General features: G+C 39.1%; 1 long non-coding RNA gene across 1 annotated transcript; it reads left to right on the top strand.

The window, feature by feature from the left end:
• The first annotated feature begins 101,528 nt into the window (after window positions 1-101,528).
• LOC134807828 (uncharacterized) lies at window positions 101,529-277,284 on the top strand. The gene is made up of 7 exons (XR_010149181.1): window positions 101,529-101,950; window positions 235,525-235,566; window positions 237,236-237,266; window positions 267,847-267,919; window positions 269,268-269,388; window positions 272,742-273,032; window positions 277,015-277,284. It is a non-coding gene; the product is annotated as an uncharacterized LOC134807828 (long non-coding RNA).
• Window positions 277,285-288,358: the final 11,074 nt, after the last annotated feature.

Below are 288,358 nucleotides of genomic sequence, written 5' to 3'. Positions count from 1 at the left end.
GGGCTGCCCTGCTCAGGGCATTGCCATACTTAGGTGTAGTCAGTGCTGCTGGATGCAGCTCTGCCAAAGTTCATTAAATGGGAGTGAGAACAGCACTTCAGTATGCTGTGTTCCCTGGCTTCCATTCTCAGAGCAGCTGGCTTCCTTGGTGGCTGCCAATCAGCCTCTTGATGATGGCTTCCATCTACTGTGCTGGAGTGGTTTTGGCCTTCTGCAAATGCTGGGAACTCTGGAGAACAAGGTAGCTTCTAAAATCTCAAACGAGTCTTTCTCCTAAAAGGACATATTTCTAATAGCCCCCAAGTTGGGACATGGACTCTGAGAGGACCTGACACTTAAGTGGTTTAGATTATGGTTATATGATTGGTAAGAGTTAAACATAGAGGGCCTATGGTGTGCCCGATGCATAAGAAGCACTTAATATTGTCAATGCCCTTTTCCTACTATTCTTTCACCCTGCCTCTGGATCCATCACACTTTGCCCCTTGGTGAAGCTACGGGGCTTTTGTGGGAGGAGAAAGAGTATGAAAACCAAGAGTATGAGCTTACTCTTGAACAGTAATTATAAATTATTAATATAAACAAGCTTAGAAAGATGTTTTGGGTAGAAGCAACAACTCAAACTAAGATACAGAGATGAGAAACAACAAGGAGTGCATGGGTGTATTGGGATTTCCATGGAAACTCAATGTGAGGCAAGAAGGGTCGGAATTGAGGGTGGAGAGTTAGCGCTAAATCATTGAGGAACTTCTAGATGGTGCTAACTATCAAAGACTTTGATCTGAAGTCAATGAGGGGAGCATTGGAGGGTTTTAAGTGGTGCTGGGAAATCTAGTCAGGTCTGCATTTTTGAAATATTGCTCACCGTGGCTGCAATTTGGAGGAGGAAATGCTGAGGAATTAGTTAGGCGGCTGACGCAGAATTTTACTAAGATACACTGAGGCCTGAGCTAAATCAGTGGTGTGGAGAAGAAGAAATGCTATTCCTACCCTGCCAAGCTCTTCTGCTCTATAATTCTTCAACTAAGGTGTTTATGATTCCATTTCAGGATCTCTTGCTCTATCTCTTTGTTTGACTCTCAATGGTGTTCAAAGCCTTGTGAAGGCTCTATGCTAGAACTTCAGGCATCGATAATGAGTAGAACAGCAGTTTCAGGAGAGGAATTTCTTTTCTTTTTTTTTTTTTTAGGTTACCTAACATCATACCATTGCCCTGGTTATTTATTCATGGGTCTGAGCCAAGGTGGCTTTTAGGGACTGACCTAGTGGTGTTCTGTCTCTACTGCACTTTGAGCTACTTGCCCCTAAGCATGCTCAGCCCAACATGTTCAGCATCTCCAGCTAGACTTCCTTCCTGCACACAGATAGGCACCAGGGAGCCTCAAGAATCTAGAGTCTAAGCAGCCTCCTTATAAGGAATGGGTGCCCATTGTTGCTCTCTGCTTTCACTAGGATGGGTAGGGGTGTTTATAAAATGTGTCATGTAGCTTCATACCACTCTTTGAGCCATTGCTTTGATTCTTCCTAGAATTTTAGAATCCATTGCTGGTGATTTATTCTTACACCCCGTTGTGTAAATTTCTTAAGAAATATCCTTGCTTAGAAGTTGAATACTTCTGTCAACAGGGGTCTCATCCTTCATGGGAGAACTTTCTAATTTAGGATTATCAGACTCCTAAAAATTTCCATGTATATTGTTAAAAAGTCTGTATTTTTGTACTTTCCATACATTGGTCTCTTCTATTTTCTGAACCTAGTAGAACATGATGGAGCTGAAGAGATTCCCAGTTACCTTTCCCGTCTTGCAGAGTCTTCCGCTCTTGAAGATGAGCATCCACTGTATACTTGGGATTAGCTCTTTAATTACTTGTTTTCTAATCACTCTACCATTTCACCCTCTTTGGATATATGTACTTCTTCTTGGTGTGGGCCTGTAGCTGACTGTAGCTAGGGCAACTAACATTTACAAATAATTAGGTAAACCTGGTGGGGATTAGCTGACAGTGATTTGAGAGGAAAGCTCTGAAGGAAAGAAGTACCAGATAGGAACAGGGCAAGAGGAGACAGAAAAGGAGTTACCAGTCAGGACTCTTTTCAACTGTAGACAGGCTTCTACCCTGTGACCATAGGGGCAGGAGACAGGACTAGAGTCAGCTTCAGGCTTCTATCGTCCAAGCTCTTAACTCATTTAATAAGAGACACTCAAATATAAAACGTGAAGGAAAGCTCCTGACTGGGGTGGCTTGGGTTATAACATCATCCCGGAGCCTCTCACTGTGGCTCAAGGGATGGGGTTACCACTTTGGGTGATGCCTGTGTTGTGAGACTCTCCTGTGGCTGGCATATGGAGAGTGGGAAAACGTTGTGGTTGACAGCCCCCTCAGAGCAGCCTGGAGTCGGGAAGAAACAATTCTAAAGAAGGGAGGCATTGTTTCCAGAAAAAGAGAAAGGATGTCAGATGGTCAAAATAAACTTATGTCCCTTATAGAGACTGAGGAAGCAAAGGAGGCAGAAAGAATGATTGAAGGAAGCCCAGGATAAGCTTATCCTAAACTTCACAATTAAGCCAAAGCCACTGGAAGGGCTTAATTTCTCAAGGCCAGAGGTCTGCCTCTTTGGAGCTTTCACTCTTCTGTTTGAAGAATGACATTCATACAGCACTGGGGTGTGTTTCCTGAACAACTTGTGTAAAACAAAAGGCCCCTGGGAGGCTGAGGTTCTGTCCAGGATAGATAATGAGACATGCTGACTCTGCCCATCATTCCCCAAATGATGTCTCCTCACCTTCCTGGGTTATGGAATTGTAGAGCAGGGACTGTGACAACATGCTTCTGAGATGATGCCCTACCCTGTCTTCTAGACAGGAACTGTGGGAAGAGGTCAAAGATCTGGCCCTGAGCCCCTGGATTTTCATGCACCCCGAAAAATCCTCCTTGATTTCAATTCACCTTAAGATATCTAGAGTTTGATCTTTTAATCGAATGGCCATTTAAATAAAATTTTAAAAAGCAATTGCAGCCCAAATATCTCCTTAATGTGATGTTTTGAAAAGTTGTTTCAGAATTTTTAAGCAAAACGCCCGCCTGTACTTATTGTAATGATTTTCTCAATACCTCATCTCCCCAGAGCATTGGTGCATTGTAACTACCTTCTGTTTGCTGCTTAAGCTATTTATTAATCACATTCTTTCCTATTCAGCCCTAACCAGGAGAAATGACAATTTTAGGCTTTTCTCAGTTACCTACTATAAATTGGCCCAATTACTATGTGATCTTATAAACTATTCCTTGGGGTATTTCACCCACTCCAGCACTGTAATTGGTTTGCTAAAAGGGAAAAAGAAAAAAATACAAAACTGGGTCTTAATGCTGTGCTATGGGGTTTTGTTGAAGTTTAAGTTTTCTCTTAAATGGTTAAAGGAGTTTAAGGTGTATATCATTATGGCAGCAATCACATTTAATGAACACATAAATGCTTACCACAATTTTAGTGAGAATATCCCATCTTTGACATTTGTAAACCTGGAAATTGAGGCTCTTTGTCTTCCCACGCAGGGTAGGCTGTGGGATTGAAAATCTAAATTGGGTGCAGTAACCATTCACTAAAGATTGGAAGATATACCCTTCACAATCAGGGCATATGAGCATCATTTACTTCGTCTTTCTAGAACTTCTCTTCTCAGGCATTGAGATGTTTGTCCCATATCCCTGCCTCCCCCACAAAAGAAGAAGCCATTTTTAAGCTTCATTACTTGCAGCAATGAGGAAACACAACGCCCTTGTGAGATGCTGCAGACTGAGATGATGCCCCATGGATGGAGAGCAGGAGTGTGTGTGTGTGTGTGTGTGTGTGTGTGTGTGTGTGTGTGTGTGTGTGTTAGTCTCATCAAACAGGTGATTCCCCGGATGGTATCCTGTGGGGGTCTTGACCACTGAGGACTCCAGGAACTAGGACATGTTGCCCTGTGGCTTTGGGACCTGGGTTTTATATAATTGGGCTATTTTTGGAAAAGCAAATTAGAAGTCGGAGATGGTACAGTATGAGAGGGTTAAGGAAGCCTTTTACTTTTATCATTCATATTCCCAACTTCCTTCAGACTCAGTTTAGGTTTTGTCTCCAGAAAGCCCTTCCTGAACTCCAGGCCTGAGTTAGTGACTCTGTTCTAAGCTTCAGCACCATATGCCTCCGAGCCCCCATGACCTTTCATTGAAATGGGCCATTTATGTCTGATTTCCTTTCCAAGTCAGGGACTCTGTCTTATTGCCCTGTGCATCACTGGCACCCAGCATAGGGTCTGATGACATGATTGTAGAATCTGACCTGGCTTAAGGCTTGATATCCAGGGGTGCCTTCTTGGCAAAATCACAGTGACATATTCATAGTCACAGTCTATGTGGGTCAGAGTGGGAGGGAATTCCCTCCGGGTCTTTGGTACAGAATGCAAAAGAGAAGAGGGAGCCGCTATTGTGGGACATGCAGTAGGCTTGTGGGAGGGGGCAGCTATAGTACTAGTAAAGTTGTGCAAAGGTCATATGGCAACAGAAAGGTCTGGATGGGGTGAGGGAAAGGCAGATTGGTGAAGGGGAGCTCAGACAAAGTCCTTCTCAGCAATCAGAGAACTGTTGCCCATAGGATATGTTTGGAGACATTGGTGGCCCCTTTCTAATCTATGGGAACTTTGCTGCCCCCTGCCCCAAGTACTTTGGGGACATTAGTTTATTCTTAATATTGGAGACATTGCCCTCTAGTCATTGCTTCCTTTATTAGATCATGTGGTTGCCTGGGCATTGCTATAAGTTTGGGGAGATGGGTAATTAGCTGACCTTCTAAGGTTCAAACTCTAGGGTTAGAATTCTAACTTTTTTCCTTAAAGCTGCTACTGTAATTGGCCTCATCTATTAAATGTACGGTATCATCCTTCTCTGCCATGTATTTAATTATGCATTGTGGAAGGGTTTAAATAACAACTTTTACTCTAAAAGCCTGCTCCAAGTCTTCCAGCATTACTAATAGAAATCCCAGGGAACAGAGTCTATATTAAAATAGAAAATAAAAAATGCATAAACTGCACCAAGCCAATGTAATGGAAATCTTGCCAAAACATAAAAAAAATATGCATAATATTTTATTAAACTTAAGAAACACACATAAATTCCTCTGTGGGATCCAAGTATATTAGTAATAGATATACCATAAAATTCAGTTACTCAACAGTCATAAAAGATAGCACAGATCAAGTAAATGCTTCCATTTTAAAGGAAACATTTCAAAATGAGAGAAAAATACATTTACTATATAATTGCAACTGAGACAATGACAGTGATGTAGTCAGTGGCCGCAAGTCATCTCTGAGTAGCTCCAGATCTAGTGGAGAGAGTGGGAGTGGGGTGCTATATTAGTCAATGTTCTTCAGAAAAAGAGAGCTAATGACATATGTATGTATACACACAAAGTCATCCCTTGATATACATGGAGGATTGATTGCACGACCCCCTGCGTGTGCCAAAATCTGTGCATACTCAAGTCTGGCAGTCAGCCCATGGAACCCACTTATAAGAAAAGTTGGCCTTTCATAGAGAAGGGTTTTGCCTCCCTTGAGTACTGCATTTTTAATCTGCATCTTGTTGAAAACAATCCACATGTAAGTGGACCCATACAGTTCAAACCTGTGTTGTTTAAGGGTTAAATGTGTACATATATTTATTATAAGAGACTTATTGTAAACAATTGGCTCCTTCAATTATGGAGGCTGAGAAGTCCTAGCATCTGCAGTTGACAAAGTGGAGACCTAGAGTCAATGGTATAGATCCTGTCTGAGTCCAAAGGCCTAAGGACCATGAGAACTGATGGTGTAAGATCTAGTATGAGTCTGAGTCCAAAGGCAGGAAAAAATGGATGTCCCCACTCAAAGACAGGCAGAAAGAGAGAGAGAGAGAGAGAGCGCCTTCTTACTGCACCTTTTGAAAAATATTTAGACCTTCAATTAACTGGATGAAGCCTACTCACATTAGAGAAGGCAATCTGCTTTACTCAGCCTACTGATTCAAATGCTAATCTCATCCAGAAACACCCTCATACACATACCCAGAATAATGTTTGACCAAATATCTGGGGACCTCATGGCCCAGTCAAATTGACACTTAAAATTAGCCATCAAATGTGCTGTCTCCTAGAATACTCCAACAGAGGAAGGACCACCACCTGACTTTACAGTGGTAGGTGTGTGATATCTGTACAATGCCACAATATTAAAAATTCGAGTAGCCAGTCTTGGACTGAACATAAGGTATGCAACATGGCATCAGTGGCTTAACTTATTAGTGTACATTTCTTTCTGTCTAATATTTTGCATCTAAAGTACTTACATCTAAAGTAACTTTGGCAATGATTATAACAAAAATACAGTAGAAAAGACAATAAGTTGATATTGAAAGAAGGAATTTGACTCCTACTATAGAATATTGCCTTTCCCAAGAGAAGAGGCTCAAGTTAGCAAATGGAACAAGGATCCTTAGAACCTTCTGATTCTGTATTCCCGACCAACTCATAGTTATTAATACTGTGAACTTTCCGTGTTGTTGCACTTATGTACAAATTTGGAAGGTGAGGAGCCAATTTATTTAGATAGTTTCTTCCGGGATTCATGACTTTCTTTCTTCACCCTCATCTACCAATCCAGTGGTGTTATGACATAGGGTTGGGGAAAATCTTTCAAGGCTGGAGGGTTGAGTTTAAAAAGCAAGAACTGCATGATGACAGTGGTTCTTTCCTTGTCTTGTTCCACCATGACTACATCTCAGGAGGTAAGTCTAGGCAGCAAAATGCCATTTGTATGATAAGACTGTTTTAGGATGGAGTGAGTGAAGAATGCCAGAGAAACAGTGGTTACATTCTCATGCAGTAGGCATGTTGCTTGAACTTGGGTGCCCTTATCCCTGAGAATATACAAAGATGTAGAACAAACATGGCATCTTCTTGAAGCACCAATTTTGTCTAGTAATTTTGAGGAAAAATGATTTTCTATTAAACCAAACAGATGCTTCACTGAGTAGAATACAAAATTTGCAAAAATTTTAAAAATTGCAACATGTGATTTCAGAGAAATTTTATGCTTATGGCCAGCTGCTATGAGTTCCTATTTCCTTCCCTTGGGGTTGAGTGCATACCCTCTTCTGTAATTAAAGATATTTAGGTGGAAAAGTTTGAGAGCTCTAGTGAAGATTATTTTCAGGTAAGAGGTTTGGTTTCTATACTCAAATATTTTGTTGATTTGCTGTCTGTCTCTGGGCAACACACCTGTTCTCTCTTTATGTGCGCCTTCTCATCTATAAAGCTGAAATAAAGTTGTATTTGTTTAAAATCTCCAGACTAAAACAAAATGATCTCTTGAACACTTCTGAGCTGCTGGCTCTTTAATTTTCACTGGGATTGAGAAAAGTAGGTAGCTCTTATGACATCTGTGTTGTGTCCATCTTCTATCCTATTCCATTGGGTATTCTAATTGCCCTGTATCTCTAGGTCGTAGCCTCTGAGAACCATCTCTGGAATGCCCTAAAAGAACGCAGGGTTTCATTGTTAATGCAGAATGCTCCTCTATCTCCTTATCATTGGGAAGAGTGATTGCAGCCATCTAGCAGGTGACAAGCTCCTATCAGCCTAGTGGGGGTAGCTGTGGAAGCACATGCCTTATTAAACACAACCCATGACAGATTGAAGTGATGGGAACACTTGCTAAGTGGTTTGGCAAAGACAGAGATCTTTTTGCCAAGTAAAGTCTGGAAATTACACATCTCAAATCCATTATAGAACAGCTTTATACTGAGGTCATAGCTGATTTGGATATTCTAAAAAGTATCATGCCACTGACAGATTCTTCCAACATTTGTACAGCAAATGGGTCCTTTTTAGAATCCCAAGGCACTTTTGTTTTGAGAAAATCAAATTTGAGTGAAAATTTAGTAAAATGTAATGAAGACACATTTGCATTGTTTGGGATAATCTAGTTGTAAATGCAGCTGGTAGTTTCTCCCTGAATGGTAGAAATGCAGGAGAACCAAAGGGATCAAGTTTATAGGCTCTTGTCTTCAGGGACAAATAAAGGTGGGATACTGACTTTCCATCTGTAGCTGTTCTATTGGAGTATTTTACTCTAAGGTGGTGACTTTAAGGTCCCAGCCTTCCTGAAAAACTCAGCATTCACTGCTTTTCTGTATTCTGGGACAAATCATTATATAGTACTGGGTCCAATAACAAGCATTGTCATCAGTGACATAAAGAGACTGCTTTTGCCTTTGGAAAGCCTGTAAAGTTATTCACTTACTTACCCAATAAATATTTTTGAATACTTACTGTATGTTAGACACAATAGGGTTTGATAACTTAATTATTTCCATTTATTTCTAAAAGAAAATTTAACCAAACCTATTGGCATCTATTGGTTTGAGTGCCAGGGAATGTTCACTTCTTGTTTCTGTTTTCCCACCCAACAGTCTTGAACAGTGAATCTCCCTATAGTCTAACAACTGGGCCAGACCAGCTATCTCAGTGTTCCGGTTATTTATGGCAACACAAAATGGCAGCCTGAGACTGGACCCTTTTGCTTCTCCTGACTGTAGTCTACTATATCCCAAGTTTGGTTGCACCAGAATCCTTAAGTAAACTCTGGAATTTTGTACAGCCACAAGACTAGTAAGTGTTTCCCAGTAGACTATAAGCTTCAGGAGGGCAATTATGATACTCTCTCCTTCATGTGCAATAACACTTATCATACATTACTGTAGCTTCTTATTTAGCTGCCTCTTACCCGTTTTTGACTGGAAACTCTCAGAGGACAGTGGTGGTGTTTCCCTTCATTGCTGCTGTATTGCCAAAGTTTACAGACATATCAAGGTACCTAGAAATTACCCAACAAATGTTTGTTGGTTGAAAAATAAATACTTTATTGCCTTTGACCTTCTGCTAAATTCTAGCAAAGGGCAAGCGGAATTCTCCCACAACACTCATCCCATCTTCCTTGATTTCCCAATATTTTATGGACTCATTGTAAAAGTCAGAGGGCAAGGTATCAAGTTAGATCCATTGACAATGTATATTTGGCTACTACGCAGTATGAGATGTAATTTCAGTGAACTAATTTTCCTTCAAATGACAGTGAGTCATAAAACAAATACAATTTAGAAATGTGTTGTTTATAGGCTCAGTAAACAACAATCCAAAGGCTTTAATATTTTAGTGAAATAACACCATTTCCAAGAAAGTTAGAATCATTAATCAAATTCTAGAGTAAAGGTCAAATTTCTTTTGCTGTTTCTTTTTCATTTTCACACCTTTCATTCAGATGATAGTAGATTTGGTAGGCTGAGAAGAAATAACAAACATACAAAACAACAATTTTGTTCTAATAAATTCTTATTTAGGCTTGTGGTTTGTTCTAGAATAAAATTGTATCATCATCTTCCTGTGAAAAAATGGAAATGTCTGGTCAAAACAACCAACTTTGCCTTTAGCAAATTCTTGTGGTCTCACGAAAACATAAACAATGCAGTTTAGACAGTTTTGTGTATAAATACTGACTAGTTAGAAGCAAAATAAATGGCACATACATTTTAAGGGGTGATTCTCTGACAATTGTGATTGTTTGAAAAGCATAGCTGAATTTGGGGAAATCATGAAAATTGTGGAACTTGAGGAGAGGTTTGTGAACCATTCCACACTTGTCTAATGATTATTGAAACCCTTCCTCCCTTCCCTACACACAAGGCCTCATGGATGTAACATTGAATAGATAGCCATGCCTTTCAGGACATTGTCTCAGTGGGACATGCACATTTATGTCTGGAATTACAGTGTTCTGTGCTCTGGGAGTTCTGAGCAGAGCACTGAGAAAGCACAGAGAAGAGAACTGGACTTATATAATAGTTGACATCTGAGCTCAATCTTTAAGCTGATTCGGAAGTCTCCTGCTAGAGAGGACAGGCTTTTTTAAGCAGGAAGAAAAATCATGCAGATATGAAGTCATCAAAGAGCTTGGTGTATGGAGAAATGTTCAGGAGAGTATTGTGGTTGGAGAGGACGGGTGAGCTCAGGAAAATATGAACAATGCAGTTTACACGAGAGATGGTGGATGAGGAGAGAAAGGTGGCTTGCTCTGCTGTGGGAAGAGCCTGAGTGGCAAGGTGGGAAGTGTGATGGCGAACAGAGTGATGGAGGTGATCATGTGTGTAAGGCTAAGGAACTATAGCAATTCCAATTCAGATAATAATACTTTTATAATGTCGAGATAGTTTATGCTAAGGGCAGGGGAAAGCTATACCAACTTAGAGGTCAGGAAATGCTTTCTGGAGAGATTGATATCTGAAGGATAAATAGGAGAAATCAGGGAAAGTAGAGAGGGAAAAAATCATTCTGGGGATAAGGACCATCCTGTAGAAAGAGATGAGTGAGAGAGGGGAGTGGATGGAAAGGAAAGAAGGAGAAGGGAAGTGGGGAAGGGAAAGGAGGGGAGGCAAATGGCAGAGAAGACACATTCTAAGAACTGAAAGTATTTGAGTATGACAGGAGGATGGGAACAGAAGTTAATAAACGAGTGTTGAAGAGATGAGGCTTGAGATTAAAGCAATGGTAGATCAGGCAGGTCCTTGTAAGCAATCAGGATGGGGGAACCTCTGAAGTGTTTAAAGTGGGGAGGTGATGTGATCAGCTTTGCAGTTAAAAAAGATCATCCTAGTGACTTGAGTGGAGAATCCATGGGAAGCCAGGAAATCAATTGATAAGCTGCTTCATTCGTCTGGAAAAGAGGTGATGGTAGCCCAAATTTGCCAATATATATTGGCAAGACAGTTGAGGACATTAGTAAGAAAGGGACTGAGTGAGGACCACAGAGTTTAAACTCATTGGAGAAGAAAGTGAAGGCAGGAGTGCACTTGCAGAGACCAAGAGGTGGTTCCATGGAAGGTTCTGTGTGCAGAAGGTTGACTGTGGGAGGTGTGAGAGGGATCATGCTAAGAGAGTGTTGTGCTCAGAAGGCAACATCTGAATTTGTTGTGGTTGTTGTTTCAGAAATAGAGTGGTTGTTGGTAAAAATAAATTCTCCGTGATGTAGACAGAGGAAAGAGAAACAGAAAAGAAGTTGCCTAGGTGAGGAGGACTGGGCCAAGTGAGTGCAATTGTGGAAGCCTGGGCCCCAGGGCTCTGGGTTGAGATGAGAGCCCTGGGGGCCAGCTGCCGCAGGCTTTTTTTGATGGAGACATGATACAGGACTGGAAATATGATGATGATGAGTGGCGGGAAAATGGCCCATAAGCAGAATGACACAAGCTTGGAAGAAGCAGGGGACCTTCTACAGGAAAACAGTGGGAAATTGTCTAGAAATAGCATTGAGCAGCTATCAGAGAATGTGCAAGAATGATCTGTCTCAAGATGTGAGGGAAGCAGAGGGGATACCCCAGGAGAAAGCCACATTTGATGTAAGGCAAGAAGGTGAGAGAAACTTTTGTTGAAAAGACCTAGACCATGTGGGACCTGGTTTGGGGTTTTGGAGGACAGATTTAGGAAGAAAAGAGAGAGATGCAGGCTGGATAATAAAGTGAACCTGGGTGTGAGGCATGTGGGTTTTGATGGCTGTACGTTTCCAAAATGCTGGAGGGAGATGGCTGCTCAAGCTTTTAGAGAGGATTAGCGATGCACACTTTTATTAAACGTGAAAATAATAAGCTACCATTTCCCCTAAGTGGACTTTGTGTATTTACAACTGGAGCCATAGCTTTGCAGTGCTGCCAGTTGGCCTATTTCTGATCACAGCAGAAGGATGCAAACCCATAGGGCATCTCTGGAGGTCTCTGTCCTGGACACAAGCCATTGGCTGCATTACTGACCCCTCAAATTGGTAATGATGAGATATCTAGATATGCCGTTGCAGTAGCCAGGAAAAGATAATTCACTAAAATATTTTTATCTCCAGCTCATTTTCAGAGACTTCCTCAGGAAAGACATGCTTTCTCTTTTTGTGTATTTAAAGAAATAAACTCTAACCTTGAGGGAAGGCAGAATCAAAGATCTGGCAACCACATTTGTCATAAATAATGAATGAGAAAACATTAAAAAATTAATTGAGAAAAATTAAGTATCAGTGTAGTACTTGTGCAAATTGGCTCGTGGGAGTTGTGGTAGGTTCGCCTCACTGATGAGCTGCCTATATAAAATTCTTCTTCTGTGGCATTCTTAAGGCATTGACTAGATTCTTCTCCCTACTCACCATTAGCTCCTTCCATTTTTCTCCTGTGGTTCATAAGTAGGTGTTCCTCAAACCTCAACTCTCAAGCTGCTGTTCTCCAATTGTCTATTCTTTGGATTCCACTGATATGTGATCAGTCCCTAATTCCATTTTCTTTCTCCCCACATCTATCCTGTTCACAGAATACATCTTCTCAAAGCACTGATTTATTATTTACTCTGTTTAAGAAATATCTATAGATCATTCTCTCCGTGCCTCTCTGTTATCTCAATCCTACATTCCAAGACCCAGCCCCAGTGCACCTTCTCCAAGGAACAATGTTTTTCATCAAAACCTTCATCTCTCCTTGTTGACATCTGCTTCCAAAGAGCTCAACCTGTGAAAATTGGTACTGGACATGGTCTAAGAAAAGCAGGTGATTAAATGGGGTTTTAGATCTCTAGATATCAGATTGACAATAAGTGATTAGCCTGTGTACCAATCACTGGTATGCACACAGCGCTTGGCCAAAGATAACATTCCTCTTGTCAAAATTTTAACTAGTGATGAAATGAGATGGTGAACTGGGGGAAGGAAATGTACTAGCAATCAGGATGTATCAGGTTTTTGAGATAAATGTATGAAATGAGTAAATAGTATCTATAAGCGTGGTAGGATTGGAAGGCTATTGCTAAATTCCACTGATCCTTTACAGTGAGATAATGAAGAGTTGAAGGTGAGTAAATGCAATAGAAAGCCAGAGGGCATCTTGGTTTCATACAAAGAAGCTCTCATCTCGAAATCAAGAACCAAGCTAAGACTTAATAGTGATAGTGTCTGACGTTTAAAGTGATAGTGGTTAAATGCTCAACCACAGTAGGTTTGTTTTGTTAGAGTTCAACCAGAACTAAGAATATTGCCCAGAGGGGCGGTTAAGTCCCTAGAAAGAAGGACCACGGCAACATCATGGCATAGACTTGCAGTAACGTTTCCCAAGCCCTTCTACAAAGACACCTAAGGTCATTTACATAAGTAACTGCACTAAGGAAAGGGGATCACCAAGGCATTCCAAGGACTATTGAGCATGGATTTGAGTTGATATTGATACCCGAAAACCTAAATTATATGATGCTCCTGTTGGAGGGCAGGCATATGAAGTCCTGTATGAGGTCAGGTGGTTATTTTCCCCTTCTTTAATATACATTTGTGCTTGACATACTTCGCAATTGGTGCAAGAACCGTATTGGGGCATTAGTCTGTGTGGTCAGACCTACTACAGAGGAAAGAAGGAAGACTAGGATCTTCCCCTTACCCTATCATATCCCTGTAGTCAAGATAGTGAATCAAAACTAATATCACATCATAGAGGGGATGATTGAGATTAGTGTCATACTTAAAGGATCTAAAGGATGCAGAAGTAGTGGTCTCCATCATAACTCCATTTATTTCATAAATCTGGTCCTTTCAAAAACTGGACGGAACTTGGAGGACGATGGTAGATTCCCATCATATTTCCATTTATTTCATAAATCTGCTCATGACAAAGCTGGATGGAACTTGGAGAATGATGGTAGATTACTGCAAGCTCAACACGTAGTAGTCCCAATAATAGCTGCCTTGCCAAACGTGTTATGTTTTCTAGAGCAGATTAATACAGCTTATGGTAAGGTATATGGTAAGCAGTCATTGATTTGGCGATTGGATCTTTTGTATTGCAATCACAAAAATGGTTTGGAAACAGTTCACATTCATATCATATGGAATGGATAAATTCATGCATTTACATTTTTGTTCCAGGTCTATGCTAACTCTCTTGCCTTGTATCAAAATATAGTCTGGGGAGTTCTAGATCAGTGCTGTCCAATATAAATAAAATATGAGCCACATGTATAATTTAAATTTTCTAGTAATCAAATTGAAAAAGAAAGGGAATAGAAAATATTAATTTTAATAATATACTTTATTTAACCCAATGTTTCCAAAATAACATTATTTCAACATGAAACCAACATAAAAATGTGAGTGAGTTTTTTTTTTTGGTACAATGTCTTCCATATTTCTGATGTGTTTTAGACTTACAGCATATCTCAGTTCTGATGCTAAATGTTCATGGACTATATGTGAGCTCATAATATTTATCTTTGAAAAAGTAGATTCACATGCCCAATTGTTTCCAATGCACTTTAAAAATACCTGATAACTGAATCAATTACCAAAAGAATATTTTTTTCTTTAATACTTGCATCCACATTGACACAACGAATGTATCTTTTTTAAAGAGTTGATTTGACTTTGAAGCAAATGTGTATCAGTTTCAAAATTAAGACTGCTAAAATTAGTGAAATTCATTAGCTCTTTTGTCAACTCAGTATTATTGAAATGGAATGCAAAGGGTTAGTGCACAAATTGAAAAGCAGCCCTACATTTATCAATATCAAAAAGTGTTCACCAAGTTCTTCTCATAGTTTTTGTAATCAATTTATTTAATACTATTGATTACAATTAAAATCTTCTCCATATTGGTTCATGTTGGAAAAATACATAAAAATTCTTATTGATTTGTATTATGAAAACTTTTAATTTTAGCATAAATTTGCATATATGTGTACCTAAGTCACAAATACACTTTTGCTTTCCATAGAGCTTCAAAGTCAGTTTATTCAGATGCAGTGTAACATCAGTGAGAAAATGTACATTGCATTGCCATTTGTTGCCTTTAATTACTGGATATTTGGCAAGCATTCTTTTTGTTTTGAGAAGTTTACAGTTTATTGGATTTGGAGATTATAGTTCAGGAAATTTCTGTACAACTCTTCCATTACTCATCCGATATAAGATTATTAATTTTATTGTTTTTTAGTTCTTTCAAATATTCTATAACCTGGTAACAATTCGTAGCTTTTGCACGTATACACTGCATAGTTTTAACAACTATATCAATGATGATTTTCCTAGAGTTTGCTTCAGAAAACTGAACACGAATATTTCAAGTATGTATCAGATAGTGGGACAAATCAATAAGGGAAACATCAGTGTCTTGTTTTAAAATTCCAGTAACTTAACAGTAGTGTAAAGTCAAACTTGGATTAGTGATGGAAACGAATTTTTCATATTTAGGTGAAAATGTTTTTTGAGAGTTACAAAACATTTTAAAAGTCTATGTGATGAGTCTGATTTTTTAGGTTGCAAATTGACATTTGTTTATACATTTGGAAGTCAAAATGAGACAAAATATACCAACGTATTAATTGGGCTGTGTCTCTTAATATTGTGTGATTCATATAAAGCTAAATAAAAGTACTCGCAATTTTTCAAATTTGAATCAATTTATTTTTGATAGTGTTAGAAAGGTCTAGTATTCTATTGATACTTGTTTTATTGCTTAATTGATGATCTTTTACTATTTCTAAAACATGTTTTTTATATTTTTCTCATTTTAAAATTCTTTATTTAATTAAAAATTTTTATTTTAGAGATGGAGTCTTACTCTGTTCCCATGCTGGTCTCAAACTCCTGGGCTCAAGTGATTTTCCAGCATCAGCCTCCAGAGTAGCTGGGACTGCAGGTGAGCACCACCATGCCTGGCTTCTCATAATTTTTAAATAAACTTTTTATAACTGGAATAGTAATTTTTTTACCATCTCTAAATTCAGAAATCATTTTCTATTTTGTGTAGGAATCTAAGATATTTTATAGCTGACCAAAGTTATACTCAGATCCCATTAAGACTCTTACAAAATTATTGTTGGATATTTAATTCTAATTCAGGTAACTAAATCTATTGATTGCCTTTTTTTGCTCTTCGGAGAAACCTTATCAAATTCATTATATATTGGCTGAAAATGTCTCAGCATTTTTTACTTTGTTATCTCGAAAAACTTGTTACACAACAAACCACATTTTTTTTTTTTTTTTTTTGGTTTGCTTGGCTGCAACAAATTGCAGTCACCATGCATCATAAAACATGTGACATACTGTCTTCCAGGCTCTTTTTTTTCTTTACCTTTCCAATTGTAGTAGCAGCTTTTGCATTTTCTTTCAAACCTGCATCAATAATATGCCTTCATTTTCATGTTAAAAAATTACCCATATTCATTTCTTTAAACTAGAAAAATGGTTTAGTTACATTATAATCAAAACAATAATAAACATTTTAATTTAATTATCAATTAACATTTTATATTGGTATTATTGGGATATTTACTGATTACAAAAAATATTTTTAAAAACACAATATTACACTTATACCTGGAAAAAAATTGTAGTGAATTTGTTGACATCTGCTCAATTGGTGATGTGTTTATGTATAATACTAGAAATAATGCATGCCCCTCATAAGTGCTTTATATATAGTAATATTATTCCATGAAATGGTTAACATACCATGTAATCTTACACAAAAGGTGAAGTTATGTGTAACAAAAAAAATTTTACACTGTTTCAGTCTTTTTTTTTTTTTTTTTGAGACGGAGTCTTGTTCTGTCACCCAGGCTAGAGTGCAGTGGTGTGATCTCTGCTCACTGCAAGCTCCGCCTCCCAGGTTCATGCCATTCTCCTGCCTCAGCCTCCCTAGCAGCTGGGTCTACAGGCTCAGGCTGCCAAGCCAGGCTAATTTTTTTGTATTTTTAGTAGAGATGGGGTTTCACCATGTTAGCCAGGATGGTCTTGATCTCTGACCTTGTGATCCGCCCCCTCGGCCTCCCAAACTGCTGGGGTTACAGGCGTGAGCCACTGCACCCAGCCGGTTTCAGTCTTTAAATTTAACTTCACTAAAATTAGTTCAAATTAAATATTCCATTTCTCAGTTGCACTAGTCATATTTTATATGCTCAACAGCCACTTGAGGTTAGGGGCTACCATAATGGATGACACAGATCTAAGACTTCTGGACATCTTGCAGAACATCACATTTATCCATTACATTAATGACATCATGTTGACTGGGCTGGAAGAAGAAGAGGTAGGTGGCATACTTAAAGCTATGGTAAGACTCATGGGGAGCAGAAGAGGAATTCTGCAAATATTCAGGAACCTATTATATTCATAAAATTTTTAGGAACCCAGTGGTCAGAAGCATGATACAACATCCCTCTGAAAGGAAAAGAGAAACTGTTGCATCCTGCACCTTCTGTCTTGAAGAAGGGAGCACAACAGTGCTGGTAGGACTTTTCAGTTCCATTGGTATTGTATTCTACACATAGAGATATTGCTTTGGCCCATACATAAGTAACACAAAAGCCTGCCAGCTTTAAGAAGGCCCAGAACAGGCAAAGTTTCTGCAGTCCTACCACTTCAGCCATATGATCCAGTAGACTCTGGTGTTGGAGGCATCGGTGGTGGCAAGAGATGCCACCTAGGGGTTGTGACAAGCTCTAGTGATGGAATCCCAAAGCAGGCCCATGAGGTTCTAGAGTAAAGGCATGCTACCTGCAATGGAGAATCATGGTTTTTTGTTTGTGTGTTTTTTGGTTTTGGTTTAAAAAAGAACAAAAATCAGCTCCTAGTATACTACTGAGCCCTGATAGTGACAGAATGCCTGACAATGGGGCAACAGGTGACCATGTGGCTGAAACTCTCCATCATCAGTTGAGTCCTGTCAGACTTTCCAAGTCGTAGGTTGGGTAGACCCACAACAATCCATTGCAAGATGGAAGTGGTGCATCCCGGGTTGGGCATGAACAGGACCAGAGGACACAAGCAAGTACCTGAGCAGGTAGCCCAGATCCCTGTGGCATCCACTACTATTGCATTAGTGATTATCCCTTGGCTCATGCCTAGGACTGTGTGTAGGATCTCATGCAAGCAGTTGAGGAAAGAGGAAAAAGGCTGATCTTGCTTACCAATGGGTCAACTTGTTACATGGGTAAAAACCAAAAATGGACAGCCACCTCATTACAGCCTGGAGGTATCCTTGAAAAACAGCAGTGGGAGAAAATTCTCTTAATTGTAAGAGCTTTGGATAATGCACTTGGCCATCTATTTTGTATGAAAAAAGAAAAGGTTTAATGCATATGGCCTCACAGGCAGTAGCAAATAGAAACAGATTGGAAGATCAATAACGAAGTCTGGGTTGATAACATGTGCATGGACAAATGCGAATTGTCATGAAGTGTGAAGATTTTTATAGCACATGTTGTACCCACCAGAGATCACCAAAAGAAGAGGCACTAAACAACCAAATAGGCAAAATGACTCAGCTGGATGATGGCAGCCAGCCTCTGTCATCAGTTACTTCAGTGCTGGCTTGAGGGATACATGAACAGAGTGGCCATTATGGCAGAGGTGAATGCTATACCTGGGTTCAGCAACACGGATTCTGAGTTACCAAGGCTAATCTATTTACTCCCACCACCAATGTCCAGCCTGCCAGCAACAGAGGCCAGTGCTGAACACCCAAATTGCACCATTCCTTGAAAATATAAAGTGGCCACTGGTGGCAAGATAATAACATTGGACCCCTCTCATCCTGGGAGGTGAGCAGTTTCCTTTCACAGGAATAAACACATAGAACTTGTGTGGGTATAAGATTTTCCCACCTACAGGGCCCAGCCGCTGGGCCACCACTAGCAAAAAGTTTATGTAGTGTTGCGTTCAACAACATTGGATCCAACTGGAAAGGGAAAGAGGGAGGGTGGGATGGGGTTGGGGGTAGGGGAGAGAGAGAGCAAGAGAGCTGCATTCCCAGAATGAAAGGAGTTCAGATGCCTAGAGAGGTATCGGTAAAGGGGAGTGGGAGACAGAAAGTTGGAAGGTTTTTCAAGGGGTGGATCATGGAAAGGCCTTGTAGGCCATGCTAACAAGTTCGAGCCATATGGATATAGGTAACCAATGAAGGACTTTTTTTTTTTTCTTTTTGAGACAGAGTGTCACTCTGTGGCCCAGGCTGGAGTGCAGTGGTGCAATCTTGGCTCACTGAAACCCCTGCCACCTGGATTCAAGAGATTCTCATGCCTTAGCCACTCACGTAGCTGGGATTGCCAGCATGCCCCACCATGCCTGGCTAATTTTTGTATTTTTAGTAGAGATGGGTTTCGCCATGTTGGCCTAGCTGGTCCTTGAACTTCTGGCCTCCAGAGATCCTCCTACTTTGGCCTCCCAAAGTGCTGGGATTACAGGCGTGAGCCACCGTCCCAGATCCCACTGAAGGATTTTAGAAAGGTGGGTGGCATGATTGGATTCGCCATGAACTCCTTATTATCTCGGACTTTATTTCTTACCTTATTTGTTGAGAAGAAGAGGGATGTGAAATTTGGAACTAAATTAAAATCCATGTGAGCCAGACCTCTGTCCTATTTATCTCAGAAGAATGCCCTCTCATTTTTATAATGAGACAATCGCCAAGATTATACTTTTTTTAAAGTAGCGAAAACATACAAAAGGAGTAAAGGGGATCTTTGCCTGCTCATATTTGTGAAAACCAAGAACAGAATATAGAAATGCCCAAAGAGCATGTTTGAATACATCTCTTTGTAAAACACGACAGAAAGGAGTGATTATTTAAATTGGACAGGACTTTGCATTCCTGGCTCCTTGGTGGCAGTGCCTTTTGTCTGAACTCTTTTACTAGAAAAATGTCACAAAGGATAAAAAATGAGCCCAATAAGTTTTATTCAATTTCAGAGTCTATTATATATTCTGTTTTACACAAAGCATATAATTTTAAATTTCATAGATAGGCACACTGAACATACACTTGGTAGATATACAGCTATTTGTACGAGTGAAATTGAAACCCTCCAGGGAGGGTACATTAATAATTCCTTACTTGTAAGACAGAACAGCCATCTCATATTCCAAACAAAGCCCGGCCAGCACAGAAGTGATTCATGGTCATTTATGAAAACTGATTACCAATCACCAGATCGTAAAGCCATGGCAACATTTATTTTTCAATCTCATAAACAATAAAGCTCCTTTTTGTTAAACACATGAGGGACCTCTTTCCCACGGAGAAGTTAGTAAACGCAAAAGCTAATTTTCCACATCTGACAGCATTCATGAAAGCTGATGAATACATGTATGATAAACACATATTTCAGTAGAAAGAAAAATTAAGGTGTATATACCTGCATAGCGTTTTCTTTCACTGGGGTGTTGATCTGAGAGTAGCGGTCGGGGGAACCTGAATCTTTTATTTTAGTGCCTCAAAGGCAAACATTTTCCTAATTGGACAGTTTAAAATATTCAGTTCATTAATCCTAGATAAAAGCCATATTCATATTTAGCTTAAATGGTTCTTTTCAACAAGATATATTAAAATTGTAGTTTCTGTATTTAATAATGAGAAACGAGATCACAATCATGTCTGATTTGTAGCTTATTCTCGATACTTGGTAAAGACATTAGACAAACCATTTATGAATTTTCTGTCAATGAAGTGTCCTAAGGTACCACCAGGAAGAACCAGCATGGTTTTGTGACCCACAGGTCCTGCTGGGGCTGCTTTTTCCTATTCCAGTGGTTGAAAGCCAGGCCAAGTGGACACAAAAAGTAGCAAGGTCATTCTCTGCTTGGCCTTCACTTGTTTTGTCAATGTCTGTTATGTGTCCCAGGGAGACAGTAACTTCTCCAAGGTCAGCCTGAAAGCCTGGAAGTCTTCTCCCCCATCCTGTAGCCAAAAGTGGTGGTGAAGGGATATGAAATCCAACACTGAGTGAAGGGGTAGGCAGAGGGGTGGGGGGGTGGAAGAACACAGGCAAATCAGTTTCCCATGATGTGCATAATTGGTCTTACATTTGGAAGTGCTTCTTAAAACATTTTCATTCAGAGTGAGCTGAAGAAGTTTAAGAGATAAGCAGTCCTAAATCAGATGATAGGTTGGGCCATTTTCAAGGGTCATGTGGCCAGAGCTGAGCAAGTTGAAATTTTGCTGGCAGAAGTCCATTGGTATTTTTGGACCCCTGTATGAAGAATAGGTAAATGTAGATTTTAGGCAATGTGGCTTCTCCTGATGTAACTCTTGAGTTTGACTTTGAAGCACTGGGCCCGGACTTAGTCTTTCCAGAGCCTTAGGACCCCCATGTCTAGGTATTCATTAGAAGAGGCGAATGCATGTCCAGTCTTTGGCTCCTGCCTTGTTACATCTCTTCCTTGTCCTTTGGCCAAGCTCTGCTCCAGGCTTGAGCCTTTTTTATTTCTATAACACAGTTTGATTCACTCTTGTTGGAAATCTTGACTGGTGGCATCATTAATAATACATTCATTACCTCAGTCAAAAATGGCCAGCGTCCTGCCTTCTTATCTGCTTCCTTGAGCATTTTATTGCCAAACCATGAAAAGAAGTGGAGTTGTGGGGGCAAAAGTAGTTCAAAACTTCCAGTCCAGTTCTGGCTGCAAGAACAATCTTTAATTCTTGTTTTGCACCAAATATACTATCCCTTCTGGGTCTGTTCTAAGCTGTGTAAGCAGATAATTTCCAGTTTTTCAATGGCATTTTTAATAGTTACCTTCTGGAATTCAGCTTTCAAGGGATTTCCTGATAAGAGCTATGTAATCAGGATGGAATCTCTTATTAAAAGGATTTTCCTTTTCCAAATCTTGAAAAAAGTCTGTTTCTCTCTTCTCAAATTATCAGGCAATCTATCAATAATTGAAGGTGAGATTGAAACTATGACCTTGGCAGGTAGTGCAGAAGATTTGCTGAAGTTGTTTAATAGTGTGCGCTATTTTTTAGATTACAGAGTGTTTTTAAACTATATTAAAAGTAAACTTCTTTTCACACTCTTCAGGGGCCTGGGAACAGGTTCATTTGTTCAACAAACATTTCACTTATTCAACAATCAGTACTATGAAAGTAGAGGAAAAGAGTGAATTGAGGAAGTTTCCAGTTGCCCTTCACACTGACTCTCCTTGGCACGTTGCTGCTGATGGGTCCATCCTTGGCCTACTTACCATGGTGTCGCACAGTTATGAGGACAGTTCTAAGTCTGTCTCTGGATAAATGATGTACTGGGCCCTAGTGCATACAGACCTTCACCTGAATCACAGGGGGTATGTTAAAATGGCTGCAAGCCAGATACACAGTCAGTATCTAAATGGAAGGACTGGAAATCTGTGTTTCCACAAGCTCCCCAGGTGATTCTCAGGCTAACTAGAGTCTGAGAATTAAAGCATCAGAAATTGTGCCTAGAAGCCTGCCTTCGTAAGTTAATAGAATGATCTTGGACGATCTATTTAACCCCTCAGTACCTCAGTTTCCTCATCTGTAAAATGGCAGATAATAACAGTGTCTACCTCATGGGAATAGTTTTAAGGATTATGTAGTTATTAATTAAAAGATGTTAAATGCTTAGACCAGTGCTTAGAGGTGCTATGTAACTGTTTTCAATTATTATCACCATTAGTTCTAGGATTGCTTGTAGCTGGAGACTCAGCCTGTACGGTTTTCCCTATGAACCTTCAGCTGTGCCCAGTTTCAGGGCTCAGCAGGGTGTCTGAAGGCAAGGTCTCTTGTCTTGTGCTTAATTGGGAGAGGATGAGCAGGGGGCATATTGTGAAGCAAGGGGGCTCAGAGAGCTCTGGGCAGTAGACGTGGTGATTGAGGCCAACTTTCGTTTAGGTCTCAATACTGCCCCCTCGTGGCAGTATAAACTAAGGCCGGAGCCTATTTCCGTTACCTGTTGACGGAAGTGAAAAAATTAATGGCTACTCCCTTTCATCTCTTAAATTTTGCCTTTTGAAACGAATCGTTAAAATAGGGACATTTCCTGTTAACTTGACTTTGGTATTGTGTTCTCTGACCCAAAATTGGGAAACCACGCTAAAGGGTGGTGATTCCACAATGAGCTGGTCAATCTTGGCTATCACCTTCCTCCAAGTTATATTGTGGGAGGCTAAGTAAAGAATTAGGAGAGAATAGAGAGGCGGAGAGTTCTTTGGAGATAGAGTGTTAGTGTGCAGAACGTTCCCTCCTGTCCTGTCTTCTGCCCCTTCCTCCTCTCAAAGCTGAGTGGGAAGGGGCTTCACACAAAGATCAGGAAAGCTTGACGTATGGCTAGTGAACTTTAGGAGGGAGAGGTACTGGGATGTGGCTCAACTAGAGAAAATCCCAGGTGAGCAGCTGGCTGGAGTTCCTTATGGTGGCAGAGCAGAGACAGGGCTACCATAGAGTGAGCTGCCCTCCCACCACAGTGGGGCAAAGGTGCTTGTTTTCTGTCGGCCAGATGTAGAGTCTGATGGACAGAGGAGGCCGTGTGCCATCTTGCAAAAGAACCTTGGCCATGAGGCGTCCTGCTTGGGGGTGAGGTGGGCTCTGCAGAAGGACTGCACTATTAGCTGTAGAAGCCATGGAGCATCCTGCGGGGTTAGCTAGAGATTGTACCAGGGAACTGCAGTCAGAGAATGGGGGATGGAGGAGAATTTCTAAATACCCACAAAAGCAACCTGGGAGAGAAAGGATCAAGTCCATCATATGGACAATTACTACACTCAAGGTACCAACACTGGATTACAACTCTGCCTGACAAGAGAGACCTCTTCTTTCCTTCCTTATCTCTTTTCCTTTCCCTTCACCTGACTATGGAGAAGCCAGAAATGGTCAGTGAGGGAGGAGGTGAAGCAAACCAAATCTGAAATTGTCCACACCCCTCCAACTCTGCTGATATAGGATGTAGATTTCTGAGCCTGGGACAAACCAAAGCTTGGCAACAGGAGAGACTTTATATTGAATGAGGGTTTGAAAGTTTAATATTAAACTTGACTGGGGCTTTCCAAATCATGAAGTAACTGAAAATGCTGTAGGAACTGTCCAGGATTTTATCTGACAGGGAAGACTGATTCTACGGAGTAGGTGTAAAGGGTCAGCAGTGAGATAGAAGAAAGTTACCTTTGGCTTGCACACTGCCAAGTCCAGCTGGTTCACTAAACTAGGTAGCCTTGTAATGTAAGATTCAAAGGCGCTAATGTATGGGAAAGTACTTTGAATATTATAAGGTGATGTACATACTTTGAAATTAAAAATATTTTTATATATAGGTGTAGCTAAAAAAATAAGACAGAAGAGACCTATTAAGCACCTACTCAGTGCAAAGTTGACCTTGCTTTCAGTGTTTAGAGGATGCAGGAAAAAAATACGACATTGTTCCTGCCTGTGGGGAGCTTATTGTCTCTAAAGAGCGACAGTTGCAAGCCCCACCATTTCCTTATCCTCTTTTCTGCCAGGTCAAATGAAGTCAGACAGCAAAGGTGATTGAATTTTCAATCTTGAAAATACATCATGGAACCTGATTTTCCAAAGAAGTGATTCAAACTGAACACCAAGGAAGCTTACCTTATTGCTGCCTGTCTCAGAACTCAAGCTCACACTTCTCTTTTCTTCAAATACTCGCCTGTTTCTAAGAATCTGCCCACTGCTCTGGGTCCCGATGCCTCGATGCTGCATCTTGCTGCCCCGGTACTCTCTTTAACCTCAGGAGAAGAATCCCCACCTCGTGTCACTAGAATGTGGGACAGAGAAGAAGGAAGAGCTGACATAGTACAGACCAAGAAGATTTTAAAAACAAACAAAACCACATCCAGTTCCATCAGCCACACCTGGCAGTAAAGCCCTCAGTGGCCAACTCAGCAGTTCCACTTTGGTTCTTCTTAGACGGCAGCATCTTCTTAGATAATGTTGTGCCTGATGCACAGTAGAAGCTTAATAAATACTATGACAAACTAATGTCTTTACTGATTATATATAGTTTTCTGGGTGAGAGCAATGAAGATAATCCTATGTCTTCCTTAATCCAGGCAACAGACAGCTTTCTGTTTAAAATTTGTGTTCTGGATAATCAGGGTATACAGAATGCTGATGTATTACCATATTATCAAACTACAATAAGGCAATGTTAATCTAGCAATATATATAATGAGAATATTGGCTACAACAGAAAAACAGGGGCTTGTCTGGTCTGTATCTCTCAAGTGTGAGGAAACAGTTTAGTCAAACAAGTTGAAAAATAAAACAAAATTTAAAAAGGATAAAAAAAAAAACGCTGGTTCTTTGTTTTCCAGGGGAGACCATCTCTATACTGAACTAAATTTAACTTCCCTATTGTGTATGATCGCCCTCCAGTATGGGGCTACTCTGCCCAGAGGGACGACTTTGCCTGTGATGAGGATTAATCCCACTCTTGACCCACACAGATGGTTTTAGTGACTATATCTTTTGTGCAGCTCCATTTCTTCTCAAAATATGCAGATGAGATGTTTCTTCCAGCCTCCGGATATTGAGGTGCCTGGGATACCTGAGTGAGGGAAGAAAGGAGCACCAAGAAGTGGCAGCTGAAGCCAGATTGCACAAGAGAGACAGGAAGACCATCCAAGGCAGACAGAAAAACTCAAAAGAGAGCAGGTGTCTGGGGCTATTTATCACATGAACAAAGTCAGAAGCCTGTCAATCTTCCTCCTGTATTACATCTGGGTTCATTTTAAAAAGATACGCAACTTAGTGATCACAAGTTATTAAAAAAAAGTAGAAGAGATGGAAGTGTGGGTGTCATGCATTGTGAAAAATTGTCCATTTAAAATGGATACAAAATGGATGAACAATTTTATTTTATGACAGTAAACTTATCTAGAATGCTGCATTCCCATAGCCTATCAGCTGAGAATTAGTTGATTGAACACCTTCCGCTTGTCTTTGTCAGGCCCATAGCTACATGAAGACTGGTCTCTGTCCTCAAGTTGCTTACAGTTTGCAGGTGCTACACCAATGGGAATCATTTGTATCTCACATAGGGCGAGTATTGATGGTTGCTCTGCCAAGCCTTTTAGTGACTCTTACCTTGCTCTTCACGCAAAGACTATATCATATACTGCTGTGCCACCCAGGGCCATTCTCTCACAAATTAGAGCTCCGTGATCCTGATCCTCAGAGTTGTAGAATGAATTCCACCCTAGGATCCAGAAAGGAGTTTTGGGGAGGGTTTTGGAAAGGGTGCGAGAATAACCCGCAACCTAGGGAAGCAGGCTGCATCACAAAGCATGAGTAACCAGGCCCCACAGTGGTTCCTGGAGCTCCAAGCAGAATCTATCTGCCCAGAGGCAGCATGTGGTTGGAGGGGAAAGATCCTACCTGGTAGGAGATGACCTAGCTGTCCGTCATCCTTTTAAAGCTACAGGCCTTGGAGGAAATATTTTTCTTTTGGAACCTCAGTTTTATCATCTGAAAACCAAGCGGTCTGACCTCACACCCTCTGTAAAATTCTTCCTGAGTTGACTTTCTGATTAAGCCATTTCCTCTTGCTATGTGCTATTGTCGTTCACAGCTGGATCTGTTTCACTGACATTTGGATTAAGCCCAGTGAGGCAGTAAATACACAGCACAAAGTTCTTTATATGATAATAGGGTGGACCCTGGCTGGCTGAAGGCCCTGTGCACCCAGGCACAATGGCCTCAGAATTCTGCATCTGACTCAGTGCTCCCCACATTAAGTGCAATAGACTTTGGTAAGGATCAAAGAGAGGCATTGAGGAACTATGTCCACCCTCACATATCCTTGATCTTGAATGTAACCTTCACACTGTTGGTTTGTTGATTGGCCTATTTTGGAAGACTTCTTAGCCAAGGTCCAGTTGCCAGAATGGCCAAGTCTTCATATCTGAATTAACATTTGTATTCTCCCATAGGTCACATGCTACCTGATTTGAGAAATTAGGACACATTAAAGATTGTATTAATTCCCACTCATTCCTTCAAAACAAAAAAAAAAATGACTGAACAAATAGTCATAAGTTTATTTAATTTCTATTTGCTCAGGCTAGACATCCTAGGACACCCTTAAGCCTCTTCTTACCTTGGGACTAATATGTAATCAGTAATGAAGCCTTTTGACGCTTCTCCATGCTGCTGTTCCTCTCTGGGTCTATCTCTACAACCCTAATTTAGGACCATCTCACAGTCTATCTTGACTACTACAATATTTTCCAGAATGGCCACCATGCCTCATCTTTCAACATTTCCAAATCCCATTTGTCATATGTGTGTATCTACATTAGCTTGATACATCTTAAACCTTGGCCGTGGTTTTCTCTTAGACAGAAACATCAGTGTTTTCTATTGATCCAGAAAGAAGTCCAAATTTCTCAGGTTCATATTTAGCGCCCTCCACCCTGCCTCTCCATCCTCTGTTTATCCTCACCCTGACATAGTCCAACACAAAACCTAGGTCCTGTCATCACTAAATTTTTAGCGAGTCTGCGAATAACTTCCATTTCCTTCCATTACATATCATGTAAATTCCTTAAACCCTCCACCATGCTGTAAGCATTTTAGGGGTAATATTCAAGCTGACTTCCTCTATCTCCTGTACTAGCTAGCCAGGAGTGTGACACAGACTTCATCTTAGTTCTTATAGAACAAATCAGTGATTGTCCCCCACAAAGCCAAAGCCATTTCTACCTTCAGGTCTTTCTCGGACAATGCCCTCTTGGAATGCTCCCTTCTGCTCACCTTACGGTTTTTGATATTTTGGTGAGTTAAAGTTAATTTTCATCTAAAGTTTCCCTTTTCTTGGCATAAAGCTCCTGATAATCTGTTCTTATCATATTAGTTTTGGTGGCATTGGTAATTAAATTCCCCTTTTTATTCCTAATATTGTTTATTCATGTGTTCTGTACCTTTTATCTTGATCAATCTTGCTAGACGTTTGTTAATTTTATTACTTTTCACAAGGAGCCAGCTTCTAGCTTTTGTTTTACCCTCTCTTTTGTATATTGCTTTTCTATTTTATTAATCTGCTTTTATCTTTATTGTATGTTTCTACTTGCTTTGGGTTTAATTTGCTGTTCTTTTTTTAACTTTCTAAGACAGCTGCTTAGTTCAATACTTCTCAACTTTTTTTCTTTTTCCAACATAAGCATTTGAGATTCTGGTCTTGCTATCACGATCGTTTTAATTGCATTTCATAATGCAGGAAATTGCTACATAGCATTACCATTTTGTTTTAGATATTCTTGAATTCGTAATATGATTTTGTCTTTGATGTGTGAATGATTTAGGAGGGGGTGCTTGTATTTCCAAACGTGAAGTTTTCCTAGTTATCTTTTAGCTACTATTTCTTACCTAATTGCTTTGTGAATTTAGCATGAAACCAAATCCTTTGAAATGTGTTGAGATTTTCTTTATGGTCCAATATATTGTTGATTTTGGTTGAAAAGATTTCATTGTCTTAATTGTTGGGTGGAATGTTCTAGAAATGTCCATTGTGTGAGGTAGCTAATAGTATCATTTCAGTTGATATTCTTAATGGTTTTATCCTCTGCCTAGGCTAATAGCTACCAAGATAGTTGTTAAACAAATTCTTTAACGTGGTAGTTTGTGTATTTTTCCGTATAGGTATAGAAATATTTGCTTTAAATATTTTCAGGATATATATTAGGTACATATGTATTAAGAGTGATTATGACTTTCTGATAAACTGAAACTGTTAACATTATATAGTGACCTTTTTTCTCTCTCTAGTTATATTTTTCCCTGAGTCAATTTTGTCTGATATTGATACAGTATTCTTTATTTAATATTTATCTGGTATATATATCTTTTCATTATTTTACTTTCAATCTTGTGGTATCCTATGTCTTAGATATGTAGGACATATCTAACACAAAACTGAATTTAAATAAATAACACAAAACAATTTATTTTTATCGTCTTCGATCTTTATCTTTTAACTGTAATATTTTATGTGTCAATGTTTTTCATAATTACTGATATTCCTACACAATATATTGATTTCTATGTATATATTCATACTCAACATATTTATTTGTGTTTTTTATTTATAGCACCTTTTTTTTTGAGACAGGGTCTTGCTGCCAAGATAAGCTGTGACACAGTCCTAAATTAGGGTGGTAGACATAGGCACAGAGAAGAATGGTAACATGGAGAAGCATCAGAAGGCGTCATTACTGATTACATATTAGACCCAAGGTAAGGGGAGGCTTAAGGGTGTCCTAAGCAAATATTCACCTCGGCTGGAGTGCAGTGGTGTGATCACAGCTCACTGCAGCCTCGAACTCCCAGGCTCAAGCAATCCTCTCCCTTCAGCCTCCTAGGTAGCTGAGGCTACAGGTGCATGTCATCACACCTGGCTAATTTTTTTAAAATATATTTTTGTAGAGAAGAGGTGTCACTATATTGCCCAGGCTGGTCTGGAACCCCTGGGCTCAAGGGATCCTCCTGCCTTGGCCGCCCAGAATGCTGGGATTACAGACATGAGCCACTGCACTTGGCCGTATAGCATCTAATTTTTCTATTTATTTTGTCTGTTCTATATTTTCCTCTTTCTTGCCTTACTCTTGAGTTATTTTATGTTTTGTTATTATGTTTCTCATCTTAGAAGCTATACACTCTATTTTTCTTCTTTTAGTGAGTGCCCTAGAAATTTTAACAAGCATATGTAACTTGAATTCAAGAGTTAATCAACATTTTGACCTTTAGCCTCAACAATGACTCTATAAGCCACTCTCTTTATCCCTCTTATCCCTCTCCTATTTTTTCACAGCTTTGAGATATAATTTGCATGCAATTTGCTCATGTAGAATGAACAATTCAATGATTTGTAGTATATTCAGAGCTGTGCAACCATTGACACTATCTAATTTTATAATATTTTCTTGTTTTAAATTATACTTTAAGTTCTAGGGTACGTGTGCACAACGTGCAGGTTTGTTACATATGTATACATGTCCCATGTTGGTGTGCTGCACCCATTAACTCGTCATTTACATTAGGTATATCTCCTAATGCTATCCCTCCCCACTACTCCCCACCCCACGACAGGCCCCGGTGTGTGATGTTCCTCTTCCTGTGACCAAGTGTTCTCATTGTTCAGTTCCCACCTATGAGTGAGAACATGTGGTGTTTGGTTTTTTGTCCTTGCAATAGTTTGCCGAGCATGATGGTTTCCAGCTTCATCCATGTCCCTACAAAGGACATGAACTCATCCTTTTTTATGGCTGCGTAGTATTCCATGGTATATATGTGCCACATTTTCGTAATCCAGTCTATCATTGATGGACATTTGGGTTGGTTCCAAGTCTTTGCTATTGTGAATAGTGCTGTAATAAACATACCTGTGCACATTTTCATTACCCGCAAAAGACACCCATACCCAGTTGCAGTTACTCCCCATTTTCCCCCACCTCTAGCTCCTGTCAACCACTAATTTAGTTCCTGTGACTATGGATTTCCCTATTCTGGAAAATTCATGTAAATTGATTATACAATATGTGGTCTTTTATGACTTTTTTTTCACTTATCATAATGTTTTCAAGATTCATCTATGTTGTGACATATATCATTACTCCATTTTTTGTGGTCAAATAATATTCCATTGTATTGATAGGTGTTCTAAATATTTTTAAAACTAAAGTTGGCTTCAGTGATTATGTTAAACCTGAAGGCCCCTTCTTTATTTATTCCCTGATTTGAAATTATTTACTTTGTTGACTCTTCCTGCTAAGTCAAGACATTAAATTTAGCTTTTTTAGTTCTTTGTAGCAGGCAGTTGAGTCAGGGAGCTACACTGGGGGACAAAGTAACCATCCAAAGGTCTTCTTTTCTGTCATTTGACTCTCCTGCCCATCCTTCTCCACAGATCAAACCGTCTTCACTAGGGAGCCAGCATATTGAGGCCTCCCTCTCCTCATATTCCTTTGGCACTATTTTTAAGCCCTAAGTATGTCCATCTTGACAGAGATGGCCTTGTATTCAGTTACTGCTGACCGTGGTGAGAAGCCCTGGGTAGACATGGATGAACCCTACTGTTTTTCTCCATTTTTAGAAAGGCAGTCGACTTAGGTATCTTTTGAAAGGCACTCGAACATATGGTAGGGAGAGGGTAGGTACTCAAGAAAGAACTATTGAACAAATAAATGATCAGAGTCTTTGACTCCTATTTTCTTCCATGATGATTGAATTCTCTGAGCTAAATTTCATGTATCTGATTCCTGATGCCTGGATAAAGTGAGCTGAGATAAGGAGCTAATAATGCACCACTCTGGGCACCTTCTCTGGGCCTGGCTTTTTGATCTCAGTGGCGTGGAAGGGGGTCAAAGAGCAAGCTCTTATTATTTACAGCATCTACAGGGGTTGCAGGTGGATACAGAACAAATCATCTTCCCCAGCCTGTCTCCATTGATGCCTCAGACTTCTGAGGACTGGGAGGAATTTGTTGCAATTTTGATTTCTCTAGTTCAGAGGGGGCTTAGATATATGTCTGTCTTAAGCTCCTTATTGTCTTTCTGCATATCGTGTGGCAAAAGCAAGGTCTGAATGGAGCATATTCAAAAGGGAGATCCAGAGAGGCATTTGGATCAGATCTGATTAAACCATAATCCCCTTATTATTACCACCTTGGAAAGAAAGCACTGCCTAGCACCAGTGGTGGGGCATATTTTAGAGTTGCTTATATGGCTTGTTCTGGTAGGCAGGACACAGTGACCCAGGAGGCCTTATCCTGACCTCATAGGTGGGGAAGTCGTCTTTGAATTTGCATTTTTAAGCCAAGCTGGGAATGGAGAGCACTGAGGTTGAACAGATGGGGCTGTGGTGTCTTCACTTCGGGGTAATGAGAAATCAGCATTCCCAGACAGCAGAGGGCTCAGGAGAGACACGATCCAGCAGCTTAGGACAGTTTAGAGAGGGATTAGAGAGGCAGTGAAGAATCATCACTGCAGAGCTTTCTGCTGCTTCATGAAACCAACACCCTGCCCTTATTCTTTCTTTCTGAAATAGAAGTTGGTTCATCAGGGATGTCTGATCTTAACACAGTTGAGAGAATGTATATCTCTTTTTTAAAAGAGCGAATAAGTGGAACAGAAATGAAAATATGGTATTTCAGCCTAGCAATAACGGGGGAAGATTTCACGTAAACCAAATCTAATTTATAGTTGGTGCTTGCGAAGGGTTGTGGAGCCTTACACATAATAGAGGCTTAATGGGTATTTGTTGAATTTAATGATTTGAATCATTTGCAGCAAAACAAATTCCACTCTGTCTGAATCGCTCAGATCAGTTTCCTCCTCGCTCCATTTGGTGCAGCAGGCAGGTGAGAGTTTCCCTGTGCAGTAGAACCACAGGATGATGGAACCGTTGCCCATGTACACACCATCCCCTCAGCCACAGAAGCATGTGACAGTTGTACTGAAACAGAAAGACCTTGGCCTGAGTCCTGGCCTGAGTCCTGGCTTTCTAATTTACCCATTAGAAGAAATACAGGACTCGTTGATGAGAAATAACATTTATAGGAAACAACACAATGTCTGGCACAGGCTGGCCCTCATTAAACTTTTGTTACAAAAATAAATTGTGATTTCCCCACAAGGTAGTGTTTTATAAAACTTGGTGACTCCAGCCTGTAATCCCAGCACTTTGGGAGGCCGAGGCGGGTAGATCACCTGAGGTCAGGAGTTCAAGACCAGCCTGGCCAACATGGAGAAATCCCGTCTCTACTAAAAATACAAAAATTAGCTGGGCATGGTGGTGCGTGCCTGTAATCCCAGCTACTCGGGAGGCTGAGGCAGGAGAATCGCTTGAACCCAGGAGGCGGAGAGTGCAATGAGCCGAGATCAAGCCACTGTACTCCAGCCTGGGCAACAGCAAGTCTCTGTCTCAAAAAAAAAAAAAAAAAAAAAAAAAAGGGGTGACTCAGTCTCAGTACTTCCCACTAAAATATCCATGCATTCTGAGAAAAACATGGAAAAGCCTAATAGCCTAAAAGTGTGAATTAACCTGTGACTTGTGATGATGTCTGAGATGCCTTTGGATTAATTATGATAAGATCTGTAGGTGATTGGAAATCCTGAGCATGAACTGGGGCTGATACCTTTATTTTTGGAAGGACAAGCGGCACACTCATAGCCCTGAAGCAAAGTTAGGAGAAGGCTACACTAAATGGAGAACTCACAGAAAAATCTGCTTTCAAAAGAAATCGAGAATGTTTTAGTCCACCCAATTACTACTTATTTTTCTTTATCTGCTCAGAGAATATAAACCCCAATTTAAATATGTGGGTTCCGGGCAGAAGCAGATCAAGTGAGGTGCTTTTTTCAGTAGTGCAAGTAGAGGAAGGGGTTGTGACGAAAAGAAAGCACTCCAGGAACTGGAGTTTTCATCTGCAGTTAAATGAAGATGCCTGAAGTGGGCACTCAAGGATCCAGAGTCAGTCAACGCTCTCCAGATGATTCTCATATGTAGCTAGGGTTGCAGTCCTCTAGAGAGATAATAATCAAAAGAGGTGTTTCTCAAAATATATGTTAAAATACAGATAAAAGACCCTCCCTAAGACACACTAAATCAGAATTTGGGAAGGAAGGGCTGGGTCTTGGGGTTCTGCCTTTTTTAACAAGCTCTTCAGCTGAGTTTTATGCTTACTTAAGTCTGAAAACTGATGACAGTGGATCGCAAACTTAGCTACATATTCGAATTGTTTGGGGAGCTTTTAAAAAAAAAACCCTGATGCAGAGGCCCCAGGGATCAACCAGTTTAAAAGCTCCCCAGTGAGTTCAGTGTACTGCAAGGATTAAGAACCACTGAACTAGAGGCTGTGTATGTTAATAAACCAGTAAGCTTAAAATGTGGGAGAAAAATTCCTATGGCAACAATACAGACAGAGAATCCATTCCTTTTGCTTATTGGTTACACATATTTCCAATTCCGAGATTATTAAGCTAATGAGGGAGCAATGGGAAGTGCTGCAATGTGTGGCCAACCAGGCTTTACTAGCAGAGTCAAGGATTAAACACTAGATGCACTCCTTTTAAAACAGGAACGTGATAAGCATGTTCACAATCATTAAAATTTGTTCTGGAAGTTTTCACTAATGAAATAAGACAGAACAGAAAAATGCAAGAGGAACTTGCATTTTTATCCCTCTCATCCCTCTCCTGTTTTTCATAGCTTTGAGATATAATTTGCATGCAATTTGCTCATGTAAAGTGAATAATTCAATTATTTGTAGTATATGCAGAATACTGAATATGTGTTAAACAGGTTAGCAAAATTATATTTATTGTTGATGTTAGGGTCTCTTGCCTAGGACACCTGACGTATAACTAATAAGGATGCTTAGCAAGTTGATAAGACAGAAAGCAAACATTTAAAAAGCACTCTCTTTCCCATAATTTAACATTAACCAATTAGAAAAATAATAGATGATGATGTTATTCACATGAGCAAGGAAAATAAATCTAATGTCTTTTTTTTTCTTTTTTTTTTTTTTTGTTTTTTTGAGACAGGGTTTCACTCTGTCACCCACACTGGAGTGCAGTGGTGAGATCATGGCTCACAGCAGCCTCCACCTACCTGGGCTCAGGTGATCCTCTCACCCCAGCCTCCCAAGTACTTGGGACTACAGGCGTGTGCCACCACACCCGGCTAATTTTTGTATTTTTTAAAGTAGAGATGGGGTTTTGCCATGTTGTCCAGGCTGGTCTTGAACTCCTGGGCTCAAGCTATCCACCAGCCTCAGTCTCCCAAAGTGCTGGGAATAGAGGCATGAGCACCATGCCAAGCCCAAAAAGAAATCTTAATTAAAAAGGATAAGATGTATAAGGAAACCACTTAGCATTAATGAGCAATATAAAAGATGTCTTATATAAATGGAGAGATTCACCTTACGCATAGATAGGAAAGACTGATCTGTAACCATGTCAACTTTCTGCAAATTAATTTATAGTTTTAACACAATTTCAAATAAAGTCACAGTGTTTGCTTATTTAAAAATTGATATGATTATTCTAAAGTTCACCTAGGAGAATGAGTGAAGATTATTTAAGAAAATTGTGTAAAAGACATACATGTTACCTGCCCTACTGTTTATGACAATGTACAAAACTGAAAAATCCAGTGATATCTTTCAAGAGGAAAAAGTATTGTAAAAGACAGAATAGAAAAATGAATGAAATAAACAAAAAGTGTTAAAACATCCCTAAAATACATATACATTCATGTGATCTGATAGTATTTCAGATCCTTGGAAAAATTAATTATTCAGTAATTAGAACCAGAACAGTTGATTTACCTTTGAAAAGAATACTCAGGTTAGATTTCTACCTCATGTAACAAAATTAATTCCAATTCAGTTAAATGCCCTTTTATAAATCAACATAAAAATGAGTACCTTAGTAGAAAATATATAACGTTTATAAACCATTTTTAAACGAAGAAATGTAAGTGACCAACAAGAATGTGAATTTAAAATAATATATTTTTCATTTGTTTACTTTGCAAAGAGAAAAGCTGTGAAGAGGTTGTGGTAAATTGGCCTCTCTTCTACTCTACTGTTGAGGGTGTAATTTCGCATAATCATTTTTGCAGGGTAATTTGGAAGCATGTATTAAGTCTTAAGAATATGTATTCTTAAAATGTCCAGAACTTTCAGTAAGTAATTCCACTTCCAGGAATTTTTCTTTAGGATATAATCAGAGATTTGTGTAATGACTATTGCATAAGGATTCCTAGTACTACATTATTTTTATAGTGAAAATTAGGAAAAAAACCATAAATGTTCATAGTAGGGAATTGCTTAAATTTTGGTTTAGTTCTGTAATGTAGTTCTGTAAAACCTTAACAAACTATCTTTTCAGAGAAAAAATGACAAGGGAAAAGTGTGTGCTGTTAGTAAAAAAAAAAAAAAAAAAAAAAAAAAAAAAAAAAAAAAAAAACAGAAAAACCACAAAAATTAATTTATATATTAGCTTTTGTGAAGAGGGAGTTTAAACCACCCCAGACTCTCTGGTGGAATCAAATCTGGGCATATTTTATTGAGTAATATATTAGGAAGTAAAATAACTTTGTGTAATTATAAGGTTTTGCTCAGATAGGGGTGACTCTTCTCTTCTTTTGTCTTGCCATGATTAAAATGACACTTTGTATCTTTGACTAATTCTTCTTCTTCTCCTCCTAGAAGTGGGTATATGAGAAAGCAGGCATGGACAAGAGGGCAGAAGCTGTTGCCATTGGGGAAGTATTCTCTCCTGCGATCTTTTTCTCTTTGTCCTTCTCTCTGGTGCCAGGAGCCTGTCATGGACTCTCCTTCCTTATATTAAAGTAGTAGGAGGCAAGATCCCAATCCAGGCTTAAGAGAAGCAGAGAAGGTAGGGCCTTGCTTTCCCCAGCACAAGGAAAAACAGTCCTTCCTCTTGCTCATTAGAGCCATATGTTAGGGCTTGGGACCAAACATCAGGTATCAGTATGATCTAGCTGCACCTTACCCTCTGGATGTATTTATTTCACTCAGAGACCTTTCACATTGTAGTGTTCTAGGACAGGATTGGGTGGTTTAAGCCTTGATCTAATACTATCTTAATCTCATCAGAATTTCTCTCTGCCTCGTCTCTCTCTTGAGAAACTGATTTTACAAATAGAGAATGGCCAGACCGTATATAAAAATAGAACTCTGACTAGCAATCTGTAGCAATCAGTCCAGAAGGACAAACCACAACCTCTGTAGCAATCAGCCCCAAACAGTCAGGAGTTGAATCAATAACTGCCAGCTGCACTATCTTTTGCCCTGTTTCCAGTTTAGAACTAACCAGGGGAAGCTAAATACGCTCTCCTTTCCAATTACACAGGATGCCCTGATTCTAGTGAGCCTACCTCCAGCTTCCCTTATGCCAAAAACCTCCAATAGTGGCATATCTGAATCTTCCCTTTTTGTTCATTATAAAGCTTTTATACTCCACTGCCTACCTTTAGTGTCTCTGAACTGGAAGTAATGTCCTTGCTCTAGCAAGCTCTGCATGATCTTTGCTTGTTCTCATTTGAGTGGTCTTTGTTTCCAGACTTTTTCTGTGTATTTTCCTATAGGTATATGACTATATATACAGAGAAATATATACCATAAAGGGAGAAATATCTAGTATCTGTAGAAATATACACAATAATCACAATAAATATATATTGCTATATTAGTTTCATATTGGAAAACTAAATGCACAGGGTGGTCACATTGGAACTCAAGGAAGGCCTGGCTTCCAGCACACTTTCAAGATGTTCTAAAACTCCAGAAAAGAAGAAAAACTATAGGCTGGAATCAAGGAGGTCTCTGGGAGTGAGAAACTGGAGCAGAAGCCAGGTGGAGACAGGAAGTCAGAGGTCAGTGTGATTTATCTGTAGTGCAATACAATTACGTCAAAGACTAGTCTGGAAGTACTCTTGTGAGCAGAGAGGGAGAGAGACTGAAGGCAGGGATGCTAGCCAAGTCTCTTCAACAGTGTAGAAGAAATTCTGAGATCACCCAAGAAGAAGGGATAAAATACTACTTCTTCGAGCCATATTGTGATGGCTAATTTTATGGGTCAATGTGACTGGGCCACTGGATGTCCAGATGTTTGGTCAAACATTCTGAGTTTCTGTGAGGGTGTTAATGGATTAGATTAAGGTTAAAATCAATACTCTGAGTAAAGCAGATTTTCCTCCACAATATGGTGGGCCTCATCCAATCAGTTGAAGGCTTGAATAGAGCAAAAGGCTGACCCTTTCTCAAATATGAAAGGATTAGCCTGTTTGAATGCCTTTTGAGTGAAACATCAGCTCTTCATCAGCTCTATCACAGCTACTGGCTGTTGGACTTAAACTATGACATTGGCCCTGTAGATTTTAGACTTGGCCTTCCTAATGACATGAACGAATTCCTTATAATAAATTTCTTTATATATAGGATATACATATAAAATATAGAAAAATTATATACAGGATATAAATATATATATGCGTGCAGGCGTGTGTGTTTATAGAAGATATATATACATAGGCTACAGATAGAATATATATAGATTGTGTTTCTCTGGAGAACCCTATAGTATACTATAGCATAGGAAATGTTTCCTGTTCTATAGGAACCATTTTTCAAGTTTGATTAGACTTAAAAGGCTAAGCTGGTATTTTGAATGAAGGAAATTGAAGCTTTTAAGCTACAGAATGAAATCATTAGTAGAAATGGAAAAACAAAGAAGGCCAGAAATGATATGGGGCAGGGGAAGGAGGGGATTGGCTAGTTCTCTTTGGAATATATTGAGTTTTAAATGACAGTAGGATATCCAAGAACAGCCGAGGAGCTGTATATGTTTTATAAAACATCCTCTGTAATGTTATTTGAAAGGAAAAAAAAGCAGTGAGATATAAAAGTCTATTGAATTATAGAGAGACTGATTTCTTGAAACAATTATCCCCAGCTCTGACACCACAGGTTATCACCAGTTTTCTTAAGGAATGTCACCAAATTTTAATCAAAATTAATTTTAGTTTATTTTGCTCACTAATCATGATCTGAAACAGCCCACATCAGTGGGGATGAAGTGGAATGAAGTAGTCTCTCATATACCACTAATATTTTGCAACAACAGGCAAGTTGTAATTGTTATGCAAAACTGTCTAGATTGCCAGTTTACACTGAACTCAGCAGGTGACCCCTTCACTCTCCAATTCTCTTTGTGTGTGCATAACCAGACTCAATGGTGTACAGAGGGACTGCTCAAAAATGTTGACTGTCAAATGCGTAAACATGAACCAGGGTTAGAAAAACAGGATTAATGCAGCCTGCTTAATGAGTGTTCTCTGCAGAATGACTCTTCAGCAAGGAGGCAAATGTCCAATAGATTCAAGAATGTAACTGGAGCAGCAAGAACAGGTCCACCGGTGGCGTCACTCTCCGAGCTGTCTGATGCCCTGCTTTGCGCTTCAGTCCCTGCACACTGAATCGTTAACCTTTGGCACTGCGTAGGGTTCAGCATTTCAGAAGTGTCTTGATTATGAAAAATCTGCCAGCACTAATGGGGAACCTCTGACCCAGGTGCCAGCCCAGCCTTACAGCTCCACAGCTGCTGCAATTTTGATTGAAAAACAGGTCTCTGGTGTCAGGAACAAAGTAACTGGGAATTGGGCCACCTGTAATAGTTATACTTTTATGCAAACCATGAAGATTCGTCTTCTTTTATTTTTTTTCTTCTTTTGCTGTCAAAGGACTGATTTCCTACATTGTCCGAACACAACACATACAAATCACCATCTTCAATTGCCTTCTACTCATACATTTCAGTTAGGGACCTACTGCATGCCGGCTCACTGCTAGTTGCTGGTTTTTTTTTTTTTTTTTTTTTTTTTTTTTAATGAGAGAGTGTCATGGTTACACACACCCACGCCCACATACACATGGATGCACATTGGTGCCAGGTGCTGTAAGTCACATTAATCCTGCCTGGTAGTCAGATAAGAGGGAAATCATTGTAGACTTGAGCAGCTGGGAAGGCTTCTTGGAAGAGGAGTAAGGGGCCTGGGCATGGAAGGATAAGTGGGATAGGCAGAGAAGAAGTGGAAAGGGCCTTTAAAGCTGAGAAAACAGTCTGGATTGGGGCTTTAAACCACTGGAGTTCTGCTTGGAGGTCATGTTTACATCACTAGTAATTAACGTATGACAGACCATAATGCTGATTAAATATTAGCTTACCTATTTGTTGAGCCTTGTATATTCAGGGGATAGTAGACAGCATGCTCTGGATTTTTCAGAAATCCTCCAAAATAAAATGAGCCCCCAAACCCCCAAACAACCTCTGTAAGAGCCCCACCAACGTGTTTCTGTAGCTGTGTTTTTCCCAGTTTCCTTTCGTGAAAGGATGTGATCATTGTGTGGTAGAACCCCAAAAGGTAGGCTCGAGTACCTAATGTGCAGTATGCCAAATGCTGACACATCAGGGCTTAGGAGTAGAGAAAGGTTTATTTGATTTGGCCAAAGTGTGAGGGCAGGAGAGAGAGGCAAACTCTCAAATCTAACCTGCCTTTGAATATAACTGGGGGCTTTTATGAGTAAGGAAGGTATGCAGGAGGTGAGATCCCCCAATGATGAAAGCTGCTTGTGTCCTTCTGTGATCAAACTTCTGGATGCCACCACGGAGGTCTGCATGACCTAAGGATCATTGTTCTTTAAAAGAAAAACAAGTTCATTCATCTTGCAGGCAGCCCCCATGGGTAAGGATATGAAGTTAATCAATTATGAGTGACTGCCCTCTACCAAAATGACTATGTGCAAGCAGTCATGCTTGGAGGAAGAAAAGGACAGAGAAAGGAAAATAAGTAAATCAAACACCTGATGATTTTTACCATATAGGCTTAGTTGCAATTATACTTCTGTTCTGAGTGAACATGGGATTGTTCTAAAGACATTAACAAAGGTCTTTCATCCTGCTCACTCAGTCAACACAATTTCTGAGAGCCTCTTCTATGCCAAGCACCATTCTAGGAAATGAGTATACCAGTGAAAGAAACAAAAATCCCTGTCCTTATATAGTTTATTTTGTAGTGTCTGTAGTGGGGAGAGATGGTCTTTTAATAAAATTAATAAGTAATTTATGTAATAGTTTAGGAGGTGATTAAGTGATACAGAAAAGTAAACCATACATGGGTTAAGGAAACAGGTGCACTAAGGTGTAGAAATGCAACTGTTTTTCCTGATGCATTTCATGTTTTCATCATATGGTTTTTATTGAGATATTCATGTGCCATAAAATTCGTTCTTTAAAGTATATAATTCATCACTTTTTTTTTTTTTGAGATGGAGCCTCGTTCTGTCACCCAGGCTAGAGCGCAGTGGCGCAGTCTCGGCTCACTGCAACCTCTGCCTCCCAGGTTCACGCCATTCTCCTGCCTCAGTCTCCCGAGTAGCTGGGACTACAGGCACCCACCACCATGCCCAGCTAATTTTTTATATTTTTAGTAGAGACGGGGTTTCACCATGTTAGCCAGGATGATCTCGATCTCCTGACCTTGTGATCTGCCCACCTCGGCCTCCCAAAGTGCTGGGATTACGGGCGTGAGCCACTGCACCCAGCTAATTCATCACTATTATCTAGAACATTTCATCATCTGCCAAAGAAACCCTGTACCTGTGAGCAGTCACTATTCATTTCCTGCTTCCCTCAGTTCTTGGAAACCAACAGTACACATTCTGTGTTTCTATGGATTTGCCTGTTTTGGGCATTTCAAAATAATTGAATCATATAATATGTAGCCTATTGTATCTGGCTTCTTTCACGTATCTCAGGGGTGTCTAATCTTTTGTCTTTCCCGAGCAACATTGGAAGAAGAATTGTCTTGGGCTACACACAAAATACACTGACACTAATGATAGCTGATGAGCTAAAAAAATTGCAAATAATCTTATAATGTTACGAATGTGTGTCGGGCAGTGCTCAAAGCTGTCCTGGGGGGTGGAGCCAAGATGGCCAAATAGGAACAGCTCCAGTCTACAGCTCCCAGCGTGAGCAACGCAGAAGACAGGTGATTTCTGCATTTCCAACTGAGGTACCGGGTTCATCTCACTGGAGAGTGCCGGACAGTGGGTAAGGACAGTGGGTGCAGAGCACCGTGCACGACCCGAAGCAGGGTGAGGCATTGCCTCACCCAGGAAGTGCAAGGGGTCAGGGAATTCCCTTTCCTAGTCAAAGAAAGGGGTGACAGACAGCACCTGGAAAATCGGATCACTCCCACCCTAGTACTGTGCTTTTCCAATGGGCTTAACAAACGGCACATCAGGAGATTATATGCCGCACCTGGCTCAGAGGGTCTTACGCCCACGGAGCCTCGCTCATTGCTAGCACAGCAGTCTGAGATCAAACTGCAAGGCGGCAGCCAGGCTGGGGGAGGGGCGCCTGCCATTGCTGAGGCTTGAGTAGGTAAACAAAGCAGCCTGGAAGCTCGAACTGGGTGGAGCCCACCACAGCTCAAGGAGGCCTGCCTGCCTCTGTGGGCTTCACCTCTGGGAGCAGGGTACAGACAAACAAAAGGCAGCAGTAACCTCTGCAGACTTAAATGTCCCTGTCTGACAGCTTTGAAGAGAGTAGTGGTTCTCCCAGCATGGAGTTTGAGATCTGAGAATGGGCAGACTGCCTCCTCAAGTGGGTCCCTGACCCCCGAGTAGCCTAACTGGGAGGCACCCCCCAGTAGGGGCGGACTGACACCTCACATGGCTGGGTACTCCTCTGAGACAAAACTTCCAGAGGAACGACCAGGCAGCAGCATTTGCAGTTCACCAATATCTGCTGTTCAGCAGCCACCACTGCTGATACCCAGGCAAACAGAGTCTGGAGTGGACCTCCAGTAAACTCCAACACACCTGCAGCTGAGGGTCCTAACTGTTAGAAGAAAAACTAACAAAAAGGACATCCACACCAAAAACCCATCTGTATGTCACCATCATCAAAGACCAAAGGTAGATAAAACCACAGAGATGGGGAAAAAACAGAGCAGAAAAACAGGAAACTTTAAAAATCAGAGCGCCTCTCCTCCTCCAAAGGAACGCAGCTCCTCACCAGCAGCGGAACAAAGCTGGATGGAGAATGACTTTGACGAGTTGAGAGAAGAAGGCTTCAGGAGATCAAACTACTCCGAGCTAAAGGAGGAAGTTTGAACCAATGGCAAAGAAGTTAAAAACCATGAAAAAAATTAGACAAGTGGCTAACTAGAATAACCAATGCAGAGAAGTCCTTAAAGGACCTAATGGAGCTGAAAACCATGGCATGAGAACTACGTGACGAATGCACAAGCCTCAGTAGCTGATGCAATCAACTAGAAGAAAGGGTATCAGCGAAGGAAGATGAAATAAATGAAATGAAGTTAGAAGAGAAGTTTAGAGAAAAAAGAATAAAAAGAAACGAACAAAGCCTCCAACAAATATGGGACTATGTGAAAAGACCAAATCTACGTCTGATTGGTGGACCTGAAAGTGATGGGGACAATGGAACCAAGTTGGAAAACACTCTTCAGGATATTATCCAGGAGAACTTCCCCAATCTAGCAAGGCAGGCCAACATTCAAATTCAAGAAATACAGAGAATGCCACAAAGATACTCCTCGAGAAGAGCAACTCCAAGACACATAATTGTCAGATTCACCAAAGTTGAACTGAAGGAACAAATGTTAAGGGCAGCCAGAGAGAAAGGTCAGGTTACCCACAAAGGGAAGCCCATCAGACTAACAGCTGATCTCTTGGCAGAAACTCTACGAGCCAGAAGACAGTGGGGGCCAATATTCAACATTCTTAAAGAAAATAATTTTCAACCCAGAATTTCATATCCAGCCAAACTAAGCTTCATAAGTGAAGGAGAAATAAAATACTTTACAGACAAGCAAATGCTGAGAGATTTTGTCACCTCCAAGCCTGCCCTAAAAGAGCTCCTGAAGGAAGCACTAAACATGGAAAGGAACAATTGGTACCAGCCACTGCAAAAACATGCCAAATTGTAAAACCATCAAGGCTAGGAAGAAACTGCATCAACTAACAAGCAAAATAACCAGCTAACATCATAATGACAGGATCAAATTCACACATAACAATATTAACCTTAAATGTAAATGGACTAAATGCTCCAATTAAAAGACACAGACTGGCAAGTTGGATAAGAGTCAAGACCCATCTGTGTGCTGTATTCAGGAAACCCATCTCACATGCAGAGACACACATAGGCTCAAAATAAAGGGATGGAGGAAGATCTACCAAGCAAATGGAAAACAAAAAAAGGCAGGGGTTGCAATCCTAGTCTCTGATAAAACAGACTTTAAACCAACAAGGATCAAAAGAGACAAAGAAAGCCATTACATAATGGTAAAGGGATCAATTCAACAAGAAGAGCTAACTATCCTAAATATATATACATCCAATACAGGAGCACCCAGATTCATAAAGCAAGTCCTTAGTGACTTACAAAGAGACTTAGATGACCACACAATAATAATGGGAGACTTTAACACCCCACTGTCAACATTAGACAGATCAACGAGACAGAAAGTTAACAAGGATATCAAGAAATTGAACTCAGCTCTGCACCAAGCGGACCTAATAGACATCTACAGAACTCTCCACCCCAAATCAATAGAATATACATTCTTTTCAGCACCACACCACACCTATTCCAAAACTGACCACATAGTTGGAAGTAAAGCACTCCTCAACCAATGTAAAAGAACAGAAATTATAACAAACTGTCTCTCAGACCACAGTGCAATCAAACTAGAACTCAAGATTAAGAAACTCACTCAAAACCACTCAACTACATGGAAACTGAACAACCTGCTCCTGAATGACTACTGGGTACATAACGAAATGAAGGCAGAAATAAAGATTTCTTTGAAACCAACGAGAACAAAGACACAACGTACCAGAATCTCTGGGACACATTCAAAGCAGTGTGTAGAGGGAAATTTATAGCACTAAATGCCCACAAGAGAAAGCAGGAAAGATCTAAAATTGACACCCTAACATCACAATTAAAAGAACTAGAGAAGCAAGAGCAAACACATTCAAAAGCTCTCAGAAGGCAAGAAATAACTAAGATCTGAGCAGAACTGAAGGAAATAGAAACACAAAAAACCCTTCAAAAAATCAATGAATCCAGGAGCTGGTTTTTTGAAAAGATAACAAAATTGATAGACCGCTAGCAAGATTAATAAAGAAGAAAAGAGAGAAGAAACTAATAGACACAATAAAAAATGATAAAGGGGATATCACCACCGATCCCACAGAAATACAAACTACCATCAGAGAATACTATAAACACCTCTATGCAAATAAACTAGAAAATCTGGAAGAAATGGATAAATTCCCTGACACATACATCCTCCCAAGACTAAACCAGGAAGAAGCTGAATCTCTGAATAGACCAATAACAGGCTCTGAAATTGAGGCAATAATTAATAGCTTACCAACCAAAAAATTCCAGGACCAGATGGATTCACAGCCTAATTCTACCAGAGATACAAGGAGGAGCTGGTACCATTCCTTCTGAAACTATTCCAATCAATAGAAAAAGAGGGAATCCTCCCTAACTCATTTTATGAGGCCAGCATCATCCTGATACCAAAGCCTGGCAGCAACACAACAAAAAAAGAGAATTTTAGACCAATATCCTTGATGAACATTGATGCAAAAATCCTCAATAAAATACCGGCAAACTGAATCCAGCAACACATCAGAAACCTTATCCACTATGATCAAGTGGGCTTCATCCCTGGGATGCAAGGCTGGTTCAACATACGCAGATCAATCAACGTAATCCAGCATAAAAACAGAACCAAAGACAAAAACCACATGATTATCTCAATAGATGCAGAAAAGGCCTTTGACAAAATTCAACAACGCTTCATGCTAAAAACTCTCAATAAATTAGGTATTGATCTCAAAATAATAAGAGCTATCTATGACAAACCCACAGCCAATATCATACTGAATGGACAAAAACTAGAAGCATTCCCTTTGAAAACTGGCACAAGACAGGGATGCCCTCTCTCACCACTCCTATTCAACATAGTGTTGGAAGTTCTGGCCAGGGCAATCAGGCAGGAGAAGGAAATAAAGGGCATTCAATTAAGAAAAGAGGAAGTCAAATTGTCCCTGTTTGCAGATGACATGATTATATATCTAGAAAACCCCATTGTCTCAGCCCAAAATCTCCTTAAGCTGATAAGCAACTTCAGCAAAGTCTCAGGATACAAAATCAATGTGCAAAAATAACAAGCATTCTTATACACCAGTAACAGACAAACAGAGAGCCAAATCATGAGTGAACTCCCATTCACAATTGCTTCAGAGAGAATAAAATACCTAGGAATCCAACTTACAAGGGATGTGAAGGACCTCTTCAAGGAGAACTACAAACCACTGCTCAATGAAATAAAAGAGGATACAAAGAAATGGAAGAACATTCCATGCTCATGGGCAGGAAGAATCAATATCATGAAAATGCCCATACTGCCCAAGATAATTTATAGATTCAATGCCATCCCCATCAAGCTACCAATGACTTTCTTCACAGAATTGGAAAAAACTACTTTAAAGTTCATATGGAACCAAAAAAGAGCCTGCATTGCCAAGTCAATCCTAAGCCAAAAGAACAAAGCTGGAGGCATCACGCTACCTGACTTCAAACTATACTACAAGGCTACAGTAACCTACAAGGCTACAGTAACCAAAACAGCATGGTACTGGTACCAAAACAGAGATATAGACAAATGGAACAGAACAGAGCCCTCAGAAATAATGCCACATATCTACAACTATCTGATCTTTGACAAACCTGACAAAAACAAGAAATGGGGAAAGGATTCCCTATTTAATAAATGGTGCTGGGAAAACTGGCTAGCCATATGTAGAAAGCTGAAACTGGATCCCTTCCTTACACCTTATACAAATTAATTCAAGATGGATTAAAGACTTAAACTTTAGACCTAAAACCATAAAAACCCTAGAAGAAAACCTAGGCATTACCATTCAGGACATAGGCATGGGCAAGGACTTCATGTCTAAAACACCAAAAGCAATGGCAACAAAAGCCAAAATTGACAAATGGGATCTAACTAAACTAAAGAGCTTCTGCACAGCAAAAGAAACTACCATCAGAGTGAACAGGCAACCTACAGAATGGGAGAAATTTTGTGCAACCTACTCATCTGACAAAGGGCTAATATCCAGAATCCTCAATGAACTCAAACAAATTTACAAGAAAAAAACAACCCCATCAAAAAGTGGGCAAAGGATATGAACAGACACTTGTCAAAAGAAGACATTTATGCAGCCAACAGACACATGAAAAAATGCTCATCATCACTGGCCATCAGAGAAATGCAAATCAAAACCACAATGAAATACCATCTCACACCAGTTAGAATGGCGATCATTAAAAAGTCAAGAAACAACACGTGCTGGAGAGGATGTGGAGAAATAGGAACACTTTTACACTGTTGGTGGAACAGTAAACTAGTTCAACCATTGTGGAAGTCAGTGTGGTGATTCCTCAGGGATCTAGAACTAGAAATACCATTTGACCCAGCCATCCCATTACTGGGTATATACCCAAAGGATTATAAATCATGCTGCTATAAAGACACATGCACATGTATGTTTATTGCGGCACTATTCACAATAGCAAAGACTTGGAACCAACCCAAATGTCCAACAATGATAGATTGGATTAAGAAAATGTGGCACATATACACCATGGAATACTATGCAGCCATAAAAAATGATGAGTTCATGTCCTTTGTAGGGACATGGATGAAGCTGGAAACCATCATTCTCAGCAAACTATCACAAGGACAAAAAACCAAACACCACATATTCTCACCCATAGGTGGGAATTGAACAATGAGAACACATGGACACAGGAAGGGGAACCTCACACACTGGGGACTGTTGTGGGGTGGGGGGAGTGGGGAGGGATAGCATTAGGAGATATACCTAATGCTAAATGATGAGTTAATGGGTGCAGCACACCAACATGGCACATGTATACATATGTAACAAAGCTGCACATTGTGCACATGTACCCTAAAACTTAAAGTATAATAATAATAAAATTTAAAAAAAAAAGCTGTCCTGTGGTGCATGTAGCCTGCAGCCTGCAGGTTGGGCAAGCTTGACTTATCTTAATATTTTCATGGCTAATCCCTCTTGTAACTTTTAATGGCTGTATAATAATCTACTCTATTGATGTGTCACATATTGTTTATCTTTTCATTAATTGATGGACATTTGGATTGTTACTACCTTTAGGCTATGAGGAATAAGGTTTCTAAAGATTTCATGTGCAAGTTTTTATATGGCCACATATTTTTAATTTTGTTGAGTATATACCAAGGAGTGAAATTCCTGGGTCAAATGATGACTCTGTTTTAACATTTTTGTGGAACTGTCAAACTGTTTTCCAAAACAATTGCATGGTTTTGCATTCTCAGCTGCAGTGTATGAAGGTTCAAGTTCTCCATATTGTCATCGATACCTGTTATTGTTTATCTTTTTTATTATAGTCACCTAATGATATGGGATGTATCTCATTGTGGTTATGATTTGCATTTCTCTAAGGACTAATAATATTAAATATTTTTCATGTGCTATTGTAATTAAAATTTTTTTATTTCATTTTTGGGTCATGCATTGCTAGTGTATAAAAATAAAACTCAACTCTTTTTTAGCACTGAAAGATTTTTTTGTGGATTACTTAGAATTTTCTATATGTAAAATCATGTCATCTGCAAATAGAAATAATTTCCCTTTTTCTTTTCCAACCTGGATGGCTTTTATTTATTTTTCTTGCCTTATTTCCTTAGCTAGAACCTCCTATATGACGCTGAATAGCGACGGTGATATTGAACATTCTTACTTCTACTCTCTGAAGGATAGCAAGGGAATGAAATTTTAAATTAAGTAGTCAATGTAGTCTTCAATAAAAAGTAGCATTTGAAAACAATTGGAGGAAATTGAGAAGTACATATGTAGCTATCTGGGTGGGGAGGAAATCTTCCAAAAGAAATATGTAGATTTAGGAGTTACTGATATAAAAATTCTGTTTAAAGCCAGAAGACCAATGAGTTCACCAAGGGAATGAATGTGAAGAGAAAGAGAAAAACCAAAGAATGAGCCCTGGGACACAGGGGGTTAAGAAGCCAAGGGAAAGATAAAGGAACAAGCAAGGGAGACTAATAGTGAAAAACCAGGTTAGTAGGAGAGGAGAGTACATGGTGTGCTGAAAGAGAAGTGGAGGAGAGTGTCAATTCTGTTAATACTTTACATCTTTTGAAGAACTGTGTTGGCTTCTTCAGCTTCTGAGAGATAGATAACATCTTGGTGCGATAGATAACATCTTGGTGCCCTTAGCTGTCAAATGAGAGTCTCCTGACCTCGGGTTCTGGGACTTGGCTTTCCACAGCTATGGAATAATGATGGACAGGCTCTGGCAGGTGGGGAGTGGGCAGAGGGGCAGAACTGACAGAGCTTTCATACAGCTCCTCTCCTTGTGGTTGTGTTTGCTTAGAGGTTTGCCCTTGTCTCCACAGTTGTTTTGAGCTGCTAATCAAGTGTGCCAGATTTTCAGCTTCTGGTTTGCAAACTCCAATTCTGTCAGTTTTATCCCATTGGAGCAAGAGTTAATTAAAGCAAGATTAAAATGTTAATAATATTGGGGGCAATATGGCAAAAGCTTGGAATCTCTGGAGGTTGAGTAAGAAAGTTTTTCATGGAAACTGAAAGCATAAGGCAGTGAAAAAAATCCATCTAAATTGTCAAGCAAGTCTAATTTCAGTATTGAATATTTGCTTTTGAGAACAATTATGATTTTTCTCATTTGAAAAGAAGTTTATGATGTTCCATTGCTCAGTGAGTATGCAGGCTATTAAAGTCACAAATGTGGGACCAAATACAGTCCAGGGATTTGGGGGATAATGTAAATTGCATCTCTTGGAGTTGTTTTCACAGCTTATACTCTGGCCAGCTGCATTATCCATATCTCTAGTCATGACAATAGGAACCATTCCTGGCCTATTGCAGAAACCCAAAGACTATTTATGAAACAGGAAAATGAAAAGACCAGCCATCTTGAGTTCATCGTTCTTCTTTGACTTCCTGCTCAACATTGCTTTAGTCTTGGAGTGCCAAGATTTTCCTTTTCAGATACGTGAGAAATGGATCTGCTGCCTTTCCTAGAAGAGTTTCTCATCATGCTTCAGAGGCCAGCCTTAGCTGTCGATCTTGTTTTGCGGTCTTCTCCTGTGCATGGCTCTGAAGGGGGCTCGGGCTTCCATTCAGCCCTTGCTACGCACAATCAAGATTTCATTTCTGGGGTCAACTTCTCAACAGTGCCAGTGCCCTTGATGTCTACTCCCTATTGGCTGTGTCCCACACAGGACCAAGCTCACATGACATTGTTCACAATATGTGACTGCTCTCTGGGGCTTTGTGGCCTAGAACATACTGCTTAAAGTAACGAGTGTGAAAGGAATGGTCTAGAACAGTCTATTTTGTGTTAAATAAACCAAATACATGCTCCACAGTGGCATCAGATGTGTGGAGGTTTTAAACCACTGCTCCTTTACAGAGCTGCCCTTCTGCATTGGAATTGATGCTTTGAACTATGGTTGCTGCAGTCTAGTTTCCTGCAGGCGTTCCTCGCTGTGTGATGCTCACTTCTGATTTGTAGCTGCAGTTCTTCTTCCTGGTAAGTATGTGGTCCCATGCTTTGAGGGCTCTGAGCAACCTCAGGGAAGGAATCAGTCAGCTAGAGAGAAGGTGGCAACTCCACCAGCTGAGCCTAAAAAAAATGGATTAAATGAGTGAATACATGTATAATACTTTAGCATAAGTCTCAGGTTATCACTATTAGGATTATCTGAGGATTTTTTACAAATGGTCCTTCCCTGATCTCCAGGCTGGATAGCTTCCATTTGATCCTCAAGTTGCATTTTTTTGGCAGCCCTCCTCCGTATCCATGCTCTGTGCTCCTGGAGGCCAGCTTGTATGGACTGACTCCATCCTGCCCCCCTTCACCCCCTCATTCCCATTACTTCTTTCTCTGGCTTTGGGTTGGGTTCAGCCAGTGAGGACCCTGGAAGGAATTCTGCAGGAGGAGGAAGGAGAGTGCATGCTATGGGCATTATTTCCTTTCTGCCTTGTAGGGTCACCTGAGGTTCGTTGGTCTTAGGCAGGAAGGTCACATCTCCTGTTAGCTCTTCCACACTGCTTCTCTTTCTCCAGGTTCCTATACCTGTCCTCTCCCCTGGACACTTCAGGCCTGGATGTGGGAAGACTCACTCTCAGCCCCAGGCTACTGCAATGTCCTTTGCATCTTCTCTACATTCTGCCTGCTCTCTTACAGAGAATCTTTCGTTAATCCCTCCTTTAATTACTCGATTTGAGTGTTCCATCTGTTGCTGGGTAAGACTGAATAATCCACATTCCTATTGCTTTTCACCACTACCAAGGCAAAACAGGGAAGCCTGCACCCCTTGCCTCTTCTGCTGTTTCTGGCTATACTTCATTGGCCTCTTTTATCCTTCAAGACTTCATTATCCCGAAACCATTTGATAGGGCAATTTGTGTGCCCATCTCTGTGTTGAATGTGTTACCCAGCCATTTTTTAAATGAAAGTCTGGTCCAAAAGCAAAGACAGATCTCAGCAAGATTCATCAAGCAGTTTGCAGTCACCCTCTTGAGCTGTCACTACCAGGCCTCCCTGAGCTCTGCTTCTGCCTGACAGTCACCTTTCTCTGAGCATGCCATACATAGCAAGTCTTATGCTGATAGGATCTGGCCCTGAACTTGGAGTTCAAGTTGATGCTGGAAAACATTTAGAGAACTAGATGAGAAGAGTTTTAGAGTCCTAGACAACTCTGAGGATCTCCAGAAGTTTGAGAAGAGGACTTTTTTAGTTAGAAGAACTCCGTTTATATCCACAGCATAGAGAGAGGAAGTTTGTATGTAATTGTCGTGTGTTTACCTCCCTTCACCCCACTTCTTCTCTAGACTTTCTAATACCTGACATAGTTCTAGATACACAGAATGGGCCTGGAATCCATCAGCTTTCACCTTCTTTGTTAGCTAATGCATTTTTTTGCCATATAGTGAGAGTTGAGCGGTCAAAATGGTCACTAGCTCACAATATCATATTCCCAGGGAGTTTCTTGGGCCAGTCGGAGAACAGAGGCCATTAAAAAGAAGTAATACTAAGTTATGGTGGAGCACTCACTGAAAAAGTTGAGAGGTCAAGTAAGGTAATCTAATGAGCCCTCTCAAGACCACACATGTCTTGAGAAGGCCTAAGAAGATGCTCCAGAGATCTTAGAGTTGGTTCAGAATCATCACTCTATAATATGAAACAAGCCCTCTTGATTATATTCAATAGGAATTTGAATGCATATTGTTTTCCATATCTGAATAGGCCTAGTTCTCTGTCTGCCATGACAGACAATGTACTTCCTGTGCAAATAATGGCCTGTGATGAAAAGTGTTTGTCAAAAAGAAAGTTAAGACTCAGGAAAATTAAAAATAATCTTTCCAGTGCAGTTTTTTCTCTGAGAGAGAATTGAGACCTACCTTCCTTATTTGAGATCTGGTGAGAGGTCTAGTCTTCTCAGGGGGATAAAAACTAATCTTGTAGGAATATACAAATGCAAATCATTTCATCAAAGACTGTAGCCACTATGTAATAAATGGATCTTCATTTTACACGTATTAATGCTGATATGATATTGAAGCCATGGCAATGTGTTATGCCAGTGAGGGAAAGGGTTAGAAGAGCTGATGTATTCATACGTGGATTTCTCAGACTGACTGAAACTTTTAGGCTCCTTTCTCTGATATGATTAATTCTAGAATTTTTAGTTTTTGAATGTGGTAATGCAGACATCAACAGGACCTAGGTGTGAGTGCCTCAGACCGTTCAGATTGGGCAGGAGTCTATTTCCTGTTTTGATTCCAGGTCCTTTTAATGACAAAGCCCAATATTTTATTAACTATTTTCCCTAGAGCTGTTTGTAAAGGTAAAGGATTTAGGAAATGTTCTATGGAAATTCCGTAATTCTTGTTTTAAGACACAGCTGATGTTTCAGAGTTCATCACTCTTTAAAAATTGAAGAATTTCTCCAGTTGCATGATGCAATACTTTTCACACTGAATTTATCTTTCCACTCTTTGTCTAATCCTGAAGCCTCCAAATGTTTTCTACTTTCTATCAATTTGGTTTTAGAAGCAAAAGACTTATAGTCAATTGAGACACGAGGCTCTCACTGAATTTCTTTTCATTACCATTCATGGGATGTTAAATGGGATTTGTGCTTAGTACAATCTTTTGGCTATGTTACTCTTTACACCTGTGTACAGAGAGAATTGCCCATCTATCCCTACTCCATGTTTCAGTCTTAAAAACCAGTCCTTGATCCTTGGCAAACAATTCTTTCAAATCCAAGGTTAATCCATTTTCAGTGGCCTTAGATGTGAACACTGCTAAGTGGCTTAAAAAGTGTATTTCCACTCATTTAGTCTTAGGCACCTCAGGTCAGGGTAATTTGCCTTGGAGTACTGGTTTCCAATGAGGGTGCTGGGGACCCCAGAAGGACATGGAGGCTTTTGCAAGGGGCACAAATCCATATACTCTTCTGGCACATATTATTTTTTTCTGGTTTTGTAGCATACACACATTGTTACTGATCTGCTGATGTGCCTCAGTGATGGGAAGCAGCATCAGGCAGAAAAAAAATCTTGCACATTTATGTACTAATCTTTGAAATGCATACATTTGTCGATAAATTCGTGATTTATAAAATACAAATTATCTTAAAAGAATTGCACAATTCATAGAATCTTTTAAGTAGAATGTATAAATCAATACATATTAAAATTTAGAGAAAAATAATTTCTTGACATTTTAAAGGAGACTTACTCCCCACAAAAGTGGGTATCTCTGCCTTGGAAGAAGGTAACAGATACTGGGTCAGCTGGAGGACCCCATATTGATGCTAGGAGGAAGACAACATTCCACTCTGCAGCTTCTCAGAATTTTCCTACAATAGGTGCAGGTCACAAGGATACTGCTGGTCAATTCAGCAATACCCTTAAACCAAGGATATTAATTTACTCCACCCTTTTATTATTTGCTTCTTTCCAAAATCTGGATGAGTAACTTCTGTGGGTCAAGTTAGTTATTGGCTGAGTTATCGGCATTTATTTACTAACCAGCCCATCTGTTAGTACCTTTCCCTTGTTCATAGCCATTCAAATTGCTCCTGACTACAAGCAATAAAATAAGATTAATGCTTTTGAAAATATACCTTGATTACAGACTGCAGCCACTTTATCATATCCACAAGTGTTAACTGTTCTCACTGTGGGGGTCCAAGTTGGCAATATATGTCACAGTACATCATGAGCGGTAAAGTACTAACCAACTGCAATTCTTTTTATTGATATGGAAGTATAACACTTGCTCCCTAATCTGAAAACATAACATCAGACTGATGAGGTACACAGAATATAGAACATAAAGATGTTAACGTTGGTGGCACCATAGAGTAGGAGGTGGAGGCCGTTGCAGGTTGAGTTTGTTGGAAAAGGTTTTAGGTAAGAAATGGAACAATAGGTAGGATTTAAAAGATGAAGGAAGGTCGTGGGAGTGCCTTCTATGCTTGGCAGTGCACTCAGAATTTAACATACACTGTGGCACTTAATCTTCATATTAGCTCTATAAGGCAGGAAAATTGTTATCCCCCATTGTACTGATAAGAACACTGCGTGTTGGAAATTAAGCGGCATTGATTCCAAGTTTACACAGATTAAAACAACTGCAGAGCCAGGGTTTGAATCTAGATCTGTTTCCCAAATACATTAAGAAAATAGAATTTAAATATCCATCAGAAAGATAGAATTTAAATAGTTTTTTTCTTTATCCAATTACACATTTTTATAAGTTATATAAAAAGATAGCCAGCCAGTATGATGTATATGCAAATATAGCTCCATGCGGTCATCATGACATGGAATTCTGAAGAAAGCTTTTGTATCATTCGAGGTTCAACCAGAAAAGCAGAGCCAGCAGAACCAGGAGACCAATCGATTTATCATCTATCTTTCTATCTATTTATCTATCATTCATCAATTATCAATGTACCAATTTATTATAAAGAATTGGCTTTTTTAATTGTGGGGGCTGGTTAAATAGTCCTTGTTAGACTGTCTCCACCTCTCATGCTGGATCTTGAAGTCCAAGGCAGACAGTCAGGAAAGGAAGATCACAAGCAGGCCGGAATACCATGAGCACAGGTGAAACTCTACAAACATAAGCTAGATCCCCACAATGATGCACTGAAATCTGTTTCTGTTCTTGTTGCCTCTGTCTTTTGTGAGGAAGTAACCTGTACAAGCTGGGGACCTTTGTAATAGACTTAAAACAGATACATCTGGGCCTGATACTGCTTCACATCACTGAGGCACATCAGCATGTCAGTAACCATGTGTGTATGCTACAAAACGGCTGCTGTTTTCCCTCTACCCTCTGTCCAAAATTTCCTGAGAATCTCCCTTGTGCCTATTCTATCCAGACATGTACAATAAAGGGAACTCTGGGAAGTGTAGTTCAGCCTACCCAAGTAGATACATCACAAAGCCATTTTGCCTTCTTTTTTTCTAAGCAGCAGAGTTCTTATTCTGATAACATTCACTGACTCTGCTGTAGGACTAGATATACCAGCACAAAAGTAGGCTGGTTTGTGAGAGATCATTCAGTCAAGGCATTGTACATAATTAATCTTAGTAGTTTGAGGGCAGAAAGAGTCAGTCATCATTTGCACAAATGAAGACCTTGTAATCTATGGAGGGGCCATTTCAATTGCTATTCTAATCACAGTAAGAATAAAGCAGAAATTACGTGACTTGTGCCATTTGATTTGGCTAACAGGTTAAGTTCCCCAAATCAGGGCACATAACCACTTAATTTTTTCCATAGAAAAGTGAATGGACATTTTTGATGACTTGGATACCTGCTTTTGAATTAAAACACATAGATTTTAAGTATTTGTCTCAAATATTCTTTCCTCAGAAGTCATTGACCATGCCTTTTCTTGAAGCCTAGTTATACAGAACTAAAGAATTTTCATAGGCATAAACAAGGAAGAATTTAAATTAATGTGTAAAATTGGGTATCTTAACTTAGGTACTCCACTGCAGTATGTAAATATCAAGGTAGCAAATATATAACTGGATAGTGTTAGGTGTGAGACTGCAAAGCAAAATGATGTATGTGCTACTAGAATTCTTCAGAATGATGTGTAATCCAGTTTCAGATATAGGCTAAACAAATTCATGCATTTTTGAGTATTTCATAATACATTTTCTAACAAAAAATAAACCATTCATTTGATCCATCTGCAATTATTTTGGAGCACTATATGCACAGGAGACACTACTGCTGGAGCTGAAATGATGGTGATGAGAAAGATGTGTGGTATCTGTTGACAGGTAACTCAGTCTAATTGGGACAAATAAAACACAATACAAGACAAAAATAAGTTCCATTATTAGGAGTACCAGAAACGTGCTTTTGGGTACCACGAATGGGCAGATTCCTTCCAAATGAGAGAGCATCTATCTGAGTTGGACCTTGAAAGTTGGGTGGGTGAGGTTTTTTTCAGATGGAGTTGTGGGGAGGCACTCTATGCATTGTTTAATTTGACTTTGTCTGGTTTAAAAGGCCAGGTGAAGATAGAAGATATGAAATTTTAAAAGGGTACTTAACTCTTGATTTTTCAATTTATCCTTTCATTGCAATGATTGGGACTTAAAGTGTTTACAATTAAAGTTAATGAACGTTTTATTGCTCATGACAGTTCACAGCAAATTAGACTCTTGCTTTCTTCTCAAAATGGGAGAAGGCCCCAGGCAACCTCTCCCTGAAGCCAGAGCTGTGCAGTGCTAGGCTCTGCAGGACACTTTGTTGGGGGTGAAATTTCAAGCAGGGATACTGCAGGGAGGGATATGCTACAAAATGCACAAAGATTACTTGGAAGCTGAATGCTGAAAACAACCTGGTGGAGCTAAGGGAACCAGAGAGGTGTCGCTTCTGCCCTGGGGCACCTGGCAGATTCTGTGGATGTTGGCTTCACCCTATGATTTGGCACTGGAGGAGAGGTTGAACCCTAGAGTACCTGCCCTGACCTGACACTCCCTCCTCCTGGCCTCTGTCCCATCTCTGAGGATAAACTCTGCCCTTTAAAATTTTTTCTGTGGTTGGTAAAGATATGCAGTGTGTTTTTATTGACTTTTTAAGGGGACTTTCAACAATATTCTATTGTATATATCCTGCGGTGATGTAATACAGAGTAGGGTTGGGGCCCCTCCCTCTTTTTCTGGAGCAGTGTGGTAGTCCTAGCCCGGGGGCCTGTAGCTCTGTGTCGCAGTCCCAGTAGGGCTGTGTTTTCTGGGCTCCCCAATCTGGCTTCAGTAGCCCCTTTTCTAAGATAGGACAGCTGCACCAGAACAAACAGTACTTCATGGAGGTGTCTCCTGGGTTCTGCAAACTCCCATCCCCAGCCCCCAACAGGAGCAGCTTAGCTGTTTACAGTTCCATATTAATTTTCATTTTTAAAATGATTTCCATGACTAAAAATGTTTTAAAACACCCGATTGAATGCTCTCAAAGGGTCCTATGACTCTCAAATTCGATGCTTACATTAATCACAAATCAACTATAGTGACTCCTTAAACCACATCTGCCCCATTGGACCATCTGCTGGACCTTCTCAACAGAATATTAACAGGACCATTTCTCTCCACACATGGCTCTACTTGTCCTCCATAAATAGATGCTGACATCTTTTCTGGCTGCCCGTCCTGTGTTTGTTCAGAATGAGGGCTGCATAGTAAGGACAGGTTGGGAAAGGAATTCCTGCCCATGAAGAATGCACATAGGAGGCTTCAGCAGTGGTATTGAGGGAAGTGTATGTGGTGCTGGACTCAATGTAACCACACCGAGCTAGTCGCTGTCTGTGCCCAGACCTACCTCTGGGTGCTCACTTCTGCTTCAGTCCCACATTCACAGCTTCCTGATCCAGATGCCTACTTGCACAGCTGTCCCACACTTGCCATTCTCTATAGCACATCTCCCTGCAAAAAAAAAAAAAAAAGTATTTCTTACTTTAAAGCTGGTTCTTCTTCCTGACTTCCTGGTCAGGTTAAAGGTCTCAGAGCCAGCTGTAACATCTCCTGTCTTCACCTCATGTACCTGTTTATCCAGTCCCTGGATCCCTTTTCGTGGCTTCTGGTTCACACCTCTCTTTTGCCTTTACCACTCCTCTTGTTGAGGTTCTAATCATTGCCCCACTACCATGAACATAGAACAGATATTCCTGACTCTATCATCCCACCACTCCAATCCTTCAAGGAGAGGGCTTGAGACCAATGTTTCTGAAGAACCATGTAGACTGTCAATATCTCCAGTCAAACTCGTGTGGTTCTGCATTCAATTCACAGTCTTCACATTCAGAACCTCACTCCATCCTCCTCTGACCCCAATGGGGCTTCATCTGATCTTTATGAATAAGAATTATCTTACCATCAACTTACTGAAATACTTCCTCTCCCCCAAATCAGGGTTATTTCTGCCACCGTACTGTTCAAGTTGTTGTCTCTCTGGAACCTATCCCAGCTCATCCTCAAGGACCCATGCAAGCCTTGCCTTCTGTGTGAAACCTTCCTCAACAATCCCTAGTGAATTAGACTTCTCCCTACATCTCAGCCCCATCAGGCTCTTCCATTTGTCAGTGCAAAGAATACTGTCAGGTTCTGCTTCTTAGTGTTTTGGGGTGTGTGTGTGTGTGTGTGTGTGTGTGTGTGTGGTTATCTTAACACAGCATTCCCAATCACAATGTGAATGGAGGAGAGGAACCTGGGAAAGGTTCTCTGGGACCCATTTCATGAGTTATCTGCCAAGTGCCCACTTGACCCCTAGAAATCTGAAAGTTAGAATAATTAGAAAATTAAATTAGAATAATTTATTATTTTATTAATATACTAATATATAATAAAAGTTGTAGAAATGTTGAACAGTGTCAGAACCCATGCAGCAACTGTGCTATATTTAAACTTTTACATTAATTGACCATGATAAATAGCTCCAACTGTGTTGGTTTTTTCTTTAGTAAGTACATTTTCTGAGAAAGTTGAGATCTGTAGCTGAATGACCCATTCTGGCATCATCCTAAAACTTATCATTTTGAGTTTCTTTTTAATTGGAGTAGGAAGTTATGGATGTAATATTTTTTAATGTTTTTTTATAAAATTCACACTTTGCTACTGTAATTTATGTTTTCCTTGGTAACTGGTAAAAACATTTTAAGGGTCAGCCTAGAAGTAGCAGAATCAGTGGAAACACTTTTTCTAAACCTTTCTTCCTTGTGTCATTAATCACAAGAAACACACCTAGTAACCCAGACTGTCGGATTCACTCACAAAAGTTGCAATTTATCTCCAAACCATTCTTGCCCCCTGAACCTTGTAGCTGATTGGGTAATGAGTAATTACACACCTTCAGTTATTACTCTGACTTAGGATTTTTCAGCATCTATTTTCTGTCAGTAAATGGAGCTAAACTGCATGTGTTTTGGCTTGAGTACACAATGAATCAGAATTAATGAAATGTCATATCCATTAAAGCAAACTCAGAAAATTGTATGCAAATATGGATAAGAGGGCTCTTAGTTCTAACTTTGCAGCCACAAGCAAAACCAGAGTGGTCATTTCTCATTGATCTTTCTACACAATCTTCCCTCTCTGTGGTCATCCCCTAGGACTTGGCCTGTTCTGAGGCAGTGGAAAAGTACCAAGGCCTCCATGAAAAATACCCTGAAGAGAATTTCTAACTGCTGAGGACAGCTGTAGTCTTGACTGTGGAGTCCTGATAAGTAAGCAACAATGAGGAAGGGGCCCAGGTGGGGGAGGGCCCCAGGTGGGGGAGAACAATGAACAGTTATTGTAAGAAACAGCTAATCACAAACAACCCACAGGCACAAGACCTAAGTCCACAAGTAGCCCCAGCTGCATAGCCTTGTTCTGTATGTTCTGGCCATCCCCCCAGCAAGCATGACCCTATAAAACTTCCCTCCAGCCCCTGCCTATTTGGAGACTCTTCTCTGCTGTGCTGCCCATTGCAATCTTGTAACATATTTTCATACTTTCTCTAATAAAGCTGCCTTTCTTTACCTACACTCGTCTTGGTAAATTCCTTTACCACCCATGACACCGGCCCCAGCTGGTCATACCCAAGACATTGACGTACATCCTTCTTTTACTCAACCTCTGGGGAGCTCTCCTCTCTGTGGGGTGCTGTGTTCTGACATTGGCTCTGTTATTGCCTGCCATTGTGATGCTGAAGCTGAAGAAGGGATAACAAGCACAGGACTGCAGGCTGGCAGCAGGATTTACTAGGTTATGTTTGAAGGGTCCATGTGATCTGTTTCCAATGCTTAACTCATTTGCCATGTCAACTTGTATGGTAAAATGTTTACTCTGCCATGTATTCTAGTGCATTGGTCTAAACATGGAACCAATTTTCAATATAAACTGATGTTGGAGAGATGTCTCCGCAAAAGATAGAGAAGAGCAATGTGTTGTTCCCCTCAGCCCCTTCTGCTTTTCCAGTGCCTTATAGGTGATAATCAATGTGACAATGCCAATAGCTTGCTCAAACTGTTCCTGCTGCCTGCAGTTGGCTTCCCTGCCCACCCTTGTGTGTCACAGACCTGGCTACATTTATAAATGGGTGGCAGCCCTTCAGCTCTATGGAAACTGAAAAATTACCCAAACAACTCAATACAGAGAATCATACACCACCTCATCTTTGAGTAGCAGCCTCTGAATTCTTAATTTTGGCTGTACTCTGGAGGCTCGACCATCAGAGCTGAGTCATAGTGGCTAATAAATGCATGATCCTAGAAGACGCTCAATAATACCACTAGTTAGGGACTCTTCTTTTGTTGAATATCTGTTGCTACAACTTTATGGCAAAAAGTAATGCATCTTCTTTTGTTTAAATGATGGATGGCTACTACTGTTGATTCTTTCTTCAGCAAATTTGTAAAGTGAGAAGTAGAGCCACATGGTGCCGGAGAACATTAGGTCATATGCAGAGATAAGATTTCATTCCTGAACTGCTGTATGGAATATAGGAAGCCAGGAGTGGAAAACTGCATTCATAAGTTCTCAGCATATTGTAAAAAACTCAAACAGACAACCTTCCCATGTAGAAAAGGCTTAGCAGTTAAGTGGAGGTCACCTAGGGGCCAGCCTCTCAGGACAGGTCTTGATGCTATTCATTTCATGTTAGTGTGGATTCATGACTTTTGATTCTCTTCCAAAAGTGTCCAAGCTCTCAACCAGCAGGAAGACATAGAATTTGGGGGAAATGGGAATTTCTGGATCTGAAATAATTCTGGAAAGCTTTCCCTCTCTCCTCCAAAGCTTCTAAGTTACCCCGTTGCTCTTTTGTGAGCCAATCCTCACAGAAAGAAAAGTGGGGATGCCTTTTAATGTCAGAACACCTTTTAATTCTGATTCTTATTGAGATGAGGACCGGGCACAAATAGAAAAGGGCAAGGATGTAGGAGAGAACCCAGGAGACTACAGGGGAGAAGTATTGAGAACCAGGGCTTAACTCTGGCCCTTGGCTCGTGAGAGGGTGTCAAGACCATAGGTGTTTGGGTCCCATTTGCTGTTTGACATATTTGTAAAGCAAAGACAGAGAGCAAGGTGAATGATGTGGAAATACTTTTTAGATCTTTTGGAGCAGCTTCGACCTGAGAAATTAACCTGAGTGAACAATAGTTTATTGCTCTCTGTCACCTCGGAATCTTCCTCAACCCTCCTTACCCTGGGGGCAACTGAAGCATGAAGAAAACCTGCCGTGGAAAGGCTGAGCAGCATTCCCGGGGTGGGGGTCCTCAGGAGGAGGTGTGAGGCAGGCATGGCTGGGGTTGGGCACTGGACCAGGACCTAGCTGGCCTGGTTTCCAGTTCTGACATCATCTGCACGTGTTACCTCCGGAAGATCATCACCTCCCACAAAACCTTTGTTTCACTATCTGAAAATGAAGGACAATGGATCCGGTGATCTTTAAGATTCTTCTTAGTCCTGGATCTGGTTCTATCCAGCTATTAAGCCAGTAAAGTTTTCTATTGCCTGTGCTTGCCAGAAACATATGCTTCTCTCTTTTCTGCCTCTCAGCCCTTCGTGGCCTTCCTCCTGAGGCTTCCTGACTTCCCACAGCTGCCCTGCTTTGTTCCCCGACACACCAGGACACAGCAGCCGGCAGGAGCCAGAGACCAATCAGTATTTGATAAAGATAAATCTGTGCTCAGAACTGGAACAGATGTTTAGCCAATTAGGAAATGAAACCCTCTGTTGAAGTAGTTCCGCTTCCATCTGAGGACTTTGGATTTAGCTGTTAAAAGTACTCATTTCTTCAAAAATGCTTTGCAGAATCTATCAAAGCAAGGTAAGAGGTTAGGTCATTTGCTCTAGATAACTCAGTTACAATGTGGCTTCAACACAATTACCATTCACAGATGTATAACATCACAAAATCTGAATGTTCTAGAATGGAAGGGACCTTAAGGCTGTTTTTCACACCTAGTGCAAAAATTCCTCTGCAACCTGGTTACTCAGAGTGTGGTACCTGGACAGCCTCAGCGTTATCTGGGAGCATTCTAGGAATGCAGAATACCAGCCCCCACCCTAGACCTGCTGATTCAGATCTCACATTTTAATAAGATGCAAAGGTGATTCACACACACATAAAAGTGTGAGAAACACCATTCTACAATATCCCTGATCAATGAACAGCCTGTCTTAGTTTAAACACATGCAGGCAAGGACGTAGTTTGCTCAATTGCAGGGTGTTCTATTTGGGGATACCTATAAACATCACATGCACATTTTTATAATAATAAATCTAGTGAATATTTATTGACCTTGGACTATGTGACCTCTTCTCAAAGCTCAACAAGTATATGTTGCCTCATTTAATCCTCACAACAGCTATTTGAGGTAAATACTATTTGTTTTCACTCAATCCCCACAACAAATATATGAGGGGCTACTCTCTTCTTTCTCATTTTATGAATGAGAAAGCTGAGGCCAGAGAAACTGAGTGACTTGCAACAGGGCTGGGGAGTGGATTGTGAACTCTCACGTAAGTGGTTTGGCTCCAGCGCCCAGACATAACCAGTATGTTATATGCCTCTTTATAGTGAGCCGAAGTGCTTCTTTCTATTGTTTCTGTTCACCTGTCATCTAGAAATATGAATAAAATTCTATTTTTTCTATATGAAAACTTCAAATTATTTAAAACCAACTCTTATGATCACTCTCTTTAATATGTTCTTCATATGACTTAATTGTATATCCTCACCACATTAGTCAAATCCTACTTTGTCACTAAAATGTGGCCTTCAGCATTGTATCCGAAACCTCAGCTATGTGATTTTGAGCAGGGCCAAGTAGTAAAATTATCTTCAACCTGTATTGAAACAGCATACTTTGAATAATGAGGCCCAAGTACTAATGAATACTTTCATCGTCACAGCATTGATTGATATTGAGCTCAATGTCTTTTTCACAAAGACTGCTATTAAGCCTAGTCTTTCTAAGTCTGTATTTGTGGAGATGGTTTTTGAACTCTGGAGGGTTTGCTTAAAGCAAACCTCTCATTAGCATCTTGTGCTTCTGCCTACACTGAGCTCAAGTGATATCCCAGCACCATCTTCCAGTGTAGTGAGGGCTGTTAGCACCACCACTATCCAGGCTAGGGCTGAGTAGGGTAAAAACTGCTATCTGTTCTTCTTAAATTTCATCTTGTTAGCTGTGACTCATTATTCATACTGTCAAATCTTTTGAATTCTTGATTCTATCACTCAGCATTTTTGCTAGCTGGCCCACCCTTCTGTCATCTGAAAATTCGATCAACACACCTTCTGTCTTTATTAAGCAATTTGCAACTGAAAGTGCTGAATGGTCCAGTTGAAGGAAGTCCCTAGGATAGGACCTGCTCCCAGAGACCTCCCCTGAAGGCTGACTTCAGATTGTTAATCTGTTCTCTTGAACCAGACATTTAATCATCTTACCATTTTGTAGCTCTTTATACAGCTTCTATGTCTCCATTTCCTAAAGAGAGAGAATGATGGCCAACACCTCATTTTAAACCACCAATACCCCCCGGTAACGTGGCCCCGAATGATTATGGTGGAGGCAGCATTTGTTTAGTGGAAGGCACCTGGAATCAGTATTAGAGATAAGGTGGGTGTGAGCTCCAGCTTTGCAACTTAAATTGTGTACTCTGTAGTTAGGGCAGATCAGAGAGGAAACACTAAGAGTTCCACGTAATAGGAGATTTATTGTAGGAATTTGGATGTATGCGATCGTGGGAGCTGGTTACATATGAAACACTGTTAGTTCAGTGTATATTGTTAGAGCCTAAAGCAGTAGGGTGATCAGTCAGGAAGAAAAGATGGATATGAACTGGAGGAATACAAGGGCAAGCTAGGACTGGTGAGGATGTCCCAGAACCCACAGAACAGATTAGAATACACATCAGTCTCTCATTACTGCCATGGCTCCAGTTTTGATGATGCAGGTGATCTGTAGTAAAAGCTGGCTCCTTTATCACATAGAGAAATATGCCCTTGGTCCTGAAGGGAGAGATGCAGTGGGAGTTGGAGGTGCTATGGGCCTGGCCCCTGCCCCATACCAGCCAGGTGAGCCAGCAGGTCAGCAATGATGTGCATGACCTGCAACAGCTGCCCTGCACTGACCTTCTAAGCACATGAATATGTCTGCTGTTTCATTCTGCCTTTCAAATCTTGTGCAATCTGTCTCCTTTTGCTATAGTAACGGAAACTATGCAGGGAAGGGAATCTGGGAAACATAGTTTCAGTTTAGCTAAATTGATATATACCTCTTTTAAACATACTTACCCTCCAAATGAAGATAATGGAAAAACTGTGCTTCAGCCTAATATAATGCAACTATCTCTTATACAACTAAAAACACATAATCCTTTTCCCAAAGAGTGGATACAAATTCCTTTTATTCATCTTTGGGTGATGTCTATTCTTCTTCTTGTTGAGTCACATTCCTTTTTGATATTTTATAACTTAGATTCTGAGATATAAAGTTAACCATAGCTTATGTTACTTGGTAGGGGAATGAATAGAAGAGGAAAAGAGAAAACATTTGGTTGTTATGCACCAAATCATATTCATCTTAAAATAAGAAAAAAGTATGAATAACTATTATCATCCTTGTTTCTGCAACTGACTACATGGTTTTAGCTGCTATTTATTACTACCTTCTTCCCCTACTCATTCTATATTTCCTTTGCCTCTACAAAGTACCTCAGCTGCTTGTGGTTCCTTATCAGATAGGCTGATTCAAAACTTCATTCCAAAAGGGGTTTGGGATATTAATAGTACTGCCTATATTGGATTGTTGAAAGTTTCTATTGACTTTAATTGTAGGTCCTGGAGTACTAGGAGATGCTCCAGGGATTCTCCTGAATTGCATGTAAATGCCTCCTTGCCTCTAATATGTAGTAGTAGAAACTCTATATCCTCTTAAAAGCATCAGTTATCCTAATTAGTACAGTGGCCTCCATCTTCACTGTTGAATTAGTGCCAGGAGGAACCCAAAGTGCCAGTATCTGTCAGCTTATAGTTTAAGTAAACATTGTTGTACCTATTGGTGGAAGCAGTCCTCTCTTTGGAATGGAGAGGGCCAAAGTTGTGGGTAAATCAAAACTTTCTCTTGTGGAATACTAGGAATGACAATAGGAACAATCACTCCCACTTTCAAAACCCTTATCTCAGGATAAGGAATGAAATGGCTAAGGAAGAAACGGCACCATATACTGCTTGCTGATTTAAAGCACAATGCATGCCTGGAGAAATTTCAGAGATTGGTGCCACTACCAAAGACCTGAAGGAAGTAAGATGTGAGTTCTACCACATCTTTTTTTTTTTTTTTTTTTTTTTTTTTTTTTGAGACGGAGTCTCCCTCTGTCACCCAGGCTCTGGAATGCAGTGGTGCAAACTTGGCTCACTGCAAGCTCCGCCTCCTGGGTTCATGCCATTCTCCTGCCTCAGCCTCCCAAGTAGCTTGGACTACAGTTACCCGCCACCACGCCCAGCTAATTTTTTGTACTTTTAGTAGAGACGGGGTTTCACTGTGTTAGCCAGGATGGTCTCGATCTCCTGACCTCGTGATCCACCTGCCTTGGCCTCCCAAACTGCTGGGATTACAGGCGTGAGCCACTGCACCTGGCCTACCTACCACATCTTTATTCAACTTGCCTATTTGGCTGGTGTAGAAGACAGATGGATCTTGGAGAATGACAGTGAATTATCACAAACACAATCTTATAGTGACTCCAATTGCAGCTGCTATTCCAGATGTGATTTCGTTGCTGAAGCAAATCAGCACATTCCCTGGCACCTGGTGTGCAGCTATTGACCTGCCCTTTTCTTTATGCATCTTAGTACAGACCTTTAGTAGTTGTTTGGCTTTCATCTGGTAAGACCAACAATATACCTTTACTGTACTACCTCAGGCAACATCAACTCTCTAGCCATTTGTTATAATCTAGTTCTCAGGCAGATCATCCTAGTTCATTACATTGCTGATATCATAGTGTTTGAACCTCATGAGTGGATATTGCAATAATCTATGATGCATTGGTAAGAAACTTTTGTACCCAAAGGATGAGAAAAATACATCACTTGCAAGATGACTTCAGGTCATTAATCTACTCCAGGGCCAGGTGATGAATCATCTAAATACCTGGATAACACTTTCATGCAGCCTATCTCCATTTTCTCCAGGAAGGTGACATCTGGTCACTCTATTTAAAACCACCACCCTTATACCAGTTACACAGCCTTGATCTATTACAGTGAGGGCCATAGTAGTATAGTAGAAATACATGTAGTCAACATAAGAATGAGCTAGGTTTGTACCATGGTTTTGCCACTTATGCCTAAATGTTTCCTTGGGCAGGTCAGTTTCTTCAACAAAAATCCAACTCACAGAGTTGATATGAAGACTGTGTGTGATACTATGTACGATGGAGAATGAATTTACATCTATAGAGCCCTTTTATATTCAGACACTTTATGGATTGTGTGTGTTGAATCTATGTGCATTTTTATTACCTGTTGGCAGATGAGGAACAGAGGTTCTGCCAAGCGTAGAACAAGGATGTGAACTCAAGCTGTTTTGTTTGCAAACCAGTGTATTCTCTTCATTTGGCCTGTTCCCACTTTGCCATGGAAAAACGCAAACCCTTAAATACCAGCAGTGTATAAATACAGGTTCTGTGCTGTTCTTTGTGAATTCATGCTCAAGTTCACTGATCCTTCCTTCTCCAATTGCCTAGAAATTCTCTGTCTAGCCATCTGGGGACTCTATCTTTAAAAAGATCAGAGTGTGTTTTTCTTTTTTTTTAATTCTTATTAAAAAAACCTTATGGTTTTATTGTATCATGAGACATTGAAATATCTGAAAAAAATCAATGTCTGGGTGGTGAGGCAGCTGCTTTCTCCTTCACTTCCTTGAGTAATTAGAGCAACTTGTCAGTAGATTTTTTTTTTTTAAAAAAGGACAAACCTTTGCATTACTTAAGCCTTTCTAAGGCATGTGCTAGTACAACACAAATTTCTCCAGTCCTATGCAAGTTGTCTAGCAACCAAACATCATGAACATGTCGGTGGCAGCAGTGCACTGTACCCACTCCCACAACTGCCCTGCTCATTTGTGTATGATATTTGGAGCAACTAGAGGAGTGTGAATAGTACTGAGAAGAGGCAGCAGGAGGAAACAGCACGAGTGCCTGGCTGGGAGGAGGCCAGCCCTTGTTGCGCAGGGCAAGCCTGAACATGTCATTGGTGCAAACCCACACCTTCTTGATGTTCTTTAATAGGAACATCTGGTGGAACCCTATGATGGAGTCTTCATCTGCCTTAAGTTGGCCTACAAACATGCTGAGGATGCAGCTATCTGGTATAGGCCTGTTACTGGGAAGTGCAGGAATCCTTGTTTCTTAGTCTTACTTGGAAGAAAAAATTCTGCCAAGAGAAAATTTAGCACTCCCACCTCCAAAAGAAAGATAATTTATTAAAGGAAAATAGAGAGCAGAGAGTTTATTCAGAGAGACAGGATACTCTGAAAGATGAGGCAGAGTGGGCTGCTGAAAGAGAATGAGCCAGTAGTCTCTGAGAGTTCTGCACTCGATTTTTATGGTACCAGATTTTTTCTTGAAGTTCCCACCTCTGTTGTAAGTCTCCGCCTTTTTTCTTTGTTTAATTTTCCTGCTTCTGCCTTAAGTCCCCCATTTTCCCATCTAGTTCTCACCCCAGGCTTGTGGGACCTTTCCTTACTGAAGCAGCCTCATCGTCTAGGGTAACACCTGAGGTTCTTTGTCTCATGGCCATGGAGATCAAGGATGCAGACACACAAAGAATGAGGTTATGAGCAGAAATTTAATAGGCATAAGAAAGAGGAGAGCTCTGCTATAGAGAGGGGTCCTGGGAAAATGAGTTGCTCATCCACAGTGAAATGCAGGGGTTTTTATACGTGAGCTAGTGGGGAGGCAGTGTCTGATCTACATAGGGTGCAAAAAACAAGAAGGCCATCTGCATAGGGTGTGAATCTCAGACACCCCCCACCCCAATCTTTTATTATGCAGGTGGGTTCTCTGTCTGAGCATCTCCATGTTGCCTAGTTCTTTCTTATTGTACACATGCTAACAAAAAAGGGAAGGCAGACCCCTATGGTGGACATGCCTGGCCCCCAGGTAGCCCTGTTGATGTAGCTGCAGGCCTCCCCTTGTGCAAGCTTCCAGCTTCCTTATCTATGTTTGCAGCTCCATCTTTCAGGCTGCTCTTTGCTAGAAAAGAAGTAATGTCTAGGGCTGCTTTTCTGTTAGAAGGGAAGTTCTGCCGAGGACTCTTTCCCCCTCACTATCTGCCTAAATAATTTCTTTCTATCTCCTTTATCATTACTATTAGTTGGTGCACATGCATGGGCCCAGTTTTGGATAGGAATTCTACCAAATGGCTGCATTGCTCATTACTGCCACCCCAGGAAGGTTGTATAGCATTCAAATCTGTATGTATTCTGCCTGCATATCTCTTAGGAATTTTTCTGTTGCCTTCTTTCTGCCTTATCAGCATGTAGCTAGCTACATTCTGACCAGTTAACTGCAGAGTGAGTGATTACTGGGCATCTTAAGGCGTGTTGCTTTCTGCATAGGTATTTCTTCTCCTCTCTGCTTATATCTAGCATGCATGTTTTGGATGGTCCCTGGGGTGTGAGATTTTCCAGACCTTCCTTTTCTCAGGGGCTCTTCCTTCCTGCTCATTTCTAGCTATCTGCCTACTCTACCAGGCTGATGATCTTGCACCATGATGCTGTGCTGGATTTTCTGGAACAGAAGGGAAGGCTAGTTTTCTCCTGGAACAGCTGTCCTTCCCATGTAAGGCGTGACATGTCAATGTAAATTGCACCTACTTGGGTTGTATTGTAATCAAATAACTGGTAGTAATGTTGAATGAAGCTGGGTCCAATCTGCTCCCAAATTGGCTTGCCTCATATTCTGGAGCATCACTGGCCTCACTGAGACTCAAGGGGCTGGCACAGGGGCAGCAGCAACACAGTGCGCTCTGCGACCACTGTCCCTTTTCCCTTGCCTTCCCTTGCCCGCTCCACTGCACTCTTGTTTTTGCTTGAAATTTTATTTTCCCATTTTGAAAATTGCCTTTCTATATATTTAGCAGAAACTATATTTAGTGTTCAAAGCACTTGAACGTATGTTCTCTCATTTAACAATCTGTGGAATGGAGGAACTTGTCTTTATTTTATACGCAAGAAACTGTGGCTTGGGTAGGTTAAGAATGTATCAAAGATTACGAAGCTGGTAAATGGAGAAGCCTCCTCCCTCTAGCTTCAGGGATTTTTTTGCACTCTCTGTCAGTGCTGCAAGAGCCTCTAAATATCTGTTATCTCTGGGAAGCCAGTTTTCTCTTTTGCCTTTTATACCAGCCATAGCTTCCTTTAGAAATATATGGGCGTATTGTAACTCTCATAGAAGTTCTTTCATCAGTGGGCTACAGAAGGTCCTGAAATTTCTCAGGAGAACTTAATTCCAAAATTCTGTTAGAAGGAACACCCCACCAAAAGCCAGAACCATCAAAACTGAACAAGCGTCTAGTTTATCAGGCATGTGGTCTTCTCTCAGCATATCTTATACTGAGAGTAATAGGATAATAAAAATGTTCTCAATATGCACCGCCAGCTTACTTTATTTCAGATATTATTAAACTAGTCTTCTCTCAAACCTCCTATTAAAAAAACCCACAAAACTCTTGAAAGAAGAGTGATAAATGCTTTAAAAGTCCATCATTGAGCCAATAAGAAAGTTACATTCATATGGCCCAAAAAGCATGAAAGCAGAAGTGAGAGGGTGAGAAAATTACAGAATGTAACTTTTTCACTGAGGCCACCTACTGCTTCCTGGGATGAGCTTCAGATTTTAAGGCTGGGATAAGAAGTCAATACCAAGAGTTCACCTTGTGGGGTGGGTCTAATAAGAGCCCATTGTGTAAAAGCCTATAACCTAAGAAGAGGTTCTAAAACACTACAGAAATCCTTACCAATTCTATTAATATTTTTTGTTTCCCCAACATTAGGTTGGCCCATGTCAGAATGTTGATTCTTGACTATTATTGACCTATAAGTGTGGCAGTTTCATGTGATTTAATGTAATAGAATGTCATTGAGATTTTTGCTCCTGGCTGTATCTCCAATGCCTAGAAGAGCATCAGGTACATAGGAGGTACTGAATAAACATTTGTTGATGGGATGAATGAATAAAATCAAATTGGAAACCAATCATCAAAAACAAGTAGAATAACTGCATATGTGAGTTAAATCACATTTAAACAACCCATAACAAAAGAAGAATTGATAATAAAAATGAAAGGAAATCTAAGTTTAATATCTGCTGGAAACAGAAGGAAAAAATAGGAAGCAGGTGGTGGTCTCTTGGAGTTGCCTTTAGTGAGATTTGACCAGGTAACTGGGTAAACACATTGACTTCTAGGCTCCCCACTGTACTCTTCTTAGCTGTTATTTGCCAGCTTGAAATTTCTGATTTTCATTACCATCTGAATAACACAGATATTAAAAAATAAAAAAACTCATCTTTTCAATGTTTATAACCAAATGTAATTTCCTTGAGTAATGTACAAGTTCATATTCATAAGAGAAATATGGAATCTCAATTAAAAGTCCTATGATGTAGAGCTTTGAAGCCCTCCTTTCAAGAGTTATCCAAGATTATGTGACGTTTCCTCACCACCCGGTCTCTCTTTCATATTTAATCAGATGCTGAGATTAGAGATGCAATTTCCTTTTTGTGTCTAGGGAGGTTTATCAGAATGCTGCACACTATTGCTTCCACTCTGCTTCTCCTCATCCCCAGGTTATAGGACCAAAGTGTCTATCTTACAGTTATTCATTGGACATTATTTACTTTCTTGATTTAATGAACCAAAATACTGTGAAGTCACATTTTGTGTGGTGGTTAAATTCAAAAGTCAACAAGTAAGGTGAAAATCATATATCGTTAAAACTTCACATTAAAACCTTTCTGCTACCCATAAATACGCAAAGTTTTAAGTGTACAATCTTAAGTAGTATTCCTGTGTACTGGATGAGAACCACCGAATTAACTAAAGACATAAATAAGAGAGAAGCATATCAGTAGATGTACAGCTATTCAAATCCTCTGTCTTAAACAAGACTATGAAATTCATGGGGAGGACCATCGGGTAGGTGGAGACTCCTAAAGTACTTTTTGTTTTAATGGTATGCCTCTACCTGTATTACATGTGCATGTATTTATTCATATTGAGGATAACATATTGCATTTTATGTAGGAGTCAGGGCCTAACCCTAGGGCTGAGGATCATGCATCTGCCTTTCTTTCTTTCTTTTCTTTCTTTCTTTCTTTCTTTCTTTCTTTCTTTCTTTCTTTCTTTCTTTCTTTCTTTCTTTCTTTCTTCCTTCCTTCCTTCCTTCCTTCCTTCCTTCCTTCCTTCCTTCCTTCCTTCTTTCTTTCTTCTTCTTTTTTTTTTTTTTCCTGAGATGGAGTCTCCCTCTGTTGTCCACGCTGGAGTGCAGTGGCATGATCTTGGCTCACCGCAACCTCCACGTCCCGGGTTCAAGAGATTCTTTTGCTTCAGCCTCCCGAGTAGCTGGGACTACAAGTACATGCCACCACGTCCAGCTAATTTTTGTATTTTTTGTAGAGATGGGGTTTTGCCCTGTTGGCCAGGCTGTCTCAAACTCCTGACCTCAAGTGATCCACCTGCCTCGGTCTCCCAAAGTGCTGGGATTACAGGCAAGAGCCACCATGCCCAGCTATGCATTTCTCTTATATAAACAAAAGAGATCATTGGGTACCAAATAGAGATTCAAGTTTTGGGCTAAATTGTTTACATACTGAACCCACACAGCCAGAATGCCTCCTTCCTAGAAAAAGTGTGGTTGTGAGAGAGGTGAGTGGGCCTATTAGGTCCTGGGAGAGAGTGAGAACTTCAGCCTGTGGATGTATACCAGATCTGCTGTGAGGATGGCAACCTACTGTAACAAAGGTCTGTTCAGCCCAGATATGCGTGAGTGAGATTTTCAGCTGGGCCTGGGATTAGAGTCTAGGCGCTTTAGGTACTGCCAGATCTGTTAGAGATATTTTCTTCCAGAGTTCCCCCTTGTTCTCCACTGCTTCTGGGGCAGGAAGTCTAAGAAGAGACCCAGAGGTAATTTTACCATGAAGATAATAAAGCTACAGTTTAGGGTTCTGCAATTGCATGAGTCCCTTTCAATATATGGGGAGGAGTCTTAGCAATATGATCAAATGATCATTTTTTCAAAATTTGTGACATTAAGATATTTTAAATGCAGTCAGCTAAGGCCACTCTTTCTTTCTCCGCAACTTCTCCAGACAAATCCTATTAGTTTGTTTTTGGTGGAGTAGTTGTAGACATTTCTGGGATCCAGCTAAGGGGAGAGTTGCATTGGAATTACAGTGAGTTGGGGTTTTGTGATTCACACATAAGTCACTTCCTGGCAAAGGTAAGTTGTAGCTGACTGTCCTGTTGCATGAATGGCTTCCAGGATGCTCTTGCCACCTGCTGAGATGACCTGCCTGGTGCTGGCAGGAGGATGTGAGGCCAGAAGCTATGCTGCCATGTGAATATGTCTTACACAGCCCGGCACTGGATGCCGACGGGCAGTGGAGGAGAAACCTGAAGAGAAAAAGACTAAGTTATGGTTCCTTCCCTGCCTTGAAAATGATGTCATAAAATTGTTGGCATGTACAGCTGAAAATGTAGGAAACGTACCAAAAAAAGTATGTTAGGCAGTTAATTAATACAAATATTGTGTGCTTTATCTTCATTTTATGATGTTTGTGGTATTTGTCAGTTTTCTAAAATTTGCGTGCTATGATATACTTTGTCTTTTCTTTATAAGTAAATATTCACTTTTATGCAAAATTTTGTTTTTGTAACTTTGCATTCATTTCTAAAATGGGCTGTCAAAATTGTACATAAACTTCAGGTCTCACTATAGCTGCATCTCTGCAGGCTGGACTCTTGGCCAAAGAATGTTTCCACACCCTACCAAGGCTTTTCTTGCTTGCTTAGGACATTCATCCACTGCAGGGACATATGTCTCATGAGCTTCAGAGGTCACCAATCTTTTAAAGGCTACCTGAAATTGAGGACAGGTTGCAGTGCCCAGAGCTGGGTAGCATATGAAGTCTGGCCTCTGATCTTTGACAGTAAACTCTCTCTTTTTATAGGGAAGAACAAAGAATGGCCAGTGTGCAGACCATGAACCAGAAAGAGGAGGCTGCTTTCCTTCTTATTTGGGAGAAAAAAGACAAATGAATACTTTGCTTTCATTCCCAGTTGCCCCTGGCTTGTGTGACCCAGAGGGTGGCAAAATCAGATAGAAGTTCTTTCCCTAGACAGAGGCGATCTTCAAAGCCATTGTTAGAGAGAAGTACTGCTAGTCTAGGAGGCAGAAGACTCAAGTTCTTATTCATCAAGCTACTTCTGCCTCCCTGTGATTTACATTCCTGTTCTGTAAAATGGGAATTTTAGTCCCTTGCTTGATTGTGTTAAAGGACGTATTACACAATGCTGGCTACAGAGCCACGGAAACGTGAAATTCACTAAGTCCGTGTAAGAGATTTGATGAGCAGAAGAAAGTATTAAGGATAAAAATCAATACTGTTATTTAGCTAAACTTTCAGAGAATATTTTCCTGGACTAGCCGTGGGCTACAATAGGGGGGTCCTGATTAATTATGGTCAGGGAGGCTCAGAAGATCTGGAGTTCTATAATAATGCAGTCTAATTCATGGGGGCCAATTTGTTCAAGCCTAGCCATGTTTGTCAGTATAATTGAAAGGAGAATCATCAGATTCCAAGTGCCCCAGCCAGTAGCAGACCCAGGGGACTGTGCTCTCGTTCTGCCTGGAAACCTCACTAGGCTACTTGATTCCAGGCTGGCAGGAAGGGAGGAAACCTTCTTTCTGGATTTTGGGCTGCCTATTAATCAACATCACTTTCCTCATTAATATAAAGGCATCCTCAGCTGCACATTTTGAGGAGCTTCCAACAATTCGTTTTTCCTCTGGTTACAGAAAAATCAGCCTTCATAATGAGGAGGAAAGCTGTGTTTTTCACAGAGCTAAATATTAATTCTTTCAGTTTGTCATTTACATATCCCTCAAATTAGGTTTACTTTTTCAATTTACACGACTGAAGCCCCACAGCTAGAAGATATACAATTAACACTCTTTCTCTGGGTAGGGTCAGAGGGCCTGCTTTGTGGGCTCAGGTTTCTCTGAAGACAGTCGCTGAAGGTACATGAGAAATGGAAATTTAATTGGCATAACTAGGAGGATCTCCTTGAAGGCTGAGAAGATTTTCCTTGGCCGGTTGTTTCCACACAAACAATGTTGGCCAGGGAGTGATTCCACTTTCATGTCTCTTCCCTCCACAGAGGGGAAGCGCCAGCCACTGCCTGTATGCCTTTAGGGACAGGCCCTACTCTTCTCTGCCAAGATCAAGGAGTCCAGTGGCCACTCAGGGGGTATTGTCTCTTTGCCAGGGCTAGTGGTCTGCATGTGTCAACTAGATCTTCACCAAGGTTTATAGATGCCTTGCTCAAAAACTTGCCTTGATGTTAAAACAGATGGACTGAGTACTTTCTGCTGCAAGAAGCCTGTATGGATGTCCCAATACCTCTTCTCCTCCTCCCTCCCACTATTCCCTCCTTCCCTCCATTACCTCCTCCCCTTCTTCCCCTCCCTTCCTATCTCCTTTGTTCTCTGCTTCCCTCCCTCTCTTCCTTCCTCACTTCATTTCCTTCTTCCCTTCTTCTGCCTCCTTACCTCCCCCCTCCCTATCTTCTTTCTTCCTTCCCTCCATTCCTTCTTCCCTTCCTCCCCCTCCTTCCCTCCCTCTCTTCCTCCCTATCTTCTTTCCTCCCTCCCTTTCCCTTCCTCTCTTTCCCTCCTTGCCTTTCATGTCTAGTGTCTATGTGCTAGATGCTGCTAGATGCTGGAAATACTACGATGACAAAGACGCAGGCTGGTGAGGGAGACAGAAACAGGCATGCTTAAGGCAGTCTGATAACCATCTCCATAGAGGAGAGGACAGGGTTCTGTGGCGCAAAGAGGAGCCAGGCCAGCGGGATGGGTCTTACCTCTGAAATCTCTCAGCACCCACTGTTGACTGTTGATACCCGACACTGGATTTTCCGGTGCCTCTTGCACTATTATTTATCTGAAAGGTGTCTGTGATTCTGGTCTTAGACAGGCCAAATTAAATATTCACGAGTTCATTTTTCTCACCTATAAAACAGAAATAGCAAAACCTGAGTTCAGTCATGCCATGCACTTAGAATTCCAACCACAGCAAATGCCTCCTGAGCCATGAATGGTATCAAATAGGGGTTAGGCTGCTATTTGACCTTTCTCTGTAAGTGACAGTTCATGTCATAGAATTACCTCTGATTCTTAAGGACTTAGAAGACCTCCTTGGAAAGCCAAGGCAAAAAAAGGTTCATGGTGTTGGATTCTTCTTAAGAGTGCTGAGTAGCAGGATTTCTTTTCTGGATGCCTTCTGAAGTCATTTGAGGTTAATAAGGTGGGCAGTGTCAGCTTTTCATTTTGATCGGGTGAGAAGAATCAAAGTCAAAATTTTGTATCTACACAGCTGGTGGTTGTATTATATATATATATATATATATATATATATATATAATTTTGGCATTTGGCTTAGTGCTTAATCTGTGTTTTCTCAATTAAAAAGAGAATGTCTTGGTGGCAAAGAGTGCTGAGTCTAAGGTCAGATAGAGCCTGATTCAAGTCCTGAATGTACCAGCTGTATAAACTTGAGCAAGTCACTTCATTTCTCTAAAGCTCAGTCTCTGTTTCCTCTCTCTCAAGTAGAGACAATTGCGCTACTACCTTAGAGGAATATTGTGATTTCTAAGTGCTCTTGTCAGGCCTTAAATATGCAATAATTATTTATTATTACAGAATACCAAATGTATGCATGCTGTGCACATGTGAATCAAAGCATATGCCTGTGGTTTTCATGTACATTAGACAAAGCTTCTTGGCACACTTCACCTCACAGAGGACAACTTCGAGGTACATTAATTGGTGTGGTGGCTACTTGTAAAAGACACTCAAAGGGCTGTCTCTTCAGTCCCTCTTCTCCAATAATTGTCTCTCCTCATCCTTAATGTGGCCATATGAGAGTCACTGTGCTGATAGAGTGATTCTTTTCCTTAGCCATAGCTTATTGGCTCAAGGTTCAGACTTGGGAGCCAGGGAGTTGGGTGAGGTTCTTTCTTTGACCTATATCAGTCAAAACCATAGTCCAGGAGATGTTAGAGTAGCCGTTCTTCCTGCCATGTGGACCTGAGAAGCACAAGAATTTGGCCTGGAGAGAGAGAAAGAGGAAGGAAGGAAGGAAGGAAGGAAAGAAGGAAGGAAGGAAGGAAGAAAGGAAGGAAGGAAAGAAGGAAGGAGAAGGGGAAGGGGAAGGGAAGGGAAGGAGGGAAGGGAAGGGAAGAAGGAGGGAGGGAGGAAGGAGGGAGGGAGGAAGGAGGGAGGGAGGGAAGAAAATGAAAAAGGGGGAAAAGGAGGGAAGGAGGGAGAAAGGGGAGAGAAAGGGAGGGAGGAAAGAAGAAAGAGAAGAAAGAAAGTAAGGATGGAAGTGAGGAAGAGATGAGTAGTGGATGTGCCGAGAGGAGTGGGAATATGAGCCGGGCAATGAATCCCAAGTTATATCTTGTTCCATTTATTCCTGAGATCTAGTCGTATTCCAGTTTCTATGCTTTTTAAGATTATCCAGCAGCATTTTAATAATTCATCTCTACTTTTACTTAAGCTATGAAGAGTTGGATTTTCTAAGTAATACACTCTTCCACACATATTACAGCAGGGAGAGTGCCTAGCACAGATGTCTAGCTGATATTAACTGCTAATAGACATTACACCCACCTGGTCTTTCTAAATAGTTGGTCATCATCATTATGATGACATTAGAGAGTGGATACATGAGTTTAAAAATTACTTTGTATTTTATTGTTCTTTCTCTGAGTTAGTTCCCTCTGAATGAAAAAACAAACAAACAAACAAACAAAACAAAAGCAAAGGTAACATGTTCTTAGTCCAGAGGTAGTCAGAACTAGCCTAGTCATATGAATAAGAGAAAATCTGGAATGGTATTGTAGCTGCAGAAATTGGCAGTTTCTAACCCTGGGTCCCAGGAGATTAACAGACCAGGAGCACAAAAAGAAAAGTTCAGTAGAGCAGAGGTACTAAGGGGCTTGCCTGCCCCTTCCAAGTACTGCTGGAACCACAGTCCTGAGATGCTATCAGGGTCGTTTGTCACAGGGAAGAAGATGATCCTGGAAAAAGACGTTCCAGGGTCCTGGGTTCCAAAGAACCCCCACTCTTACCATATGCTATACCTGCAGAGCTAGGAAGCCGAGATCCATCTCTCCTCTGGGGTGGTGGGATAAGTAAGTGGGTAGAAGCATAGACTCCAGAGACAGCTGGAAACTCTCTGAGTTTCAATCCTGGCTCTTATGTGTGATTTTGGGCAAGTTAGTTGATCCCTTTGCCTTTCAATGTCTTTATCTGTAAGATGTGGATAAGACTATTTTCCTACAAAGGTCTAGGAGAGGATTAAATGGGTTAGTATATGAGTGTTTGGTACCTAGTAAGACCACACGAATATTAGCGTTATTGTTCCTGCTGCTGTTAGTATGACTAACAACAGCAGCCCTGCGAGCTCACAATCCACAAGGAGGCAGCACTGAGAGTCCTAAAAGCTAACCAATGCAGGCAGTTCCAAAGTAAAGGTATTCACAGTGAGGATTATGGAAATTGAGTAGAAGTTCAGGGAAGACCTCCTCATCTTGAAATCTCTTGCTTGGAGGGAGCCTTAGTTTTCCTCTTGTCCAATAGCTGATGAGACATATGAATTTCATTTATAATATTCCTGTCACACAATTGTCCAACACATCTTTGCACACTTTTCAGTGAGGAACTTGTTTTTTTCAGATTAAAGATATCTTATTAAATGGTTTTGCCAGGTAACAAGTCACAGAAGCTACGGAACTAGAAGTCAAACTTTACTCTTCCTTCTGTCTTATAGCATTTCTTTGCCCCTCATTCATTGACTAAGTCTTATTAGTTCTCCCCACCTACACCCCAAATGCAAGATAACTGGTACTTCCTCAAAGGACATGGTTCATAAAGACCATACATAGCTGAAAACTTGTGGAAGTTAAGACTAAACCTCTGAAGGTAGCCATGTTTGTTTGCCAGCTAACATGTCACTGGCATCTGGTTAGAGTATGAACAAAGCTTCAATTCATTTGACCTAATAGTTTAGAAAAGAACCATATCAATGCATTTTGCATTCAGGGATTCACATGATTTCAAATTGTCTGTATGAAACAAAACCTTGTTAATATTTTATCTCAATTTTTTTACATCTATATAATTGAATGTACCTGAGATGGCTCCTGAATCTGTCCCTTCCTCTACATCACCGCCTCTCCTTTACTTTACTCATCATCTTTTTGCGCATTGTTGAACCTACATTTTACATGGTGATTACGATGTCTGTCTATGTGTCTGTGTTCCCATCAGTCTATATACTGAAGAGTAGGGAAGAATTTCTGTTGATATTTTTTCTCCATCTCTCTTCGCTTGGAAATGAGTACACACATTCACACACACACACACACACACACACACACACACACACACACACACAAAATCTGAAAATATTTTTAATTTTATTTTTATTTATTATTATTATTTTTTAAGATGGAGTTTCACTCTTGTTGCCCAGGCTGGAGTATAGTGGCGCGATTTTCGCTCACTGCAAACTCTGCCTCCCAGGTTCAAGTGATTCTTCCACCTCAGCTTCCCGAATACCTGGGATTACAGGAGCCCACGACCATGCCCAGCTAATTTTTTGTATTTTTAGTAGAGATGGGGTTCCATCATGTTGGCGAGGCTGGTCTCAAACTCCTGACTTCAGGTGATCTGCCCGCCTCGGCCTCCCAAAGTATCTGAAAATATTACTCTCTGTACACACATTCACACACAGAATCTGAAAATATTACTTCATTCAATCTTCCCAACAGTTCTAGGAGGCAGGTGGATATTATCTTCATTTTTCAAATTAATCAATGAGGCTCAGGGAGTTTAATAAAATTGTGTAAGGTCACAAAATTCACAAGTGATAGAGGCATCATTTCAACCCAAGCCTCTGACTCCAAAGTCTATTTTCTATCTACCATGCCAGAACTTTATTTTCAATATTTCCCTTGCTCATTTGAAGCTCCTTAAAGACAGAAACTGTGCCTTTCCATTTTTATTTTGGTAGCCTTTAGCATAGAAAGCCACAGCCACATCCAGGCTGGCATCCACAAAAATTAATAACTGATGTGTTGGTTATTCCTAGAGAATAGTAGAACATGACCTGGAGAGATGAGGAGTGCTTAAAAGTGGAGCAATTTGTTCAGAAGTGATGGTGATTAGGTATGCCTGTCTTTCGAAAATGTTACTGCCAGGGCACAGGGTTCTACTAAGCATCATTCTTGTCGTTGTTTCCCAAAATGATGTAAGCCAAACTGAAAGTCCCTAAGACCTGGCAGTGATTTTGATGTTCACTCAGCTACCTGTTTAGTTGTTGACCTTGGTAACTGGTTTGGGGTAATCGATCAAAGGGAAAAGAAAGAAACCAAACCTTGGAGTAAGGGGCCAAGCCTAGTGGAGTCTTCCCCTTTTCTGTACCTCACCGACCTTGTTCAGCAAGCCTGGCACATTTTTTCTTTTCAAAGTCACTCTCACCTGAGGGCTTTTGTGCCAGTTGCTACTTATGCCTGGAAATTTCTTCCTCTGTTCTTCTTCTACCCAAATTCCTATTTGCCTTTTGGGTCTCAGCCTAAATGTCTCTTGTTTAGTGAGGTCCTTTCTGACTCTTCAGTGTAGGTAAGAATTTCAGTTAAGCTCTTGCTGAAATAATCCTTAATACCTAGATATTAATTACATAACTGTTTGCACTAGCATTTGGTATCTCTTTTGCATATTAGACTATGAGCTACTTGAAGGAAGGGACTGTGTCTATTTATCACTTGTCAGACACAGAGCTCCATGTTTTGTACATGATAGGTGCTTAATAAATATGGATCCATGGGTAGATGAATAGATGGGGGATAATAGGACCGTCTCCCTATTTCTCCCACTAGAAGAAAATGAAGACAGAGAACAAAAGAGGTGATTTTCACTTTCATCTGGAGAACATAATGTTTCAATAAGAGAGAAGAGATTTCATTTTCTAGATTTTTGTTTTCAGAATGTTTGTCATTTAAATTCTCATTTTATTTGCCAGTACACTTATATTACTCCAAGAATGAAATTGAATAAATAAATTTTTGAGTAACCCAAGGTGACCGGGAAGCCTAGGCTGCCCGAACTTGCTAGAGGTGAGCAGTCTGCAAGCATCAGGACAGGCAGAACACTGTCTGCCTTTGAACTGGCACTTTCTCCTTCACTATTATCTTTAAACGTCAGATGTAAGTCTGGGAATTGCCCTCATCTTCAGTTCTGGAATGTGATGTGTTTTAAATCTTAAACAATGAAAACAACAAGGGCCTAAGTTAAAATGAAAACTCCCCTCTTTTTATTCAACATGTTCACCAGTTTTTAGGACTCGTTCATTTTCCATCTTCTACAACAAAAAGGATGATTCATGCTCACAATAAAGACACTATTGGGCACAGAATATAGGGAACCAGACTGGTGTGGAGAATGACAGAGAGCCCCAAAGAGCTTTTAGACTCTCATTAGGGAGTCTGGAATGATATAGAATTTAACATGTAAATAGGCTGACCACGTTTTTTATCTTCCCTAACTGAGACACTTGTGAGAGTAAAAGGAGGTGATAATTATTAATCTGGACTAACCTGTGTAAACATGTACTGTCTGGGCTAAACCTGAACATATGTCCATCCTTTATTTAATAGCACTTTGCAAGAACAATGAAATAGATAGCTCCATGTAGTACATGACTCATTCGTTGCTAACTGAATTTTACAGTTGATAATACTCTAGAAGTTCAGAGAAGGAGGTGGGTGGTATCACTGCCTAATGCTGGGTGGTTAGTGAGGGCTGTAATAAGAAGATATATTCTGAGCTGCATTTGAGAGGATGAGCAGATAGAGAGGTAGGTTAGGAGAGCAGATTCCCTCATGTGCATGAGAGGACAGAGATGTTTTTCAGCATAAAATGCTGAAATCCACCGATCTTGATTATTTAGCCTGAAGTGAAATTTGTGAAAATTATCAATATTTCACACAGAAGAAAACACTCTCTCTTTCCAGCCATGTTTGCAGTTGAATTCTCTAGCCCCACAGCAAACTCATACCCTCCAAAGATGAGCCTGTATGTGCCAGAGGCAGTGCCCCAGTGATACCTCTCTTTCTCATCCTTGCCTCTTCTTCTTTCTTTCCCTTTCCCCCTTCACTCTCCTTTCCTCTTCCTCTCCTTCCTACCCTCTTTCTACTTTCCTTCTATGAGCATTTATGCCACACACACCCATTTATACTCCATCCTGTTTCTGCCCAAGTCATGAGGACCAGGGCAACAACAACAGCAACCAGGACACACTAGACTGTTAGAGCTATCATTGTAAAATAAAGAAGCTGCAACTCTGTGGGTTGGGGTGACTGATCGGCTCCTGTCCAGGGAGCCTGATCTCTTCTAGCCTCCTGAAATTCCCTCAACACTATCTTCAGAAGAAAAACTCCCAATGGCTGAAGACCCAGCTGGGGCACTTCCAAAGAAAGTCACCTTCTTTGTCTCTTTCTTATCTCCAAGCCAAGGCTTAATACCCTTTTTAGAAGAGAGCCTGATCTGTATTTCAAGAGGATTTCTTTTAAGACAATCAAATTGCTAAGCATCATTGTTCTGGTTCTGCTTGGAGAGCTCACTAACTTGCAGCTGTGCACTGTAAGCTCTGCTCCATCAAGGCAGCTTGGAGGGAGCTGTATTGACAGAGGGATGTGAATTCCCGGAGCCTCCAGGACCCTGCCCAGTTAATACGGATGGAAACGCAGGGCATTTAAGTATATTAGCAGTAGGCTTTTAGTTTTTATCTTTGTGAAAAATGCATATTTTGTAAGTAAAAAATAAAAGTAAAAGAAGTAAACATTTAAAGTAAAAGAATGTTTCACAATTTATAAGAGGTTTTGAGTGTCTTTCATAGTAATATTTGCACATTCTTTTCTTCCTCTAGGAAGTAATAGGCAACACTGTCTCTACCACCCACTTCCCTGCCTTTGGTTCTATGGGTACTGGCTTCCCAGAAGGAAGGAGGCCTGCAGACAGCATGTGCATCACTGCAAGCTGCAGGAAAGCTTAGCGAGCTAGAAGGAAGGGCAGTCTGTTAAGAGAGAAAGAAAAAATATTGATTTTTAAGCCAGAACTGTGGATGTCTGCATATTCTTTTCTGGGGAGTAGAATAGGAGGCTAGAGATCTTCTGGAAAATTCCACTCATGGGATATTGGGTGGAATATCCCACTCATATCTGGTTAACAAGACATTTCCACTTCCACTGGTGTCTGGTTCACAAGAATCTCTGGGAGAGTTCAGAATCAGCTGGCCATGATCAGGCCGGGTTCTGATTTCATGTCTATCTTCCCCTTTGCTCATTTCACTGGCGCCACATGCTTTATTCTTGCAGTGAGGGATGTTCTTTTGGGAAGGAGGCTTAGTTACAGATGTGGTCCGCTTTCAGCGTTAATCATTTTACAGTGCCTGGCTGTTTTTGATCATGGGCTCATTTGCTGGCCTTTTATGTTTGTTTGTTTGTTTGTTGTTTACCTTTTAAATCAAATTTTACAATGTCACATTGCTTCATGAACCAAAGTAGTTATAAAAGGCATGATAGTAACTGATTAATGAGTTAAAACAAGTTCTCATTTAATGACTATTCTCAAGGCACTGTGTCAGCCACTGTAGAGAGACAGTGGTGGCTGTATTAGTTCATTTTCATGCTGCTAAGACATACCCAAAACTGGGAACAAAAAGAGGTTTAATTGGACTTACAGTTCCACATAGCTGGGGAGGCCTCAGAATCATGGTGGTAGGCAAAAGGCACTTCTTATATGATGGCAGCAAGAGAAAAATGAGGAAGAAGCAAAAGCGGAAACCCCTGATAAACCCATCAGATCTCATGAGATTTATTCATTATCATGAGAATAGCATGGGAAAGACTGGCCCCCATGATTCAATTACTTCTCCCTGGGTCCCTCCTACAACATGTGGGAATTCTGGGAGATATAATTCAAGTTGAGATTTGGGTGGGGACACAGCCAAACCATATCACTCCATCCCTGGACCCTCCAAATCTTATGTCCTTACATTTCAAAACCAGTCATGCCTTCCCAACAGTCCACCGAAGTCTTAACTCATTTCTGCATTAACCCAAAAGTCCACAGTCCAAAGTCTCATCTGAGACAAGGCAAGTCCCTTCCATCTATGAGCCTGTAAAATCAAAAGCAAGCTAGTTACTTACTAGATACAATGGGGGTACAGTATTGGGTAAATACAGCTGTTCCAAATGGGAGAAATTGGCCATAACGAAGGGGTTACAGGGCCCACCCAAGTCCAAAATCCAGCAGGGAAGTCAAATTTTAAAGCTCCAAGATTATCTCCTTTGACTCCAGGTCTCACATCCAGGTCACACTGATGCAAGAGGTGGGTTCCCATGGTCTTGGTCAACTCCACCAATGTGGCTTTGCAGGGTATAGCCTCCCTCCCAGCTGCTTTCATGGGCTGGTGTTGAGTGTCTGTGGCTTTTCCAGGCAAATGGTGCAAGCTGTTGGTGGGTTTACCAATCTGGATCTGGAGGATGGTGACCCTCTTCTCACAGCTCCACTAGGCAATGCCCCCGTAGGGACTCTGTGTGGGGGCTCTGACCCCACAATTCCCTTCTGCACTGCCCTAGCAGCAGTTCTCCATGAGGGCCCTGCCTCTGCAGCAAACTTTTGCCTGTGCATCCAGGCATTTCCCTACCTCTTCTGAAATCTAGATGGAGGTTTCCAAACCTCAATTCTTCAATTCTGTGTATCGGCAGACTCAACACCATGTGGAAACTGCCAAGGCTTGGGGCTTCCACCCTCTAAAGCCACAGCCTGAGCTCTATGTTGGCCCCTTTCAGCCACAACTGGAGCAGCTGGGACACAGGTCACCAAGTCCCTAAGCGGCATACAGCACGGGGACCCTGGACCCAGCCCACAAAACCACAGACCTCCAGGTCTGTGATGAGAGGGGCTGCTGTGAAGGTCTCTGATGTGGCCTGGAGACATTTTCCCTGTGGTCTTGGGGATTAACATTAGGTTCCTTGCTACTTATGAAAATTTCTGCAGCTGGCTTGAATTTCTCCTAAAAAAAAAAATGAGTTTTCCTTTTCTACTGCATCATCAGGCTGAAAATTTTCTGAACAAAATTATGCTCTGTTTCCCTTTTAAAATGGAAAGTTTTTAACAGCACTCAAGTCACCTTTTGAATGCTTTGCTGCTTAGAAATTTCTTCCTCCAGATACTCTAAATCAACTCTCTGAAATTCAAAGTTCCACAAATCTTTAGGGTAGGGGCAAAATATCACCAATCTCTTTGCTAAAACATAACAAGAGTCACCTTTGCTCCAGTTCCCAACAAGTTCTTCGTCTCCATCTGAGACCACCTCAGCATGGATCTTATTGTTAATATCACTGCCAGCGTTTTTGTCAAAGCCATTCAACAAGTCTCTAGGGAGTTCCAAACTTTTCCACATTTTCTTGTCTCCTGAGCCCTCCAAGTCTCTAGGAGGCTCCCCACTTTCCCACATTTTCTTGTCTTCTTCCGAGCCTGCCAAACTGTTCCAAACTCTTCCTGTTACCCAGTTCCAAAGTCAATTCCACATTTTCAGGAATCTTTTCAACAATGTCCCACCCTACTGGTACCAATTTACTGTATTAGTTCATTTTCATGCTGCTGATAAAGACATACCCGAAACTGGGAATGAACTGAGGTTTAACTGGACTTACAGTTCCACATGGCTGGGGAGGCCTCAGAATCATGGTGGGAGGTGAAAAGCACTTCCTATATGATGGTGGCAAGAGAAAAATGAGGAAGAAGCAAAAGCAGAAACCTCTGATAAACCCATTAGATCTTGTGAGACTTATTCACTCTCATGAGAATAGCATGGGAAAGACTGGCCCCCATGATTCAATTACTGCCACCTGGGTCCCTCCCACAACACATGGGAATTCTGGGAGATGCAATTTAAGTTGAGATTTTGGTGGGGACATAGCCACACCATATCACTGGCTTTCGGTGGAGATTATGCATTGGAATCTCCTGGGGAGCTTCTAATAAATACCTTACCCACTCAAAGCAGTCTGTAGATTCAACATAATCTCCATCAAAATCCCAGTGGCATTTTTTTCAGAATTAGAAAAATTCATTTTAAAATAAATATGGATTCAAAGGACCCTGAATAGACAACAAAATATTTAAAAAGAACAAAGCTAGAGGTGTCACAATCTTTAATTTTAAAACTTACTACAAGCTATGGTAATCAAAAAAATCAGTATGGTACTGGAATAAAGATAGACATAGACCAGTGAAATAGAATAGAGTCCATAAATAAATCCTGGTTTATGTGATCAAATAATCTTTGCAAAAAGTGCTAAGATCATGCAAAGGGAAAAGAGCTTTTTCAACAACTGGTGTTGGGAAAACTAGATATCCACATGCAAAAGAATGACATTCTTATCACATATACAAAAATTAACTCAAGCTGGATTAAAGACTTAAACATGAGACCAAAAACTATACATCTCCTAGAAGAAAACATAGGGGCATAGGGGAAAAGCTTCATGACAATGAGTATGACAATGAATTTTTGGATATGTCATCAAAAACACAGGCAACAAAAGTAAAAATAGACAAATGGGACTGCATCAAACTTAAAAATTTCTGTGCATCAAAGAATGCCATCAATGGAGTGAAAAGGCAAACTACAGATTGGGAGAACATATTTTTAAATCTGATAAAGGGTTAATATGTAGAATACATAAAGAAATCTTGCAATTCAACAATAAAAAATAACAGAACTAAAATATGGGCAAAGATCTTGAATAGACATTTATCCAAAGATAATATACAAACGGCCAATAAGCATGAAGAGATGCTCAACGTCACCAATCATTAGAGAGATACAAATGAAAACCACAATGAGACACCTCTCACACCCATTAGGATGGCTACTAGCACTAAAACAGAAAATAAGAAGTGTTGGCAAGGATATGGAGAAATTAGAACTCTTATACACTGTTGGTAGAAATATAAAATGGTGCAGCTTCTGTGGAAAACAGTATGATGACTGCTTCAAAAATTGAACATAGAATTACCGTATGATCTAGTAATCCCAGTTCTGGGAATACAGCCAAAATAATAGAAAGCGGGATCTTGAAAAGACATCTGCACATCCATGTTTATAGCAGCATTATTCACAGTAGACAAGGGGTGGAACCATCCCAAATGTCCACTCACAGATGAATGAACAAAGACAGTATAACATATAACTATAATGGAATATTATTTAGCTTACTAAAGGAAAGAAATCCTGTTGCATGGTATACAACATGGATGAACCTTGAGAATATTATGTTGAGTGAAATAAGACAGCCATAAATAGACAAATACTGTATGAATCCACTTACATGAGATATCTAAAGTAGTCAAATTCATGGAGACAGACAGTAGAATGGTGGTGGCTGGGGCGGGGGTTGGGGGGAATGGGGTCATTGTTTAATGGGTACAGAGTTTCAGTTTTGCAAGATGAAAATGTTCTGGAGGTACAACCATGTGAATATGCATAACATTACTGAACTGTAAACTTAAAAATTGTTCAGATGGTAAAAAAAAAAAAAAGAAACACCCCAAAATAAAAATAAACAAAAATGCCTAGACCCCAACCTCAGACCATTTGCAGCCCAGTGTTGGTATTTCCATGAAGCCCCCAGATGACTAAGATGTGCTGCAGGGCTGAGAAGCTCCGCAGTAAAGAGATGGTGGGTGGGTAAGGACCGGTCTTGCCTGTGGGGAGTTCATTCATTCTCTAGAGGGAATGTGCAGTGTATATCTAGATCATCATATAATCAGTCCACTGTGATATGGTATGGGCCTTAGACTTACCAAGTGTCATGAAAAATCAGAAGGTAAAGACCTTCCTTGCAGTATGGGGTGAGTTTCCAGGCATTTGTACCAGGCTATGAAGAAGCAATGGGGGTTGACAGGAGGGTGAAGAGGGGAGAGGGTCTCCAGCTGTCACAAAAGCAGGAGGGTGGGTAAAAAAAAGCCTGGCATCATTAGGAAACAGAGGGATATCTAATTTCACTTGAGTATGTACGATGTGTGTGAGGGGTTTATAATGGGAATTACAATTTCAAAGACAAGCTGATGCCAGAGTGTGGAGGGTCTTGAATGTCATGCTAAGAAGATTATATATTATTCAGTAGACAATAGGGAGTCATTGCTTTTTTAGTAGGGGAATGAGAAAAGCTAAAACATCTGGGTGATTGAAAATCCAGAGTGATAAGAGCTATGTTTGAAGAAGATATATTTTACTCCTTTCTTAAATGACATATTCCAGCCAATACTTTAGAATTGCCTGTTTGCATTTCACGCAGGTTTTCAACACATGCTATTTCATCTTCCTCTGCCTGGTCCAGTGCCTCTGTTTCCTCCAACTTGAAGCTCCCTAGACCCCAATTCATCCAGTTGAGCAAGTAGAATTCACTCCACCTGGGTTCCCATCCAATGGGCCTAGTCACTTTGCAAAGCTAAAATAATCTGCTGCAAGCAACTCCCTTAAGGGAGAGGCAATTTGTATTAGAAAGATTAGTGCTGACTTTCATCCACAGCAAAACCATTTTGCTACAACACAGCCCTTTTTGTAAGCAGGAGCCCGATCCTGCCACAGAGCCGAGCGTGAATGCTGCTGATCTCCTTGGACAAGACTGCTGGGGCCTTTGGGAACAGCATGTGGCCACATGTCAGTTTGCTTCTTTGACAAGTCTCTACTATCTTTACCCCAGAAAGCCTGGACAATTGTATTTTGTAGAATATTTTCAAATCTGCTTCCAGACCTTGACATTTTGAAACAACTAACCTGCTTTGTTTGAGAAATGCATTTAAATAAATTAATGAAACCACTGCTCTGAATGAATCCTTTCAGCCTGCTTACAGAGAAATTTTGAAAGGGCAATATTATCACTGACAAAAACCGCAGCATCTGAGCAATTTGATATCCAGAAAGCTGAGTAGGGAGGCAGAACATAATGACAGTTTTACCTATAGCAAAACCATTAAAGGTCGCTTACCAGAAGGACAGCTGAAACACAATTTGTTTTCAAATTATAAGATTAAAGAACATTCCTTGAAGAAAGTATTATTATACAGTGTCAAAAGAAAGAGAGATTAAAATGATTGGAAGATGCAATCACAGCTGAGATAAATTCTACTTTCTCTGTGGTTTGCACACCCTACAGTCTCTCCGGCTCAATGGATTGGGTGGGTTGGAGAAATTAGCAAGTGCTCCTCTCTCTATACAAATCTTTCCCCCACTGAGAGTTCTTTTCCCCTCTGGTCTTACTGAAAACATGCTTGCCTACCAGGCAACCCATGTGGAGGAGTGAAGGGTGTCTTTGTTAATGGTGCCCATTGGAGAGGACAACATTAAAAATTCTCTAAAATGAAGAGGGCAATTTTGAGTTTCCAAGTCATTAGGCAGGTTTATGACTTGTCCATTTGCAAAGGAGCTGATGGGACTCTCCACACAGCCATTTCACTTAAAATGGGCTCATCTTGCACATGGCTTTGTTCAGTCTTCCTCTCATGCCCAGAACTCTTCTGGTGCAGGCTGAGGCTGCCTTTGGGAGACATTGGAAAGTCTATCCTGTCTCCCCTGCAGCACCATTTTACTTAAAATGCTATATAGCACCTCAACAAGACTATACATGACTCTTTGCAATGAGCAAGTTAAATCAAATAAAACCCCGCTCTATTACTACTGTCAATTCTACAACATGTATCATGCATAAGTTCTTCACAAATATTAGCTAAGAGTGAACCTGCACTACCTTCTTGAATGGTAACTCAAAGGTGTTTTCTGCATTTTTAAAATATTTATTTGAATACAGTCCTTGAAAACACAACTTTTTCTTTATGCAAGACTTTCGGTAACAGACGTAATTTGTTCAAACCTAGACAAAACAGAGTGGCAAGAAATAGGAAGATTATGCAACTTGACTATTTGGAATGTAATAAATAATAATGTGCTGTTCTGAACACACAAAAATAGAGAGCTTCTAAATACATTGTCAGACTGATCACCCAGTTCTTCCTTATTCAAAATGCCTGCTGCAAACATAAATGCCTGCTCAACGGCCACTGAACATCCTTTATGCCTCTTGTCTTCCTGGACCAGACAAGTTTTCTTGCTTTCTTGTGCCCTTCTCAAATGTTAGTTCTTTATGAAACTTGCCCACACCATCTCCTTTCTCAATGCGTGTTGGGGGTAGGAGGATTATGAAGAATTGCTGGAGAGCTGGGGCCAAAGTCAAGCTGTCTGGAGGCCAGAAGCTGGTTGGCACAGTCCTGTCCCAAGAATGCCTGGTCATCTTGCTTTTCCTTCCACTATCCTAGATAAAAAGACCACAGCATTATTGACAACCCAGCAGAGCTCCTTAGATGTCCCTGCTGCTGGAACCCACACTCCAAACTTGGTTTTACACCCCAGCCAGTAGAGCAAGAGCTATTGCTGTTGTGCTCTCTCTGGGAATCAGGAGGGTCTCCTTACAGAAGTCATCAATTGCCCCCTACCACACCCAAACAAAAACAACTTAATTTGAACTAAACTTCAATTACTCAGTTAAAAGCCAGACTTTTGATGTCATCCTTGTTTCTATTCTGTTCCTTTTAACTCCCATGTTTAATTCCAATCTCACCAAAAGTGGGTCTTGAAGTTTTAGCACCTTGTTTAGGAAACATGTCCTGTTTCTCAGAGATCCCAGTGAAAAGACAGATATTTTCTATCTATGTTACTACTTTGCCTACATCAGAGGCCAGAGATCAGGCTTGATATTTTAGTATATCTTTCTATTTGTCTGAATTTAGGATCAATTAAGAAAATAGACAAAAAAAATCAGAAATAATGATTAGATTAATGTCAATTTTATTAATCACTAACCTGAATTTGAAAATGTGGATTAAATAGGCAGCTACAAATTACACCTTCCTCTGTTTTTTTCCAAGTCTAGACTTAGAGTCTACCCATATTTTGAGAGGCTAGACATACTAAAAAGATGTTTTTAGCTGGATTTTCTGCCTCATATAACTCTATGAGGGAGTTCCTAATGGTACATCATCTTTTATAGATGAATAAATTCACAAGATAAGTAACTTATCCAACAGTCATAACTGCTGCCTTCAGCAAACTTATATCTCAGTGGAAATAGGAGATAAGCTGTTAATTATAAAATTATATTGGAATACACTAGATTAAAATTTAGAAAATAGAATGAAAGAGACCTAATTAGATCATTTAGTCATGGGTGACTTTGAAGCTAGGTCTGAGAGGTGAGCAGGCACCAACCATGAGAAAAGCATAAATCAAAGTAGGAAAACAACTAGCAAACTATCTAGTTGATATAGTTTAGATATTTGTCCTCACCCAAATCTCATTTTGTATGTAATCCCCAGTGCTGGAGGTGGGGCCTGGTGGGAGGTGTTTGGATCATGAGGGTGGATCTCTCATGGCTTGGTACTGTCTTCATGATAGTGAGTTCTCACAAGATTTGGTCATTTAAAAAAGTGTGTGGCACCTCCCTTTATTCTCTGTCTTGCTTCTGCTTTTGCCGTGCATTGTGCCTGCTCCCCCTTAGCCTCCCACCATGATTGTAAGCTTCCTGAGGCCTCCCTAGAAGCTGAGCAGATGCCAGCAGGATGCTTTTTGTAAAACATGCAAAACTGTGAGCCAATTAAACCTCTTTTCTTTATAAATTACCCTGTCCCAATTATTTCTTTATAGCAATGCAAGAACATAACACACTAATGCATAGCAGTTATTTAATAAATGCTCGTATCCCCTCCCTTGTCAACCCCTTCTTATAGAAACTTGACATGTATATCAGCCAAAAGTTTTAAAATCATGGTGAAGGAAACTGTATCTCTAAGACTGAAAAAATAAGTGATGAAAATCAGAGGAGGCCTTACCTTGAACTAGAGAACATGCCTTATTAGAAAAGAGCAAATGTGATTGCAGTTTCAGGAAACTAGGGAATACCTTGGCTGTTACCCAAATGGGAAAGACCACCACCCAGCCCCTCCCAACAAAAGCCTGATCTGGCACTATGACAGGAAAGCATCTGGGATATGATGGTGTCCACCATCCATAAGACTCAAGATGAATAAACCAAAGGACTTGGCTAATGACATTCCTTAGAAAAATGTAGATATTTGTTCTACAACCAGTTTAAGGATCTTGACTCCTTACAATAATTTTGAGGGATGGATGAATAGATGGATGGATGGTTGGATGGATGGCCTGTCTCTATGACATCTCTAAGTGATTCCAATCATCACCTTACTATTGAGGACCAGCCAATTCATTCTGACAGACGCTAGGTTTAGAGTTTATAATACATTTTCCAGCACTCAGACAGGGGACCCATTAGGCTAGTAATGGAAGCTGCACTTTCCGGCCAGCTATTTGTGGCAAAATGACTGTTCAATATATTTTGCAGCTCCTTGATAATCCATCCAGTGAATCTTCTATATTCTGTGGAGGACCTGGGAAATACTCCAGGAAACAAGGATAAAGCTAAGATGGTGTTACAAGTTACAAAAAGGGAAGATCCCTTTTATATGTTTTATGTGTTGGGACTATGCCTAAGAATTCATTTAAATGAAATGGCTTATTGCTAAATCATGGGCCCAAAGTAAGTTAATTTGGAGATTCTCCTTTTTAATGTAGCTCTGTCGAAAGTGACAATAACCTCCATAATTAAGGGAACTTTGAGAAGCTTGATTGTTTTAAGAATGTCCTCAATAAATACCTGAGAAATACGAACATGACATTTTGGTAAGTAAATACAAAATTTTAGAATAAGATAAAAATAAGCCAGTGACTTTATGTATTTCCCCTGTCATCTTATTTATGCATTGAGGCCAAATCACTTTGAATTATATGAAGATCCATTTTCTCTTTCATAAAATAAAGAGATTTGTGAGAGAAAGGCCTAAAAGTTTTAGAGGACAGCCAGCTCAATGTGAGCTCTTTGTTTAATATATAGAATGGAAAATTGGATGAATCCTAGGATGAATCAGTAGAAGTATGTATTTCAAGTTAAAGGAGGTGAGGTCACTATAACAGTAATCACATTTTGAGAAGAACATTCACAACCTAGAATATTCCCAATAAAAAGCTTTAAAATATCAAGGAATATAAAAACTGTGACATATAAGAAAATGTTTATGAGCCTAGAGATTTTAGGAATGTAAAAGAGATTTAGAGCCTGGGCGTGGTGGCTCACGCCTGTAATCCCAGCACTTTGGGAGACCAAGGCAGGTGGATCACCTGAGGTTGGTTGTTCAAGACCAGCCTGACCAACATGGAGAAACCCTGTCTTTACTAAAAACAGAAAATTAGCCGGATACAGTGGCACATGCCTGTAATCCCAGCTATTTGGGAGGCTGAGACAGAAGAATCACTTGAACCCAGGAGGTGGAGTTTGCAGTGAGCCGAGAGCATGCCATTGCACTCCAGCCTGGGCGACAAGAGTGAAACTCCATCTAAACAAACAAACAAACAAAAAAACAAAAAAAAGAAGAAATAAAAAAAGAGAAGATTTAGAGAAAAATGTGATTATTTAGACTCTGTCTGAAGTGAGTAGACTAAGGAATAGGGATGAAAATGAGAAGGAATAAAACTTCAGGTGTAAAGGACCTTCCCATGAATGGAACTGTGTGAGCTTCGTTTTTGGGCAAAAGGCAGCCACAGGAAATCTTAAGCATGGTGTAGAGAATCATGGCAATGGGTAACAGGTTGAACTACCAACTGGACCTCAACATGCCAGTGCAAGTTCACTGCTGGGCTTGTTCATAAGAATCATCCAAATGAGGTTGTTTAAAAAATAGGAATTTAGGGTGGGCCCAAGCAATCAAGGCCAAAGCGATGTGTGCCTTTATGCTGGTGGAGAGGGTGCCATGATCTGACATGGAATAGCAGGGACCAGGTGGAGTGAGGAGGTTTTGGCACAAGAGGAGATGAGGGTGGAGGTGGAGGCAGCCCGATGTTGGAGTCCGAGTGGGATGAGAAGGAAACCTGAACAGGCAAATGTGTTACAGCAGCCCAGTGTGGGGTGTCAGAGCCCAAGCAGGGTGAAGAGCAATGCTGGGGGCAGTGATGGCAGTCTGGCATGTGTGTTAGAGCCCGAACAGGGTGAGGAAAGCATCGTGCAGCCTGGCAGTGGGTATTAGAGCCTGGCATGGTGAGAAGTGTGTTCCTAAAGGGCAGAGCAGAGGCAGTGCAGAAGGATGATGAGAGGGGTGTCTTTGCAGGGGAGCAGCAACTGTGGCAGCCCAGTGTGAGGTGTAGAAGCCTAAGTGAGGTGGGAGGAGCTTCTGCAGTGGGGGCTGGGGATGGGAGCATAACATGCAGGAGTCTGTGATGGGATCTGGGAATATGAAGAAAAATAAAGTTAGGGCTCAGGCTTAGAAAAGTTGATAGTCTTGAGAAGGAGATGGCACATGAAAAGGATGTCAGGGTAAACAAGGTGCTATAATACAGTATGTCAAGGTGCAGTGAGAAAAAAATAGTGACCCAAATTCTTATCTAAGCACAGGTGACAGAGTATTCAACAAAAAGCCCAAGTATTACAAAATAAAAAAGTCCAGTGACCAGCAACAGTGTATTGATTACATACTGAGGGGATTTTCCTAATAAGTAAGTACATGTGGGATTATGGGAGTCATGCTTCTCACTGTTAGGAAAGAAAATTAGAAACACAAAAAGGAAACAAACAAATAAACAAACAAACTAGAATTGACTCAGGATTCTTGAATTGTAATTGGAGTTTGACATGTGAATCCATAGTTGTCAATCTATAGATATATTGATACATGTAATTTCTAGGTATAGAAATTAATATACATACCTGTATATATGATACAGACACATACACACATACATTTCTTACCACTGAGAAGAAGTGGTAGCAGTGATACCTCAATAACAATGAACACACCTAAACTGATATCTTGGTATCTAAACATCATTCTTCACTAAAAGGAACCATGGCTCCTTGGAGAAATAGCTGATTCTAGGGCTGAGATAGGGAAAGTACTAGATGAGCTAAAACATATTTTTGTGCCAGAAAATAAAGAGGTGCTCAGTGAATGATGAAACATGTCAAAAGGACACAGGACCCAGCTTGAAAGAGCTCATTTTGGTCAAATCTAGGACAATTTGAGCAACAAAATATGTAAGGATAGCAAAAGATTATAACCCAATGAATAAAATATATTCTTGAATCTGTCCTGATATAGATATATGAATGGAGAGAAGAGAAAATGTTTCCTTACAGTGAAATGGCAACTGATAAATGTCGAAGGAATTACGGAGTTTGAAAGTCACCATATAGCAACAATCATTGCATTAATTAATTCAGCTAGGAAACATCAATGGATGCTGAAACTAGTGAGTAAAAATGTGTTGAGGCATACAGTAGCCTCAGGATACATTTCCTCAAAATACTCATTGATTATAAAGTAAAGATGAGTAACTTTATAGTGGAAAAACCTGGCAATCATCCCCATGGTCAGAGATCATGTTTAATAACACCAGTCAAAAGACGCATGGAAATCATGTGTTCTTTGATAAGATGAAATAAGACATATGCACATAAGAAGAAGAACACTTTATTTCTTATGTGATATTTCTGGGGAAAAGAGCATGACCTGAATTTAATGTTGAAGAAGCTTTAGACAAACCTGCACTGAAGGACTTTCTGCAAAATAACTGGCCTGTGATCCTCAAAAGTGGTCAAAGTCATAAAAATTAAAGAAAAGCTGAAGAACAGTTCCAGATTGAAGGAGAGAGACTAAAGACGCATGACAAATAAATGTAACTCATATTCCTGGATTAGATGCTTTTGTTATAAAGGACATTGTACTGACAACTGACAAAGCTCAAATGGTGTCACATGATGAAATAATTAGTAACAAATCAATGTTAGCTGCCTTATTATTATAGTTGCACTTTTGTTGTAAAGAAGGTCTTTATCTGTAGAAAATGTACACTGAAGTATTACAGGAGTGATGGGGCTTTATGTTGTCAATTTAATCTCAAATTATCTCGAGTAGAAAACATGAGGATGGGGGAGTGGGGAGCGATGCTTTTAATAGTCTTGGAACTATTTTGTATATTTGAAATCATTTCAAAATTTAAAAAAGATATTCCTAGACCTCGTTATAGACCTATGGAAGAATATTAATTAATGAAAGTGAGGCACAAGGATCTGTATGCTAAAGAGTCCATGTCGTTCCTTGCTAGGTTTGGAAACCTCTGGGCAAAATCACTGCTTTGCAGACTTTAGTGTGCATACGTTACATGGAAATCTTGTTAGACTTCAGATTCTAATTCAGTTGTTTTGTAGCCGGATTTAATTTTCCACATTTCTAACAAGCTCCAAGGCAATGCCAAGGCTGTTGATCTGCAGACTAAACTTTGAGTAAAAAACTAGATGATCTTTGAGAACATACTCCACTTGACAAATGATGAGAACAGTATTCTGCTTCCAGTGTTTGTAGAATTTGTGGCACTAGAATTCATAAATGTAAATGTTCCTTCATGACCAGCCTGTAAAATAAACTGGTAGTGGACTTCATCTTTGTGGATAATCTTGCACCTTATAACAAAAGGAGAAGTTTGCCCCTGGAAACATTCTGTCAGGCTTTGGACACAATAATAAGAATTTTTTTTTTTTTTTTGCCAATATGACCAAAATCTAAGCAATGACACTTTATTAAAGGTCTACAGAGGCATTAAAAAAATGAAAAGTTCTTTGGGGTGATATATCACACTCTCTTAGATCATCATTTTCTTAGAGTTGAAACAGAGCTAAAATCAAAAAGATTTTTTTCCCCTCAAAGCACAGGTGGAAAAAGCCTAAGAAGTCAATGTCAAAGATAATCGTCTCAGTTACTTGGTCAATATCTAGCTCTTTCTTACACCTCTGTCAAATCCCAACAGAGTGATTCCTTTATCATCTTTGTATGGAGAAATAATCGTTATTACTGAGTGCCAAACCTGTGCCTGGCAATGGATTAGGTCCATTAAGTTGGTTTAATCCTTTATGTCTATTTTTTTCCATTAAAATTAGGTCATTTTTGTCATTAGCTTCCTGAGTATCATTCTATGTTCATAACTGCTTTTTTTCATCATATAGATATACTCATAAAATCATATATGGTAATGTTTATGTGCATTTTACAGAGTTACATAAATGCTGTCATAATGTACCCTTCCTTTTGCAACACTTGTAGTTAGGTTTTAAGATCTACGTAGACAGATAGACAGATAGATTGAAGAAGTATTTTCTTCTGTAAACACAATACATTTGGTTTGTGGGCCATTAGTTTGTCTTCAGTGTTTTCTGTTGAAGCAGTGCTATGATAAGCATCTTTTTATATGCTTCTTACTTCATTTGTGCAAGAGCTTCTCAGGGCATGTAAATAGAAACCAAATTGTAGGATCATAGGGTGTGTGCATTGCCAAACTTGCTAGATGATGTCAAATGCCCCTTCATAGTGGTTCTACCTATTTATATTCCCTCTGGAAGTATAAGAGGGTCCCTGGATCCCCATATCTTTGCAAAGGCTCGTTAATCTCATAGGGTTAATGATGTAATGTTCTTGGAACTGTGTCTGACACTTAATCTATGCATATCCCTATGACTCTTCTACAGCAACTGCAGTAACAGCTCCTATTACTATTATTATAAAATCACTACTATTTACTTATTAGAGTATGCCCCAGCCTAGAATGAGTGCTCAGTAAATATCTTTTGAATGAATGGATGCTCAATCCCTAGAGCCATTGTATAAAGTAACATTATTAGGAAAATGAGGCTCCGAGAGGAAACTCACTTGCCTAAGGTTGCCAGTGATGGAACTGGGCCTGGGACTCAGCCCTATTTGTCTCTAGTGTGAATTCAATTTCCATTTTATTCCACTCCCCACATCACTTCAAGTAACAGTGATTTTTTTATACCATTCTATCCTCTATAAAAATTCTGGAACATTAAAATCTGTAATAAACAACAAAAGAAGAATTATTTAAAGATGTTGGTGAAGAGGATGGTTACTAGTCACGTCAAGTGGCCTTATTTAAAGGGTAGCTTGTGTGTATTACCCTGCTTCCCTCTCCCCTTAGCCCAGGAAGCCCTGTCTCCCAGGAGGGGGCTTCATAGCCTCAGAATGGGCAAGCAGAAGTCTGCAGCTGAAACCAAAGTCCCATGTCCCCCAGGCTGCCCAGGGGCACATTTCTTTCCTACCTCCTCTGTAAGCTGTGCCTGCTGCAGCGGCCTCCCTGGGGCAAGCGCTGCCTCATCTGACAGGCCATAATTTGGGTCATTACACTCTCCCATGGGCAGTAATGACATTTTTTGTTTTCTAGACACGACCTCTGCACAGCTGCCTCATGGGAGGGAGAGTTGATTACTCCTCCACCGTGGCTCCTGTCTTGCAGAAGCCGGCTTCTGAGAGCCACTGCCTTAGTCTGTGGAGCTGCCTGTTTTGTGGCTCTTATCTTCTCAGAGAGGCTCTGCACCGAGGAAGGGAAATCTCTTAAAAGGGTCACACCCTGAAGGCTGTGACTTGGGAATAGTGTGGGAATGTAAGGGCCACAGGGGAATCATTCCTGCTCAAAACAGCTCTGCATTTTACCCAGAGAGATGCTTTGCATGAAATTCTGGGGAGGCTTAAGCTCAGAAAAGCACCCACCTTAGAATTATGAGAATCATCTTGCTTAGGTGAGTTTCCTTCAAGAAAACCATTTAGATGAACACTAAAGAGTGAGGAAAGCAAGTCCTCTGGGGAAGAGGCAGCCGGGGCAGAGCTGCAGGGGAGTCAGAAGACAGAGCTGGTCCTGCTGCTCCTAGAGGTGCCAGGGGGTCACAGGAGGGGAGACAGGCTGGTGATGGATGGCGATAGCGCTGGCTTCCCCTTAGAATGCTGTCTGAGTGCCAGCTTTACGCAAAGAGGTATTTAGAGAGATGGTGGGATACGATGGATTAAACACACTGACCCTGGGGTCAGATAAAATGGGACCCAGTCACCTTCTGACAATTACTTCCTTAGGAACGTCAGCAACTTGTCAAACCACTCTAAGCTGTTTCCTTATTCGTCAAATGAGGAAATTGCTCTCAGAGTCTTAGGGTCCTGTGCATCCCAGTGTTTTATGACTCTAAGAAGGAGCCATATTTCTATAAAACTGCCAGACTGGGCGCCAGGCTGCCCGCCGCAGACACTGTCTGTCTTCTGGGCCCGGACCCCAAGCTGCAGTTGATTCCGGGTCCTGACTGCATTCACTCCAACTCGTTACCTGTGGCACTGGCTGTGGGGGTGTCTTTGTCAGTATGGGGTGCTACAAAACAGTACCATAGACATGGTGGCTTATAAACAACAGAAATTTATTTCTTGCAGATCTGGAGGCTGGAAGTCTAAGGTCAGAGTGCCAGCATGGTTGCGTTCTATGGAGGGCTTCCTTCTGGTTGTATTCTCATGTGGCAGAAAGAGGGCAAATTCCTTTTTTGAAGGTCATTAATGCAATTCATGAGGGTTCTACCCTCATGGCCTAATCACCATGGCCCAAAGGCCTCATCTCCTCATACCATCACCTTGGGGGTAAAGATTTAACATGAATTTTGAAGGGGCACAAACATTCAGTCCATTGCAGGGAGTGACACCTCTGTACTCTGTAAGTACCAGGGATTTGGTTATTTGCAAAACTCTGATTGAGGTCTCCTCTATTTTCTTATTCCTTCTTACAAATCTAGTTTTAAAACTGCCGGCAATTGAGCTTTTATCAGTAATTTAATTAATAAGTTATTTATTTGAATTACTTTAATGTTCAAAAGTGATTGGCTAATTCTTTTTCCTAACCTAATTTCCCTGAAAGTGGGAAGGTGGGAGTAAGGGTATCTTGGGTTCCTGGTTGAATCCAGTTTCCCTTTCTGAGCGTTCTTAATAGGGAGGTATAGGACTCTGAAATGACCCCAGGGGATCATCTCTTCCTTTTCATGAACATCTAGCACTTAACATGAGCACAGTCAGCAGAAGCCAGGACATCATATTCTCTTGAAATGTGATCTCTGAATTTTCTCTGTCTTATTAGCTTAAGTTGCAGTACATGTTAGAGAGGGGAGAGAACATAATAGTCATTTTAAATACCTGTTAAATTGATAAATAAACACATTGAGAGTCTAAGAAATCACTGGTGACTTCACAGGGGTACGTTCAGGGTTCTATGTAGAGAAGTTGTAGTCGTGAGCACTGTTTCAGCATTGAGATGGGAGTGGAATCCTAACCCCTAGGGTTTGTAAGCAGAAATATGTGGGACTGAGTGTCAGCACAATGCTGCCTGGGTGAGAAATAGAGGAGAATCTTATACTTTTAATAGTTGGAGACCAAAGGAGCTTGTATTATTTATGGAGCTGCTTCTCTGCCCTTTGCTTCTCCACCGAGGCAAGCCAGTGTTCGGGAATCTCTTGTTGGCTGGCACCTAAGCATCCATCTCTTGAAGACTCCAGCCCAATTTAGAACCCCCACTGGCAATGTTACTGACATATGGTTTATGAACATTTCAAGGGTTGAGAAACTACTTTCTTCCAAGAGCAGACTATGCCATTCAGCACTGCTAAGTAGCTCTACAGGTACTAGGAGGCCACAGGTTAGGAAAAGCTGAGTGCTGCCTTGCTATAATTCCTTTGCATGCTCTTTGGAGACATCTACAGGTCTCCGTGGCTACCCCTCAGACAAACTGAAACACCCTTGACCTACCCCAACCCCAGGGCTTCTCTTTTCAAAGCTGATTATCTAGATCAGGGCTTCAAATCTTCCCCAATCCTGGGAACCCTCCCCTGAGAAAGCTCCAGTTGATACTGAGCTTTCCCACAAACATGTCATACTTCTGTCCCTAATATACAATAATCAAGACCTGACTATGTGCCCCGGAGAATCCTAAAGGGGCTCTTCCATCCTGGGGAGTCATGAAGAGAGGAGAAAGTCTGGACTCTGCTGCGGATGGTTGGCTGGAGCTGGACTACAGCATGAGGTCTAATGCCCTGGGAAGAGGCAGCTCTGGGGCCTCTAGTGGTCACTGTCTGTCTCTAACACACACATGCACACATAAGCACATGCAAACACAAACACACACCAGTTGGGGTAGAGTCAGTGGGAAACGCTGAACTGAATCTGTTCTCCTTTTTCATCCTCTCTCTAGTGAAACATCACCAGCAACTGCCCATCTGCCCCATCTAGGGCCTTTTGGCTGGAGAGAGGCAGCATTTGAGTTCTGTGTGAAGCTCTAGTGTGTCCTCTCTGCTCTTGGGTTTCTACTTTCTCAGTTACAGAAGTTACAAGTTTGTTCCCCACTAGCAGTTAGGATTAACTCCTGCAGGACAAGTATTTTACCGTCTCCAGCTTTTATTTTGTTCTCAGCTCTATCACAATTCACAGTGTGATTTGGGACAAATTGTTTGCCCCTGTAAAGTGAGGAGGTTGGATAAGGCAACCACTAAGTTCCTTCCTGTTTTTATAGGAACGTTTCACCCTGCAGGACAACGAGCCAGAGCCTTGCATACCAGGGGCAGGCATTAGACCACACCCGCTTTGACTGTTAGACTCATCTGCAGTGTTTGTGCCACTAGTGAGATGCGCCTAATGGGGCACTTCATCCCCCACCTCACCCTGGTGTAAGTAGTTTACTGGATGGGAATTTGGGCTCCTAGAAGTCTTCATCTTACTATTTATGTACCACCTCTGAATTGAACAGGTGTTATAAAAGGGTAAACTGAGGCTAAAAGCTACCTCAAGAAGATGCCTGGAGCAGGGTTCAAGATCAATCTTGCTTTTAGTCTCAGCCATAAACCATCTGAGCTTTGGGTAAGTCACTTGACCACCAGGCCGGTTTCCTCATTATGACAGAATGGAATTCTGAATTCCCTTTCTGTTGTAATAGTCTGATTGCACAATTTTCCCTTAGAGAAGTTTCATACCTGTTAGATCTCCTGCTGCCAGGAGCTAACCTCCTGGGAGACAGGTCTTATCGTCATCCAGGCATATAGGAGGGTGTTGGGAAAACACTTGTAGTGGATGCTGGATTGTGCCATTCAGAGCCAGCTCCCTTTGCTATTGAAGAACTTATTTCCCTACATGTCAAGACTTCTGCTGGCTGATGGCCCCCAGCTGTGAGCTCTTTCAGGCATCACCTTTGGCTGCAAAAGGCTCCCTCTCCTGAAGTTACTACCTGCATCCCTGGAGGCAGACTTCATCTCATGTCTTCATCCAAAGTTTGAACAAATTGGCTAAGAAGGTGCTAGACATGTAAAGGGACTATTTTTTTTCTTAATTCAAATGTAGGAGGAGTATGGATCTCCAGGAACCAGAAGAGCTGCATACATATGTGAGTGGATTCTGAAAGTGCTGAAGGGAGGGGGATGCAACATTAAGTTGGATGAGGGAGGATTTGTTAATATGAATGCACTCGTCTGTGATACAGAATTTAACAACCTGGCAAGACCCCCAGGAGAGGGTTCTAACATGTTGTTAGGATGGCTCTGAAAAGCATGAAGAAACTGATGGCTCAAATCATGTAAGGCAGAAATACCAGAATTGCTATGGCAGAGGGTGGATCAAAAGTCTCAGAAAAATGAGCATGTAAGAATACTATGTACTATTTAATGTGGAAAGTCCACCATGTGGTTATATTTAGTGAGAGGACACAGAAGATGCTCTGTTTCTCAAAGCAATATGAGATACATTAAAAAAAAATAAAAAGGGCACCAGCATCTCCCAGAACCTATTGGTGGCTGTCCCTAATAAAGAACTAGTTTCACTAACAGTAATAGTATCATAAGATCCCCCAAATAATAAAAGTAGGGTGGTAGTGCTTAACAATCAGAAGGAAAAGAGGTAAAACTATGGTAATGAGGTAAGGTCAGAGTGGTAAATGAATGCTGTGTCCCAAATAGGTAGAATACATGAGTCTGGGAAACAAGAGGTAAAAGAAGAAATGGCCCATTTCATCATCATTCCCAGAAAACTACTTGTTGGAATTGGAATTAGGGCTTTCTGCTCCCACAACTCTGGGCTCTGTGGATTTAGAAAATTAGGTCTTGATTTCCAAAGGAGATGTGCTTGTACCAGTGGACTTGACAAGAGTTCCATAGAACATTGAGTTTCAGCTGCTACCAGGCATTGTGGGCTCTTTGTACAAAGGGAGTAGGCAAGGAAAGGAGTTGCCATCAAGTCAGGGGCAAGTGACCTTGATAATCAGGAGAAGGTAAGGCTACTGTTTTATAATGAGGATAGGGAAAATACTTTTTCAACCCCTTTGCCTAACTTTAATGGTAAATGGACAAAGATGGCAGCCATGGCCTGAGAAAGGCATGATGTCCAGAGGCTCAGACTCCTCAGAGAGGAGGGCCTGGATCATGCCACTTAGGTAGCAGAGGTGCTGATGGAGGGTAAGGCAATTGAGAATGGGTAATAGGGATGGAGATGATTAGTATCAGTTGAGGCCTTGAGACCAGCTGTAGCAGCAGAAGCTGTAATTTGACCGACTATTGTTTCTATTATAAGTTTACCCAGGAAAAGAAGGCCCCCATGAATCCTGGAGGAGCTGATGTTGGAACTTTTATAAAAGGACTCTAGGTGGCACAAGAGTAGATTATAGTAGACCTAAGATTGTGCTGCCCTGATCTTCCCCTTAAGACAAGCTTATGGCTTACACCTTACAGCCCACAGCTGTCTGCCCTTTCCAGGAATTGCCCTTGGCTGTGAAGAGCCCCCTTCCTACAATCAGTCTTCCTCAAAGGCCAGTCATTGCAGAGACATAAAGCCCACCCTCAACCCAACTGCAGACAATTCTGGAAGAGCATTCCAGCTCCAGATTTCCCTGTGAGGTCAGCTGAGACTGTTGTGATTGCACTGAAGATCAACAGTGCAAGATGTTCCTCTCCCCAGAGCTGTTTGCCTTTCTTTCCCTCTAGATATTAATCCTGAGAGCACTGCCCAAGACACTTCCTGTAGGCTACTCTGTATCTCAGAGCCCACTCTCTGTCGACCCTGACTTACAGGAGTACTTTTAAAATATTGAGCTTGATACAAGAATTATTATCATCATAATAAGGATTATTTATATATTAGGTGCTCAATAAATATATGTTGAAGCGGTGATGAATGTCATTGCAGGACATTTTAATATGCTCATTGCTATAATCTCCTTAATGGAGTATTCATTTAACATGTCAAGCTCTGATATTAAACAGAATCGTATAAATCCTTTCAGAAAGAAAAAAAGCCTTCCTTTGAAAAGCTCAGCATGAGGTATTGTATCTTTTAATGGATCTCCTTTGAACTGTTCTATATTCACTTGCCCAGCAATCCTTGACTATGGGCCTATCCTGCACCTTTTTCTGGAGTAACCAGGGGAAAAGTTATGTAAATTGTGTACGTTTTAAAAGTTTGATCAAACCAACTCTGACTAGATTAGAGGTCAGCAAACTTTAAAGATGCAGACAGTAAATATTTTGTGCTTCAGGGGCCACATGGTCTCTGTTGTAATTATTCAACTCTGCCATGATAGGGTGAAAGTTACCGTACATAATATGTAAATAAAAGAGAGTTACTGTATTCTAATAAGATGTAACTTACAATAATAGGTGTTAGGTTACATTTGGCCTGCAGGTGATATTTTGCCATTCACTAACCTATATAATATACAGAACATAAGAAATGAGATGGCTACTTGTCCTCCTTGGCCTGGAATTAGCTACCCTCTGTGTCATGTCCCTGGTATCACAAATTGGCTAGTCTTCTCAATCAACAAATAGGTATTCAACCTACAGGTCCTAGGTATATAAAGGTAAACAAACATGATCCATGGCTGTTAGGGGCTAATACAGAAGCAGAGGTGAGTCATGGTGGTACAGTTTCTTAAATATTCCAAAGGATCCATGAAGAACAGAGTTCAATGAAGACCCAGAAGAAGGGGCGACAGATTCTTCTTGCAGATTCTTTGAAAGTCATGAAATAGCATAGTGTGTCCATGGGCCCTGCACACTTGCAGGTTTGGTGACAAGGTAGGGGGGGTCTGTGATAAGAGACCCAGCTGGAGGGGTAACAAAAGATCAGAGCCATGGGCTTTATCATCGACGCAATGGGAACAATTGAAGGGTTTTAATCAGAGAACTAGCATGGTGAGATTTGTGTTTTATAAAGGTTCCTCTGAAAGCAGATTGCTGGATGATTGGATGGGATTGGCAAAGTGACCATAGTAAAACCATAGCACTTATCATTTTCTGATGTTATAGGCAACCGACTTTTAAATTAAGTTTATTGTTTATTTCTATTTGTCCTTGCTAGAGGGAAAACACCAGGAAGGCATAGACTCATTTTGATTTCCCCACTGCTGTTTTTCAAGGGCCGTAACAGTACTGGGCAATAGTAGGCACTTAATATGTACTTGTTGAGTGAATATAATTAGTAAATTAAAGGTTTCTTTTTTTTTTCTCTAATATATATTTTTAGAGACAGGGTCTCACTATGTTGCCCAGGCTGGCCTCAAACTCCTGGGCTCAAGCAATTCTCCACTTTAGCCTCTCAAGTAGTTGAGACTACAGGAGTATGCTTCTGTGCCCAGCAGTTTTTCTTGTGGTAAGAAAGATGGTAATGTAATTCCAGTTTCAGTTTTATCAAAAGGCTGGAAGCAGAAAATATCTTCAGTAAATCAATTCACAAATATTTGGACTACAAGAAAGGCTATGGAAGATCCAAAATGACATAGATTAGCACAAGCAAAGATTCAAACTGAGAAACATTACCAGTTTCACAAAGGGCAGCTCCCAAGAGCAATCCGTAAAGAAAGAACTCTAGGCTAGGAATATGGAAATCTGGTTTTTATTTCAACCCTGCCACTTATTTACTATGTGAACGTGGCCATGCATCTTCTTACTCTAGCTCCCTATGGAATGAGACTGCTTCTTACTTATCTCAGCCTAGCTCAGAGGGTCTAGCCCATAGTAGATGCTCAGCACACTTGTGTTAAGTGCCAGCTACAGTAGGAGTTAGGAGTGGACTCCTCATGGCTCATAAAGTTGAAAAGGCAAGGCTCAGAGGATGGAAGGTAAACCCAATAGGAGTAAACCATCTCCTTTCACCTTCAGGCTATCCCATAAGCATGATTTCTTGTGTTTATTACCACTCCTCAAACACTTATCATGTTGGGCACTGTAGATATAAAGGTGATTTAGACAAGGACTCTGCCCGAAGGAACTCACGGTATCCAGGGGAAAGGGAAGCGCAGCCAATTACAACACAATATGCCAAATGTGTGCTGTTGTGGAAGCCTTGACATGATGCTATGGGAGCACCAACTCTGTATGTTTCTCAACCTGCATTGAATTTTTAGACTAGGTCTGGCAAGTTGGTGCGTTTAGTGCACCAGAAATCACTCCTTTGGAAGAATAAGGCATCTGGTGGGAGAGCTCATTCTGAGGGAAGGATGATGAAGGAAGAATATGGTGAAGTTGGTCCTACTAAGAAAACCTTAGCCATGGAAGGATAATTCTGAGTATAGTCTGGTGTCTGCCACTAAATGGTGAATGGAAGAGATGGAAGGGGGAAGTACAAACTGGACTAGATACTCCACTTAAACATGTATGAATTGCTGGAGGCAGGCACATGGCTGAGGCACTCTCCACTAGTGTAGTGCTGGAGCTGGCTCCTATCTGCCCTCCAGAGCTGACTGTATGCATCGCTCTCCAGTGACACCACTATGGTAGCTTGAAATCAGCCATGGTGGGAATATTTACACCATGGAATTTGGCAAGTCCTACAAATCAGGACTGTTTTGTCCTATGGAGAGCTGCTGATTTAACATTTGCCAGCATACTACTGTTGGAATATAATCAACAGGCTGAAAGAGAGAAGATCTTATCTCCCAAGCCATTCTAGACCACAGTACAATTGGGCATGGTGAAGTTCCAATACAAACGTTCTGAAAATGCGCATTGCAGAACACTCGTCTTGCATACTTTATGTGCTTCTTGGAGTTTATACTACATACTAGCATATTAAAAGCTCTGTGGAAGTTGCATAAAGAAATCTGCTTAATTTTGTTTAATTTAGATCAGTGCTTCTCAGACTTCAGTGTGTATACGATTCACTTGGGGATTTTGTTAACATTCAAGTCTGGGGTGAGACTTGAGTTTCTGCGTTTTTAAGAAGCTACCAAGTGATGCTGATACTGCTGGTTCAAGGACCATACTTTGAGAAGCAACAATATAGTGTTCCTTATTTAATCATGGAATCTAGCATGTTCTTGTTAACCTATGAAACACATGTTGGCATTCTGCAGAACTCTTATCCTTGGAGTACACTTTGGAAACATTTATAAAATAAGCACATGGTGATATATGGGGTTGTGGGAGGTATAGACAGGGCCTGGTGGAGATTACAGTGTCCTCAGAGCAGGGTGGAAGCTCTGGGGGCCACAGGAGCAATAATTGGCCCTGGGGAGACCCCAGTTTTCAGAGAGAAAGCAATGGAGCTTGGTAGCTTGGTAGAAAACACTGCCAAGACAGACATAGAGATGGAGTTCCCCTTGGGAACAGACCTATCCAAGGGCATATGTGAGCCACAGTGAGACACGGCATGGGAAGCTTCCAGAAAGTCTTGGTGGGAATGCTTGACAGGGAGCTGAGTTTCTGCATCATGTAGATGGTGGTATGAGCAAACAAAATATTACACGTTACTGTGAATATTACCTAGTTTCTGCCCATAGCATGGTGAAGGCAGGCCAAAATGAATACATTCTCTCAAAAAGAATTGCCAACAGTTTATAAGAGGTGACAAGTTATCTTGGAAGATGAGTAGAACTCCATTAAGCAAAGGTGGATATGAACCTGGGAAGGAGAAGGCCAGGAAGGGGTGGTGTATGTGGTACAGGGAACGTATTTTCATTTCAAGTATCAGAGAAGGCACAGTATGCAGGGGACAGTCCAGATGGGGCAGAGCTGGGTCTCATGTACAAGCTCTTTCTTCTACCTAGTGCCTGACTCCTGTGGAAGCAGAGGCAGGTGCTGTCTGGAGCACAGTGGGGAGCTTCGCATTCTGCAGAGGGCCAGGCACCTGCATGAGAGGAACGCTAAAGGGATGGGGTTGTAGGGAAGGCAATAGGAGGAAAAATTGATTCCTAAGAAAATAAACTTTTCGAAAGAAATCACCTGAAGAGTCAGGGGACTGAAATATATTTAATGATTTGACATCTTAGTTTGGCCTTATTGCTACAGACAAAATTGCCTTTCCAAGGGAGACTCACCAGTATAATAAAACTAGAGGCAGTAGAAAGGCTTTCATTGGTTTCACATGGAACATGCTATACTTTAGGCCCAACAATTCAGCGACAGCACCATCAGCCCAGATGGGGGTTGTGAGCAAAGTCCGAGATGGTCAGAAGGAAAGGAGAACCTGGGAGGTGGCGAGTGTCCACTGCTCTAGTCTCAGGACAGCCTGCTCTGTTAAAGCACCTGGTCCTTCTTCCTGAAGACTTCAGTCCCACCTTGCATTGTGTTTTGTTCTGTGTGTGTGCGTGTCTATCTCTCCTGCTAACTGCTGAGCTTGCTAAGGAAAGGAACCTTGTTTTATGAAATAAATGATATTTATGAGCTCCTGTGCTATGGTGTGAACATTTGTGTCTCTCCAAAATTTGTATGTTGAAACCTAATCCCTCATGAGATGGTATTAGGAAATAAGGCCTTTGGGAGGAGATTAGGTGATGAAGGCAGAGCCCTTATTAATGAGATTAGTGCCCTTATAAAACAGACCCCAGGGAGTTGCCTCCTCCCTTTGGCCATGTGAGGACATATTGAGAAGAAGGCTAACTATGAACTAGGAAATGGACCCTCACCAGAAGTGTCTGATCTTGAACTTCCCAGCCTCCAGAACGTTGAGCAATAAATGTTTGTTTTTTATTAGCCACCTAGTCCATGGTATTCTGTTATAGCAGCCTGAATGGACTAAAACAGTCTGAGATTTCAAAAATGTTATCTACTTCACTTCTCACAGCAGCTTGTCAAGGTAAGTATGACGTTCCCAAATTTACAGGAAAGGAAACCAAGTTTCAGAAAAAATAAGAGGCTTGTGAAAGTCCTATAGGAAGGAGCTCTAGCTCCCAGTTCGGTGCTTGTCTGCAATACGATAGCTTTCCCTTGTTCAGCTCTGTATTCCCCACAGAGCTTCATGCAGACACACAGTAGGCTTGTAAGACATGACCCAGTGAGCAATATTATATCTGTTCATCCTTCATCCAGAAATTGTTTCAGAATTTATACCTAATGACTAGAGGGATATTGAGGAAAAAGATATTGCAAACTCAGAATCTTCACAATGAATTTTACAATTTGGATTTTTACCAATTATATGTAGCTTTTACAATTACAGGTCATTCTTTCAACAACTATTTCACGAGGGTTTCACTGATAGACATGGTCTCTGCCCACAATCTAATAGCATCGAGGATCACATAACAAGCCTTGGGCATTGAGCTTAACATCTGTTTCCATTTCAAAGTCTCACCCACAATTTATCCTCTGCCTCTCTGTCCATGTGAAATAAAGTCTGTACTTGTATCTTCTAAATCAAAATAAGCCTTAAAGCACAGGTACCACTTGAGTTTCTTCATTTATCTGTGGTCAGTTTTATTTGACCTCTTTATCTTAATGAGCTTAAGGCTGTAGATTTTGGGGCAAAGGGATCGTGCCTTTGGTGAAAGCCCAAAGCAATGTGCTTTTAATAATGAGCAGCTAAGAGGGAGGGTGGAAACAGAAGATTAGACTCCGAGATTAAAGGGGTGAGTACTGCCAGAGTAAGCACGGGGTCAACACAGGTGGCTGATCGGTCTGGCAGCGTGGAGGAGGGATAACTGCCTTAATCCAGGCAGAACCAGGACATCTTCACAGAAAAGGCATTATCTACATTAAGACCTAAAGACCTAAAGTAGGAATGGATAGGCAGAAGTAGGAATGTATGCAAAAATTCAGAGAGAACAGACATCACGGTGAGGAGGCAAGTGGTTCAGAACAATTGGACCCGAGAGTCTGATGGGAGGAAGTGGCAGGAAAACACCATGCTGAGCTGATGGATTTAATAGAGTGAGCAATGGAGAGTCAATGATGGGTTAGACAGGGAAGTGGCCTGATCAGATTTTTATTTTAGAAATATTACTCTGGCTGTGATGTGGAAATTGGTTTGTAGTTAGAGCAATTACGAGGGGGCAGGGTGACTAGAGAGGAAGCTGCTGCAGTTGTCCAGGTGAAAGATTATTGTGCTAAACTGAGCAGAGGCAGTGGAGATGGCAGAGAATGGGTAGATTTGATAGCTATTTGGAAGGTGTTACCAGTAGAATTTGGTGAATAATTGGTTGTAGGGATAGAGACCTGGTCAAAGATGACTCAAGGCTGGCTGGCTTGAATCACAAAGAACCCAAGGTGACGTCATTCCTTGAGAGGGGGAAGGTAGGGGGAAGAGGAGAGTTTTCGTTTTATCTTATACTGCTTGGGAATAGAGAATGAAGAGGGAAAGTTCATTTTTATAGGAACTGAGGTGTCTGTGGGAGAGCCAACATGCAAAAGGTAGTGGGATATACAGGTCTCAGGATCAAAGGGAGAAGAGAGAGCTCCAAAAATAGGTCCAAGAACAGACCATAAACATTTCTAGGACAGACTTAGCTCAATGAGCCCTTGAAGGAAGCTGAGAAAGAGAGGTCAGAAGGAGAGGAGGGAGTCCAGGGGGCCATGGCAGCCATAGGGCCAAGAGGAGAGGGCAATTCAGGAAGGACAGGTCTGCAGGCAGTGTCAAGTGTTTCACCATCCCATGCACTTCTTCCCTGTCTTGGGGCTTTTTCACTTCATTGGCGTTGCTCAGTTCTGTGGCTGAGGGAGGTTACAGGGAGCAGGCACTGAGAATGATCTCAACCTCCCTGGGACAATTGTCATACCTGGTGATACAGGCGTGACATTTTTTGAAGTACCTATGATCAACATTTTACCGCAAACTCAAGATGCCTGGGCCAGGGAAAGACCAGGGGTGAAGGGACAACTGGAAATGTGTCATCTATTGTATTTATTCCTTGACTGATTAAAACATGTTGATAGAGCACCTATTGTATTTCAGGATCCGCTAGGCTGTAGGCTGCAGTGATAAAGTATAGTCCTTGTTATTATGGGGGAAGAAACAGGTTTGTGTTCCAAGTTTACAGAGGTTGATAGCAATTATTTAAATAATTATATTGATTCTATCTGTTGGAAAGAATACAGAGGAGAAGTATCCAGTACCATGTAACTGTGGAACAGAGGGTTGAAAGTGATTTAGAAGATCAGGGAAGAACTCCATGAAGAAGGAAAATTGAGTAAGTGCAAATTGAAAGATGAGTAGGTCATGGAGTGCATGCTAACTTGTCAAAGAAGGGGGAACAGGGTTTAGACGGAAGGAACAGCCTGACTGAAATATCTTACACAGGAGGAAGCCCGGCATGCAGGAAATGAAAGCAGCTTCATGTGTTTGGAGCAGAGAGAGCTGAGACAGAAAGATGTAAGGGGAGCTGAGGAGGATGGCAGGAGCTAGACTTGGCAGGACGTGGCCGGGTTTATTGGGCAGGTTAATAATTTGGGGAGGATTTAAGCTGGGGAGTGCTGTGATCAGAGTTGCATGAGAAAATTCACTGTGGCTACAGGATGAAAAATGGACTGAGGTGAGCACGCATGGATACAGGGAATCCACGTGTGAGTGGCTTTGAACACCTAAGTTGTGCAGCTTTTATTGAGTATCTACTGATTATAGCAACTGTTGGATGAGTTGAAGAGTATGCAGGACATATGGGTTGGACAGTAAATGTGGGAGAGGTATATGTTATTTAAGAGCCTGAAATCTTTTTTGGAGCTAAAGTCATGAACCACCTAGCGAGGAAAAAGCACAGGCTGAAAATAAATTGAGAGTTGAGTGTGATGAGTCAGAGGGTTCTAGTCAGGAGGGACCAGTGTGGCCTGGAGGAGTGAAAGAGAATTCTAAGTGGCAAATAGAGAGGTTGGCCTCATGCATGAATTCCCAAGGTGGAGAGCATGAGTGATGGGGCTTCCAGAGGGTTCCATGGTGAAGAGCAGGAAGAGCACATTCTTTCTTGGAACAGGACATCGCAGGTCTCTTCCCAACCACTGGAGGTGACTCCCCTGTCCACACAAAATTCTGGAATCGTCAGGCTTGCTTGATTGTGTATTAATTTATGCATTTATTTGTTTATTTGAAAATGGACATCTCTGAGGAAGTTTTCTTCTCCTTCCTATCATTTCCCAGCAGAACAATCAGCTTTGCAAAGCTTCAGATTTTAGGGCTGATCATGTTTCTTTCCTCCCTGGAAAAGAACTGGAAAAAACATTTGCATGTTTTTATGAGTCTTATTACATAGCTTTATGACTTTGACATGTAATAATAGCAAGCCAGACGTTCATGGTATGCGTCTCCAGAGAAGTCATCATTTGAACATAAAAATGTAAATCCATTTGGAAAAACACAGACCAGTTATTGAAAGTGAAGCCTGCAGACCATGTGCCCCTGGTGATTGATTAGCAAAAGCCCAGGGACACACATCCTCAGCTCGGACAGACTCTGCAGACCATCTGGAAACAGATGATGCTTAATAATGCAGAATAATAAAATCAGCTAAGTTCCCATTTACAAATGAAATAAATGGAAGAATTAATGATTACACTGATCTAAAGTGCATGAAAATATTTTCTGCAAATTGGGGGAAGGACTGGGGCTGGAGGCTGAGGAGTGGGGAAAGATGGTCAAAGATTCCTGTGCCCATTTTGTGAATCCTAGGTGAAGCCAGACATTTGAAAATATGAAACCACAGATTCTAGGTTGTTGGTTCTCTCTGCAAAATTGACCTGTCGAAACCCTCCATGAATGACTGTACTTTCTCTGACAAACAGATATCAGTATCTAAAAATGCTTCCTGCAATTTCTTTCCACAAAGCAATAAGACAGTTTCACACCAATAAGAGCTCACTAAGTGGTATTCTCAGCTCTGTCACCCCCGCAGCTATAACCAAAGAAATGAAAAGGTAAGAAAGATAAAGCAAAAATCAGGGGTCACCTGCTATAACCCAGTGGGGTTCTTTATTCTGATAGGGCGAGCCAGGGCAGCTTTACTCTTTTCTCATTTCATTAGCTTTTCCTCTTAAAATCTTATAGGTCTTTCACAAGCAATTAAGACCATTATTTGTTTGACTATTAAACAGGGAACCCAGAACCTGGAAGTTTATGTCACATACAATTGAGAGGTGGTTTAGCTGGAAGAACCTGGCTGGGGAGCAGAGGAGGCCAGAGCCTGAGTGTCCCATATTGTAACTGCCCCAGTTCTGGTGCTGGATGCATGTTAAGGGTTTGCTGCTCCTCCAGCAGTGCTGTGCTCATTCTGCAGCAAAACCTGGCAGAGATTTCTGTGCTGGGTTAGAAGCAGCAGCAGCTTTCCTGGATTTGTCATATTGGAAGCAGAAGAATTTTATCAGCCATCCAAGAAATGTGTTCCTGCTACCCCAGCATATTCTCCTAGTTCTAAAGTTACGTCTAACACCATTTCTCTTTCTTTTGTGTCAATCAAATATCTAACAAACCTATATTGGTGTGGCTAGCCTTATGCCGTATGGTTTGGCCGATGCGTTGCCTTGCATGTGTGCATATGTGCGTGTGGGAGTGGTGATGGGTGCGGGGGGGTTGGGTCAAAGGGGACGGGGAGAGGGATAGGGTTGAAGTAGCAAGGGTGGTCCTTAGTGCATTCTGAACTGGGGAAAGAACCCTGGCCAGTAAATTGCAGAGGAAGTAACTCACATAAAATTCCAAATAAGGCAAGTGCAATGCATGTTGAGGCTCTGTAGGAAGAGAGAGATCCCTGTATCTTGGGAGGGGCTGTGGTGGTGTGGTAATGTCTAGGTTGGACCTTGAAGATGAGGGTGGAGGAAGGAGGGGAATGAGGGAACCCTGATGGTAGGGGAAATGTTGGCCTCTATAGAGGATGCTGTAGTGCACAATCCATATACCCCCTATAGGACTGGGGATCTTTATGGCTAGCAGCTTATAGCTGAGTCTTACACCCAACTCCACAATTATCCTCAGCTGAGGAGAGCTGCCTGTTTTAACATCACATCCCCTTTCCAGGGGGTATCCCACATCCAATGGCTGGTTGATACAGAAGTTAAAAGGCCTGATACCCCTGTCCCAATTTGGGAGAGTTTGGCGGGAACATCCCAGCTCCTGAGCACCCAGTGGGACTGTCTGAGGCCTTTGTAATTGCATCACAGTCTTCTGGTGGATTCTTTGATCACTCTCTTCCCAGTGTTGATCCTGACAGCATCATGTCCAAGTATGAGGCCAGGCTGTATATTCTTTCAGCAAAGGGTCTGCCACTGCTGGCTCTTGGAGGTAGGAGATAGTTCCTTCCAGGTAAGGGCCTAATGCACTCAGAAGAGCCCCCACATAATGGCATCTTAGCAGCTGCTTGGGACCTGGCCAGGCAGAGAGAAACACTTCGAGTGGAGAAAGAGAGAAATGTGGAAAGGAGTTAAGGCCTAGGAAGAAAAGGTGAGATCTGGCCAGGCAGAGGGAAACACTTAGAGTGGAGAAAGAGAGAAATGTGGAAAGGAGTTAAGGCCTCAGGAGAAAAGGTGAGAGAGACTGGCAGTTCTGAAGGTCAGAAATACTAAACGGATCTCACTGGGCTAAAATCAAGATGTTGGCAGAGTTGAGTTTCTTCTAGAGGCTCTAGGGAAAAATCCATTTCCTTGTCTTTTCCAGCTTCTAGAGGCCACTTGCATTCCTTGGCTTGTGACCCCCTTGTCTGTCTTCAAAGAGACCTTCCTCCCTCAAGATCCAGCTGGGATGCTTCCATCTCTCTGGTTCAGATCTTCTCTTCCATTTCTCTCTTCCACTTACAAGGACCTCGGTGATTACATTATGTCCACCTGAATAATCCAAGATAATTTTATTTTAAGGTCATTGATTAGCAACCTCAATTCCATCTGCAACCTTAATTCCACTTTGCCATATAATCTAATCTATTCACAGGTTCTGGAGGTTAGAACATGGAAATCTTTGCAGGGAGCATTGTTCTGCTGACTCCAAGAGATCTATGTTATTTCTGTCTTCATAATACAATGAAAAGGAAGAATAGAGACTTGGGCCCTTGCATCCACTTTCCCAGCATTGGCCAGTTGGACTAGCCATTGACACAGCTGCGTGCTCAGCACTGTTTGATCTCCCAGATTCAAATAATGCTTATAGGTTGAGGTCTTCCAAATCCTGATCCTCAAAGTGGATGATCCTTCTGAGTTTCATCGACTTGATGGAACTGTCCACTGGATACATTTTCTTGACCATCCCAAGGCACCATATTTATTGAATCTGCTTCTTTGTCTCTCTGTATCTCTCTTTCTCTCTCCATCTCTCTCTCTCTTCCTTGTCACTACTCCCTGTGGGCTGAAAACATCAAAGTTTTTTTTTTTTTTTTTCATGGATTACCTACAGTCTCTTACCAAGTTTTTTTTTTTTTTTTTTTTAAGAATTACCATTCTTTTTAAGGGTAGCAGGAAGTGGGGGATAAAGAAGTGTCGATTAATGAATATAAGAATATAGTTGTAGGAATAATATCTAGTGTTTGGTAGTGCAATAAGGCAACTATAGTTAATAATAATTTATTGTATGTTTCAAAATAACTAGAGGAGTACATTCGAAATAGTCCCAACACAAACAAATGATAAATGTTTGAGATGATGGATATCCCAGTTACCCTGATTCAAACATTACACATTGCATACTTATAACAAAATATTGCCTGTACCCCATGAATATATACAACCATTATGCACTCATAAAATTAAAATAAAAAAGATTCTGATGCCCACATCTTCTCTCCTTTCTCACTCTCACTGTGCCGCTCATTATCTTTTCCTGGTCTACTGTATAAGCCATAGCTTCTCACCAGGCCTGCCTCTCTCAAATCCCCATTTCTTATATCAAACCTTTGCGGATGCTGTCAGAGCAGTTGTATAGAAACACAAAGTTCTAATTCTGTATTTGAAATATCCAGTGGTTCATTGCTTTATAAACGTCAAAGTCTAACTCATCAACCCATACATATCATTTATCTTTAAACTATCTTTCCATACTTATTTTGTACCACTACCCCTAGTTCCATCAAGGCAATGCTGTCATGCTTTACTGTCTGTATAATTACTCACACGCATGTCCCCTCCAGAGTGGGGGTGGTGTCATTCATCTCAGTATCTTCTTTATATTCAGTAAGAGTACTTCATGGACACTCAGCAAATATTAAAACAGCCACTAAATTCTCCCTGTGGTTTGCATTTTTGCTGTCTTCTCAGAGCAGCTTATAGCAACAGCAACTACCAAGTAGGCAACAAGACCCAGCTGCTACACTTGCCAGAGCCTCTGTGCATCTTGGCCACCTCCGGCCATTTTAAAGCTTCTCCCTCTGATTGCTCTGGGGCAAAGCTGCTCCCAGTGTGACCAGAACTACCAATTAAAATCAAGTGAGAGCCTTCTAGTTTTTAGCAACAACTGCCAAGAAATGGCTTTCAGGCAACCATATCTTCTATCCCACTGTTCTTTTGAGTCAGCTCTCTTGAAATTTTCCTTTTCTAATACTCTGCTTTTCAAAGAATTACCTGGTGCAGTTTTCTCAATGTCAGATGAATAAACCGTAGCCAAAGGCTGAGGTCAGGTGCGTCCAGATGTGGTGAGGAGGAAGGTACCTCGACTCAAAGTCTTTTGTCCATAAATCTCACCATCTCCTACTTGTTCTTAGACACAGGAACAATTCTAAGATGTAAGGACAGCTTATTCTTTCTAAAACTATTTTCTTATTGAATTAACTCATTGGGCCTCAGCTTTGCAGGGGTCATGAACAACTTTAAGTCGTATCAACTCTTTGACAATTTCACAATATGAAACTGTAATAATTTGTTGCTATTTTTTCCTGTTACAGTTTTTAAAAACCCTCTAATGTCTATGTTATACGTACTTTATAAAGCATCCTTGAGTTAATGATGCTTACAAGAAGTGCCCTAACGTTTGCATTATTAGTCACCCATCTTCAAAATATATTATGTCTTTGGCAGATTTTTGTGTCGTTTTTAGATGGTTCTGTGAATATGCAAATTATGTCATCTGTGACATAGGTTTATATGACAATCTCTGACCACAGGCCCTTATAACAAAGTACCATAGAAATAGCGTGTGATGTGGAGAGCAAGTGGCTGTGGAAGAACAGGGGTCCCTCATTGTCCCAGGTAGGGCAGGTGTATATATCAATTATGCTTTCGTATTCTCTGTGCCTGAGAAAAAAATCAACAGTGGAGCAGCAAAGGTTAGAACAGAGGACAGAATGACGTCACCAAGACAAAGTGCCCTAGGCCAGCAGAATGCCTGTCAGCTTCCCCCAGCATCGCTCATGGGCTTCTTGTAGTTTATACTAAGAAACGTGTAGAAAAGGTCATTAAAACAAAACATCACCACACAACAGCCAAAAATTCTCCCACAAGGAAATCTGAGACTGAAATACAGGCTATAAATCTTGGGCTTTGGAGATCAGGATCTCCGTGCTGCCCCACATTTCTCTTCTCTTTGAAATGCTTAAAAATATTGAGGCTCACTGCTGTGTAACAATGCACTTAGGGTCACACAGGTGTTCTGGGTACTCTGTGTCCACCATGTCCTCCATCAAAGGATCTGAGTCAGGATTTGCCCATTTGCTGGACAAGAGCAAAGGTTCAAGGTTTTAATGACAGACTACAGCTCTGCAAATACTCCTTCCACTTGAAGCTCACCCTGCGCCCTAACCACGCCCCCCCACACACACCTCTTTTCCCAGTGATTGGAGGAGCTTAAGGAGATGGACCCTAATCTTCTATTGGTGAAAACCAAAGGCATCTGAGTCTTTGGGGACATGCTTGTCACTCTGTGATGTTTCTCATATGTTCTGTTAGTCAGATCGACTTCTTTAAATTCCCCATCTAAGTCACTCCTGGAAGCTTAGACTTGCCTGAAAACATGATTCAAGTTTTGCTGGATTGATACTTACAGAACTATAGACCCCTTCTCAAAGAGAAAAAGTGATGAAAAATACCAGCCAAAGGAGTTTTCAAGGGTTCCCTCACAGCAGAATCTGATTTTAAGCTGGATTCTTAGTATTTCATGGACCCAAATCCAATGTACTTGGTCTCATCCCTTTGCAGAGCCCCAGAGTAAAGAAAAGTATCGTGGAGGCCTTGTTAAGCTGTTGGGAACCAAGAGAAAACACTTTGGGTTTTGCTCAGTCCATGGATTAGGAGCATGCAGCGCTGAGCCTGCTGGGTTGATAGTAAAATCAAGCCTGGGTGGCCCTTTTGTGAGGCTCTTCTCAGGGGCAACTATTGAATTCTCTCTCTGCCCGACCCCTTGTGCTTCTTGCTAGGGGGTTGTCTCCAGAGCACAAGTGGGAAGGTGGCCACATTTTTCTGGCAGCTTAGTGATTCTTCTACAATGCAGCTGGGGGCCCTTTGGGTGAAAGGCAGTAAACAAATCACCTGGTGATGAATGCTGCCCTTCTGACTGGCTGGAACCTTCTTTCCTGCAAAGCTGCCTACAGCCTTTAGGGAAGGCAATGAATGGGTCCTGCACAGGAAGCATGAATAATCCCAGTCTATTTACTTACAAATGTGTAAAGGTCTCACGCAGCTCAGGATGATTTTGAATAAATATGCTGCTCTCTCAAGATCAGCAGCCCTGTAGATCTGGAGACAGAGGCTTGCTGCTCCCCAGTGCTCAGCTCATACATAAATAAAAGATGCTCGTTGGTTCAGCTGCCAAATGTGACATGGTGATGAATTTCCAAGGGTGTCACTCAGGAAAGTGACAATTGCAATGCTGATGGGCCTGGGAAGGCAGACTACAGCTAAAGTGTCTATGTTCATGGGTCTAGTGCTAGTGTCCCTTGTGGGATGGTGACCTAAAATTCTGGTCACCAGGACAGCCTGGCTTGCTCGTGGATCTCACCTAGCGCACAGTGTGAAACAATGTGAAGAGGCTAAAAAGACCTCGTGCACTAGACACAAGGAGAAAGAATGAGAATGAAGACTCCATCTTAAGGCTTAGGCAACAATGAGATAGTGTCTATGAGGCCATCTTTTCTTGCCAGCAATTCTGTCCCATCCCATCCCTCTTCTATTTGGAGGATTCTCAGAGAGCTTTTCTAGTGGACATGGTGTGGCAATCCTTGCCTACAATTTTTCAGTGCCCCCTGTATACTTACAGGATAAGATCCCAATTTAGGAACATGGCCAAAAAGTTCTTCACAATCATGTTGTCTCCCTCATGGCCCCATCTCCCACCATTCTCTGCACTTCTGCCATAATGAATCTCTTCTTATCTGGGCACATCTTGCACCTGCTGTGTATTAGTCAAGGTTCTCCAGACAAATAGAACCAAAGGGATATACAATAGACCCTTAAATAACACAGGGTTGAACTGCACAGGTCTAGTTCTATTCAGATTTTCTCCTACCTCTGCCACCCTTGAGACAGCAAGACCAACTCCTCCTCTTCCTCCTAGCCTACTCAATGTGACGGTGATGAGGATGAAGACTCTTATGATGACCTACTCCCACTTAATGAGTAGCGAATATACTTTCTCTTATTTTCTTAGTAACATTTTCTTTTCTGTAACTTAATTTATTGTAAGAAGCAGTATATAATATATACAACATACAAAATCTGTGTCAATTGTGTTATCAGTAAGGGTTCTGGTCAACAATAGGCTATTAGTTATTAAGTTTTGATAGAGTCAAAAGTTATACATGAATTATTGACTGTACAAGGGATTGGTCACCCTCACCCCAAGGCTGTTCAAGGGTCAACTATATATTAATAGATTTATTTTAAGGAATTGACTCACATGGTTGCAGGGGCTGGCAAGTCTGAAATCTGTAGAGAAGGACATTGGGCTGGGAATTCAAACAGGGTTTCTATGTTACAGTCTTGAAGCTAAATTCCTTTTTCTCCAGGAAAGGTCAATTTTTGCCCTTAACGGCCTTGAACTGATTGGATGAGGCTCACCTGTAGTAAAGAAAGTAATCTTCTTTATTTAAAGCCAACTTTTTATAGATGTTAATAACATCTGCAAAATATCTTTACAGCAACATCTAGACCAGTGTTTGACCAAAGAGTTGGGCACCACAGCCTAGCCAAATTGACACATACAATTTAGTCATCACATGGTGTCTATCTGCTCCTTCATACTATTCTCATTGTTTAGAACTGCACCACCACCTCACAGAATGCACACTCTTCTGCCTGTTGAATGCTTATTCATTTTACAAGACTCAATTCAATCATCTCTTCCTTAGCAAAGCTTGCTCCTCACAGAAGAAGAGCCTGACACTCACTCCTCCCTGTTCCCATATGTCCTTTGTTCTTTCATCATAGCACTTAGTGTATTTTATAGCAGTAGCTAACTTATTAAGTTGGTCTCTAAGCTAGATTACTAGCTCCCTGAAGGCAGGCATTTTATCTTATTCATCTATGCATTTTCTACTCTCAGCCCAGGACCTGGACCTACTACATGTACTGTACCCACTACACCTACTACAGTAGGTGGTCAATAAATATGGGATGAACAAAGGATTTATCATTACAATCCACTAATAAAACCTCCCATTTGGCTAAGTTGTAATGTAAACAATCTGTTCATTGATTTGGCTTTGACTTTCATCACGAACAATGTATAACCCAATGCATCTCTGAACTATCTAGAAGATATTAGCCACTCAGTCTGCATAAATTTGGCATTAGTTTGTATTCAAGCCCTAGGCTACTCCCTCTGGTTCGCTCCCAGTTCTGCAGGGAGGAGGTCTTTCAAATCTTCCAAAGTGCTCCCTCTCACTCACCCCAGTGGAGGGCGACTGTCAAAGCACACGCACCTATTGTAGCCTCTAATGTCTAAAAAGGCACTTTTCTTTCCTTGAACATGATCTCTGCTAGAGGGAAGAAATTTTCCAAGTACTTCAGGCCCAAGCAATTATAGAAACAGAAAGAGAGACAGAGAGAGAGATATGATTTGGAAAAGACCTGTTCTGATTGGGCATTTTTCTGGTTAACTGGCTAACACCTTGATATGGTTTGGCTCTGTGTCCCCACCCAAATCTCATCTTTAATTGTAATAATCCCCATGTGTCAAGGGTGGGACCAGATGGAGAAAATTGAACTGTGGGAGTGGTTTCCACCATGCTGTTTTCGTGATAATGAGTGAGTTCTCATGAGATCTGACAGTTGTATAAGAGACTTTTCCTCCTATGCTCAGCACTTCTCTCTCCTGCTGCCATGCAATGAAGGACATGTTTGCTTCCCCTTTGTCCATGATTGTAAGTTTTCTGAGGCCTTCCCAGCCATGCAGAACTGTGAGTCAATTAAATCTCTTTCCTTTATAAACTACCCAGTCTTGGGCAGTTCTTTATAGCAGCTTAAGAACAGACTAATTCACAACTCAGCAAGTCCCCTTGCTTATCTACTCAGAACCTTGCCCCATCACAGTTTTTAACACTGATGAATCCACAGATGTTGAGTCTTCTGTTGTTAACTCAACATCACCACTTTCTTCTTCCAGAGGAGAAGCTGTAAGCCACATTGCACAGCCTTCTCTTGCTCCTAAGGTTTGGGGGTAAGAGTCAGCCAAGGAGTGACATTCACATGACATTTGGAAGACAGGAGAGGAGAGACCAATACTCCACAGACACAGTAGTGGACTGTTGCATGAGTTTCTCTGCAAGACTCTAATTCCCAAATTAATGCCTTTATACTATATACTGTTTCCTCAGGATACCCTGTCATCTTATTGTTTGTGGTAGATCTTGATGAATCATTTGGTTTCTTAGAAGCTGGATGATAGAAAAGGCCCTGGACTAAGATTCAGGGATTCCAGGGATATGACAATCATGGCAACTCACTTCCTCAGTTTCTCATCAGTAAAGGATAAGTTGAACTAGTTACTTTTAAATTAAAAAATAAAACACAAATCCTTCTAAATGATATAAAACATGACATCTTAGATGTATTGCAGGTCTACTAAACTCTACTGGAGATATTGTGAGAGCCATTCAGTACAGAGGCAAAACTTGCTTCTCAAGACTCTGGAGTCAAATGCATCATAGTGGTAGACTGGCAGGGGTTAATACTGAAAACTGGAGGATCAGATGGACAGGGCCTCCAGGACATAGCATTCATCTGGGTGAACATTAGGAGTGTCCTTTCAGTGCCCAGTGCAGTGTCCTGTAGGTGGTCTATTTGCTGAAAACACAAATAGAAAAAAGCAGTGATTCTTGCTCAATGATACCCTATCCTTCAGACTTGTAAATGAGGGTGTCCCAGGCAGTGGGGGTGGTGAGTAAAATCAGAGTTTTCTGTGCATAGCAACCACTGGAGTCTTTATCAACAGCTACTCTATGTCCCTGGAAAAACCCATTCCCAAGATAATCTTTGAAGCCTGTCCTGGCCCAGTAATAGCATGTGGATTTTAGAACAAAGCCACAAGAGATGGGTGGAAGGTCAGAAACCTTCAGAACAAGTACATGATGTGGAGCTCAGCATGGGTGTCCAAGCCTTCTTGGTGGAATATCTTTGAGGATACATCTTCTACTTTGCTCAGGGCTGGCCAAAATGTCTTAAAACCCAGCCGGGACTAATTGCCTTGTTCTTGGTGGTGGTAAGGGGCTTCTTTTAGGTTTTCTTACTGATCTTGTCTGAAAACCAACCAACATATACACTTCACCCCCCTAAAAATACCCCACAAACTTCTGATGAAAATACCAGAATTTAATTTAAATGATATCATGGTACTCTTTTCCAGGAACTATGATGGCAGATGCTTAATAAGTGGAGACAATTATTATTAAGTTATTTTTCCTTGCAAAGGTGGCTAATGGAATAGCCTATTATATTTGAACAAAGATGCAATTACTCAGCTCACTTGACAAAATACCTAAAAATTCTCTTTGATTATACAATTTTAAAGAGAAAGAATCTATCAGCGACTAGTTTGCAAGAGCCCTCTGGGCAGTGGGCATTCTGATTCTTTGTCTCCTTACAGCTCAAAGCTCCATTTTAGACACTAGGTGTTCAATGAATATTTGTGGTTGGCATGTTCTAAATGGGTTGCCAAAAATCTCCCAGAGATATTCTTCAATATCCTTTTTTCCTATCCACTAGAGAGTCATTTCACCCCAAGGCGTCACAGAGTGTAGAACAGAGCCCCTTTGGAAGGTGTTGATTTTTATGCATAAAGCACAGGATTTATTAAGAAGAGAATGGGTTCCTCCCTTAGGAGATATCACCCCCTTGAGATGGCCATATGTGAACACGGGAGTATAAGTCAGCAAGCTCCATTAGAAGGACTTCCTTTTCAGTATTCAGGCTGAGAGCATCTGTCTGCCTCCTTGTGCCCCTCCAGCGAAGGAATGCTGGTAACATAGAGTTGATTTGAAGAAACCCTTAGATGCATTTGTTTGCATGTCCTCTTTCTGTGTTTTTCCTCTTCTGAAATTCCAACATGTTGCTGTCATGGTGGCAACGGTGAACACTATAGCAGAAAATGCATCTGCACTTCCTTTCAGACCGACCCTGTTTTCCCCTCAGGTGAAAACTTTCCAAAATTAGACTTTCTTGATATGACATTTCTTGACATGAAACTTAAGTCAGTAAAGAATGAGGTTTGAACTATGGATTGTTTTTGAGAAATATACATTTTTCAAAATACACTTTTCAACTGTCACTCTTTTTTCTTTTTGTGAACGCACAAACACAATGCTTGATTTTTAGTAGTTCTTAATCATTTATTGCAAAACATACAGTTCATTGTAAATATTTAGCCTACGAATTGATTGTGGCACAAGTCTAAATACTGTAGCTGGGAAATTATTTATCTAAGTTTAAAAAGTGTAAGATTTGATTCCCAAAGATGCCAGTATAAGCAGGTAGATTCTAGTTTAATGAATTCAGGATTACTGGTAAATGAACATATGTTTGCATTTCAAAAATTATGTTTGCATTACACAAGAACTATACTTAGTACCAAGGAGTTGAAATCAGCAAATACTTTAATGTGTTATTGACCGTAAGCCAGATGACTAACTTTGATAATAGACGTGCAAAGAAAGGAAGATTAACAATGTTATTGCTGTTTCATGATGTTAATATTGGATTTCCTTTGGTTCTTATTGTGCTAGAGGTATTTCACAAACACAGTTTCATAACAGTCTGGTCACATCTCTTCTCCCCTCTCAATCAGATTATCCTGACTTCCCTACTTTTTGTCAATTTTATATTGATAAAATATTATCTTAGTTAATCCCTTTCCAAAATCTGAAATTGTTGTTAGCCATTATTTCTACTATCCAACCAATAAAGGCTCAAGTTCAAATTTTAGCCTTTAGATATTTTAAAACTATTTAAGCTAGAAAACAACTTCTGATGTATAGTAAATATGTTTGAAGGTATTATCCTTTTGCTATAATAAATTAAATTAAAAATCCACCCAACTTTCTGATGTGGCAGATAATTTATATGATTATTTTGTTCGTCAAAGTAACCTTATAAGATTACCAGTATTACTCTCCATTTTACAAAAGAGAAGTTTAGGTCAAAGAGAGGTTCAGTAATCTCCCTGAGTTCCCAAAACAAGAGGGTGAAGCTGGGACTTAAACCCAGGTCTGCCTGACCCCAAGTGTTCTTTGTTTTCTGCAACTCCAGGCTGTCCAGAGCATCCAGACTTTAGAAAGTAATGAGCATATTCATTTCATTTTGTTATATACAAGTTTGTAATGATAACTGTCCAGCCCCGAGTATATAGTATTTCAAACAGCTGATGAATCCAGAGGCCATTTTCCTTTGTAGACAGTCTTCTCCTGGGCAGGAGCATTCTCCTCTTCTCAGGGACCCTATTTCTCCAAAGTTTGGGCAAGCAGAGTCAACCTGAACTCCTCCACCTTCTTTGCTATGCCTAGCCTTTCCTTCAATTCAACCTCAGTAGCATTTATGAGCTTAAGAAGGGGAAGCGGGTGGCAGAGTGCTGGCAAAAAGAGAGGAGACTTGGGATGCCGCTGGAAGACATTCTTGTTTTTAAACAGGCCTACCCATAACTTTTCCCTAACTCAGGACTGCTGTCCCTCAGAAGAGGGATGGGGCTATGTTGGGCTCTGAGAGGTGTAGGGATTGTTAGAGTCTAAGTGGGGTAGCAGATCACTAAACAGAGGATAACATTGGGCTGTGGTGGTGGGAGCTTTGGTTCCTGGGAAGTGGGGGAGCAGGGGTAGGGCCTGGGATAGGGGTGTGGCTCAGGGCAGGGGTAGAGTCTGGGATGTTGCCTGGGGCAGGGGAAGGGACAAGGACAGGGGTGGGGCTGGGGTGGGGTCAGAACAAGGGTCTGAGAGGAGGGAAAATACAAAGACTGGAGGTGAGAAGTATGTATGCCTCTCCTTCCCTGGAGAGACTTTCACCCACCACCCACTGCAGGGCCCTCCCTGCACACACAGCCTCTCCTGCAAATGATACTCCAGATCTTCCCATTTAGGAGCTTCCCTCTATAAACTGCTCCCCACCCTCTTCTTTCACTCTCAGTTACAGGTCAAGCCTCTTTCCTAGGAAGCCATTCTTGTTGGGCTGGGTGATAGCGATCACCTTCTCCCTAAGACACTGGCCTATAAGCTACAGTTTTGTGTTCATATGGATCCTGTGTTCAGGTCACTTATGCCAAACACAAAGCCCAGGAGGATGGAGGCCTGGCTTCATAATGCATACACAGTAATTGATGGGTGGAGTGGTGCAGGGGATCTCTCTCTCTCTCTCTCTCCTTCCTTGAAAAGGGCTAATCTAGGCAAATACTAGGGAGCTGTAAAATGTCTCTCAAAGACCAGGACACAGAGCTCTAAACCTGGGTTAAACCATGCTTTACTGTGCATAGGAATTGCCCAGTGATCTTGCTAAAATAAAGGTTCTGATCCAATGGGTCTAAGCTGGAGCCCGAGGATTTCTTCTAGCTGACGTCTATGCTAAAGGCCACATTTTGAGTAGCTCTGTGTTTGCACCAGTGGCTCCAAGCCCTTAAGCTGACACACCCATGGACACACACTCCCACAAGCTCTCAGGATGCATCACCATTGCTGATGCTGAGGCCGTGAGGTTTTCTCTGCATGAAAGGAGTCTGGACTGATGATCTTTCAGTGACCTAATTGCACTGGTCAGAGAGAAGCTTCTAGAAAAACTCTCACAGTCTCTGCCTTGCTTACTATGCCTCCTCCAGGGTTCTGGAACTCCTCTCTTGCCCCACTCTCTGCCTGGAAAAAGGTGTTTGTCATGCTCATGGCCTGATAATTGTGTTTCCACTGCCTGAGGCTTGGCTTTTGAATTTTTTAGCAGAGAGAAAAAAAAAAAAAAAAGGAAAAAACCCACAAAAAAACAAGAAACCTGCATTGGGAAATAATTTTCTTGTCGGTGGGTTCTATAAAGGTTATGTACAACAACAGATATACCACATAGATACTCCGAGTAAAAAAAGAGACATGCTTCTTCCATTGCTGACCTCATTGCTGAGAAGTGATGGTGACTAGTGACCCTTGGTGGCCCTTCCCACTGGACTCAGCGCTCTCTCTATGGCCATAATTAATTCTATGCCCCGAACTGAAATGACAATCATTTTTTAATTCTGTTTTACATAGGCACCTCTGGGGAGTCCACCTAAAAGCTCTAATTTTCTAGTTCAATTGTAGCACTATTCTTTGAGAGGCATTGACTGCAGAGATGCTAAAAGGATGCCAGTTCAGTGAATTATTGAGTTTTAGCCAGAATCATATGCTTATATGGATTCAGGTAGCGCTTGCTGAAATATAATGCAGGCCTCCCTTTTGCCCTGGACCTCTATGTTCATAGGAGGAAGAAGAAGGAGCTTGGGTGGGAGTGACCTATTACAAAAATCAATGAGCTTGGCAGCCCCGCTGTCTGCCTGCAGTACCTGGCTGTCCTCAGATACAGTCACAGTTGTCAGTCAGCTCTGAGCAGACCTTGGCTGCCCATCTCCTCATCCTTCCCCCAAGCTCCTGGCTGTGGGAATGGAAACCAAGGCAGTTTTCTACTTATTTAAATATGTCATTCAAGATTCTTTGTATAAAAGTGCTTCAACAACATTAAATCTCTTAATCTCCTATTTAAAATGACGATGGAGATTTCAGAGCAGCAATTTTGAGGCCAGTTGAATTTCCAGACGTGCGTGAGCACACAGTGTAACTGGAGAGCCCGTCAGGTACCTGGAGCTGCTAGTTGGATGAGAATATAACTTTCTGGCCTGAGCGTAGCCCCTGGGTAGGTTTTGCTTTTACTTCAGCCCTCAGAAGAATGAAAATGTCTAGCAATGTCTTTCCGGTGATGTGTGTGCTGGGCATTCTATTTGGATCTTTTAGATTTTATAGAATGTTTACCTGTGCCTCAGTTTGGGTTATTTATTCTAACAATAAATAAAATAGTAAACTTTGACTTCTAGGTAGGTGAGTGAATCAGGAAACAAATATGAAAATAAACAAATGCATAGCCTTAAGCAGGAAGGGAGCAGCTGGCAACTGGAAATGAAAACAACAGGATGAAGCTTGGATAGCCATCAGGGAAGTGAAATGCCCATGTAAGTGCCCACCAAGCTAGGAGTCAGGCTGCAGCCAGGAGGGGGCGCCAGAGCTGGGAGCAAGGGCATCTGCAGGGAGAGGAGAGGAAGGAGGGAGCTGCCCTTAGCTGGCTCTGGTGGCATAAGGATGGATTTTGACTGACAAAGACCTGCCTCAGGGAAATAAGGGGTCTGGAAGAGGTCATAGCCATCTAATTCATTCATATTGCTGGAGTCTGAAGGTTGCTGTCGCCCTCAAAATTCCTATGTTGAAATCTAACCTTCAATGTGATGATATTAGGAGGTGGGGCTTTGGGGAAGTGATTAGGTTAAGAGGGTGGCACCCTCATGAATGGAATTAGTGCCATTATAAAAGGGGCCCCAGAGAGCTCCCTTGCCACTTCCACCCTGTGAGGACACAGACAGTGGGTACCATCTATGAAACAGAAAGCGGGGCCTTACCAGACACCAAATAGACGCCAAATCTGCTGGCACCTTGACCTTGGACTTACCAGTCTCCAAAACTGTGGGGAATAAATTTATCTTTTTTTTAAGTGAACCACTGTATGGTGTTTTGTTACAGCAGCCCAAATAGACTAAGACATGCTTAGATCCACAGGGAGATTTCATGAGTTTTCAGAATTGGGTAATGATGTTCTACCATATTCATATCTCTCCTTCTCAGTGCTCCTGGGAAAGGAGCAGGAGAAATGCACCGTGGCTTTGCAGACCAGGCTCACCTTGTGCATGCAGAATGACCCAGATAAAGCATTCACATGGTAACAGAGACACTATGTGCACAACACTTAGCACAGCATGTGACCACTAGTCAATAAACATTAGTTTCTGCTGCTCATTTATCCACTTGGTAAACATGGATCGGGGCCCACCCTGTGCTTGGAACTGGGGTTACAAAGGGAAAAAACAAAGTGTGTTCTCTGCCCTTTGGGAGCTCAAAAGGTTATATAAACACTATCCCAATGCAATGAGGTAAGTGGTCAAACGGGTAATAAACAGAGAGTTTATGTTGTGGAAACATGGCAGAGGGAAGACTGACTGCCTCAAGGGGTCAGGAAAGGCTTCTAGGAGGAGGTGACATTTGAGCTGGTTCACGAAGGATAAATGGGTCTATATAAAGTCAATGAAGAAAAGGGCAATCTGGTCTTTGGAGGGCATTCCAGGATAGCATGTTAGCATGGGAGAATGCCCTTGAAAGTCAGAAGTTCTGGTTTTGTGGCCAGCCAGACATTTGCTATTGTTGATGGGAAGGTGCACAGAGGTAACGCTGGGAGAGAAAGTTGAAAAGCAATTCAGAAGAGCCTTGTAGCCCTAACAAGTTGTTTTGACTTTATCCTGCAGTCAATGGGAAGTCAAGTGGGGGAGTCCATAAGGAGGATGTGACCACACCTTGTTTCAATATATCCTGCAGTTAATGGGAAGTTGGGGAGAGGGTCCGTAAGGAGGGTGTGACCACATCTTGTTTCAATATATTCTGTGGTCAATGGGAAGCTGGGGGGAGGGTCCGTAAGGACAGTGTGACACAGCTGGTCTCAGTATACCTCAGTGTCCTCATCAGTGTGACTGACAGAGACACTCTGGGAAGTTGGTTAGTCATTGTCCCTGCAGTCTTAACAGATCGATCCTGCTGAAAATACACCTACCTGTTCACCAGGTGTCTGGAGAGAGGCAAACTTGCTCCTTTCAGGGCACCAGGCTGAGAGTAGTGTGCTGCCTTACCATTTCATATCACTAAGCCATGCTCAGTAACTCATGCAGCAGCTGCCCTCAAATGTGTCCCATCATCGAAATCAAGTGTAGGAACCGAAGATTTTATTTCTCGTTAGTTAGCATTTGTTCTTCCCTAGTTGAGACTCTACAGCCAAAAGTGTGTTCCTCACTTTACCACATCCCGGCTGTGGCCTTTGATCAGGCTGCTGCCTATTTCTCTGAGTCATTCATGGTCTGACGGCCAGAATAACACATTAGGCACGGCTATCAAGAATCTGTCCCAGCCCTGCTGCCTCCACAGTCCATGAGCCTAAAGTCGTTCGTCAAAACAACCCTTTGGCAGGCTTAGTGATGCTATCTTGTCAAGCTCGAAGCAGGGGCAGTTGACAAAATAAAGATGAAACCAGTGCCCATGTGTGAATTAGTCCATACCCTTTTTGGTATCTTAAGCCCGTTTCCTTCCAGACTTATCTTGTTCTTTACTTATAAATTGAGGTGGCTGGACGAGGTGACCTTTAAGGCACCTTCCTCTCCAGATTTCTAGGGCTTGCTGAAGCTCAGTTTCACCTGAAGTCACCGTAGTAGATCCTCATTACTCCCGTGGATGTGCAACACCAAGAGGTGGCTGACAACATCAAAACCCACTTATGGAAAATTCTGGCCATTCTGGCAACTGCTGAAAGGCTTAGGACACCCAGAGGCTGAGGGCTATGGGCCAGGGCATTCAGCCTCCCCTGACATCACAGGGCTGCAGCCTGGATTAGTGCAGTGCAGAGCACACTGCAGGGACAGGGAAAGGACATGTATGGGTCACCTCTGAGAAATGAAGCTGGCGTGGCAGGAGGTCAGGGCTTAAGAGCACGGAGGGATTTGGTGCATTCAGTGATTTGTTTAAACTGCCTTCAGACAGAGAGAGAAAGGGAGAAAATAATAAAGAGAGAGATATTGAGAGAGAGATTTTAAATAATGACCAAGAATCAAGATTCCAGCAGCAGAATAGACGTTTAGGCGACCAAAGGGCCGGGGAGACATTAATCAAGCCAATTCCCAAGAAGAGTTGGCTAATGTCATTACTGTTTTCACCTGAGGAGTTTCATACATTTCAAACATTGTACACCAAATAATAGTGACTATCTATTAAGTTTTAGTTACTGTTTTAAGCATTTTATGGGTAAAAACAGTGTGCAAAATCTTAGGTAATACTTTGGGGATATAAAGGAACAGAAAGAACATTAAATTTGCCTGAGGCCACACAACCGGTGAGTGGAGAAATCAGAATTGAAAGCCAGGCAGTGTGGTGCCAGTGCCTATTTTCCTGACCCTGCATGATTCTGCTGGTTCTCCTGACCCCTGCGTGATTCTGCTGGTTCTCCTCATCCCTGTGTGATTCTGCTGGTATTAGTCTCTCAAGGCTGCTGTAACAGATTACCACAAACTTAAGTGGCTTCAAAGAGCATAAATTTGCTTTCTTATTGTTCTGGAGGTCAGAAGTCTGAATTGGGTTTAATAAAACCCATAAAACTTTATAGTTTAATAAAACTGTAATTGCAAATATAGTGCTTTGCTGAGTTCTTTGAGTTACTCTAGTAAATTATCAAATTTGAGGGGGGTCATGGATGCCCCTGGATTTGTAGCCAGTTAGTCTGAACTGAGGGCAGTCTTCTTTTGTCTTCTTGTGGACCATGCCCTTTAAGTTGTGGGGTCTGCCCTAACTCCGGGTTGTTAGTGGCAGAATTGAATTGTAGTCTACCAGTTGATGTCATAATATTCCCCGCGTTGTTAGTGCCAGAATTACTGTCCTAACTCCAGGTTGTTAGTGGCAGAATTCAATTGTAGTCTACCAGTTGATGTCATAATACTGCCCTAACTCCAGGTTGTTAGTGGCAGAACTGAATTGTAGTGGATCAGTTGATGTCATAATACTGCCATAACTCCAGGTTGTTAGTGCCCAAATTGAATTGTAGTGGACCAGTTGATGTCATAATACTCCCCATCTATACTCCCCATGTCAACATCCTTAACTATTCACATCTACAAAACCCCTTTTGCCATGTAAGGTAAAATAGTCACAGGTTCTGGGGACCAGAATGTGGACATCTTTGGGAGCATTTATTCTGCCTATCACACTGTTTCAAGCATTTATACTTTGTTAGAGGACCTACCATCTGGTGGGTTAGATATCACAGTCAGAAGCCGCCAGTTGAGCAGGAAGCAGCAGAGAGGTTTTGAAGCTATCCTCTAAGCTGACAAACCCTGGAAGAGGAATCAGGAGGCTTTTTAGCCCTGCTCCTCCGAGGACATATGAGGCTTCAAGGGCACATTGACCACTTTGGCCTGAGTGTCCTCATATAAAAATGAGAATAAATATCCCCTGCTTAGCACTGAACAAAATTCTGTATGTAGTTAATGGTATATATATATATATATATATATATATATATATATATATATATATTTAAATATATATAAAATTCTGTAGGTATACACACACACACACACACACACACGTATATATTAATTTGTAAATGATTAAAATGTATTCTTATTTCATATTCTTATTCTGCCAAGTAGTAAGTACAGAAGTTGGTTGGACCTTTATTAGTTTCAGATTTATTTATTTAATAAATGTGCTAGCCTTTGACAAACACTCATAGATGTAATTATTATAACATCCTTCTTACACGGAACTATCCCCACTAGATAAGAAAATGGAGGCACAGAGGGGTTAAGTCACATGCCCAGTGTCACATATCACATAGTTGGTAAGTGGCAGAACCAAGACCCAAACGCAGCCAGTCTGACTGCAGAGTCCAGTCCCTTAGCTGCTCCGTGCTGCCTGACCAGGTGGCAGATAAAGAGGATGCAGTACAAAGAGAATGTGCTTTTGTTCTATCAACTCCTAACCCAGCATCAGGGAATTACTTGGGAAGATCTATAGCATCAGGATCTCCAGCAGCACATGCCAGGAACCCAAAAGGCACCCTCCAGGACCATGAGCCTGCCCTGGACACTGCATGTCACATAAGTTAGGTGGCTGTAACCTCAGATTGCTGGGCACTTTCACATTCACAATAAATGCACATTAAAGCTGATAAAGTACTTTTTCCCAGATGTCAGGTCATCCCCCTCTCCTATGCTCCTTCCGTAACTGTCCTGTGAAGTGGCGTATCCCAAGTTTCAGAAGGTTTTGGCTTCTAATATTTGAATTATTTGTTCTTCTAGTTAATTGAAATGCCACCAGAAAAAGAAACAAAACATTGACAACTACTTGCTTAGAGTCTCAATTTGTCTATTTATCAATGATCTAAGCTTGGACATGACTGAGCTTCGGTTTCCTCATGGTCAAATAGGGTAACAAGCTGTTGGCAGGACTGATTGGAATGACGTATTTAGCAGTTCTTACATAGAGCCCAGCTATGTTGGAGATCACCAACTCCTGCTTTTGACCCCTCTCTTCTTGCCTCATTGATCCCTACTCTGCTGGGCACTCACCTTCTTCCTTTCAGTGCTGCTATTTACAAGCCTTGGCCTTGCTCCCTCCAAAATCTCTGGGGCCATTCACTTCTCACCCCTCTCCAATCTGGCTTCTTGCTGGCTATTCCTCTGAAACCTGGTCTGCATTCCACCAGCAGCTTCCTAGTTACCAAAGCTATTGTCTCTCTTTGGTCTGGAACCTGTTTACCCTTTTGGAAACATCGGGCCCCTAAACAACAAACTACAGTTGCTTGCAGTCTACAATCCACCCACTTCCTGTGTGATTACTCTCCTGGCCTTTAAACGGCTTCCTGTGGTGTGAGCTGTGCTCTGTCCTCCTGCCTCACTTCCTGCATCTCTACTTCTGATGAGTCCCTTTCACTGGCTCCTCTTGACCCTTAAACATACAGATGTTCATCAAAGTTCTGCTCTCTGTACTATTCTTTGTTATACTCTCTTCATTCTTGCCCATAGCTTCCACTTCACCCATGTCCTGCTCTATGCCTGTCATTCCACAATCAAAATGTTTTATGCCAAGTACATCTGCTCTGATCTTAAGATCTGTATTCCCAGTTCCTAAACACTGAAGTGCTATTCATGACGGCGCTGTGAACATGCCCACACTCTGATCATTATCTCCATGCCGCCCCCGAAAGAGGTGCTTGATTTGACTTTTCCTTGGTAAATAGGCCATTTGTCCCATCTCCTTCTCAGCAAGGCTTTCCTGAGAAAAGTCCTCCTCCTTCTTCCATCAACAACTCAGAAGAAATCGCTCCCTCCAGTGAGTTTGTACCATATTTTGCTCACACATCTAGAGTAATTGGCAGGCTAAGTTTTAATTTGTTATCTAGGAACTGATTCCCTCTTTCTAGATAGTAAGCTCCCTGTGGGCAGAGGGAGGGCATTATTTACCCAGGAAGGATCTGAGTAACTTCATAGCCCTCAGCACCCATTTGGATACTCCAATTATTCACCTTTCCCCTATGTAGCTCTGATTTCACCCAAGAGTCTATAAATTTATTGAAGCAAAGATGCAGTCTGTGTATTTCTGTATAGTCAATAGTATTTTTTTGTAATAGTAGATACAAAAAATGCCCTGTGTCTTCATACCTAAATTCAGATGTTGAATTCCCAACCCCCGTATCTCAGAAAGTGACTATATCTGGAAACAGGATCTTTAAAAAGGTAAATTTAAATTAAGGTAAAATGAAGTCATATGGATAGACCTTAATCAAATATGAGTGGCATCCTTGTAAGAAGAGGAGACTAGGACACAGAAACACACAGCCTGAGGGACACCTATATGCTAGAACACAGTGCCAAGGCAGCATTTGCAAGCCAAGGAGAGAGGCCTCAGAAGAAATTCATCCTGCTGACACTGCAATCTTGGACTTCCAGCCTCCAGAACTGTACATCTCTGTTGTTTTAAGTCACCCAGACTTGGTATTTTTGATACGGTAACCCTAGCAAATTAATACACTAGCTGAATGCTACTCACCAGTTTCAGTGGTGAGGTGCAATGCTTCCTTTCAACTTGACACTGAAAAACAATGTTTTCCTTTTATGTGTAGAGATGGCTCAAAGTCAGACAATGGGTTAGTTGGATAGTATACTTGCCCACATGATCTTAAGGCAAATTCTGAACAATCTTATTGGAAGTTACTGATACTAATGATTTCTTTTTCCATATTTTTCTCTTCATTCTTCCTTTTTTACTTCTGTTCCTCTTCCTCCTCTGCTTCTCCATCTAAAAGTTGAGCAGAGATTTGCCATTTGAGTCACAAGACCACCTATATTGACTATAAAACAGACTGGAATATTTGGGCTGTGAAAGACTTGCAGCTTCATAGTGAGGAAGATGGGAATGCCATGTTCAATTTCTTCCCCAAGTGGTTATGGATGTATAACAGAGCCCAGAGACCAAATCATAGTTTGGGCTTCACAAAGGACCTGTCCAGGTGTGTTCAGTAAGAATCTTTTAAGCTGCTCTTGCTGTTAACAATCTGGCTTCTTATACCCAGATGATTAGATGTCATAGACATCAGAAGGAGGTCAATAAAATTCAAGCTTTAAACTTTGACAATAATTTGAGCTGAATAATAGTTGAATTTCAGAACTGAGTTGTCATGGTGAGAGCCATTGAAGAGGAATAATTATCTTATAACTCAGTTACTGTCCTGCTGAACTCCTAGCAATATCCCTAACCCCACTTCTAACTCACCAAGCCCACATTATATTAAGTCATGCTTAGGGACATGATTTTTATATTCTTTTATGTATATGTTCGCATTCATAGCCAAATATACATAAAATATATTTGAATAAATATGCGTTCAATGCAGCTAATGGGAAAATGGTAAAAATGGTTTAGTCAGCAATAAATTGCATATTCTGAGGGAAAATACTAAAGTACCATTCAAGTATTCTCAAGAGCCAGGTGGTAGAAAGATGTTAGCAATAATTCTTTTTGTGGTTTAGCGTATAGGACAATCAAGCCATTTGTTTTCATTATTTTTGTGGACTAAAATTTTCATCTCATTTCTCTTGGGTAATACCAAACATTTTCCCCCTTATTAATCCATAACAACACTATGATGCACTTTGCTAATCAAAATTGCACACTGCATAATAATTTGCAATCTAATAAATATAAGCTTCATCCACATTTCATCAAATGTAGATGCAATTACTTAAAGATGCTAAAATACAAGATATAAATTTAAACTAAAAGGAACTTTAGGGGCATCCAAACAGTGAAACATAAATCAGATGGTAACTTATTTTATTTTAAATACAATTTCATAAATTATTTGAGGAAAATTCCCAGGGTGTTTTCAACGTGAGGAAAGAATGTCAATTTCTCTACTAAGACAGGAGATTTGTCAAGTGGATGCCAATAAATGAAGGGCAAAGGGAAGGAATGAAGATACTGAAACTATTCTATTTTTGATGCCAATGAAATGAAAAAGAAGGGGAAATTAAGAATTAATGGAGAGGAATCCCATTGATGTTCAAGACAGAATGATCTATCCTCCCTGGCCTATTGAAATAATCAATGGAAGGTCAGGCATGGTGGTTCATGCCTGTAATCCCAGCACTTTGGGAGGCCAAGGCGAGCAGATCACGAGGTCAGGGGATCGAGACCATCCTGGCCAACATGGTGAAACCCCGTCTCTACTGAAAATACAAAAATTAGCTGGGCATGGTTGCACATGCCTATAATCCCAGCTACTCGGGAGACTGAGGCAGGAGAACTGCTTGAATCAGGGAGTCAGATGTTGCAGTGAGCCAAGATGGCGCCACTGTACTCCAGCCTGGCAACAGAACGAGACTCCATCTCAAATAAATAAATAAATAAATAAAATACAATAAAAATAAAAGAGAAAGAATCAATGGAAAATACAAGTGATGAAAAATATTCACCAGCTATGGAAACAAGGGTGTCAACTACATGGTAGGAATTTCAAGTAACTTCTGCTAACAAAAGCTTACACTCCACTATACTGAAGCTATTGAGGGGACTAGTGTGTGGCCCCTGTCTGGGAACAAAAGGCATGCCTGGAAGGAAACAGAAGAGATGGATGCAGCAAGCCCCAACACTAAATCTCAGCTGGGAGAGTGCCAAAGGCAAGGTGGCATGCCCACTTGTCACATCTGCACACTGCCAGGCCACCTGACTCCAGTGGCGATGGCACAGCTCCAGGTTTTCTCTCTGGTATTGATTCCAGACCCTACAGAAGGCTGGACACGCTGAGGTTTGTGTCTGTTGTGAGCAGCCTACCACTTAGCAGGGGTTCGGAGCTCCCTTCGGCCTAGCTCTATCACTAACACTTTGCTGAGGCTGCTTGAGCTGCAACAGAGATTAAAATTTGTTTTATATATTATTTTTATCCTCAATTTGTTCCAGAGCTTAAAGACTCAGACAGTGACACAAATCTTTGACAGCAGCCAGCCTAACTCCTACTCGGCTAAAAACTAATAGTACAAACACTCCATTTTATCTTTGTAAGAAAGAGAAAACAAGGGGAGAAAAAAAAAAGCAAGGCCTGTTAAATATGTACTGCAGATTTAAACAAAACAAAAAGCAAGACACCCTTGAAAACTAGAACAATGGCCTCCAATAGAAATACATTTACTGGAATCAGTAGAAAATGTGTGTTCTCAACAAGATCAAAGCAGATGCTGCAACCGTGATGACATTAAGAAAGAAACTCACAAAGACTATGGAGAATTGCATGGAAATGGGAATCCAACTTGTCCAATTAAAAACTCAGTGAGACCAGAAAACAGGAAATTGGACATTGTATCAAATCAAAGTGGTGAATTAGAGAAAGAGCAAATGTGAGGAATTCTTGTAGATGAAAATGAGACAAATGATGAGAGATCATTGAAGGAATCCCAGAGAGTGTGAACAGGGAGAACAGAAGCAGTAAGGGGAGCATGCGATTGAAGACAATGGCACAGAAGGGATCTGGGGCTTACAATTGTGAGGGAATATCATGTTTTCAGGTAAACATCATGAAAAGAATATCAAACAGAAAGAACTCCATGGGAATCCCCCATTTCAGAGCACATAGACAGAACGTTGTGTACGTTCAGCAGGTGTTAGTGGAGGCTACCAAGTGCGGTGTAGAAGGATGTGGAGGTTAGAGAGGCACAGACTTGTGCTCAAACTCTGGTCCCACACACTCATAGTTTTAGGATCTTGGGCGACGTATTGAATCTCTATGAGCTTCAGTTTTTCCAATACTAAAATGGGAATAGTGACTATTACTCCACAGGGGCTTTTGTGATGCTTGAACAAGATAAAATATGTCAAACACAAGTAGCTCATGCCTGACAAATAGCCACAACTCAATAAATGAACACAAAACCAAAGCAAAACAATCACAACCATAGCAACAAAGCAAAGGTAAAATAGATACATGACCAGGTAATTGCTTTAAATGCATTTGTAATATTTACCAGTTATTTTATTCATCCAGCGAAAAAGACTCTTCCTAATGTGGAATAATTTTTTAAAAGCAAAAAGAAAATTACATGGTGCATAAATTTAGGTTGAATGAACTAGAACTAGGAAAGAAGGGGATAAATCTGTACCATTTCTACAATATTTACTCATACACTTATTTATTTCTGCCGGCTTTCATAGTTATTTATTTACTTATTTATTTTGAGACGGAGGTTTGCTCTTGCTGCCCCGGCTGGAGTGCAATGGCGTGATCTCAGCTCACCCACAACCTCCGCCTCCTGGGTTCAAGCGAGTCTCCTGCCTCAGCCTCCCGAGTAACTGGGATTACAGGCATGTGCCACCACACCCAGCTAATTTTTTGTATTTTTAGTAGACAGGGTTTCTCCATATTGGTCAGGCTGGTCTCAAACTCCTGAACTCAGGTGATCCGCCTGCCTGGGCCTCCCAAAGTGCTGGGATTACAGGTGTGAGCCACTGCGCCTGGCCCACAGTTATTTTAATAGCAGTTTAAATTTACATTTTTAAAAACTTTGAGCTAACTATTAATAAAGTTAAAAGAAGTATTGATACCTTTTAAATCATTAAACTGGGAATATACCAAAGTAGCCAATAGAATAAAAATAGAGTAGAAAAGAAATCACAAGGAAAGAATAACATGATAGAAGGTAAAGGAGACTAATGATGATGGAGGTATTAATAATGTAAATGTTAAACTACTTTGTTAAAAGAAAATGACTCTCATATTATGTTAAACCACAAAAATCTAACAATATGCTACTTAAAAGACACGCAAAAATTAAATGACCCCAAACAGGAAAAAAATCAAAGGGTTAACAAAAATATACTGAAGAAAACAAAACTAAGAAGTAGCAATGCTAGTATTAGACAAAGTGAATTTCAAAGGCAAAAACAACATCAAATAGGATAATGGGGGCAATTTTTAATATTGATAAAAGGTTTGCTCATGAAGAACTTTCATCTGATAATTAACATAGTGTTAAAATATATACAATGAAAACTGAAATTTTCAAAGATAATTGAATAAAAAACCAATAATAAGTGGGACTCTATGACATGCCAACATCAGTTTATTCATCCACTAAACACTGAGTTTTAGGTACTGTACTGAGCACTTGTTCCCAATGACACTATTCTTGTTTCACTGGGAATAATTCACTTCCCACTGGGCACTGGTATTCCTCTTTGGAACCACCACTGACACATCAAAGATCTGATAGTGCCCTTTTTCTCCAGGGGTCTACTGTACTATGAAAGAGGTAGACTTTCTACACCCTGCACTACACTTTGCTAGAGGGATCTGAAGTAATGATGGTTATGCAGCAATATTTTTATAGTTTTGGTTAAAAATAAAATAAGCTTACCCACTATTCTTCCTATAAGCAGAGATAAACCCAGTGGGTTGCAAGGCAAGATATCCAAATAGCAGGTATCATTATGTACTCAAATTATGCCTCTTTTCAATGGCCGTGGTCAAGGTCATTGGTACTCAGAATTTGAGCTTCTAGGGAGTTCAACCCATCAAGTCTCTAGATATGTCTAGACATATATGAATATTTGCTAAAACCAAAGCCAGGACCGTTTCCTATTCAAGAAATATATAAATATATATGTATTTAAGTTTAAAAGAAAAGAAAATCATTTAGTAATTTGGAAGAATATTTGAAAGCATTGCCCGAGAATACAAAAAAAAAAAAATCAATATTACTTGGAGAGGATATTACTGTCTATCTGAAAAAACTAAAATAATCAACTGAAACAAAATTAGATACACTAGAACCAATAAAAGTTCACGAGATAGTCAGCTGAACATCAGATATGGTTTGGCTGTGTCCTCACCCAAATCTCACTTTGAATTATAACTCCCATAATTCCCATGTGTTGTGGGAGGGACCTGGTGGGAGGTAATTGAATCATGTGGCTGGGTCTTTCTTGTGCTGTTCTCACGACTGTAAATAAGTCTCACAAGATCTGATGGTTTTAAAAAGAGGAGTTCCCCTGCACACTCTCTCTTTGCCTGCTGCCATCCATGTAAGACATGACTTGCTCCTCCTTGCCTTCCACCATGATTGTGAGGCCTCCCCAGCCATGTGGAACTGTGAGTCCATTAAACCTCTTTTTCTTCCAGTCTCAGGTATGTCTTTATCAGCACCATGAAAATGGACTAATACAATCCGTAAAGAAAAATTAATTTTTTATATATAGCAATATAGCCAATGATATACTATAATACAAATAAGCTACAATAGAATACATCAGACCAAAAGAATAACTTAATGTAGAATGCAGGACTCATGTGAGGCAAACTATGAAATTACACTGAGAAACAAAAGACCCCCAAAAATGGACACAGTCAGTGTCATGAAGCTGTAAATTCTCCCAAATCAAAATACCAAATCTGTCAGTTTTTAAAAAATATTATTAAAAAATTTTAAAGTCCATCAGTAAAGATAATAATGTTTAAAAAAGTCATAAACCTTTTGGAGAAAAAAATGAGAAAAGGGAGAGGCTTAGCTTTGCAGGGAATTAAAACATGTTTTTGAGCTATAGTAGCTGAATCAGGGTGATATTAATGTAAAAATGAGCAAACATATAAAGAGAACAGGATTGAAAGTTTCCAAATATATTTCTGCACATATTTTAAACTTAAAGCATGATCAGGGAGACATGCAAAGCTATCAGGGAAAAGATAGATTGGCAGAAGTCTTGGCAAAGATATGCATTCTCATTGTTGAGAGTCTAATAACATGTATTCTGAAGAATTTTGTTTTGTTTTGTTAAAGACATTCTATGATATGGCTTGGCTGTGTTCCCACACAAATCTCATCTTGAACTGTAGTTCCCATAATCCCATGTGTTGTGGCAGGGGCCCAGTTGGAGGTAATTGAATCATGGGGGCAGTTTCTCTTGCTATTCTCGTGATAGTGAGAAAGTTCTCACAAGATCTGATGGTTTTATAGGGGGCTTCCCACTTCGTTCAGCTCACACTTCTTTCTCTTGCTGCCATGTGAAGAAGAATGTGTTTGCTTCCCTTCCCGCCATGATTGTAAGTTTCCTGAGGCCTCCCCAGCCATGCGGAACTCTGTCAATTAAACCTCTTTCCTTTATAAATTACTCAGTCTCGGATATATCTTTATTAGCAGTGTGAAATGAATTAATAAATTATATTAAGATTAAAACAATCATTTTTCTTTGACCTGAAATTGTACCTCTTGGTATATATTTACTTATAGGTATATATATTTTAAAAAAAGACAAGAGGAAAAAGATGTACACACAGAATATTCATCATACTGAGGTTAAAATTAGCAAAAAAAAAAAAAAAAAAATAGAACTGCCCATGAATAGGTTTCATAATTAAATAAATTTTACAAAACAACCATTACAATGTAATTCTATATAGGCCTTGAAATCATATTTGAAATAGTTATATGGATATAGTTATAAACATATAGGCTTTACAATAGATAAATCAAATGTCAAAAAGCCCAGTAACCAGCAAGCATGATATGATCTCATTGACAAAGAATATAGATACATACACCTAACAAATGATTGAAAGACATGTTCTCACCCTAGTGGCTTTCTCTAAGTGGTAAGAGGATCATCTATGAATTTGAAGTTTCTTCTTTATACCTTTAGTTATTTATGCTTACAGTATTTTTCTAAGTAGTTTTTGATAAATCACTGAATGTTACTTTTTACTGTTACAGTTTCAGGGGTTACACGTGCAGGTTTGTTAAATGGATATATTAAGGTGTAATGGTGGGGTTTCGGCTTCTACTGTACCTATCACCCAAATAATGAAGAGTATGCCAATAGGTAATTTTTCAACTCTCGTCCCCCTCTCAACTTCCTCCCTTTTGGAATTTCCAGTGTCTATTATTTCCATCTTTATGTCCATGTATACCATTAATTAGCTCCCATTTATAAGTGAGAATGTACAGTATTTGATTTTCTGTTTCCGAGTTATTTCACGTAGGATGATGATCTCCAGCTCCAACATGGTTCAACCATGTTGCTGCCAAAGACATGATTTCATTCTTTTTTTTATGGTTGCATAGTATTCCATGTATATATGTACTACATTTTCTTTATCCAATTATCCATTGAGGGACACAGGTTGATTTCATGAATATTATTTTTTAATATCAGAAAAATAAGATGATAAAGCTATTTCCATGAAAAAAAGAGGTGAGAAAACAAGAAGAGCCCCAATTCTATTGCTGCTTCCTTTACTCTATTTAAAAGGAAACAATGCATTATAGAAACAGAATAGTACAAAATAAAAAGTAAAAGCCTGACTTCCTTCCCTATATTACCCAAAGGTGATTAAGGGTAACAGTTTCTTGTGTAGTTTTCCAAAGTTTGACAATTGCTTCCATACATACACACACCCACTCCCTTACAAAATTTCCGTATGCAAGGGACCATGTATGGTACTCAGAGTCTTCTTCAGCTTGCTGTTTTCACTTAATATATCTTGGTGATCTTTGCCCAGTACACTGGATATTCTTCATTCTTTATCACTGCGTGTTCCATTATACATGCACCACAATTTAATAAGTACATAATTATTAGACCTCTTAGAAATATCTTTATTTCAAAATTACAATGCATATATTTTGAGATATTCATAATAAATTCCTAACAGTGAAATTTGAGACAGAGAAAACTGTAGTTTTAAAAATTGACATATATTGCTAAAATGCTCTACCAAAAAAGATGCAATAATATACACACACTGAGATTTGTATATCTTTGCCAGCACCAATTGTGATATTAAATAATTTATTGTTATGAAATTAATGAGGGAGAAGTAGTATCTTATTTTGATTTACGTTGTTTTAATTGTGACTTAAGGTAAATACATTTTCCTGTCTTTATTTACCATTGATATTTCTCTTCCTGTGAATATTTATAACTTTGTCTATTTTTATACTGTGTTGTTCACCTCAGTCATTGATTGTTCTGAACTTCTTGTATGTTAAGAAAATTTTCTGCCTTATGATGTATAGGAATTTATTCAGTTCATTTTCTGACTCATTTTTTTTTGCCATAGAGAAGTTAAGAATATTTAAGTACTAATATTTATCAATATTTTCTCTCATGGCTTCTTGTGTTTTGAACATGCTTTAGAAATATCTTTATTACTCTGGGATTATAATAACATATATGTGCTTTCTTCCATGACTGTACTGATTTGTGGATTAATATAAATAGTTATAGGTAAGAAATCTTTTTTTCCCCAATGCATTAGCCAGTTGCCCCAATGTAATTTATTAAAATTAACTCCAATATAAAATAGTACCAAACTGTTTTAATCATGATAACTTCATAATATGCTATAATGTATGGGAGGGTTTGAACCCCTTCATTACTATACTCTGTCAGAATTTTCTTGGATAATATATTTTATATACTTTCTTCCAGAAAACTTTTAGCATATTTGTTAAGTTACTGAACCTTGTTGGTATTTTAATTTGGACCACATAAAAACTATATATAAATTTGTGGAAAATCTATATATTTTTTCAATATTGTGTCTTCACTTATCATGTAAGGACATGGTGATATGGTTTGGCTGTGTCCCCACCCAAATCTCATCTTCAACTGTAGTTCCCATAAAACCCACGTGTCATGGGAGGGATCCAGTGGGAGGTAATTGAATCATTGGGGAGGTTAGCTCCATGCTGTTCTTGTGGTAGTGAGTGAGTTCTCATGAGATCTGATGGTTTTATAAGGGGCTTTCCCCCTCTTCCTTCTGTATTTCTCCTCGTTGCCACCTTGTGAAGAAGGACGTGTTTGCTTCCCCTTTGCCTCCCACCAGGATTGTAAGTTTCCTGAGGCCTCCCAAGCACTATGGAACTGTGAGTCAATTAAACCTTCTTCCTTTATAAATTATCCAGTCTCAGGAATGTCCTTATAGCAGTGTGAGAATGGACTGATACACATGGCATGAAATTCTATCTTATTTCATGCTTCTCAGTAGTTTTATACTTTACTTCTACAAAGATGGATTCTACAGATTTCTCAAGTTGATTTTAAGCTGTTTTATTCTCGGAGATGGCATTGTAAATTAGATATTTTATTTCATTTTACCTTCTGATGGTTATATTTTGTATCTAAGAAAACTTTATTGGAATATTAACTGTATGAATTTATTAAAATGTCTTTTTTGTTTTTAATGGGTTTTATCTGGACTGTCTTGTCTTTTGTAAAATAACAACTATTTCATTATCCACAAAATAGTGGAAACCTTTTTTGATTTCAATTTCTCACACCTTTATTTCTGCCTTTTCTTCCTAATTGCATGGGTTTGTACTTGTTTAAAGATAACTATTGAAATAGTGAACATTCTTACATTTCTCTGACATTAGCAATAAGGCTTTTAGGGTTCCATTAAGCATATTTCTAGCTTTAAATTTTTAGATATATATTCATGGTCTTAAGAAATGTCTATTTCTGCTAAGTTAATATCTTACCCCAGGTTATAAGTGAGGTTTGAAACTGAAACTGAAGTCTCTTTACCCACAGGCCAGTGCGTTTTCCCAGAAACAGCCATTCAGAAATGACCTGCTCACTGAACTCTAAATGACTCACGCAAATACTCTTTAGGTCAAGATCTGCCCTCCGTCTCAAAATGTTCTTGCTCTGACTTCAACAGACCAGATGGCAGCAAATGCAATTACATGAAAAGAATATAAAAGCTAATCCAGCATTTTTTATTCTATAGCTGGGAATTAAAACATTATAAGGCCTAAGTTTGGGTATTATGCTGATGAATAGAAGGGAATTCATCAAGGAATTTTTTTTTTTTTTTTGAGATGGAATCCTGCTCTGTCACCCAGGCTGGAGTGCAGTGGTGTGATTTCGGCTCACTGCAACCTCCACCTCCTGGGTTCAAGCGAGTCTCCTGCCTCAGCCTCCCAAGTAGCTGAGAATACAGGTGTGTGTCACCATGCGTAGCTAATTTTTGTATTTTTTTTTTTTTTTCATAGAGATGGGGTTTCACCATGCTGGCCAGGCTGTTCTCAAACTCCTGACCTGGTGATCCGCCCGGCTCAGCCTCCCAAAGTGCTGGGATTACAGGCGTGAGCCACTGTGCCCAGCTGAAAATAGCCTTTTGTATACACAACCACCTCACACAGCTACAAAGGGTTGCTTTAATAAATAATTTCAAGAGTACATACTCCTTTTTTTTAGCATATCCTGAGATTTTTTTTCAACTTGTGAGAGTAATAATTTAAAAAATGTATAGCCATTTGTCCAGATTTGACATCCAGTTTCAGTAAGAAGCCAAGCTTGTTGGCTATTATAATGATGGAACAGGCCAATTGCCATGTCCGGTCATGGCTAAATTGAAAGTCCATGTAATCCTCCCGAATGGAATTATTTCTCATGTAGCTTTTTGAATAATGCCTGCATTTTTTTGCTCACATAAGCTGATCAATAGTAGCTTTGGGAGCAACTCTTGTCTATGCCAGTTCCTCCTGGATGATTCTTATGGACAAATTCAAACTAAAAAGACACACTAAAGTGATCTTCCTGCAGCTTCTGGGGCCGGCACTGAAGAGAGGTGAGTAGGGAGTAGAGGTTTACAAAAACAACCATGGCCCTTAGGGAGAAACAAGCCACATGGAGAGAGTAGCATCCTTCATGGAGAAGGATCAAGGGAGGCTGTTTGAAGTCCCTCTGCCATCTTGGTTGTGGAAAAGTGAGCAGTGGTCTCTGGCTAAGGGAAACATTAGCAAGAAATACAGCTTGTGCCCCTTTCCCCCGAGTCCATCTTCCACAGGCCCTACTGTGGGGAGTGCTGGCCTCCTAGCTCTTTTGCCCTGTGGTCTCTAGGTGTTTAGAGCTCTGTGCCAAGAGTGCGAGAGGTGTCTGGGACCTGTGGAAATTCAATGTGTGCAAAGGCAACTGTCTGTGGGGGATATTATGGTCAAAAATGTTAGAACTTCATGGCAACCCATTAAGCCTAGGGCTAGGTTGAGACACCCCACCTGACCTTCCCAACAGCTGGGAGCAAGCTAAGCCTTATATTATTGTGGTATGACCCCAGACTACATAAAACCATTGCAGGACTTAAGTGATCCAGGTGCTGCCTCTCTCCTTATCCCTCAGCTCCTGTCCTAGGAATATCAAATGAACATAATTTTTCAAACAAAATATACTGTCTAGCTTTAACATGTAATAAGACAGGTAAAGAAGGAGTTGCTCCAGCTGAAACAGGGGAAGATTGGGACTTCCCCATCGATCAGTCTCCCCCTTGGATTCCCTCTCCACAGGGATTTGCATGTAGTAACTACATAATATCATTTGTTCAATGAATTAATGAACTTTCCAATAAATTGTTGCAGATTCTGTAAATATGTCAGTACATCAACAAACATTTATTAAACTCCTCTAGGGTCTACCACTGTATTGTATAAATACAAAAAAGAAATATTAGACACAGGCAATGTCTTCCTTGAGTTTTAGTTTAGTTTGAAATAACAGGTATCAAAACTCAAGTCATAAGTACTAACTCAGTTATTCTTTCTATCAACATTGCAATTTGGGTCTCATCATTCCACTTATACAAAGAGGCAAAGGAGGTTCATAGGAGTAAAGAGATTTGCTGAAACTCCGTCATTTAGAAATGGCAGAGCTGAGGCTTGAACCCGTATCCCTTTGTTTTGCAAGCCCGTGTTTAACTATGTGTTCTGCATTGCCAGTGCATGTGGAATAGTGGGGTCACTCTCAGTGCTGGGTAGAATTGGTTTTCCTGGTAATGAGCAGTCCAGAGAAGGGGGAAAGAGGTTCACTCAGCCTAAGTTCCCTCTGCGCCCCAACCCAGGACTCTGCCTGCAACATTTTGCTACGTGTTTTTTAAGATATAGTTTTTACCCTATTGCAATCAGCCAACTTTTGATGTTATTGGAGTAATAAGTCATTCCTGGATTGGTTCTGGGTGATGTGATCACTTCCGACAATTTGCTGAGAAGACAAGAGGCACCTGTGGGGAGGGTGAATACTACTGGGTATGGTTGATCAGCTCATGTTTCAGCTACCCATCATTACAGTGTGGATTCTTTCTTTGCAAAGCCTCAAGCATCTCAATACTGTTGGCTGTGACCTCAGTAGAGTGCGAATATGTTAAACTGCCAAGAGCAGTGTAAAGGGGAGAGGAAAGATACACCAAGCCCTTCTCTAAGAAATCTTTGTTGTTAACACGCCCTGAGCACCTCACTTAGTGGACTTCCCTCTGCGGACCTGCGACTTCTATAGCGCCATAATGAGGGTGGGCAAAGCACCTGTCACTCATCTGCAGAACCTCTCTTTATCAACCTAGTTTCATGCAAATGGCTTGTTCAGTATGAACTGACTAAATTCCAGATACTTCCCTGATTTTTAGATCCTGACATATTTGACACATTTATATCTCTTGTTATGTTTCCTTTCCTGCTGAAATTAAGATGCATTGGGTACACAGAGGCTATGACATCTGCCCAAGGATTGCGGGGATACAGTCATGGACTCGAACAGTCCCCCCGCCATGCAGGGAGGCAGCAGCCACATCATCCTGAGCAGCCGGCCCCATGGAGCAAGCAGCTGCCTCCTGGGAGCCAGGGAAACAGGAAAATCCCTGGTGTTCAGAGTTCTTCTCTGAGTGCTCCAAGCACACACCCACCAACACAAATAATGTATCTGTGTACACATGAACAGATGTGTAGATGGATGCACTTACACACATTCCCACATATACATATTTACACACATATATACCTTTTCATGCAAATATCACTTCCCACACAGTCACCAGAAATAATGTCCTAAAACACAAATTCAACTACGCTATGTGATGATATTTAACAATTATTGTTATTTTTGATGAGTAATGGTTATATGGGAAAAGTCTTTATTTTTGAAGATGCATACTGAAGTATTTAGTAGTAAAATGTCATGATGTCTACAATTTACATTTAAGTAGCTAAGCAAAAAAATGAAGTAAATATGGCAAAATATTAAAAATTACATGTTTTCAATAGTGAAGATATGAAAGCAACCTAAGTGTCCATCAATGAATGAATGGTTAAAGAAACTATGGCACATATACACAATGGAATATTATTCAACTATAAAAAAGAATGAAATTCTGTCATTGCAACAACATGGATGGAACTGGAAGACATTATGTGAAGTAACCCAGGCACACAAAAACAGATATTGTATATTCTCATTCATATGTAGGAAGAAGCTACAAAAAGTTAATCTCATGAAGGTAGAGACTAGAATGATGGATACCAGAGGCTAGAAAGGAGTGGGGAAGATGGGTGCTAAAATACAGTTAGTTGGAAGGAGTAGGTTTTAGTGTTCAATAGCACAGGAGGGTGACAATAGTTAGCAATAATTTATTGTTTATTTCAAATAGCTAAAGAGAAGATTTAGAATGTTCTTAAAGGAATGATGTTTGAAGTGATAGATATCTTAATTATCCTGATTTAATTATTATTCTTTGTATGCACATATCAAAATATCACATATACCCCATAAACATGTATAATTTTTATGTATCAATTAAAAAATGAGTTTTTATTGTATTATGCTCTGTGAGTTCCTGTATGTTTAAAACTTTTTCTTATAAAAGATCAAAAAAGAGAGAGGAATTCGGAATCCATTTGTGCTACCCTGCTCTGACATGGCTGCGAACTTTGCTACTCAAAGAATGGTCCTTACACTAGCACCTTCAGCATCCCCTGGGAACTTGTTAGAAATGCAGATTCTAAGGCCCCTTGCCAGAACTACTGTGTAAAAATGTGTGTTTTAAAAGATTCCCAGGTGATTTGCATATACACTTGTTACGGACTGAATGTTTGTGTCACCCTAAAATGTATGCTGGAACACTAACACCTAATGTGGTAGTATTTGAGGCAGGGCCACTGGGAGGTAATTAGGTTTAGATGAGATTATGAGGGTGAACCCCCATGATGAGATTAGTGTCCTTGTAAGAAGGCACGGAGACACCAGAGCTCTCTTCACCATGTGAGGTCACAGCCAGGAGGCAGCTGGCCATCTACAAGCCAGAAATAAGGCCCTCACCAGGGAAAGAAATTGGCCAAAAACTCGATCTTGGAATTCCTAGCCTCCAGAACTGTGTGAAATAAGTTCCTATTGTTTAACTCACACACAGTCTGTGATATTTTATGTCAGCTGGAGCCGACTAAGAAAAACCTCAGATTTGAGGAGCACAAACCCCTTGTCATGGCACAGGCAGCCTTTCGTTACTGCACTCCTGTGTGCTGCATGGACTCTGTGACAACGTGGCCTACTTGTCTGGGCCCTGACACTAGCACTGTGGAGTTCCTGAATAGGCTACCTTTGCACAGCTGTGATTTTGTCCAAGAAGTTCTCTCTGTCAGGAATGTCCTCTTTGTATTCACTTAACTATTAATAGCATTGTGTTAGGAAAAAAAAAAAGAAACCTAAAGTGTTTTATCTATTAAGCCTTCCTTGTTCCTCTCAGCAGAATTAAGACCTCCACATTTCACAACACCCTGTGCTTCTTCCTGATTAGAGACTTACTATCCTATATTCTTACAGCCTGCTCTCATTTTCCTATACCAGACTGAATTTCATGGTATGAGGGCCTAAGTCTTATTTTAAATGCTTTGCCAAATACTAGGAAACTTAGAGCCTTGTAGATGCTCAGTATATGTTCGCTGACTTAACCAACAAATCAAGGAACTCATGTGATACACACTTGTGAACAGACATAATCACATAGGTAAATACAGACGTAGAAATGTGAAGGGATGTACACACACAGCCTAGTTTCTCTGTAAAAAGAGGGAAAGGGTGAGAGGACATTGTCAGCACACAGAGTGGGTAGCTGATCCCCTGATGTGGAACAGAAGAGGGGGCAGAGCACCTGGGTCTCTGCCTCCCCTCCAGTGTGCCCCAAACCCAACTACACATTAGAATCCTCTTGGGAAGTTTAAAAAATACTAACAGCTGGGTCGTCCTTGAGAGTTTTAAAAGTACTGATAGCTGGGAGGCCGAGGCAGGCGGATCACGAGGTCAGGAGATCAAGACCATCCTGGCTAACACGGTGAAACCCCGTCTCTACTAAAAAATATAAAAAATTAGCCGGGCGTGGTGGCGGGCTCCTGTAGTCCCAGCTGCTCAGGAGGCTGAGGCAGGAGAATGGTGTGAACCCGGGAGGTGGAGCTTGCAGTGAGCTGAGATCACGCCACTGTACTCCAGCCTGGGCAACAGAGCAAGACTCCATCTCAAAAAAAAAAAAAGAAAAAGAAAAAATACCGATAGCTGGGTCCTCCTTGAGACAAAATAAATCATAATTCTGTGGAAGTGGGCCCCTGGCACTGGTGTTTTTTTTAATAGAAACATTCTAGGTAATTCTAATTTGAGGCAGGATTGATAACCTGTGATTACCTGTCGAAAATCTCAATATTATGACCAGGGAAAAGAATCTCTATTTTTGTGTAATTAATGAGCTGAGAATTTTCCTCCCGAAATTAACTTTGGATATTTAACTTTGAAATGTTGAATATCAAAATATGCTCTTACTTTAATTTACTGTGAAAACCAAGGTCTTTTTAAAGTCTAAAGTCAGATGGCTTTGGGTTCAGGAAGGAAACTCAGGCAGGTTTCTTGGTGGGCAGACTTGGCCTTTCATCTTCATCCACATGTTAGCTGTGGTGCTTTGGGGTTTGGGATCCTTTTGCTGAAACTATTTTAACTCCATGTCACTTCATTTGCCAACCCCCTCAAACGTCTTTTGGGGATGGATGGCCCCTTCTCTGTCTCCTTTGTCCTCTCACCCTCTTCCACTTGATCTTTAAACCTTGGGGCTTCTCAGACTTGGGTCCTCTGTCTCCACTCTGTGCTGTATCTGTGGATGATCTCACCACAACTTTGGCTTCAGTGACCATCAATTGACCCGTAACTCCCTGTCTTAGTTTCCAGGGCTGCTATTACAAAGTACAACAAAGAGTGTATCTTAAAGCAATACTTTTGGAGGCCAGAAGTCTGAAATCCTGGTGTCTACCAGGCTATGCTCTCTCCAAAGGCTGTAGGGAGAATCTATCCTTTCCTCTTGCAGCCTTTGATGGCCCCAGGAGCTCTTTGGCTTGCAGGTACAGCACTTTGTATGCACTCCTCATGTGGCTGTGTCTTCTCCTTTTCTTATAAGGACACCAGTCATATTGGAGCAGGAACCCACTCTACTCTAGTATGATCTTATCTTAGTTAATTATATCTGCCATGACTCTCTTTCCTAATAAGGCTGCACTCCAAGGTACTGGGAGTTAAGACTTTAAGATATCTTTTTGAGGGACACAGTTCAGCCCATAACATCCCCAGATTTCCATCTCCACTTTGTTCTTACCTCTGAGCTCCAGTCCAACTGTTAGACATCCTCCCATGGAGGTCTCACAAATACCTAAAATGCTACAAAAAAAGACGTGAACTCATCTGTTCCCATCCCAGAATCTCCAGTTACCTCTTTGAGTGAATGGGGTGTTACAGTCAGCCTGGGTGGCAAACCTGGAATGTGGTTTGCCACCCAGGTCGATTGTGGCACCACTCTCTTTGACACCACTCTTTTCATGCCAACCATTCAGAAAATACATTGAGCAAATTGTAACACCTAAAACATCTCTCAGATATCCTCTACTTCTCCCTTTGGCCCCATACTCACAGCCGCTGTCCTTATCCCACAGCGCCTCCAGCTTAGTCTGCTGTGATAATGTTCTATTGGTTTCCACATCCAGTATTGCCTCTACCAATCCCTTTTCCACAGAATATGTAGAGTGGTCTTTCAAAACACAAATTTTATTATGCAGTCTTCCTGATAAAACCTCTAAATATTTCCCATTTCTATGGCATAGATCTTGGAACCCCTAGTGTGGCCTTGTGTGGCCTGATTAATCACCACCCCGTCAACCAACTTAACCTCTCATCTCTCCTCCCCTCTGTCTCCACACTCCAGCCACACTGACCTTCTCGCGGTTCTTTGAAAATTCATGACCTTCCTATATTAGGAATTTACACATGGTATTTTTATTTTTCTGAACATTTTCCTTCTCTACACTCCTCTGCCCAGCTAGCCAATACTCATCCTTTCAATCGCAGATGAAGTTTTGTTTTCTTCAAGCAGCTTTTCTGGACTTCTCAGTTAGATCCCCTGTAAAATGCTCCCATGGTGCTCTGTACTTGCTTTTCACAGCAGGCTCCATGATTGTAATGAAATACTTGATTATAGAATTAGTTTACAATCCATTTTTCCCATTGAAATACAAGCTCCAAGAAACGTGGAGGCAAGGACTGTGTTTTCTTTCCTGCTATAGCTCTAGTGTTTAGAACATTATCCAGCATGCAGCAGAGAGTGAAGAAGCCTTTGCTAAATAAATAATGAATAAAAGGTAAGTTGTGTTTTGGTTTTGCTCCCAAATACCCCTCCAATGTCTTGGGCAGCCCTTGCACATAAAAGGCACTTCATCAGTATTGGCTGAATAAAGTACTGGACTAGTCCTTTTCTTATCCACAGAACTGGAATACACATCCCTGGGACAGCCAGGGGCAACCACTGCAGAGAGGACACTGAATAAGGAGATTAGTGAATGGCAAACACGAGCACCACCTTGTATGAATATTCTGAAATCCCTAGGCCTTTGCTCTTTTTAAAATTACATGTTCACCCACAACAGCAGCTAGTGAGTCTCCCTGACACCTTCCGTCTAGCTGGCACAAGCAACGACAGGTCCTCTTGAGCTCTTTCTTCCTCACGTCAGACCTCTGTAGGGAAAGCAGCAGGCAGAGACTTTTTAGGTCAAGGTCCCATACGCCCAGTGTCCCACTCTGCCCTTGGAGGAAATGTTTGATGATAAATCCTCTTAGGACTATTGGCCGTAAAAAACTTGTGCTTTGTTGTCAGTGAGGATGTGGATTACATGAAAATAGATACACTGCATAGTAAAATAGAGACAGCCATATGTTTTTTAGCATTAATTCCCTCAGATGTGTAGCGGCTGGATCTTCTCAGTGTGAAAAGTGCTTTCACGTGCATTCCCTCCACTGATTTCTACAACAAACCTGTGGTAAGAGTAACTATTTCCCCGTTTTTACATGTGCAGAATTAAGATTTGGTGTAAGACAACTAGCCCAAGTGTCTGGAGTAGTTACAATGGAATGCACGCGTGTAGCCGAGCTGCAAGTGGAAGCCCAGTTTTCTGACTCCCAGGCACTTCTCCCTTCCTCTTCCACTGCTTTGCATGGCGAGAAGAGTTTGGTACAGGTGGGTAGCTGTGACTCCATCCTCTTCATATAGCTCCCTCCTGTAAAGGGGCCCTGGCACCTGTTCCTAGGCGTCTCTCCAAATCTGTGCTGTTCCTACTGGCACCAGCTCATCATGATGGAGCATTTCTTATGTGTCAAGCTCTCTTCTACATGCTCTATACCTATGCTCTCCTTTGATTCCCCACAATATAAATTTGATGTGTGCACTATTATTGCCTGCATTGTACAGGTGAGGAGACTAGAACACAGACAAGTAACATTCCCAAGGTTACACAATGAATTTTAGAGTCAAGTGTCATACTCTGGCAGTCTGATGAGGGAGCCCAAACACATAACAATGAAGTCATACTGCCTTCTGTAGCATGTGACTGTTTCCTTTGTGTTACCATCTCAACCCTTCTACTCACTGTCACCTTCTCATGGTGAAACCTGAGTTTATTTACACTTGGGTTTTAATTGGATTTCAGCTTCTCTCATTCCTTTTGTCTCCCTGCAATAGAGAAGGAAGCAAAAATACATTCCATGGGCTAAAATAAAGACTTTTTAAAGAGTGCCTGTGATGTTCTTGTAGGATATTAGTGCTTACTCACTGGTAGTACTTAGTGGGTGATTATAATAATTACACAAAGCAAACAAATTAGCCAGGTTAACTTCTCACTAAAGCTCATTTCAATGAGGTGTACAAGAGAAAATGAATTCTTCCACTTATTGTTCAACAGAATGGGAATTCTAAAGGGGAAAGATCATTCTAACAGGAATAATTAACAGAGACATCACCTAGACATCACACTTAAAGTGTACACGCATGCACACACATATAACTGCTACTTAAAACCTATGTGCAAAGATGTGGATTTGGAGACTGATTTCAAGGTGGCTTATTTTAAATAAAAGCAGTGAAAACTTGTGATGGAGGACTGCAGCAGCACCTTTAAAATGCTCATATTTCTGAAATAATGAGCTACTTTGCAAGATGACAGATTTAAATGGTGAAGCATACGCTTCAAAATACTTGCTGTCTAGGCAAGCTTGTGATATTTCTACAAATGGGGTTTTCATAGTCTGGGGGGAATTGGGAAGGGTACATTGAGCACTTCTCAATTTTAACAAGCACTTTAGATCGCACAGTTCTTCATAATCACTTTTAATAATTGTTCCTTCCAACAGCTCTGTTATTCCCATTTCACAAATACAGTAACTGATGCAGTTAGAACAAAGGGAATATCTTGGAGCTCACTTCCTAGTCAATATCAGGAGCTTAATGATCTCACTGAGGTAAAATTTATCAGGATTCAGACTTGCCATTGCTGGGTTGATCTTTGTGGTTCTTGGAAGGGGCTCCGAGGTGGGAGTCCCTGCTGCAAATGCAGCTCTGGCTGGACCTGCCCTGCAGTTAGCCCTGAGGGCACCAATGATCTCAGATGCAAGATTGGCCCCTGGGAGGGGCCAGTGCAAGGATGGACGCTGGCTCTAGTCTGGTCCACAAACTGATAGGTAACCTCTCTGAAGTACTATATTTTAAAAGGAGTTACTCTTTCATTCTTTCATCTAGCAGCAACTATGTAGTGAGCATCAACAAAGAACCTATTGAAAGTCTAACTAAACGGTGATTTGAAAAATCTGCCTCTGCATCTCGTCACCCAATTCCCATAGACCAACTGATCATGCTCACGGTATTTTGCACTTGAAGTTTCCCAAGTGAGAGACAATTTGGATTTGAAAAGAAAGGTGAAATTGTCTAGGCTTTATAGATGAGGGTTGTAAAGATGTCTTAAACCCTAGATGATATTTGCTTAAATATATTCAAGATCAACAGGTCTGTAATCTTGCCCATTGTCCAAAGCCCAGGGTGAGCTCACCTTCTCTGTGAAAGCTCCCTGGGCCGTCATCCTCACCACTTGGGATTGATACTACACAGGCTCTTTTTTCAGTTCAATTTCATTCTGTAGTTATTTAAACATTTACTTTTTGTAAGGTTCAGTGCTGGATTCTGGCAATACTGCATCATATGTTTTATGACATTTGTTCTTGTTTTTTTCATGTTTTGACCTTGTTTTACCTGTGAGATTGTCAGCTCCTAAAGGACAGGATGCAGCCAATACTTCCTCTGAGCTCCTCCTAGCACAGCCCAGCACGGTGCTTTGCACGAAGGAGAGGTTTAATGATAGTGACCTATGAACTGAATTGTATAAGCAATTACAATTTACTAGTTATTTACCAAATTCTTATAGCCAAAGGGAAAGTTTGCATTTTATTTTCTAAATGAATCTTTGTTTCAAATTCCTTAGTCCATCCCTTTGCATCATAGAAATCCACTAAAATTTCTTTTTGGCTCCAATTATTACCTGGCATACATTACCCTTCTTTTTCCTCTTTTTCACTGACCTTCTGCATAGCTTTTAAATTTGCACAGATCTGTGATAAGACAGGGAATTCTGCCACTCCTTGACAGATATTCTGTCATTCCATGAATTTCATAAAGACAGAAGAGGCAGTAGAAATTAGCAATGTCACCTCCAACGTCAAACTCATTTAACAATCCTTTCCTGTTCATTTTCATACTCCACTTAGCTCAAAGATTTTACTGTTGTCTTCTTTTTTGAAACTGAAAAACACGTCTGCATTTGCAAAGAATGGTGACAGGAGATGCAGCCGATGTGAAAAAGTTGATAGAGGGAAAAGTTGTGTTAAAATACATAGCTTATTAGAGTTATAATATCGTATTCAAGAAAAAAGATTTCGGAATTCAATAGGCATCATTTGCAAACAAGAAGGCTTAAATACAAAAAGTAATTTCTCTTGGTCACCTAGCAATTCAATGAGAGACTTCGGACTGCAGTCTGTGTTGGTGGTCTTTGGATTGGCTATTCTTATTCTTTCAACATAAAACCCCTCTGTGAGGTAGCACATTCTGGGACACTGAACCCAGCCTGTTGTGCTGTCTCTGAAGAGGGCATATATCCCAGTGGTTTAGAGCCCAAGATTTGGAGTTAGGTGGCTCTGGATTTTCAAAATCACATTCCTGAAATAACCTTGAGCAAGTTACATTATTTCTCTTAGCATCTGTTATCTCCTCTATAAAATAAAGATAATGATAGTGTCTACAGGGTTGTTGTTAGAATTAAATTAGCTAATGGCCCACAAACTGGCATGCTGTGAGGCGCAAATCATGGCTGTTACTATTACATATCCACCATTTAGAAATAATCGTGAGGCACACAGATGAGTTCTTTGGCAGAGTGCTATCCGATAGCACATGTTATTAAATCTCTAAAGTAGCCATTGGTGACCTATTAAACTAGGCCATTACCCGCTTGCTGCATTTATTCATTTACATGTTCACTGGGTGCCTAGGCAAGTATTTAGTGGGTGCCTACTCAGTGTCATATGCCTATGCTAGGCACCAGCAATACAGAGGTGATTTAGATGTGGTCTCTGTCCTTGAAACACTCTTATGGAGAAGTAATTACATTAGAGTGATAAGGTTAGCAGCAGAAGTACATTCAAGGCAGCCTATTCAAAGGATTGAGCCCCACCTTCCTAAAACCAAATAGGTGTGAGAGAGTCAGCACTTTGATTCACTGAACTATATTTGTTTCCTTTTCAAGGTTTCTATGATCAGGCTCATAATGAAATAACACCGGGAAAATCTGCTCTTTCCTAATATGTGCAAACAAATTCAGAAATGACATATTTCAAAGATAGGTCATATCTGATTTAACATGCTTCTGGATTCCACCTAAGAAGTCATCCTTTGCCGTTTCCTGTGCTTCCTCCTTCCCCAGGGCCTGCTAAGGAAGTTTGCATTGTGAAGTGATGAATGCATATAGGCCACTCACTCTAGCAGTGCTTCTATTTTTGAAGGGCAGTGAAGGCACATTTAAGGATGAGTTTCATTTATGATTTTGCTTGTGGGTGAGCTCAGGTAGGAGTTGATATCGATAGTGAACCGTATGAAATTTTCACTTACCAGAAAATGAAAAAGTTCTGTGACAAAGATGAAACGAATTGTGTCTTTGGATGAATGCCACTAAGAATGTTGTCAGAGGTGACAGGAGGTATGAAAACTACCTTCCTTCTTGGCCATTTGGGAAGACTGAGGCTCAGGAGGCTTAGCTAAGGTCAGTTGTGAGCTCATGCCAGGAGCCAGGATTATTGTATGACTCAGTCCTTTCCTTTTTCCACCCTGAGAGGGTTTTACTACCTGTGACCTGCGTTGCATGATGTGAAAACACTCAGTAACCTCTGAGGATCTTCAAAACATATTGATCTATTTGATGCTGCAGGGTTTTTCAATGGCACTTCTATGTCTATTTTGTTCTCCTGCCCTCCCACCATCGTTTGTTTCTCTATCATACATTTAATTGCTGTGATGACTTAAGAAATGACTTAAGTCATTTAAGAATGACTTCTGCCCAACCCTGAATTGAGGACTTGCCAGAACCATGAGCCAGCACTTCCCTCCTCCCCACTGTGCCTACCCTCGCATGCTGTTCTCCCACTTCCCTGTATTCACCCTGCCTTTGTGCCAGTCCCATCTAGTATCCGGCGGAGTACCAGAGAACACGAAGCATTCAATACATATTTGCTAGATTAAGCAAAAGCAATGACATGACAATAGACGAAGCAAATAAGCTTAATGGAAAGATAATGTTGTGAGCACAAAGGATAAAATGAATCCTAGCTGCAACACAGAATTAACTGAGGCATCTTTTTGATCAGCTCTGACCAACTTTAAAAAGAAACAAGCTTCACTATAAAAGGTTAAAATCTGCTCTTTGCCTCCCTAATTTGTTTTCTTCTCCCATTCCTATGTCTTTGTAAGTGTCTCTCTCTCTTACATTTCCAGGGCAGTAATCTCTGCAGCTGCTAATTGTGCCTTCGTGGATCCACAATGCTTCTTGTGGCCTTGATAGACGACTGTTCCCTTAACATGTTTACATTTCCAAAACACTTTGTGCTTCTCCTCCCTTGGGAGTGCCTGGGATATGCAGATAGGGATGGCTCTGTGCACAGCCGACTTCTTCTGCCCTGCCTTACATTCAGCACAGGAGCCTGCACCCAAAAATTAGAATAAGGCTTTCAGAAGCTGCTTTGAGACCTGTGGTTACTAACAGGAGAGGAGTTCAATGGCGGGGTCGGGGAGGGGAGGTGAGGGATTGAGGTGGGGCAGTGAAAAATGCAGCCTCTGTGTGACCCAGCTGGAACTTCTTCTCAAAGATTCCTGAAGACTCCTTGCTCTTCAGCTTGCTCTCACATCACCTTGAACCTCTGCATCATCTTGCTCTGTAGGCTGCTCTAGCTTCTGAGCTTTCTATATCTGACTCTTTCACGGGCTCCTTCGTTTCCAGGACGTGGTTGTCTGGATTCCAGATCTATCCCAATCTGTTCAAGCCCCTACATTTCATTAACTGCACTCTTGTCCATTTCGTTTTCAAGGCTTCTCCTAGTCATCCATTCCACATCCGCTGTCACCTGCCTAGGTTAGGACCTTGAAAATCTCTGATCCATCGCACTGTCTTCTAACAGGTTTTCCCCTCCAGCTGTCAAACCTACCATCTCCATAAGAGAGACAGCCTTTTCCATATGCCAGTCATCTGGTCAAGGACCCTCTGTGGCTCTCACTGCCCTTAGAACAGGCCCTCCTGGACCATTGCTGATTGATGGATTGCTCTGCAAACTCTGCATGGTGCCTATGTTTACGAGGCCCTGACATAGCTTTTCATGACCACTCACATTAATCTCTGTCTCCAAAAAAGTCTTTGGAGGTATTTAATGTGCAGCCTTTGTCTATCTCAAGTAGATGGGCATGCCTGAGAGGTAGAAGTGACTCCAGAGAAACCAATGAGTTTTAACAACACTCTGAATGACATGCCTTCTTTGGGGATATTTCTCCAAACTGATCAGCTTGCTTGGAAGTGGAGCCTGCCTTCATTTTTAGCATCACACCAAATTTGAATGCCGTTGGTGTCTCGGAGTGCTGCAATGTTCCTTGTGACAGCTCGAGCAAAGTCTAATTATGGAAAGATAAATATGAGTTCCAACTTCTTGCTGTTCCCCAGGATGTCACAACCCTAAATGCTTTGTGAGTTCAGATTTTTGTGAGTCACTATTATTGTGCAGGAGAAAAGTTTATATTATTAAATCTACTCTTAGCTGTACAATTTCTTCAGAGACCTAGAGATCTTCCTGCCTTTATAAATCTAAAGAAATTGGATAAAGAGACAATAACCTGAACATTCCTAGAGACGCTGGATATTTTGATCTATTTTTACTGCAGCCTATTTCCAAGGGCAACACATCTCTTATTTTTTTAATCAAATGGTGTGAATCGAAAGTTGCAGCCTGACCTCTGGAGCAGACACCACGGGATGTCAAAAGCAGCTGTGAATAGTGTGAGCACCAAAAAGGAGTTGCCTTGGTCTTACTATGGGAAAATAACCTTGACTGTACACTGAGGAAGCAGCCTATCATCTCAAAGAGCAGGAGGGTTTGCTTTACATTTGGGATTGCTGCATTTTGCTCTGCTGTTCACTATTGTCTGGACATTGGTTAAGTCTGAGGTGGGAGGGCTGTTGTGTGTGGCTATGTACAAGATAAGCAAAGTCCAACTTCTCAATTTTGTCAACTCTTTCTTTATTGAGTGTCACAGGTAGATGCTGCTGAGAAATCTCAGTGGAAAGGAGGGACAGAGGGCAACTGAGCATAGAGAAAATCACATTTATATTTGTTTTTGAAGAGCAGGAATAACCACTAGCAAATGTATAAAGTCTTATTGATACTTATAATTAGGATCACCATTTCTTTGTTCTAAGGTAGAACTTCTCAATGCCCAATGTAATTCTGAGCACATTATATGGAAATATAAAGCTATTTAGTAATTAATTAATTAATAAAAAATGCAGAAACACTGTTGAATATTCTCCTTTCCCCCAAGAGTTGGGCCTATCTTATGGGCTCCTGTAGCACCCGTTTCTTTCCCCAAATTTATGAAAAACCTAGAATCACTAGTCTACTCTTTGGCTTTTTTCTAGTTGATGAATTTTAAGAGGGCAGGGGTTAAGTCTTACCATTTTTCTATGTAGCCCCGGCTTCTAGGATGGTGTCTAGCACATCATACACATTTGATAAACATGTTTTGTGTAAATATGTCATATTTAAAAATGATGTGTGACACGTTTGGCACTTCTGATTTCAGTCAATACTCTTCATTTGCTTAAACTGTATAATCACAGAGACTATCTTTGAGAGCCTGCATTTAAATGTCTATCCAATTTCTATACTATCTCACTTTACCCATCATCAAGGTGCAAGGGCTTATACAGTTAGAAAAAACTACCCATCTACTCCTCCCACCTTAAAGAAAAAAGAGAAGGAACCCAGCTAAATCAGTCACATTTTCCTCTGAGCAGGAGCAGAAGTTAGCTGAGGGAGAGCTCTGGTTGTCTAAAAGCGGGTTAGCATCTGGGGTGATGGATATAGCCAAAGACAGGTAGTGTAGATAGTGCATGCAGAGGCAAGAATTGGTTGGCTCAGGTGACCGGTTTGAGGAAATGCCAATTTCTAGTACTTAGAGAAGTGTATAACCAAAGACCAGATTGGACAATTTCTATCTTAGGGGAAACCAATTGAGGTAATAGGGTAGTCTCAGATAAGGATTCTTCTTCCTAACGATTTCAGGACACTGGAAAAACCTCCTGGAATTTAGCTACCACTCCAGGGAGAAAGGCTGGTGCAAAGAGTGCAAAGAGATTCTTAATAGATACCGTGTCTCCAAAAGACAACAAATCAATCAGTGCAGTGTCACATTCACTTAAACATGACCAAACGAAGGTTCCTCCTCCCTTTTGCTGAGAGATTAAAAGAAGAAATAAATGAAGTTAGAGAAAAATAAAAGAAGTTATTGAGTCTCCAGGTCTAATTATCAGAAACTGACCAGTGGCCATTCTTGGAAATTTTAAATTGAAGAAAAAAACAAAAACAAAAACAAAAACAAAAAAAACCAACTTAGAGAAATAGGTGGCTGCTTCTCCTGTTAGAATAAAGAAAAAGAAAACTTTAATATTACTTTCATTTACTGACACACCTGTTCTTTTTGAGGAACTCTTCCCCTAATTTCACTCTATTATCTGCTAGGGGATGAATGATGAAGTTTAAATACAGTATATGAACTCCAAATAATTAAACCTGATATTTCCTTTCAAAAATGGCATCTCTCTAAGAGCATAAGATTCTTTCTTTTTTTTTTCTTTTTTTCTTAAGGGGAGAAAAGGAGAAAGAAAAGAGCCTGCTGAGACTGAAATTTTAATTTTTAGACCAGGATGTTTCCAGAAGCTTCTTAATAGGGCATTTGAATTCATGTTCTTGAGGAAACTTTCTACATCCTGCTGGGGTGTAGAAAGAAGCTGTTATCCACTGGATACCTGAGAGAGGGCACAGGGCCTGCTGTGTACAATCTCAAACCTTGAAATAATCACTCATTTTGGTACGAAATTCAGCTAGGAATCTGATTTTTAAAGCTTCAATATTAGAAAAAATCAGTTTCTATGGATTCTACTTATCTATATGTGAGGAGAGCAAGGTTTGCAATTGAATTGTTAATTATCTTGGAAATGTAATTGTGGGTTAACTTGAAAAATATGTAAACGTTTGCCTTTGAAAGAGCCAATCCTGCTGCAATGAATTGTAAAATGTCTGTTTTGGTTCTAAATAGGAGCATATGATCTGTCTTTACCATCTTGCCATTGCTTTCTTCCTCCCTCCCTCCCTCCCTCCCTCCTTTCATTTCTCTTTATTTCTTTCTGTTTCTCCTTCTCCTCTCCTCCTCCCTCTCTCTTTTGGAGGTAATTTGCATGCAATAAAATTCAGTGATCTAAATTGTTCAATTTGATCAATTTTGACACATATACCCATGTGATCAGTACACAAAATATTATGTAAAACATTTTCTTCACTCAGAAAGATGTATTGTGCTTCTTTCCAAGCCAGAGGCACCCAATGTCCTGATTTCCATTACCAAAGTGTTGCCTATCTTTGATTTCATTTAAATATAGAGTATGCACGTTGCATTTTACTTCTTTCTCTAAACATAATGTTTTGAAAATTCACCCATGTAAATGTATAATAGTTTGATCTTTTCCATTGCTAAATAGTATTCCATTATATGAATACAGCAGATTTTGTGTATCAGTTTTCCTGTTGAGAAAACTTTGGCATATCTCCAGTTTTTTACTGTTATCAACAAGGCTGTTCCGAGTCTTTTTGTGGACATGTATTTTCATTTATTCTGGGTAAAATCAAGAGATATAATTGTTGGCTGATAGGATTGGTAAATGTTAACTTTTTCAAAAATTGACAAATAGTTCTTCAAAGTTTTTAAGTGATTTTATACTCCCATCAATATGAGAGTTCAGTTGCACCAAATCTTTACCTTCATTTGGTATTCTCAGTCTATTTATTTATTTATTTATTTTACTTTTGTCATTCTAGTGGTTGTAAAATAGTATCTCATTTTTTAAAATTTGCATTTCCCTGATGATTAATGACATTGAGCATCTTTCCATGTCTTGGCCGTATGTGTATCTTTTATTTATAAAGTGTTCATTCAAGTGTTTCACTCAATTTCTTATTGTATGGCTTAATTTTTGTTGCTAATTTGTGGGAATGCTTTATATATTTGCAATACAAATTCTTTGCCACATACGTATAGTATTTTTATATATTATATTTCATTGTGTCTTGGAACTGCTTTTTCATTTCCTTACCCATATCTTTCAAAAATCTAAAGTTTTTATTTTGGTAAAGTCCAATACAGCAATTATTTACTTTTAAAGTTTATATTTTTGGTTTTCTATGTAATAAATCTTGCATATCGTGAGGTCGCAAAGATATTCTCTCATTTTTTCTGCTAGAAGTTTTGTAGAGTTGCTTTTAAATTTAGGTTTATGATCCATTTCAAATGAACTTTTATGTATGGTGTGAGGTAAGGACTGCAGTTAATATATTTTTCATACAGATATTCAGTTGTTCTGGCACCATGTATTGAAAAGATGACATTTTCCCTACTGAATTGCCTTCATGCCACTGTCGTGAATCAGCTTACCATATGTGAGGCCCTTTTCCTGGGCTATGTTGTTTTATTGACCTATATCACTTATAGATATAATTTATTTGTAAGACATCAATATCAGAGTTTCTTGATTAGTGTAGCTTTATAGTAAGTTTTGAAATCAAATGCTATAAATTCTCCAACTTTGTTCCTCCCTATAAAATATTTCTTGACTTTTAATTTTGAAATATTAATAGACTTCCAAAAATTAGAAAAGTAATACAAAGAATTCACTCCAATTTCCCAAATGTTAATATCTTACATAAACCACAGTATGATACCAAACTCAGAAAATTAACATTGATACAGTAATGTTATTTAATATATGTCTTACTCAAATTTTACCATTTCTTGTTGCTCATTTGCGATTCCATCCATTATCATCTCCCTTCAGCCTGAAGAAATTTGCCTTGTAGAACAAGAACAGTAGTAGTTCTTGTAGGCAAACTTTTTGAAAAGTAATTATGGTTTTTTTTTCCTCTCTCTTTCTAAAAATATCATTATTTTGCCTTTAATTTTTAAGATAGGGTTCTAGGTTTACAGATTTTTTTTTTCCAATCCCTTATAGATGCTCTTCTTTTGACTTCTAACATCTATTATTTTAGGTGACAATTCCGGGTTTTTTATTTGTTTGTTTTCTTGGTATCAATTTGCCCTTATACCTTTTTTCTTTGCCTGCTTTTAATACTTTTTTTTCTCATCTTGGGTTTTCAGCAGTGTGACTCTGGTATACATTGTTCTAATTTTCTTCTTATTTATCCTGTTTAAGTTTCAGTGATATTTAATGTGAGTTGAAATCTTTCAATAGTTTTTGAAAATTCTCAGCCACATGTCTCCAAATATTTCTACTTTTTTATGTTCTCTTTCCTTTCCTCCTAAGATTCCAATTACACATATGATTGTCTATTCAATAATGTTCATCTCTGGGTAAAAATGTAGTGGAAAAATTAAACAGAGATTTTCTGATATTTTCCACTAGATTTTTGCTTTTTTTGTGTGTGTGTATTTCAGTATATCTTCCAGTATTACAGTCTTTTGGTTCTTTCCTGTTGTGTTACTGTCAGTCTATTGTCAATATCATTAAATAATTCTTAATTTCTAATATTGTATTTTTCACGGCTAGCTTACACATTTACTTTCTTTTATTCTTTGTATTTTCCATCTCTCTACTGAGATTTATTATATCTTCACATATGTAGTTCTGCTTTTTCACAAGATATCTTAATGTATTTATTACAGTAATTTTAAACCCCTTGCAGGATAATTCTAACATTTGAGAGCACCTATAGCTCCATTTCTATTCATGTTTTTCTCTGTTGACAAACTTATTTTCTTGCTTACAGGATCCATAATTTCATTATTTTTATCTGAGCAACTTTGTGTAAGAGAATACTAGAGACAAGACAAAAATATCATTTATTCCTAGAAAAGCACATCCCTCATTATCTATTAGGTTGTTATTGTGGGAGCTAAATTAATCTAACCCGTATGCTTTATTTTATTTTATTTTTTGACATCCGCAGAGGAATTAGGATTTTAGCACAGGTGAGTTTTTGCATGTCTCTTTGTGTTTGTAGCCCAGTTGCCAGCTTTTTGGGTTATTGTGATACTATTCTCTTTGTTCTCTATTTTCATCTCTAGCTTTCTATACTTCAGTAAATATCCCTCCATTCTTACACTCCATCCACAGTCCTTGGTAACTGATGTCCTGAATTTGAGAAAGACCTCATTTACTTATAGGAATTATCTCTTGGTTTTCTTCCCATGTTCCCAACTGTGTTGACAGGTAGTTGTAGACTTACTCACTGAGGCACCTCAGAATTCTAATTGGTCAAGGCAGTCTCCACACAGCCTCTAGAAGAGGTTACAATAGTTTCTCCTTATCCCTGACTATAGAGGATTCTCCTGGCTGCTGCTTCTTCACTAGGAAAGAAAACAAAACAAAACAAAACAAACAAACAAAAAAACACTTTTCCAACACCCTAGGAAAGGCTTGCCATTTAAAAAATTTTGTTTAGTGTTCTCTGTGTCCTCCCATTGCCAGTGAATAAGAACAAAAACAAAAACATTGTGCTCTAACTTGTCCAGCCTTTCCTTGTTAGGGTGGAAGAAACAGTCTCTTATGATTTTTTTTTTTTGCATTCTAAATTCATTTTTTGAATTTAAGCAGAAGTTGACCATTCTGCCATTCTTTCCCTAACTTCTGTGGTCTGAATTTTGTATTTCCTACTTATAAAATTACACTACTTTTCATGCCTGATTCCTTGTAACAATCTGTGGGGGTCATGATGTTGGAGGGTCTGCTGCCCTTGGAGTATCAGTATTATCAGGTGGAAGGATGCCATCCCCTTTTCTTTGTTTTTAGTCATGGAAAGTGTCCTTGTTGGAATACATTCCCACTCACCCCGGTATCTCTTGATAAGTAGTAATTTGAAGTTATCTTGATGCCAGTCCGAGGAATGATTTCCTTCCTAGTACACTCCTGGAACCACAGCCCTCATGGTCATTGGAGCAATTGACCATACTTAAGAGGTACTTCATTCTGTTGTCAATCACTGGACTGCCAGTTACTCAAAAGTTACTAACTTTTAGTTTCAACTTTTAGTAAACAAACAAAAACAAAAATAAAACAAAAATAAATGGACACATTGGTCTAGATTGTATAAATGGAGTAGGAAGTCCTAGTTTCTTGAGAATCCAGGTGGAGATGATGTTAGTGAATTTGTAGGGTTAGTAGCAGCAGGCTGATTTCCTTGGTCTGAGTAAGCTCAATATTTGAAAATTATCTGCATAAAGACAGTGCATGTTGAAATTGTCTTATAGAAACGCTGTGGATTCCTTGCTGTATATAAAATTACAACATGTACATGACTGGCATGCACACTATGTTCAAGGTACAGATCTGTGGTCCACAGAGGGCTTCTACATGATTTGAGGGAAGATAGAGACTAGAAGTTTATTTCAGCTTTCTGTCAGATTATATGGGAAAAAATATCATACAGCATTTTAAAAAGACATTCAATGTAGTTTCCCCAGAGTCCAATTATTTTTTTTCTTGTAGAAGAAGAATTGCTCACTATCAACAAGGAGTTCACAATTTTATTGAACTTAAATAGCAGGTAGAGACAACTAACCAACAAGCTTGTATTGAATACTTCCTCTGTGCCCAGCATAATAATGGGATTGTAGTCATATGACATGCTCTCTTAAGTAAAAGAGATTATACCCTAGATCAGGAAACTAACGTATATAACTAATCAAAGTATTTAAGCATTACTTTTATTGTTGCTATTATTTAAATCTTTCCTTGAATTTTTAATTGGCAAATAATAATTGTGTATATTTATGAGGTAAAACAGAAAGTTTTGATTGTTGTATACATTATAGAAAGATTCAATTAAGCTAATTAACACAACCACGAACTTATTATTTTGTAATGAGAACATTAAAATTCTACTCTTTTAGCAATTTTGAAATTTACAATACAGTATTATTAACTATGGTCATTATGCAGTGAAATAGATCACTAAGCCTTATTCCTCCAGTCCAACTGAAATGTTGTACCCTTTGATCGATGCCTCCCCTTCCCCCATCACTCACTCTTCCACCCCCGAGCCTCTGGTAACCGCCTTTCTATTCTGTTTCTATGAGATCCACTTTTTTAGATTCTACACTTGAGTGAGATCATACAGTATTGGTCTTTCTGTGCCTGGCTTATTTCACTTAGCATAATGTTTGAAAGTTGTCCAACAAATGGTTCAAACAAAGTGTTGCAGGAGCTCAGATGAGGGAGTAGATAGAAAAGTGCTGAGAAACAAAGTGAGGGATCTCGGGGAGACTTCACATAGAACATGGGACTTCAATAGGGTTCTGAAGTATGAGTAGTGGGTTTCAACACAGAGACAACTTCGTGGTACAGTCAGTCACGTCAAAGAGTTGGAACTAGTTTGGCACTTGATACAGTTTCACTTCTCTTCTTGTCAGTCCCTACAGAAAGGCAAGAAGCCTGAAGTGTCAGACAAATGAACAAAATTGTGAAGGGAGCCTATTTATAAGGTATAAATATGAAATCAAGACATTTGGCTATAGTAGAGATAATTTTCAAACAAATCTATGCACTTACTCCATTGGCATAGCTTATGTTAAAACTGTCTGTGGCAACTAAGTCCTGGGAACAACTCTTCCAAACCTATTTTAGAGTTACTTGAAGTCTCATTTCTCCAGAATAGTGATTCTCAACTGGGAGTCTCTATGAGAAACTCTTAGGAGATTTTAAAATGCAGATACTCAGGTTTTATCGCAGCTCTACTGCATCTGAGTATTAGGCGTATGTATCAGAATCACCTGTATGTAAATATGATCCTACTTGCATACAGGTGATTCTGATTTTTTTTTGGTTACAAATCATTGTTCTATAGCAGAGTTGACAAACTTTAGCATGCATCAGAATTACCTGGAGACCTGTTAAAATATAAATAACTGGGCTGCATCTTCTAGAATTTCTGATTCAGTAGACATAGGATGGGGCCCAAGAATTTGCATTTCTAATACATTCTCAGATGATGCTGATGGAATGTGGCTGGTCTGAAAACCATGCATCTTAGGGACTGCAAACAAAAACTATCAGAGACAATATAAATTACATAACAGTGTAGCTTGCATATATGGGTTACAGGTTTTCTGAAAAGAGGGGAGGGCACTAGATTTGAAGCATGGAATTTAGGGTGACTATGCCCTCATCTTTTCACCTCCATGCACAGGGAGGGCCAAGACCTCTTTCAATCCCTGCTGGTTATGTTCTGGGGTAGCAGAGAACAGTCTGGATTTTAATTGTTTTCAGCATCTAAATATACAGATTTCTCCCTATCGAGAAGAATGACTGAAGGCAGCTCCTGTAGAGAGGTTCCCGAAATGGTCAAAGCTCTGCCAGACTCATCAGGATAGGTCTGTAGCCTCCCTACAGGGTTCCTCTGAAGAGGACATACATACATGGAGGCAGGGACATACTGAGATCAGGGTAATGGGATCCCAACGAAAGGGAATATCTTATCACTGACATTGTTTAGAAGTGCTGGCTCATGCTAATAATAAAAAGCAGGCTGAAGTTTTTTTGGTCTGTTTTATTATTGTTTTAAAATTCTCTACAGATGGTATTTGCCTTTATTATTTACACCTGTGGTGGACCTTTCCCCATTGTTCTTGCCTTGGTATGCTACGGCTTGGAGGCACAAAGGTCTTTTTTTTTTGTAAGTTATCCACTTTATTATGGCCACAGATCACTATTCTTCAAAGGATCAAATAGAAATAGGCTTTACAGAAAAGGAATTTCCACAAAGTCCCTGGAGATCAAAGATGTCTAATTCGTGGACATTGAACATTCTGTCAATTCTTCCATGAGGCAGGGCATTCAGCTGAAGCAAAACAGCCTCATTTTCTCAAGACAATAAGAAGAAAAGAAAAATAAAACCTGAGATTCAAGCTAGTGCTGTCCTTCTAAGTCTGAGAGCCTCTTACCTTTTCACTGCAGTGCGTCCTCAGACATATTGTCTCATTTTGAGTCTCGAGAGCTGTATTTTATGCTGGGTGTCACTGGAAAAACTCATCCCAAGAAGGCAGAGGAATTAAGACAGAGAAAGTTTTAGAGCATTACATATTGGTCTGTGGCAAGGGAGCACTTGACTGAACAAGAACCAGCCAGATGCAGTGTCTCCAAGGTGCATCTATAATAACTTAGGTGGCAGTAATTTCCTAGGAGATTGGCATAATTATACCCAAACAAATTGCCTGAACAGCCACATATTTATTAACATGAGATTAAAACTCTCAAATTTGAATAAACCCAGAGAGCAACAGCAGTAGCAAAAGCAGTAAGGGCCATTGGCAGTCTCTCTAACCCCCAACATGAGGGGGCTGAATCAGAGCCAGGGTAGGGGGGTCTAGCCTGCAGTAAGGCTTCTGAGGCCTCAGTAGTAGGCTCTTGCTTACTGGAGAAGATGGAGGTTAATATAATAGGATGTCAGAACTCAGAATCTGTATCACCTAACTAATGTGCAACTAATCATTCTGAAACTTTGTGGCTTTAAACAACAACCATTTATTTACTTTTTAATTTAGGCTGGATTCAGTTCTGGTCTCATCTTACTCCTTTTGTGTGTCTGCAGTCAGCTGCAGGTCAGTTAGGCAGTGATGCTTCCAGGGTTGGCTGGCTGTTGGACAGGGCATTAGGCTGACTGCACAAGTGTTACCAGTCCTCCAGCAGCTGAAGCCGCGCTTACAAGTGGTGCACGCAAGGCCTCAGGAAACCTAGTTCAGAATCCACACACCATCATTCCCACTAAATTCTCTTGGCCAAAACAAGTCACAAGGCTAGCCCAGAATCAAAAGAAGGGGAAATAAACTGCACTTCTTGATAAGAGAATATGTAACTTCACATGACTAGAGGCATGAGTACAAAGAGAAATGGAGGACTGTGGACATTTTGAAATCTACAAAAAAACTCTTAAAAAACAAAACAGAACCAGAAGTGAGGCTGCTGCTGGCAAAAGTAAACAGTGAGCATTCAAGTCGAAGATATCCTAGATTCTGTATTTTTGTTCAGTTAAATTAGGCATGCATTTATTAAGCAAGTTTTATAAGCAAGATACTATATTAGGGACTCTGTAGGGAAGACAAGGCTAAAAAGAAGGAAAATAAAGATATTGGTTCTGATTTCCAGAAGCCCACACTGTTGTGGGAGAGACAGAAACAGACAAATGTCTGCACGATCCCCAATATTCTGATATTTTACAATAATAAATATGAAAAAGGAAGGGTTGAGATAAAGGAGCATGTAGGGGGATGAGCACGGTGGCTCACGCCTGTAATCCCAGCACTTTGGGAGGCCAAGGCGGGTGAATCACGAGGTCAAGAGATCGAGATCATCCTCACCAACATGGCGAAATCCCGTCTGTACTAAAAATACAAAAATTAGCCTGGTATGGTGGCAGGTGCCTGTAGTCCCAGCTGCTAGGGAGGCTGAGGCAGGAGAATCGCTTGAACGCGGGAAGCAGAGGTTACAGTGAGCCAAGATTGCGCCACTGCACTCCAGCCTGGCAACAGAGTGAGACTCTGTCTCAGGAAAAAAAAAAAAAAAAGGAGCATATACAGGTGTAAAATTACATAATTGTTGCTGTAAGGACTGGACAAGAACAGATAGGTGGAATTGAACGCACCTGAGTGATTGAGCCATGCTGAGGTGAGTCAAGGAAGCCTGGAGTGGAGATGTCTCTCTAGTGAAGGTAAGATATTGGAAGCAGGCAGACAGACATCAATGTGATTTAGCTGGCTAAAGGCTCACAGAGACATCAGGTGGGCTCAGATTTTGATCAATTGGCTTAATTTACCAGCCAGCACTTATTTGATGGTGAGACGGATTTGAATGATTGGAGGACAAGAAGCAATAAAACTGGTAACAGCTGAGATGGAGATAGAGCAAAAGCTGCAGAGGGATTTGGGTAGCTGAAAATCAAACAAATACAACTAAGATCCTTACTAACAAGTAGTTACCAGTGTTCTGGGATTAAGTGATTGAACTGTGGCTAGCTTATATAGATTCTGGCAAACATATGCCTACCTTTTGCATTGTTTTTTTTTTTGTTGTCTCCTCCATAGAGATTTGCTGGGTTTTCATATTCCAAGAAAGACTCTGGCATTTCAATACAGGTATGTTGGTTGTTCATGGCTTTTTCTTCCAAATTAGTTGCTGGAGTGGTACCAAAACAAGTATCTGCATGCTTTTTGTACTTGTGACAATTACTGTTTAGCTAATTTCACATATCTCAGGCCTTATTGGTTCATGTCATAAAAAACCTGATATGTTAAAAATATGTCTTGTTCTTGGCATGCCATGCGTCTGTGTCCATGCTGTGAAATTTAGTCCCTCTAACCTGTAACGGAGTGTGATTCCTCGAGCATTTCATGGGGTCAAGCTCCCCCTGTTTGGCCATGGTGAGGCGTACAAAGTGGGAAGTGCATGCGTGTGGAAGGAGGACCCTCATGTTCTGGTATGAGGGGCAATATAGAGTGGTTATCAGATCAGAGTCCCTGAGTTCCGACTTCCCTATTCAAATGAGGGCTCTCTCATGTTCTAGTCTCATAATTCAGGACAAGTTATTAGGCCTGTATCTGCCTCAGTTTTTCATTTCTAAAACAAGGAAAACAGTAACGTATGGTTCTGCAGTTTGTTGTGAGGTGATGCATATAAAAGTTGTAAAAGAAAATAAAAATTCAGGACCCTCTAAATTTATTATGCCAAACAGGAAGTTAAGCCCTGAAGACTGAGTCACGCAGCCTGTTTGCAACGTTGCTTCTCAGATTATAGCTTAACTCTTCTCCTCAGTGCTCCTGTTCTATAAAGGACTGGGAGAGACCAGAGACCAGACCTCCCCACTTCCAATCTTCCAACCTTTGTTATGATTAACTGCCTCCTTTATTGTCCTCTACCTAACTCAGACCAGATGATACCCAAGACCCCATGACAGTTACATCTTGAGTGTGCAGTGTTATAATAAATATACCTTTCCTGAAAAAACAAACAAACAAACAAAAAACAAGATCATCTCACCTAATCAGATCATTTGTAACTATGCATTAAGCCTCACATAGAAGATGACGTTGAAATTCTTTTAAACTTCTCTAAGCCTTGTTTATATAAACAATTCCAAACTTCTGCACTTTGGAACACTGCCATTGTTTGGAATCTGTGTTTCCTGGGTTGGCCATCCTCAACTTTGCACTTGGATAAACTCTCTTTAAAATAAATCTTACCACTTTTGATTATTTGAGGTTGACAAGGTCTCAGAACAGTGCTTGGTGCATAGTAAGAACTAAATAAATATATGTGATGAACAGTAATAATAGGAGTATCCATTCCTCCACTACCTCCTAGGCTGCTCTGTGCCAAGTCTTTTCCATGAAAATGTACTAAGCACTTACTGTGTACCTTGCATTGCCTATAAGTCATAGAGATGAACAAAATATGTTTTCTGTTTTCAAGGATTCATTAGGAGTAAAAAGGAATATAAATGAAATCAATATCAGGCAGATGCGTAATATGCTTTAAAGAGGTTGAGACAAAATGCTGAGGCAGCACAGAGGAGGGGAAGAACAGACCAAGCAAGGCTAAGGATGTGGCATTTGAGCAGGAAGATGTTTAGAATTAGGCAGGCTGTGATGAGTTGGGGACCGAGATGGAAATGGGAAGAGAAAAGTCACTTCAATGCTTCCAATTTAAAATGAGAAAATTGGTCCATATAATTTTCAGTTGCATAAGAGCTCTAAAATTCAATTCTATGAAATCATGCTTTCATTCCTTGATGAATATATGAGAATTCTGTAAATGAGTTATTGCATCCAAAAATTTTGGCTGCTGGGCATGAAGTTTACCCAGTATTCACAGCAAAACAGATTACTAGTGGAAACTTGAATTAAAAAAATGCTGACACACTAGAAAATATAATTTCTACCCAATGGCTTGAAAAAAAATTACCCAGTAATTCTGCAGTTACTAAATGGGGCCTAATGGCACTTCCGTTTTTCATGTTGGCATTTCAAGGTTGTTCTGACAAAGCTCACCTGGGAAGAAGGGCTTTTAGTAAAATGGCGAGACACTGCTTCCTCTGATGTCTCAATTGAAACTAGTGCTTTCAAATCATTTAGACGCCATAAATGGCAGTGCCCTTATAAGTTAAGGTAGTGGTTTGCCAATTTCATTGTCTACAAGTAATACCTGGGGAGTCTGAAAAACAAATGCAAATTCTAGGAGCACTGCTGGGAGCAAAGATTCTGATTCAGTTCTGTTGGAGAACCTAAGAATCTGCGTTTCAGCAAGAATAATTGACGACTCTGATGCAAAGGTTCTCCAAGGGGCACTTCATGAAACACTGTTTGTGTTTCATTTCCACCACGGCTGGAGTTGCCCCAAAAATGGTGACAGGGAAATTCCCAAAAGAGACTGCCCCAAACTGTCCTAAGATAGGGTCAGTTGGGGTTCTAAAGAAAGAATTTCTAAATGCCAGAGTGATGAGTCAAAGTCATTGGTTAAGGGGATTTACATACAGTTTGCTGCAGCTGTCCTCCCAACAGACAGGAGGAAAAGAGCTATTCTACCCAGGTATGTCCACAATGAAGGGGTCAGGTCACGGAGTTTATATAAAGGTTTAAGGAATTTGGCTCAGTGTGCATGTTTAGCAATATGTCTGATTTTTCTGTATTTCAGGTAACAACCTAAACAAGTTTATCAACGCCGAGGAATGTTCAGGGCCCTGGCTTGGGTTCAAGCCTGCAGGAGAAAACATGTAGCTAGCCAGGCCACAGAATGGTCAGGGTACTCTGTTTTTTTCTATCAGGACAAAGAAAGAAAGTAGGGTTAGGGGGGCCTAAGGGAACCTATGTACTGAGTTAAGAATAAGGTGGAGTGGCTTGTCCAAGTGTCCAGCGTTACACAGAGTGGCCATTAAACCAACATGTGTGCTCAGAACATCATTTCTCAGTTCAAAGATAAACTTGAGAACAAAATCTTTTCAATAAGGTGAACCTTGAAGAAAAATAAATTTTAAGCTACTTAATCACAGACTTAGTGTGCCTTGCTCTCAGTAATAATAATAATAATAATGAAATAGAAGTCTAGAAGAAAAATCCCCATCTAAATCCAGTTTCAAGCTTCTCATAGGGCATTAGGACAGTGTGTGTAATGTAAAAATCTTACTAGACAAGAAGGCACACCGGATGCTGGATGCTGTGTTATAGATGGACGATTTGCTAGAGGGGAAGGCATTGGCAACAGTGTGAGCCCTGTCTCTGAAGCAAATGCTAAGCCTAGAGCCAATCAGCTACTCTAGAGAAAAAGGGCGTGACTGCTGCTTCAGAGGCATTCCTTTTAATGATAACTCAATTAGTTTTAATGGCAGTGCCTAAAAGTGCCTTATAAAACTGTTCAAGGTGCCTTCTAAAACCTACAGTTTAACACGAAATTGAAAATGGTGAGAAGTTTCAAAGCATTGTGCAGTGTCATATTGGAGTCTGGAAAGAGGTAAGTTTGTATCTTTCTAGGAGTTTTAACTGCAGGTCTATAGGAGAACGTGTGTCTGTTTCTTTGTCTAGGCTGGAGCTTTAAGAAAGAATAGCCAAGGTTAAGGGGTCAGATTAAGGGCAAGGAGAGCAGGCAAGGGAGGGAATGACCAGCAAGAGGCAGAGAGAAGTCTGGGAGGCATCATTACCCCACTTCCCCCAAAGGAAAAGGAGAAAACCTCTAAGAACTGGCTGTTCTTGTGGGAAAATGCAGTCTGTGCAATTGCTCAGGTTTTTTTTTTTTTTTTGCCATCACTGAGCTATTCAGCACTATCCAGGAGCAGAGAAGTTTCAACATGCTGTTGACAGCTGAGCTATCCTTGTTTCAAAAAAACTCCCTCTCCAAAATGCCTACATAAGAGACATCGTTTATGAGAGATAAAAATGCCTAGATTGATATTTGGAGACCCCCAACTCATGGTTGTTCGAAATAATGACTTTAACACAAAAATAGAAGATGAAAAGATTATTTTCCATGGCGAACTCACTTTCATGAAAGTGTTTATGTTACGTATTTGAGGGAGATAAAGGATTTAAACTGTCAGGTTCTCTGGGCAGAATGCAAGCAAGTGGTGCCTGAACTGGGCCACTGAAACTGGGTGGTTTTGTGGTGTGACTCCTCTAGCCCTCCACCTCCTTAGGCTCTGTTTCACCTGGCAGCATGCTGAGCATAGAGCAATGCTCAGCGGATGCACTGCCTGATGGAGTGAGCTCCACTTGAGGATGGGGACTGCCTGCTCTTTCCTCCAGCCCCATGGGAGGCCTTGAAGACAAAACTATAGGGTAAGTGGCAGGGCAGACCAATCTCTAGTCCCAAGACGACTTTCCTTTGCATATTTTGTTGTTCTCTTGTCCACCTATGTCACCTTTGACTTTCCACATGTTTCCCATTGTTCAAGATCAGCTTAAAGCGTTTTTAGACATCTTTTATCATGGTCTTTCATTGTCTGAAATGCTACAGCCCCTGGAGCTGGCATCCCACAATTAACAATTATATTGTCGATGGTTATATGTGATCTGTGGTGGCTCCAGATGTGAAATCCTGTTTCCTTAATGACACTATAACTGTCTCCAGCAAATCAGCATCTGCTCTGCTGGGCTTAGTCAGGGCTAGACACATGGCTCTCGATAATTTGCTTTTTGGTTCATATCACTCATTCAGAGACTGAGGTTTGTCAGCCAAATCAATCATGACAAGGAGAGGCAGCACGTTACAGTAAAAAATACCATTGGATAAATGAATGGGGTTATGGGGTCTCGTGCTCCTACTATTTAACTAGATGAAAACCTTTGGATAGATCACCAGGGTGTATGTCCATCAGTTTTCTCTTCTTTAAAAATAGAATATGGCTTGTTCTGCACGCCTGTTTTGAAAATAAAAAAACAGAAGTGACAGAGACTTCTAGGGAAGCAAATCATTATACCAATGGGAAATATTGTTACATATTTGCAACACAGAGAAAGGGCAGCTGAGCTGGTCTGACCACTCTCTACCCAGATTGGAAACAGGAAACAAGATTTCATCTCTGGAGCCAGCAAAGAATGGTATATCTGTAGACAATATAATAGTTAACTGTGGGGTGCCAGCTACAGGGGCTGTAGGATTTTCAGACAATGAAAGACAGTGATAAAAGATGTCTAAAGATTTTGAAAAGGAGGTTGGGGAGAACCGAGAAAGAACACCTTCATGACAGAGTCTGCTGTCCTCTGAAACCCAGGGCTTCCTTTGTTGGTTGGTATCTCTCCCGTTAGCTGATGGACACTTCCCTCTGGGAAATGAGTCTCCTGTTGAGACTCAGTAGGAATCTCAGTAGGAATGAGACACAGTAGGAATGTGTCTCTGGCCAGGCATGGTGGCTCAAGCCTGTAATCCTAGCACTTTGGGAGGCTGAGATGGGCGGATCATGAGGTCAAGAGATCAGGACCATCGTGGCCAACCCAGTGAAACCCTGTCTCTACTAAAAATACAAAAATTAGCTGGGCGTGGTTGCGCACACCTGTAGTCCTATCTACTTCGGAGACTGAGGCAGGAGAATCGCTTGAACCTGGGAGGTGGAGGTTGCAGTGAGCCGAAATTGCACCACTGCACTCCAGCCTGGCGACAGAGTGAGACTCTGTCTCAAAAAAAAAAAAAAAAAAAGTATCTAGCATATAAAGGTACATAATTTCACTTATGCCACCTGCTTTCTTCAAGCCTCTTCTGTTTCCAGATGCCATAGTTTAAGACCATTGGAATGTTTAAAACAAAGCCAGAAAAGTCCCAGAGTCTCCTGCTGCAGAATAGAAATGGCACAGAGACCTGCTGCTGTGCTGGAGAGCTAGTTCTGCAGGAAGTAGATGGAAGAAATGTGTTCACTATGGGTTCCAACTGTCTAGAGAACAAAGGCTTGGATTTGGCTTAAGTGTTGAGATTTCTATTTTTGAAAAGGTCCTGTCATGAAGGCAGCCAACAGTGTAGTGGACACAAGTGGGTTACCATGTTTTGGCCTAAGGATCTCACACAAGGAAATTCAGGGCCTGGGGCCACAATGAGGGTGTGAGAGGTATTGAGTGGCCTTAGGAATCTCTTAGATCTCTGTCCGTAAGGAAACCTAAGATGCTTTTGGAACTTCATAACCCACAGAATATGACATTGAAAGGTAACCAAGAATAAAAATGAGAGAGAAACTGGCTGAATATTCAAGAGTAATGAAATTCAGCAGTACCTGTTCACATATGGTATCTTGGGGACATTTACAGACTGCATGTTTGAAGTGGAAACTTTTTCCCAGAACAAGTGTATGGGAGAAATCTCAATCTGGCAGAAATGATATTGACTCTTTGGGATCCATCCTAGTGGTCTTTGACTGAAGACATTTTGCTTTTCTATGATATGGGGCTAAAAGTTGCTTGCTAATTTCAATTACAGGCACATCCTGCAATGAACCAAGTGACAAATGTGGAAAGCTTTAACCTGTTTGCAAGGGATTGCTAGTTAAATCCAAACACAAATCATATTCCTTATGGCTGACACTTCAAATACAGAGTCCTTCTGATGGTACTTCTTAAAATAACAATTCAAGTGCTCAGTTTGTTCAAGAGCTGGTGCCTTACTTAGTACCATGTGATGCTTAAAATTTAGGCACTCTTATGACAATGAAAGGGCTACTAAAAAGGAAATAAACTTCTTCTAGAAGAAAATAGCAAATTCGTGTGGCAGATACAATTAGTATATTCCTGTTACAGATGAAGAAACTAAAGCACAGAGAATAAAAGTATTTTGCAAAATTGTCCTGTGATGGCAAATTCTGTTAGAAGTATTTCCTTTACCACTCTTGATATAGTTGCTGTTTATTGAATCAATGAAGAAATCTTGGGATTATCCCAGACAACTCCACCTCTCCTAGTAACTATATTCCACTAGTCATCAAGTCATATCAATTCATAGCTCAGAAAACCTTATCAGAATCTGCATGTAAATTATTATAAATAATGAAAGAATTTAGCAGTATGGCTAGATAAATTTGCAAAGCCCCTGTATTTCCATATCCTTGACAATTAAAGGATAAAAAACACAACTTTCAAATATTACTTCTAATAATACTTTAAATAATACTTCTAATAACTAATACTCACATTAATTGAACATACTTATTATGTGCTAAGTACTCTGCATATATTATTTCATTTTACTAACACTACCAGTGTGTTAGTATGTTAACAGGGAAGAAAATTTGAAGGAACATATACCAAAATCTTATGGTGGCAGTCTCCTCATGGAGGAGGGATGGTATGATACAGATGAACTTCCTTTGTTCCATACTGTATTAATTAATTACAATAAGCATTCATTGTCTTTGGCATTAATAAAATGAAATTATGAAAAATTATAATTTTTCTAAAGATACTATTTAAAATGGCAACAAAAACTTAAAATACATAGAAATAAATATAAAAAGAGATATGGAAAACCTTTACCTAGGAAATTTTAATCCTCATTAAACAGTCTTTAAAAAGACCTAAATAAATGGAGAAACATGTAATGATCATGGATACATTTTAATATTTGAAAGATTTCAATTCTCCCAAAATTTACCTATAGATTCAATGCAATTTCAATAAAAATTCCAAAAGGAATTTTAATGCTATGTTATGAGGTTAATCTAAAATTAATATGACAGAACAAAAAGTCAAGAATACGCAACCCACTCCTGAGAAAGAATAATCTGGGATGTTTGCTCTTGATATTAATATTAAGATATTATAAGTCTGTAGCAGTGGTGCACAATAGAAATGTAATACAAGCTACACATGTAATTTAAAATTATCTAGCAGCCACATTAAAAGCAAAAAGATGATATGAATCAAATGGATAATATGTATTTTAATAACACATTTAACCCAATATATTGAAAATATTATTTCAATATGTAATCAATACAAAAATAATTAAAAAACATTTTATATACTTTTTTCATAAGTCTTTAAAAAACAGTATATATTTTACATTTACAGAATTTATCTCATTTTAGACTATCCACATTTCAAGCACTCAATATTCAACAGAGCTAGGATCATAATAACACAAATTTATAGTATTTAAGCAAGTATGGTGTTAGGTCAAGGATTGACTTATTGGCCAAATAACCTCAAGAGAGAGCCCTAAACCCCTAAAGACATATGGAAGCTCAATGTTTGGAAGAGTAGGCATAGCAACTTACTATAGTATGTGTAGTAGGTGGTGATGGGGTAGTTGATCATACATTTGGAAGAAAATAAAATTGGATTTCTATCTCATGTCTTGCACAAAATTTAGTTTCAGCTGAAATAAAGACTTAAAAATGAAATGCAAGCCTTTAAACATTTGGGAAAAAATACAGAAAAACATAGATTAAATATCATTATGACCTTTGAGTAGGGCTAGATTTCTTAAAACATAAAAGCATTAACTAGAGTGGACAATATTTTAATAAATGACTATACTAAATTTAAGAACTGCTGTTTGTTAAATTATACCATGAAGTAAATAAAAATACAAGCCACATACTGGGAAGATTTATTTGCAACACTTATTTAAAAAGCATTATGGTTCAGAATACCTAAATAACTCCTAAAAAATCAGGAATAAAAATATGTAAAACCCAATAGAAAAATAAGTATTTCAGAGAACATGAAACACTAAAGGAAAATAAAAATGTATAAATATTCTCAACTTCATTAGTGATCAGGGAAACACAATTTAGGAATAGAAAATATCTCTTTTTTAATTTCTGTATTTTTAAAATTTTACTTTAAGTTCTGGGATACATGTGCTGAACGTGCAGGTTTGTTACATAGGTATACATGTGCCATAGTGGTTTGCTGCAGCTATCAACCTGTCATCTAGGTTTTAAGCCCCGCATGCATTCGGTTTTTGTCCTAATGCTCTCCTTCTCCTTGCCCCCCACCCCCCAACAGGCCCCAGTATGTGATGTTCCCCTCCCTGTGCCCATGTGTTCTCACTGTTTAACTCCCACTTATAAGTGAGAATATGCGGTGTTTGGTTTTCTATTCCTGTGTTAGTTTGCTGAGGATGATGTTTTCCAGCTTCATCCATGTCCCTGCAAAGGACATGAACTTGTTATTTTTTTATGGCTACATGGTATTCCATGGTGTATATGTGCCACATTTTCTTTATCCAATCTATCATTGATGGGCATTTGGATTGGTTCCAAGTCTTTGCTATTGTAAATAGCACTGCAGTAAACATATATGTGCATGTGTCTTTATAGTATAATGATTTAAAATCCTTTGGATATATACCCAGTAATGGGATTGCTGGGTCAAATGATATTTCTGGTTCTAGATCCTTGAGGAATCGCCGCACTGTGTTCCACAATGGTTGAACTAACTTACTGTCCCACCAATAGTGTAAAACTATTCCTGTTTCTCCACATCCTCACCAGCATCTGTTGTTTCCAGACTTTTTAATGATCACCATTCTAACTGGCGTGAGATAGTATCTCATTGTGGTTTTGATTTGCATTTCTCTAATGACCAGTGATGATGAGTGTTTTTTTTTTTTTATTACGTTTGTTGGCCACATAAATGTCTTCTTTTGAGAATATCCTTCCCCCACTTTTTGATAGGGTTGTTTTTTTTTTTTCTTGTAAACTTGGTTTGGTTCCTTGTAGATTCTGGATATTAGACCTTGTCATCTGAATAGATTGCAAAATTTTCTCTCATTCAGTATGTTGCCTGTTCTCTCGGATGATAGTTTCTTTTGCTGAGCATAAGCTCTTTAGTTTAATCAGATCCCATTTGTCAATTTTGGCGTTTGTTGCTATTGCTTTTGGTGTTTTATCATGAAGTCTTTGCCCATGCCTGTGTCCTGAATGGTATTGCCTAGGTTTTACTCTAGGGTTTTTATGGTTTTAGGTTTTATGTTTAAGTCTTTACTCCATCTTGAGTTAATTTTTGTATAAGGTGTACACCTTATTGAAAATATCATTTTAAATCCAATAGATTGTCAAACTTAAGAACTGTTATTCTATGTGTGGAGCAATGAGCAGTCTTCTATACTTTTAGAGTGTGAAGTGCTACAGCCACCTTGGAAAACAATTTGATGGTATTTTTTAAGTAACCAATACTTAATGTATACTGATGACCTTGTGCTTGTATCCTTGATGTATATTGGTTAGTTTGGAAGGCTATATGTAGAACTTTCGTAGCTGTGTTGTTTATAATGGTATGCAAGACTAATGCTATTGATAGGAAAATGAATGAATAAGGTATGTTTACATAATGGTCATTGTATTTTTAGTAGAGATGGGGTTTCACCATGTTGGCCAAGCTAGTCTCAAACTCCTGGCCTCAAGTGATCCATCCACCTTGGCTTCACAAAGTGCTGGGATTACAGGTGTGAGCCACTGCTCCCAGCCCTAACAAATTTCTTAAGACTAATACAGAGTGCCACTATTTTTATAATACCTTTATTGATATATAATTCACATACCGTAAAATTTACCCTTTAAAAGTGTACAATTCAGGCTGGGTGTGGTGGCTCACACCTGTAATCCCAGCACTTTGGAAGGCCGAGGTGGGCAGATTACTTGAGGTCAGGAGTTCTAGACCAGCCTGGACAACATGAGGAAAACCTTGTCTCTACTAAAAATACAAAAATTAGCTGGGTGTGGTGGTGTGTGCCTGTAATCCCAGCTACCCAGGAGGCTGAGGCAGGAGAATCGCTTGAACCCGGGAGGTGGAGGTTGCAGTGAGTGGAGATCGCACCACTGCACTCCAGCCTGGGTGACAGAGTGAGACTCTGCTTCAAAAAAAAAAAAAAAAAAAAAAAAAACAAAAGTGTAAAATTCAGTGGTTTTTTAGTTGCAAAACATTTTCATCATCCCTCTTCTGTCCTGCTGAACCTGTGCCCAGAGTTACTCTAAAATGGCAGCGGGGGTGTTCCTGCAAGGGATGTCCCTAAATGCCCAAACTGTCTTTAGACGAGGCTGATTGGGATTCCAAAGAAAGAAGCACTAAATGCTAAGATGAATAACACAAAGCATTTATTATGGGAACTTAACATACAGAGGGCTGTAGAGTCCTTGCAACAGATAGCAAGAAAAGAGATGCTCTAAACTGGTATATCAGTAATGAGAGTTTATATGGAGTTTATATCAGGTTATGGAGTTTGTATCAGGGGTGTCCAATCTTTTGGCTTCCCTGGGCCATATTGGAAGAAGAAACATTGTCTTGGGCCACACATAAAATAAACTAACACTAACGATAGCTGATAAGCTTAAAAAAATCGCCAAAAAAATCAATGTTTTAAGGAAGTTTACAAATTTGTGTTGCCGCATTCAAAGCAGTCCTGGGCCGCCTGTGGCCCATGGGCCATGAGTTGGACAAGCTTGGTTTATATGGAAGTTTAAGGAATGTAGCTCAGGGCTGGGGCTAGTTTCTATGTGTTTAGCAACATGATTGATCTTTTAATGTTTTGGGAAAGAATCTAAACACCTTTATCAGTGCCTAGGAATGTTCCAGGCCCTGGCTTGGGTTCAAGCCTGCAGGGGAAAACATGCAGCTGTCTGAAAGGTAAATGGGAGGTGGGGGAACTGGGGGACACCACAGTCCCCAAAAGATATCTTATTATCAGTCACTGTTCTTTTTCTCTCTCCCCATCTTTTAACAATCACTAATCTACTTTATTTGCCATCTCTATGGATTTGCCAATTTTGTACATTTCTTTAAAGGAATTATACAATATGTGACCTTTTGAGTCTTACCTTTTTCACTTAGTATAATACTTTCAAGATTTATATATATTAGGCTGGGCACAGTGGCTCATGCCTGTAATTCCCAGCATTTGGGAGGCCAAGGCAGGAGGACCACTTGAGCCCAGGAGTTTAAGACCTGACTGGGCAACATAGGGAGACCTTGTGTTTACATAAAAACTTCAAAAGAAGTAGCTGAGTGTGGTTCCATGTACCTGTATCCCTGCCACTTGGGGGCATGAGGCAGCAGGATTGCTTCAGCCAGGAAGGTTGAAACTGAAGTGAGCCATGATCATGCCACTGCACTCCAGCTTTGGCAATGGAGCAAGACCCTGTCTCAAAAAAATAAAAAAAATCATATATGTTATAACAGGTACCAATATTTCATTACTTTTTATTGCTGTCATATCCATTATATGGATATGACATATTCTGTTTATTCATTTATCAGGTAGAAATTTGGGTTATTTGTACTTTAGGAATATTAAGAATAATATTGTTATGAACTTTTGTGAAAAAGTTTGGTCTTGACATACATTTTTCAGTTCTCTTGGATATATGCCTATAAATGGAATTGCTGAGTCCTAAGGTGTATTAGTCTATTTTCATGCTGCTGATAAAGACCTACCCAAGACTGGGCAATTTACAAAAGAAACAGGTTTATTGGACTTACAGTTCCACATGGCTGGGGAGGTATCACAATCATGGTGGAAGGCAAGGAGGAGCAAGTCACATCTTACATGGGTGACAACAGGCAAAGAGAGGGCTTGTGTAGAGAAACTCCCATTTTTAAAACCATCGGATCTCATGAGACCGATTCACTATCATCATGAGAACAGCACAGGAAGGAAAGACCCATGATTCAATTATCTCCCACTGGTTCCCTCCCACAACACATGAGAATTATGGGAGATACAAGATGAGATTTGGGTGGGGACATAGAGCGAAGCCATATCATAAGGTAATTGCATTTAACGTTTAAAAGAACTGCCAAATTATTTTCCAAAATGGCCGTATCATTTAAAAATCTTACCAGTAGTATGTGAAGGTTCCTATTTCTCCACATCCTTAGCAGCACTTGCTATTGTCTGCTTTATTATTTGAGCCACCCTACCATGTGTGAAATTTTCGTTTGGTTATAATTTGTATTTCTTTAATGACTAATGATGTTAGGCACCTTTCCCTGTGCTTATTGACACAACTATTTTTTCTAATGTACAAATTGAGTCAAAAGTGAAATAATATATTCTTTATATATTTATGTATATTTACATATTTAGTATCTATATACACTATAATCATAAAATAAATTATATATAAATATAAAATATATGTGCATGTGTAAAATTGATAGGATAGTAGTTATCTCTGGAGGAAGTAGGTGAATGAGACCAAAAACGAACATGCAAGTAGCTTCAGTCATATTAATTAGGTTGTAATTCTTAGGATAGATTGGAGTTTTACTAGTATTCATTTTATTGTGCTTCATAACTTCATAACAAATCCTATCCTTATCAACTTGTTAAAAATATTTTCATGCACCTACAATGTGTCAGTTACCATTCTTGTGCATAGAAGTGGATATAACACAAAATGTGCTTGCATAACCACCATTTGTTTTAATTAAAAAATAAATTAAACAAACACAAGAAAAACTTTATCTTTTACCTCTCCTCTAACTCCAAAGGACTGGAAAATAGCAACCACTTTCAGTCTCCCTCCTTCTAAAACTTTCTCCTTCCAGTCCATCCTCAAAACTGCGTCAACCTAAATAATAAACAGAGAGAGGCTCTCTAAAAGAAAATGATATTTATTCAGTAATGGATATTGCAATGGGAATACACATACCATAGTAAACTATGCAAGTGTTCAGGGAGGCAAAAAGAAGAAAAAAAGTTTTTAAAGCAAAACGGAGTAGGATTACATAATTGTTTTCAGATAATTATCTTTGGCTACATGGATCAATAACAAGGGTGGAACTAGTCCGAGGCTGGAGAGGCAGTTGCTGGGCAGAAGTCCTCCCAGAAATATTTTTTTTTGTGTAAGGTTACAATTAACTTTGTGCAAACCTTGTGATTTCTGCAGAGTGTTTCGTGATTTTGTTAACAAGCATTTTTGCATGAGAACCCTCTCTTTATGGTCTTCCCCGGTTTCTATTTGTCAGGTTTTTTTTTTTTTTTTTTTTTTTTTTTTTTTTTTTTTTTTTTTGGTGGTTTTGTTTGGTTTTGTTGTTGTTTAACAAAAGTGGCTCCATTTTGACTCTGAAACTTTCAGAGCTGCCACCAGGATGATCCTTGGGAACCACAGTTTTTTCCCACTTAAAAATCTTTTAACAACACCTCACTACTATCATAAAATAGTATAAAATAATAAAATGAAAAGTTATTTTATGTTTTTTGACTTGATTTAACCTATATCCAGCCTCAGAGCTTATTGCTTAGATCAAACTGAACCAAAAACCCTTCAACAAGCTCAACACACCTTGTCATGCCCCTGGTCTCTGTAGTGCTGTATCCACCATATGGAACACCTCACCCGTCCATCCTCTTCATTTTTTCTTACTGAAGAACTCCTACTAATCCCTCAAAATCAGCAATTTATGGTGCCTGGAATATTCTAGGTATTTACTATTTATTGTTAGAAGGATGAATGAATAATAAATAAAAAGGTTCCTTGGCTGTTTAAATAGAAAATTGAAAATTTCTGTATAATGGCATTTTTTTATCCTATTGCACTTGCTCTTTACCTTGTTTTTCTCCACTGGACTGTAAGTTTCTGAAGCTCAGAAGTCATATCTACATTATCTTTTTATTGACAGCACATTGCAGAGTGCCTGATGAGTAGATGTGTGCTGTGTATTGGATTAATATGTTCCCACTGCCACTGTCCTATCTCAAAGCCTACAACATCTCTTGCCTAGATTTCTTTCTAACCAACTCTGCCTCCAGTATTACTCTCCTCAGTCCCTACTGGTAAAGCAAAATAATCAATTTTTCCTTACAATACTGCAAGCATTTTGAAAGAAGGAACATAATGGTGTTCAGCTTTGTATCACATGAATCACCTAATACAGTGCCCTGCTGTAATGTGTTCAATAAATGTTTTTGGAATGGAGTAATTAATCATTCCGCTGTCTTTTTCAATAATTCCCTCCGTGGCTTATAACAACGATTTATGTTATTGCTATAGGTCTTCAGGTTGACTGTGAGTCATCTGCTCTTTACTGGACTTGGCTTGGTGATTCTTTTTTCAGACAGTGGGTGAGCTGGCCTTGGCTCCAGGTTTGCTCCATGTATGTGTAATCTGGGATCTAGGCTGAATGGTCAGCGGCTACCTAGGGCATGTCCTTCACATAGCATATCACAGAGTCCAAGGAGAGTAAGTGCAGCTATGCTAGCTCATTTCAAGCTTCTACTTGTATCTTACCTGCTAATATCCCATTGGCCTAAGCAAGTCATTTGGAAAAACTTAAAGTCAATGACAGCTGCCCTTGAGACCATCACAAATGTGTGGATGCATAGTTCTATCACTGTGAAGTAGAGAATTGGGACCAACAACTTAATCTATCCCACCATGGTAAGATTTTTCTTTTATTCTGAGTAAGATGAGAGTGAGATGAGAACCATGGAAAGGACTAAGTAGAAAGGCAACAGCATCTTACTTCTTTACCCTCAAAAGAGTCATTCTTGCATTAAGTCTATACTCATATTCTTGCTTCTGTTGAAAGATACTTTTTTCTTCCTCTATGCCTTATGGAAACAAGACTAAATGAAAAAAAAAGGAATACGATAGAGAGCCTAGAGACAGATACATGCATATATGAACTCTTGTTTATAGCAGGAGTGGTGATGCAGAGCAGTGGAGGAAAAGATGGTCTGTTTAAGTAATTGAACTGGTATATTTGGATATCCATATGGCAGAAATAAAAATTGACCCATATTTCACACCATATGAAAGTAATCAATTCTGGGAGAAATGTACACCTAAATATGAAAAGCCACACCAAAAGCTCTTCAGAGTTAATATTGGTGAATACTTTCCTAAATAAGTTAGAAAAGATTTCTTAAGCAGGATATAAAAATTATTGGCCATAAATGTGACTATATTAAATTGGAAAACCTGTTTATCAAAAGGCACGATTAAAAGAGTGAAATGTAAGCCATAGAGTGAAGGAAAAATTTTACAGTAAAATATAACCAAGAGCAAGCAGACCCTAAAAAAAGTTAAACATAGGATTACCATATGACATAAGCAATTCCTCCCCAAGTATATCCCGGAAAACTGAAAGCAAGTACTCAAACAAGTACATGTACATGTGTGTTCACAGAAGTGCTATTCACAAAAGCCAAATGGTAAAAACAACCCAAATGTCTATCAAAAGATGAATGAATAAACAATTTTTTTAACCATACAGTGAAATATTATTGATTCATAAAAAGAATGATGCACTGGCACATGCTAAATGTAGATGAATCTCCGAAAAGTTATTCTAAGTGAAAGAAGCCAGATACAGGATGTCACATATTGTATGATTTCATTTATGTAAATCATCCAGAGTAGATAAATCCATAGGGACAGAATACAGATTGGTGGTTGCTAGGGGCTGTGGGAGGGATAGATGGGGAAAACTGCTTGATGGATAATGAATTTTACTTTGGAGTGACAGAAATGCTTTGGAATTAGTGGTAGTGATTGCACCTCTTGGTGAATGTATTAAATGCTACTGAGCTGTTCACTTTAAAATGGTTAATTTTATGTTGGAATTTTACCTCCATAAACTACATACATAATATATATGTGTATATACATTGATATGGGTGTAAATATAGTACTTATATATATGACAAACAGTTTATAGCTAGGATATATAAACATGTGTTCCAAATCAGTGAGAAGACAATCAGCACAATAGAAAAAATGAGCAAAGGATTTGAGAGGCACTTAACAAAAAATAAAATTTGAATGGCTAATAACCATATGATAAGTTTCTCAACCTTATTTGTAGTCAATAAAGTAAACTAAAAATACAGTAAGATAGATCTGTTGAGTTGGTTTAAAAATACAAATAAAAACAAAACTAACAAAACCAACTATTGGTGAGGGTATCGCACAAAACGACCCTCATATACCCATTGGGAGCATAATTTGAGTCAACCAATTTAGAATATGGATTGGCAATAACCGCTAAATTTCAACAAAGGCATATCCTATGCCATAGAAATTCTCACCGGTAAAAACTTGAGAAATATGTGCATAATGTCCCTGAGCCATGTGTAAGAACATTTATAGTATTAGTTTTAAAATAACTCAAATGCCCATCAGTGGTAGAATGGATAGATAATTTGTAATATATCTGTATAATGAAATATTATGTTGCAATACAATGAACATGGTGATAGCCACATGCAATAGCATAAATTGATATTCTGGATATGACGTTGATAGAAAAAAGTCAGGTGCAATGAATAAAGTATAATTTTATTTATAGACATTTAAAAAGTAACAAAATGGGATATGTTAGCCTGATTTTATCATTTCACAATGAATACATATATCCAAACATCATATTGTACTCCATAAGTATATACAATTATTATTTATCCATTTAAAACTAAGATAAAGCTTAAAAAGAAAAGCAATAAAATTAAACCATAGTTATTATGCATGCATACCACTTAGTGAAATAATAAGGAAAAGCAGAGAAGTGATTAACATAAACGTCAAGATAGTGATGTTTTAGGGGAAAAAGAGTTTATTATTAAAAGGAGCTTATGGAAGTTTTCTGAGTTGTGGGTTATTACCTGTTTTGAAGTTTTTGGTAATTTATAATAATTCATTCAGTTGTACTTATATTTTTTACATTTTTGTTCATCGTAGTTCATAATAAACTGGTTTAGAAAATTCCCTTATGCCAAGTTACCTTACTTCTCAAGTGTCCTTACCTCCCCTGACATACACATCCAATTATTCCTCCATTCTCCATGTGAGCAGCTGAGAATACCCTCTGTGGTGGGCAGAATTCCACAATGACCCCCAATAACCCTTTTCCTTGTATAATTCCCTCCTTATAAAATGTGGGCAGAACTTGTGCTTTCGATAGCATATCAATCCTATTATTATTTTCTATTAAATGACAAAATGTAATTAAGGTTACTAATCAGTTTGCTTTCAGGTAATTAAAAGGGGATTATTCAAGTAGGCCTAACCTAATTCTGTGAATCCTTTAAAACAGGGGTGTCCGACCCCCGCCCTGCAGATCGGTCCATGGCCTGTTAGGAACCGGGCCATGCAGCAGAAGGTGAGCTGCTGGCAAGAGAACATTACTGCCTGAGCCCCGCCTCCTGTCAGGTCAGCAGCGACATTAGATTCTCATAGGAGCGTGATCCCTATTGTGAACTGCGCATGTGAGAAATCTAGGTTGCATGCGTGCTACTTAAGAGACTCTAATGCCTGATGATCTGAGATGAAACAGTTTCATCCCAAAACTATCCCTCCTTCCACCCTCCCATCTGTGGAAAAATTGGTTTCCATGAAACCAGTCCCTTGTGCCAAAAAGGTTGAGGACCACCGCTTTAGAAGTGCATCTAGAGCCCAGAGGCAGAAGTGAGTGAAAGAGATTCAAAGCATGCAGAGGATTCTCTGCAGTGGATATTCTCCATTGCTGGTTTTGGAAAGGAGGTGCCACAAGGCAGGGAATGGTGGGCAGCCTCTAGGCACAGAGAGAAAGCTCAGTCCAAAGGCCTCAGTCTTACAACTGTAACGAACTGAGTCCTTCCAACACCTGGAATGTACATTCTTGAAAGTGAATTCATCCCCAGAGCTTCTAGATAAGAACACAGCCCAGTCAATGCCTTAAGTGTGATACCCTGAGCAGAGACTCTAACTGTGAGATAAGTCAGCATTGTTTCAAGCCACTACACTTGTAATAACTTGTTACACAACAATAGAACTTTGCTCCTACTATACTAACTTTTTTGGGTCTTATGCTTCTCTTTCTTCCTTCTTTCCAGATCAAGCTAATCTTTTTAAAAAAATATTATTTGAGGCTGGGCACAGCAGCTCACACCTCTAATCCCAACACTGGGAGGTCCAGGTGGGAGGATCACTAGAGGCCAGGAGTTCGAAACCAGCCTGAGCAGCATAGGAAAACCTCACCTCTACAAAAAAAAAAACAATAAAAAAAGAAAGTACTTGAGCATAATGGCAAGTGCCTGTAGTTCCAGTTACTTGGGAGGTTGAGGTGGGAGGATTGCTTGAGCCTAGGAGGTTGAGGCTGCAGTGAGCCATGATCATACCACTGGACTTCAGCCTGGGTGACAGAACCCTGTCTAAATATGTATATATACATATATATGTGTATACACATATGTGTATATATGTGTATACACATATGTGTATATATGTGTATATATACGTGTGTATATATACACGTGTATATATACGTGTGTGTATATATACATGTGTGTATATATACGTGTGTGTATATACACCTGTATATATGTGTGTGTATATACACCTGTATATATACGTGTGTATATACACGTGTATATATACGTGTGTATATACACGTGTATATATGTACGTGTATATATACATATGTGTATATATACACGTGCATACATACACGTGTATATACACATATGTGTTTATATACATATGTGTATATACACATGTGTTTATATACATATGTGTATATACACATATGTGTTTATATACATGTATGTGTATATACACACGTATGTGTGTATACACACACATATGTGTGTGTGTATACACATACATATGTGTGTGTATATACACACGTGCGTGTGTATATACACATATGTGTATGTGTATATACACATATGTGTATGTGTATATACACACATATGTATACATACACACATGTGTATGTGTATATACACACATATGTATACATATACACATATGTGTATGTGTATATACACACATATGTATACATATACACATATGTGTATGTGTATATACACACATATGTATACATATACACATATGTGTATGTGTATATACACATATGTATATATACACATATGTGTATGTGTATATACACATATGTATACATATACACATATGTGTATGTGTATATACACATATGTATACATATACACATATGTGTATGTGTATATACACATATGTATACATATACACATATGTGTATGTGTATATACACATATGTATACATACACATATGTGTATGTGTATATACACATATGTATATATACACATATGTGTATGTGTATATACACATATGTATATATACACATATGTATATATACACACACATGTGTATGTGTATATACACATATGTATATATACACACACATGTGTATGTGTATATACACATATGTATATATACACACACATGTGTATGTGTATATACACATGTATATACACACACACATGTGTATGTGTATACACACACGTGTATGTGTATATACACATGTGTGTATTTACACACACATGTGTATGTGTATATACACATGTGTGTATATACACACACGTGTATGTGTATATACACATGTGTGTATATACACACACGTGTATGTGTATATACACATGTGTATATATACACACATGTGTATGTGTATGTGTATATACACACGTGTATGTGTATATACACACGTGTATGTGTATATACACATATGTATATATATACACACGTGTATGTGTATATACACATATGTATATATACACACGTGTATGTGTATATACACATATGTATATATACACACGTGTATGTGTATATACACATATGTATATATATACACACGTGTATGTGTATATACACATGTATATATACACACTTGTATGTGTATATACACATATGTATATATACACACATATGTGTATGTGTATATACACATATGTATATTTACACATATGTGTATGTGTATATATACATGTATATTTCATATAATATATATTTATACACACAGACACATACATATATACACACATGTACATATATACACACAGACACAAACACATAATTTGAAAAATATGGAATACTAACAGACATCTGTGTACTCACCACACAGACTTACAGAAATCAACATTTGGCTATATATATTTTTTTTTAAGAAGTAAAATATTAGAGATACATCCAGAACCTCAATATTTATCATATTTCCCACTCTGGCTCCTCAGAAGGAATATCTTTAGAAATACCTATTTATTATCTAAGTTTTGAATGTAGAATTCTATATTCATTGGTGATATCCTCATCTATATCATCACCCACTTTATGAAAACATTTCTGACTAGTTTAGTTTTTGAGATATCTGTTTATAAAGTTTACTATTATGATTGCATGACAACGTACTAGAATTTTGCTAATTCTTAATTTATATATTTTAAAATTATAATTTAGAACATGATAATGAAGAAAACATATTTGTTGTACTATTTTTATTTAGTTATTATGTTTGTTAATATTGCCGCGTCTGGTGTCTTATAGTTGGCTTTTGCTTTATCTTTTTTGTCTTTTAACTTTATTGCTTCTGTATCACTATTATGGAAAATAATCTGATAAAAGGCATGCAATCAAACTTTCAGAACTGAGAAGATTCATGTGTCACCTTTCTTTTTTCAAATGGAAAGTTTAATATGTTTTTACTTTTTGTGATTATTGTTACATGCATTTATACTAGTATCTGCCATGTTGTTGTTATATAGTATTTTAATTCCTGTTTCGTTTTAGCGCTGAAGTACTAAAATAGTCATTATAATTTCTGTAGTTTTCAGTTGATAAATATTTAATGTATGTATATGTTTACCAATTTATTGCATCATAATTGCTTCTTATAGATCTCTTCCTCCTTCTGGATTCAATTTTACTCTTAGTGAGGTACATCATTTACTGTTTCTTTCAGTAAGGTGTGATGAATTGTTGAGTCTGTCTGAAAATGTCTACCATGCCCTCTTAAATGATAATTAATCTGGGAATAAAATTCCTAAAGGAATTGTTTTTCCTTCAGTATTTTGATAATATGAATGCATTTCCTTTTGACTTCTACTTTTGCTGAGGATAGGTCTAAGTTAATTCTTTGCCAATATTCTGCCTTTTCTATTTGGCTGTTCCTCAGATTCTCTGCTTGTCTTTGGGGTTTTGTGATTCCAGGGCAATATGTCTAGGTGTGGATACAATCCTGCTGAAAACAGGAAGAAAGAAAGAAAACATATATATTTAGGTATTCTAATGATGTTGGGTGGAGCACAGTGCATGGGGCTGACGTCACAAGTCCTGAGAACACCAGTCAGCCTGTGCTTTGGGTGCAGCAGGAATGAGCCTGGAGGGAGGCTGCTCTTGGAGTCCCTGCACCAACGCTGCTCCGGGCTGTGGCCATGCTCCGGGCTATGGCCACACTCTGGGCTGTAGGTCCTGCTTAGGGAAGAGCTCTATACTGCCTGCATGGTGCGCACGGCCGCCTTCACGAGTGCTGGCTTGCCCTGTGGCCCTTCTGGCCTTATCATAGTTTGTGGTAGTGTGTCAGACAGCATTCCCTTCATCCCATGAAAGGGATCTGTCGTGTATTTTGAGGAGATGTCACCCTTTTCTAAGTCCCAAAAACCCATTCTAGTTGACCCAGGCCCCCTTCTTCCCACTCGGACTCCCTATGGAAAAGTTGCTGTCTACTGGGTGTCCCTGTGTTCTTTGGGTGACATGGGCCACCAGGGAATCCCTGGCCCGACCACTGACTGAAAACAGGAACAAAGAAAAAATAAAAATAAAAATAAAATATGTATGTGTGTGTGTGTATTCTGATTGTGTTGGGGCACAGTTTTAATCTGAGGTTTTACACTTTTCACCAATTCTAGAAATCTTCAGATATTATTATTTCAAATGTTGACTCTTCAACATTCTCCCTAATATTGTAGTAGTACATTTATTAAGTATGTGTTAGCTATCTCTATCATCCATATTTGTTAAGCTTTGCTTTATATTTTCTATCGTTTTATTAGTATGTATTTCATTCTTAGTATTTCCTCAGCTTTAATTTCCAGCTCCCCAATTCAATCTCCAGCTGTGTCAACACATCAAATGTTTAATTTCTCTTAAAAAATTGTGTGTGTGTAACTTTCAAGGTTGCTAGTTCTCTTCCATAGTCTCCCATACAGTTTCTCTCGTATTTTCTCTTCTTTCATCTCCGTATTTGTTTTGAACATACTATCTTATAGAGTCTAATTTTTCTATTATCTTAAGTACTTTGGGATCAAATATTCTTGATTGTCAATATTTTCCTTATGGAGGATCATGTCCTCATGTGCTTTGTGGTTTATTTTTTTTTAAATTTTAAGCTTATGTTTATAGTCATTGTTTTATTCTCAAGGTATCTGGTCCCAGAAAGCCTTGTTATAGACATGTGGTTATGAAGTGTTTTATGTTTATTTGTGTGTGTTTTTTTTTTAATTTCCAGGTGGTCTGGGGGATTTATTGGTCTAGAACCAATTTTTGAATTCATTTATCATTTCGGAGATTTGAATTTCATATTGAAAGAGCAAACCTAGGCTTTATAACTTTACCTATCATGGGTTCTATTACCTAACAAAAAGTTCATCTTTTAGCTTTCCATGCTAAATTTTGAAAAGTTAATTTTTGGTTTGGTTGTTTTTTCTTCCCTTTATATTTTCAGATACTGCTCCTGAGACACATTTTGGTTTTTCTGGTTCTAAGATAGTGGTGTTGATGCTTGTTGTGAAACTTTGGTTCTTACCTTCTTAGTTTAAAAGAATTTAAATAAGAGACACACAGCAAAGGAGATGCAACATAGAACAATTTGTTGCAAAGGAGAAAGAATATTCTGAAAGTTACATGCAGAATAGACAGTACACCCCTAGAGAGGATTCAGAGTAGGGTGCTTTCAAGGATGAGACAGCAAAGCTGGCACCAGGGAGACCTCTTTATGGGAGCCTTCCATGGTTATTCATAAGGGGGTGGGAAAGAGTGTTGCTGGTAAGCATGTTATGGGTGGTTCTTTGGCTGCACATGTGCAGTAGCTTTACATGCTTGTTCATACATCGCATGTCTTATTAGCTCTAAATCTCCACCCAGGGATGTGTTTTTTACTATTATAATGAACAAAGAGTCAGTCTGAGGACAAGTAAAATAAAAATGCACATGGTCTCTGCAGGGGAAATTCCCCACTGGAGAGAGTTTTGCTTGAATGAGCTTGACTACCATGCAAATGCTGGGGCTTATTGTACTTATGGTTAAGCTTGCTGCATCCCAAGGACATAGTTACTGTCTTGACTATCCTGCCTCAGTGGGTGTACTACTTCGAATTTTACAATCACTGAAGTGTGTCAGTTCCAGTATCCTGCCTCATGTATGAAAAATATCACATAAGCTCTCCTTATGCACACTATGAAACCCAACCTTGTAGCTCTTTTGTCCAATACACTATACAGTATTTTTGCAGGGCCACTGTGATTTTGACCTGCTACCTTACCATTCTTCTCTAAGTTTCTTCTTTTTAATAACTTGTGAGTTTTCCTTTTTTCTTTGAGCTCAAATGTAAATTACATTATACAATATATTTAATTAAACCTGCATTTTTCAATATGTGAAAGCAAAATTGCTTCTTTGTTAGCCGAGTTTACCATCTTCCCAGAATTTTACGTTCCATAAGGTTAAATGACATTTAAAAATGAATATTTTATTTTAAAAAATATTTGAAATGAGTTATTTCCAGTTTCTATCTAAATAACAAACATATCTTGGCGATATTGTGAGTTTTGTTCCAGATCACCACCATAAAGTGAATATCACAATAAAGTGAGTGACAAAAATCTTTTGGTTTCCTAATACAGATAATAGTTATGTATATACGATCCTGTAGTTTATTGGTGTGCAATAGCATTATGTCTACAAAAATGAAATACCTTAATTTAAAAACACTGTATTGCTAAAACTGCTAATGGTCACCAGAGCCTTCAGTAAGTCGTAATCTTTTTGCTGATGGAGGATCTTGCCTCAATGTTGATGGCTGCTGACAGATCAGAGTGGTGGTTGTTGAGGGTTGGAGTGGCTGTGGCAATTTCTTAAAATAAAACAACTATGAAGTTTGTTGCATCAGTTAACTCTTCCTTTCATGAAAGATTTCTATGTAGTATGCAGTGTTGTTTGACAGCATTTACCCACAGTGGAACTCCTTTCAAAATTATAGTCAATGTTCTCAAACCCTGCCACTGCCAACTAAGTTTATTTAATATTCTAAATCCTTTTTTTCATTTCAACAATGTTGAAAGCATCTTCACCAAGAATGGATTCCATTTCAAGAAACCACTTTCTTTGCTCATCCATAAGAAGTAACCCCTATCCTTTCAAGTTTTATTATGAGATTGCAGCAATTTAGTCACATCTTCATGCTCTACTTCTTTTTTAAAATTAATTTTTTGTTTTAAGTTCCAGGGTACATGTGCAGGATGTGCAGGTTTGTTACATAAGTAAACGTGTGCCATGGTGGTTTGCTGCACCTATTAACTCATCACCTAGGTATTAAGCCCAGCATGCATTAGCTAATTTTCCTAATGCTCTCCCTCCTCACAACCCACTCCCATGACAGGCCCCAGTCTGTGTTCTTCCCTTCCCTGTGTCCATGTGTTCTCATTGTTCAGCTCCCACTTATAAGTGAGAACCTGTGGTTTTTGGCTTTCTGGTCCCGCATTAGTTTGCTGAAGATAATGGCTTCCTGCTCCTTATTCTAGTTTTGCTTGCTATTTCCACCACATCTGCAGTTACTTCCTCCACTGAAGTCTTGAGCCCCTCAAAGTCATCCATGAAGGTTGGAAGCTACTTCTTCCAAATTCCTGTTAATGCTTATATTTTTATCTCTTCTCTTGAATCATAAATGTTATTAATAGCATCTAGAAGGGTAAACCCTTTCTAGAAGTTTTCAATTTACTTTGCTCAGATCTATCAGAGGAATCACCATCTATGACAGCTATGGCCTTACAAAATGTATTTATTAAATAATAAGATTTGAAAGTTGAAATTACTTCTTGATCCATGGGCTATGGAATGAATGTTGTGTTAGCAGCATAAAAACAACAATTAATCTCCTTGTACATCTCCATCTGAGTTCTTAGGAAACCAGGTGCATTGTCAATGAGCAGTAATATTTTAAAAGAAATCTTATTTTCTGAGCAGTAGTTCTCAACAGTGGGCTTAAAATATTCAGTAAACCATGCTGTAAACAGATACGCTGACATCAAGGCTTTATTGTTCCTTTTCTAGAACACAGACAGAGTAGATTTACTATAATTCCCAAAGGCCCTAGAATTTTCAGAATGGCAAATGAGCATTCGATTCAACTTAAAGCCACCAGCTGTATTAGCTCCTAACAAGAGAGTTATCCTGTTTTTTGAATCTTTGAAGCCAGGCATTGACTTCTCCTCTCTAGTTATGAAAGTCCTAGGCAGCATCTTTTTCCAATAGGAGGCTGTTTCATCTATATTGAAAATGTGTTGTTTGGTGTAACCGCATCTTAGCTAGATCTTCTAGATAACTTGTTGCAGCTTCTACGTAAGAACTGGCTGCTTCACCTTGCACTTTTCTGCTATGGAAATGGTAATTTTTCTTAAACCTCATGAACTAACCTCTGTTAGCTTCGATCTTTTCTTCTGCAGCCTCTTTGCTTCTCTCAGCCTTCACTGAATTGAAATGAGTTAGACCCTTGCCCTGGATTATGCTTTACTGTAAAGGAAGGTTGTGTCTGGTTTGATCTTCTATGCAAACCACAAAAACTTTCTGTATCAGAAATAAGGTTGTTTCACTTTCTTATCATTCGTGTGTTCACTGGAGTAGCACTTTAATTTATTCCAAGAACTTTTCTGTTGCATTCACAATTTTGCTCTTTGGCACTGGAGGCCTCACTTTCAGCCTGTCTTGGCTTTCAACATGTCTTCCTCGCTAAGCTTAATCATTTCTAGCTTTTGATTTAAAGTGAGAGACGTGCAACTTTTTCTTTCACTTGAACACTTAGAGGCCATTGTAGGGTTATTACTTAGCCTAATTTCAATATTGTTGTGTCTTAGAGAATAGGGAGGTCCAAGGAGTGGAAGAGAAACAGGGAAATGGCCAGCTGGCAGAGCAGTCAGAATACACACATTTATCAATTTAAGTTCACCGTCTTTTATGGGTGAGGTTTGCGGCATCCCAAAACAATTACAATAATGTTATCAAAGTTCACTGATCACAGATTGGTATATCAAATATAATATCATAAGAAAGTTGAAATATTGTGAGAAATACCAAACCGTGTCAGAGAGACACAAAGTGAGCACATACTGTTGGAAAAAAAATGGCACCAATGAACTTTCTCAATGCAGGGTCAACAAAAACCTTCAGTTTGTAAAAAAAAAAAAAACACAGTATCTAGGAAGTGCAATAAAGTGAAGCACAATAAAATGAGGTATATCTGTACTATTAAAGTAACTCACAACAGGCTAAATTAAGACTGACAGTAAGCCTATTGTGAAATCTAGAAGGAATTTCTACGATTAGGTTGATTGACCTAGATTGAAAAGTGTAATTGAGCGTCCATTTTCCAAGCTCATGAGAAATCTGCTCACTCCAATGTAGTTAGAAAACCCCTCCATCCCTCATGCACTCTCTGCACTCTTGTTTACAAATACAAGCTCTCTACTAAACAGATATTTCTCTCTCCACTGTACATGCATTTTTTTGAGATACCTAGAGAGCTATTCTCTGTCACCTCCTGCTTTTCTCCCATATTCCAACTCCATCTCCAAACCACACCTGTATTCCTTCTTTTTAAGCATTTAGCAAAAGGCTACAGACTGCAAAAGTACAACTGCATGAAGTACGTGGAGAGGGTAAAGGCTTATGATGGGCACACTGTATTTCGGGGGTCAAAAACCTTCAAGCAAAGCATGCAGGGTTGACTCAGGAAAAACAATGATAGCCGTGCATTCTAAAGATTTCAGCATAATTTATATTAAAACAATGGAGTTAGGGAAAGTCTTGAAATGGTTGCATAAAGCTGCCATACAGTTGGACCTCCAGCAGTCCAGCGACAAGGGGGGAATTTCACGTACCCTGATTTTTAGCAAATGTAGATCTAGGAAGATAGTCTTTTACCCAGAAAGGAGAAAAAACCAACATGGAGCCTATGACAATTACTGCATAGTCCAGGAAAGGAAAGAGTATCTTGAATATTGGGAAGAAGAGCTTATGTATAAAGATTATTTATTAGGAAAACAAAAAATATTTTAAAACCTTAAGTAGAATGCATCAAAACATGGCACTCTTCCTCCTGTAGTTGAAGGCAATAAAGATGTAACATATAGAGAGCAAATGACAGAAATTTTAAAAAGGTAGGTGAGAGCAAGGAATGATTATGAGAAAATTAAAAGGATAATGGTAGAAAAAAAATTTGTGCCAGAGGTAGTAAAGAAAAGAACTGATGGTATGGAAACAGATACAATAATGTGGAGTGTATATTTGAGAAGTCTTAGATTTGATAGAAATTGAGAAATAAATGATAATATGACAGAAGATGGAAAAGAAAGGAGTAATAACAGATATACGATAAACATGTTCATTACTTCTGAGGAAGTCAAAACAATTGGAACAGATCTAAAGACTGAAAGAATTCATATCCTGAACTAAAAAGTAAAATAAGTCATGAGAGAATTCAGATAGAAGAATCACAATCACTGTGCTCCATGTAATGTGAATAAAAGTTTGCATTCGATTGGGTGAATTTTAATTACATGAATAAATGAAACATGAAGCTTAATTAAAAGTTTCTCCCAAGAATTCATAGAAATAAATATCACACCAAGATAAGTTGGAAGACATACCATTTATAGCATCAGATGATTCAGATTTTTCGAAGTAGATAGCCAAAAGCAAGTTGCGTGTTTTTTCCCCCCAGCTTTATTGAGGTATAATTTACAAGTAAATCTGTATACATTTAAGGTATATAACTTAATGTTTTGACATACATACACATTGTGAAATAATCCCCATAATTAAGCTAATGAACATATCCAATACCTGACATAGTTATCATTTCCTTTTTATTTTGTCTGTGTATGTGTAAGAACACTTAAGATCTACCCTCTTGGCCAGGTGTGGTGGCTCACGCCTGTAATCCCAGCACTTTGAGAGGCCGAGGCGGGTGGATCACGAGGTCAGGAGATCGAGACCATCCTGGCTAACACGGTGAAACCCCATCTCTACTAAAAATACAAAAAACTAGCCGGCCGTGGTGGCCGGCGCCTGTAGTCCCAGCTACTCGGGAGGCTGAGGCAGGAGAATGGCGTGAACCCGGGAGGCGGAGCTTGCAGTGAACCGAGATTGTGCCACTGCACTCCAGCCTGGGTGACAGAGTGAGACTCTGTCTCAAAAAAAAAAAAAAAAAAATCTACCGTCTTAGCAAATTCCAAATATACAATACAGTATTAACTATAGTCACGGTGTTGCATATTGGATCTCCAGAACTTGTTCATCTTTCATAACTGAGACATGGTGTGCTCTTTGATCAACATTTCCTCATTTTCCCCTCCCCCAACCATTGGTAACCACTATTCTACTCTTTGTTTCTGTGAATTTGACTATTTAAGATTCCACATAAAAGTGAGCTCATGCAGTACGGTATTTGTCCTTCTTAGTCTGGCTTGTTTCACTTAGTACAATGGCCTCATGTCCTCCAGGTTCATCCATGTTGTCACAAATGTCAGAATTTCCTTTTTTAATGGCTGAATAACATTCCATTATGCATGCACACACACACTCCATACACACATGCACCGTTTTTTAAAAATCCATTCATCCATCAATGGACATTTAGGTTGTTTCCATGTCTTGGCTTTTGTGAATAATGCTGCAATGAACATGGAAGTGTAAGTATGTCTTCAAGATACTGATTTCATTTTCCTTTGGGTATATATCCAGAGGTGAGATTGCAAAGTTCTATGTCAGTTCTATTTTTAATTTTTTGAAGAACCTCCATACTTTTTTATAATGACTGTATCAAGTTACATTCCCAGCAATAATGTATAAATGTTCCTCTTCTAGTTGTATGGTTCTAACACTGTTAATATAAAAAGTGCCAAAAGTGATTGTAGATGATGATTAAAGAATATTTTTTAAATTTTGTTGTTGTGTAATGGCACACAAACATATCATAAAATATATTCTCTTGTAACCACTACCTGGGTCAAGAAGCATCATGCTGAAGACATGAAACCCTGAAGCCCTCATGCCTCTTCACAGTCAATATTTCCTTCTTACTCTCCTTTTATGGTAATAATTACCTTTTCTTTACTAGATAAGACTACATCACTAAACAATGTGGTTAGTTGTCTGTTTTTGAGTTTTACATAAATGTAATCATACTGTGTATATTTTTGTATGTTTATTTCTTCATTCAATAGTGCCTTTATGAGATTTATCTTTTTTTATTATTATTATACTTTAAGTTTTAGGGTACATGTACACAACGTGCAGGTTTGTTACATTCGTATACATGTGCCATGTTGGTGTGCTGCACCCATTAACTCGTCATTTAGCATTAGGTGTATCTCCTAATGCTATCTCTCCCCTCTCCTCCCACCCCACAACAGTCCCTGGTGTGTGATGTTCCCCTTCCTGTGTCCATGTGTTCTCATTGTTCAATTCCCACCTATGAGTGACAACACGCGGTGTTTGGTTTTTTGTCCTTGCAATAGTTTGCTGAGAATGATGCTTTCCAGCTTCATCCATGTCCCTACAGAGGACATGAACTCATCATTTTTTATGGCTGCATAGTATTCCATGGTGTATATGTGCCACATTTTCTTAATCCAGTCTATAATTGATGGACATTTGGGTTGGTTCCAAGACTTTGCTATTGTGAATAGTGCAGCAATAAACACACATGTGTATGTGTCTTTATAACAGCATGATTTATAGTCCTTTGGGTATATACCCAGTAACGGGGTGGCTGGGTCAAATGGTATTTCTAGTTCTAAATCCTGAGGAATCGCCACACCGACTTCCACAATGGTTGAACTAGTTTACAGTCCCACCAACAGTGTAAAAGTGTTCCTGTTTCTCCACATCCTCTCCAGCACCTGTTGTTTCCTGACTTTTTAATGATCGCCATTCTAACTGGTGTGAGATGGTATCTCATTGTGGTTTTGATTTGCATTTCTCTGATGGCCAGTGATGATGAGCATTTTTTCATGTGTTTTTTGGCTGCATAAATGTCTTCTTTTGAGAAGTGTCTGTTCATATCCTTCACCCACTTTTTGATGGGGTTGTTTGTTTTTTTCTTGTAAATTTGTTGGAGTTCATTGTAGATTCTGGATATTAGCCCTTTATCAGACGAGTAGGTTGCAAAAATTTTCTCCCATTCTGTAGGTTTCCTGTTCACTCTGATGGTGGTTTCTTTTGCTGTGCAGAAGCTCTTTAGTTTAATTAGGTTCCATTTGTCAATTTTGGCTTTTGTTGCCATTGCTTTTGGTGTTTTAGACATGAAGTCGTTGCCCATGCCTATGTCCTGAATGGTATTGCCTAGGTTTTCTTCTAGGGTTTTTATGGTTTTAGGTCTAACATGTAAGTCTTTAATCCATCTTGAATTAATTTTTGTATAAGGTGTAAGGATCTCTGCCAGTTATGTGTAGCTGTGCTTCTTCCATTTTCATTGCTATTTAGTGTTCCTGTTAATGAAAACACCACAATTTATTTATATATTAATTCTTTCTGGTTTTCAGATATTGCCCATAATAGCACTATAAAATTGATGTACATGTCTTTTGGTAAACATGAGTACATAATTGTTGGTTATATGCTTAGAATAGAATTGCAGGGTAACAGGCTAGCATAGGCTTAGTCTTATTAGATAATATCAGTTTTCGAAGTTGTTTGTTAAAATAATTGACATTACAAACAACTGTGTATGAGAGTTCCATTTGCTCCACATCATTACCAACACTTGATATTTTCAGCTAAGTTTTAGCTGACCTACTGCATGTAAAGGGTATCACATTTTAGTTTTAATCTGGATTTCTTTTGTGACTAAAGGTTGAATGCAATTTCATAACTTTATCAACCATTCAACATCTTTAATAAAGTGTCTTTTCACAGCTCTTGCCTATCTTTCTTGTCTTTTTCTTACAGATTTGTAGGAAATCTTTATGTATTTCAAATAAAAGCACTTTGTTTACATGTACGAAAAATGTATTTTCTGGCTTTATTCCCCATCTATTTTTATAGTACCTTGTAGGGAATAGATGTCTTTAGTTTTAATTTATTTCTATTTATCAGTCTTTATGCTGATCACATTTTTGTTTTATTGAAGAAATTACTTTATATCCAAATTTGTAAAGATATTCTTTTATATTGACTTTAGGAAGCTTTATTGCTTTTTCTTCATATTTAGGTTTATGATCTACCTGAAGTTGATATCTTTTATATGGTGGGAAGCAGGGTTCTAATTTTATTTTATTTCCCTTATGGCTTATCCAATGATCCCAGAACAACTTATTGGAAATCTGTGTCTTCCCCACAGCTCTGCAGTTTCACCCCTGTATAAGTCAAGTATGCATAGATGGATAAATCTCTTTTTGGACTCTCCCACTTATCTATATGCATTTTTTTCATTATCAAAGCTTTATAACATAATATTGTATCTGAAAAGCAAACCATTCACCTGTTCTTCTTCTTGAAGTGAATGAGCTACTTTTAAAAATTTTTGCTTTTCCATAAAAATTGTACCGTCCACTTGCCAAGTTACAAACTTGAACAAACTTGTTGGATTTTCAATGGTATTACATTGAATCTATAGATTTATTTGGGAAAAACTGACAACTTTAAATACAGATTCTCTCAACCCATCAATATATATCTCCTTTATTTGATTCTTTTTAAGTGTGTCAATAAAATTTTATCAGTTGTCTTGTAGAAATCTTGCACATTTGTTATAGAATTATTATTTGATATTTTAACATTTTAGTGATATTATATATAGTGTTTCTGATTACTTTTAATTATTGTTGATTCATTGAAATAAAATAATTTTTGTATATTGATTTTGTATATAGAAATATTGCTAAACTAATTTAGAAACCCTAATAAAATCAAATCATCTGTGAACTACGATGGATTTGTTTCTTCCTTTCTTATCCTTCTTAAATTTCCATTTCCTCTCCTGGGCAGGATCTCTAGTATAATGTGAACTAGAGCCAGACATGATGGCTTATGCCTATAATGCCAGCACTTTGGGAGGCCAAGGCAAGTGGATCACTTCAGCCCAGGAGTTCGAAATCAGCCTAGGCAACATGGTGAAATCCTGTTTCTACTAATAATACAAAAATTAGCTGGAAGTGGTGACATGCACCTGTGGTCCCAGCCACTCTGTTGGCTGAGATGGGAGGATCACCTGAGCCCAGGGAGGTCAAAGCTACAGTCAGACAAGATCACACCGTTGCACTTCAGCCTGGGTGACAGAGTGATACACTGTTTAAAAAAAAAACAAAAAAAACCAAAAAAAACTAGAAGTCGTGAGAGGGTGCATTTTTGTCTTGTTTCTGATCTTGCTACAAGATTTTTATGCATATACTCATGCACCATGTAACCCACATAACGACGCTTTGGTCTTTGGTCAATGACAGACCATATATATTACTGTGGTCCCATAAAATTACAATACCATATTTTTACTGTACCTTTTATATATTTAAATATATTTAGATAAACAAATACTCACCATTGTGTTAGAATTGCCTGTAGTATTCAGTACAGTAACCTAGTGTACAGGTGTGCATCTTAGGAGCAATAGGCCATACCATATAGTCTAGGTGCATAGTAGGCTGCATCATCTAGGTTTGTGTACGTACACCCTATGATGTGCACACAACAATGAAATCAACTAATGATGCATTTTTCAGATTGTGTTCCTATAGTTAAGTGACACATGACTGTAATGTATTTTTAATCATAGGTCTTTCTTTTCCTAAACTGCTGAGAGATTTTATTTTTACTATGAATGGATGCTGAATTTTGTCAAGTGCTTTTTTCTGCACCATATGAGATTATAAAATCATCTTTATTCTTACTTCGTGAATGAGGCGGATGCAGTGTTCTTGCAGTGGATGGGTGGAGCCCTGCAGTGGATGGGTAGAGCCCAGAGTCCAGGATCTGCAGCAGCTCTGAATTACCACTCATTTTGCTCACTCCCCTCTATTTTGGTTTGGTAGTGTCTTACTCTCCTTTCAGTACTTTCCTGAACTTAAGATGATTTTTTGAGAATTGTTTAATAAAATGTTGAAAGGATATACTTTTTTTTTTTATTTTACTTTAAGTTCTGGGATACATGTGCAGAACGTGCAGGTTTGTTACATAGGTATACATGTGCCATGGTGGTTTGCTGTGGCCATCAACCCATCATCTAGGTTTTAAGCCCTGCCTGCATGCATTAGGTATTTGTCCTAATGCTCCATCTCCCCTTTCCCCCCACCCCACAACAGGCCCATGTGTGTGATGTTCCCCTCCCTGTGTCCATGTGTTCTCATTGTTCAACTCCCACTTACGACTGAGAATATTCAGTGTTTGGTTTTCTGTTCCTGTGTTAGTTTGCTGAGAATGATGGCTTCCAGCTTCATCCATGTCCCTGCAAAGGACATGAACTCATTCTTTTTTATGACTGCATAGTATTCCAAGGTATATATGTGCCACATTTTATCTAATCTATCATTGATGGACATTTGGGTTGTTTCCAAGTCTTTGCTATTGTAACTAGTGCTGCAATAAACATAAGTGTGCATGTGTCTCTATAATAGAATGATTTATGATCCTTTGGATATATACCCAGTAATGGGATTGCTGGGTCAAACGGTATTTCTGGTTCTAGTTCCTTGAGGAATTGTCACACTGTCTTCCACAATGGTTGAACTAATTTATACTCCCACCAACAGTGTAAAAGCGTTCCTATTTCTCCAAAGCCTTGCCAGCATCTGTTGTTTCCTGACTTTTTAATAATTGCCATTCTAACTGGCATGAGATGATATCTCATTGTGGTTTTGATTTGCATTTCTCTAATGACCAGTGATGGTGAGCTTTTTTCATATGTTTATTGGCCACATAAATGTCTTATTTTGAGAAGTGTCTCTTCATATACTTTGCCCACTTTTTGTTAGGGTTTTTTTGTTTTTTAATTGTAAATTTGTTTAAGTTCCTTGTAGATTCTGGATATTAGACCTTTGTCAGATGGGTAGCTTGCAAGGATATTTTATTATTATCTGAAATATGAGTAATCTTGCATTAAAAATGAAGAAACTGGCAAAAATATATTTTGTTTAATAATGAAAATAGCTACTATGGGAAAATGTAACATAATAACTACCTAAAAAACTAATGTGGCAGAACAAGAGTTTCTTATAACAAAGGACTAAGAATTGGCTGGCTCCAAATTGTAGCTGAACCAAGAGACCAGATGTGCAGCTGTGGTTGATTTTTCTCTTCTATCATCTACTGCAGGTTTGAGGGCAGGAGATCTGGGTATTATTCTTGGCTCTAACTTCGGCCATGGCACTGACCCTTTCTAGATGCCCAGTTCATTTCTTTTTCCTTTATCTTGCTGTTATCCAGCTCCTATCGTGGCATCAGATTACAGTTTGTTCCTGTTTTTCCCCATCTGAAATTCTCTCTGGGTCTCAGCACACATCTTTCATTTAATATCTTTCCCTGTGATTTTCCATTAGGTCACACTCATTTTATCCAACTTTTAAATGTCTCAAGAAGTCCTTCGGGATCCATATATTAATGAATAGCCATAGTTGTTTTTAGTTTGCAGGAGAGCAGAGAGGAACCTGGGAATATTGCAGCCATTCATTTGCAAACGATTTAAGAAATACTTCATCCTGCTTTATTGTGTTTCATGTGATATAAACACACCTCTCAATCGAATTATGCTTTGTATTCAAGTGGGAGGTTTAATTATACTGTAGACAGAAAGAGAAGAGTACAGTTATTTTAAACAGAGTTGGGAAAGTAGGAGAAAAGTAGTTCAGAATTTTGTCATTAATAAGAATATATATATTAAAAACTATGTGTTGAATCCTTTAGCTTTAGAGCTCATACGTGGCATTTAAAAATTGAAAACACGTTTTTCCCAGTAACAACGTGGGCTTTCTCTTGGTTCCTGGTTGCTATGTTAAAGAATAAAAGTGGGCCTAACAATTTTTCATTTGTGGTGTTTTTATTGGGAACAGAAATAGTTCCTCAGAGTTTCTAAGGAGACAATGAAATAACAATTGAAGATAATATAAAACAGATCCCAAACAGGATAAGGGATGATATCCTAAGATCAAAAGAGTACATTGTCCCATCGTTTTAGAAGGGGAAGGTAGTGGTTCTGTTTGTAATCATGTCTCTACCAATTGTAGGGGGAGACATGTTTTCCTTGAAGCAGCATATCAGAGTAGCTAACAACGCGGATGCTCAGAGAAGGCCACTTGTTCTCAAGTTCTCCACCTCTTCCTAGCTGAAATGCAAGGTCCTAGAATAGTCAACATAACTTTGAAAAAGAAGAACAAATTTAGACAACTTATACTACATAACAAATAGATGATATGACAGCATAGAGAGTCCAGAAATAAACATACATAGGCAACAGATTTTGACAAAGTTGCAAAAGGCATGTCAGTGGAGAAAAAGGTGGTAGAACAATTGGATATCCATAAGCAAAGCGAAACAAAGAAATTTATACCTGAGGTCATACACAAAAATCAACTAAAACTGAATAATAGGCCTACTTATAAAACATAAACCAAAAAAACTTCTAGAGGTAAACACAGAAGAAAATCTGCATGCCCTTCTGTTAGGCACATATTTTCTTAGGTATCACACCAAAAGCACAATCCCAAAGGGAACATTTGATAAATTAATCTTTATCAAACTTAAAAATTTATATTTAAAAGACACTGTTAAAAAAAATAAAGAGACAAGCTACAAATTGGGAGAAATAACTTGCAAATTATAAGTCTGATAAAGGACTTATATATCCAGAATACAAAATATTTATAAAACAATCTAATAAAAAAATAGAAAAATATCTTACCAGGTATTTCACCAAAGAAGTGAAAAATGATGGGCAAATAAACCCATCATTATTTATTTAGAAAATGCAAATTAAAACCACATTGAAATACCACAACCCCCCCACTAGAATGACTATAATCTAAAGACAGATAATATTAAGATTTGGCAAGGAAGTGGAGGAATTGAAACTCTCATACACTGTTGGTAAGAATGTAAAATGGTACAACCACTTTGCAAGAGAGTTTGTCAGTTTCTTAGAAAGTTAATATATTGGGCCAGGCGCAGTGCCTCACGACTATAATCCCAGCACTTTGAGAGGGCGAGGTGGGTGGATCAGTTGAGGTCGGGAGTTTGATACTAACCTGGCCAACATGGTGAAACCATGTCTCTGCTAAAAATAAAAAAAATTAGCCAGGAATGGTGACGCACACCTATAATCCCAGCTACTAGGAAGGCTGAGGCACGAGAATTGCTTGAACCTGGGAGATGGAGGTTGCAGTGAGCCAAGATCCCGCCTCTGTACTTCAGCCTGAGTGACAGAGCAAGACTCTATCTCAAAAAAGAAAAAGAAAAAACAAAAAAAATTAAATATTGGGAGGCCAAGGAAGGAGGATTGCTTGAGGCCAGGAGCTTGAGACCAGTCTGGACAACACAGTGAGAGCTTGTCTCTAGAAAAAAATTTTTTAAAAATTATCCAGGCATGGTGGCATGTACCTGTGGTCCTAGCTACTTGAGAGGCAGAGGTAAGAAGATCCCTGGAACCCAGCAGATCCAGGCTGCAATGATCTATGGTTGTGCCACCGCACTCCAGCCTGGATGACAGATTGAAAACTCCTGTCTCTGAAAATAAAGAAAAAAACAAAAAAGAAAAAAAGGTAATATACACTGACCATATGATCCAGCCTCTCTACTGCTGGGAATTTGCCCAAGAAAAATGTAAGCATATATTCATACAAAGACTTGTACATGAATACTCATAGCAGCTTCATTTGTGGTAGCCCTAGCCTGGAAACAACCCAAATGTGCATTGATAGGTGAATAAACAAACAAACTGTATATCCACACAATGAAACACTACTCAGCAGTAAAATGAATGACTTATTGGTATAAGTCATCGGTATAAGAATTTGGATGACTTTAAAATTAATTACGTTGAAGGAAATAAGGCAGACCAGAAAAGTACACACCATAAATTCCATTCATACAAAATTGTACAAAATGTAAACAAGTATACTGTGAGAGAAAGCAGACCCGTGGTTGCCGGAGGATGAAGTGGGTAGATTGTAGGAAGGGGCAGGAACATTGGATTACAAGGAGCACAAGGAGACTTTTCAGTGGATGATGAATTCACAGGTGTATAAATATGTCACATTTGATAAGTTTATCAAATTATGTACTAATGTTATTAAATAAATATATCAAAGGTGTATAAATATGTCAAATTTGATAAGTTTATCAAATTATATACTGGTACTAGATTTTATTTTATGTCAATTATACCTCAAAAAACTTTTTAAAAGTGGACAACATTAAAAACATCTATTTTGCAACCCCAAGATAAATGGAACCAATAACCACACCCCAGTTATAAGGTTATTGTGATTATGTCATAACTTACATGGAATGTTTAGTATTTTACCTGGCAACTGTAAACTCTCTTTAAATATTAGCAATTTTTCCCCTTTTTATTGAATTATGAAAAGAATTATCTCTGAGAAGAACAGAGAGGGTGCTTTCTGAAGCCGCGCTGCAGGGGAAGGTTGAGAGGTGCCCTCATTCTTTGTTATGGGCTGAATTTTGTCCTCTTCAAATTTATAAGTTGAAGTCCTAACTCTGAGTGTCAGGTATTATGACTGTATTTAAAAATAATGCCTTTAATTATGTAATTACGTTAAAATGGTGTCATTAGAGTGGCCTCTAATCCAGCATGGCTGGTGTCCTTGTAAGAAGAGGAGATTAGGACACACAGAGAGACACCAGGGATGTGCACACACACAGAAAGGCCATGTGAGGACACAGGGAGAAGCAGCCATCTGCAAAGCAAGGAGAGGAGCCTCAGAAGAAACAGCTTTGCCAAAACCTTGATCTTGGACTTCCAGCCTTCAGAACAGTGAGAAAATAAATCTCTGCTGTTTAAGCCGCCTCTGTTAGTGGTACTTTGTTATGGCAGCTCATCTGAACAGACTAATTCACACCCAGGAACAGAAGGTCTCTTGCATGGCACTTCCCTCTCTACCAAAGCAACTGCTCCTTAACATGCCTGTTTCCGCAGAGCACCCAGGCTTTCTGCACAGAGCAGCAGTCGGCTGTCACTCCTCCAGGGCAGAATGTAATGACAAGCCTCTCAACATCTAAACCCAACCAGGCACAGACCCTGTTGCACCTTCTTCAGTGCCTGCTATGGTGGAGGTACCTGATGGGGTTTGCAGCTGCTGTGCCTTTGAGCTTCAGGCTCCAAGCTCTTACCGCTTAGTGCCGTTGTGAGGTGCGGCCAAGCCCTGGCTTTGTATAATCAAGTGCTCTGTGCAGTGAGACATGAAAAAGGAAGGAAACAAATGAAACTCTCAGCTTACTTCACTCATGGGGATTTTATTTCCTAGTTCATTTATGGCACTTTTCTTGTGAAAATTGTATCTTGAAACGTAGAAGTTTAAATATCTTCAGTGGAATTATTACACATTTTCTAAGACTCTGGTGTTCTTCTTTGTATAAAGTAAGGCCTGCTCTTGCTCTCTCCCTTAAGATACCATGTCCTCATTTATTTCTGTGCCTTTAAACTTTTCTTTCTATATAACAAGCTCCTTGAACACCTCTTAGGATTTTTTTTTTATCATAAACCAGATTTTTCATTCTTTGAATGCTTGTTCTCTCCAACCCTCATATTAAACTTCCTGCAGAGTGAATCTATGAGTGATCTGTCATACATAAGCACAGAAACTCCTTGGAGACAGAGACGTGGTTTTATATCTTACACGTAGCCTTCTGGGCACTAAGTGTTCTTAATAAATCCCTGTAATGTCTTCCTCGGTGTCTAAAGCATTTTCCTTCCATAGAACTCAACAAGTTTTCACATAACTCAAACTAATTGAAAAGTAGTCATTCACTCTTTTATTCATTGGACACATATCAGTTGATGGGGTTACAAAGTTGAATCAGAAACATTGTTTGCCGTAAGGGGACTTTCAACTTAATAGAGGGATTCAAAAATGTAAATAAATATATGTAAGAAAATTTTGTAAGAGTAAGTGGAGTTAGAAGTAGATAGAACACCAGGAGAGATGATGTAGGGATTAGGAGGGCTTTTCAGAAGAGATGACCCTGAAATAGAGACTTAAATATCAGCGTTGTTTCAAAACAGAACCCCTCTTCAAGCCTCAAAACAATATTTTGTAACCCAGACATATAATCTATCCAGCTCTGCTGTGGATACCCCAAGGTGTGTGGGGTAGGAAGCTTTTCTTTAAGGAACTTACAGTTCCGCCAAACACACCTTATGATATCATTAAATGTTTCTTTTTTTTAAATTTTTTTATTATACTTTAGGTTCTGGAATACATGTGCAGAACGTGCAGGTTTGTTACATAGGTATACATGTGCCATGGTGGTTTGTTGCACCCATCAACCTGTCATTTATATTGGGTATTTCTCCTAATGCTATCCCTCCCCTAGCCCTCCACCCCCGGAGAGGCCCTGGTGTGTGATGTTCCCCTCCTTGTGTCCATGTGTTCTCATTGTTTAATTCCCACTTATGAGTGAGAACATGTGGTGTTTGGTTTTCTGTTCTTGCGTTAGTTTGCTGAGAATGATGGTTTCCAGCTTCATCCATGTCCCTGTAAAGGACATGAATTCATCCTTTTTTATGGCTGCATAGTATTCTATGGTGTATATGTGCCATATTTTCTTTATCCAGTCTATCATTGATGGGCATTTGGATTGGTTCCGAGTCTTTGCTATTATGAACAGTGCCACAATAAACATACGTGTGCATGTGTCTTTATAGTAGAATGATTTATAATCCTTTGGGTATATACCCAGTTATGGGATTGCTGGGTCAAATGGTATTTTTCTCTTATAAACATGCATTGACCTGTGAAGATTTGATAGAGAAATCTGACCCTTAAAAGTGTGCTAAGCTGGGCAAAATATCTGACGGTTTATTTGTACATTTTTTCTTTTAAGTTATGTGACAATTTTGTACTGGCTTTCTGAAGTATATCTACCTTTCACTAAAAATGAGTGTCAATTTTCTTGAAACACCAGCAGTTAAGAAATATAACACTTTGAAAGCAATCAGCTCCTGGCCTGCTTTTTCCAAAAGCTCCTGACATTCCATATAGCAGTGAGCTTTTCTCTGTTCAGTTCTCAAATCTAAAATATGCAGATTTGGAACACACCATCTAGCCCTTAATTACATTCTTTTTAAAAATTAATATTTGCTATTTTTTTCATTAATGCTACTCAAAGATAAGGTAAGTTCTTGGATAACAGTGAACATGTCTATTCCCTAAATTATTTTCAAAACCCCTGGCAAAATGTGTGATACATTGTTGCCGTTCAGGGTTATAAAAAAGGACTTCAGTCTCTGCTTGAGAAGGCCTTTAGCACTAATTTGGCCAACTACTTTCTGGTGGATGGTTGTTTTGGGGCCAGAAGAGTGTTCTTACCTCGAAGAAAGAGGACATCTCCAGATCTATTATGCAGTGCTTTGGCACCCATCTTCTCCAAGGAAGGGATTCTTAGTAGAAAAGTGGATATTGAGTATAAAGCAGTGTTGAAGTTAGAACTAGAAATGAAATTTTCACAAAGAACAGTAAAGTTCCAGAATTATTGACTTCCCCTTCACCTCCTTCTGCCTCATTTTTCCTCTAAAGTGGGTCATGTCACCCAGAGTTTATTGATATGCTATTGTCAGCTTTATAAGAAGTGACTCCACCTTCTCTCCCTTACTTTCAGGCCAACAGAAAAGCAGAAATAGGCATCAGTTGGGATTCTGGTGACTGCATCTTTGAACTGCCATATGGTACACACAGTACAACCACATCCCCCTCACCTATTTATGAAAATGGATATTCATTTTCTAGCTGAATACTGCACAGATCACATTTTTCAATATCATTACTAATGAAGCTTACTGTGTTGCTTTGATTGCTATCTGAATGTGAGCAGCTAATTAGATAGATTGTCTATTTGATGCCTGCTGATTAGCTTATGAAAGCCCTCTGAATTCCTGACTTTGTGAGAAAATGCCCCTGACTTTATGATTACTGATTGATGCTCAAATTTCTGATTGCCGTGTGAATAGACACTTAATAGCTCTGTCACCTTGACAAGGGTTTTGGTATTCATCTGATGAGGAAAACAGAGCAGGGTGCTCTGTTTATCAATGTCTGCCAAACATGTAAAGTTCTTTAAAGTGTGAAGACTGCTATCAGTGGCATCTGTGGCCTCCTGAAAAGGCCAAGTAAATAACGTCATATGGTTACCAAGAGCAATGAGAGAGGAGGCGCTGTCAGTAGCCCTGAGGTTCTGTTCTTCCTCAAGACTGGTTTTAGGAATAGGTTTCAACAGCAAGTATGTATAGTATGACTGTAGCCTCTGATGCAGACTCTTCTGATTTTGCACTAAAATACCTGGTAAGACACCAAAAACAGAAAAATCATCAAAAGACCAAGAACTAGTACTGACAGTTGACTTATTGTTTGAATCTAGGAGACTCCTCCCTCTCTGTGGTGTATAAAACTAGATTGTAAATGGAAACCCTGATTCAACTCAATATGATTGCTTAAACTAGGAAAAATGAAAACAAAAACCTCTTATCTTTCCCACTCTTGTTTCCTGGGTTCACAACGGTAAGTTTTGCCCCAAGCAAAGAATTGAGTCCCTTCTCTGCTTTGGGGGAATTGCTTTTAACAACAGGTCTGACATCTCACTCATTGCCTCTCTTTTTGCATCCAAGCAGAGAATACAACATTGAGGCTTACAATGACCCTGAATACACACTCATTCCTGCTAAAAGGTGTTGCAAGTCACAAGAGAAGAGGATACACATGCACTGATTACCTAAAAGATGTGGAATGAGGTAAAGAAGAATGTAAGGCCAACATTGAAGAGAAAGTGGAAATGAAGACAAATTTGACTTATTTCATATTTTTCCTAAGTGCTGATATTTGTTCCTTTGAAACTTCTTGTTGAAATTTTATTCGCAGTGTTGAAGGTGGGAACCAATGGGAGATATTTGGATCATGGGAGCAGATCCCTCATGAATAGATTAATACATTCCTTCCAGGGTGAGTGAATTCTCACTCTGTTATTTCCCACATGAGCTGGTTCTTAAAAAGAGCCTGGCACCTCCTCCCTCTCTCTCTTGCTTCCTCTCTACGATGTGATTTCCCGCACACACAGGCTCCCTTTTGCTTTCCACCATGAGTGGAAGTAACCTGAGGCCCTAATCAGATTCAGATGCCCAATCTTGAACTTTTCAGCTGTCGGAATTGTGAGTTGGAAAGTTCACGATTGAGCATCTGCGTCAGGTGCCCAATCTTCATTACCATTCTGAATCCAAGAACCATTTTTTTTTTTTATATAAATTACCCAACCTCGGATACCCTGAATATTGGAGACAGGGTAGGCCATGAATGGTGGGTTCCCATGCATAAATGCCTGACGACAAAAACCTTTTCAAAAACCACACCTTTGCATAAAAGCATCACAACCTTACACACACAAAAATAGTTCTGCAAGGATATCTGCCCAGCCACTGCCTGTCTAAACTCAGATCAGCACCACCCTTGTTACTGATCAATGTAGGCAAATAATAATTGTCTCACAACAATTATATGCCCCATCTCATTTTGTCCTTTAAAAACCTTTGTCTTCCTTTACATTTCTTAATACTCACATAGATTACTATGGCATGTGTATTCCTATTGCAACACCCATTCCTGAATAAATATCATTTTCTTTCAGAGAGCCTTTCTATGTTTTTTATTGAGCTTGACAAAATGGTGTCTGAAGCAGAACTGAAGTGAGCTGACCTCGGTTAAAACGGTGGCCCCTAGAATTGAGTGTGGTACTGACTAAGCCATTGTGCTCTCCATTTCTGTCAATTGTCTTTTCTACCTTGGTAAATGTCCTCTCAGATTGTCTGCCTTCTTTCCTTTGGTGAGTTCTTTTTGACTTTATTGGCTATCTGATTTGGTTATAAAGATATCTTAAGTGAAGGACCCTGCATCTCTCTTGGGACTATGAAAGTCCCTCATGGCAAGCCTTGTCTGGAGTGTCCTTTTGAGAGTACTCTGGTTTCTATGAAATTTGTATTTGTCTTCGAGGCACGTCTTTTCTGGTGAATTCACTTTTGTTTCCTTCTGTGCATCTAGTTTACTATTTTGTTTTATCAATATGGCTGGGTTATAATTTTTGTGAGCACTCTGATTTGGGTTTCATTTTGATATGGTTATGTGCATAGATAAATAATTTGGCCCTTTTTTGCCTTGCTTGTTCCTGAACATTTTCCAAGAGCAAAAATAAACATTCTAAATGGTAGGGATGACATGGCCAATTAAAAGCCACTAGAACGGTCACCACCATCTAAAACACCAGTCTAAACTTCTGAAATGTTGGTACAGAATTTATAGGATTTTTTTATGCTCTAAAGAGATTAATAAGAAATGGAATAGGTTCTTAAATATTAAGACATGCCAAGCTTTCTGGAACTGCAGCCAGCTATACATTCAAAATTTATGGTCTCTTTTCCTGCATATTTTTAACTGATGGACAGATTACACAAAAGATAATTTATGTCATTAAAGAGATCATTCAAATTCTCCAAACTTATTTTTTTGTAGAACTATCTCAGATAATTCCATTGATTCTACTTGAGTAGCTTTTAATTCCATTTTTGTCAATGGCCTCTCTCAAGAACTTTCTCAGCTTGTTAAAAGAGCTCACACAGAATGGAAAACCATGCCTACTTCTGCTCTAATTAATTTAGCAAATCAACTTGCTCACACCCTTGAGGACACTAATAAGACAAAAACACTACAAATTTTAAACTTCATTTACCAAAGATGAAAACTTGTAGACAGAGCACTAAGCAGAGAGACCTTCTGGTGTCTGCCACTACTTTAAACACACAGATCCCTGGAAAAGGAACTCTACAAAGGAAAAAAAAGGTCCATGAAAGCTTTCAAATTTCCCCATCTCTGCAGAAGACAAATCTCAATGAGAAGCTCCTAAAAATGTTCCCTTTTAATACAAATTTAGGTTTGTGTGGTTAGCAACTGCTTAGGGTAATGAAACAGTTAACTGAAATATTTTTATTCTAGGAGAAAAAAATAGATAATGGTTATGAATGCTAGGATCTCAGATCAAATAGTTCAAAATCTTGAGCTCAGAGCAATAATGTAAGTTATCTCTATCTTACATAAAAATGTTTTGCCTGCCACAGAGGAGCCACAAAAATCCTTCAAAATAATTTTTTTTTTCTAAAATGCTTTCCCACCTGCATTGACATATTAAGCAAACCAGACCAATAAACAAAAGAGAGATTTGTTACTCATTCAAGGCCACTTAGAGAGATTTTTTTTTCTTATACAATTTATTTAGTCCTAGCTAAAACATAAGAATTTGAATATTAACCCTAAACTCATTTGAAACTAAAAAAGAGAAAAAAAGAGTATAAAAATTGTAAAGTATAAAACTGCTTTTCACATTTATTAGCAATGTTCACATTATTAGTTCACATTTATTAGCAATGTTCACATTATTAGTTCACATTAGCAATGTGAACAATACTTTAGTAAGAAATATAATTTGGATCCAACTTTCTTTTATAAACTGGTGAGTTCCTATTACTGTGTTTTACTGTCTCATGACTGAGAATCTCAAATGAAAGCTATAAGATTTTCATTTGTGTATTTGCAAATGTGTGTTTACACGTTACGTATTGTGCTGGGATGACAGGTATGAGCCACTGCACTCAGCCTACAAATTCTAATTATTATACTGTTAATTCTATGTGCAAAGTGTACCCAACAAAAGATGTGCTTTTGATAAAGAAAATTCTAAGACAGTCATAAAAATGTGTTATTTATGAGAAAAAAAATAGTAACTTTGTTTTTTCAGGAGGTTATTGAAAGATTGTTTCAAAATGTGAATTTAGGGTGGGAGTAGAAACGAGATAGGAACCAGTAAGTAGTAGAGAATGGTGTAAAAAAAGGTATAGGTATGAAGATATATTTTTGGTAAGGAAGGTAAAAAAGAAGAGAATAATTTGGTATGAGAAAGAATCTTGTGTGTACATTTTTGTTCTTGAGTAGAATGCCTGACTATTTAAGTAAGAGGATGAATAGGACAAAGCAGGAAGCAGCATGTCGTGGAAGGTGTGTATAAATTGTGAAAGACCTGTGAGACATGAATTTATGAAAGAGACTTTTGTGTGTGATCAATTTGGCTACAATTGGAAGAATAGTTATTTATAAAGACTGAGATAATTTAGAAATTATTTCTAAAGATTAATCTTTGATGTTAAAAATAGACCGACAAAATTAAAAATTTGGTTCCCTATATTCAACAAAAATATTTTCTTGAAGTATTAATCTACTCTTAGTAAAATTGTAAGGGGCTTTGATTTTTAATTCTGAAACTTTTGTAAACCATCTACTATAAAATGGTTAACAGGAAAATAATGAATGATGCATTTCATTACTTCCAAATTCTTCATAGTTTGCTTTTTTTAAATTTATTTTTTTAGTTTACAGTTTTTACTTCTGTCACATTTATTTCTGTGATCCATTTAATTTCCCTAGTTTCAGTTTGGAAGTGTTGTCTTCTTCATTTAGAATGATAATTTTATTTATTAAGGTAGAGATTGCCTCTCAAAGCCTCTCAGATTTATATCTTAAGCATTCATCCTTTTTTGTATCTCACTGAACATGATTTTAAGGTCATACATCATTGCCTTCAGCTCTTTCTCCCTTTGAGAAGGTACATATTTTTTTTTGGTTGGGTGGTAACTCTCTCCTTCAACATTTTTTATCATCTTGTGTAATTTTTTTTTCTCTAGTTTTAATTCTGCTGTTATGGCCAGATGCTGAAATGTTTATTTTCAAGGCATGGAACAGCAATGTTTTCCTCCAGAATAATTTGATTCTGTACCCTTGGCTTTTCTCTTTTTTTTGTTTGAGACAGAGTTTTGCTCTTGTCGCCCAGGCTGGAGTGCAGTGGTGCGATCTCTGCTCACTGCAACCTCTGCCTCCTGGGTTCAAGAGATTCTCCTGCCTCAGCCTCCCCAGTAGCTGGGATTATAGCTGTGCGCCACCACGCCCGGCTATTATTATTATTATTATTATTATTATTCTGTTTGTATTTTTAGTAGAGATGGGGTTTCACCATGTTGGGCAGGCTGGTCTCGAACTCCTGACCTCAGGTGATCCGCCCACCTCAGCCTTCCAAAGTGCTGGGATTAATAGGCGTGAGCCACCACGCCCAGCCTCTTGGCTTTTCTTTGTGTGCCTGAATTGTTTCATGTAAATAGGAAATTTCCTGTACTTTTACTAAGAGCCACATATTGAATTGCTCAAGGTACTAGTTTTCTTATTTACGTTCTACAGTGTTAATGTATAATGTTGGACATACACTTTTTCTATGTCTGGTTAAATTCAAGTGCCTTTTTCATGAGCTTCGACTTCTAGGTTATCTAAATGGGTTTTCCTTAAGGAGAAGCAATTATACTGCTTTATCTTTATCTCTCTTTTTTTTTAACTGGCTTAAGAAAACACAATTTTACATTTTATCAAAATAATTTTCTGTGTTATCTTTATTAGATTTTTTTATCACTTAGGAAAATGAGCTTTGAAAATCTTGGTTTTTTTAATATCCATGTAATTTTCTGCACTGCTTTTGAAGTATTTGATTATCAATCTGCTTACATGAATGACTACTAATTTACAGTGATCTGATCTATGATCCTGCTTTCATCAAATGTTAAACCTTTTGGTATCTTTAATGCGCTTCCCCACTGTAAAAATTCTAAATTAAGTCTTTTGTACCTAGATTAAGGTTTGGGATTTTCCGTTCAGGCCCCTAGACAGCCTCAAAGAACATATTTCTCATCTAGTAGAGATATTAAATGAGTAGACCTATTTGGTAAATTGTATAGAAAGCACGGTCAAATGCAAAGCGATGGTAGATCTTTCCATTATATTCGAGTATGCTACTGCTAGGAAAGTTTCAAAATTGTGTAAAACTTTTAGAAATCTGACATGTTATCAGTCATAATTCTGGTTATTATTTTATATCCTATAAAATATCCACATTTCCTTCTCAATTTCTGGTAATGTTGAACTTTCATCAGATTTTTATCATTGTTATTCTAAGATTTTGTCATCTACAGTTACTGTTTTGAATTCTTCTCTAAAGACATTTGCAATTAGATTAATGGAAAAGACTCTAACAAGTCTTAGAATCTTTAAATACAGGATTCTAGTAACTAAAATCAATAAATAAACAAATTTTCAAAGCTCTGATGAAGAAACTAATGAACTCATAAAACTGCTTATCAAAATCAAGTAAAACTAAAATTAATTACATGAGATTAAGCAACTGATAATTTTTATAACTTTTATTTAAAATATCATTTGTTCTTTACTTGAAGGTTTTGTTTTCCAGATTTAACAACTTTTTTTTCTCTTAAGCTTTCTATAGCTTACAAAAATTTGGTAAAGTATACTTTTGCAAAGAAGCATTTGTTTATTTTCCCTCTTGATCCTTCTAAAATTCAAAAACTATCCATGAGTATTCTTATTTTTATGGCCAAAAAATGGTTATTACATAAGTCCCTTAAGAGTCTGCTCTCTTTATAACAGTATACAATTAGATACATTGACTATATTGCCAAGGCTTTAACTGAAATATCATACTTGAGAATGTGTATAGAATGCCAAGCTTCAAGAATTTCCAGCCTTACAGTGAGAGAGTAAAAGTTGTCACTTCTTGGTTGACCCAGTAACCTTAATAATGCAGGTACAATCTAAAGTCGGCCTTGGTTTGGCTTTCTAGCCTTAAAATATTTTAAAATCAGACATTCCTATGTGATCGATGTACAGAGAAAAAAAATGTTTCTAGAGAAAAACTATAATATACCTGTTACTAGATTACAGCCCTGTACATATTTTTCACGTTTTTATTTTCTACCTGTAGACTAGACTAGATCTTGAGTTCTTCATTCCTCTAATTCAACTTTCTTCCACGAAATTACTAAATATGGGAACTGCTCTGTTCCTGAAGATCTGTAGCTGAAAGTATATGAATTTTAAGTGACAAGTCTTGTGCCTGATGTATGGGTCACACAAAAAGTTCACTAAACCACTAAACGCTATAACCAGAGACATTAAAATTCCAAATTAGGACAAGAGTTTGATGCCTTCATGCTGTAGACAGCTTTTTATAAGATGTCAGAATAAGCCTCCATACCATAATGAGACTGTTACCCCTCCTAATACTTACCTTTCTTACCTGACAGGATAATGATGTAATGGAAATTTTATAATCAGTAGTTTCTGCTGGTAACTTGACATAATCCAACCCAAGAGATCCTATAATATCTATTGGTTAAATTAGGAGATGTCTGTGCTGTTGCTCATGCTATATGCTGTACCTAGATTAATTCCTCTGGGAATGCTGAGACCAACATACACAAAATAAGAAAGCAGGCCACGGAGTACAGTTTTTAAAATTTATTCAGTTGGTTGCCTTTAGGCCTAAGTTCATGGCTCAAAACTATTATGCAAATGGAGATTATCATTTTACTGTGATTTTCCTTTTGAAACTTTTTATCTGTTACTTGTTAAATTTCTGCAGAAGTACAACTTCTAGCAGAATAATACTGGCCCAGCACATTGAGATGATCATAAAAGACTGCAGAACAGAAAAAATTGAACTTAATAACTGACACCAGGAAGACTTAACCTGAAAGCTACTCCCTTCAAACCACCTTGTTGCAGAAATATGGTTAAAAGGGTTTTGATGCTGACTCCTAGTTGCCAATCACTTCCTCTGACATGGGACCAGACCAACAACCTGGGACAGGTATATCCTGTTACTGAGCGAGGGACCATCAAAACCTAACTACAGGGTGATTGATCAGTGACGTTTTCAGAAAAATATCTTGACCTAAAGGGAAAAATGTGAAAGTTGTCAGAATCAAAATGGAGTCACTCGTGTTATTAAAAAAAACATAAACCTGAAAAATAGAGACAGTGAAGCCCATGAAGGGAGCCCACGCATGGATGCTTGATAAAAAGTATTACAAATGACTCTCCAAAACCACAACCTTGCACAACTGCCATCACAACCTAACACAAGAAATACTTTTGTGAGGACATCCATGTAGCAACTCCCTGTGGAAACTTGGACTTAGGCCACGCTTGTCATTGATTCATGCAGTCAAAGTTAAATATCTCAAAACGATTATATAACCCTCCTCATTTTTCTTTTTGAAATCTTTGTCTTTCTTTACCTTCCTGAACAGTACATAGTTTACTATGGCATGGGTATTCCCATTGCAATGTCCATTCCCAAATAAATATTTTCTTTTAGAGAGTCTCTCTCTGTTATTTAGGTTGACAAGATCAGTGCAAATGTTTATGTCTGCAAGTTGATGTTTGGGTAATGGGTAAACTACTTTAGAAAATGGTCTGTCATTTTTTGGTAACATTGAACAACTCTCTTGCTGCACCCACCAGACATAGGAAGAAGGCAGTTGTGTGTGCATGTCCACAGCCCCGAGATTCTTCTCACATGGCAAGAAGCAATGAGAAAGCACAAGTGGACAGGTTGTAGTTGAAGGTGCTGAGGAAGACTCGAAATGACATCTTGTGTGGCTTTAATTCCCATTCACCTGTCACTTTCTCATGTATGGATGTCTGATAACAAAAGTATTAAAAAATTTTAATGTAGGCAAAATGGTTTGTCTTTTGTTTTCCAAATAATACTTTCTGCTTTTTGTTTGAGGTAGGCTCACCACCTTGAAATCATAATGATATTTTCAGTGATTATTTTTCTAAATATTTTAAAGTTTTATATTTGTATTTCAATTTTTAATCTACAGGGTATTGTTTTTTGTGTCTGACAAAAGGTGGGGATTTGATTTCGTTCTTTTTCTTTCTACATGGTTATCATGGTTATATCATTTTCCCAGCAAAATTAATTGACGGATCCATCTTATCCAAATTGAATGGCAATGCCAGTTTTTAACATACCCTCTTTTCACATGTGTGCATATTCTGGTTCTGGGGTTTCTATTGAAAATTTGATTAGAATTGCAATGAAGTTATTAATCAATTTGGTCAGAATTGTAGTACTGTTTAGTCTTCTTATGCATGAATATGTTATGTATCTTTATGTAAGTCTTTTATAATTTTTAAAATAAAATTTTATAATTTTCTACATAAAGAATCTACATATCACTTGTTGCATTTATTCCTAAGTATCTTATATTTTTGTTTCTATTTTAAATGGAGATGTTTTAAACTTGCATTTATGTTTCTTGCTAGAATATAAAAATGCATTGGTTTTTTATTTTTTCTTGTGTCCAGGAGCATAATTAATTAATGTCTTATATTAATATTAATACATTTATCTATCTATGCATCTGTTTATTTGGAATTTTCTATGTACATAGTCTTATGATTGCCGATAATGATATACTTCCTTTGTCTTCTCCAATCCTCATACTTTTATTTCCTTCTTGTCTTACTACACCTGTCAGTGCTCTATTGAAAAGAAAAGGAGGGTGTTGGTATCTTCGTTTTTTTCCTACATGTTAACGAGAATGCATCAGCGTTTCATTGCTAAGAATATATCTATTTAAAGTTTTTTGCAGATTTTCTTTTTAATCAGGATATGGACATTTTCTTTTATTCATGGTTTGTTAAGGATTTTAACTTTATGAAAACAGAGTGTTAAACTGTTGTGCATATATTTTCTGCAACTATTGAGATAATCATATATGGATTTACTTTGTTGATGTGATCATATGGTAATTGCATTAATAGTTTCTAAAAATTATATTCCCAGATGATCTGAAATTGATCATAATGTATTATATTTTTATATTAATTGCTGAATTTAATATGCCTATGTATATTTTATTTTTAGGAACTTGCAGTTAATTACATGAGTGAGATTTTCCTATTTTCTTTCTTGTTTTGCCCTTTGTCTAGTTTTGATATCAAGATTCTACTACCCTCATAAAAAGAGCTGAAGAGTAATATTTTTGTGTACCTTAAAAATGTGTAAAAATACAAAATGATCTTCCTTATGCTTATCTGTCCTTGGAATTTTTGTTAGAACCTGTCTCTAAACCCATGGAGGCATGATGGCTTTATTTGTGGAAAAATATTCTATTTACTTGATTGAATTTGGTTGATGTTTAAGAAACAATTTAGATTTTAAATTTCTTATTAGATAACATTTGTAATTTGTATGTTTTTTTAGAATGCCTTCATTTCCTAAGTTTTCAATTGTTTTGACACACAGATTTCATAATAGATTATTACCTATTAAAAATCTCTTTTGTATTTGTAACTTTAATTTAATTTTAATATTGGTTATTTGAGTGTCTTTACTCTTATTTCATGAACAGCTTTCCTTGAGGTTTATCAATTTTGTTTTTCCAAAGAACTTTAGTTTTCAGTGTGTCTTTTGAAAACAAAATATTGTAGGATTTTTTAAAAATCCAGTTTGGCCTGGTCATAGTGGCTCATAACTATAATCTCAGCATGTTGGGAGCCTGAGGCAGGAGGATCACTTGAACCCAGGAGCTTGAGACCAGTCTGGGCAACATAGTGAGACCCTGTCTCTACAAAGCACTTAAAAAATTAGCTGAGTGTGGTGGTGCACTCCTGCAGTCCTAGCTACTTTGGAGGCTGAGGCAGGGGGATCACTTGAACCCAGGAGGTCAAGGTTTCAGTGAGTTGCGATCCTACCACTGCATTCTTCCAGCCTATGTGACAGAGAGAGACCCTGTTTCTAAACAACAAACAAATAATAAAACATCCAGTTTGATGAGTTTACCTCTTACATAAACATTGAGTGCATATTTCATATATGTAAATTTATTTCCAGCGTATTATTTTGGTATCTCTATTTGTCCGGTTTTTTCTATCTCTCTATGATTTTTTAGATTTATTTTTCTCAGATTAAATTATCTTTTCTTCACTAATTAGGGATTGATAGTCTCTCTATATTTTTTAAGTGGTCGCTGTATTAGTTTCCTATTTTTGCTGTAACAAATTTACCACAAACTTAGTGACTTAAAACAACAGAAATGTATTGTTTTATGGTACTGGAGGTCTGAAGTCTGAAAGAAACTGGGCTAAAATCAAAGTGTCAGCAGGGCTGTGTTCCTTTTTGGAGGCGCTGGGAGATAATCTGTTTTCTGGCCTTGTCTGGCTTCTGAAGGCAGCTGGCATTCCTTGACTCATGATCCACTTCTATCTTTCAGGACAGCAATGGTCCACAGAGCTTTCCCCACATTGCATCAAGCTGACACCAACCCTTCTGTGTAGCTCTTCTACAGTTAAGGATGATAGTGATTACTTTATGCTCACCTGTATAATCTAGGATAATCAACTTATATTAAGGTTAGCAGATTGGCCATCTTAAATTCATTTGCTACCTCAATTTCCTTTTGCCATGTAATGTAGCATTTATAGGTTCCTGGGATTAGGATATGGACATCTTTGGAAGGCCCTTATTCTGCCTACCACAATCACTCTAGAAATTTTAGCATGTGTATTTGACTCAACAAATCTAATGCTAATCTTTATCTTTCTCCCAAACAAGACAAGGTACTTAAAACTTGTAAATTTTTACCCATATCCTTTTTACAGGCAATTCAAGATTTTAGTTCTATTTTGATTTTTTCCAATCCAAAATAGAGGTTATTGGTATTATTTTCTAGACAAAATAATCATTTAGATATACCTATAACATGTAGTGTTAATTGTACACAATTCCTTCTTGCATCTTTCTTCTGGAATTATATCATTATTCCTTTTTTTCCTTTATGTATTTCATTAGTGAGAGTCTCTTGTTAGTGACCTCTTTCAACTTCTATTTGTAGGTAAACATTTTTATTCTACCTTAATTTAAAAATAATATTGCTGAGTATATACGTCTAGATTGAAAGTTATGTTCTCACAGCAATACTGCCTTCCATATTTTTGCTGTTGAAAAGTTGAATGTCAGTCAAATTGTCCTTTTCCTAAAAGTAAACTATATATTTTTTTGTTTGCATGCTTTGTCTCTTTGAGTTCTACAGCTTCATTAAGGAGCATCCTAATTTGATTTGATGCTGATTTCTGGTTCTTTATTCTGTTTGAGGTTTATTTTCTAGAATTTAAAAATTGTTGTCTTTCATCTACTCAGAAAATTCTTTGCTATTATATCTCTAAATATTGTCTATTTGATTTTTTTGGTGTGTGTGTGTTGAGGGGGCAGGTTCTCTCCTAGTTCTCTAACCAGATATATTGGGTTTTGTTATTCTATGTCTTCTGTATCTTTATCTAAATTTTATACTATTTTTATACTATATATATATTATAGACTCAGCATTTTAATGGGCCACTGTTCTCCTGATGCATTTTGGATAATGACTTCAATTCTGTTTTTCAGGTGACGTGGAAAATAACTGATGATTTGAATAAGTTCAGCCTTTGGGGTTGATTTTGTAGTTTGTTTATATTTTTTATGCTGGCTTTATTTGTGTATGAATTGTTTCTATATTTGTTTAATGGTTTCTCCTTGTTAGTTCATGTTTCTTGAAAATTTCTGTTTGATAAAGAATGTCTGTGTTTGTTTTTGCTGGTTACTTGAAGGCCCAATCAACCCAAGAGCTTTGTGGCTAAAGTTTTTCAGGCCACATAAATAGTGTGAATAGTAGCCCCAAACCCGTGTTGTTTAGGGTTCTAGCTTATGAATTCTCTCAACTGCCTTTTGTTTGTCTGTCTGTTCCACACATTCATAGCCAAGATCTACATAGCAAACCTTCTGTAGGGAGAAGTTCTTATGTTCATAGTTCACTCACTGAGAGTGTTGTCCTTTGGTAGGCTCAGGTTTATTAGGGTCTCCCTAATATTGGCACTCCAGGCCTTGTCTGCTTTTACTTGACTTAATGTGACCCATTAAAATGCTGAATCTGTTATATATGTATGAATTGAAAACAGGTACTTGAACAGATATTTGTACATCAATATTCATGGGAGCATTATTCACAGCAGTCAAAAGGTGGAAAAAATCTAAGTATCCATTGATGCATGAATGGATAAACAAAACAAAATGTGGTGCACGCATACAATGGAATACTATTAAGCCTTAAAAAAGAATGAGATTCTGATACATGCTACAACATGGATAAGCCTTAAAAACATTATGTTAAGTAAAATAAACCAACCACAAAAGGATAAATATTATTATTTCATATATATGAAATATTCAAAATAAGCACATTCTTAGAGACAGAAAGTAAATTAGAGGCTATCAGGAGCCAGGGAAGAGAAAAATGGATTAGACCATGATTTAATGAGTATAGAGTTTCTGTTTGGGGTGATGGAAAAGTTATAGAAATAGATAGAAGTGATAGTTGCATAACAGTGTGAATGCAATTAATGCCACTGAATTGTATGCTGAAAATTGTATTTTTAATGTTATATTTATTTCAATTGCACTTAAAAGAAATTCCAAATAAAGCCAAATCTCATCCCCCACATATTAGCAGATGCCCTCAGAGCATTCTCTGACTGTAGTGTTCACTCAGCCACAGCTCTCCACATCCATGGTTTCTGACTTTTGCCCTTTGTTTACCTGTGCCTCAACCATGTTTTAAAACTATGTTAAAATATATCTATCTTATTCAGTCTTGAGGTACTCAGTTGAAATATTTTTAGAAACAGTTTTCTCCTGGAGAAATTTGTGAACCAGAAAGCACATATGTGATAGTTGAGAGCAAGGATAAAAGATATCTATTGTTTGCACCAGGAGCACACATCCCAATAATGATGGGTGGGTTTGCCCAGCCGCATCATTCGATCTTGCCCCGCAGTCCAGATGACCCCAACACTTGTGCCAAGTCAGAGGATTCAGAACATGATGGCTACAATCGAAACTCACTCATCTCCAGCTGCCTGCTCATTTTTCTGGCCATTCAGGGGGAGATTCAAAATCTGCTCTTTTGTTCCTCTCTTTTGCTCTGTAATTATATTTGCTTTCACAAAAGGCTGTATGAAGGCTAAGTCGGAGATTTGTGTGGTGCAAGATGTCTCAGACGGCTTTCTATCCGTAAATGGAAGATGAGGATTAATTCCTTTATTTCTCAAGTAAATCAGTGTGGATCCATTGGCATGCTGCTAGCAAAAGTTCCTTGATCAAATACATTTTTCACAATGTACAGACTGCCAACTGTTGTTACAGCACTCTGAAAAGAACATTTTCTTGACTTTAGTGTCAGTTATGTTGACTTTGAATTTAGAGGGGAAAAAAAGCCATTAACCTCTAGAAATTATAGAAAAATGGTGTAGCTGTATGGTATGGCAAAGTAATGGATAAACAATTATATGCAAATGAATGCAGATACTAGAGGTCTCAGAGGGTAGACTCTCTAACTTCTCAAATGATTCTCTTGCCATAATCTTGTTAATAGTGGAGCATATGTTGAGTCTTTGTTGGCCTTCTAACACTTTTGTGAGGATGTACTAGGATTAACAAGTCAGCCCAAACTATCGCTTTTTCAACTGTATTCCTAGGAATAACCAGTTATGTGAGAGCTCAAGCTATTTTAAACAGCCTGATTACATGCATTGATTGATGATTGGATTCAGAATAATTTTCTTTCCTTGGATGAGAAAAAGTGCCGCTATTGACCCTGTTTGTTCAATCAAAATGGTAATGCAACATAAAGCATGCCTGCTTGTGGCAGCAGCAAGCCAGGGGGAGTCTAAATTATGCAGGGTCTGCCTCTAAGCTGTGTTTATGAATACAATTGATTGACATTGCCTATGGCCCCTCCTCAACACACATGCATCCACATGAGCTCCTCTTATTACAGATAAACAAGGCATTGGGATTGCAGAAATGGCTTTACTCCATATTTCACTGGAAAGATAATCACTACTCTTCCTTATTTGTGGTTAATGTGCTATCATGTGTAAAAGGGAAAATGATTAAATGTAATGTATTAGCAGAAGCACTGAGAGTCTATACTTGGTAAAGAAAGTTGATTATTCAAATATCTGCCAGGAGTGTTGTGTTCTTCAGATCGCTTAAAGTGCCCCTCTAATGACAAAATGTGTCATTGTACTCCATTTCTTTCATGTTTGACTTGCTGCTCCGGAATTGCCTCCTTGGCCTCCCACTTCATGAGCACTTCAGCCCCTCGTGAACTCTGTCTTAATAAATACTCCCAAAGGTGCACAAAAATCTAGAAGGCATGTTGCCGTCTGCTTCCACAACCTGATTTTTCAAAACAGCTTCACATAGTATGTGGATGAAGTGATAGAGGAGACTTGCAATAGGGTTGAATGGAGATGGGGTCAGGGCAGGATTCAATAAGTATGAAAAAAGACCAGAAATTAAAGCAAAAACAGTGTGGGGAAGAAGTGTTACTTTTTCTGCTTGTGCAGAGGTGGCCCCTCTTCTGGGAAATGTACCCTCTTACTTCCGTGAAATTTTCTTCTTCCAGACCAACCATCCAGTGCTGGTGTGGGACTTCATGTTTTTGAGGGCCTCACACTGTTGGTCACAGTTGATTGGTTTGGGGATGGTGCCCACTCACATTGTGATCATGCTTCTGATTTTGAGTGAAGTTTAGAGGGTGCACGTTTCAGTTACTTTCCTATTGGTTTAGAGGGTGCAGATATGAGGTGGAGAACCTGAAACATGTAAACCTTGAAGCTACCAGCATTCATGGTTTCATTTGTATCAGGGAAGCCCATATGGAAGAAAGAATTTGTTATCTAGATACAAGGAGAGCTGGAGAAAAAGCCTGGGTGGTATTTGAGACCACACAATCATCTGGTCATCTCTGAGACCCAGTGGTATCCTCATCTTGCTAGAAGCTTGTCTATTTTGTGAAAACTAATTTGATTTGTATTTCTAATACTACCAGCCAAAAAGTTCTGATTATTAGCACAAAATAATTTCCTCTGGAAAATGCACTGTTAAATCAGTTCTAAGGATTTCCCATATTCTAAAGTTTGGATAATTTTTCTTGATGCAAAAAAATCCTTTTTGATTGCTGGAATTTACAAAAATTGGATAGCAGAAGCAGAAGTGACTGTTACTTCCTTATACATTTCCCATTAATGCATTTCTCACATATATAATAATAATTTTCTTATATATATTTTTATTATACTTTAAGTTCTAGGGTATATGTGCACAATGTGCAGGTTTGTTACATATGTATACATGTGCCATGTTGGTGTGCTGCACCCATTAACTCGTCATTTACATTAGGTAAATCTCTTAATGCTATCCATCCCCCCTCCCCCCACCCCACAACAGGCCCCAGTGTGTGATGTTCCCCTTCCTGTGTCGAAGTGTTCTCATTGTTCAATTCCTACCTGTGAGTGAGAACATGCAGTGTTTGGTTTTTTGTCCTTGCGATAGTTTGCTGAGAATGATGGTTTCCAGCTTCATCCATGTCCCTGCAAAGACATGAACTCATCCTTTTTTATGGCTGCATAGTATTCCATGGTGTATATGTGCCACATTTTCTTAATCCAGTCTATCATTGTTGGACATTTGGGTTGATTCCAAGTCTTTGCTATTGTGAGTAGTGCTGCAATAAACATACATGTGCGTGTGTCTTTATAGCAGCATGATTTACAATCCTTTGGGTATATACCTAGTAATGGGATGGCTGGGTCAAATGGTATTTCTAGTTCTAGATCCCTGAGGAATCGCCACACTGACTTCCACAATGGTTGAACTAGTTTACAGTCCCACCAACAGTGTAAAAGTGTTCCTATTTCTCCACATCCTCTCCGGCCCCTGTTGTTTCCTGACTTTTTAATGATCGCCATTCTAACTGGTGTGAGATGGTATCTCATTGTGGTTTTGATTTGCATTTCTCTAATGGCCAGTGATGATGAGCATTTTTTCATGTGTCTGTTGGCTGCATAAGTGTCTTCTTTTGAGAAATGTCTGTTCATATCCTTCACCCACTTGTTGGTGGGGTTGTTTGTTTCTTGTAAATTTGTTTGAGTTCTTTGTAGATTCTGGATATTAGCCCTTTGTCAGATGAGTAGATTGCAAAAATTTTCTCCCATTCTGTAGGTTGCCTGTTCACTCTGATGGTAGTTTCTTTTGCTGTGCAGAAGCTCTTTAGTTTAGTTAGATCCCATTTGTCAATTTTGGCTTTTGTTGCCATTGCTTTTGGTGTTTTAGACATGAAGTCTTGCCCATGCTTATGTCCTGAATGGTATTGCCTCAGTTTTCTTCTAGGGTTTTTATGGTTTTAGGTCTAACATGTAAATCTTTAATCCATCTTGAATTGATTTTTGTATAAGGTGTAAGGAAGGGATCCAGTTTCAGCTTTCTACATATGGCTAGCAGTTTTCCCAGCACCATTTGTTAAATAGGGAATCCTTTCCCCATTTCTTGTTTTTGTCAGGTTTGTCAAAGATCAGATAGTTGTAGATGTGTGGTATTATTTCTGAGGGCTCTATTCTGTTCCATTGGTCTGTATCTCTATTTTGGTAGCAGTACCGTGCTGTTTTGGTTACTGTAGCCTTGTAGTATAGTTTGAAGTCAGGTAGTGTGATGCCTCCAGCTTTGTTCTTTTGGCTTAGGATTGACTTGGCAATGTAGGCTCTTTTTTGGTTCCATATGAACTTTAAAGTAGTTTTTTCCAATTCTGTGAAGAAAGTCATTGGTAGCTTGATGGGGATGGCATTGAATCTATAAATTACCTTGGGCAGTGTGGCCATTTTCATGATATTGATTCTTCCTACCCATGAGCATGGAATGTTCTTCCATTTGTTTGTATCCTCTTTTATTTCGTTGAGCAGTGGTTTATAGTTCTCCTTGAAGAGGTCCTTCACATCCCTTGTAAGTTGGATTCCTAGGTATTTTATTCTCTCTGAAGCAATTGTGAATGGGAGTTCACTTGTGATTTGGCTCTCTGTTTGTCTGTTATTGGTGTATAAGAATGCTTGTGGGCCAGGCGCGGTGGCTCACGCCTGTAATCCCAGCACTTTGGGAGGCCGAGGCGGGCGGATCACGAGGTCAGGAGATCGAGACCATCCTGGCTAACACGGTGAAACCCCGTCTCTACTAAAAATACAAAAAATTAGCCGGGCGTGGTAGTGGGCGCCTGTAGTCCCAGCTACTCAGGAGGCTGAGGCAGGAGAATGGCGTGAACCCGGGAGGCGGAGCTTGCAGTGAGCCGAGATCGCGCCACTGCACTCCAGCCTGGGCGACAGAGCGAGACTCCGTCTCAAAAAAAAAAAAAAAAAAAAAAAAAAGAATGCTTGTGATTTTTGCCATTGATTTTGTGTCCTGAGACTTTGCTGAAGTTGCTTATCAGCTTAAGGAGATTTTGGGCTGGGATGATGGGGTTTTCTAGATATACAATCATGTCATCTGCAAACAGGGACATTTTGACTTCCTTTTTTCCTTATTGAACACCCTTTATTTCTTTCTCCTGCCTGATTGCCCTGGCCAGAACTTCCAACACTATGTTAAATAGGAGTGGTGAGAGAGGGCATCCCTGTCTTGTGCCAGTTTTCAAAGGGAATGCTTCCAGTTTTTGCCCATTCAGTATGATATTGGCTGTGGGTTTGTCATAAATAGCTCTTATTATTTTGAGATACGTCCCATCAATACCTAATTTATTGAGAATTTTTAGCATGAAGTGCTGTTGAATTTTGTCAAAGGCCTTTTCTACATCTATTGAGATAATCATGTGGTTTTTGTCTTTGGTTCTGTTTATATGCTGGATTACATTTATTGATTTGCGTATATTGAACCAGCCTTGCATCCCAGGGATGAAGCCCACTTGATCATGGTGGATAAGCTTTTTGATGTGCTGCTGGATTCGGTTTGCCAGTATTTTATTGAGGATTTTTGCATCGATGTTCATCAGGGATATTGGTCTAAAATTCTTTTTTTTGTGTGTGTCTCTGCCATGCTTTGGTATCAGGATGATGCTGGCCTCATAAAATGAGTTAGGGAGGATTCCCTCTTTTTCTATTGATTGGAATAGTTTCAGAAGGAATGGTACCAGTTCCTCCTTGTACCTCTGGTAGAATTCAGCTGTGAAGCCATCTGGTCCTGGACTTTTTTGGTTGGTAAGCTATTAATTATTGCCTCAATTTCAGAGCCTGTTATTGGTCTATTCAGAGATTCAACTCCTTCCTGGTTTAGTCTTGGGAGGGTGTATGTGTCCAGGAATTTTTCCATTTCTTCTAGATTTTCTAGTTTATTTGCATAGAGGTGTTTATAGTATTCTCTGATGGTAGTTTGTATTTCTGTGGGATTGGTGGTGATATCCTCTTTATCATTTTTTATTACATCTATTTGATTCTTCTCTTTTCTTTATTAGTCTTGCTAGTGGTCTATCAATTTTGTTGATCTTTTCAAAAAATCAGCTCCTGGATTCATTGAATTTTTGGAGGGTTTTTTGTGTCTCTATCTGCTTCATTTCTGCTCTGATCTTAGTTATTTCTTGCCTTCTGCTAGGTTTTGAATGTGTTTGCTCTTGCTTCTCTAGTTCTTTTAATTGTGATGTTAGGGTGTCAATTTTAGATCTTTCCTGCTTTCTCTTGTGGGCATTTAGTGCTATAAATTTCCCTCTACACACTGTCTTAAATGTGTCCCAGAGATTCTGGTATGTTGTGTCTTTGTTCTCATTGGTTTCAAAGAACATCTTTATTTCTGCCTTCATTTCGTTATGTACTCAGTAGTCATTCAGAAGAAGGTTGTTCAGTTTCCATGTAGTTGAGCGGTTTTGCGTCTGTTTCTTAATCCTGAGTTCTAGTTTGATTTTTGTTACAATTTCTCCTCTTTTACATTTGCTGAGGAGTGCTTTACTTCCAACTATGTGGTCAATTTTGGAATAAGTGCGATGTGGTGCTGAGAAGAATGTATATTCTGTTGATTTGGGGTAGAAAGTTCTGTAGATGTCTATTAGGTCCACTTGGTGCAGAACTGAGTTCAGTTCCTGGATATCCTTGTTAACTTTCTGTCTCATGGGTCTGTCTAATGTTGACAGAGGGGTGTTAAAGTCTCCCATTATTATTGTGTGGGAGTCTAAGTCTCTTTGTGGGTCTCTAAGGGCTTGCTTTATGAATCTGGGTGCTCCTGTATTGGGTGCATATATATGAAGGATAATTAGCTCTTCTTGTTGAATCGATCCCTTTACCATTATGTAATGGCCTTCTTTGTCTCTTTTGATCTTTGTTGGTTTAAAGTCTGTTTTATCAGAGACTAGGATTGCAACCCTTGCCTTTTTTTGTTTTCCATTTGCTTGGTAGATCTTTCTCCATCCCTTTATTTTGAGCCTATGTGTGTCTCTGCACATGAGATGGGTTTCCTGAATACAACACACTGATGGGTCTTGACTCTTTATCCAATTTGCCCGTCTGTGTCTTTTAATTGGAGCGTTTAGCCCATTTACATTTAAGGTTAATATTGTTATGTGTGAATTTGATCATGTCATTATGATATTAGCTGGTTATTGTGCTCGTTAGTTGATGCGGTTTTTTCCTAGCATTGATGGTCTTTACAATTTGGCATGTTTTTGCAGTGGCTGGCACTGGTTGTTCCTTTCCATGTTTAGTGCTTCCTTCAGGAGCTCTTTTAGGGCAGGCCTGGTGGTGACAAAATCTCTCAGTGTTTGTTTGTCTGTGAAGGATTCTATTTCTTCTTCACTTACGAAGCTTAGTTTGGCTGGATATGAAATTCTGGGTTGAAAATTATTTTCTTTAAGAATGTTGAATATTGGCCCCCACTGTCTTCTGGCTCGTAGAGTTTCTGCCAAGAGATCAGCTGTCAGTCTGATCGGCTTCCCTTTGTGGGTAACCCAGCCTTTCCCTCTGGCTGCCCTTAACATTTTTTTCCTTCATTTCAACTTCAGCGAATCTGACAATTATGTGCCTTTGAGTTGCTCTTCTCGAGGAGTATCTTTATGGTGTTCTCTGTATTTCCTGAATTTGAATGTTGGCCTGCCTTGCTGGGTTGGGGAACTTCTCCTGGATAATATCCTGCAGAGTGTTTCCCAACTTGGTTCCATTCTCCTGTCACTTTTAGATACACCAATCAGACATAGATTTGGTCTTTTCATATAGCCCCATATTTCTTGGAGGCTTTGTTCATTTCTTTTTATTCTTTTATCTCTGAAGTTCTCTTCTCGCTTCATTTCATTCATTTGGTCTTCAATCACTGATACCCTTTCTTCCAGCCGATTGAATCGGCTAATGAAGCTTGTGCGTTTGTCATGTAGTTCTTGTGCCATGGTTTTCAGCTCCATCAGGTCATTTAAGGCCTTCTCTACATTGGTTATTCTAGTTATCCATTTGTCTAATCTTTTTTCAAGGTTTTTAACTTCTTTGAGATGGGTTCGAACTTCCTCCTTTAGCTCAGAGAAGTTTGGTCATCTGAAGCCTTCTTCTCTCAACTCATCAAAGTCATTCTCCATCCAGCTTTGTTCCATTGCTGGTGAGGAGCTGCCTTCCTTTGAAGGAGGAGAAGTGCTCTGATTTTTAGAATTTTCAGTTTTTCTGCTCTGTTTTTTTCCCCATCTTTGTTGTTTTATCTACCTTTGGTCTTTGATGATGGTGACGTACAGATGGGGTTTTGGTGTGGATGTCCTTTCTGTTCATTAGTTTTCCTTCTAACAGTCAGGACCCTCAGCTGCAGGTCTGTTGGAGTTTGCTGGAGGTCCACTCCAGACCCTGTTTGCCTGGGTATCAGCAGCGGAGGCTGCAGAACATATTGCTGAACAGCAAATGTTGCTGTCTGATCATTCCTCTGGAAGTTTCGTCTCAGAGGGGTACCCAGCTGTGTGTGGTGTCAGTCTGCCCCTACTTGGGGTTGCCTCCCAGTTAGGCTACTTGGGGGTCAGGGACCCACTTGAGGAGGCAGTCTGTCCGTTCTCAGATCTCAAACTCCATGCTGGGAGAACCAGTACACTCTTCAAAACTATCAGACAGGGACATTTAAGTCTGCAGAGGTAGGTTTTTGCTGCCTTTTGTTCGGCTATGCCCTGCCCCCAGAGGTGGAGTCTACAGAGGCAGACAGGCCTCCTTGAGCTGTGGTGGGATCCACCCAGTTCAAGCTTCCTGGCCTCTTTGTTTACCTATCAAGCCTCAGCAATGGTGGGTGCCCCTCCCCCAGCTTTGCTGCCACCTTGCAGTTTGATCTCAAACTGCTGTGCTAGCAGTGAGCGAGGCTCCGTGGGCGTGGGACCCTCTGAACCAGGCACAGGATATAATCTCCTGGTGTGCCATTTGCTAAGACCATTGGAAAAGCACAGTATTTGGGTGGGAGTGACCCGATTTTCCAGGTGCCGTCTGTCACAGTGTTGCTTGGCTAGGAAAGGGAATTCCCTGACCCCTTGTGCTTCCTGTGTGAGGCAATGCCTCACCCTGCTTCGGCTCATGCTTGGTGCGCTGCACCCGCTGTCCGACAAGCCCCAGTGAGATGAACCCGGTACCTCAGTTGGAAGTGCAGAAATCACCCATTTTCTGCGTCTCTCACGCTGGGAGCTGTAGACTGGAGCTGTTCCTATTTGGTCATCTTGGAACTGCCTAGAACTATATAATTATTTGTTAACATCCATAGCCCCTAAACATCTATGAGCTTCTTAAAGGAAGGTCTTATTTTTGACTCTACAGCTTCACATCCTGGAACAGTTTTGGACAAAATTAAGCTTCCAAAAAACATTTGTTCAGTTGGGTTTAATTGTGCACCTCAGGATGCCTCCCTCCCAAGGATTTTGTCTCTCCTCAGGATTTTGCAGTGCCCTGACTGAAGTGTCAGGCATTTCTCTCTCTCCCATTCCTAGTATCTTTCACTTCTCCTGTGCCCACTGTATTTCCTAGCAATAGTTCTGTTTCCCATCCTGGGAACTCTGAATCTCAGGGAATCCAGGAACACCAGACAGCTTCGTGGCTTTGGGAGGATCAGCTCTTTGATATTCTGTTGTATCTCTTTTCAGAAACAAAGCTCCAAATTTGGAAGCAGCAGTGAAACTCCACAGGTAAGAAATAATGTCAATCATGGCCCATTCCATTTACCTGGTTGGACACTTGGATGGTTTATCTCAGCAGGTTTCTCATCAGAGAACATCTGTTACTTTTTCCAAATCCCTGTAATGAAGCCAGCATTTAGTTTCAACTCTCTGGAAAAAGGCACAATTATTTTAACCACAAGCCTGTATCTCCTCAACTTCCCATTTATTTTAGAAATGTAGGTGGGAGGAAATTTTTTTTTTTTTTTTGAGACAGAGTTTCACTCTTGTTGCCCAGGCTGGGGTGCAATGGCGCGATCTCAGCTCGCTGCAACTTCCGCCTCCCAAGTTCAGGTGATTCTCTTGCCTCAGCCTCCGAGTAGCTGGTATTAAAGGCATGTGCCACCACACCCAGCTAATTTTTTGTATTTTTAGTAGAGATGGGGTTTCACCATGTTGGCCAGGCTGATCTCAAACTCCTGACCTCAGGTGATCCCCCACTCTCAGCCTCTTGAAGTGCTGGGATTAGAGGCCCGAGCCACCACACCCTGCGGGAGGAAACATTTTTTAAGTGCCTGCTCTAGAGTTCACATGTGTTTCTTTCATTTAATGCCTCTTTTACAGATAGGAGAACTGGCAGTCAGAGAGATCAAGCATTTCTCCCAAGGTCCATATAGTACAGATAGGAGAACTGGCACCCAGAGAGGTCAAGCATTTCACCCAAAGTCCATATAGTACAGATAGGAGAACTGGCACCCAGAGAGATCAAGCATTTCACCTAAGGTCCATATAGTACTTAGTAGAGCGGACATGTTAAAGAGGCTGAACTTTGTCACATTTGAATCCTCAGAATTCCCACAGTCCTCATCATCCATTAGGTTCTCAGTGAACGACGATTAACTGAGCTAACCTAGCTTCAAAACCTAACTGTCATCAATTACCCAATATTCTTTTAGGGAGAGATGAAATGTCATTTAAATATTTTGGGGCATTTACAAAACTCTTATTTGTATTGTTTCCAATAATATTGATTGGATTTGCACGTAATAATTTGTTGTTTTTTAATATTGGACTTAAGTTCCAGTATTGTCCAAATTTTTTAAAAAGTTGGTTTCATTGCTTCTGTGTAAGACCATAGCTGTTTACCTCAGTCTGAATCCAACAAAATGGGTTAGGGTGACAGTTGAGGAACTGTGTCTTATTTATGTTTTGTATGTATGCAAATCAATGATGTTTACTGAATTCATGGAATTGTGCAACTGTCACCATAATCCAGTTATAGAATTTTTATCAGTCTCAGAAACTTCTCTTGAGCTCATTTGTAGTCGGTCTCCACTGTAACTTCACCCACCTCCCCTACCAGAGACATCTTCTTGTCTGCTTTCTATCTCTGCTTTTTTTTTTTTTCCTGGACATTTTATATAAATATAATCATACAGTATGTAGTCTTCTGTGTCTGGCTTCTTTCACTTAGTGTATTGTTTTTGAAGTTCATATATATTGTAGTTTGTATCAATGTTTCATTCCTTTATAATGCTAAATAATTCATTGTATGGATATAGAACACATTTGGTCGTATTATCCATTTATCATCTGCTATTTGGATTGTTTAGTTTTTGGCTATTATATTAATAAATGTGCTTTATGATCATTTGTGTTAAAATCGTTGTGTGGACACATTTTCATTTCTCTTGGGCAGATTACTGAGGGCAAAATTGCTGGGTCATATGGTAAGTTTACATTTTACTTTTTAAGAAACTGTCAACCTGTTTTCCAAAGTGGCTACACCACTTTACATTTCTACCAGCAATGTGTGGTGGTTCTATTTTCTCCACAACCCTGCCAAAATTAAGTATGGTCAGACTTTTTGATTATAATCATTCTAGTGGGTTTGTAATGTACCTCATGTGTTTAATGCCATTTTCTCAGTGACATAATGTATGGTAGCTTTCCATGTGCTTATTATCCATTTGTGCCTTCTTTGGTGAAGCCATGTGTACATCGTTCTCGGAATACACAAGCTTTGCCAATTTGAAGAAAATTGGTCATTTGTCTTTTCAGTTTTGAATGATCATATGTATCATATAATACTATTTTATGGTATTATACGATGCTATTAAATTATATATTACATACTATGCTTTATAATATATATTGTGGAGGAAAGTCCTTTATCAGATATGTATTTTCCAAATATTTTTCCTCAGGCTATGCATTGTCTTTTCATTTTCTTGATGATGTCTTTTGAAGTGCAAATGTTTTTCATTTTAATGAAATACAGTTTATCATATTTTCTTTTATGGCTTAAGCTTCGGTATTGTATTTTTGCCCAACTCAAAGTCTTGAAATGTTATTCTTGTATTTTCTTTAAAGAGTTTTACAGTTTCGGCTTTTATGTTTAGGCTGATAATTCATTTTGAGTTAATTTCTGTGTGCAATGTTAAGTAAGCATCTAAATGCACCTTTTTGCTTGTGGATATCTAATTATACAAGCACTATTCATTGGGAAGACAGTTAAATTGCCTTGTCAAAAATAATTACTCATAAATATAAGGGTTTCTTTCTAGACTCTTAATTTAGTTTCTTATGCCAATACCACATGTAGATTATATACTGTCATTTTATAGTAAGTTTTGAAATCTGGTAATATAAGTCCTCCAAATTTGTTCTTTTTTTGAAAAATTATTGGGCTATCTGAAATCTTTGCACGTTCATAAAACGTTGCTATTTTCTAAAAAAAAAAATTCTGTTGGGGTTTTAACAAGGATTGCATTCAATCTAGACATCTATTTGGGGGAAACTGCATCTTAACACTATCGAGCCTTTTAATCCATGAACATGGAATGTCTGTTTGTTTAAATTTAATTTATTTTGGAAGTAATATATGGTATTTAGTGTAGAAATCATATACATCTTGTGTTAATTTTTTCCTAACTATATTATTCTTTTTGTGATATTCTGAGTAGAATTTTATTTTTTTATTTCCTGATTGCTCATTGCTACTATGTGGAATATATATAGAATTTGTGTGTATTGATCTTGTATCTGCTAAATTTATTTGCTTATTCTGTAGATAGTGTCTCTCTGTGTGTGTATGTGTGTGTGTGTGTGTGCTTATTCTGCAAGATTCTCTACCTGTAAAATTATGTTACCTGTGAATAAATGCAATTTTATTTCTTTAGATCTGAATCTCTTTAATTAAGCTCTCTATCCCTTCCCCTTCTCCTTCTCCTTCTCTTTTCCCTTTCTTCTCCATCTCTTCCTCTGCTTGCTTTTATTTTCTCCTCTTCCTCCTTCTCTCTCTTTTCTGTCTCTTCTCTTCATCCTCTTTTTCTTCTCTTGCTTTTTGCTCATTTCTTTTCTCTTCCTCCTTCTCCTTAATGACTTATTTAGTATTTCTAGCAGCTTTTCATGTGCCTATTATCCATTTGTACTTTCTTTGGTGAAGTCATATGTACATCTTTCTTAGTATATACAAGCTTATTATTCTTCTTTGCCTTAATGTACCGGTTAGAATTGTCAATGCAATGTTGACTAGAAGTGGAGAGAGCATACTAGAACATCCTTGCCTTGTTCCTAATCTTGGGGAAAGGATTCAGTTTTTCACCATTAAGTATGACGTTAGATGAAGGGTTTCTTTTTGTTGTTTGTTTGTTTGTTTTTTCTATTGTTAGGTTAAGGAAAATTTCAACTTTTTCTTGTCTATAGCGAGATTTTTGGGGGGTGGGGGTTTGGGATCTCACTCTGTCACCCAGGCTGGAGGGCAGTGGCATGATCATGGCTCGCTGCAGCCTCAAACTCCTGGTCTCAAGTGATCCCCTTGCCTTAGACTCCCAAAGTGCTGGGAGGACAGGCATGAGCCACTATGCCCAGCTTGTGAGATTTTATTATGAAAGGATGTTACATTTTTTCACAAGCTTATGCTTCATCCATGGGGATAGTCATGTAAATTTTTCCCTTTATTTTATTAATATGAATGGTCTATTATTGTAAGTGATTTCAAATGTTTAATAAACCTTGTATTCATGATATAAACTCCACTTGGTCATGTTGAATAATTTTTATTATATGTTTCTGAATTCAGTTTGCTAAGTTCTTTTTTTTTTCTTTTTTAAATATTTTTGAATCTCTGTGATGATCACCGGTCAGAAGTATTCTCTTCCTGATAATGCTTTTGTAAGGTTTTGGTGTCGAGATAATACTGCTCCTATACTAGTGAAGTGTTTGTTTCTATTATATTTTCTGGGAGGACTGTGAAGGAATGGTCTTCTTTAAATGTTTGGGTGTAATTAACCAGTGAAACCCCTTGGGTATAAACTTTTCTCTGAAGGAGTATTTTTAATTGATAAATCAACTTCCTTACTTGTTACGTCTATTGAGATTATTATTTTTTCTTCTGGGTGATTTCCAGGAAAGTGTGCCTTTCTAGGAATTTGTCCATATACTCTAACTTGTCTAATTTGTTGGAATACAGTTAAGCTAATATTTCCTTATAAACTTTTTAGTTTTTATGGAGAAGGCTGTAATATCCTTTTCTCATTAGTGATTTTGATAATTTGTTACTTATTTTATTTTATTAGTCATTCTTACTGAGAGTTTGTAAAATTTTGATGTTTAAAAAGAATAAACATTTGGTTGATTTTATCATTATATTTGTTTACTGTTACATTTTTACTCTAATCTTTATTGTTTCTTTAGCTTTTCTTGCTTTATATGTAGTTTGCTCCCCTTTTTATAATTTGTTAAGGTGGAAACAGGTCATTTGACTTGTGATCCTTTTTTTCTTTTCTTTTCTAACTTGTACATTTAAAGCTACAGATTTCCCTGTACAACCTTAACTGCCTCCATAAATTTTGATATGTTGTGTGTGTGTGTTCATAATTTCAATAGTATAAGCTACTCCTTAATTTCTACTTTGACTCATGGATTATACAAAGTATATTATTTAAGGTCCAAATATTATGATTGTTTCAGATTTGCTTCTATCACGAATTTCCAATTTAATCTTGAGTGGTCAGAGAACATACTCTGTATACTTTTCAATCTTTTCAATTCATTGAGAATTGTTTTATGGCCCAGAAACTGGCCTATTCTCAATAATGTTCTATGTGTGTTTGAAAAAAAGTTTATTCTGCAGATTTTGGTTGATGTGTTTGATTAATATTGCTTGAAACAGGCTGTTTGACAGAGTTATTTAAATTTTCTATGTCCCTGTTGATTTCCTTTCTAGTTTTTCTATTATTATTTGGGAGTGAAGCGTTGACATTTTCAACTATTCTTAATATTTGTCTATTTCTCCTTTGAATTCTGTAAGTTTTTCCTTTATGTATTTCAGGACTTTTTTGTGAGGTTTTATACATTCATATTTTTAAAATTTTCTAATGTATTAATGTTTCATCCTTATGAAATATCCCTCTTTAACTCTAGCAATATTTGTTTTAAAATGTATTTTGTGTAAAATTAATGTAATCAGTTCGTCTCTTTCATGGTAATTTTTTGTATAATATATGTTGTGTTTTTTCCATTATTTTCTTTTCAACCAATTTATGTCTTTCAATCTAATGTGTTCCTCTTATAGACAACATTTAGTGGGCTTGGCTTTTTCTCATATTTCTCTAAGGCTCTTTTCACTTTTTTTGGCCTTTTCTTTATATTATATAATTTTTATTGATCAATATTCAAATTCACTAATTTCTTATGCCATGTAATGCCACTTTACATTTTATGTTATATAATGTCTATGTCGCTTGCTTTTTTACTCAGTTTAGCAATCTTTACCATTTGAATGATGTTTGAACGGTAGACCATTCATGTTTAATGTAATTATTGTTGTGTTTGGTTTTAACACTATTTTGATACTTGTTTACCATTTGTCTTATTTTTGGTTTCCCTGTTTCTCCTCTATTGCTTTTTGTTTTGTTTTGTTTTGTTTTGAGACGGAGTCTCGCTCTGTCGCCCAGGCTGGAGTGCAGTGGAGTGATCTCAGTTCACTGCAAGCTCCGCCTCCGGGGTTCACGCCATTCTCCTGCCTCAGCCTCCCGCGTGGCTGGGACTACAGGTGCCCGCTACCACGCCTGGCTAATGTTTTTTCTGTATTTTTAGTAGAGATGGGGCTTCACCATGTTAGTCAGGATGGTCTCGATTTCCTGACCTCGTGATCCACCAGTCTTGGCGTCCCAAAATGCTTGGATTACAGGTGTGAGCCACCGCACCCAGCCTCTCCTCTATTGCTTTTTAAAGCCAGTATTTTGCATATGTCAATTCAAGTTTTCTGATGATTTCCTACTGTATAGTTTTAGTATTTTCTTTGCTGTTTCTTTCAGAATTACAATATGTATCTTAACATAAACCCAATTTACCCATAAACCCAATTTACTTCATTTACTTTATTGCAATAAAATATATTAATACAATTTTTTTCCAATATATCTTCTATTTGTCTCTCCCTTGGACTAATACTCTTATATAATGTTACATATATATTTTATAAATACACAATCTATAAGTTTTTCTTTATTTATATTATTAAAATGTACATTCACAGAGCTTTTTATTTACCAAAGCCTTTACTATTCCCAGTGTTCTTCATTTCTACTTTGGGATTTTAGCTACACCCTCTGGTATCACTTCCTTTCAGCTTAGATTTATTTCAGTGATTTTGTTAAGTCATGTGTAACAGGAGTGAATTTTTCTTAGTTTTTGTTTTTCTTGGAATGTTTTCCTTTCACATTAATAGTAAAAGAAAGTTGCTGAATGTAGAATGCTGGCTTGACATTTTTTTCTTTTGGCATTTTGAATATGTAATTCCAATGCCTTTTGGTTCCTATTATTTTGGATGAGAAGTCAGCTATTTATCACATTGTGCTTCTTCTGTATGTGTTGAGTCATTTTTCTTTTGCTGTTCCCAAGGTTTCTCTTTCTCTTTGTCTTTCAATCATTTGACTGAGGTATGTCAAGGTGTGACTCTATGTTTACTCTACTTAGATTTTGTGGAGCTTCTTAGTTTTTTAGTTAATAATTTTCATCAAATTTAAGATATTTTTGTCAAATTTTTTACTCTTCTCTATCTTTTTACTACTTCTGGAACTTGCAGTACATGTCTGTGTTTCATGTTTTCTCAGGTCTCCAAGAATTTGTTTACTTCATCTTTTTTCCCTCTTGATATGGTTTGGATTTGTGTCTCCGCACAAATCTCATGTCAAATTGGAGGAAGGACCTGGTGGGACGTGTTGGGGGGGGTCATGGGGGTGGATTTCTCCCTTGCTGTTCTTGTGATAGTGAGTGCATTTTCATGAGATCTGGTTGTTTGAAAATGTGTGGCATTTCTCCCTTCATGCTCTCTCTCTCCTGCTCTGCCATGGTAAGATGTGCTTGCTTCTCCTTCACCTTCTGCCATGATTGTAAGTATCCTGAGACCTCCTAGCCATGCTTCCTGTACAGCGCATTGAGCCGTGAATAATTTAAACCACTTTCTTCATAAATTACCAAGTCTCAGGTAGTTCTTTATAGGAGTGTAAGAATGAACTAACACAGAAAATTGGTACCAGGAGTGGGGTACTGCTATACAGAAACCTGAAAATGTGGAAGCAACTTTGGAACTGTGTAATGGGCAGAGGTTGGAACAGTTTGGAGGGCTCAGAAGAAGACAGACATAAAGATGAGGGAAAGTTTGGAATTTTGTATAGACTCATTGAATGATTTGACCAAAATGCTGATACTAATATGGACAATGAGGTCCAGGCTGAGGTGGTCTCAGACGGAGATGAGGAACTTATTGGGAACTAGAGTAAAGGACACTCTTGCTGTGCTTTGGCAAAGACACTGGCAGCATTGTGTCCCTGGTCTAGGGGCCTGTAGAACTTTGAAGTTGAGAGGGATTATTTAGGGTATCTGGTGGGAAAAATTTCTAAGCAGCAAAGCTTTCAAGATGTGGCCTGGTTGCTCCTAACAGCATACAGTTGTGTGCGTTCACAAAGAGATTGTCTAAATTTGGAATTTATTCTTAAAAGGAAAATAGAGTATAGATGTTTGGAAAATTTGCAGCTCAGCTGTGTGATAGAAAATAAAAATCCATTTTCTGGGGAGATATTCAAACCTGCTGCAGATATTTGCATAAGAGGAACCAAATGTTAATCACCAAGACAATGGGGAAAATGTCTCTAGGATATGTCAGAGACCTCCTAGGCACAGAATGTTTCCCATCACAAGCCCAGAGGTCTAGGAGGGAAAAGTGTTTTCATGAGCAAGGCCCAGGGCCCAGCTGCTCTGGACATGGCACATGGCAACCCGGCCACTCCAGCTCCAGCAGTGGCTAAAAGGAGCCCAGGAACAGCTCGGGCTGTGGCTTCAAAGAATGAAAGCCCCAAGCCTTGGTGGCTTCCACATGGTGTTGGGCCTGTGTGTGGGCAGAAGGGAAGAGTTTTGGAGTCTCTTCCTGGATTTCAGATGATGTATGAAAACGCCTGGATGTCCAGGCAGAAGTCTGCAGCAGAGGTGGAGCCCTCATGAGAACCTCTACCAGTGCAGAGGGAAAATGTGGGGTTGGAGCGCCCAAGCAGAATCCCCAGTTGGGTACTGCCAAATGGAGCTGTTAGAAGAGGTCCCCCCATCCTTCAGACCCCAGAATGGTAGATCTATTGACAGGTTGCATTGTACACCAGGAAAAGCCACCGGCATCCAACGCCAGCCCATGAAAGCAGCTGTGGGGGCTGTGCCCTGCACAGGAACGGAGCTGCCCAAGGCTTTGGGACCCCACCTCTTGCATCAGCATGCCCTGTATGCAAGACATGGAGACAAAGGAGATTATTTTGGAGCTTTAAGATTTAATGGCTGCCCTGCCAAAATAATCATCTTTGACTTAATGGGGCCTGTAGCACCTTTGTTTTGGCCAATTTCTCCCATTTGGAATAAGAATATTTACCCATACCTGTACCCCCATTGCATCTTGGAAGTAACTAACTTGTTTTTTGATTTTACAGGATCATAGGTGGAAGGGACTTGCCTTGTCTCAGATGGGACTTTGGACTATGGACTTTTGAATTAATGCTGAAATGAGTTAAGACTGGGGAACTGTTGAGCAGGAATAATTGTATTTAGTGATGTGAGAATGACATGAGATTTGGGAGGGGCCAGGGGTGGAATGATATGGTTTGGATTTGTGTCTTTGCCCCAGTCTCATGTTGAATTGGAGGAGAGGCCTGGTGGAAGGTTATTGGATCATGGGGGTGGATTTCCCCCTTGCTGTTATCTTGATAGTGAGGGAGTTCTCATGAGATCTGGTTGTTTGAAAGTATGTAGTGCTCCCCCCTTCACTCTCTCTCTCTCTCTCGCTCTGCCATGGTAAGATGTGTTTGCTTCCCTTTCACCTTCTGCCATGACTGTACATTTCCTGAGGCCTCCCAGCTATGCTTCCTGTACAACCCATGGGACTCTGAATCAATTATACCTCTTTTCTTGATAAATTATCCATTCTCTGGTAGTTTTTTATAGCAGTGTGAGAACAGACTAATATACCGCTCTGTGCTTCAGATTGGATAATTTTATTGATCTATATTCAACTTCACTAATAATTTCTTATGCCATATCAAATATAGTGTTAAGCCTTTCTAGTGAACTTTTCATTTTAGTTGTTAACATTTTTTTATCTCCTAAATTTTTATTTTTAAAATAATTTCTGTCTTTGGGCTGAGAGTGTGTGTTTGTTGATTTGTTGTCATACTTTTTTTTAATTCTTTAAACATGATTTTCTGTTGTTCTCCAAATAATGTATCATAGTTACTTTAAAATATTTGTGTGCAAAAATCCAACATCTGGAGACACTCAGAGAAAGTTTCTATTAACAGTTGTTTTTTTCTTTTTTTCATTTCTTGAATATTCATCATACTTTTTTTCTTTGCATATTGTATTAGTCTGTCCTCATGCTTCTATGAAGAAATACCTGAGACTGGATAATTTATTAAAAAATAGAGATTTAATTGACTCACGGTTCTGCAATGCTGGCAAGTCCTCAGGAAACTTACAATCATGGCAGAAGGCACCTCTTTATAGGGCAGCAGAATAGAAACTGAGTGCAAGCAGGGGAAATGAACAGGGTAGGCCTCAGGAAACTTTAAAACATGGCAGAAGGTGAAGGGAAAGCAGGAACATCTTACATGGCTGGAGCAGAAGGAAGAGAGAGTGGGGAGGTGCTACACACTTCTAAACAACCAGATCTTCTGAGAACTCTATCACAAGATATGCACCAAAGAGATAATACTAACCCATTCATGAAGGATTCACCCCTCCATGATCCAATTACCATCCACTAGACCCCATCTCCAACACTGGGGATTACCACTGAACATGAGATTTGGGTGGGGACACAGATTCAAACCATATCAAATGATATACCAAAAATTTGGAAAACCTAGAAGTAATGCATAAATTTCCGGACACATACAACCTAGCAAGTTTGAACCATGAAGAAACAGAAAATCTTAATAAAATAATAACAAATAATAAGATTAAAGCCATAATGAAAAGTATTCCATCAAAAGGAAGCTCAGAACCTGATTGCTTCACTGCTGAATTCTACCAAATATTTAAAGAACTATACCGATTTTACTCAAATTCTTTATAAAGGTTAAAGAGTAGGGAATACTTCCGCACTCATTCTAGATCAGGATTATCCTAATATCAAAACCAGACAAGGACACACACAAAAAGAAAACTATAGACCAATATCACTAGTGAATATACATGCAAAAACTCTCAATAAAATACTAGCAAACCAAACTCAAGAGCAAATTAAAAATATCATTCACCATCATCAGGTGGGATTCGTCCCAGAAATGCAAGGATGGTGCAACTTATGCAAATAAATGTGAAATATTAAATTAACAGAACCAAAAACAAAAACCCTGTGATCATTTCAACAGACACAGAAAAAACATTTGCTAAAAATTTAACATCTCTTTATGATAAAAACTTTCATCAAAGTGGGTATAGAGGGAACACACTTCAAAAATAATAAAGGCCATATATGACAAAACCATAGCTAGCATTGCACTGAACAGGGAAAATCTAAAGGCATTTCCTCTAAGATCTGGAACAAAATAATGATGCCCATGTTCACTGCTTTTATTCAGTGTAGTAACAGAAGCCCTGGCCAGAGTAATTAGGCAAGAGAAAATACTACAGTCATCCAAATTTAAAAAAAAAAATCAAAATTAGCTTTGTTTGCAGATGACATAATGTTATAATTAGATAAACCAAAAGATTTCACCAAAAAATGTGACAATTAATAAAAAATTCAGTTAGGATACAAAATCAACAAACAAAAATCAATAGCATTTATATACACCAACAGCAAACAATCTGAAAAGTAAATCAAGAAGGCAATCTCATTTCAGTAGCTGCAAAGAATATGAAATACCTAGAAAGGCCAGGTGTGGTGGCTCACGCCTGTAATCCCAATAGTTTGGGAGGATGAGGCAGGCAGATCATTTGAGGTCAGGAGTTTGAGACCAGCCTGGCCAACATGGCGAAACCCTGTTTCTACTAAAAGTACAACAAATAGGCATGGGGGCATATGCCTATAATCCCAGCTACTTGGGAGACTGAGGCTGGAGGATCGCTTGAACCTGGAAGGTAGAAGTTGCAGTGAGCAGAGATCATGCTACTACACTCCAGCCTGAGTGACAGAGTGAGACTCCATCTCAAAAATGAAACAAACAAGCAAAAAACCTAGAGATCAATTTAACTAAAAAAGAAGTGAAAGATCTATACAAGGAAAACTATGAAATAGTGAGGGAGGAAACTGAAGAGGATATAAAGAAAGAAAGGAAGAAAGAAAGCTATTCCATACTCATGGATTGGAAGAACTAATAATGTTAAAATGATAATACTACTCAAAACAATTTACAGATTCAATGTAACCCCTATCAAAATACTAATGACATTCTTCATGGACATTTCAGATGTTATATTGAATCACCTCTGGGCTGTGACACACCCCTCCCTCTGAGAGTTGCTGTTGTTATTTACTTATATACCAATAAACATTGAACTTTGCTTGGACCAAATCTGAGAAATATCTCTCCCCACAATGTGCAGCTCTTGATGCCTCTTATATATATATAGTTTTTTTTTGTTTTAATTTTATGTTGGGATGCATAGAAATTGCCTGCATCTTCATAGGCAGAGATTTTAAGAGGTTGTGCCCAAATGCCTGCAAGTTTTCCATTTTTTTCTGATGGATATAAATGCAGGCTAGAGGCCACTTTCATACATTAGAATGCTTTTGACTCTTCCCTGCTTTAATTTTCTGATAGATCCTCTCATGTCTCCTGCAAGCATATACTCAGTTTTCATCAGCCAGGGATATGTCAGTGGCCTAGGCCTACTTTAGACTATCCTGTGCACGACGACATAGACCCAAGACAGCCTTGGTTCTTCCAGAATATGTGGAGAAATTATTAAGCCTCACATGGCCACCTTATCTTCTGGAAGTCCCTGCTAACATCCCCAGCTGTTTTGTGAATCCATGACTTGTCCTAAACAGAAGCACAATCTTAGAGTTTTAAAGCTCACTTTTTTGGTTTCCAGCAACATCACAACTTTAATCAACAATGCTCTAAATCATGTGAGCTCTCTCCCTCTTCCCAGCAGTGACAATGAGGCTGCTGGTTTTCATGGCCTGCTTCACCCCGGTTGAACTATCAAACTTGAGGCAGCAGGGATGGAAACAGTCCTGGGCAAGAACATCACAGACCCTAATTGTTGTTAAAGTTCAGTAGTTTGATAAATAAATACTTCTCAATTTTTGGCCAATTTCCAGAGTGCTAAAGTTGTTTCTTTTAATGTTTTGTATACCTTCATGGTTGCTGATTGGGAAGGAGATTTGTTAACCTGCATCCTGACTCTATCATGTTGGAATTTACTTATTTTTTGTTTTCTTAGTGGTACTGGCTCATAGTGAACTCCTAAATTTTATTGAATTAATAAATAATCTAAGGGAATAAGAAAGGGACTGCTATCTCTTGTAGCTGAGGGATTCTCAAATGTAAGTTGATGGTTTTGCTATGTTTTTGTAAGAGTGTACAGGAGACATAATCTGGGGATAATTGTTCTTCAACTCAGAATGATTAACTAACAGGACTAATGGTCCCTAGAGATAAAATGAAACAAGTGGTATATGCGTGCCAGTTTCTGACATTGTCTAGCACATCTATAGACCTTGTGTTGCTTAAGACAGACTCCAGTTATTATCCAACATAAGGGAATCGTGGTTAATGATTTAGGCAGCATTTCCATTTAGATTTCAGCTCCCAGTGCTAGTTGTTGGGTGGAGAAGGATCACTAACTCAGGATGTTTATTGCATCTACAAATCTCTTATTTCACATCAGGAACACAAACCCCAGCTGGATCACTTTGATATCCTTATAATGTCTCTGAATAAGAAAGTGTGCTGAAATAAATAATTGGTCTCATAAAAGGCCAAAAAGAATAAATAAAATGGTTGCATTTAGGGTTAGCTTACCCGCACTGACTGTTTAAATTTTATGGGACTCTTTCCACAATAAGAATGCTTCAGGTTTCCAAGAAGGCATGGGACATAAGCTGAGTTACCAGCTTTAGAAGCTGTCACCAATATTGTCTACATAGTCATTTAACTAGAGTTATCCTTCTCACATTTCCAGCATTAGAGAGAACATAAAAATCCAACCACTATCAGTGGTTCATTTAAATAATCATATAGTATGGTTCTGCTTTCTTTCTTTGTTTTCCTTTCTTTTCTTTTTTGGGATGGAGTATTGCTCTGTTGCCTAGACTGGAGTGTAGTGGTGCAGTCTCGCTGCAACCTCTACCTCCCGGGTTCAAGCAATTCTTGTGCCTTAGCCTCCTGCATAGCTGGGATTACAAGTGTGCACCACCACGCCTGGCTAATTTTTATAGTTTTAGGAAAGACTGGGTTTTGCCATGTTGGCGAGACTGTTCTCGAACTCCTGGCCTCAAGTGATCTGCCCACCTGGGTCTCCCAAGGTGCTTGGATTACAGGCATGAGCGACCACACCCCAACAGTATGGCTCTGCTTTCTTTCTGATATCTTCAAACCTCTGGTTTTAGTCTGGTCACAATTATCTACTTCCTCATTTAAGCCCATCCACATAGATACACACGTTTCTATTGACTGTGACATTCATTTATTTTCCTAGGTTAAGTACATTTGGGTAAGATTTCTCCATATTCAAGTCTCAGCCATGCATAACCAACTGGTGGAAATAATTTACAAGAATCACCACCAGAGGACATGAAAAAATTGTCAGCTTTATACCCTTGAATGCCACTGGTATAGTAATAGTGTCTGTATTACTAGGCTACCTAAGAAAATATTGAACAAATAGTCATGTTGTGGCTGATCATCAGCCATTTAACTGAATTTCTCTATGATCAATCCAATCTGACAATGAAATTAAACGAAGTAAGGGTATCTGGCTTCATGATCGATTCAGTGTGACAATCAATGCAAATGGTGTAAGAGTATCTCATTGATCAGCTAAAATAACATGGACTAAGAAACGTCATAAACTAAAACAGGCATAGAAAATGCCTTGATATCCAATAGGGCAAGGAACTCTTGTTATTTCCTCATTTAGAAGGGTCCATCAGGATTTCAGTAACAATAAGAGATCTTTTGGTGTCGATTAAATGTAGATTTAAGAGCCAAAGGAAATAGATGTTGCTATTCACCCAGAAGTCACTCTAGATTCTTTACAGGGGATTGTATATGAAACACTCCCAACAAGTTCCCTTGCTCCTTGCCCTTTGGTTTCTGTGTTATCTTTATCATAGTTTTCATCATCCCTATCACACATTTTTTATGTCAATGAACTTCTTTTCTAAATAATGAGCTCCATTAGGACAGGGACTCTGTTTTATTAGTCTTTGAATCTCTAGTGCCTAGCATGGTATATGATACATAATAGGCTATCAAATGTTCACTGACTTAATGAATGAACAGGGGGAAGAGAAAGGGAAGTGAGACCACATGCTTACTCTTACTTGGTTCACAATAATGCTCAGACGCCTGGAGTAAAAGGACCGATAAACTGCATCTTTCGGATAAGTGATGTGTGACTTTTAGTAGAAGCCTGGTTATTGGGACCAATTCTATGATTCCAGAGATCACCTTCTTGCCCTGATAAGCTGAGTATGTTATTTGGAAACAAGGATCTTGAAAAACCTTGAGGACAAATATGATGAAAATGGAGATAGTACCAAAAATGCACATCAAAAAGTATAGAAGAGGCTGGGTTCAATGGCTCATATGTATAATCTAACCCTTTGAGAAGCTGAGGTGAGAGGATCACTTGAGGCCAGGAGTTCATGGTCAGCCTGGGAACCTAGCAAGAATACATCTCTACAAAACATTTTAAAAAATTAGCCAGGCCTTATGGCTTGCCTATAGTCCAAGATACTCAGGAGACTGAGGCAGAAAGAGCGCTTGAGGCCAGGAGTTCAAAGCTGCAGTGAGCTATGATGATGCCACTGCATTCTAGCCTGGGTGACAGAGTGATATCTTGTCTATTAAACAAAAAAAAAAAAAAGAAAAGGTATAAAAGGTGTAGAAGGATGTTTGCACTGTGTGCACATTTTTATTTAGGATTTTCTTTTAAAACTAATTCTGATATAAGCAAAAATATCTTATTTCTGCAAAGATTCTTCATTTTTGGCCAGTGGTGCCATGCAATCACATTACATATTTAGAGGAATTATTCCCTGAATATGCATATATTGAGCACTTACTCTGTGCCAGGCTATATCTGTGTTAGGAATACAAACACAGATATAGCCTGAATACAATATAGCCTGTGTTAGGAATACAAACACAGATATAGCCTGATTCCTGCCCCTAAGGTCTTAAATCCTAATTGGTGGAGAGACAAAGTTATAAATAAATAAAGGCAGAAAAAGTGCCACAAGTGCCCTGTTTGAAATATCCTTAAGGTTTTGGATGAGTCTAGAGGCAGTGCTTCAAGGGAGGATGTGGTCAATTGCACAGTGAGTCTCAAGTCAAAAAAGCTTGGTAGAGGAGGTGACTTTGAGGTGAGCATTGATGATAAATAAAGTAGGCTAGGGAGATGAGGGGAAGCCATGTGAGTACAGACACGACAATGTGATAGCCCAAAAAGCCCATGCAAGTTGAGAAGGCAGCTGTGAGTTTCATTGCAATGAGATCTGTACCATCAGGTGCTGTCAGGTAGAAATGGCAGGCTAAGTAGCATATTTGATAGCAACTAAGATAAGGCTGCCTTGCAAATTGAACTTGAAACAAGCTAGATATAAATACAGATCTATTAAGGCAAAGCACTTCACGTGTCAGTATCTATTAACTGCCTGATACTGAAATGTATTTGTATTGAGTGGCAGGAGCTGGTGGGCCTGCCGGTCCCAGTAGGGCACAAGACCAAGAGAGGTTTTTCCCAGAAAGAAGTATTTGCTTACAAGTGCATACAACCCCTGTTGTATTACAATGTGATTATACTGCAGGCTCTTCTAACAGATAAAATTGCCTATGATGGAAATCAGAGGGAGAGCACAGTGCAAGGCTAGAGGCTGGTTGGCAGCATGCAAGATCAAACTCTCTTTTAACTTGTATCAGACAAGGGATTAACACTGGATTTTGTGATATTTTTGAGTGATACTCATATAGTTGCATTAAAAACAGTCTTGGGAAATTATCTGACTGCATCTACTTAAATGACAAGAATAGATGACAAATTATATCTCCATATCTGTCTAAAAAGAAGGGAGGATTTCATAGTTAGACACCAGGGATTAGGCTTTGCTCTGTATTTTTACAATTATCTTATTTCCCCATCTTAAATTAGTAAAGTGGAGCTGATGGTTTTCCCTAGCTCCACGGAGAGAGAGCAAGCATATCACACTATCAGGAACCCAGAATTCTCTTGTATTGTCTATGTTATCTGCAAGATACCATAATACAATCATTCCTTGCTGCGATGAAAAAGGCACATTTCTAAGCAGAATGATATCTGATTCAACACTGTATTTGTATTTATCCAGTGCGCCCCCCTGAAAGGACAAACACATGCATTTCATTTACCATCTGATCTTTATTTTTTTTCTAAACCTTTCCTTACCATCCACACAGGCCCCTGTAGCTTCTAGCCCAGATTTATAAGATAAAAGACCAGTGCTGTTGCTATAGGGGATAGAATGCAACAATGAAAGTTCTGAGTCCAGTAAAATTTTTAAATGCTTTTTTTTGTTTTCCAATATATTTTATGAACTTTTACATTTACTGAGTTTTATGAAATTCTGTAGTTCTTTCAGCAATAACCAATTACAACCTTTTGTCCTTTGTTGCCCAGGGTTAAATTTGATCGAAATAGAACCAGATCTGAATGCTCAGTGATTGTTTTAGATTTCAGCAAAATCAATAATGTTGCTTTATCTATCAGAGTGTTTTGGAAGGTTTAATTGTACTGATTGAGTAGAAATTGGAAATGTTGTGATTACGGTTTTGTAATTCACATGCTCCAAGCTTTACCAGTATGGAGATAAAAGTAGTGTTTAAATAGCAATTACAAAAACAATTGTGCACTCATCAGTCCTTCCTCTCACTTCTCCCAGATAGTTCTGGGGGATCCCAGAATCTCTTTTGTGACCCCCGGACCAGTTAGTGTTCTTAGTAACCTCAACAGAATAAGCGTTTTTCTCTTCTTATGTTGTGGTTTGTTCTAACAATGTCTGCTATTTCAATGTTTAGTCTGCTTTCCCTATTACACCATGTAAATATTCTAGAAATTTTAGTATCTTTCATCCAGGTCACATCATCCCAGCTTCTTGCCGCTGAAAGCAAGATAAATACAGTTATTCTACTATAAGCTACACTTTCAGATTGAAAATACTGTCATCGCTTGTATCATCAAGTTTTCCAGTAAGAGGATCACTAGCTGTTGCTTGTAAATATTTTTCTTTTTCAGATTTTGTATAACATATCTGTACTCAAATGAGGCAAATCTATTCTAGTCATTAGTTTCACTGTCCATTGGGGGAATAAGGAAGGTAGGAGAAATACTCATGGTTTGACAACACTGCATAATTTACCCATCCAGTGAAATATTCTGTCTGGGTCAAGCTAAAATGAGCCACCTTGTCAATTAATACCAGCATCCTTTTTGGCAAATAGATCTGTCTCTTTGTTCTGCTTCATTGTATACAGAAAAGGGGCCTCAAAAGTCAGAGTTGTTAGATCATTGCCATATACAAGTCTTTAGTTTTGTGTTGACTGAATGGGTTAGATTTCTAGAACAAAAGATTGTTCCTTTAAAAATGATTCCCCTGGGATAACTGATTTCTCACAAAATGTATTGCAGATGAGACCGTTTGGACGAACATTTATAAAGCAGGCATTCTAGTTGGGTTGGAACTGAACTTATTTTAGATAGAGCTAGTGATGCCCTTTCCCCAGCATCAATTATATTGTCTTATTTATATGGGGTTTAGGTACCTATTGGGAAACTAATTCAAACAATAATGAAGCTCAGGCATGTCTAGAAGGCTGGGAGGATAGGCAAGCTCAATGGGAACCAAAATACATAAAAAGAGGATGACTTGGCTTCACAGAGTGAATTTATCGTAACAGAAGATGGTGTCTGGCTCAATGATCAATTCTGCAATGGGGCATGGAGTTGAGAAGAGAGAGGCAGTTCTGCTGATATTGTATTGACTGTTGAAAATAATATTATCTTGTTATATACATATAACAGATGACCTTGCTGGTTCTTTCATCTCTTTTTCTATCAATAGTTACACATATGGACAGTATTTTTTTCAAGTGGAACTAAAAATACAAGTGCATATTTACACACTTATTTGTATCACAGATTAAAACCTCAATCCTTGTATTGGAGTGGCATAATTACATCCACATATAAGCATTTGCATATGAATGTCCTTGATTTGCATGGACAATTATAAGTACTCTTTTTTGCTCATGCAAATGAAGAAACACCTTTGGAATATTGGCCTTGTAATTTCTAATCATATATCATTGAGTGGCATATACAGTTTTAGGAAAGCAATCGGCATCATTTCAAGAATAAGAAGTCATTTAGGCAGATTTTCTCTGAGAAGTGCTTGACAGAATAATTTTTCTTCCTAATAAGAATAATGTTTAAAGATTGAGCATTCAATAGTCCAAAGAGAAAAGGGATAAAGGACTGACTTCGTGGTTCCTGGATAAGCATAAAATAGTATACTTGACTTCACTTGGCTATCATATAGAGAATTTTGTAAGTGTTTCAATACAAGCAATCGGAAGACTGTTTATTATCTTTGCACTACAAAGCATTGAAATTCCTGAAAGAAAGAGTGGCAAGAAGATGTTGGAAAGTTAACAAGGGTCAAAACTCTTGGCTTAGAAGGCAAAGGGTCGTGCCAGGCATTTGTAGTTATATTTCCTAGGTTTCTGTCTCTTCAAATAAATTTCAACGTGAGTTGAATATTTCCCAGGGGACAGTGAAACTCACATTAGGGTTTCAGCAGCTGTCCAATAGCCCACGATTTCTGATTATTTAACATGATCTTGAATGTCGACTTTATGTCCAAAGTATTTGGTCTGTTTTGGGGTGTTTCTATCCAGTTCTCAGTTACTTAGATATATGAAATTACTTCTTGTCATGAGCATGATCAGGAGGAGAAAATGTTCAGTTCTATCATTTATATGCTTTCAGTAATTACACTTCATTTATTGGATCATGAGAAATGACATTTTGCATCTAAGTGAATAGAGTTATAATGTATTCACCTCAGTTAGTTAAATCTTAATTCTGTAACTGAGGTGACTCTGCCCTTATACAATCATTCTGTAGTAGGCCTTTTCTCTCATTTTATCTAAGAATATAGCCATTTTGAACACACGAAACAAATGCCTCTTAGATGGTTGCCTCTTTCTCTATCCAAAACGAGGTTGAAAGACAAATCTTTTCACAGGACATTGGGAGATAGTCCTGGGCACATGTAACCACAGTTCAGACACTTGGGGTCCAAGCAGGATGTATTCCCAAGCTTGTGGGCCAAGACATCTTTCCTCACTACCTTCAAGGTCCACATGGATTTATGTTTCTACTTGGAAGAATACTGTGTATAGTTATTTCCACATGTTTCATTCTTGCATTCTGTGTGTGTGTGTGTGTGTGTATGTTTGTGTATGTATATATACATATATATATACATGAACATATATATGTGTGTGTATTCTAACTGAAGAGTTTATTTATGATAAATGATAGTACAGATTTTTCACTCCCATGAAAGCAGGTTTTGAAAATAAAGGATTTTGAGAGCACTTTAATAATTATAACAGCTCTGTATATCTATGATATACCTTATGTTTACAGTAACCTTGACATGAAGGTGAGGCCAGTATAATGACCTCTATTTTACAGGTGAGAAAATTGAGCCCAAGAAGTTTAAACGATCTGTTCAATGAGTTAACGCTCAGTACTGGAAGAACTAAGGCTGAATCCTACCTCAAGGGCTCCTAGTTTGGTGCCTTTTCTGGCAGTGAGTCCTGTGCCTTCCACTCCTGTACATCCTATAGCAACAAGTAAAGCCTTAGATAAAACATAGATTTGAAACTAATACTTGTTTGCTTTAATGAATGTTTCTTCCTTAGAGATCACAAAATGTGCCCAAAGCAAGTATGCTTATTGGTTTCAGCTGTTAGTTCAACTATAACATCTTGCAAAATGCCGAGAGAAACAGCTACAACTTAGAAGATAAAATTGTCATTTTAAATATCTTGAATACAGTGATTATATTTATATCATGTTATATATAATGTATTTTGAGATGGGTGTGAGAAATTGTGGGTGGTTGCCGTCAGTATATACCTCATTAACAGCAAGAAATACCACCACACCAGGGTCTAATGTGAAAGTTTGAAGCCTCTCTTCTGCTCTGCAAATTTCTTCAAGGAACACTCCAATTTCCAAACCTTCCATGCAGTCTTGTTTGCGTCTCCAACACACACTTCTTTTGTCTTGTCTGGTCTCCGCCAGGACTCACATTCCTTGTCATGCCATGTTGCCCATATTTGCCCAAAGTTTTATGTGTGTCTCTTTTGTCCCCACAACCAGATTATGAAACCTGTGAATGAAAGGATAGTATTTGAGCTCCTTTTTATTTCCCCGTAAGCCTACTTAATATATGCTTTTTGGATGAATAATAGAATTAAAATAAACAGATTTTCTGTTACATTTGTCAGCTATCCATAAGCGTACTATGTCAAATTTGAGGCACTGCAGGTTAGGAGACACGAGAGGATATGAAAGGGAAGTAATTATGATAAAGTGGATGAATAGAGAGATCTTGAAGAGAGGTTAAATACCTGAAATAACAGTAGGCATGGTGAGCTTATATGCCGTCTTCACATACATATTTCCATAATGGATTGCAAGCTTTCTGAAGATGCCCATGAAGCTTAGCACAACACATGGCCGAGAATACATACTCAGTTAGTATTTGTCAGTCTAATTAAGAGAAGATATTTACAGACAGGTAAAGAACATTCGTCCACTCCTACTTCCCCTTTTGAGTCATCAAAATTCACCATTTGGTTAACCATCTGCCTCCCTAGCCCCTAAGATTAAAGTTGGGTGAGAGAGAAAATTGTGAAACATAGAGTGTACAGACAATGCCCTGCAGAATGAGTGACCCGTGAGGTCAGGAGCTGTCTTACATTCCCTCAGAAGTCAAGGAGCACTCAGCTGCTTCTTTGGAGCTGAGGGAAGCATATTCTTAGTGGAGTGGATGGGAGCACTTGAAACAGAGGTAGCAAGTTCCATAAAAATAAGTAGACCTTGCACCCATGCTTGGGCAATGTCAGAACACAGCCTCAGGGTCAGCATGTGAACTCCATACCTACTCTGGATGTTGCTCAAACTTTGAAATATATTTAGTGGAGGATGTATTTCAAAGAAGCAGGGAAGGCTGATTTTTTAAAAAGAAACATGGAGAGGGAGAAAATGGGGGCAAAATTACCCATTTAATAAACACCAAATGATATTTAGGATTTGAAACCTTAAGTGGATTACACTTTCCCATCAATGGAGGTCTCCAGTCTGCTCCTCCTGTGAGTAGCAGTGCCTGTTAATGTAGCATCATGAGAAAAGGGAATCAGGATTTTTCCACATTCTGGTGGGAATGTGCCATTATGTGCCCCAGGATCTGACTGGTCATCCTAGGACAATCACTGGGAATTGTATGGGATGATCATTAGAAGAATTGAGTCCCCTGATGAGTCTACATTGTATTTTCTGCTTTAGAGACAAGCTAATAATGGCTGTGCATACTGAATCCTGGGTTTTAGCAGGTAAGAATGTTGCCCAGGATGTTCAAAATCACATCAGAGAGAATAATTTGACAGGAGGATAAATAAATAATACACTTGCTAGTTAGCCTGCAAATAAATGATGACTCTTGAAAACTGTACCTATTTGAATCGTATCTTTTTGAGCAAAATTGGGCCCACTGTATAGGCAGAGCTGCTTCTCCATTTCTAACTTTAGTATTCCTGCTTTGGCACACGTATTTCTTTTTCATTAGAGCTTTTCAACCAGAAAAGCTAATATCTGAATATATTATTCTACATATTTACTTCGAACTTAACAGGACTGAAGCTCAGTGAAGCAGTTTACATGCGTGGAATACTAACAGAAGTGAGCAGAGGAGTGGAAGGAAAGATATAAGATGGCCAGGAACAGTGTCCCATATAGCAAAGTAATGGAAAAGGCAGAGCAAGATTCTCAGATAGTGAAGTTGGTCAGGAGCAAAGTATTTGAAGAAGGTTTAAAAATAGCAAAAAGTCCTTATACGCAGACATTTTCCACAACTTTTACCAAATAGTAAGCACATAGGATTGAAAAAAAAAACACACAAAGATAGATGAACTGTTAAGGATTATTAGTAGAAACAAAAATTGGCTGATGGGTTCTGATACATCTGAAGACTTGTAAGTAGACTTTGGATTTATAAAGAAGGATGCATCTTGATACTTTCAAAATAGAATTCATAGAAAATTTGTTTTTGCTACTTATAATAACAAATAAAGAAAATCACCAATAGGACATGCGTAAGATGGAACTAAAATTCAAGGAAAGGAGGCCAAATAAGCCCCAGGTGTTGAATGTGACGGAAGAGAATATGCATGGCTTCCCCTCACTGGGGAATTGTGAGATGTCCTGAGATGAACTGGGCAAAGGAGGGGGGAGGTTGACAATTATGCTGAGAGGCAGGAATAGAAACGGAGGCAGTGATTGGGAAATGGCACAGATCCAAGATTCAGGAGCCATGGCGGAAGTAGGTAATGATTTGTGGAGCTATCTTGGTCTCCAAAAGAAACATGAAAGGCAGTTTCTAAGAAGAAATTGAGAGGGATAAAATAAAATAAACAGTAGAAACGAAAAATTAGCATGCCAGTGGACACACACGTGAGCGTAGTCAGTCTGCTTTCACCTTGGGCCACAGTCCAGAGTCCTCTTCCTCTGGAGAGCTGTATGACTCCCTTCTTCCCTTCCTTCAGGTCCCTGCTTATTTATAATTTTATCAATGAGGTTTTCTTTGACCATGATATTCAAAACAGCAGTGCAATTCTCCATCCCTCTGCATAAGCTATTTTTGCTGACCCTGCTTTACTATATAGCATTTATTGCTTCCTAAAATGCTATCTGTTTATGATCTGTCTCTTTCAAGTATAGTGTATGATCCATAAAGGCAGGAATGTTGTCTGTGTTTGTTCTCTGCTGTGTCTCCAGAGCCTAGAACAGTGCTCAGGACTTAGCAGTCATTGAATGAATAAATGAAGGGACACTCCTTGGAAGAAATGTGCTGAGAATTGGAGGGTGCAAAATTCTTGATCCATCACCAATTCTTATTTGCTGGCTAACCAGTTTCTCTTCACTAGCTTCAATGTGTCATCTGTAATATTGTGTGAATTAGGCGAGGTCGGGAGTAGGAATATTATATTGCCCCAGGGAAGGAATTGAACTAGCCCAGCTCTTTGAATTTCTTCTGGTTCATAGTCCTATGATTTTGTGATTCTAAGATTTCATCATCTAAATATTCTATTTTCTCCCACTGTGAATTCTCTGCTTTTAAATCAAGTGAATATCTCAATTTTATATGAAATCTGCAGATGATGAAGATTCGCTTTGGTGGGATAAGCAAACATAAGACGAAAGACACCAAAATAATTTTTTGGCCTCGTTAGTCTAAGTTATTCTATATTGGTGAATTGGCTTCTATATTTAGTTGAACCAGGGGGAAAGACATTCAAAACAGTTGTGCTGATGTATTTTTTTTCAACCTATTATTTAAAGGAATTGACCAAATACAGTAGACAATTCCTTGGCTGTTATTTAGAAAAAGCTTCGAGCTTGAATCAATATGATATGTTGCTCTGTAGGTATTGAAAATCATTCTACTGTTGTCACTAATTGCTTTGGCATTCTGCAAAAGTAAGAAGTGTCAGCTATTTATCAATAAATCTGTTTTTGTAGTAGGGGGTGCATCTTTACTGTTTATCATGTACCAGCAGTAAAGTGTATATATATATATATATATACACACACACACACACACACACACACAGACACACACACACTAGAGCCTTGAATAGAGCATGTAATGAAAGACTGTCAGCATGCAGCATATCTGTTGGTTATAAAGCAGGTAATGGGATGTGCGAGGAGAACCATATGAATACAATTCTTCTAAAGCCCTCATCGCCAATGATCACTCTTACATAGATTAAAAACTGTCAGATATAATCATTTATCAGGTAATTGTAAAATGGGAAAATATAAAATTACGAAGAGATTTCTGATGGCTTGTCACAGTCAGCCCCTGGACCAGGCTTGCATAGGATTCATGAGATTAAATAGATAAAACACATATTCATTTGATTTTCTAGTGCAACTAAATTGAGAGGTGGTTGTGCAGGACAGACGCTTCATCTCTTTTTATGTAGCAGTGAGTGCTAGAGAAGGCGATCCTCTGTCTTCATCTTTTTAACAGAGCACTTCTAGAGACACAAACTATAGCTTCAAACCATTCCAGAAAATAAGATTGTTTCCTCAGACAAGAAAGAATAATGGAAGAATGCACTCCTCCACCATATCCAAGCCATGTTATACACACGTTTAATGCTGTGTATGTAAATATGCCTATGAGGCACGATTTGGGAAGTACTGAGAACACTTCTGTAGCTCCATGGATCATTTCCACTAGCTTAATCCAGTTGCTGAAATCATCATTACAAGGCTTGCCAATCCTGAAAACAAAAGCCTTTTCCCTTAGTCTGATTTAAGGATGTGTTTAAGGATAGACCCAACAAATGAGCTATATACCAGGGTGAGAAATATGAGGCAGCTCTTGGTGCCCCTGCCCTGGAACCTCAAAAAAACTAAACATGTTTGAGTACTGTCCTCTCTGACCAAAAAAATCTTAAGTTTTTCAAAACATATGAATTGAATACTTAATATTATGTGCCAAGCAAAGAGGGGGGTGGCTTCTGTTCTCAGCAGGAGGCAAGCATATAAATAAATAACTGCACATATGCAATATGCCATTTGAGGAACACATTATGTTGCTTAAGGTTTATTGAGAAATCAGTGACACATGGGTTTGAAGGAAGGGTTCAGTAAAGCTTTTTGCAGAAGGTGACTTCAGAGCAAGACTTTCAGAAAGATTAAGAGGTCATTAGGTAGACCAGAAAGTTTAAAATACTGCAAAAGCAATGCAGCAAAAGGAACCCATCTCACAAAGTGGCTGCCCCCTTTCTTACTGATACTAACTTTCTTTCCCTCCACCCCAGCCTGCTTCATTTTTCTATTTTTCTATTCTGTAGCAGCTTTCATTTGTATAGACACCTTCTGTGACATGCAAGTGTAGCAGAAATTGGCCAAGCATTACATAAATTATTTGAGTGATGATTTTCTTCATATTCTCAAGGAGAGTACAGAGATAGTACCATCTACATGCATGGGATAGAGATTAATTTATTATGTGCCGTGGGTGCCTTAAGGCATTAAGACTTAATTCTCTGGTTGAGAAGGGATAGGATAGACATCCACCAAACTTATTCCGTGTTTGTTCTAGCCACAAAGATAGGCTACTTCTTCCACTCTCTCTAGAAGTGAGGTGGGGCTGGGTGACCAAGTTCTAGATAATGGAACACATGTAGAATTGATGTGTGCTAATAAAAATCACCCTGCACACTTCTTTACATGCATTCCGTATCCAATAGCTGAAATCAGAGGACTCTGAATATATAGAGAAATATAGAACCACAAGGTGGAAGGATCCTGAATTCCCAAATTACTTTATCAAAACTGATATGTTTTGGCTCTATGTCCCCATCCAAATCTCATCTTGTAGTGCCCATAATTCCCATGTGTTGTGGGAGGGACCCTATGGGAGATATTTGAATCATGAGGGCAGGTCTTTCCCATGCTATTCTCGTGATAGTGAATAAGTCTCATGAGATCTGATGGATTTAAAAATGGGAGTTTCCTTGCACAAACTCTCTCTCTTTGCCTGCTGCCATCCATGTAAGACATGACTTGCTCCTCCTTGCATTCTGCCATAATCGTGAGGCTTCCCTAGCCACTTGGAACTGTAAATCCGTTAAACCTCTTTCTTTTGTAAATTGCCCAGTCTTGGGTATATCTTTATCAGCAAAATGAAAATGGACTAATACAAAAACCTACCTGCCAAAAACTATGATTGAACTATTATACACACAAGAAATAAAGTTTTATTGTGTTAATCCATTAAACTTTGGGAACCGTCTCTTAATTAGTCTGCCTTTAAGCAGAAGTATTGTTTTTCCAGGTTTGCAACTAAGGAAATAATGATTATAGAACAGAAAACTTTGACCAAGGCAAAAGAGCTAACAAATAATGGAAATGTCACTTGAACTCAGACCATGTCACTCTAGAGACCCTGATCTTACCATTCTTTATGATTTCTTTTCTACATAATTTTCCACAGAAAATTAACATCTTGCCCCATAAGGCAAGGAATAGGTCCAGCACAAAAGCTCCAATCACCATTAGTAACCAGTGATGTGGTGAATCCAATCAGCTGAATATGCACTTTGGCTTTGCAGATAAAGCCCTATGATTGTGCTTCCTTCAAAAGCAGGCTCAGCAGTTGTCCTTCTGGTTACTTCTAGGGGGTTGGCATGACTCCCATTTTCTCTAATTCAGTGGCATGAAAGTTTCCTTTTTCTGCTTGTTCTAGAATTTTGCTGCTCAAAGCATGACATACAGACCAGCAAGGCGGGTATCCTGGGTGGTCATTAGAAATGCAGAACCCCAGGCTCCACTCCAAACCTACTGAACCAAAATCTGCATCTTTTTTGTTTGTTTGTTTTTTGTTTTTTGTTTTTGAGACGGAGTCTCGCTCTGTCGCCCAGGCTGGAGTGCAGTGGCACGATCTCAGCTCACTGCAAGGTCCGCCTCCCGCGTTCACGCCATTCTCCTGCCTCAGCCTCCTGAGTAGCTGGGACTACAGGCGTCCACCACTACGCCCGGCTAATTTTTTGTATTTTTAGTAGAGATGGGGTTTCACCGTTTTAGCCAGGATGGTCTTGATCTCCTGACCTCGTGATCCGCCCGCCTCAGCCTCCCAAGGTGCTGGGATTGCAGGCATGAGCCACCGCACCCAGCCCAAAATCTGCATCTTGACAAGCTCTCCAGGTGATGCTCATGCACATTCAGTTTTGAGAAGTGTTGGTCTATAGCACCGAGATACTCTGAAATTTGCTTTCCTGAACAAGAGTGCCCCCAGCACCTGTTGTCTATTCCAACCAGAATCCTCTTCATCTCAGTAGCTCTCTATTGTATTTTCCTAACATGACCCACTCTTACCTGGCCGCAGTTACAGGTATATTTATTTAAAGAGCTGTGTTTTGACTCATACCTGGCCTGGCTTTGACTTCCCTTCACGAGATCTAGCTATCCCAGACTGAGGATCTCAGACCACAAGCAGGCATTAGCTGTTGTAAAGTAGATGTACACTTTAGAAGAAAATTTTAGGTAATCTATAGTCATAGACAGCTTAGTTTATAAAAGTGTCATATTGGCTTCAGGTACTAAATTGGAATCTATGAGAAATGACTCCTATACCGATCAATTATTATGTGAGTCCCTATTAGGGGAAAAGATGAGAACATAAGGAATTATCTTCGGAGGCCCTATATTGTTAGGCACATTTTCCCATGCGTTTATGGATTAATTAGTATTTGATAACCCACCTCCACTGCATAACATTTTTGTTTGCTTCTCCTCTTATGGCATTGTAAAAATCTAACTGCCTGCCTTTTAAATAAGAACATATTACTGCTCTTAACTGAAATACCTCAAACATCAGCAGAAATGTGTCATAGCGTCCTTTTTGCATCCTCTGTACTTTATGGCTTCTCAGGCATCTGGCTGTGAGAATAAGCCAAGAGCAGACATTCACAGGCTTATCCTGTGAGGAAATATATACAGGTGTCGTTTCTGAACTGGGTGGTCCCTGGATCTGAAATTTGATTACTTAAAATAATTCTGGCTACTTATTTATTGGAAACGTGAGCATGTGACACACAGTTCTCCAACTGCTAACAATAAGGAATTTCCAGTGGCCTCATCAATAGGCTGTCCTTGGAGTATGGTGGAGAAGAGTGCGGGCCCTTGTGCCAAATGGCTGGATTTCGATTTTCACTCCACTCTTATTTGCTCTTTTACTTTGAAGAAGTTGCTTAATCTCTCTATGTATCAGTTTTCTCATGTGAGAAATAGATTCACTCTGTTCTCATGAGGTTAAATAAATAAGACATGGAAATTACTTGGAACTGAACAGACAGCAAGCAGTATATAATTGACAGGGAAAATCAGCTCCGGTCCATTGTGCCCATTTATGTCACTGTAGTCATCCTCCACAGGCTTGGGCAGAAAGGAGTTAAGATAAACACACTCATTTCTATCTTTGGCTTAGATATTTCCTTCTATTTTCTGATTGAAAAATGTATTATATAGGAGTTGAAAAAAAAATATTTTGAACAATAATAGTACCATAGATGGGGACCCTAGAACTCAGAAACCACATGAGAGCATTGGATATGGAAATTAAAAGAGTATTGCCTAACTTCTTTTGCTGACTATTGTCCTGGCTGATAAACGAGCTTTTTTAAGACTTCCAGTCTGATTTCCCACATGGTAACAGTTATACATGGGCACAGCATCCTTGAGTTGATTGAAGAGAGGAAAACAAAATGTTGTCTGTGAGTGCCTCTATCAGTCCCTGGCTTTGGGAGTTGCTTTGAACGCAAGCTTTCTTACAGTGATCATTATTGGTGTGATAAGGGAGCAATGGCTTAGTTGTCGACTATCATGGTTCAGATGCCTCTTAAGACATTAAGTGTCTTTTGCGACTCTGATATTCCATCTCACATTTCCCTCTTCTATGTTGTCCAATCCCATTCTTTAATGATAGCAAAGTGTAACACACTTACAGGGTGTTGTATCCTCTTCAAATCTTTTCAGAACTGATTTAATACCATTTTATGGGCCTGTGCAATTCATCCAAACCCTTAAATCATTTTTCTTTCCCCAGCTTAAACCCTTTCAATTCTATACCTCCACTGATAAAGGCTTAACATTATAACGATTTAAGTCGTTCTTGCTCTGAGATGTGTAAATGGAAATAACTGCTGTATCATTGCCAGTGTTTATCATGAGCTTATTTTTGGAGGACATCATAGAGTACTAAAACAACCAACATTTACCAAATCCTATTTTCATATTTAGAAAATGTCTTCGAACAGGAAATAACAATTGTGGCCAAGTTAACTGTGACTTGCTTCCAGTATATTTTCAGCAGCATTATTTTTAGTATAACCAAAGCCTTACATTGCACATATTACTTTTCTTCAAAAACAAATATTGAAAAACAAACAAAAATGTTTTTCATTATTCATTGCTTATAAAACAAAGTCAAAATGTTTTACCTTTTTTGCTTAGTTATATTCTTCTCTAGTCTATTCCATTTCTATAAACTCAACGTTTTTCTTTATTTAGTGTAACTACTTGTCATTGCCTTTTAAGTACATCAGTCATAACTCTTTCCCCCTCTTCTCCTAACATCATTCTTATCATTGAGGCATAATTATTTTGGCACCTCCTATTTTCCCTGTTCTTTAGAAATAATTTTTGTTTAGTATTCATTGTTACAGGGCTTACTGTAACTGGTACAGTGCCTCGTGTAGATACTCACTAAATATTTCCTGAAAACTGACGGAGCACATAAATAAAAAGAGCATCTAATATAGACTAGAAGTGCTGTTATTCTGGTTCTGTCTCTAAAATATGCCTTTGGGTAAGTGTGGCAGACAGACTCTTAAGAGGATCCTCATCTCCTGATGTTCACACCCTTATGTGATCCCGTCCCTTAGAGCGTAGGCAGGACTATGATACACTTCTTCTTTTTATTTTTAGAGACAGATTCTGGCTCTGTCATTCAGGCTGAAGTGCACTGGCATGATCATAACTCACTGCAGCACTGAACTCCTGGGCTCCAGGGATCCTCCTGCTTTGGCCTCCCAAAGCATTGGGATTACAGGCGTGAGCCATCACAACCTGCCTTGTTTACATACAATTCAGCAACGTGACAAGATGCATCTGATCACAGATTACATTACATCATACTGCAGTGCTTGTCTTGCTGGGGTTTCTCTTTCTTCCTTGCTGACTTTGAGGAAGCATGTGGCCAACTTGGGGACCCCCGATGGTAAGGAACTGTGGATAGCCTTGAGGAAATGAGAGTGTCCTCTAACAAATAGCCTCAGTTCTGTGACCACAAGTCATAGATGAATTCTTTCAGTGCCCGAGTGAATTTGAATGTGGGTCTTCCCTGGTTGAGACTCAGATGAGGCTGCAGCCTTGGCTGACACCTTGGTTGAAGATGTCTTCTGAAGATGCTAAGGAGAGGACCCAGATAAACTGCCCAGACTCATGATTCATGAAAATTGTGATAAAATAAATGTGGATTGTTTCAAGCTGCTAAGTTTGTGGTAATATTATTACATAGCAATAGATAACTAATACAGTAAGTAACTCACTGAATATTGGTCTCAATAGTTGCAAAATGTGAATAGAACTATATATCCTACTTTAGCCATAGGATTTTAAAAAGCAGTTAAAATGAGAAGACAATATATGTACCTTAAAATGTTAAAATACTATATAAGCATTGTATTTTAAGAGAAACACTTCACAAATGTGATCCATTTATTCCTCTAGCAACACTTTAAAGGATATATTATCCCTATTTTATAGTTATGGGAATTAATATAACTATTTTACAGATGAAGAATATGAACAAGAAAGAGGTCAATTAACCAGCTTAAGACAACATAGACTATAAATGGCAGGGCTAAGATTTAAATTAACAAATATTAAATTCCAAACTCTGGGCTTTTCCTACTGATCCCTAGTAAAATGAAGTATGTTGAAAACCACGTAGGATCAATACTTGTGTTTGTATCTTTTCAGCAGTCAACTGGGCAGATTCAGCATTTTAAAATAGTTTTAATATCGCAGTTCTTAGGTTTAATAAAACCATTCCCCTAAAACATGGTCACAAATGCTATGTCCCTTAACAAATTAATTCAACAACCACCAACACAACAAGTATTTATTCAGGGCTTACTATGTGCCAGGGCATCTTCTGAGGATATAACATACCTCAATTAACAAGAAATGGAAATCAAAACTTTTTACCAAAACTTTTAATTGATGATCTCTTTCAACAGAATTTGTGACTGAAATGAATCTTGAAACCTCATTTCTGTTCTTCATTATGCTAAGAGCTGGTTATATCATTTTACGGAAATTGTGACTAAGCATGAAAGAAGCCCAGAGGCTCGTGCAGATGGTGCCAATAGCAAATAATATTAACCTCTAAATTCTTCTTGGTCTATGGGTGAAGGGACTTGTTGGAAGGGTTATTTCTGACCTTTTGATCGGACTTACTGTTTCCCAGACTTACTGTTTTGATCGGACTTACTGTTTTGATCGGACTTACTGTTTCCTTACTGGGTTGGAGAACCCAGCATCCAGTGGGCTATTCTATCAGCCAGTGAACTCCTGATGACAGAAAAACAAGAAACAGGCCCCAATCTGTTTATTTTTCTAGATGCCTAACTTATTCATCAATTAGAAGGGCCAATGCTTTAACCTGTCTCTTCTCAGCAGTGAAAAGAAAGAAAAAAAGACTAAGCCAGGAAACCTCTTGAAGGCCCAGAGAAGTAGGCACGTATATAAGGTGAGTCCTTTACCTGCAGTACGTTAATTTCAATTCTATTAGGGAAGAAATAGGAATCCCTACTTCAGCATCAGGTCTAAATTTCATTCTTCTATTCAATGTCATCAAAACAATTGATAAGTTAAGCCCTATGTGGTTGTGTGTGCAGTTCTCAATCAGTTGGGATGTGGAGGGCAAGAGGGATGAGTGATTGGCACCCAGAATTGCTAATAGTGCCCTTTAGCTACTAAAAATTATCCTCCCCTTCCCGCTTTGGGAGTGCCTTTATTGAATTCCTTTTGGAAATATACGAAAATGACTCCCAAACCTATACCACTCTTTGTTCATCTAATTCTAGTCCAACTGTCCCCAACTTCCAACTGTTTACAAAGTATTTCCAGTTGAAGACCCTATAGTATTAATACATTGAAATTAAGTGTTGATTGATTCCTAAACTTTGATGATGAGCATCACTTGGAGAGCTTGTTAAACCTATAACTTCTCAGCTCCTTTCCCAGAGGGTCTTGTTGGGATCCTAGAATTTGTATTTTTAATCAGTACTCCAGGTAATGCTTATGCTACAAGAATGTTTAATAAAGTGTGATTGACTTGAGGAGCTGAGAGAACTCTCAATTACTCCTTGGCAATCTCTCTTCTCCCTCCTTAATGAGCATAGTGCACCATGAGAACCATACTAGACTTGGCACCTAGAGAACCAACTTACCCGCAGCCATCTTTGGTGTTGGGGATGCTTATACCCTACTAATTCCTCCTCTAATAGTAATTTTATAACAAGCCTCTGGATGTATCAGAACCTTTCTTCAATCAGATTGTCCCAGAATAAGAAAAATGTCTTATTATGAAAAATTACAAACATATACACAAGTAGGGAGAATAGTTTAATAAAACTCAATACATCCATTGCTAGCTTCAACAATGAACCATTCACAGCTAATATTGTTTCATCTATACCTCACTCATTTTTCCTCACCCCTGACTCTTTCAAAACATATTTGAGACACCAGATCATTTCATTCATAAATATTTCAGTTATGAATGTCTAAAAAATATATATTTTAAAAAGAATACCATTATCACACATATAAAATAAACAATAATTCCCTGCTATTACCAAATTTCTAGTCAGTCTCTGTTAAGTTGTTATCAAATGTCTATCTATATTTTGTTTGTACAATGAGGTTCCAAATAAGGAACATACATTGAATTTGGAATATATCTCTTAGGTCTGTCCCTCTTCATATCTTTTTTTATCCTTGCTATTTATTTGTTGAAGAAACTAGATTATTTTTCTTTTAATATTTACTGCAGATGTTGATTGCATTTTCTCTGTTCCTTTTGTTTCCTGTAGGTTGAAGTTTGAGTTAGATAGTTGATCAGATTCAGGTTCTGATCTTTGAGCCAGAACACTTCCAAGGTAGAATTGTTTCTTTCCACTAAAAGCACATCATGTCTGCTTGTCTTTTTGTGAGGTTAGCAACTATTGATTATCAAACATCTGGGTTCATTATTTCATTATGCTACATTATATGTATTATAGTGATATTCCAATTTTCTCATTTCGTCTTTATACAGTAGCTAGAATGTTACCTATAAGGAGAAACTTCATCAATTCCTTATTTGCCCTGAGGTATATTTCTTTTAAGAAAGGCAAGGGAGATACCTGATATTTTCCCTATATATATCAATTTTTCAGTGTAATAATCGGGTTTCTAACCATCCTTCAAACATGACCTGTGAGTTTTTGAAAATAAATATTATGTTATATTTTTAAGAATTTAAACACATTTAAAATCCTATCCATTGCCATTATTATCCTCAGTGATGCTTATATTTTTTGAATTCCTCTCTCAGGTTTTTGTTGTTGTTGTTGTTGTTGTTTTTGTTTCTCAATGCCTCTTTTGCCTTTCAGTACACTATAAAACCAAATGTCACACATTATATGTGAACCAAGTGCCATTCAGTGAGCTTTTGCCCCAAATGGCTTACCTAGTCCAGTGATGCCTGGAAGAAGAGTGGGACTAAGTGTCAACACTGCTCTGTGTCAGATATATGAGTCTGGAGTTAAAAGAGACTGAGCTTGAAACTCAAGATTCAGGAATAACTTTCTCCTAAGTAGTATTTAAAATAAGACAATGAGACTCCCCAGGGAGCCTGAAGAAATGAGAAAAAGGCCACAGTCCCAGATTACACAAACATTCTCTGCCCACATTAAAGAGTGGGCAGAGAAAACAGAGCAAGGGAAGGACGTAGAGAACTGCATGAGAAGAAACTGGGCAACAAGAATGGGGCAATTTGAGAGAAGCCAGAGATGGAGGAAGGAAGACTTTAGAGGCTCACCACTGCATGAGGATGTACAGTCTTTTGAACTTGTTTTTTTAACAGGCAATTTGTGACCTTCATCCAATGAATAGCATAGCTCAAATTAATCAGGCAACATGCCCCAAAATCATAGTAGACAAAAGGCTGAGTGAAGATCCAAACCCAAGTAGTCAGACTCCAAATAGTCTTCTCTGGCTACTGTGCAATGCTGATCAGTCAGCTGCGTTGTAGTTTCCATGGAAAATTGCTATTGACATTATCCCTGGAGGTCTAATTCATTATAATGAAATCCTAGCTAGATGGGATTTAGAGTCTTCTTGGAAGTCCCTGATGGCTGCAATACAGATCTGAATCTCCACACTCCTGGCCTCATATAAAATGTTAGGATTTAGGCCACATTCTCTAGATCTTCTGGCACATATATCCTCTGCTCTGAAGTAGAATCCTTTGGTCCATAGTTGCCCTGGAATAAACTAGTATCTGTGTGGAAGTAGGAAGGGGAAAAAGAACACTCATATGAGTGCCTTCATCTGTGTGCATACATATGCAGCTGACATTTCTCTCATCAAGGACTGCCAAACCATTTTCTGAGTGCTCAACCACAATTATAAACACCTCGCAGGTAGAACTGCTCCTAGGAAAAATTGGAGCTCCGATAGGAACACTGGCCTTGACAGAGAGAAGGCTTGGTTAGTTCCAGATTCCCCAGTTCTGATATTACCGTGGCTTTATAGGTCAAGAATAAGAAAAAGCCGTCATATGATCCAGCAATCCCATTATTTGGTATTTATCCAAAGGAAAGGAAATAAATGTATCGAAGAGATATCTGCACGCCCATGCATATTGCAGCACTATTCACAACAGTCATGATACAGAAACCAGCCAAGTGTCTAGCAACAGATGAATGAATAAAGAAAATGTGATATATATGCACAATGGAATATATTCAGCCCAAAGAAGAATGAAATCCTGTAATTCATGGCAACATGGATGAGCCAGGAGGACTTTGTGTTAAGTAATATAAGTCAGGAACAGAAAGATAAATGCCGCATGTTTTCACTTATATGGGGAAACTAAAAAACTGATGTCATAGAAGTAAAGAGTAGAATGGGTTACTTGAGTCTGGGAGGGGTAGGGGGAAGGTGAGGCTAGGGAGAGATTTGTTAAAGGATACGAAATTATAGCTACATAAAAGGAGTAAGTTCTAGTGTTCTATAGCACTGTGGGATAACTGCCGTTAACAATAACACATATTTCCAAATAGCTAGAAGAGAGAATATAGAATATTCCCAATATAAAGGAATGATAAATGTTTGAGATTATGAAATGCTAATTACCCTGATCACCATACAATATATGTATTGAAACAGCATTATGTACCCACATAAATATACATAATTATGTGCCAATTTAAAAAGAAATAATTTTTTTGAAAAAATAAAATAAAAATTCATAGAAATTTTAAGAAATAAGAAGGAGAAGTGGTACTATTTTAGAAACATGCTTCTAATCAGAGAGCCAGAACTCTAGATATTTTGCCCCAATCAACTTATCTGCATTTTTTCCCAAAACTCCTCCTCCTAAGATTTCTAATCTGGTGGTACTTGTCATTGTACTATCTGTTCTCAAATGATGCTCCTTTTACAGATAATCCTTTCCCTCCCAAATCCTGTTCATTCATTCATTCATTCATTGCTTTACTTCCTCATTTAGCAAGTATGATTTTGCTCATGCTGTTCCTTCTCTCTGGGGTCCCCTATCCTTCCCACTCTCTAGAGAGCTTTATCTTTCTCATCCTATTGTCTCACCATACTGGACTAAGTGACCCTCTTCTGTTCTCCAATTACACTCTCTTCATACCACCACCATGGCACCTCATGTTGGAGTTACCGGTTTTCTCTTTGAGTAGGGTCTCTGAATAAGGGGGAATACTTTATATGTGATATGTTTCACATATGTAGGAGTTCAATAACAAATATTTGTTATATCAAAAAATGTTTGTTTAGAGCTCAGTCTATGAAAATCATCTAATCCTATCTGTGTTTGAGCTGTCTAAATTCAGGAGTTGGTATGGTCTGAAATACCAAAGAAACAGAACTCCGAGCTCTTAGCATTTATTTGACTTAGTAGTTACATTTATATCTATAATATTCAATAAAAGCCTCCAATATGTGCCTGGGCGTGTACATGTACATGTGTTAGGGGAAGGAGTATATGGGAACTATATGCAGGCACATTCAGTAAGTCCTTTAAGAATACAGAAGAGAGAGATAGCACTTCTAACATTAAAGGTGAATCTTAGATCTCTCTTTCCTGCTCCCATCCTCTCTTTATGTATTTGAGTCTCTTTGTTTTAAATGTTTATAACATTAACTACTTGCAGGGCCCAATAGACACTGAAAAAGATTTTCCATATGAATAGCATACTTAGTGCATTTTTGGGTTACACTTTATGCAACACAAGAGCCAACGTGATGTCTTATATTTATGTGTTGCCTTCAAGATGCCCAGACTGGAGCTGCCACATAGGAGACACTTGGTGAGCTCTCAAGGGAGATTGGATGTCTATGGAGAATCCACGTACCTATATCATATTAGTTGGAGCAAAACACAGACTCTGGGATGAAAGGCAAAAGTGTTATAATGAGGCCAATGGAATGTGCTGAATCCGTTCCTCAAAGAAAAACAAAACCAAATATCTCTCCAAGTCTGGATTATACCAGAGTTTCCAAATCATAAACAACCAATGAAAAAAGGATCATATCATTATGCGTTTCTACAAGGCCTCACTGAGGTAAGATGATGGAATAATGATGACTGCGTTTTTTGGAGGAAGCTTATCGTGCCCTGTGAGAGAGTTTAAATGTGTATTTAGTGTTCGAAAGACTTCCCACATATGAGAGAGACACTCAACAAAAAGTAATTGTGTCTTGAATAATTTTTACACCACCGACAGAGACAAAAAATTACCATCTATTTATATTTCTAAGAATTATTCTTTTTCATTGTGTTCATAAAATGTGGTTTCTTGAATGTCTAGAAGAAATGTCATCCCTAAATATTTAATAATATTGGGTTTCCAACTTGAAAAGAAGAAAAAATTGAAAGAAAAAGAGAATACTTTCAGTGGCAATTATTTGAATTTTTGATGCCTGCTTCCTTTTCCAAAGACAGTAATTTCTTCTTAACAAATTAATCTGGCTGTATATATTCAGCTTTCTGGTTAGCCTTTGCCATTTTCATCTGGTGATGTCCCTTTTATAAAATTTATGGGGCTCATTTTATAAAATTGTGGAGATTTGCTTAGTATGTTTGGAATTGGTATGTCTTTCTCTCTCTAGCTCTGCTCTCAGAATAGCTCTAACCCCCCAAAAAGGGCAAGAACCGGTTTTAATAATGCAGAATTAGGCCTCTTTCCTAACTACTGAATACGCTTTATTTCGGATGCCAAACCAGGTACTCAGAAGTTTAACATCATAAATCTTAAAATCATAAATCAGACAAGGTAACTTTCTAGTATATATTTCATGATGAAAGGTAAAATACTAATGGTGCTATATAAACATGACATTCTCTAAATTGAATATAGTGTGCAATTTTCATGGCTTTGTTTTAAAATTTAATGCTTGAGAATAATCATTTTATTTATTGGGCCTCTAAACTAAGTGCATTTAGGCAGTGAAGAAAGTTGTTTGGTACCAGGTAAACGAGCAGGTTTCTTTCTTCACTGGAAGACAAACTTCTGAATTACTGATAGGCATTTCAGTCTTAACAAAAGCTACACTTACAATTTTCTGAACAATTGTGATATTTCACACATTGATCAAAACACTGATTCAAAATACTCTCATTGTAATTGGTTTGTGGCCCTTTTGTACCTTTTTGCTGCTACTGGACCATTGCTGGCCACTGGACCAATGTCAAGTCATGTTTTGGTGTCTTCTCTTTGGAGAAATCAAACCACTCCATGAACATTGCCACCTACATGGCCTTTTTCAACAAGTTAGCCATTGGTTCACAACCAATTCTGGTTCTGGCTCTAATATTAATTATTTTGTGTTACTGATCAAGTTGATTAACTGCTCAGGGCTCTAGTTTTCTTATTTATAAAATGCAGGGGTCTGATGGTGTTTTCTAAAATCCTTTCCAGCTCTGAAATGCTATCACTTTATAGGATCAAATGAAATAATATTAAGTACTGTCTGAACACAAGGGCTAATAATGTAGATGAAGCTGATAAAAGGAGGGAAAAGGGTTGAAAGTTTTCACCTATTTAGCCACAGAATTATTAATTATGCCAGGATTTCAAATATTCTCTGCTAAGAGGAAGGAGTGCCAGGGAATGATCTTTAATAACTTGGTTCTACAACGCTACTCATTTTCTATAATATATATTTAAGATTGGTATTGCTATTTCTGGCACCTTCCACCAAAAAAAAAAAAAAGACAAAAGGAAAGAAAGGAAGAGGAAAAGAAAGAGAGAGAAAGAAAGAAAAAGAGAAAAAAGAAAGAAAAAGAGAAAATGATATTCAATACTCACTAGTGACTCTAGAGTTAGAAGATGTGTTGTACAGGAACAGAAAACCAAACACCGCATGTTCTCACTCCTAGGTGGAAGTTGAACAATGAGAGGACATGGACACAGGGAGGGGAACATCACACACCAGGGCCTGTCCGGGGGTGGGGGACAAGGGGAGGGAGAGCATTAGGACAAATATCTAATGCTTAAAACCCAGATGATGATTTGATAGGTGCAGCAAACCACCATGGCACATTTGTACCTATGTAACAAACCTGCACAATTTGCACATGTGTCCCAGGACTTAAAGTAAAAAAAAAAAAAAAGTTTTGTCATTGGATTTATTTTTCTCTATAGCTATATTGCTGCTCCATTTTACAAGGCTACCGTGGCCAATGTTGGCTTTTCTGCTTTTTGTTTTGGGCTGTGTGCCTCCTTCATGTAATGTGAAAATTCCAGCTGCGTGCTTAATGTTGTCAAATAAATTTCTTTCGAGGTTCCTTTTGCTATTCTGAATATGTATGATCTGGAAAACTTTACAAAATGCTCTGCCCTTTTCTTCCTTCTTTCCTTCATTTCTTTGTTTCTCTCTTCCTTAATCTTTCTTGTCCCTGCCAACCCAATAAATTCTTCTGCTTTTGAATCAACTTTTATTCTACGGACATTTATTATGAAAATAGATGGAGTGTGTAAACCCAAAGGTCAGTGACCGGCTTAGATAAACACGGACAGTCGATTACTAGAGGAAGGAGGATAGGTAATCCTGGGAGAGAGATGATGTCAGAGACATATGGTACTGAATTCATCATCTTCTGCCCCCTTCTACTCATCTCTACATTTGTAGCCACCTGGCTGTGGAATACCTCGTTATGCAAGCCTCAGCCCAGGACACTTGAGACCTTGAACCATTTCAACACTTAGCTCAAGGAGAATGACAATTCCTTCAGAAATTCTAATTTGTGGAAGTATTAACTGTCTCCTTCTAGAGGATGTGATTAAACTCTATGCAATGACAAGAGGCATATCAATCAAAATATAAATTCTAAAAATTATTCACCAAATATCAGCTCAGTACCCATTAAATAGTCTCACCTGATGTAGTATATTTTCATGCATTTTTGATTGTCTAGCCTCCATATCTCTTTTGATAATCACATTTTAATTTTCCACTAGGATGCTGGTTTTTAAAAATTTTTAAAGAAACCTACAAAAAGAATGTGTTTTTACACTGCAACCTAGTAAACACTGTATCCTACAAAACACAGATTTTATGAAGTAATATTTATCTTCATTACCTGTGAGATCCTCTAATAGTTTTCCTCTTTTCTCTTCACATTTTTCTCCTCTATGCCATTCCCTTGTATTCTTTCTACTAAAAGTAGAAACAAACACAAAAACAAAATGAAAAATGTGTTTGGTTGCAACTCACTAAATTGATTTCGTGATTCACTAATTATATGCCCCATTGTTTGAAAAATTGCCCTGCAGAAACACCTTTTCCTCTATGCTCAACACATGTGCTCTGGTGAGATTCACAAAACTCCTAGACCTAATCATGGAGCATATGAAGTAACACAGTCCACGCATAGTGTTCCCCTGCATATGGGATATATTCCACTATGTAAATGTGACTTAACCCTGTTGAATCACACTGAATCTTTGTTGTGCAGTAGGTCATTCTCTCCTTTCTGCTAGACTTGAGGCAGTGAAGACATAGTCTGAGGATGCTGCAGCCATTTCCCACAAAAGAGAAGATTTCTGTCTGAAAATGAAACTTACTCAAGGAGAAGAGCAAAGCCTGTCTAAGACACAGAGGAGCTTAGTCCTAAATTTGAATTTAAACCAAGTATCAAAGTATACCTGAAACCAGTGAGCTTAGTTACAGGACTTTCTAGTTATAAGAGTTATGAGAACTGTTATATTTCATTTTGGCTTTAAAGTGTTCCTCAGTGAATCACCTATAGACAATAAGAGAGTAGAGAAAATGGCCTCTAGTTTCCAAGTTTACTTTCAAATAACATTATTTTGCTTTGTGGATAGTGCAAGTACCTTATAACAGAATATTCCCTATTTCTGCCTCCCACTTCTTGTAACATTGCTCTGGTCATTTCAATTAACCATAAGCTATAATCATCAAGTACATTGTTGCTATTATTATTTTAAGCTGATTTGGTTAAACCAACTAAACATTTTAAAAAATGCTTTATTTTACCTTAGTTTATTCCTTCTCTAATGCTCTTCCTTTTTTTCAATGTAGATATGAGTTTCTGACTTATAAAATTTTTCTTCTTTTCTGAAGAACTTCCTTTTAACATTTCTTGCAAAACTGATGTACTGATGGCAAATTTCCTCAATTTTTGTTCAAGAAAAGCTATTTCTCCTTACTTTTGAAGGATCATTTTACTGAATACAGAATTCTATGTTGGTGTATTTTTTATTTCAACACCTTAAATATTTCACTTCACTTTCTTCTTGCCTGGCTTCTGAAGAAAATTTCCAAGTAATTCTTATCCTGATTCTTCTACAGGTAAGATGTTTAGCCTCAGCTCTCCCCTACCCCCCAGCTTCTTTTAAGATTTTTTTGTTATCTTTGATTTTCTGTAATTGGAATATACTATGTCTAGGTATAGATTTTCATTTAGAATTTATACTGCTAGGTGTTCTCTGAGTTCTGTGAGTTCTGTTGAGTTTCCTGAATCTGTGGTTTGGTGTCTGTCATTAATTTTGAAAAATTCTCAGTCATTATTACTTCAAATATATTTACTATCCCTTTCTCTATTTTCTTTCTGATATTCACATTGCATGTATGTTACATATTTTGTAACTGTCCCTCGGGTTACATATATCTTATTCTGAATTTTTTATTCTTTTTTTTTCTCTCTTTGTATTTCAGTTTGAGAAGTTTCTATTACCATATCTTCAAGCTCAACAATTTTTTTTCTTTGACTTTGTCCAGTCTCCTGATGAGCCCTTCAAAGACATGCTTCATTTCTGTTAAAGTGTTTTTAATTTCTAGCATTTCCTTTTAATTACGTATCACTCTTTCTTAAAGTTTCCATGTCTCTGCTTACATCATGCATCTGTTCTTCCATGTTGCCCGCCTTTTCTATTAGAACCACTAGTATATTAATCATAGTTGTTTTCAATTCCCAGTTCAATAATCCCAGCAGTTTTGACACATCTGAGTCTGGTTCTGTTGCTCGTTCTGTCTCCAAAGACTATAAGTTTTGTCTTTTACCATGCCTTGTTATTTTTTGTTGAAAGCCGGACATGAAACACTGAATAAAAGACACTGAAGAAAGATAGGCCTTTTATGTGAGGCTTTATGTTTGTCTGGCTAGAGGTTAGGTTGTGTTTACTATTCGCTTTAGCTGTGACATCAAAAGCCAATTTTTTTCTAGTGTCTTTGTTTTTGTCTCCCGTGTTGTCTTTGGGTACCCCTAGAGACTCCCCCTTAAATAGAATCTGAGGCATGCAGTTCTTTTAGTTGTAATCCTCTATCATTGTATAGAAGGGGTAGCATTCTATAGTCCTAAGATTAGGCCTCAGTCTTTTAGTGAGCCTGAATTGGGTTTCCCTTCTCCATGTCAAAGGCTAAATGGGGCTGTAGTTGGGTATTTCCTTCACCTAGGTCATGCTAGGTTAGGCCGGGTAAAATTCTAAATGATTCTGGTTAAATAATTTCCTTGAGTGCAAGACTTGTTAAAGAGAACAAAACTTGCTCCATAAATTTTAAAATATTTACCATCTCCTCTTCCTGCTGGAGGTACAAGGGGATTTTTCTCCAATTTCACTGTGAGAATCTGGTAGGGTTCCTAAAGGTAAAACTCCAATGAGACCCTAAGAATGAGCCCTACCTGAGCTTTTAACTTCCATGCTAATCCACACCAAGCCTCCAGCAACTCATCATTTACAGTTTAAAGTGTTTCCACCAATACCAGCGTCAGCTCTGGGCATCTGCTCCTGGGCTCTGCTGCAAGTAAGCTGTGCTTCTCTGTATTTGCTTGTCTGTCTCTCCAGTTTTGACAGCAGCAATTTTCCCCATGACCTAAGTTCTCTGATATATCTAAGAACAGTTGCTGAGTTTCACTTTGTTCTGCTTTTTCCTTATTGTGAGGATAGGAGTTATGACTTCCAAGAACTTTACATATTGGACAAGATACTGGAAGGCCATGATCTCCATTTTCAAGAGAATAACGAATATCACATACCAGGCACTTACATATTATATCATGTAAGAGTCATGAAATACTACTATGGAGATCATCCCCATTTTACAGAGTAGAGAACTAAGGTTGAGGAAAGTTAATCAACTGGTCCAAGATTACATAGGTACTAAGTTATAGAGTTAGAATTAGCATAGGCTTGATTCTAAAGCTGTTACTATTATCTTCCAGTAAGAATATGACAATAATGTAGAAGCAAGGACAGCACACAAGTAATGTTAATTTTGAGAGGAGAGTGGGGTCCAGTTAAAGGAAAATCGTCATACCAGGAAAGGTGGCAGTAACATGTTGAGTGTGTGTGTAGGTTTCTTCAGCTTGAATAAGTAGTTTGATTGTGTAGTGGAACAGGAGAAGGCTGGAGGGGCATGTTTGGTGCAGAAGATTGTGGTATTTGTTTTCTTAAAGTAGTTTTACTTTAGTTTTAATTAAAGGGAGGACTTTTTTTAATGCATCTAGAAAACACTATCCTTTCCCAAGGCTAAAGGGATAATCACTTATACATTCAATTATGTAACTCCCCAAAGAATGAACAATATTTAATGAACTACAGGTGCACAAAAAATATCTTTGATTTTAACAACATGTGCCCTCTAAATGTGAAGACTTTCTGCAGTGTAAGGTGGGTTGCCAGTTTCGTAGCGTTGCATGTTTTTGGGGAAGGTGAAGAGAACAGTATTGTTTCTTATTTAATTTTCAGTATTATAAAAGCTTATGTCTCCATTTCCTCCAAAAACATCTGTTAAACTACAAAGCTAATTCAAGCAAACAAAAGAACTTGAAAGAAAGACCAAATGCTCTGTCTCCAAGAAGACATATTTAGCCTGGCTCTAATTGACATTCATATGCATTCAAAAGCAATTAAACTCTCAAAAAAAGCAGCACAACAACAGGAGTCTGGAACTAGGCTTGTTTTTAAGCATTTTAGAGTTCCATTTCAGGGAAGGAAGGCCTGCAGAGCCTGTTTCCATTAGCTGTTGTATTTCTAGCTCTGTAAGACAGTAAACAGTCAGTCTTCTCAGGTGCTATTTTTTGGGAAAATTTCAGACTTGATTAAAAACAATAAAAGAAAAAAATCTTACCACCTCAACCACCAATCTAAAGTAGCCCCCACTTCTAGGGATTTTATCCCTACATTCTAATTCATTCATGGTGCTTATAACTGTCAGGAAATATTTGTGTACATGTTTATTTTATATCTCCCCCATTATAAGGTAAGTTCAATGAGAGCTGGAACCTTACCTGCTGTACATCCCACTCCCTTGCCACTTATAGGTGTTCAACGAATATTTTTAAATGAATAAATAAATGAGTGAGTAGAATTTCTGTTCCTAGAGTAATAGAAATTATAGTCAAGTCTTGCTCGAATCTTACGTTACCATTACATTTCAGTTTACTGTTTTACTTCTTGACATTGAAAGTCTTGGCTGTGGCAGACTGATTGGTGTGTTATAATTTTGGTGTATTTACATAAACTCTTCCCATCCTCCTAGTTTAGCTGCTGATAACCCTTCCAGATTTGAACTGATCAGAGGAGGAATAATAAGTACATTTTATTCTTTGTGTTTAAGTTCAAAAGGCACTCCCAGGTATAAGGAAACAAAAATTGAAAATGAGAATAAATGTGATAGATCCAATTTCCTTCCACCTAGATCCCTGAATAAAGCCACTTAAAAATCTTCTAGCCAAGATCGTGTTACTGCACTCCAGCCTGGTGACAGAGCGAGACTCCATCTAAAAAAAAAAAAAAAAAAAAAAAATCTTCTAATCAGGGTAAGGAGGAGATTAGCAGGTAGGTCATTTATTGGGTTTGTGACACTGTGTGCATGAACCCCCACCTCGGCAACATTGAGGCTGAGAATGAGGTCGACAAATATGAGCAGGAATAGAGTGTAGCTGAGCTTTGCTTGTCCAGCCCAGAGTCCCTATGATAGGCAGGGGACACGTGATGTGTCTCTTGTCTACAAGGCGGCAGGAGTTATAGAGATGCTCAGAGGTTTGCATCTCTATAAAAATGAGATGCAAAGTGAGTTTGTGTTTGTAACTCAAAGCCTTCTACAGCATCAGGATGAGCTGTCCTAATAGACTAACCATCCCAGTGCTCGTAAGTAAGATACAGAAGGGCTAAGGGAGGGCTGAAAAAGCTCAAAAGGCCTGAGAATGTGAGCAAGGAAGAATCCAAGTAAGTGTATGAGGCTACAAGCTAAATACTAGGCAGGGGTTTGGATACCTCAGTGAAGTTACAGGAACAGAGTTCATCAATCAAAATCCTTAACCTGATGACTGGTCACCACAGTGAGTGTTGGCATGAAGAGAATGTGTTTGAAGACCACCTAAGAAAAGGTATAGTATCTCACAGATTGCCAGTTTAGGATATAACCATAGTGAAACTATGGAATGGTGGTTCTCATTCTTCATTATTGCTTTTGTAGTGGCAGTTGTTCAAATTTTCTAGAGATTTAAATCAATATGGGGAAAAGGGAGACAGAGAATAAAATCTGAGAGTGATTTTAAAATTCGAATATGACTGCATTATAAACCTGAATTGAATGAGAAGTGCCTAAATGGGAAGAAATTTACCTGAAAGCAACTTGATATCAGTTTTCTGCTACTGAGAAGAATGGAAGCTTAATGATAGAAATTATATTTGACTATAGAAAAATAAGTTACATTTTTGCATATATCAGTTTGTGGTTACATTTGAATCCATTATATAGTCCCAGCAATTTTTCTTTTATGGTTTCAATTTCTGATGATTTTCTTTTTTAATCTACTAGCACTTATTTGTATGTTCTACCTTTGTTTCTGGAACCATTCGTCATTCAACTATTTCATCAATAGTTTTTAAAACAATGTGGGAAACAGTGCAGGAAAGTCAAGAGGCAGAGAAGCACTTACTCACCGTAGTTAAAAGAATAGCATTCCTTTCCTTAGTCCTTTCTTTCTGCCTTTGCTTGTTGAAATATCCTCCCCTTTCAACCTAATCAAATTGTATTGAGTAAGACTTCATTTAGATTTTACCACTTCAATTCCAATTTCCTGGCTACTCAAGCCCACGATGTGATCCCTTCCTCTAAACTCTTAAAGTATGTGCAGTCTCTACCTTCAAGTTAAGAACTGAATTATAATAGCCCATCTTTGTTGTCTGTTGTTTTCTTAAAAATAATTTCTTTTCTAATTTTGTCAGTTAGACTCTCCAATTCAAGTGAGCTCCCTAAGATCTTCTTTGAACACAAGGTCTTACATTTAGATTCAAAGTAACATTTTGATTTAGAATTAAAGTTGAGTGGGTTTACATAACCTGGGTGGTTCTAAACCCAACCAATCAACTAATTCCTTTCAAAGGAGTAGATCAATATGATCCCAATTTGAGATATCATAACTCACACTAAATTCAAAGCATGTTTAATCAATTTAACACGTAATGTGCTTTCTAAATGGCATAATATTGGGTGGATTTCTGTGGCAATAAAAAGGTGGGTAGAATTTACATCCTACATTAATAGGATTTTTGTTCTTGATTCTAACACAGTCACATTAATCCAGCAAAACCCTGCCTTCGCCCTTTCTAGTCTCTTTCTCTGCCTTTCCCACCACTTAGCGTGCTAGATGTAGGTACCTGAGGACACATTCAGATCTAAATCCATTCAGAGAATGGGGTGTGTTTAATAAAAGTGGTAATGCAATTGCTTGGATCACTGCCCTCAGGGAAGTGTAAAAGTTGTATTGAGATTCAAAGTGAAGAATAGAAAAAAAAATACTTCTTGCCTGGTTTTTAAATCAAATCCCAGGCTAAAAGTTGAGAATATGTTTGAGTTTGCTTCAGCATTGCTGAAGTCCTATTCTTGATGTTATGTCCAGTGACTTAGTAATCTTTTATTGGCATATGTGAATTAGATATTCTTTCAAGTCACTTTTCATAGGCATCCAGATGGGTGATGGAGATAGATTTGTACCCATCATCTGACCATCACTCTGGCTCTTATTCGACTTGGCAGGTTTGATGAAGAGCTGTATTTGCACATTGGCAGATTCTTTGATGGGCCTATTTTTAATATTGACGACATGAGGTGACTTTCCCACTTTGAGCTTTTTGTTTACAGAAATTTGACCTCCATCCTTACTTTCTTATGCATATTATTACAGTTCTTTTCCATCTTTTGCATCTGCAGTGTTGGTCAAATCTTTAACAGTTACTAAACATGATTATGATGCCATCTTTATTATGATTCTAGTGACACATGTGTCCTATGTTGAAAAGATTGCACTAGTAACATCAGAAAGGATTCTTCTATTTAACTTGCAGGGTGTCATCATGCTGCTGCCTTAATATAAGTCTTCAAAGGTTCTTTCCCTTCCTTTCCATTACCTTCATTGAAGTGAATTTGTTTTACTCTCCTTCCTAAATAATGACATGCTGGATTGTGGCAGTGGTGAGTAATCTAAAAAGATAGCCCCTCTTTCATGGCAAGGAAGTTATGTTGGAACTGTTAGGGACTGCTAGGACACATTGCTATTTCCATGATTAGACAAATTGTTGTTGGAAAACTACCAACAGAGACTGGTTTCATTTGCCTGTTGCCTTGAGTGAGGAAGTCTAAGAACATCAAGAAGTTATCAAGGAGCCAGAATAATTTAAAACCATCTTGGTGTTTTGGAAGGGGTGTTGTTTATTGCTTAATGACATGTGAGTTTCACTCCTCTGGTGGACATTTTACTGCTTTTAATTTTGAGTCACATCAGCATACTTTAGAGTGACATTTTAATTTGTCCTTTCTATGGCTCTAAGGCTACCTACCAGTAAGGCACTGTGAAACTGCATTTAGCATTGGAGCTACAGATAATCTAGTCCTACATTTGAGCCTTATATAATCAAGGTTATTTTCTACTCTTATCTATGGAAATGTTTCCATCACTTGATAAAACTTTGAAATTCGCCAGTGGTACCTATTTTACCGTCAATTGGAATGGGCTTAGAGATACGTTGTACATTCAGTGTTCACAACTTTTTCTAAGTGAATGGTGTGGCCTGTAATATCATCACACTTCTGAATTGCACATTTGTTGCTAGAAAATGAGAATATACATCTTTACATAAATGTTAACCCTGAAAGAATAATTTGAATTGTGTATTTGTGAAAAATATTCTAAAAGTAAACTTCTGGGTTGGAAATGGAAGAAGAGGTCATGGAAATATGTTCTGGTAAATGGACAATTATTTTGATTTTTGCTTTGTGTTTGCTTGTTTGTTTGTTTGTTTTTTGAGACAGGATCTCACTGTCTCACTCTGTTGCCTTGCCTGGAGTGCAGTGACACAATCACGGCTCACTGCAACCTTGAGCTCTCCTGGCTCAGGTGATCCACCCACCTCAGCCTCCCAAATAGCTGGGACTACAAGCATATGCTACCACACCTGGCTCCTTTTTGTATTTTTTGTAGAGATGGGGTTTCACTATATTGCCCTTACTGGTCTTTAACTCCTGGGCTCAGGCAATTGAGCCACCTTAACTTCCCAAAGTGCTAGAATTACAGATGTGTGCCACCGCGCCCAGCTGGAAAATTTTTCACATGCATTTAGCTACACTTGTTTCTGAATTTCCATTAACATGGCAAAAAAGCATTAATATCCAGGGAAAAACATTTTATGTCAGGCCAAGACACCAGAATGAGTGCCAGCTGCCAGTCAGAAGTTGGATGGGATATACTATAAGATAAAGTCAGTTTGAGGAAGGGCTGGCCAGTGGGCAATTCATTTTATGAGAAAGAAAAATCTTCCTGAGAAGGGAAATGAAAGAGGCTCCTAAAAGAATACTACTAGCAACCATGAACTTGGAGCAGCTAGAAAAGGAGACTGAGGGCCAGGCGCAATGCCTCATGCCTGTAATCCCAGCACTTTGGGAGGCCGTGGCGGGCGGATCACAAGGTCAGGGGATCGAGACCATCCTGGCTAACATGGTAAAACCCCTCTCCACTAAAAATACAAAAAATTAGCCAGGCTTGGTGGCACACACCTGTAGTCCCAGCTACTTGGGAGGCTAAGACAGGAGAATCGCTTGAACCTGGGAGGTGGATGTTGCAGTGAGCCGAGATCACACCACTGCACTCCAGCCTGGGCAACAGAGCAAGACTCCATCTCAAAAAAAAAAAAAAAAAAAAAAAGGAAAAAAAAAGAAAAAGGAGACTGAGATGGGTTCTAGGTTAAGAGAGGGAGAAGAAGAGAAGTAAATGCTACCATTGCCTTTGGGAAGAGGTCCAGACATTGGGATCCAGTTATGGTGCTTGCTCAAGGTGTATGCTTTAGGCAAAGGGTCATTCTAGTGGCAGTGCTGGCCTGGTTTCTTATAAGGTGGACAGTTGTGCCAGTGCAGAAGGGTGCTTTAAGCACGTGTTGACTTTAAGCCACCACAATTTATATTCAAAAGACAATCGTTGATTTTCTGGTGATATATCTGCTGGGTGATGGTTCATGGGTCCTTGCTGTTTTTAAAGGCCACGTAATTGTGATAGATCGAATTGAAACTGTACAAAATTTAAATTTATCTCTTCTTCATTCATCTATGTTAGACTTAATGGGGGTACCTATGATTTCAAACAGAGCTCATCATAATTAGGCACATTTATATTTTGATCAGTGGGAGGAAGTAAATAGAAAACTACCAGACATAGGAAACAACTGAGCAGTTCATAATAAGAAATTACTAGAACATACACCTTTGTAAATCATTTCTGTAACAAACTACAAAACTTTCTTAGAAAATGTTTCATTCGCGGTCACACCCAATTTTAAAGGTTTTTGTACCTATCATATTAGGATACATTTATAATTGTGAAACAAGTTGAAGTCAGAAGTGACTATTTTAGAGACTAAAAATATGGCTTCTTAATTTAAAGTTGCAAAGAAACCTGTGAATAGTAGCATCAGTTCTAAAGTAAAACAAATCAGAGGATCAACGTGAGAAAGTTGCCCAGCAGTTAGAGAAAAATAATGACAGAAAAACATGAGATCCATGACGACAAATTTAGGATAAATGTATAATGGAAATTCCAGAAAAAGGGAAAAAGACCGCAGGAAAAAAAAAAAAAGAAATAATGGGCATAACAATAGAAGAAAACACAACTGTCAAATAATAAAAAGCTAGAATTTCATTTTAATGAGCCTTCTGGAAACAGATCCTCTTACAATACACTGGCAAGATTATAATTTTTTAACTTTCAAAAAGAATGAAATATTTCCCCAAATTTTTAAGTAAAATCAAAGGAATTTGCCATATTAAAATCTAGTCCAGGATTCAAGTTTAAAGAAAAGATGATAGCACACACACACCTTTTACATGTTTTACATTAAATAAAACATGTTATTGTTAAGTATTATATATGAGTTCAAAAGAAAAATTTCAATCACCAAGAAGAGTATAGAAGAAGCAATAATATAACTAGTGGTTAAATGTGCAGTTTCTGCAGCTAGAGTGCCTGGATTTGGATCCAGCCTTACTGCTTACTGTCTGTGCGACATTGGGTGGTTTCTTAACCTCTCTGGGCTTCAGTTTCCACATCTACCAACTGGGAATAATATGTTCATATCTACCTATTAGGTCTGTTTTAAGGATCAAAAGATAGAACACATGCAAAGCATGTAAAAGGTCATTTGGCAGATTGTGAGAAATATTACCTATGTTTATTAAAGATGTGAACCTTAATTTCTGGCAATATTTATGTCTGAATGATAAGACTAATGGTAGCTTTTATTTTCTGATGTTTGACTAACTGGTTCTAACCTATGAGCCTCATCACATCTCTATTTAGGTATCAGCAACAGCCTGGCAACACCATTATCTCAGACGTCTGCTCCCAGACTCCTCTGAGATCCTAAATATGTTCATTCCCAGGAGCATCCTTTTCCATATTTGACTACCAGCTCTTTGAGGCCCCTCTCTGAGCTCCTGGGCTCTGCCTATACCTACTTTCTTCCTTCAGTGCACCTAGCTTTTGGAGTAGTAATTTCCCCTGCTGTCATTATCTCTGGAGTACCTCAGCATTTCTTCTCCTTTTTCCTATAACAAATTCCCACTGTGGGAATAGATAATGTAGTTCTTGTTTTCCTGATGGAACTCTGGCTGATATAAGAGGCATTTGTGAATTTGGGAATTTGATTAACTCCTGAAGGTTAAGAAGCTGTTGCTCTTTGTGGAAAAGGAGTTGAATGAAGTCTGATTCCTTTTTCACATGGCATCCTCCTGTCTACACTCAGGTAAATAGTCTGGACAAATGGAGTACAAGAAATATGAAGTTCTTGGAAAAAAGGCAGAATCATAAGTCATTTGTGTTCTCTATCAGAAAAGATTGACTTGTGCTATCAGGAACAGAAGACCTGACTAATAGGTACTTAAATATATAGGGAGTTAGATTATGCACTAGAAGGTCTGGGCCTGGGAAATCTGTAGTTTGTAAGGTCAATCAAGACCGTCTGGATTTAAGAAATCAGACTCTGTTTTCCTGTGTTGCTATCTTCAGCATGTGGATTTTGTATTCATGGTCCCATTTACTGCTACATTTTCTTATTACAGGTAGGAAGAAGATAGGAGAAAGGGTGGTATCCATATATTTCTCCTATTTCATTGGTCAGAACTGTATCACAGGACTTCACCTGAAGCTGGAAAACGAGACAGGAAATTGAGATTTTACGGATTTTTTTTTAACTCTTTAAGTCGAGGTTGGCAAGAGAGAAGGGCAACAATGCTACTCATTATGCCACTCCTTATACATCCATTATATTACATGAGTGCCCCATGGTAAACTGCTGTATTTAAGACCCAATATACAGCATTTATATTACTGGTGCAAGAGGCTGATTATATATTGTTCATTCAAGTAGAGTCTTAAGTTCTCCATTATTTGCTTTCTGTATTTGTACAGAAAAGATATGTTGTGAGCACAAAGGAGCAGAGAACAAAGCCAATTTTTGCTAGCATACTTAGCCACCCATTCTGTAGCATTTGAACTTTGCTGATGATCATTTACCACGCAAGAGCGACTCTCTTCTGTACTTTCACCATTTGCTACAAGGTCACCGTTGAAGAGCTGCAAGACAAACTCACTGATGTCTTCAGCAAAATGCATTGCCTCCTTCTTAATTAGCTGCTGGGAAGGAGTAGATTGTTTTGCCATTCCAGTGTCCCCATTTAACTCACTGGGACTTGGCTGTGCCGGTGGAGAAGGGGCTGGGAACGGCTCTTGATGGCACAGCCTAATGAGGCTATCAGTAACACACTGATGCGATTAGACCTCGAAGCATCTCAAATATGTAAGGAGGCAACCTGCACAACACTGTGAAAACCTGGAGCAAGAAAAGGATTTAGTGATTGTGTTTTATTTGACTAA

This window comes from Pan troglodytes, chromosome 12 (assembly GCF_028858775.2).
Source record: "Pan troglodytes isolate AG18354 chromosome 12, NHGRI_mPanTro3-v2.0_pri, whole genome shotgun sequence".
NCBI classification, from domain to species: Eukaryota; Metazoa; Chordata; class Mammalia; order Primates; family Hominidae; genus Pan; species Pan troglodytes.
Note: the sequence above shows the minus strand (reverse complement) of the source record. Positions and strands in the feature narration are given on the sequence as shown.